The following is a 288,358-nucleotide window of genomic DNA, read 5'->3' as shown; positions in this document are numbered from 1 at the left end:
AGGACTTGTGCAGGGGCAGCTGACTGTTCCATCTGGGCTGGGAGGGTGTGGGCGAGTGCTACGGACTGGATGTCTGTGTCTCCCCAAAACCCAAACGTCAAAGCCACGGCCCCCAGTGTGATAGTGGTTGGAGGGGGGCCTTTGGGAGGTGATTCAGTTTAGAGGAGGCCATGAGGGTGGGACCCGCATGATGGGATGAGTGTCTTCATAAGAAGAGGAAGACAGGTGGTTCTCCCTCTCTCCACATGCCAGCACACAGCCAGAAGACAGCTGTCTGCCAGCCAGGAAGCAGGCCCTCGCCAAGAACCGAATCTGCTGGCACCTTGATCTTGGACTTCCCAGTGTCTAGAACTGTGAGAATTCAATGTCTGTTGTTTAAGACACCCAGCCTGTGGTATTTTCTTATAGCAGCCCGACCAGACCAAGACAGGGAGTGAGTGTGTGCAGTCAGCCGTAGGGATGGCAGCGTTCAGGCCGCAAGGTTTGGGTCTCACGCCCTGCAACAGCCTATGCTTCTCCCAGGCCCCAAGAGGCCAAAGCTCTATGACCAGTGACCAGGATCAAGCTGGCTCCTCCAAGCTGCACCCCAAAGAAACTGGGGAAGTAGTCACAGTGAAGTCCCAAACCAGAAAGTCCCTAGGGTGAAGTCCAGCCTTAGATGGGGACAGGCTCTGTTTCTTCCAGGGGCCACTAGAGGTCAGGGGTGCAGGCACTGCCCCCCGCCTTGCCTCAGCTTAGGCTGAGTTTCTGCCCCCCTCCACAGGCCGACCTTCCTCTGAGCTGTCAGTGCAGCCACACTTGTCCCTCCACGTGCACCCCCTCCTTTCTCCTTTGGGTCCAGCTCTGGTGGGTCTGCTGAGGGAGAGATTAAGAGCTGGAGGAAAGGTAAGAATGGCCCTGGATAAAGCACTAATCTGGGAACAAGAAAACACCAGCTGCCTGGTATCACGTTGTTCCTTAAGAAAGGCCCTTGTCTGAAAGCTCAGAAGGGCCTGTCTCTCGGGAAAAAGCAGGAAGGGTGGAGGCACAGGTTTTGGAGGTGAGGGTGAGAGGCCATGCCCCTGCCCTCTCAGTCTATGGATGCCCCGAGCAAACAGAGGACGGGCAGCTAGAACCCAGGCCTCAGACAATTTCAGCCATGTCACATACTGACAGCTAGCACACTCAAGTAATTTCACTCCCTCATCCTCTGCCCCAACTCAACCCTGGCTTCAGCATCCTGTCTGCCCAGGAAGTGCTCAGAGAATATCACCTGCCACACAGCACAGGCATTTCTTCTCAGGGGGTCCCTGACCCGAAAGTGCATGCTCAGCCCGAATCAATCAGCCTGACTGGCTCTCTGGCTGAGATGGGGACTGTCTGGCCATGGGGGTGAAGGCACCCAGACCACAGGGGCTGTTTCTGGTTTATGTTCCCCCAGTTACCTTAGCAACAGGAAACAGGATGCAAAGCGCCGCCTACCGTGGCCTCCATCCATCCCTGGAGAGGCGGGAAGAACAGTGGGAGCGCTGGCCTAGAGGGCAGGAGGCCGTGTCCCTGCCTGGGTGCTGCTGCTCTCTGGCTGGCTGCTCCCTGTAAGTGCCTCCTCCCTGGGCCTGTTCTGGACAGAATAGGGGCCGAGTGCTCTCTGGATGGGTCAAGGATGCTGTCCAGGAGCATAGTCCTCTGGGGAGAAGATCCTCCTGTTTCTGTTCTCGGTGGCTCCGGGAGCGAGAACTGTGCCAGGGAGCAAGTATATGCCAGCCAGTCTTCTGTGACTTAACTTGTCACTCGCCACCTGGGGTGCAGAAATGTCTGACCAAGCAGACAATCGAGCTCCATGGAGGCTGGCACTTGGCAGCACCTGGCCTACCAGGATGGGGGTTTCCTCAGCTGGCGTAGGAGGTGAACCTGGCTGTGGTCCTTGAGCATGAGCGTGTAGAAGAAAAGAGACTGAGGAGGCCAAAAAAGAGACTCAGGAGACTGAGCAGCACAACAAATATCTGTAATAAAAATGATAAAAAGTAATACCTTAAGCACGGCTTTGAAATTCTCAGAGAAGTCTCATGTCTGTTCTCCTGTCGTGTCCTCATGACCTCCAGGGAGGCAGGCAGAGCAGACACTGTGGCCTCCGCATCGCAGTGGAGGACACTGAGGCACAGGGAGGTGGAGCTCCTGGAGTTTCTTGGACAACGGCTGAGCCAGACCTGCACCTCTGACGTGACTCATGAGAGCTACTGCAAAGCAGAGGCATCTCTGCTTTTGCCTCCCTGTTGAGGTTGTGATTCTCGGACTTAACACACGTCGGACACCTTTCCGAAGAAGAAAGGACACTAAGAGCATTCATTCAACAGATCATCTTATTGAGCACCGGCTATGTGCCAAGCTCTGGCTGGGCACTGAGGACTCAAGAGATGAACCAGATGTGGTCTCCACTCCGGAGCGGCAGCATCTATCAGCGCTTGCTCTTGCTTCATTCAGTCTCCCGTGTTGGCACTGAACAGAATCACAGGCCATGAGACCCTGCAGTGATCTCTCCCACCCTGCAACCCTTGTTGTGTCCCAAAGCATTCCACTGGGCCGTCTCTGCAATAGGAAAGGCCCACTTCCAAAACTGGCAGGAAGATAACCAGGAGGGAGGAGCAGAGATGAGTGGCGTTAGGGAAGTGCTGAAGCCACCCGGGCTCTGGGGCAGACAGGATGGGGCTGCAGGGAGATGAGAGGCCACCTGGCTGGTGAGGAAGTGCTTCCAGGAGAGCAGCTGGGAGCAGCCTGCTGGCCGAAGGCTGAGGGGCTGATCGGGAGTCAAGGGCAGCCTGGAGAACAGCACTAACAGCCGCACAGGACGCTGGAAGGAAACCCGGAGCCCGTTCTTTGAACACTGACAGCCATTAAGATCCTGTTTCCACAGGTGGGGATTGTGGGGCCACGCCCTACCCACTGCAAATCATTTTCTGAATTGTCGTGTAGCAGCTTAAAGGCAGAAGCATAAAGGTTCCCACCCAGCTTGACAGTGGGGGACCTGTCATTAAGGCCTGAGGAAAACTTTTCAGCATCTTACCTCTTCCCTACACTGAGGCCAACTGTGCCTTGCTCTATGAACAGAAAAAGAATTCAGCCACATTTCAGACTCTTGTAAAGCAGCTTTTATCTGCTCAGTGAAATGGCAGTGAGGGGACAAATTTCCACACGAAGAACCCAAACTTTCCAGGCCTAAATAGGGTTCCAGCAGCACACTCTTAACTCACAGGAAACAGCCTCCAACATCGATTTCCGCTTTCCTCTGCAGAATTTGTAGCCCAAACACACACTGTGGGTTTAACTCAGCAGACCTGAGGACACAGGTGAAAGGGACTCAGAAAACCGCACAGCTCAGGGAGTGCACCAACAGGCAGGTGCATCGGAAGGCAAATTAGGGCCCACGGGGTTTCGGTCTTAATGTGCAGGGGCGACGCCCACCACAGAGGAAAAGAAGCTGTTCGCTTTGTGTTGTTTTGCTTCTTAAGGCTGCCTTTGCATCAGCCCGTCTTTAAAACAGCAAAGAAATGCTACAGAGCCAGACCACTGGTGCAAGGGACTAGAGAGTGGAATTATCCTCATGTTATAAACATAGAAAATTAGACCTGCAACTTGGAGGAAGCCTTAGAAACCATCTAACTCACTGACTTTATTTTCCCATTAAGAATCTGAGGCTTTGGTCCTAAACAGAGTAAGTGTGGCTGGCTGCCACTTCTCGGTCTCCGGCTCAGCAGCCGGCGCTGGGTAAGGAATTGTGCTAATCTGCTAGGACAGCTGTAACAAAGGATCACAGGCTGGGGGTGTGAACAGCAGACATTTGTCTCACAGTTCTAGAGGCTAGAAATTTGAGGTCAAGGTATCGGCAGGGTTACTTCCTTCTGAAGGCTAAGTGAGAGAAACTGTTCCATGCCTCTCTCTCGGAGCTTCTGGGGCTTTGCTGGCAATTTGAGGCACTCCTTGGCTTGTGCAAGCATCACCCTGACCTCTGCCTTCGCATTCACACGGCATTCCTCTGAGTACCTCTCTGTCTTTGTGTCCAAATTTCTTTTTTTAAATAAGGACACCAGTCTTATTGAATTAGGGCCCATCCTAGTGACATCATCTTAATTTAACCAACTATATGAGCAAGGACCCTACTTCCACATAAGGTTATATTCTGAGTTACTGGGGTTAGGACTTCAACATACGAAATTGGGGAGACTGGAATTTAACTCATAACAGAGCTCTGCCTACATTGTATCTGGTCTTCACGGCAAGGTTGCAGCTTGGGGTAATCTGTCTTCTACAGAGGGTCAGGCCCTGAGAGATGGGCAGTGCCCGGGGCACGGCAAGGAGGATGTGAAGAGCATGGACTCTGGGCCAGGCTGCCTGGGGTGGTAGCCAGCCCCACCTCCCAGGAGTTAATGAACGTGGGTAAGCTCTCCCGTGCCTCAGTTTCTTCATGTGCAAGACAGGAATAATACAGGTCCACAATTTCAAAACCCTGAAATCTCCAAACACCAAAAATTGTATTTATAATTCATTTGACAGCAAAACCTGACCTGAAATAAACTCATTTGACACAAATACCTGTCATGAGTTGATACAAGGCTACTTAGAGTCTCTGTGCAACAGACACATCTCCCTAGAGAGACGTTAGTATGTTCGACGACAGGGCGTGAGGGCAGGCGCTGCAGGGGCTATGCAGCCTGCACTACATGCGCTGTCTTATCTTTCTCATTCCCAGCTGCTCACACTGCAGACACTCTGGGCCGAAGGCTGAACGAGGGCTTGCGGACCTCAGGACACATGTCAGAGGGTTATAATGGCGATTGAAGGGACTAATATCTGCACTGTGCTGAGATCACCACCTGGCACACAGTGAGCACTACAGGCATATTGGTTAAATAAAATAACAATAATAACAGTTTTATCTACAGTCCCTCAGGTGGTGAGCCAGGGAAGAAGGTTCCGGTCTTTGAGTGCAGGACTGTCTCAGCCTTCTGAGATGATTACGGAGTGGAATCAGGTTCTATTTGTATTAATTTGGTGGGGCTGCCATAATAAAGGACCACAGACTGGGGGGCGTAAACAACAGAAATTAATTTCCTCACGGTTCTGGAGGCTGCAAGTCCGAGAGCAAGGTGTCTGCAGTTTTTCCGAGGCCTCTCTCCTCGGTTGCAGATGGGCACCTTCTCCCTGTGTCCTCACATGGCCTTTCCTCTGTGCTTCTGTGTCGTCAACTCCTCTTCTTATAAGGACACCAGCCATATTGGATTAGGGCCCATCCTGATGACCTTATTTTCACTTATCTCTTTAAAGTCCCTATCTCCAAATGCAGCCACATTCTGAGGTGCTGGGGGTTAGGACCGCCACATAGGAGTTTGGGAGAGAGGGGGTCACCATTCAGCCCATAACTGTAAGAAACCAGGAGAATTACCTCTCACATCGGATGTATCCCATGCACTTGCTGGCTTACTTCTGCCTCAGTGTTTTTCAAAGTGTGGTCCAGAATCACCTGCAACCGAATCGCTTGGGCTGGTAATAAAAATGAGCCTGCTCCAAGCCCTTGGGTCAGAATCTGGGGGAGGGGACTGCAGGGCCCACGCATGCGGCTTGCTTGTTTTTTACATTCATTCGAAGGTTTAGTTTAATCAAGGGAATCCAGGAAAAGCCAGACAGCAAGGAAGGCCCCTTCTGCGCCCCCGCCACTGCAGTAGCCCGGGTAAGGGCGGGGGAAAGAGGAGGAGGAGAAAGGGAGGCGGCCCCGTGGGAAGTCTGAGCAGGGAGCACGTTCATCCTGATTGGTCACCCGAGGGGGTGACAGGAGGATCTACTTTCCTGCTCAAAGCCAGCCTCCCGGTCCCGTTCAGTGCAGGGACGCGGAGTTTTGCAGTGTAGACGCCAGCAGAGGAGGCCATCCTCCCACCCTCCCAACCCTGGCAAGGCCAGGCTGTGGAACGCAGCCTGACCGTGGGGTCCCGGCCTTTCCCCTGGGCTGCACACCCGCCCCGCAGCTCCCGGCAGAACTCCCCTGCCCCTGGACGGCCGAGGGCCTGCGCCTCGAGCGCTGAAGACACAGGCAGCAGGGGCGTTGTCCGGGGCCACGTGCTGGCGAAGGGAGCGAGGCCGAGTTGGTTCACGCAGCTGCGGCCTCTGCTCCCACACCGCCGGCAGCCGTGGGAGGGCCGGCAGGGCCAGGCTGGCGCCCGCGCCGCTCCGGACACGCGCCTGCCTTTCGCCACCCAAGCACCCGCCGTGCGCGCCGGGGGCCCCGCAGCGGCGCAGAGCGGCCTCGGGCTGGAAACGTCCTCCCGGCGCCGGCCGCGCCTCGCCTGCTCCGCCGGCTCCGGCTGGCACGCTCGCGGCTCCAAACACGGCCCGGCTGCAGGTCGGGCAGGCCGCTCGCCCCGCACCCCGTTCCCGCCGGGCGGGGGGCGCGTCTCCTGCTGACTCGCCAGACGCGGAGCCGTCCAGGCAGCCCCGCGGCGGGACAGTCCGGCTCCTGCGCTTCCTTCGGCGAAGCCCGAGGCGGCAGGCCGGCTCCCGGCTCGCCCTCCGCGCCTGCGCAGTGCTGAGCGCGCGGGACTCAGGCTCCGCGCGGGCCCCGCGCACCCCGCACAGTGTCAAGTTCGAACTGCTGGAACTCCGTGAATCCTGAGTACTGCGATGATTTAGGGACGCTCCTGAAGCTGGTCCTTTAGAAACCGCATGGTTTGTAAACTTGAATTAATAAAAACTAGGGTCAAGAATTTACTGTCAGTTAAACTGTTTATTGGTTCTCTCAATTCCATCTGAATTCCACAGGCTATAGATTGTCGTATACTGGAAAATACTCGGAAGTAGGACCTGGATTCAAATCCTAGGTTTGCCACATATTAGCTGTGTGACTTTGGCCAAGTTACTGTACCTCTCTGAACGTCTGTTTCCTCAACTGCAAAGCGGAATTGATATCATCTTCCACATTAGCAGTAGTGAGTATTAAAAGAGATCATGAATGTGAAAGGTGCCAGTACCGAGTCTGGCCCATAAATACTCATTTCTTTGCCTGTCTCTTCCATTTTTTCCTGCAATTTGAAATGAGCATCATTTCTGGCTAACTAATGTTCTAATATTGGCACCTTTCAGTCTGTGGCTTTGCATACTTTTAGAATGTTATAAATAATTCTCCAAGAAGAATTAGGAATGATTGGGGTACAGACGCTGTGATTTGGATGGCTCAGACACAGCAAGAGGAGCGAAGCCACCTCTGCTGTGACCTCAGAGACGTGGGGGCCATGAGGTGCGGTCTCCTTTTGAAAGGCCCGTGAAAATTCTCCCGGACGAGCCAGGCGGCTCCTGGGCACAGGCGTGGCCCCTGAGCCGGCCCTCTCCGCCGCCGCCTGCTTTCCTACCATGTGTCCCCAGCCTCCACCCTGGGGTTAGATCGAGCTCGGGGCCCAGCCGACTTCTCCCCGACAGACATCCAGCCACAACGATCTTCAGCCTCTCCAGATCTCCCCGTCACAGCCGCGGGTCTTCGTACTTGCTGGTTCCCCCTCGTTCTGTCATTTGCTTGGTCCCAGCAACCCACAAAGAACGAGAATGGGTTTGAGTCCAGCTACACCTCGTACTGGTTGGGTTATTATGGCTAAATTACTTAACCTCTTTTTTTTGAGGAAGATTAGCCCTGAGCTAACATCTGCTGCCAATCCTCCTCTTTTTGCTTAGGAAGACTCGCCCTGAGCTCACATCCGTGCCCATCTTCCTCTACTTTATACGTGGGATGCCTACCACAGCATGGCTTGCCAAGCAGTGCCGTGTCCGCACCCGGGATCCGAACTGGCGAACCTCGGGCCGCCGAAGCGGAATGTGTGCACCCAACCGCTGCGCCACCAGGCCGGCCCTTACTTAGCCTCTTTGAAACTCAATCTTCTCATCTGTAAATGGGGATCCTACACCATTAGGTTGTTGTGAAGATGAATGTGAATAAAATGTATATTGAAGTAGTTTGTAAACTGTAAAGTGCTGAGAAAAAACAATAATTCAAATCCCTCTTAGCAGGTAAACCTTACTTGCACGTAGTAAGTACTCAGAGATCTGTGTTAGGTTACTTATTAATTAAAAATGTTTGCCACGGGAATGCTGTTCAATCCCCCAAACGAATGGTGGGGGTGGGGGGGGTGTCCTGAGCAGTCCTCCAAGGGTCCCGTGGGTCCATGGGTGGTCTCTGAGGGGGTCTGACATTGGGTGCATACTCCCAATGCCCAGGCTCATGCCTTGGAACATCTTCTTCGATCCCCATGCGATAGATATTAACCAAGATTCTCTCACCTCATGTGGGGCAAATGAAGCCACGTCGGGACTAATAATCCAAATGTTAGTTTGTTACCACCATCTGTCACGTAGAACTTAATCCCAGCAAAGCGCCTTCCCCCATACTTTTGGGGAGCCCCTGCGGTGGGTGTCCTACCCCCAGGCGCCAGGCATGCCCTTCCCTGCCCTGCCGTCTCACCCACGCAAAGCGTCCTCCTCTCCCGTATGCTCACTGGGGGGGTCCCAGCACAGCGACCCTGTACCGCAGCATCTTATAGAGTATTCAGCAAACACTTCTTTTAGCTCTTAGTGACGGCCCTGCCCAGGAATCGGACAAGGACTCCACATGAGGGAGTGCCAAGGATAGATTCAGCCACCGTCACCACAGTGTGCCCAAGGCTGCTCCTTTCTCCCACACGGACACTTGGCCACTTGGTGAGCTCACGTGCTTGGCTCCTCGCAGCTCGTCAAGAGAGGCAGGCTCCCCGACCCCTGGGGGTCCCCGCAGCTCCCCAGACACGGCCAAATCCTAGTGCAGGCTCCAGCTTGCACCCTCCCGCTCTACAGATGAAGATACGCAGGCTCAGAGGGTCAAATAACTTATCCTACGTCATGAGACCAGCAGGCGGCAGAGAGGAGAGCCAAACCAGAGCAAAGTCCAAATCCTGTGTTCTTTCTGATCCAAATCCCAGATCAAAGTGGCAGTGACACGTTGTTCTGACCCTGGCTCCATTCGGGAGGGCACGCTGTGCTGCTCACTGTTTGCTCTACAAGCTGTTCTCCTCCCCAGGGGCTTCAGGCTCTTTCTGCTTGTTTCTATTGGGAGTTACGGTTTAGGCATAAAAAATTGGGAATTTCAAGCCATTTCACCTTCCTTCCCATCCCCAGCTGCCCTCCCAACAGACCTACAATTTATCTAGTGATATTTGGCTCATGGTTAAAAGCACCATGGTGCTTATACAGATGACAGAACAAGCAAGTCTTGGCCACAGCTAAGGGCCACCTTAGCCAGTGTTAGTAGATCTGAGACAAACACAAATGCCTTGCCTCGGTTCCCAAAGCCCTAGAACCGGCTGCCCTACCCCTGCCCTCTGCTCCAGCCTAAAGGCCCTCACCCTGAGTTCTCTTCATTCTGTCCCCAGCTGTAGGCTGCTGTCCAGTGGGATGGGGTCTGTGCCCCCATGTACTCACCCCAACATAGCTGTCTGTCCCAGTCCATTCCAGTGACCTGACGTCTGCCCCTCTTCCTCATCGACTCTCCAGTTTCCAGTGGGGGCTCCCCAGCCTGGCCCCAGCCCTCTTGGCAGGGCCTTGACCTTCCATCTGGCCAAGCTCTCGTTAGGGAGCTGGATGCCCTCCTCCCCCTGCTGCTGCCAGGGGGCCTGCCAACACCTAACAAACCTTCTCCTCACCTCCAAAGTAAATGTCCCCAAGACTCTGGCTGGACCAGCTCCACTCTCCAGATGACAAAACTCTCTGGGGAGGGAGGGGATGCACACCAGCCAGTCTTGGCCTGACCTGGCCACTTCCCAGGAACTCTGGAGTCAGGTGGCTGGCCACTGTCTTTTGTGGGCTCCTCATGCACCACCAGCCATGGTTCTCAGGTGCTCAGGTAACTGGGATGGTTTGGGGGAGCTGAGTCTGCAGCCTGGATTTCCTTAAAGTCCCTCTTTTATACCACATACCCCCACCTCACACTCCCTGTCCTTTCTTTCTTTTTCTCCATCGCACTTATCACCATTTTGACATAGTATGTGTCCCCATCCTCTCCTCTAGAAGTAAGCACCCTGAGATTTTGGTCTGATTTGCCTGAGCAGCATCTGGCCCACAGTTGGTGCTCAATAGCTACCTGTGAATGGATGACTGGAATGCGCCTGGCCTTGGCAGGCACCGCCAGAGCACACATACAGAGGTGCTGGGAAGACCAGGACCTCTCATTTCTCAGCTCTCAGAGCCCAGCTGCCTCAGGGCTGCCACAGAGGATTTCCAAACCTCCTCCATCTTAGCCAGGGCCCTTAAATGCCTACAAGTGCTTCCCATACTGCGCTGGCACTGTGGGAGATGCAAAGCCTGCAGGTGACTTTACTTCCGTGAGCTCTGAGCCATCCACCCTGCTGATGAAGAGACTGTTCCCTTCTGAGCCGCAGCCCGCCCGCACTCCATAGCGAACTCTGTGTTACCTGCTCCCTCCTTGCCAGACACAGGCCTGTCTCACTACCTTCACATCCCCACTGCCCAGCACAGTGCAGAGACGCCACAAAGGGTGTGACAAATGCCTGACGAATAAATGAATGTCTGGACTCTACATGAGAAAGGCAGCCCCTACTGAGTTAATCATGTGACTCAAACGCCAGGGCATGATGAGTTTATTTCTCCTGATTGTGATTAATGACTTTTTTCCGAAGGGTTTTTCAATTCTGAGAGCTGTTTTATATATCATAAATTTTAAGATATCCCTTATGGAATAATACTTTTTCAAAAAGACACAGCATAAATTTTGGAGTAAAATTGATGATTATGTTTCCTTTCCCTAGACTTAAATATCTCCTTTTACTTAGAGTTTATTTTTTAAAAACATTTTGTGGAGTATTTTATGATATTAAAAATAAAAGTCTGTGGAGAAAAGCCGAGGCTGCCTTTACTATCTCTCCTGGGATAATTAAACTTTTTATTTATTACAAAAAGCTTTTTTTTTTTTACAGGTAATAACTAATTCAGGTTCTCTTGGATTTAGGAGATGTGGATGTACTTTAAAAAGAGGAAATAATAAATAATACGTGGAGAAAAAGTAACACACATCCACAAGAGGAGAGACCAAACATTTTCTAAATGGAACTATTTATGGATTGCACTACGCTTTAAACCAGACTGTACATTTAGTTGATTATATTCCTCAAATTCAATAATTAAAATTAATGTAATCAGTGTGGTAGGAAAATCTAGGAGGAGAAAAATTCTGTGTTGAGTTATGATTTTCAAATTAGTTATCTACACTAATGAATTTGCAGGTAAGTGCTGTGGTGCCAGTTCATTTCACACTATGGAGACACTCCACTCACCCCTGAGAGAGGTGGGACGGTGACAACAGAAGGCAGCAGTGTGTCCTTCTGTCGTGCCTGCCTGCCCAGCAGCCACTACCCCACTTTCTGCTAACAGCATCCTGATTTTCCTCGGAGACCCCACTGTTTCCTCCCCACTCTCAGTTCATGAGGTTAGAAATAGTCATGTGCCCCAGGCTTGGCTTCTCAGGGACTGGTTCAGAGATGGATCCGTGAGTAAGCCTGGGCCCCTGACAACTAGACCTGGGACTGTTGCTGGCACTATTGAGAAAGACATGCGTTGCCCTTTGGGATTACTCATCTCGGAGCTGCTGCCCGAGAGTGCAGCCAACAGAGAGGAAAGCAGACGGGTGGCAAACGCAACTCACACTGCAACTTGGATGTATCAATAAAGTGTAATTTCTCTAGTTTACCCATAATCAATCCGACCCTCCACTGGTTAGTAGCGGGGGAAACTACTTTAAATCTTGGTCCAATCCAATAATTCCATTACCCACTTTGAGAGCGTGCTCAGTTTCTCAGATGGCATCCCCTTTCTCTCGCTCCACCAATAACGATGATGGTGTCTGGCTCACATTCACCAGTACACACCACAGTGACTGATCTGGTTGATAAAATACTCAAATATGCCTAAAGTCATTGGTAAATAGGTGCTACCCTGTGTTCCCTGAGCATCTCCCACTGACCCTTCCCTGAGACTTTTCCCCAAGCTCCCCACAATCCATCAACAAAAGGGTTAATGCTGAACACAGCAGGGATCTCCACTCAGAGGCCAGTGCCTGGGCCTGTAAGGACTTTTAAATGTTGTGATCATCATCCCTGAGGGGTGTAACATGTGGAGGTAGAAAGGTGGCATGTGGCTTCTGTGTCCTCACGGTGTTGAGAGAAGGGGAACTCCTGCTTGTACTGGTCCTTGGGGATAGCTGCCGGGTGTCTGCCCATGTCAGGGCAATGTCCACTTTTTGCCTGTACAGCGTGTACTGCCAGCCTGTGATGTGGCAGTCTGCGGATGGCGAGCTTGTGGTCCATCCTCTAGGGTGAGGCAATGCTCCCACAGGTGCTCCCTGGCTGACATAGGCTTTTCTCTGCTCTTCCAGGTACTTTTGACTGCTGGCCATGCCTTCCTATCTGTCCTGGTCTCGGGGGTCTACCAGGCACCCAGCCCCACTGAGTCATCTCACTACAGTGGTCACAGACTTGCTGCTACATCGGGGTGGGGTCTAGGCTACATGGGGACCTTGCACAGCTCCGAAGGCCCAGAGTGGCCTCCCCCCATCTGACCAACCCTAGGGTACCCAGGTCTGTCCTCTCATAATTTTGGAGGGGCGGCAGAGGATAAGTGCCTCTCAAGCCTGTGGGTCATTATCACTTTTCCAACACAACAGCTCCTCGTGGGCCTCTTGTCTTGTTCTGCAACTTTGGTCCTCTCACAATCCCCCCTTTCTCTCTGTCTAGACCTCTCATACATAAAACCCAAAGTTTCGTCTACAAAACCCAGTCCTCGATCTTCTAAAGAGGAAGGTGATGGAATGTAGAGGACCTCTTCTCAAGGCGAGAGCCGGGATTATATGGCTATTAATCTAACTCTACTTCAGAACATTAGAGCTGAATGCTGCTTTTCCTTTCTCTCTGCATATCTTCTGGAAAGAATCTTCATCTCTCCTGGGGCAGATGAATGGCTTGAATAGACTGAGTTCAAAAGAGAAACAAACTCAAGCAAAAGAGAAAAGTATACTGATAATTTCAAAACATTTTCCGTGTTATTCCTGACAACATCTTTTAAGCACCTGAAACCTAACCGTGTCTAAAGCCAGCCTACCCAGTTTAGCAAACGGGAGGATTCCATTTTCGGTTTAGCTGGTTACAGCTGGGTTTCAGTCACTTGGTACCTGCAGTCCAGACTGACATGGTAATAACAGCATCTATGTCACATTATTTGTGTGGCATGGGGCACAGCTCCACACGCAGATGGGGCTGACTAAACGCATTTGACAGATTGCTGCCGCGACTAGATCCTCACACGGATGATGCTCGTTTTGAAGGGCTCCCCAAGTCTATTCCTAAGCCTTGCAAGTGCATTCCTTCCTCTCACGTGGGAGAAGGAAAAGAACGAAGGAAGAGGAAACCTTCCTTTGGGTTATCTGGGTTCCGAATCCTCTCTCCCCCCATTCAGCCCTGTGGAGGAGGCACTGAGACCCCAGCCTGTTCCTCCCTGTCGATCCTTCCTGCTTCTCCTCACCCTGCAGGCAGGTTTCAGTTTCCCACAGTAAAGCAACAATGACGAAAGGCTCACGCAGGCTCCCCAGCTGTGACTTCCCCTTCTCTGCCCCGCCAGCTGTCCTGAAGCCATGGGCTGTGCCCATGGCCCCTGCCGCTCCTCTTCCGGGACCCGCTCTATTTGCTTCTAAGCCATTGTGACTTAGTTTCTGCTCTCATGACCCCACCGAAACTGGGGTCACACAAGTCATCAATGACTTCCTTAGGGTCAAATTCAAGGGGCACATTCCAGCACTCATGTGCTGGACATCTCTGTGACATTTCCCACTCCTGACCACTTCCTCACCCTCGAGAATCTCTTCATTTGGATGGCTTGATGCCACTTTTTTTTCTGTTTTTCTACCCAGTTTTCTGCCCCCTCCCCAGGATCCCTATTTGATCCTTAGACGCTGGTATCTGCCAGATTTCCGTTCTCCTCTATCGCTTGGTCTTCTCATTCTGCCCAGTCTCTCTGAGCCATCTCAGCCCGCCCAGCTTCAGTGACCACCTCCACATTGACCATTCCCAATGGGCACCTTCAGGCCTCTCTCCTGCGCTTGGCACCCATGTTCCAAGCCTCCTGGTCGTCTTCCCTGGAAGTCCCACGGGCACATACAAAATATGTTCAAACACACTATCTTCCTCTCAGACCAGTTGCTATTCTTCTACTCACTATCATAGTAAATGGTCTCACATCTGTGAAGCCGCACAAAGAAACTGGGAGTCCTCCTGGATCCTCTCTCCTTTCCCCTCTCCCTGTGTACTGAGACAGAACCTTGCACCCGGCAGTATATAATCTATCCCCCAAAGCAGTATGTGTGAATGGATGAGTGAACCACGGGGACACAGAAAACCAGGGCTCTAAGGGAGTCTGAAACTTGATGTCATTTCACCTTTTATGGTTTTCACTGCTTCTTCATTAACATGAGGGAGTTGTCCCAAACGATCTTCAACTCTGATGATCTGTGATTCCAGACTACTCCGGTCTGATACCTTAGGCGCATACCCATCATGCCTTCTGAGCCACTTAACCTCGATGCTGCTCCGTCTTGTGCCTGTCCTGCCTAGGAAAAGAGGACAGCCACCCGTGTGATAAACGGGACCTCAAACATAAATTATACCACCTTGCAGAACACATTTCACCCTGATAAAACGTCCTGAGGTACTCTGCAGCCACCGTGAGAGATGGGAGGGGAGGAAGCGGGGGGGGGGGGGGGGGGGGGGGGGGGCGGTGAGGAGCCGCCAGAGGAAAGATAAACAGAGGCCATTTCCTCCTTTCCCTGTCGTGCCAGGCCATGTCACCCTGCATGAGTGTCCCGAGTGCTGCACACGGGAAAGTACCTTCCCTCTCCTTCTGCACGACTTCTGTCTGGAAATGAGTTCTGTGACTGTCTCACGAACGCCCACGCGCCTAATACTTTCTATTTCTCAAAACAGCGCACGCGTGTTTCCTTGAGTGGCTTCCCCGCGCAGGCACTCTGCTTAGCAGCGTGCACCTTATCTCATTTAAGCCCCCACCCTGGCAGGCAGGTTCTATTTTTGTCTCATTTTGCAGACCAGGAAACTAGAGCTCAGAGAGGTTAACTGCCTCCCTGAGGTCATCTAGCTGGTAGCGTAGTCCTGCAAATCATCAAATCCACCCCAGCCAGGTCTGCCTCATTCTCTGCCCTAGTCCGGGTGGCCATGGTTACACTGCTTCTGATGCATTCGTGGTTATTCTTTGTACCACACATACATTTAGTACATAGTATCCAGGAGCTTGATAAGTGCTCACCAAAAGAGTGCCTAAACCATGCCAATAAGAGCTGGATCTGGTCCCAGCTGCCAGAATCCAGAAATGCAGCTTTGGGCATTTCCCATCGCTTCTTGGGACCTCAATTTCCTCCTCTGTAAATGGAGGCATGAAGCAGTGCCCTCCGAGGAGCCTATGCCTTGAGCATTCTGTGGCTCTCTTCCGATGGTGCAGCGTGCTGCCAGGAAAAGGCAAGGAGGGCCAGACCAACCCGGCTCGGTTCTCAAGGGGCAGTCCCTGGCCTCGCGGCTGACGCATGCGCCGTCGCCGGCCACCCCGCGCCCGAGCCCGGAGCAGACGGCCCCTCCGCGCATGCGCGTGCCCCGGGGCCGGAGGGCGGCGGCGGGTGTCCCCGCGACTTCCTGACCTGGCGGCGGGGACGTCACGGTCCCCCGCGGGGATGGGTGGTGCTCTCGGGAACGAGCGGGGCCCACGGGGGCGCCTGGCCCTCGTTGGGAACGGTCGGAGCCTCTCCCAAGGCCCCGGGAAAGCTGTGCCCGTGCTGGGCGCCGAGGGTCGCCCCCCCGGGGTCGGGGCCGCCGGCTCGGGAAGCCGGAGGATTTTCCTCTGTGGATCGGGGCGCCGATTCAGACAGACACTTCCGAGGGCGCCGAGGACGTTCATCCGACGCGGGGTGGGGACGGGAGGTGTGCGGCGCCGCCTGACGGTGTAAGCTGCTGGGGCAGCGGGCGCTGCGGGGAGGCCCTCCTTACTGCTCGGGGTCAAGCGCGGAGCCCGGGCAGCTGTTCCCACTGCGGGTGGAACACCGAGTGCGCGCGCGCGGGAGGGGGTGACAGGAGAGGACGTGGGGACAGAGCACGTATAGCCTTTTCTCTGCTCATCCCGGGACTTTATTCCTCTTTCTGCTGCGGAGTCCCTTCTCAGAACTTAAGAATGTTTTATTTTTTGGAAATCAGGGAAGGAAAAAGGATGCCTGTCAAGAAGTTTCCTAAATGGTGAAAATAGAAGTGTCAGCATTCTGAATTTGTCCCTGTTGACCCCCTCAGTCCGTCCTCCCCTTGCGTGCCATCTTTTGAATGTCCAAGTGAGAGGTTATGGATATGAGTTTTCTTTTCCCTCTTCGGGGAATATGGAATGGCCTCTAGGAGGTTGGATCAATGGGCTGGGGGAGATAGAAAGAGGAACCCTTATACCGACTGCCATTCCGATTGTCATTGTTAAGCCTATGACTTCATCCTGTTAGGACTTAAAGTCCCGCTTCTTCAAACAGTCATTTTTCAGTCCACAGTAAGTGCTGGGAAGGCAGAAAGTTGTCCAGAAAGGGTGATTGCTCTGAATTTTTAGCTGATCTGGGCCAGTCAGAGTCTGTTCCTGCTGTCCTCTGTCAGAATAAATGTGATGCCAAGGCCACCACTCCCAGGCGGTGTGATGTCGGAGACAGTGGCAAGCTGCTCGCGGGACCATTGCTGACATCACTTCATTTCAGATCACTCAGTTTACCTTGACTTCCTTTAACTTCATTTCATTTTCTTCCCTAGCCCTAAGAAGTCTGCAAGAGGATACTTGATAATAAGTGAAACAAAGCATGAAACGACCCCTAAAATTAAAGTGAGATTGTAGAGATTCATCATTTTAAAGGTTTACTTAGATGACTTTTTTGCAGTTTTTCGTTTGAAAATTATGGAGACAAAAAACAAAAACAAAACATACCCTTTACCAAGAGGAGAGGTTACCTGGAAAGGTCTTTGTTTAATCTGTCACTGATTCACCAGATCACAATATGGACATAAGGAGGGGATGTGTGGGGTGGGTGAGAAGGGGGAGCGTTTTGAATGTGCTTCATTCATAACTAAATGTCTGCAACAATGAGAAGAAAGTAATCTTTGCCTTCTGCAAAGGGAAGGTGGAGTTCAAAGTTTTGGAGAAGCATCCTACCCCAGAAGCCGGCACAGCCGCCTAGGTTCCAGCACAGCTGGGCTCTTAGACATTCCTCCACTCCTTCCATTGGCGAGTCAAAGTCTTATCAAGGAGACAATACAATTTAGAGGCCCTTTCATAGCAGAAAGCCCCCAACCATTATCTGTATGCCAGTTCCTTCTTAGCCAAGTTTGAGGGGAGACCCCAAAATTATCATTATCATTGTTTGTTTTCATGTACGTTTCTTTATTCTGTATTACTTTTTTGTTTGTTTGGTTTTTTGCTGGGAAAGATTCACCCTGAGCTAACATCTATTGCCAGTCTTCCTCGCTCTCTCATTTTTCTCCCCAAAGCCCCAGTACATAGTTGTACATTTTAGTTGTAATTTCTTCTGTTCTTCCAGGTGAGCTGCGGCCACAGCATGGCAACTGACAGACAAGCGGTGTGGTTCTGCGCCCAGGAACCAGGCCCGGGCCGCTGAAGCAGAGCTCACCAAACTTTAACCACTAGGCCATCAGGGCTGGCTCTATTCTGTTTTCCTTTTACAAGCATAGCAGAACTTTAAGTCCAAATGGATGCAGACCCTGAGAGCTTTCAAACCACCAAAAATACTGGGAGCAGAGCCATCCACACACATCCGAGGGGACAATTCTAGGTTAGGCCCCTCTCCTCCACTCCGACAGGTTTAATGCCCGTGCCACACGGCATACTTCAAATGTGGGCAGCTCACTCCTCTTCGTCACCTTTAGCAGCCTGTCACTCTGCGTCCATAGCAACTAAACCCACGTCTGAAAATCAGAAAACCAGGCTGCTGAAGATATTAGATCTCACAAGAGATCAGTATCAACAATCTGCCTTTGTGGATATTTTATCAGATATCACATTTATTTTCAAGAAAAGACACAAAATCTAAACTATCAAAGTAAAAAAATCAGTTTCTGTTTTGTAATACGTATAGTACAGGAGAAAGGGTTCCCGGAAGTAGCAACTTAATTTGTATCTACTTTCAGCTAAATAATTACAGACTGCCTCCAGCCTGAATGAGCAGCGAGGCAGAGCCCCAGTCCTTGCTTCTTTTAGCAGCCTTCCCTCAGGACGAATGCTAGCTATTTTCAGTTGCATGTGGGAAAACCAAGGGTGCTGCCAAGCTGTGGCAAGTTGGCATTGCGTATGTGAGCTGTCAGCCGTCACACTTAGTTCCACTCAGATTCATTTCCAATTTTCAGTTGGCGTGTGACCTTTTCTTTGTTCAATTTGGGGTCCTGATCACTTCCTTTCTCTGCCTCCCTACCTTCCCACCTATCTCTACCCACACAGGCAGCTTTTGGCTGAATCCATCTAATAATAACAGCATGAGTGCCAAGTGGGTTGTATAAAATCCTTAGGGAGAGACGTGAGATGAAGCACATTGTTCTTCCGGGCTCCGAGGGACCGGAGTGTACCCATCAACAAAAACAAACTAATATGCAGTGAAATTATACATCTCTCTCTATAATTTATCTAGAATGGGGTAATGTGCGATCGTTCCTTAAATAGCTCTGGTATATATGGTAGGCAGCCTCTAAAGCAGCCCCGATGATCACGCCCTGCTAGGATGTACAGCCTGTGTAAACCCCCTTTGCATGTGGGCTGGACCTAGTGACTCTCCTTAAACAAAGAGAATAGGACAACAGTGATGGGACGTCACTTCCGAGAATAAGTTACAAAAAGACTGTATCTTTCTCTCTTTCATTCTCTCTCTCTCTCTCTCATACTCTCTGTCTCCCAACTGCCACGTTGGTTGTGAGCTGCCCTATGGGGAGGCCTATGTGGAAAGAAACTGAGGTCTCCAGCCAGGAGCCAGTGAGGGCCCGAGACCAGCCATTAGCCACGTGAGCGAGCCTGGGGTGATCCTCCCTGAGTTGAACCTGGAGGTGACTGCACACCAGGCTGACACACTGATTGCAGTCTGTGAGACCCTGAGTCAGAGGACCACTAAGCTATGTCTGGATTCCTGACCCACAAAAACCATGAGAGAATACATGTTTGTTGTTTTAAGCCCCTAAGTTTTGGGGTAATTTGTTATGCAGCAATAGAAAGAATACTATACTAACAGGGAGTGACAAGCCTCCAGTGAGCCCCACCAGAGCCCTGTCTCCAGTCTCACCTCCTGCTACATGCACCCCATCACCCCTGGGGCCACATTTTGGCCACTCCTTACTCTTAGATATCTTTGTATGAGCTGTTTCTTCCGCCTGAAATGCCCAGCCTCCTCCTCTTCTCCAGATAAATTCCTGCTCACCCCTCAACACGCAGCTCAAATGTGCCCTCTGGAAGACCTTCCTAGCCCAGCCAGGCAGAGCTCCTGGCCCGGGCTTGGGGTCTCCCCAGCACAGCGCTCTGCCTCTGCCCCACATCATGCCATGCGGGCCTGATCACAGACCTGCTAGGCTGCAGCTCCTGCAAGGCAGGAGACCCTTCCTCATCTTCCAGCCCCTGGTGCCCAGCACAGCACTGCGCTAAAACACCGTTCCTGGAATGGATCGGCGCAGTTTTGCAGAAGCAAGGATCTAGGCAGAAGAGGGCATCTGGTAGCTAGTTCCATTCCCAGCTGATGCAGGAGTCTGACGACAGCATCCCCCAAGCGTGTGATAGAGAAGTACTTGGATTAATTGGACAGTGTTTGCCTGTTGAACCCTCAGTCAGCAGATCCAGCGCTATAGCCGCCTGCAGTGTTGTGAAGTGTCTTGATCTGGTCCCAGCCCCTCGCCCCTCAGGTAAGGTCATGGGAGCTTGGAAGTTGACAGTCCCGTAACCTGAGCTGTTATGATCATTTCAACCTGTGACCTCTGAGTTGAGATGTTCCAGGCATCACGGACATTCCTTCCCTGCATTTTCAGAGAAAGTTAGAAAGAAACCATGAAGGCATCTGTCGGGTCAAATGTGAAAGAGGGGAAGGCCGTGTTAGTCTCTCAGGTGTGATCTGCCGTGAAGAGAGCCGCTCGCTGCCCCAGGCCAGTTCTTAGGAGATCACACAGTGTCGAGGACACGCAGGCCCCTCTGCTCCACACCAGGTCCTGACATTGGTCCCTCCTAAATAGAATCTTCCTCTTGCTCTCCTTCTTACTCTTCTCCTGGTCTTGAACTCATCTGTAACAGCTTCCTAACTGGTCTCATGGCATCCACAACCCTTCCCAAGCTCTTCTCCACGGAGGGGCTGCAGCCTTCTTTCTGAAACGCACGCTCATTTGATCACGTTGCCTGTCCATTGGAACACTTCCTGGCTGCCTGTGCATGGTCTGTCCCAAGTCCAGCCTTGTGCATGATATCCCCTCGCTGTCTCTGCTCTGGTCACCCTTGTGTCTTTCACAGCCTTGAAGACACCGGCACCGTCCCACTGCAGAGATGCACAGGACCCACTGGGCCTAGTTAGTCCTGTCATTCCTTCAGATTGCATTCCACTCGTCGTTTGCTCAGAGATGTCCCTGACATCCATCATTAAATCAGTCCCCTTCTTATATACTCAGGGTACCACATGTGGCAGTGTTATGTTAATCTGTGTGGGTATTTAATCAAGGTCGTCTCCTTCACTATTGTGTAAGTTCCATGTGGGCAGGACCATGTCTGTTTTTGCTGACATTGTATTCTTGGTACCCAGTATGACCCAGCAAAGAGTGGGCATTCAGTTAATATTTGTTGAGTGAATGAATGAATTCTAGGCACTATGGAAGGTACATGGAGGAAAAACAGAAATTCAGGAAGAGTGAGGGTTTAATGGAACTCAAAGCTGGGGCACTGGAAGATCATTTGAATGTACACCATCCTAAAGTAGGCTGTTGGAGTCTCCTTAGACTAATTACAGAATTTGCAGAGTGCACACCATTTATAGTTATCTGTAACTGCCGATCCCCCAGGCCACTGCAGCCTCAGGGAAAACCGAGGGCTCGAGTCAATTCGCGGAGGTCTTTCCTTCTGCCTTCCCACCGGTTCTACCCCCTTCAGCCACAGCAGCTCTGCCTCCCTGGGGACTGCTGCCAGCTCTCCTCTGCAGAGGGGGGAGGGCTGAGTTGACTGTGGAGACCACCCTGGCCCCCTTTCTCAGAGGGTCCCCATGTCTGCCTCCCTGCCACCCCAGCCCAGCCCTGTAGCCCTTTCCCAGGCACTATCAGCCAGTGACCCCCGCTTTCTGCTTAGGGGATCTGACGGCTCCTGGCTCTGGCTGCAGTCAGCCCTGCTGGGGCTTCAGTCCCCACGGTGGGGGGTTGGGGGGGGGGGACTGGCTTTCCTCCCAGTGTGGACGCCTTATCAGCCAGCCTAGATGGAGCGATAATCCATTCCCTCCCCTTAGGTGATTCCCAGCCTTTCTTGATTGTCATCTCTCTCAGCAGTTTTGTGGCAAACAAGTCATTTTCTCTTGTTTGTTCAAGAACTTTACATCAAGGGGTCTAGGGCCTGCCAGTTGGTTTCATTCCCAATCCCTGTTTCTTCTAGGGACCAGGGGGCCTGACAGGACTCATCCCACAGGCACTTACTGCAACAGAGAGAGACAGCAGGGTGCTCCTGACCGGGAGCTCGTCCCCCTGGGGTCTCCAGGGACCTTCGCCTCCCGGGGAGGTGTTTTGCTGTCAGGCCAGGGCTGAGAATCCGTCTCCCTGCACTCATTTTTGCCAAGAGCCGGGAGTTTAGAACATTAGTCTGTTTTTCCTCCAGCTTTTGCTACACAGATGACAATATTATTACCCTCGGCTTTTAAAGTGCAAGTCTGTACACAGATGACAGAGTCCGGGAGGGCTCCTGAGTCATTTGAGATAATTACCTTTTTTTCTTTCTGGGTCTTCCGCATCTGTGAATCAGCCATGTGGAAGACGGAGTTTCGGAAAACTCCAGGGAGGCCTGAAGGGAGCAGAGCAGAGCGGGTGTGGGCGCGGCGGGAAGTCACGCGGCGCCCTGTGAGGGGCGCGTGGCGAGGTCCACAGGGCTGAGACCCCGGTCACCGCCGCCTGGGCGGGGAGGAACACGGCAGCACAGCCAGGGCGTTCGGGAGGCGGGTGGCGTCCAGGCGCCCCGCGCCAGCCTCGTTGGTTTTCCCGAGTTAGGTGACTGAGGCCCTGCCGGGCCAGCCGAGTGGGGACAGGCCCCGAGCGCCCACGGCCCCACCGCGCGGCAGCTGCCGGCGGAGCTGCCCCTTCCCGGGCCCGCGAGCCCCTCCAGGCTCGGTCTCCTCCGCGTCTCGGGGGCTTCTGAGGAGGAAGGAACGGCTGTCGGGACGCAGGTACCCTGGCACACTGGAGGCGCCTAGAGTGGGAACAGCTCAACAGTGCAGGCTCTGTTGGTTCCTTACAGTTTGCAGGACCCAAAGAAGGAGTGATTTGTCCTTTCTAGAAAAAGGTGTCTTGTGTGGGGCCTGCACAAGGGAAGGTGCTGTAAGTTGGGGATAAGCGCAGGCAGAGGTGGACCAAGGCCCTGGGAAAATGACGCAGGAAGTGGAGGTGTTCATCCTACGGCGACTCCAGAGCGTCCCAGGCAGAGCCCTGACTCTCCAGGAAATCGACAGACAGGGCCCGGGGAGCGGGCCGGGGAGCCGGCGCTCAGGGAGCTGCAGAGCCCCCGGCGGACGGCCACGCGTCCCCACGACGGTCCGCTAGGGGGCAGGCGGCGGCAGGAGGAGAGCGCGGCGGCGGCACGTCGGTTCCCGGGCTGGGCTCGCCAGGCCGGGATGTCCCCGGCTCACATCAGCACCCTGGGCTGTTTGTATTACTCAGACAGCAAGGCCAGGCCCCTCTTCCTGCCTGTCCTGGCCTCTGTGGTTTTATATGGTGTGGCGTGTGACACCAGATACCGCGCGGCCATGGTAACCGAAGTACACAGCTTGGTGTGAATGTTAATAAAGTGGGAAAAAGGTGATCCCCGGTTTTCTTACTTGGCTCACCATTTGTGGTTTTCCTGTCCATGCCTCATATATCCTTATTGTCCCAAACAATCAAGATGTACCTGAATCCAGCGACTTTTTAAAATGACAAGATATATGGGGAAAATGTGCGCTGGTCTCGTGTTCACCCAGCCTTGAAAATAGCAACTCATTTCCTCATGTGCGAGTTACCACTTCCCCTCCATGTCCCACCCAGTGCTCGCTGGTGTACCATCATTTCAGGGGAAAATTATTTTCCTGACAACTCCCACATGCCTTGAAAAGTCATTTCCTTCTGAGAAACTCCAGGTGATGGGAATTCTTAATTGGTTTAAATTTTTCCTCATCTTCAAGGATTGAATAAAAACAGCATGACTCCCTTCCTATACAGATGATCCTCCTATACAAATCATCGGGCCCATGGACACGGGCCTAAAATGAACTAGACTGAGCCTAAAGGAATAAACATTTTACCAGGCCAGACCACACAAGTGAAAGTCTTTGAGTAGAAATGAGAGTTGCTTCATACAAACTCTGACGGTTTGAAAGTAGAGTGCTCCTGTCTGCTGAGAAGGCCGGATTAGAAGCCCGTGGAGGCTTGATAACATTAACAGAAAGCTTAGTGTTCATGAAGTTAAAGACTCTTTAATGAATTGCATCTTTAATTGTAATGAGAACAAACCAACCATATTACGTGATTACAATGGGGAATGGTAAAACTGTCCTAAAAGAAATGGTTTTCTAGTGGAATCAGAATTCTTATGCAAACCTTTTAATGCTGCAGATTCTTTTGAATGCCACCCCTGATATCATCCCAATAGTAATCACAGCTGAGAAATATCTTTTAAAGCTACAGCATGATGTCCAGTTACTTTAATGGTTTGCAAAATGCTCTCAAGCGTTACCTAAAAATATGCATTTTCAATGATACCATAAATTAGATCACCTAAAATTATTAGATTTTCAATTAAAAACATAAACAGGTTTAGATGTATTTGGACACGGATGTTTCTGGAGTTTCCTGATTTCATTGTTTAAAGGTAGCCCATAAATATGACAAAAAGTGCTGTGAAGGCATCTATCTGATTGAGTATTCAGGCTCACAAAGGAGGCAGTTACCTGGCCAGAGACCGGGAGTCAGCCCTTATTCATCTGAATTCCCCTTTGCATATTAACACAGCTTGACCTTGATTTTTTAGATGCAATGAAAGACATCGATGTAATCCGAATAAACCAGCCTTTCAAATACCCTGAGGAGTCTGGAATCAGAAATGACAGACTTGACAGGCGGACATAAGCTTGAAGGAGTAATCAACTCTCAAATAATTACAGTGGTTTTAAAATGGTGTCTTCCCTTCTTATTGAGCTACATTTTTGTCGTCTCTCTAGGGAACGTCTGTTTGCCCGATCCTTTGGAAAATGCCCACAGGCCAGCTCCTCCCTGCCCCCACACCCCCAGCCCTTCAGCTTGTGAGTCTCCCCACTGACACCCCCACCAGGCCCTTGGTGCCTCCACGATGGCCTGTGTGGCCAGCGGCCGTCTCTGTTGCTAAAGTGACCTCCAACATTTCTCTGAGGGCAGGGGCCTCTCTCCTCTTCCTGACAAAGCACTTTCAGTCAACTCTTGGATTTCTTCATGGTTGATTAAACTGTCTGTGTTTATCCAGGACCCTTCTCCTATTTCTGTGTCCGGCTGCTGACCTTTCTGTGGGTTCACTGTAGAGGAGAAAGTCACAGGGCAGTCCAGCTGACTGCTTGTTAGCAGCTCTGGTAAAGATTTGGAAGACCCTGGAAAATGGTGAGGCCGATGAAATGTTAGTATATCTTCAAAGCATATGACTTTTCGCCTGGGTAGTTTTCTGAGTTGCTGTTACTGAGTGAGGCCAGAAGCACATGACAGAGAACAACACCAGACAGCTTGTGAGTTGTAACCGCTGGCACCCCCCTTGAACCTCACTGATGTTGATCGTCTCACCATTAAGCTCCACAGGGCTTCACACGGTCCGTGGTTCTCAGAGTAGGTGTGATCTTCCTGCTTGGGAATGGGAAGGAGATAGAAAATGAAGCACAGAGGGTTTTGTTGAGTGACCAAAAGACAAGCCAGGACAAATGTCTTAGCCACAACCCCCTTTACGGAGCTTCTTGTTAGCATAACAACTCACCACCCCACAACCCTGGTCTGGGCCCTCAGGCAAGCTCAGCTCCCCACAGCGGCACCACATTCCAAGGCCCAGGTCAAACGCATCACTCCTTTCTCTGAACACTATAACATGTACTTGCTGTACTCTCAAAATGACATTTGTGTATTTTGCTTATCTGACTTGACTGCAGGCGCTGGGAGCCCGGGGACTGTGCCTTCTGCTTCTTTGCACGTCTGGAGGCACGCAGTGCGTATTTTAGTGACAGTGTGGATATGTGGAGGTGCAGAGGGACGCCCTCCTCTCCTCAGGCCTTCTCTCACATTCCTTTAATGCCACCTTACTCACCTATGGTGACTTCATCCTCCCTCACTATTGCTCAGAATATACTCAGCTCCTGGCTTGTACCACTGGTATGGCGTTATAGTTCAGCTTTGTTATTTGTCCATCTCGCCTTTATATCACTGCCTCGTCGTTGCTGTCTCTCTCTTAGTGTAAACCCTTAGGGGACTGAGGTTCCAATGAACTCCCCTTGCCTGTCACTTGACAGTAACTCACAGAGCGGGTGGACACTTCCCAGACTTCAGATGACGATGCTCACGGTCAGAGAAGTGAATCATCAGAGCTGATCAGTGGTCCTCTTGAAACTGTTTCGTGGCCCGGGACTCTGTGTGTGTTCTTAGTCCCTGTCGTGCCCTCCTTCATCGTGACTCCTCCGAATATGTTGCGTTGGGTTTAGCTGTGAGTGACCTGGTGGGCGATCGGAGAATCCTTTTCTGAAGGCCAGGGCTCCCAACAGCAGCACTTGAACATTTGGGGCCGGAAAATTCTTTGCTGTGGGGCCTGTCATGTGTGTTGCAGGATGTTTGGCAGCATCCCTCATCCCTACCCCACCAGATACTGGTAGCATCCCCTGGTTGCAGCAACTGATAATGTCTCCAGACATTGTCACATGTCCCCTTTGGGAGGGGGACAAACACGCTGGTTGGGAGACACTGCCCAAAGGGAAAATGGCCCAGCCAGAGGGAAGGGGATGGTAACCAGGGGGTTTGGTTTTTGTTTTTTTATTTATTTTTATTGTATTTATTTATTTTTGGTGCGTTAGACTGGCTCTGAGCTAACATCTGTTGCCAGTCCTCCTCTATGTTTTTTGTATGTGGGATGCCACCACAGCACGGCTTGATGGGCAGTGGAAAGGTCCATGCCCAGGGCTGGAACCACCAACCCTGCCACCCAAGCAGAGGGAGCCAACTTGCCCACTTGGCCACAGGCAGCCCTCTTCTTTTTAATGTAGCCAGCAGGATGTTCTGCCCTAGCTGGTTTGCAGAGAGGCTCCCAAAGGCATTTAAATTACACAGCACTTGACCTCCACTTTGCCCTTTTTTCCCCCTTAGGGCCATTTTTTTCACCATTGCCACTTGGCGGGGCTCTGCTTTCCGTGGCTTGCTCCCATCATGTTTTGGTAATCCCACTGGCTTTCAGAAAACTCCGAGGGGCGCACGATGAACAGCCAGGAGAGGCAGCCGACTGGAGGCGCTGGTGAGGGCGTCCTCTTGTCCCGGGGCCGCGTGAGGACACTGGGCTTAGGGATCTGCTCCTGCACTTTGCCCATCCAGGAACCAAATTTTTCTCTCTTCCCTGGGAAGTAATAAGCCGTTGGGACAATAATTCACACAAACCGAACGCACCAGAAACTAGGCTACAAACCAGACTGTGGCAGGATTCTTCAAACTGCGCGGCTGCCGAGCTCCCGCCGGTTTCGGGCCGCAGGGCGGGCAGCACGGAACGTGGTCCAGCGAGCAGCAGGGCCCCGGCCCGCGGCTGCCTCCTCTCGGCCTCCGCGGCCAAGGGGATGACCCTGTAGGCTGCCGGGGAGTGGCCGAGGCTGGGGCCTGAGAGCAGGGTGAGAGCTGGCGGGGGCGCACAGTCTCTAGAAGCATCCGCAGCTGCCGCTTCATTTCAGAGGCGGTGTCGTGGGGCCGAGTGCCAGTCGCCCCTCCCGGGTGGACGCTTTTCCCGGGTCGCTCCCACTATCAGGGTGCTGGGCGACTGCAACAGCTGTGGCAGACGTGGGGTCAGGACGGAGGGCGTCGGACGAGCTCGAGAATCCCCTGCCGGCCGGGCGCATCCTTCCCGCAAAAGGCCATCCTTCCCGGAGGAGCGCCTCCTCGGTCGTCAGGTGCTTACTCCGGGGCGCTCGCCGCGTGGGCTGACCCGAGTCTCCAGGGGGTGACCTGCGGCTTTCTGCGCATGGCTCTAGAAGCAGGCTTCTCCTGAGTGCACCTGCAGCCTCAGGCGCCCTGAGCAGCACTCGGGCTTGTCACTTGGCCTCACCCTGTGAGACACTCCTTTGGAGCTGTCTTCTCCTCGACTGTAGTAGTCGAATGCTGATAGACATTTCTGCCACGTGGCCGGGGAATGGTTTTGTGAAGTTGGTATTTCTCCTAAAAGAGAGGCAGGGAAAAGAAAGGCACACTGTGGTCTCGTGTTTGCAACATGAAGGCAGAAAGCCGTGTCCTCCCCGGGCCGCCCCATCCTCGGGTGGAAAAGCAGCAGCTCAACCCGCTTTCCTGTCGGGAACCAAGTGGGGCAATAAGCTGACCACACTGCATTCTCATTCCCGTTGCCGGGCCTTTGTCAGAGTCCTGTGTCACTCTTGAGAATGTCATTTCTTAGGAAATAAAAGAACAGTGTGGCCGTGGTTAGTGTTGCTGGTAAGTTCTATTACTTGAGGTACATTTACTGTAATAGGAAAATATATACCTGATAGGTGTGTTACAAAGCCTGTTCCTGCCACAACCGTCATCTTCAAACATCATGGCACTTGCACTTCAGAAGCCACCATGCTGGGGAAACGGGATGGACAGGGCTTGTATGATGCTGATCTCCTTTAAAAGGAGAGGATGAGAAAGCCACGTGGTCCCACAGGGCTCTCTGCAGGGCTGCCTGCGTGCTGGCCTGTTTCGTTAGCTGATTTTGGTCAGAGCTGTTCCGTCTTTTTTCTGTGTGTTTAGTTTGCATGACTTCTTCTTCAGCCCTGTCTCAGGCTGGATTGGTCGCACTGACGTAGTTCAAATGTGCCTTTTCCTCCACAGGTGTCCCTGCATCTTGGGGCTGTCACACTTGGTGTGAACATCTTCTAAGGCCATGAAAAGATGTAGGGCAGGCGCGTGGCAGTGGGGTCTCAGATCCCTGGGATCAACATGGAGTGGCTGTCTGGATCACTAATTTTACACATAGATTTTGGGGAAATGTTGTTTTATATTAAATAGTGATGTAACAATGGACTTGAGTGCTCAATTTCCATGAATTTTAAAGATAATACACAATGCTTCAAAACATTTTATGCTAAGCAGATTCCATAAGCCACCTTCTCAGACTCCTGAAATGGGTAGTATTGTGGGTTGAATTGTGTTTCCCCAAATATGTTGAAGTCCTGACCCCTAGTACCTCAGAATGGGAACTTACTTGGAACTAGGGTCATTGCAGATGTAATTAGTTAAGTTTAGATGAGGTCATACGGGAGTAGGGTGGCCCCTAATCTGATGTGACTGGTGTCCTTATAAAAAGGGGAAGTGTGGACACAGACACACACAGGGGAACATCATGTGAAGATGGAGGCAGGGATGGAGGCTACATGTCTACAAGCTTAGGAAAGTCCAAGATTGCCAGCAAACCACCGGAAGCTGGGGGCAAGGCCTCGTACAGATTCTTCCGCACAGCCTCGGAGGGAACCAGCCCTGCCGACGCATTGGTTTCAGACTTCTGGTTCCAGAGCTGTGAGACAACCCACTTCTGTTGTTGACACCACTCAGTTTGTGGTACTTTGTTACAGGAGCTTTGAGCAAACCTTATACCTTATTGGTCCCTTAAAAGAAAGCTAAGTGCTGGGTTAGAGGGGCGTTTATGACCCAGCGATCAGTGTTTCCTCTTGCTGGGGCGCTTCTCTGGCAGAGTTTGAGAAGCACTGCACTGTGTCATGGAAAGAGCTCAATTTTAGGGCCTGACAGACCCAGCTTTGGATTCTGGCGGGGTCACCTCCAAGCACTGTGGCCTTAGGCATAGATCCAAATGTTCCCTTATGAGGATTAAACGAGAGGCTGTGTGTAATAAGCCAAGCGTGGGACCTGGCGACCTGGGGGCTTCTCAGTAGATGAGACTCTTGATTCCTCTCTCCCTTCTGACCTTTCTGTCCCGAGAGGTCATTTTGTCTGAGGGAGGAGCTCAGGCCTGGAGAGGTAAGATGACTTGTCTTCAGTCACTCATGAACTGGTGCGAGGCTGGCTGTCAAACCCAGGCCACTCGACTCCACACCTGCACTGTGTTCCCCTCCATGTAGTCTTCCGGGGGCTCCCCCTCGTTATAGAAACTCTCTGCATATTCCACCAACTGTCGTAAAGGCGATGAGAGAGGTGAGCCTCCAGGCCCTGGATACTGTTTATGCCATCTAGCGAGACGCCCCTGCTGTGGAGGGTTCTTGCATTACCCAGAAAGCCTTCTTATCAGAAGAAATGCCTGTTTATTTATCGTTTGCTTTCCTCTTCTTTTTACATATTCTTAACATGTAATTGTTAGCATGAAGTAATTATTGCCACATGAAAAGGCTGTATTTTGTTCAAAAGTGTTTTGCAATGTTCATCACAGGAGGAAAGGTCTTGGGCCTTTTAAGAAGGAACCAATCAGAGTCCGAGGGCTGATCAAGGTTGCGACAACTACGGGGGCCTGGCCTGGTAAGAAGGCGTCGATAAGCAGGGGTTAGAGCAAATTAGTTGCTGGTGAGTAATTCCAGATGCAAAGTGGCCTGAGTTACCTCTTCCAGATAGAAGGAGGGTACCCGGGGGACATCAGCCTACAGATGGAGGAAGGCTGCCTAAGTTCTGATTCCGTGCTGATAAAGATCAAGGGCTGGAGCCAAGCCTGCCCAGGTCTTGCCCATCCCAGGAGGTCGGACAGCTGCAGGGCCCGCCCCCACCAGACCCCAGTGCACCTCTCTGCAGTGTTGCAAACAACTGCAGGGGGTTCAGGTTCCCCCTTCCACTCACTCTGAGGTCCCCCACCCCAGGTTAAGAGCCGTTACCTTCTACCTTATTGGCCCCTTAAAGGAAAGCCAAGTGCTAGGTTGAAAGGGCGTTTATGACTGACTTCTTTTCTGTTTAAGACTAGAGCTGACTTGAAAAAGAGCATATGTCCTGGCATGAAGAATAGTTCTTGGTATGGTAGGATTGGTGGGAGAAACCAAACAACAGGGTCTCCTGAATGAAAAGAACAGAGAGTCGGGAAGCCCTGGCAGGGTTCTCGGCTGCCTGCGGGTGGCATGGGGCCCCTCGGCTCGGTATCGGGTGAGCCCCAGGGAAGCGGCGGTGCTGCCTGGAGAGCAGCAAGTGGGGGACGCCTCCATCTCAGCGCACCGTGTAAACTGGCAGAGAGCAGAGTGACAGTGATACACAAAAGAACCCCAGTGACAAAAACACCCAAACATTTATATTGTTTCGAATTTTGTTCTGAATTTTGAAATTTTAATACATTCTAATAAAAAATATTTCGTGAAAAAAGTGGGTCCTGCTCTATCCTATGTTTGAATTTTTATATCTAGCGGAAAGCCTAACCCAGAAGTTGCAAACCAGCCCACAAACATGTTATTTCGCTTGTTGGGTGTTAAGTTTTGTTTTGTTTGTTTTTTAATTAATTACCGGCATTTAAAACTAGACTTTCTACTAAAAAAAATTTAGCTTTCAGCTTCTCTTGGGGAAATAGAAACTGAATTACTGGCACAACTGGTTGGGATTTCCTGTTGCCCCCTGCTCCCACCCCTCGGCTGTCTGCTACCCCAGGCCAGCCACACCCAAGGCACCCCCATTTCCCTGGTGCCCCTTTCGCAGTACGAGGCCTGGAATTCCAAGTGCAATGCCTTGAAAGATCAGACCCATCAGGAAGGAGACAGCAAGTGCTTCATGGATGCTCAAACAGGGGGCATCTGGTCTCCAGCCTTAGCTGGGTCTATGTGGACCAGACGTGGGTGCATGTAACCCAGGTGGACAGGTTTCTTTCTTGTAAAATGAGCATAGGATTCTTTCGAGGATTAAATTAGATCGCATATTTAAACACCTCACAGGAGTCAACGCTTGGTAAATGGTAGCTCTGAGCCGGGGCATCCCAGACCGCTCAGGGCATCACAAAGATTCTGACAAATAATCTGTGGTTCAGACTTCAGAATTGATGGCCACAGTTGGGCGTGCGGTTGCTCTAGCAGCCAAGTACCTTAGAAATCAGGCTGAGGAAGGTAGTGCCCCGTGAGACCACAGGTTCTGAGGACAAGGACGCAGGCCCCCTGCACTCGCACAAGAAGACCTGGAACCCAAGGTGCATACAGACCCTCGGCATAACACAGATGTCCTTTGCCTTCCATGCATCACTCCTCTGTCACCAGGAGTGTTAGAAAGCTCTGGGAAATGTGATGGGCCAGGAGATGTCTCTTTGTTTTAATAAGGCCACGCTAGCAGATCTGATGTGTACCTGGGCCTGCTCCAAAGAAACGTTAATCCGCATCGCGACAGCCCAGGGCTTTTGAGCAAGTGCTCACTTCCAGTGCAAACACAAAATCAACCTGCTGCAGACAGCCAGTGGCGAGGAGCCCGAAAACTGCAAGGGGCCTGTGCTTCTCTAGGGTGGAAAGGAGTGGCAGCACGCACTGCTGTGACCCTGGTTAGCTTTATCTCTGAAGATATCGCCCATCCCTAGGAGCCAAGCCCGGGAATGATCGCACTGCTTTCTCTCCCTGCCAAGTGTTCCACCCTAGCCCTTTTTATAGGAAGTTGCCTTTCTTCTGAGCAGAAAAGGATTATCCCTGGGTCAAGCAAAAGATGAGTAAATGATTACTGGCTGCCATGAAAGGATCCCATAAAGCATTCATGTTGTCCCACAAAACGGATCTGGTTTTTACACGTCTGTCTTTTTCGTTCATTTCCTGCAGGTAGAAGGCTGCCAAAGTCCCTTAATGATGCCAGGGGTAAGGCTCACATTAGGAAATGGGTGGCCAAGGGTTTGGGATTTCCCCACACTGTTTCCTCCTCCATCTCATGACCTGACAGAAGCAGCTCTCTGAGTCACATATCGAATGGACTCGGGTGGAGGAAATATCCATTTACTATGATAAACTAGGGAGGTCCCTCAGAAAGAAAACCAGGGCTTTTTCCCGGGTGAGCCCTGCGTGGAGTGGGGCAAATGATGTGGCAATGAGTCCCACACTGGGGATTTTGAAATTGACAGGGAAATGCTGGGTCATCTAGGTTCAAGCTGTAACCAAGGTGGGGATTCTAAATCCTGCCTTTTAAGTGGAAGAGTTCTCAGGGAGCCTGGATTCAGGGAAGTCTCAGCTGGAGTTCTTGGTGGCCACAGGCAGTCAGGACCCCTGGGGAGGTCCCCTACTGCCCCCAACCAAGGGAAGTTGTCTGCTCCGCCGAGAGCCTGAATTTCCTAAAACGGCTCCAGTAGCCAAGGAATCCCCAGACAGACACCCTCTCCAGATGGACTTTGGCCTCTGACTGTTAACAGTCTCAACTCTTCCCCATGTCCGCTTCTAGATCTCACCGGCTTTGCTACCTTAACCAGTAGAGATGAGGATGCCCCACCCCCATAAGTCTTGAGCGTGGTTTCCTATTGCCCTTTAGCCTGCTTACACACACACACACACACACACACACACAGAAACACACACACCAAGATTATCCCCTTGATCTCTGGGCAGAAACTCTTGGACAATGGTTACTCTCCCCTCCCCAAATCTGGAGAACTGCACCCCTCGGCAAATGTGTCAATCAAAACCCTGCCATTTAATATAGGCTAGTCTCTGTCTGAAATGTGCAGAAATGTCATTGTCTCAAGTGAAATGGTGATCACCAGAGTTTATCTGTCCAGACTGGACAAAACTGAACCTGAGCGTTTTTTGACGTCTCTCCCATCCCTAGAATCTGTGAGTCTGGGATCCTTCCAAATATACACAGTAAACATGAATTCTTCTAAAAAAAATTGTGGCTTGTGCAAAATTACTAATGACTGAACCAAGTATAGAATCTTAGTTCTGGCCCCAGGAGGAATTTTATAATTTACGTTTTAGGTGAAAACTCTTTTTTCCCATTAAATACTACATAAAAATGGCAGGATTCTCTACTGAATATTAATGTTACTACAGCAAACACAGGGGACACTGAAAATCTGAAACAAAAATACGTGACCCATTATTTGAAATGTCGACGAAAATAATCCATAACCAATCTATAAATGAAAATTTGGATGAGTTTATTCTGAGCTAAAATGTGAGACCCATGGCCACAGGGCCTTTCTTCCCAAAGGAAGAAAGGGCACCAAAGAAGTGGAGTGCACAGAGTGGTTATATACCCCAAAGAGGGTGCTTCACATAGGATTGAAATGTCCTTTTTACAATAGTTGCGGGACTGCTCTGTTGGCACAGTGATTGATGGACACAGCAGGTAGGTTTGCTGTCTCAGTGAACACAGTAGGGTGGCAGTTCTGTTGTCTCGAACTGGGTGGTCACAGGTGAGCTGGGTGGTCAAAGGTGAGCACAGTAGTCAGTTCCTAGCCTAAGGAAAGATGCTTATCCTTAAGGAAATGCCAATGTCGTGTGCCTTTATCTTAAGGCCATTTGTTCTTGCCATAGTAAATGTTTAAAGCAGATGTGCAATGCATGCTCAATGGTCACGTCAGGCCCTTTTGGAAAAACAAAGTCAGGTCGAATTAGTTTTACACCAAATGGCTTCCTCATATACTCCAATATATACTATTGCTTGCCATTTCTATTTGTCACAAAGAATGCAACAAAAAGAAGAAAGTCTGCCTCCCGCTCCATGGGGACGCAGCCTGAAGCCTGGGGCCACCAGGAGCACAGCCCTCAGCTCCTCTCCCCCAACGGGGACCCCATCTCTGCTCAGCCTTCCCTGGGCCCTCAGGGCCTCCCCGCCCACTCTGCCTTCTGAATTTTCCTTGTCAAAGCCGCCCGCAGCGCAAATCGCCCCTTCAGCAGACTCCTCCCAGATGCCTGCCCTCCGTCTTGCCGGCAGAGTCGTCTTTCCCTCTCGGTCCCCAGGCCTCTGTAGGCTGGCACACTCTCGCCACCCTCTGACTTAGATTCCATTGTGTAGTTTGAATATGCATCGTCTTCACCACTGCATTTAAGCTCCAGAAGGCAGAGACGCCATTCTATCCATCGTCATTCCCCCATGGACACTTACACAGGTTAGACACATCTGATCCACTTTTATGAAGTTTAAGTGAATTGAAGATGGATGACAATGCCTGACTCCAGCTGTGTGTATATACCACAGGATACTTGGAATGTCGGATGAGCGTGGGAGAGACTTGGCTGATGTCATCAGGGTTTCTCAGCCTTGGCACTATTGACATTTAGGCTGGATCATTTTTTCTTGGGGGGAGGGCTGTCCTGCATATTGTAGGATGTTTAGCAGCATCCCTGGCCTCTATCCTCTAGTTGCCAGTAGCATTCACCCTTCTCCCAAGTTGTGACAAGCAAAAATATCTCCATACATTGTCAATGTCCCCTGGGGCAGAATTGGCCTCAGTTGAGAACCACAGATGTAGGTGCCTCCCGAGGGCGACCGAGAGGAAGCACAGATCCTACAGAGACTTACTCCTTACTTCCATGATCATCATTGTTTTATCACATCAGCATAAGGCTACTGATACCTTCTGGCCAAACGTTCTATCTGACGGGCTCTCACAGTGTTAGTCAAACACTGGAATTTTCTTAAACGGGGTGGGGAAAGAAAGAACTGGGTAAGGCCCATTCCCTGTGAAATACAAACATCTTTTTTTGAGGAGGCTGTAGTCTTGGAGATGGCACAAAAGCCACTAGGAGGAGCCTGGGGTCATTCCAGGAAGACCGAAAAGGGAAAAAACAACAACAACAAAAGCTGAAATGAAAGACATATTTTTCCTCAGCAGGTTGTGGGGGGCCATCATTGCTTAATGAATTAACACATACAAACCCAAGGAAGGTGTACACCTATTTTTGGCACAAGTCCTGGAGCTGTGGTGTGGATGGTTCAAACATTTCGTATGTGCAGGGAGCTGGCCCCCACGCATCCGTGCCCTGGCCCCGGGGCTGGGCCATCCATCAGCTCCGAGCAGCAGCCGTAGGCAGGCGGGTCCAGATGAAGCGAATTTGCTCAAACACGGCCAATGCATTGAAACGAACTCCCACTCTTGCTTTTCTTTGAAGCTGTTGCATTCCGTCATGTCAGGCAGCTGAGTCGGGCAATGCCCAAGTGGCCATAACAGACTCACGGACTCACTCACAGCTCCCCTAGGGGAGCTGTGGGACTGTTTTTTTCCCTCATTGAGGCAGTAAAGATGGATTTTGAGGTGGCGAGTGAGGCATTACGCGTTCATGACTGCACAGCAACTCTCAGCTCACACACTGTGCAGTGACGGTGGAAGCGGGACCAGTTATGTAAGGCGCTGGCTCAAGGCCCTTCCCTGCATGGCTCCTTTCTCATCACGTCATTCACCTGCCGAGAGGCTGAGGCCTGTGGCGTGGGGGGACTGCTGAGTAAAGGCCTGTGGTTTGGTGCAGAGCATCTCAGGCCGAGATCTGAGAAGGCCTGACCAGCTACTGAGATGTGGGAGCCTGCCTGCAATGGCAACAGCCACCTGGCCGCCCTCACATTTGATGTTCTGGTGGGCTGCATTCAGATCTGCAGAGCCAGCTGGGAGCCTCTGATGAGAAAATTGAAGACTTAGGCAGCCAGCAGTTTGGTTATAGCCCACTCTCCTCTCTGACACCGGGAGAGAAACTCGCTCAAGTGCTGGCAAGAGATGAAATTGGACTCGCTAAGGCACTGTCTCATGAGAAGGCAAACATCATGACGGGGCAGTCTCTGCTCTGATGCACAGGCACTGACAGAAGAGGTAGTTCCCGTGCTGAGGTTGCACTTCGGAGGGCAAACCTGCGAAATTGGCATCAAAGGAGACATGGGACCTGGGCGACGAGACACAGCAACGCCCGCTCGGAGCAGCCTGGAGGGGTCTCTCTCTCTTCCACCCTCAGTTTTCCCACCTACAAGAAAATCACAATCCCTGTGGCAGCTGCCGTGCAGCGTGGGCGGAAGAACCAGCTTGGAGTCAATGGCTGGGCAGGTTTCAGGGGGACTGGGAGACCCTGAAATTGGCATGAGCATGCTGTCTCCATGTGTGGGTGTGCATCTTCCTGGGGGGGGAGGGTGGTAGCTTTACTGTATTCTCAAACAATATAGTTATTCTCAAAAGATTAAGAAGCATTGGTTTAGATGATATACAGGGTAAGCATCCCAAATTAAGATCTCGTCAGCAAAGATTTCTGAGGAGAAAGAGCTCGGAGGGGCACCTCCTATGTGTCAGGGCTGTGCCGGCACTGAGGAGGAGGCAAACAAGGTCCTTGGCCTCCTGGAGCGTATGACAGACTTGTGAACACGAGACCGAAACAGTCCTAAGTTGAAAAGCAAAGGTAGCTGCAGGCCACGTGGACTGGAGGTCGTAAGTGTTTTAAGAGCCCTCAAAATTCGGAAGCAAAAATGGACTTGGGTGGCCAGGGTAGAGGACAAGATCAGACTGGGGAAGGCAGAGCAGGGCCTCAGCGGGGATGCCCCAGGGGGCCCGTGCGGCAGAGCCTGTAGGCCAGTGTAGACACTGTGAGGCGGGGACTGCTGAGCGGGACACGAGCCAGTTCTGGTGTGACAGTCCATCCCGGATGCCCCTGGGACGCTTGGCCTGCTCTGGTCTTGCAGCCTTTGCCCCCAGGTGGGCTGAGGGGCTCCCCTGGGAAGCCAGAGGGGAGGACAGAGCCGGCCAGGCCAGACAGACGCGTCCTCAGACCGGACCGGTGGCTCGCGGGTCCCGCAGGGAGCACTCGCGTCCAAACCTAACTCTCGATGGGCTGCGCAGGCGGGCGGCTCCCCACGGTCGGGTCCACGAGTGCGCCTGGCGGGGCCACAGCCAGCACTTAGTTACCCCAAAGCACACCGAGCGGACAGAGCGCTGGAAAAGGGGGGAGCTGGAAATAACGATATTTCAGAAAAAAATACGTGAGTGTTCATCATGGTAAAATCAGAAGGTTGTTAATGCCTTTGCACTTAGCGTCTGGCGTGGCAGTTTCTCAATTCCGTGTGCGGCGGGGCCACTGTCCCCTTCCTGTGCCGCTGGCTTCCTCGGTCCTGCTCTGACCCGGGCCCACTCACGGGCCAGGTCCCTCCACATTCAGCAAGGGTCCTCCGGCAAAAGGTGTCTCCCCTCCCCTCCAGGGCACTCCTAGGGAAATTTTGGGATCCTGCCACGGCCCTGTGGATGTACGGATACAATAGTTTTTTCTAGAATGTGCTCTTGAAGGCAGAAGCGGACTCTGGTGACCAATGCAGGACGCTCACCCCACACTGGGGCCCAACACCCACTTCCCAAGGAAGCAGTTGTTCACCTGGGGTCCCCATCACTGGGAGGGACTATTTCAACCAGCTGGATCTGCAGCTCCCTTGGATGCTACTCCCAGTGAAGTGAGGGAGATCCGGGCCAGGGCTGCCCATTTCTTTCCAGAAAGAGCGGGGTCTGCTCTTCCCTGACCTGTTCTCCAGGCACTTCTTCCCCTTGATGACCCTCTCCCATCCTGGGAACCCTCCCTGACCCTGTGACTTTTCAGGTCCCTCAAGGGCTAAGAGGCTTGTGTCACCTTTCTTCTGTCTCTGAAGTTTACCGGTCCCCTTTCTCGGCCATCACTGGCCTGGCTGAATGATGTGGGTATCTGAGGGGGATCCCAAGTACCAGCTGTACCTTCAGGGTCAATGGCCTTGTTGGTCCACTGGGTTGGGACGAGGAGTGACTGCTGTCAGCTGATGGGAAAGACCAGGCTGGACGACACTGGCCTAAGGGAGCACCTCGCCTCCTAAAGTGACCCCACATCCTGGCGGAATTCAGCCTCCCCTTCAAACAAAGCTGGCAATGATACCTTTCGGCTTCTCTTTCCTCCCGCTCCCCCAGCACAGGCGGGGTCTCCAGCACAGCAGATGGCTGCGTGGGGCCTGGCTCTGGCCCACTGTCAAGACTCCTCAGGTCCACTTACTTGCTCCCTAGTCGCTTTTAGTCAGTCAAAGACCAGAGTTCCAGATGAAAAAGAAAGGTGGAGGGGAAGAGGCTAAAACTCAGTTCAAATTAAAGCAGCATTATTTATTTTAATTCGTTATTCATATTGACTTTCAGCATGGCGACTCGTACATTGTGGCTCATGTTAAGAGTTTCTCGTTCACTCTCATCAAAGCCTCACAGTCTCTGGGCCTCTTTTCATTTCCAGAGAATCCTGCTTTGGTGAGGTGTGGCAGGATGGGGAGGCAGGGCCTCCGTGTAGTAAGTGAATTTGGGCTCAGGGATGAGCAAAGGTTAAGTGTTAGTATGCCTCCCCTGCCAGGTCACATGGTACAGAGAGAACTTTTGGTCTGGGCTGGCTATGGCCTGCCTGTCCCTGGCCAGAGGGCAGACTCCCAACCCTGGTAGCCAGTCAGATCCGCCTCCCAGGAATCTGAAATTTGAGCAAAGTCATCAAAAGACAGAAACAATTGCAGCTCATTGGTTATTCACAGCTGTGTGCCCAGGGGCCCTGGTGAGAGGCCTGTGTCTTAGACTCTTGACTCCATGTGCTTCCTGCCCTTGGAGTTCCCCAGTTCCTGTCCATTCATTCCCAGTTTCTGAGGCTGGTTTCTCAGCCATTAAGGAATCAGTGTTTTCCCAGTAAATTCCCCTTTGGTTTGGATTAGTCAGAGTCCGTTTCTGTTGCTTACCACCCAGAGCCCTAGTCACAGCCACAGTGCAGCTGGGTTTCTGAGGGTCCCTTAAGTCACACTTGGCTTCGGAATGTTGCCCCACAGCTGTGCTAGAAGCCAGCGAAGTCTTTCCATTGCCCCTTACGGCAGCCATCCTTTCCTAGAATCCATCTCGTCCGTGGCCAGGCCCATGCTGGACATTAGTTGATTATGGTTTATAACTTGCCTTTTGGTTTCTTTCAGTGTTTTTAAATTTAATTTCCGTTCCGACTGAGCCAAATCTCTCCACCCCATACCTGGGGAACAGACTTGCTTCCCATATGGTCAGCTGCTTGATGCTCCTCAGACACATTCTAGGAAATGCAGCCCGGGAGAGCATTTTTACAAACCAAACTGGAAAACTACAATCAAGGGCTTCTAAAATGTTCTTTCTTTCTGAACTAGTAATTCAACGAATTCAGGAATCTATTCTAAGAAGATTGTCAGAGAAGCATAAGGATGAGTAAGCATATTTATTACAATATTCTTCTTGAAGACATCCTAAATGTGCAACAGCCAGGAAATGGGTAAGTAAACAATGGTCTGTCCATATGATGATATATGATACATCCATTCAGAAATCACAGTTTTGTAAAATGTGTAATACTGTGAGGTAAATTCTTACACCTTCTTGTGTACCAGGGGGAAACAAATAAAGCAGGACACAAAACTGTATGTGCAGGATAATCTCACTTTGTTTTATTCACATTGGGAAGGATGGCACCCACATGTTAGTGATGGGTCCCTTGACGGGGTGCTCTTGGGTGGGTTGGTAGGCTGTGAGCCCTCTGGGGCCAGGAACTATGTCGTACTTAAGGTTATAGCTCTAATTCCTAGCTCAGGTGCAGGCACGTGGCTTGTCGGGGAAATAATGAGGGAGTTTCTTTATATTTCTCCATAGTTTTCTTTTCTTTTAGATAATGAATGTACATTTCATGTAAAATCAGAAAAAAATATTTTAGGCAATAAAGCTTCAGTGCATGAGGTTTACTGAAATCCTATTCATGCTTCAGGGTCCTTGTAGCAGTTTTAAAACATAGCAACAAATATTTGATTTCTCCTTCCCTGGAGGGGGAGTCTGTGTCCCCTCCTTTTCAGTGACACTGCTTCAACCCAGTGAGCACGGTGGAAATGGTGCTGTGTGACTTCTGAGGTTCGGTCATAAAAGGCTCTGCAGTTTCGGCCTCCTTTGCTAGGAGCATTTGCTATTGATGCCCTGGGCCATATCATAACAGGTTCACCACCCCGAGGCTGTCATGTTGGAGAGGGCACCTGGGGGCGCTCTGGTCGACATTCCAGCTGAACCTGTCCTTCCTCCCAGGCGCCAGGCACATGAGTAAAGCAGCCATCTTGGAAAGGGATGCTTCCAGCCTCCTGTGGTTTGAGTCACTCCCAGCCAACTGGGGTCCAGACAGCATGGAGCAGAGACAAGCTGCCCACATTGTGTCCCATCCAAATTCCTGACCCGTAGATAACTTGAGCAGTATAAAGTGTTGATTGTTCTATGCCACTAAGTTTGGGGTGATTTGTTAGACAGTAGTAGATACCAAAACAGTCCTCCTGAAACTTCTCCCTCTTTTTTTTTTTGAGGAAGATTAGCCAACATCTGCTGCCAATCCGCCTCTTGTTGCTGAGGAAAACTAGCCCTGAGCTAACATCCATGCCCATGTGCCTCTACTTTATATGTGGGATGCCTGCAACAGCATGGCTTGCCAAGTGGTGCCATGTCTGCACCCAGGATCCAAATCGGTGAACCCTGGGCTGCCGAAGCAGAATGTGCTAACTTACTGCTACGCTACCAGGCTGGCCCCTTTGCCCTCTTTTTGAAACCTTCCCTGATCCTTCCTGTCCTTCCCACAGCCCCAAGCCCAAAATTTGAATTAGTCATTCTTGTCTCTAAAAGCCTTTTTATACCTATATCAGACTACTGACTCATCTTGTCTTTCTCCGGGACATGATGAATTCCATACCGGAAGCAACTCTGTGAGCCATTTTTGTGTTCTCAGAGCACCCAGCACAGTGTCCAGCACACTGAGTCTAACTGATGGTCCTTTTATTCCTTTTGCTATTAGTATAATGCACAGGAGAGATGGAAATTGACAGAGAAGCCAATTTGGTGTGGATGTCAGGCTTTCATGTAACTGGCTATCTGCATGCTTCTGGGCTGTAACTTATCACAGTGGGATGGCATTATACCTGTAAACCATCCCAATGTCATGGTTTGCTTGGGCTGCCACAATAAAATACGATAGACTAGGGGGCTTAAACAACAGAAATTTATTCTCTCAAAGTTCTGGAGGCTAGAAGGCCAAGATCAGGGTGTCAGCAGGTCTGGTTTCTCCTGAGGCCTCTCTCCTTCGTTTGCACACGGCAAGGCTTCTCATTATATATTCACATGGTCCTTCCTCTGTGTGAGCACATCGGTGGAGTCACCTCTTCATTTTACAAGGATATAAATCCTATTGGATTAGGGTCCCACCCTTATGGCCTCTTTAACGGCCCTGTCTCCAAATACTGTCACACGAGGGGTTCAACAAATGAGCTGGCGGTGGGTGTGTGGCCCAATTCAATCCATAACACCGCAGAACACAGTGGATTCTCCGTTGTTGCTTATATTCTCTGTGTTGTAGATGTCAGTGAAGAGAAATATGAACTCAGTGATGCAAATTCTCCCCATCAACACTCTCCTGGCTGTGAGTTCCAGGCATATGCTGCTCTTGCTCTTGTACCTCTTTAAGTAATGGCCTGCTTAGGTGACGGGTCTGTGACAACTTGCCCTTCTCCACCGCCAATGACAGGATCTGACTTCATGTAGGTTTTGTTTGTTTGCTTGTTTTATGTTTGGTGCCTAAGGAACCCTCACACAAATCTTCTTCAGTATCCTTGTCAGCCACAAAACAGTGCTGATTGCAAAGTGATGCAGGACGACTTGCTGTGTGCAGTGGGCGTTCTGCCATCACAGCACCATCAATTTGCCGAAGCTGAAGAAAGAGCATCAATAAAAGGGCTTGGGAAGGGAGCTGCCAGAAACAATAAGAGGGTGCTCTCAGGATACTCAGGAAACATCAGGGGCTGGGGGACCAGCAATTCCTCTTTAGAATCTTTCTTCTCAAATTAGTTCCTAGCAATTTCCCTTTTTGTTAATCTCTGTTTTTATTGTTTTATATCATATTCCAAAAATGAGGAAGAGAGAAGGAAAGAAAGAGGGAGAGAGAGAGAACACAGTCCCCCACGGAGCGGCGTTGGATTTGAGACTCTTTTATGCCCTATCTGTGAGCTGCAGGTGCTGGGTAAGGCATGGAGCAAATGTTCGAGGTCACACATTTGCCCTTTGTAACTCAAGTTATAGCGCACCTATCTTGCAATGCTTGCCCCTTGTTTTCAGCTGGTCTTTGTCACACTACCTTATTGTCAAACCAGCCCTCTCCCAGCCGTCCTTCTGCCTCACTTTCACCCCTTGAGGCAGGAGAAGGCTTCTCGCTCTGAGTCATGCTGTCACCCACGCTCCACGGGAATCTGCGGGCTCTCATTTTCACCTAATGTCGCATATTTGCACTGTTACCACCCTGCCTGCATGGACTACTGTTCTAATATTGAAAAGTTCTGTATGTGAAAATCAGTTCTGAAATAGATTTTATCTGCCAGTTGAAACTGGTAAGAATTTTGCTCCAATCTGTAAAACAGGCTTTATCCCTGATCAACACTATAAAGCCCTCAAGATTTTACCTTTCTTGAATTGTCTAAAGGTAGAAAGAGATTCAGTTTGCTAAGAGCCCTTGTTTTTGACACAAAGACAGATATCCACTCCTGTGCTGTGCTGCACAAAGCAACGATTCATTTTAAAAACCTCTCAGGACCATGAATTCTCCCGGTACGAAAAATGAGCCCAAGTCTTGCTTTCTTCATTAATTTTAGTATGTTCTTTCTCTGCTGCTTCACTTCAGAAAAGAGATATAATTACTATCTTTATGAGTCAGACGCATGGCCCAGCACCTGTTAGAAAGTTAAAAAATATTTTCCCCGCATCACATTACCCAGTGAGGCCCATTGTTTTCATGCAGTCGCTAGAGTTCACTCATTCGACAAAATGACTATGTTGGAGGTTTTAAAAGTCATAGTGAGAATGAAAAACAATGACTAGAGGCATTTCCAAATGCCAGTACCTTAAAGATAGCAACATGAACTTGCTAAACTCTGATTTCCATTCTTTTTAAATTGTTCATAGATGAATAAAGGAGAGTCTGTTTCTCCAGGTGACAAAGTTCCAGATGCAGGCAGCTCAGGGTTGTTTTCTTAAGACATACCCAAGGTAGTTACTTAGGCATTAGGTATGGAATTCAGTCAGAGCTAACTGCGAAAGGAGATTCAATATGTTTGAATAGATTATTGACATAAAGATTAAAGAATAATTGTAAGTAAGTAAAACTGATGTCATGACATATAAACTATCCAGCTCAAGAAGGGGCAGGATGTGATTTAAAAATCTTTACACAGTCGATTTCTTGCCTAAATGCTGTATGAAGAGACAGAGGTCAAAACACTATTGTTCTGCAGGTGGCAGACGTAGCATTTGATCCCAAAGCCAGACACAAGACAGTGGGAGAGTGTCAGCCTCTCAGCTCTGCCTGGCTCTCCTGGCGGCTCCAGAGCTGTTTCTGTACAAGACTGACTTGACTTTGCCTTGAGTGAGCGCTGCCTGCTGCCCAGTCCCACGTCGTTTGGGTTCAGCGGGGAGAGTTGGTCTCACACGCACACCCAGCCCCCGTGCAGGTACCATCTCTAGGCTTTGCCTGCTCATGGGAGGGAGATCGCGGAGTGGAGAGGCAGACATGCCCTTGGCCAGTAGGGAGAGTAAGTGAAATGCAAAGAGTTTGGAAATGCCTCAGAAGTGAGGGATACTGACACAAGTTTTTGTCCTTTTAATCTAGGCTGTCTTGATTAAAAGCTATTTTTTATATTCTTTTCCTTTTCCTGAAGCAATGAGTCAATACTGAATGAATTAGTGAAGAATTGGTTGAACAGGGAATATGTTATTTATCTCAATGAAATTTCTTATTTCATCAATTTCTTTGAAAATAATTATGAGTTCAGTATTTTATTAATGACACAATCACTGGAGCTCCTGGGGTTCATTCAAATACGTCTTAGAGAACTCTTTAGGAGCAATCTTTAAGCCAACCCATGCTTTGTAGTCAAGCCCTGAGTTGTTATCCGCAGAAAAGCAAGGTTTTGGTCTTCCTCTCTAAAAATTTATACAGTAGTTAATACAAGAAATTAATTGGGCAAAGATATCCCTTAATTCAGTACCTCAGCCAAATGGTTGGCACAAAGAAGTTAATAAATGTTTGTTGAATGAATAAATGAATAATGACACAAAGTGAAAAGGTGTGGACAATCATTTTACTTAAAAAATCAGCATTACTTTTCGAGGTTCATTTTAGATAGCAATGTTTGTTCTAATTTGCTAAGGACTAAAAATAACCAAAGAATCAAAATAAACAAAACAGATATCCTGGGGTTTTTCCAAACAGAACAATATATTCTACATTAAGCACTGTATTGATTGCTTCTCTCAGAAACAGATGACAAAGGGAATTTTCTAGCTTTGACTTCTTATATTAGAAAAAAAAGAGGAAGGTTTAAAATAATTATGCTAAGTTTGCCCTTTCATAAGCAGGAAAGGAAAGAAGAATTAAAAGGAAGGTTATAATAAAGTTAAAATTCAGGCGATCTGAGAAGTAGATACCAGACTGATTTAAAAGCGTATATGATTTATTGGGGGAATTTCCGATAAAAGGGAAAGGGAAGAGGGAGAGCGAGCAGGCAGGGGAAACCTTCAGACCACAGGGCAGGGCTGGCCCCTGTGACAGGAGCGGCAGCAGTAAGGAGCACTGAGTCATAGGACCTCCAGACTGCGGTGCAGGTCTGAGCAGGTCTCAGCCAGCCCAACGAGAGTGCCCACTGAGAAGTCCTGCCCCAGCCAGAAATTACAACCACGCTAGGGCATTGCCTGGGGCCTTCCTGGAAGCACACGGCTTCAGCTTGGAAACCCAGGCAGCCCCTGCAGGCTCCCACAGCTGGAGGCTGTTGATGAACCACACCCCTGGGGGCAGGTGCTTATGGAGATTTGCGTTGATACCACGGTTTACTCCTCGTGCCACACGGATTTCTTCCTTTATACCTTTGGGGCATAGATCCACTATGGTTCCTGTGTTAGTTATCTATTGCCATGTAACAAATTACCCCCAAATTTAGCAGCTTAAAGAACATACATTATTATCTCCCACAGTTTCTAAAACCCAGGAACCCAGCAGTAGCTTAGCTGCCTGGTTCTGGCTCAGGGTCTCTCAGAGGTTGTAGTCAAGCTATTGGCCAGAGCTGGTGTCATCACAAGAACTACGGGGCTGAAGAATCTGCTTCCAGCCTCACATATGTGGTTGCTGGCTGGATGGCCTCAGTTTCTTGCTGACTGTTGGCCAAAGGCCTCTGTTCTTCACGCAGGCCTCTCTGAAAGCTGCCTACATGTACGCATGACAGTGGCAGCTGGCAAGTTGACAAGTGATGTGAGAAAGAGCAAGCAAGCAAGAGAGAGAGAGAGAGAGAGACTAAAACAGGAGACATAGTCTTTTATAACCTAATCTTGGAGGTTACACACCATCCCTTCCATCATATTCTATTGGTTGGTCACACAAGGTTGGTTACACAGACCAACCTTGATACACTGTGGGAGGGCCCCACACAAGGGTGTGACTATCAAGAGGCAGCGATTACTGGGGGATGTCTTGGAAGCTGGCTACCATAGTTCCCATGGACTTCGCTTCCTGATGGCAAACTTGGTACAGGGAATCCCAAGTGGCCTGGTGGCATCTCCAGCTTGTAATTCAATGAGACTGTTGACATGTCTTCAGTGAAAGCACATCCTCTATGGGGACGGGGATGTCTGACTCAGCAGAGCCCACAGTTGTAGAAGCAGGATGGTAAACTTAAGCCAGTGGGTCACTGGGGTGATGGTAATTGGGGTCCCTCCTGTTTCCATCCTTTGGCTGCCAGCCCTCTGTATTCTTCTGACACAGGGCTTTATAGAGGTCTTCAATTCAGTGCGTATACAGCATCCTGGAGGATGGCACCCCATCTCCAGAGAGGATTGCCTTTAGTCTGTTGAATCTAGAGTTGCTAAAAGATTTACTCAATGAAAACAACCAAAATATTACAAAATATAACAAAGAAAACAGTTTTTTTCCAATTATTTTATTGAAGTCATAATGGTTTATACCATTGTTTAATTTCAGGTGTATATTATTATTTATCAGTTTCTGTATAGACTGCATTGTGCTCACCACCAATAGTCTAATTTTTATCTGTCACCATACATATGTGCCTCTTTACCCCTTATGCCCACCCCCAACCCCCTTCCCCTCTGGTAACCACTGATCTGTTCTCTTTGTCTATGTATTTGTTTATCTTCCACATATGAGTAAAATCATACAGTGTTTGTTTGTCTCTGGCTTATTTCATTTAACATAATACCCTCAAGGTCCATCCATGTTGTTGTGAATGGCACGATTTTGTCTTTCTTATGGCTGAGTAGTATTCCATTGTATATATACTACCTCTTCTTTATCCAATCATCAGTCAGTGGGCACATGGGTTGCTTCCACATCTTGGCTATTGTGAATAATGCTGCAGTGAACATAGGGGTGCATAAGTCTCTTTGAATTGCTGATTTCAAGTTCTTTGGATAATAGCCAGTAGTGGGGTAGCTGGGTTGTATGGTACTTCTACTTTTAATTTTTTGAGAAATTCCCATACTGTTTTCCATAGTAGCTGCATCAGTTTGCATTCTCACCTGCAGTGTATGAGGGTTCCTTTTTCTCTACATCCACTGCAAAATTTCTATTTTTTGTCTTGGTGATTATAGCTATTCTAACCAGTGTAAGGTGAGATCTCATTGTAGTTTTGATCTGCATTTCCCTGATAATTAGTGATGCTGAACATCTTTTCATGTGCCTGTTGACCATCTGTATATCTTCTTTGGAAAAATCTCTGTCTGTATCCTCTGCTCATTTTTTTTTTTATCAGGTTGTTTGCTTTTTTGTTGTTGAGTTGTGTGAGTTCTTTATATATTTTGGAGATTAACCCCTTGTCAGATATATGATTTGCAAATATTTTCTCTCAGTTGATGGATTGTCTTTTTGTTTTGTTCCTGGTTTCCTTTGCCTTGCAGAAGCTCCTTAGTCTGAGGAAGTCCCATTTGTTTATTTTTTCTTTTGTTTCCCTTGTCTGAGTAGACATGGTATTCAAAAAGATGCTGCTAAGACTGATGTCAAAGAGTGTCCCACCTATTATTTTCTTCTAGGAGTTTCTTCTAGCAGTCAGGTCTTTAATCCATTTTGAGTTAATTTTTGTGTATGGTGTAAGATAACGGTCTACTCTCCTTCTTTTGCATGTGGCTGTCCCATTTTCCCAACACCCTTATCGAAGAGACTTTCCTTCTCCACTGTATGTTCTTGGCTCCTTTGTCGAAGATTAGCTGTCCATAGATGTGTGGTTTTATTTCTAGGCTTTGAATTCTGTTCTATTGATCCGTGTGTCTGTTTTTGAGCTAGTACCATGCTGTTTTGATTATTATAGCTTTGTAGTATAATTTGAAGTCAGGGATTGTGATGCCTCCAGCTTTGTTATTTTATCTCAGGATTGCTTTGGCTATTTGGGGTCTTTTGTCCCATATAAATTCTAGGATTCTTTGTTCTATTTCCATGATGAATGTCATTGGGATTCTGATTGGGATTGCACTGAATCCGTAGATTGCTTTAGGTAATATGGATGTTTTAACTAGGTTTATTCTTCCAATCCATGAGCATCTTTCCATTTCTTTGTATCTTCTTCAATTTCTTTCAATAACGTCTTCTACCAAACATTCAAAGAAGATTTAATACCTATCCTTCTCAAACTATTCCAAAAAATTGAAGAAGACAGAACACTTCCTAACTCATTCTATGAGGCCAACATCACCCTGATATCAAAACCAGACAAGGACAACACAAAGAAGGAAAATTACAGGCCAGTATTGCTGATGAACCTAGATGCGAAAATCCTTAACAAAATACTGGCAAACCGAATACAGCAATACATCAAAAAGATCATACACCATGATCAAGTGGGATTTATTCCAGGGATACAGGGATGGTTCAACATCTGCAAATCATTGACTGACTACATTAACAAAATGAGGAATAAAAATCACATGATCATCTCAATAGATGCAGAGAAAGCATTTGACAAGATCCAACATCCATATATGATAAAAACTCTCAATCAAATGGGTATAGAAGGAAAGTACCACAAGATAATAAAGACCATATATGACAAACTCACAGCTAATATCATACTCAATGAGGAAAAACTGAATGCCATCCCTCTGAGAACAGGAACAAGACATGGTGCCCACTATCACCACTCTTATTCAACATAGTACTGGAGGTTTTGGCCAGAGCAATTAGGCAAGAAAAAGAAATAAAAGGTATCCAAATTGGAAAAGAAGAAGTGAAACTCTCTGCAGATGACATGATTCTCTATGTAGCAAACTCTAAAGAATCCATCAGATAACTATTAGAAATAATCAACAACTACAGCAAAGTTGCAGGGTACAAAATCAACATACAAAAACCAGTTACATTTCTATACTCTAATAATGAACTAACAGCAAGAAAACTCAGGACTACAATCCCATTTGCAATTGCAACAAAAAGAATAAAATATCTACGAATAAATTTAACCAAGGAGGTGAAAGACCGATACACTGAAAACGAGAAAACACTTTTAAAAGGGACCACCAAGAGGGCACAGAAGTAAGGCGTCTACAGAGGTCAAAACAAGACAAAAGGAGCGGGCCCGACCTGGTGGCGCAGCAGTTAGATGCGCACTTTCCACTTCCGCAGCCCAGGGTTTGCCGGCCCAGATCCCGGGTGCGGACATGGCACCACTTGGCAAGCCATGCTGTGTTAGGCGTCCTACATATAAAGTAGAGGAAGATGGGCACGGATGTCAGCTCAGGGCCAGTCTTCCTGAGCAAAAAAAGGAGGATTGGCAGCAGATGTTAGCTCAAGGCTAATCTTCCTCAAAAAAAAAAAAGGACAAAAGGATCAACTTAGGGAGAGGGAACCAAAGCCAGCTGTCTTAATGTTTCTTCCCAAACCTGGAAACCTTGAACTTTTTGATGGTAAAAGACAGGAAATAAAGCCACGGGCCCAAACAAAAATGGAAATCTTATAGGAGACTCCCACATAAAGCTAGAATCTGAAAGGGCTTTACTTTCAATTAAGGGTAAGTAAAAAATAAACCGCAGAAGAGGACAGCAACAAATCTGATTCCATTCTATGCTGGGGAGAGTGGGAGGAAATCTCACTTGAGAATTTGTAACTACAGCCTGGCCTTCATGTGGCTTTTTGTATGAAATTATATCAGTTGTATCTGAAAAACTGAAAGAGGAGAAATTTAATTAAAGTGCTCCCAGAATGTTTGTATAATCAACGGACAGGGGCAAATGCAAATCTTCTCTGGAAGAATGCAATCTCAACCCAGGTCTCAAAGAATCCCTGCAAAGTTCCAAGGGACGCAAGCTCACATTAGAACACGCGCCGGCAAGCTCCGCCCTCCCCACCCGCGAGGACCAAAGCTCCTTGAGTGAGAACCAGCAGAAACAAAAGGCAGCAAAATCAGACCTGTATAGACTACCAGACAGAAATAAAATAAGCATGTTTGATACAGTGAAGAAATAAAAGTTTGTGAGCAAGGAATAAGAGAGAGTTTTTTAAAAAACAAGAAAATTGAAGGAAAATTGAATAAAACTTTTAGAAATGAAAAACTGCTTTATGCAGAAATATTATGAAGGTCTGAGATGCAAGAAGAAATGGTGAGTAAAGAAATGGATAAATATGTTGGGTGAATCTAAATAAACATTGTCTACATAAAACAACAATAATGATGATGTCTAATTTGTAAGGTTAAACAAGATAGAATTCAAATACTGGTCAAAATATAATATAAATTGGAATGGGGTGAAAAACTGTAGTTAAAATATTCTAAGGTTCTTGCATTGTTTGGATGGAGCATCAGGAAATTAAGTAAGCATGTTAAAATGTCTAAGGTAACTCCTGAACATAAACATAGAGATAATTACTTCCAAGGGAGCAGAAGTACGGAGTGGGGAAGGAATAAGCAAAAGAAGAAAAGAAAAAAGAAAATCTATTCAGAAGGTGGCAAGAAAGGACAAAAAAAAAAAAAAAAGAAAGAAAGAAAAGATAGAGAAATGGAAAGCACATAAGATGTAGAAATAAATCAAAGGAAGAAGAGCGAAGACAGAGCCTTAAGACCCTCTGCCGCCAAACGAAACATTGGGAGTTTGCACACACTCTGAAATGATGGGCGTTAATTTCATACTGTTATTAACAAGGAAAACTGAGCATAAACGACCTTTGAGAATAGAAGGCTTTATTCCACAAAAGAAACTTTAACTTTTGAAGACCTATTTCTCAAAATTAGACTTTCATAGACCATTTTTAGGAGCACTCTCATGATTACTAAATTTAGAATGTGTTTTTATTCTTGTAAATGTTGGCCTTTGACTTCATCTGGAGAGTTTTTCGTGTGAACAGCTGTATCATTTGTTATTTTCTCTCCTTTTGTACCAGTCTTAATACTCCTTTTCCCCTTTGTATTTGGAAGGACCTGCTTTTTTAAGACTACAGCTAGGACACCATATTCTAGAAATAAATCAGAAAGCACAAGACCTAAAGACTTAATATAGAAAATGACACATTTTAAAAAAGGAATGCCAGGCCTCTAATATTCTGCTTCTGCAGGATCCTCAGTAGCTCCCTAGAGGGTCCTTGTAAGATTCTACAGTAGATCTTTCCCGAGGTCTGTTTTTTGTTGTTTTTTCCTGCATGCTACTTTCTTCCCTTTGTTCTATAATGCTTTCCCTACAGCTCTAAGCTGATTTCTTTCTTTCTTTTTTTTCTTGATTCCTCATCCTCAAATGAGGCTACTTCTTTATGTCAACAGACAGTACAGGTAGAGTTTGCTTGGGGTGAGGGTCATATCCTTCTCAGAAACACAACAGAGGGCAAGGTGGTGCGCCTGGTCCGCAGTCCAGTTTTCAGCTTACAGCGCCTGCTCCCAGCCCAGGCTTTGCCACTTATTAGCTGTATGGCTTTGGACGAGTTGCTTAACCTCTTTATGCCTCAGTTTTCTCATCTGTAAAAGGAAGCTAAAAAATCTATCAACTTTCTGGGGCTCTTGGGAGGATTAAATGAAATGCTTTCAAAGCTCTTAGCATTGTGCGTTGCCCACGTAAATGACAGATGTCAACTGTCATCCTCCTTGTTACCACCAGTGTGCAGGCACGTGTCTCTGTCCCCGCCGCTCAGTCCCTCACATGCCTAGAGTAGATGCTCAGTATTATGAGTTGAATTATGTCCCTTAAGAGATAATGTGGAAGCCCTAAACCATGGTATCTGTGAATGTGATAATACTTGGAAATAGGGTCTTTGCAAATGTAACCAATTTAGGATGATATCATTAGGGTGAGCCCTAATCCAATATGACTGGTGTCCTTATAAGAAGTGAAGACCCAGACATGGATACACAGGAAATACCTTGTGATGATGGAGGCAGAGATGGGAGTGATGCATCTACAAGCTAAGGAACAGCAAGGATTGCTGGCAACACCAGAAGCTAAGAGAAAGGCATGGAAGAGATTCTTTCCTAGAGACTTCAGTGAGAGAATGGCCCTGCCAACCTCTTGATTTTGGACTACTAGCCTCCAGAAATGGAAGAGAATAAATATCTATTGTTATAAGCAATCTAGTTTGTGGTACTTTGTTAAGGCAGCCGTAAGAAACTAACATGCTCAGTGAGTAATTGCTGAATAACTAATGGATTGTTTCTACATGACCCCAGGGATAAATTCAGATGCAGTAGATGGAGCTTAGAGGGAGAAGATTCTTACTCTACATTAGGAAACACTTTTTTAGAGCCAAAGTAGTTCATAGGTGGGAGGATCACCTCAGAAGGTACTGAGTTCCCCTTTATGGCAAGGAATATAAACTTCTGCTGAATAAACACCTGATGGGGTTGTAGAAAGAAAATTCAAGCCATGGATAGTTGTTTAGACACTGTTCTAAAGCCGAACCGCTGCTGCGCTCGAGAGAATCCCACCCGCCAGGACCGAGCGGGCCGCCGCCCGCCACCTCCCCCTCCCCCCCCTCCTCCCCCTCCCTCACCCCCCCCCCTCCCCCCGCCCCGCGCTCCCACCAGCTTCTTCCTTAGCCTGTTTGAGGTGCCGCCATCTCAGGATGTCGCAGCAAAGCGGCCCGGGTGCCTGGAGCGCGGCCCCGGTGGCGCAGCGGCGGCCCAGGCTCTGGCTGTGACTTTGCAGCCTGTGTGCCCAGTGCATGATCTTTTCTTTCCGTCGCAGAGCTTTTCATGGGAAGTTGGAGGCGGCTTCCTCAGGCCTGTTAGCCAGATGCCCCCCCAGGATACACCAGTCTCATTCCTGCTTTTAAACTGGGACGCAAGGTGAGGGCCTAGCTGGAGCCCGGGACACCGCCTTTCAGCGGCGAGCAGGGCTCCAGGCCTTTGGTGTGCGCGCCCTTTGGGCACCAAAGAAAGTCCCTCAGCGGAGACCCTGATCCTGACCGGAGCTGGCTGAGAGGGTGTGACAGCCCCAGTTTTACACACATCGAGATAAATCAGAAAATCTGAGGCTCAGCTGTCCTCCCAGGAGTGCTAAGGCTAAATCCAAAGATGGCAGAGGAAAACTGCTAGACAGCAGCCTTCTGCTTCCACCGAACTTCCGCGCCTTTGTGAGGGAGCTGTGTACCGACAGCCCCGGCGCGACACGCGGAACGAGGTTTCTAGGGAACCTTAATGACTGAGTTTCAACAGCGTGTGAATACAGTTTCTTCATTAAAAGTTTAGCTACTTTTACACTAAGGAAGGCCGGATGGGACGTAAATAATAAAAATAAATGCACAGTTCATAAAGATCCTGTGGCCGAAATACGGTCAGGATCACACCCTCAGTCAGGTCACATGCCCTCAGACCCAGCTGGACGCGTACCTTCCTGCCTTTCCAACAGCCCTCCTTTTCCTGCACCGTGATGGGGGCGACGACACAACGATGTCGCGGGAACTCTGGGTATCAGGGTCCATTAAGGATTAAGTGCGCTATGAAGTTAGCATTAGAAACATTTAGGACATCAGTAACTCCAGTAAGAACGGCAATATAGACGCTACACACATATGCTGCTGAAATGCAGCATGACACTATAAAAGCAATAAATGTTCCACAAACATTTTCAAGGACCTTTAATACATAAGCCAAAGAAACTCTAAACTTGGTTGTATATATAGAGACTATATCTGAGTCATGAACAATGACATCAAAATACGGAAAAACATCTCTTTCCATCTCTCCCTACCAATGTACTATGTCCAGGGCACGAATGGTAAAAACAAGTATAATCTGTTTTTCCCCAAGTTAATGAGTCATGTCCATGTCAAGAATTTGATGACATTAACAATTATTGAGTCAGAGTTCCAACCATGCTAGTTACAAAGAATTTAAGCCCTCCCTGACCCCAGACTTGATCTTTATGGCTCACATTCCTCCTCGCCGCGTCTACTGCTGCCAGGGGCTGGAAATTGAAGGAGCACTTGCTTCTTGGTGACTGCCCCTCAGCCTCAGACTGCATAAGGTGGATGGGCGTGGTCCATTCTGGGACTCTGGGTAAGCGTGTTATAAAGAGTTCCATGGGGACATGGTCGCAGAGAACCACAAGGACACCACCAGTGCTGCACTCAGAAATATCCCTCTTCTGTCCTCTGGGGCCCAAGGCCAGAAGAAGGATGAGTGGCTCTCCCTGACACCCCGTCCCTCTGGTGGAGGCAGGCTGAGGGAGGGGAGCACAGCCTCTGTCTTGGATCTGAGGTCTGTGAGGCCAACTATCTGACCTGAGGTACCCTGCCTATAAATATGCCTGTTACAGTGTCATGCTAGAAATGTGATATTTTAGCTCACATTGGGGTTTTCTGAGTTCACATTCAAGGTACACTGTAGTGATGGGAGTTAGACAATTTTGGACTAATGGTTCTCTTCCTCTAGGCTCTGGATTTGTCAAAGGACACATCTGAGGGACAGCTTCGTGAAAGCAAGGCAAAGGAACATTAGTAGGGAGTGTTGACTGTTGAAAACGCCCCCTCTGGCAGGGCATTTAAATCCAGGCAGCCCTGTTCAGCTCTTCTTGGTATTCATCCCTAGGACTCATCATTAGCTGGAAAGAAAAGAAATTTTAAATAGCAAAGCCGTACAGGTTAGTGTCACTAATTCTCTTAAATGTAATTAGAATGTTTTCTTAAACTACTGAAATTTTCAAGCTATACTAGATAGAAGTGCTAGGAGGTCTTTCCATTTGGCACTTATTATTCAATGAAGTAGTTAAAACAATTCTTATCAGATACTGTTTGCAATGTTTGTTACAATACAGTAAAATCCTCATCTTATTTCATCTTAAAATGTTTAATATTTTCTATTTCCTATTAATAAAAAGTAAATAAGACCCTACATACAGACGAATTATTTTTGACTGCATCTACCTTCTTTTTCATTAAACATAAAAGAAAACATTAGATAGGTTCATCTCATCAAGAAATGCAGTCAATAAAATTTCACTTTTATGCTCAATAATTATTTACCAAAATTTGTAATGTATTTATGTTGTTTTAAATGTCTACTAATCATAATTAATAATAACGGAGAATAGCTTTATAAAATTATGTATGTGTTTTTGTAGTAATTTAATATGATAGGAGTTCAATAAAAGGTTTACAGTCATAAAATATGTTAAAGTAACAGTTTCATGTTCAGGGGACATCGGCAACAGCATTGACTTACAGACTGGAGGGGGCACGTGGGCGGAGCCCTGGCCCAATCCCGCTCCAGAAGAGGCGGTGGACTCCGCCCCTGACCTCTGCTTTTCTCACCAAGCCCGGTGCTACCCTGAGCGCTGTGTACTCCTCGGAGCAACAAGAACATTCTAGTTTTGAGATCCTATGAGATCTCAGCTTCAACCTCAAACATTTTAAAAGTCTAATAATAGAGTATGGAAACGCGGCAGCCCTGGGTTTTAAGATATTCTGCTGTAAGTCAGTGTAAAGAAGCAGTTGCTTGAATCCTGGCAGTAACTTAAAATCCCTAGAAATTTAAGGTTCCAGATAGAAAATTACAACTATAGAACTCATTCACTTTAATTAATTTATTTATTTTTGGTGAGGAAGACTGGCCCTGAGCTAACATTTGTGCCAATTTTCTTCTACTTTATGTGAGATGCGGCCACAACGTGGCTTGATGATTGGGGCTAGGATCTGAGCCCTCAAACCCTGGGCCGCCTAAGCGGAGCTGAACTTAACCACTACACCACAGGCCGGCCCCTCACTCACTTTAAGAAGACAGAATTCAGTAGGCATATCTTTGGATTAATGTGTTAGAGGCCATATTGAGCTCACCTGGGAGAAAGGTGGGTATATCTCACAGTGGAGCACAATGCAAAGCCAGACGCTCATATTTTTCAGAAAAAAATATATTCCCAGTGTTAGGTCTTATGAAAGCCTCCGTATAAAAATGCTTCAATATTATAAATTACGTCTGTCTAATTCTTGGACTTGAATCATTATTATTTATGGGAATTATTAATAGTGATAACAAATAACCATACAAGCTAAATATCAGCACTAAGTATGTTAATAAAAGATACTCAAAACCTTTTTAATGGCAAATGAAATCAATCCTTTTCATTATTTTCTGAATTCAAAAATTGTAAAACGTGTGGCCACCCAGATGAGCCAGCCATGCTCACAGGCCAGTGAGCATCGTGCCTTGTTGTTAAATATAGATTCTGAAATTGAGAATCAGAGTCAAATTCTCTTTCAATTACTGTTAGTTCTACCTTTAAAATAAATTGATCGAGGTGTAATCCTGCAAGTAACAGTTTTATATTTAAGTGATTAAGAACTACTTTCAGGAAGAATAATGGTCTCTATTTCCTTCATAATTCTAATAAGTTATCTAAATAGTCTATGTTTCACAAGCCCCAAAAGACAACCAGCATTAGCAAACTTTCTTTGGTAATCAGATGTTCAAATATATACTGTTATGAAACTAAAATTTAAGATTATTCAGTGAGTCGCCAATGAGAAAAATGAAAGCATTTCTACTGGACTTTTTAAAAAATAATAAATCTCTAGTTCTTTGCGGGCTCAGAAACTTGGGTGATGATTTATTTGTGAATATTGATTGACTATTGATTTCTTTAATTTGCCGGTTTTCTTGGAGAGTTACAGATTCACAATCAGCAGGTGAAAAAACAGGATTTGAGTGCATCTGGAGCCGAGGTGTTGAATGGGTCAGCGGCGTGGGGTCTCCGGGCACCACTGGTCTCAGTTGGGCCTAAGAGAACTGAGCACAGCAAGGCTGTTTCTGCTCAGTGCTAACGCAGAGCTGTCGGAGGTGGAAGACTCCAGGGCCAATGGCACCACTGAGAGCACTGATTCCCATACTTTAAGGTGTCCAAGAGTCACCTGAGGATATCATGAAATTGGATTTCATTCGGTGGCTTTGGGTGTGAGGCCTGATATTCTGCATGTCTGACAAGCTCCCAGGAGACATTGATCCTGCTGGACCACTTGGAGTAGCACAAATTTAGAGCGCTGACACTGTTCTTCCGGTTTAGAGATGAGATGTGTGGCCAGGAGTTGGAGGCCCAGGCGCTCTCATCCAGTTGGCTGCTAAGCAGCTGTAAGAATGAAAAATTACGTAACCTCTAAGGGACCTATTATCTCCTTCCGTAAAATTACAGGGCTTGACCAGGCGATGTGTCAGTCTCTTCAGAACCATCACATTTAAGGATTTTAAGATAACTCTTATTTTTATTCTGGCTGCTATCTTCTATATTTTCCCTCATAAACAGTTAGCAAAATTAGAAAGTTTTATTGCACTGTATTACTCCCAAAGTCACCATTGAGCTGTGCTTTGTGTTCTTTGCTTTCTATTTTTTTAACGGCAATTTCCACATTCTTCCCCCATAATACTTAGAACTATATATAAGATTTGTATTTTCCTTTAATTTTAAGGAGAATTCTTATGAATATTGAGTCTGTGGGGTTAGTTATCTGTTGCCCAAATGAGAATGTAGTTCCTATTATTTCACATTTTTTAGAGAAGCGTAGTATTCTTAAATACAGGGCGACCCCCTAATTGGAGCTAATCTCATACACTGCACCTCTGCTAAGTGGCAATGGCTGGAAATGGTTTCAAAGTGCATTTAACAGGGAACGAATTCTTTCCCTTCTCTGAATAGCATTTGAGTCAGCTCCTTCCTGTTTATTCCCATGATCAACACTTTTATTCAGAACTTCATTAACTCTTATCTGGACTGCTGCACTACTCTACCCACTGATGTCCCACCTGCAGCCTTTCTACTCCATAATTATTCCAGTACAGTCCTGCCAGAGCAATGGTCACAAATTTCAGCAAAGTACATGCCCCTTCCAGTCAAAGTCCTGCAATGGGCCTGCCTTCAACACCTTCATGCCATGGGGTCAGGTTTCCACTACTTGCCCTTACCATGGATTTTCTACACCTTTCATATCTGTGCCTCTGTTTATCCATCTCCTCTAACTTCTTCTATCTACCTTCTATAAAACCTTACTCATCCTTCAAGACCTATTGTAAATGCCAATTCTTACTTAAAGTGTAAGATTCTCCCAGCAAGAGGTTGAACTCATATAACACCTTGCTTTCGATCCTCTTCTCTACTCAGCACCTCCTGCCCTATGTTATAATTTCTGCACGTGCTTCCCCCCACCCTCTGCTCTACAGTTCTTGGCAGTTTGTGGTATGTCTGAATTATCTTTGGAGTTCTTCCAGTGCTTTTCCAGTATCTGTATCTGTATCTGTTAAAGAAATGAGCGGATGTATAATATAGCTTCAGTATTGTTCTGCAGATCAAGATGCTCAGAAACTGCGGAAGTTTAAAAATTATTTGGCTTCTCTATTAGTTATTTTTGGCAAATTACTTAATCTCTATGATCCCGTATTCTCTCGTATATTTTGGGGGAGGGGATAAGGGATGTCTAGTAATTCTTTTTACTCAATGAATATATTTATAAAGCACTATGCTATATAAATGCTGGAGAAGAGGGGAATCTTATCTTTCTGGATCAAGGTAAATCTTGTCATAGGATAAGTGTGTTTCAGATTCAATACTGTGTTGTTAAGAAAATTTTATGTATGAATTCAGAATATACAAAGATGATATAATTTATATTTAAGACTCTAAAGATGCAATGCAATTACATCGGCTTCACAATTCATGACTACACAGGGTTAACATTTTCAAAAGGAAAAGTAGAATTTCTTCCGTAAGATACCATATACCCATTTTAGGAATTCTCCCACTATTGTCTGTCATGGTTTGGGGACCTTTAATGGTGTCCTGTGCAAGATACAGTGTACATTAATTATTTTCTTAAAAAATGAAAGTGAAAAGTAAAAATATCCATAATCATTATAGAATTTGTGAACTTTGGGCACATACCAAATTGATTTTCTGTGCTTCCTAAGATTCAACATGCTGGTTAGGAGTTTTCAGCTGCAGGGCATCAGCCTTTTAGGACGCTAGGTTGCTGTATCAACACAGTATTATAATAACCATAAGAACGTTAAAAGATGGAGTTTGAGAAAACTTGTTCCATAATAAAAAAAAAATTAGCTTTAATTGACCTGTAATATTACAAAAAATTTTTAGACTAATAGAACATTAAAATACCTTAGTCTTACATAATTTTAAATATTAATTGAATTTCAGTTCCAGTCAATTCCACTGCCAGAAAATATAACATTTAAGCAATTATGACTAAGCACAAATATAATAACTTAATTCAATAAGACTTTAAAAATTGCTTGAGAAATCTATGTTAACTTTAGAGGAATTCTCCCATCTTTGTCCACCAATCCTAATTTAAGAAAAACAGGGTTATAATTCTCCAAAGAATGTTTCCTATAATATTCTTTTCTTTTGGCACCTATATATCGCTCCACTGAGTAATGGAAAGCACATGTCTATAGAGAAATTGAAACCAGTAGACACTACCCATTATACTCATTTGAGAGCCTTATTTTGTCATAATATTCACCACTTGCTTAACATTCGTGAGACTGTTTCATGCCAGGACTTAGTTCATCAGTGAGAAAATCAATGGAAGTTTGAATGTGTTCTTAACTCCCAGGTTACATACGCTCGCGATATTCTCTTTAAGTGTCTTTCTTCAAAGGATAGAAGCATATAGCTTAGACGGCACCATTCAGATGGTCTCGGTTGAAATGAATGTAAAGGTTGTCTCTCTGTTTATTCATGGAATTACCTCTTTGATTTACTGAGGAATATAACCCAGCCTTACTGCAGATCGTGATTCTGTTCTCAGAGTGATTATTTACAGAATGACTCAGTGCAAAGCAAGAGAGTAACAACAAACCGAAAAAGCAGGTTTTGTGCTGACAGTCTTTACATCATGTTAGAAAAGCCTATGTGGGACTTTCCTCACAAATTTAAATATCTTCATAATTTAGGAAAATTATCCCCTTGGCTCCTGAAGAGAGAGCTGAAGCTGCAAGCCTGTGGAAAAGCATGTATAATCTGATAACACAGGCTATTGCCCAAAACATCCTCCTACGCTTTTACTAAAGCTCTCACTAGCTTTTGCCGTGTACCTTACGGCACGGGGACCTATCATTTAAACAGGCAGACTCCATGCGGTGGCCTCCAGAGTGGGGCGGGAGTGCTGCTGGCATTCCATGAGATGGTTTCAGGGGGTACACCAACTAACATTTTGTATTTTAATAAACATGTATTTATTTTAAAGTGTATTAGAAAAAAACACAACTAGCAAATTGAACTCACTCTATGGTTATTCTTCCTTGGGTCAAATTTTCTTTTTACATAAATTTAAGTTTAAAAAGTGTGTGCAGGGGCCGGCTCCGTGGCCGAGTAGTTAAGTTTGCGCGCTCCGCTATAGCAGCCCAGGGTTTGGATCCTGGGTGTGGACTTGGCACCCCTCGTCAGGCCACTTTGAGGCGGCGTCCCACATTCTCCCACATTCCACAACTAGAAGGACCTGCAACTAAGATATACAACTGTGTACAGGGTGGGTTTGGGGAGATAAAGCAGAAAAAAAAAAGTGTGTGCATTTAAAGAAAATATTGCATATTTACAGCGTAAGTGCTTCTGACAAAAGTCATGACGGAAGCTGGGAAATCTTCAAGTGGAGAAGTGAGGTGGAAAGATTGGGATCAGGTCACAGTGGTCCCGGCTCTGGGTCTGTCACTAACTAGCTGTACCACCTCAACCAAGTCAGACCTCTTTGGGCATCTGTATGACTTATTCGTAAAGAGATTGTTGGGGTGACCGCTGAGGTCCACCCAGCACCATCACTCTGTGATGTCTGTTCTCTGGTCAAATGCTGTTGTAAGAAACACCAAGCTCTGGGGCTGGCCCCGTGGCCGAGTGGTTAAGTTCGCGCGCTCCGCTGCAGGCGGCCCAGTGTTTCGTCGGTTCGAATCCTGGGCGCGGACATGGCACTGCTCGTCAGACCACGCTGAGGCAGCGTCCCACATGCCACAACTAGAGGAACCCACAACGGAGAATACACAACTATGTACCGGGGGGCTTTGGGGAGAAAAAGGAAAAAATAAAATCTTTAAAAAAAAAAAAAAAAAAAAAAAGAAACACCAAGCTCTGTAACACAAAAGTAAGCATTCTCAGCCTTAACACAAGATGTGCTCACTTAAAACTTGCCAGGGAAATCAGAGGCCCTACTGTGGAACTCTTTGGAGATTAAAACACTCTATTGGTAGGTTAGACCAATCCTTTGAAAAACTGGAGAAAAGCTTGATTTTTCACTTTTTTTGCACATGGGAGGGATTCCAAGTGCCTTTGGATTCTCTCACCAACATGACAACTAACAGCAGAGAGCTGTACGTGCCGTATTTCTCACATGCTACTGTCATTCTCTCTGGGAGTGAGAAGCCTGATGTCCGCTATGCAGTCAGGTGAAGGACTTCAGCAGTCAGTCATGGAAGGGGGAAAAGAAGGACGAACACCAGCTTAAGATAAAGAATTGTGTTTTAAGAAACGGGAGGAGCATGAAGCTTAAGATAACCTAAAATAGCTGGTCCGGTCTCTGGTTTTAATTTTTCCCTCTGAAAGTAGAAAACACGTTATCCGGTTACCCATTTTCAGGGGTGATGGAATTTGCACCCCAAGTTAGCACTGTGTGCCCCTACTAAACGGTCTTGAATTCCTTCTCTGCCCAATGGCTTGGGAACACAAGTTCAAGTCAGAGCTCAAAACTGAGCACCAAAAAAGCATTCAATGCAGAAAATCTCTACCAAGTAATATTTTCACAGCCAGGCTCTTTGTTGTCTAAAATAATCTCTGTAGTTGGAGAAGAGAAACACCACTCCCTTGAAGTGGAGTTGCTGCCCCTTTTTCTAGATGGTCTCCGGCCTCGCAGGGAAGACCGGCTTCCTGAAGGTTACCCATCGTGGCTTCTGACCTAGGCTAAAAAGAAGGCAGATTAGCCAATCAGATTGTGAGTGAAAAAGAGAGGCTTTTGATGATGATGATGATGAACTCTGTGAATATCTAAGCATTTTGGAAATTATCAAATTAAAGACTAAAGTGCTTTTATTTTCTATTTGACATACTAATTACATCTATTTAACCTATTCAGCTCAACAAACAAATGAACAAACACCAACAAAACCAATACAATCTATTTTTTGTGGAAATACATCTGCTTGTACTGGTGCAAAAAAAATGGAAAAGATGCTATGGGCGAAAATTTTTACCTGTGATCTCTAAAAGGGCGTTTTCACAGAGCACAGCTAAACACACAACACATAAATAGAGAAATCAGCCGTCTGGAGTACCAACAACTTCATTATCTGTTGTAATTTCAAAGTAGCTTTTCCTATTCTCTTGTTAAAACTATAGACATGCATTCTTGATGTGTGATAATATTTTGATCCTTGTCATCCTCAGTTGCAGTGAGCCTCCGGCACTCGGGGAAAGACCAGGCAGGCTGTTGGAGTTGCTGCTGACTTTGGATCAGTCACTGCTGATTCAGTCTCCTCTGCAGAACAGCAGCCAGTCTTTGTCTGGTCTCGTTTACTGAAGATGCTCGGCCCCTGGGAGGATGTGGTTGGGGCAGAGTGGACAAACCTGAGCTACTGCCCCTCCCGGGCTGAGCTGAGGGTGGGGATGTGGTGGGTTTTGGCACTCCATGCAGGCTGGAGATTTTGACTCTTTTTTCAGAGTTCAGTCTTGCCAGGCTCCTCTCTCCGCAATTACTGCCCACCGCAGCAGAGGAGGTTAGGCTGCCCCGGCTGAGGGAACACGGTGACAACGGCAAGCTTCCACTGAGCTTCCTGAGCTCCAGGAGCTGTTCTCTGGCTTGACTCAAAGCCTCCGTCAGTTCAAAGCGTTCTTCACACTCTCTACGCACTGTTTCCTGAAGAAAAGTGTTCTGAAATGAGAAAAATGGGAAGAAGCATCCCTCGCTTTAAACAGTGTCCACGTGGATGGTTACTGGCACTATAACCTGAGAGCTGAGCCAGTAATCAGAGGTCTGTGCTCTCTGACGGTCGCGGTGGGTACTCTACCACATGGCACAGACAAGGCAAAAACGCAAAATCACTTGTGAAGCTGGAAAGAACTTTAAGAGGACATTTGATTGAACCTTGCCGTTGGCAGAAGAGGAAACAAGAGCCAGCGTGACTCAGATGGTAGTGGTGGGCCTGGGGCTGGCTAACCCAGAGCATCTAGAGCCCACTTAGGGTTTCAGCTTCTCTGTGCCTTGTGTCTCCGACAGTATGTGCCACACGTGTAATATCTGATAGTTAATATCTGGAGTGTCATGAAGCATGTTATTTTATAATAAAGGTAAACTGCAATACGTATGACAAACAGATAAAACTGCCTGAGTTATAAAATTGAAAGAATAAAACATATACGTTATAGAATTTAAACAATAAAATCAGTCTGATGCTTCCTCAGGAGAGCTTATACTGATCATTTGCTGTCCCGTAAGATATATAAGAACAGCATCTTCTGCTTTCAGCTCCAGTCAGCAATCATTTATCAAGTTAGTGGAAGCTGTAGTGGATACAGTTCCTGCTCTGAAGAAGTTTGCAGCCTCATAAGTTTGAGCAGAGCCACTTTTTATGTCCCAAACAGAATTTGGAGCCAAGGGTGGAAGCTAAGGGATTTAAAAGAAGGGAGAATGTTTTAATAGCCAGAGCTGTCCAGAGGATACTCTGAGGTTGAATCTCACTTGACTGGGATATATTGGAGCAAATTTAAGCTTTAAATATATGACTGGACTGGAGATCATTAAGGCCCCTTCAAATTCTGAGACTCTAGATTTCCAGTTGAAGAGTTACCCATCTGTGGAACTCATGAAAACATTTCAAGGCCCATGGTAAGAATTAGGTCTTAGAACTCGCCAACGTCCTGACAGTCATGTCTGCAGGATGTCAAAAAAGAGGTTGAAAAGTAAACAATTCATGGGGCCATCCTGGTGGCATAGTGGTTAAGTTCACGTACTCCACTTTGGTGGCCCAGGTTCACAGGTTTGGATCCTAGGCACAGGCTTACACCACTCATCAAGCCATGCTGTGGCAGAAACCCATATACAAAATAGAGGAAGATTGGCACAGATCTTAGCTCAGGGCCACTCTTCTTCAAGCAAAAAGAGGAAGATCAGCAACAGATGTTAGCTCAGGGCCAACTTCCTCCCCCCACTCCCAAAAAGAAAAATAAACAATTCAAAATGGTATCCAAATAAGTGAACACAATTAAAATGATTGTGCTATAGGATTCTTCAACTAAAAATGAATTTCGATCAGGTTAGCTTATTTGTAAAAACAGCCAAGGCATTCCTAAGTGTGATTCTCAGTGGAATGCAACCTCCGAACGGTTTACTGACTAATTGCTGTCAGTGGAACCAAATAACAAAGCATCAGGGAAAGGAGCATCTTCCCGTATTTGAGTTTCTTGTGATTATGTCAGAACTCTATTCAATTCCAAATTTGGTAATCAACAAGGAAGAATATGGAGCAATTCCAGATCAACAGTTGCACAGTAATTTTCCATAAAATCAGCAGCATGTCTGTGTCAGACAAAGCCTCATCATTTACATAGATTATTAACATACATACATGACCCATATAGCCACATATTTTTTTTAAATCATGGGGGTTAGTTATTTGCTTCCAGTTCTTTATTTATTTATTTATTTGAGAAACAGGGGACCAAGGACAGTGTTTGTGGCTTTATTATCTGGTTCTCAAGAACCCTACCTGAAATACTTGTTGAAAGAGCAGGGGAGGGGGGCTAGAGAAGAAGAGTGACAAGGGGCTACGTTAGGTGTCATCTCAGCTCCATCTCCCAACAGCTATATTGGAAAGAAAGACGCTGAAGCTCAGCCCGGTTGTGTAACTTACTGAGAGTAGCCCAGCTCCGAGGTGGTGGGGCCGGGCCTGCCTGCAGAGCCCTGCTTTGACCACCTCTGCAGCAAGCGTCTAATAATGACATCAAGCATGCAGCGGCCACTTCGGTCCAGGACACTGAAGCAATAAAAAACAGCAAGACATTTCCTCTAGTTTTGCCCAAGTTCTCTTAACTTAATCATCTAAACTTTCTTTTAAAAAGAAAAAACATCAATGCATTATGCTTCCTATCTACTAGTAGAATAAGCTGACAAATGTGTTGAAGTGATTAGATTTAAGAGGCTTTCAATAAATTAGTATAAAAATTCCCTTGATAATAAAGCTATGAAAAAGAGTTAATTTTATTTGAATATATAAAAGAAAAAATGGATAGCAGTTAACAATGAGGTCAATAAATTGGTGACATAAATAACAGGTGCACCAATATGGAAGGATAAAGTGATGGGCGATTTGATAAGAGCTCTCATTAAAAGAAAAATAAAATTCAATCCATTTTCTAAAATTAAATTCAATTCTCAAAGGAAAGGAGTAGTACTCCACGGAAAACATCCATAAAGCAAGTCACTTAAGAGCTATTTCAACCAGGTGACACCCTACTATAAAGGAGGACATGAGAAGGTGGAGTGAACCCAAAGATGTCCCTATACCAGTACAATGGAGCGAAGTGCTGCCAGCTCCAGACTGCACCTTGAAAGGGCCGCTCACCATCTTGGTGTGGGCCCACTGCTCTGGAACTCATCCCTCTTCAAGGCTATTAGCTTCCAGAGCAAAGGACTAATTCTCTTTCTTCTATTATTTCCCAAACCATGAGGACCTTTGAACTGAAGACAGGACCCAAAGTTGGGACTTCTATTTTTGTCTGTGCCACAAACACTCAAATGTCAGGTGAAGCTCTCAGTATCTGCATATCCTCTGCCACCATGACCTCCTCCTTTAAAATCGAGATTATAACTCAGTTTTGTACAGGCAGTTCAAACGTTATAATTTATTCAATCATGGAGTAAAAAAACAGAAATGGAAGACATCAAGTTTAGGGGTTGCTATTTCAGGATGGAGTGTGTGTGACAGGGCATGACAGGAACACATGTGGATGTGACTAGAGTCAGGAAGGCACATTAGTGGAAAATTCCATGGAATTTCCGTGGATAAGAATCATTCACTCGTGGTTAGATTGTTTTCAGCAATTTAGGCAAAATGTTCGTTTTTTTGGAAGTTTGTGTTGTTGCAGAATTTTAATAGATGTTTTTATCGAACAACATGGAAAATGTGTACGATGGAATATGTTCAGTAAGATTGAAAATCATGGGCAAATGTGAGAATAATGAGTGAAGCCACAGCATTCTAAACGTTTCAGCCCTATGTCATCGCTGGCCCTGTTTTAGCATGGTAAAACAACGTCACTGGATTGCAGCTAAAGTGGAAGTCAAAATGGAAAGGGAGGCTTGAGCCAGGTGGAGACGGGCAGTGGGGTTTGCCAGGCAAGGAGGGCAGTGAGAGAGGGCGGGGCACATCTTGGGATGACACATGGCTTTGGATGACTCAAGGGCAGACTGCACAAGGGGAGGAAAGACCAGGACCGAGGCAAGGAGGGGTGAGCAGTGTCAGATCAAGGACAACTTTGGTAACAGGCTAATACCAGAATTTTAACTTAATTCTGAGGGCCATATGGAGTCATTGAAAGGTTTATTTCAAGCAGGGGGCTGGCATGGTCAAATTTGCATTAAAGAAAGATTCCTTTGCCAACTGTGGAAAATGGCCCCCAGTAGGGCAAGATGGGAGGCAGGAAGGCCAGGAGGAGGCCAGAGTGTTCCCAGAGGAGACTCCTCCCCCGAGTGCCCTCTGGTTAGGGGCATCTAGGGAGGGAGAACCAGTGTTCCTTGAGCTCTACAGATTGGTGAAGAGTATATAGATGTGTCTGCAACATGTTCAGATGAAGGCCACTTTGAATGGGCTTAAAATATGGCTTAACTGCACTCCCACTGGGTAAGCAAATGTCAAAATGAAAATATAAATCAGTTCACCATCTGCTTGAAACTTCTAATATTAAAAAATGGCCAATTTGCCCCACTCTTTGCAATGTAAGAGTGGCTTATTTTTATGTTTGTTTTCGTTTTTATCCTGAGAGACAGCTGGATTGCTTTCAATCCCAAAAACAGTGGAAGAAGCAAGAGAAGGGTTTGCTGGGTAGCTTGATCATCCCATTTGTGATGGCCATCAGCTGCATTTGGCATAAGTCGGGGGAGCGTGCCAGGAAAGCGGTCCTGAGTGAGGAATCAGCACAGGTGGCTGTATTTGTCCACGCTTTATACCCAGTGAGGTGGGAGCCGGGCATGGCACCATCGGATTACAGCTTCCACCCACCCAGACTAGGTGTGTCCCAGGGTGAAAGGGTGGCTGGCCAACTGGGTGGGGAGCTGAGGTGAAAGGAAACTGTGGAAGAGGTGTGGAAACCAGAAAGAGGAGTATGAGTGAGCAAAGGACATGCCCAAACTTCCGTTTAAGGCTCCTGTTCAACTGATCTGATCAGCTCAAAACACCGCAGGAAAACGGTGGAAAGGCAGGGATGAGAATCTGAATAAATTTCCGGGAAAGAAGTTAAGATGGATGTCAGGCAGGTTGTTCTTAAAATTGTGTTTCTGTGCTTTCAAACATAATGGACCCCATGAGGTGACGGCGGCAGACACCCCAGAGCGGAAGAGGAGACAGGGCGACAGCCCTCCGACCTCTAGGCTTCAAAGGCTGGTTTGCAGATGGGGGAGGAAGAGCCCACAAAGACACAGTGTTCGGGAATTACTTTTCTAAGTCAATAATCTAACTTTAATTAAGATTTAATTCATATTCATAAACACAACAAAAGCAATTTCTTCATATTTTTTCTCATTCTGTCGATTTTCTGGCAACTATACTCTGCGTCTCCAACATGTCAGACCGCCCAGGCTGGATCTCCCTCTCCGTGGCCGGAGACTCTCCGTCTGAGCCCCCATTTGCCCCAAGCCCCAAGGCGAAGGTTCTTGGGTTGGCAGTTCAGCCATCCTCCCTGCCAGCCAGCCCTCGGAGTAGCCACTGCCACTAAGAGCTTCTCTGAGCCCCTGCTCCCCGTGCAGACAGAGGTTAGAGAACTTCCACTGACCCCTTTCCTCTTTGAAAGAGACTCAGATAGTCTAATTTTATTCCGTCTCAAAGTTGAGAACCACTCCTTTGTTAATTTGGTTTCTCATAAAGGGAATTACCAGAGAAATGTATGCCATTTTCTATCAATTAAATATGCAAGTATAATAAACACATAACCTAAAACTAAGCAAATTCTTGCAAAAAAGCTATTTGTGTTGCAAACACCACATAGTCCTAAAATTTAATCTTAGAGTTTACATAAATCCATCCTTGCCAGATTATTAGTAATCTTTCCTAAATAAATTTTTTCTTTTTTTAAAAAAATAGACTTTATATTCGGAAAATACTCAAAAACACCAAAAAGTTTTAAAGTCATCCACAATCCTAAAATTTTCAAAAAGTATGTAAGAAGTGAAGCCCCTGCCCCTCTCTTCCTCCCCTGAAATAATAATCACTGTAAATAGTTTCGGAAAAATTCTTCCTTTCTCCATATCATCTCTGTGTCTGTAACCCTACAGAGAAACATATGTACTCTCCTATTTTGTTTTTAAACAAAAACAGATCCAAGAAGCCAAGAGATGGTCAGGTGAACCAACAGAAACAGCTGCTGTAAAGAAAGTGAGTACGTATCTACAATCCATTAGCCACAATTTTGACATCCTAAAAGCTCTGAAAAGAAACATCTGTGTAATTTACAGCCTTTGGTAATGAAACCTAGCTGGACTGATAATCCCATGTATTTCGCTCAGAAAGGCCATTCCTACGTTTCACTGCAGAAATATGAATGTCATTGCAGGGAGGGGCTGCCCTAGATATCCAGGGAGATACGCACTTTACTAACTTTCTAAAATTAAAAATAATTTGAATTCCAGAACGTATCCAAAACCAAAGTTTTTGTATAAGGGATTGCGGACCTGTGTAAATTGCATGCTCCCCTCTTTGAATACGTTCTTTCCTTGCTGGCCTTCTCCTCCGGTTTTCCTCCTACCTCACTACATGTTCCTTCTCTGGCAGTATGGCTGGGTTGTTCTCCTCCCAGCCTCTGAAAGCCAGAGTGCCTGTTCTGAGCCCCCTTCTCTCTCACCTCCTCCCCTGGGTGATCTCATTCAGTCCCAAGGCTTTAGTATCAGCTGCATGTGGATGTCTCCAAAATCAACGTCTCTAGTCAGTCTTCCCCATGAACATACGCTCGTCCAACACCTCTGTCTGGCTGTCTGATAGACATATGAAGAGTAACACGTCCCACATCAACTCTCCACCTTTCGCCCCAGCTGTATTCCTTTATAAGTGTCTCCCATCTTGGTAAATGGCACCTTGACTCACTCAGTTACTGAGATTCCAAACTTTGGAGTTTGGAGTTATCCTTGACCCCTCTTATGCTTTTACATTATCCAAGCCACCAGCGACTTCTGTGGCCTCCACCTGGAAAATATACGCCAAATCTGGGCACTTCTTACTTCCTTTACCACTATGACCTTCAGTGCTTTTCTAGGGCTTTTCAAGAGCCTTTAATAGGTCTCCCCTCTTTTCTTCTCCCCAACTTCAACCTGTTTTCCATACAGCATCTGAGTTATCCTCTAAAAATAAATCAGATCATGTCACTTCCTTGTTCAGAATTCCCACGTGGCTTTCCATCACACTTGGAAAACCATCCAAAGTCCCTGCCGCAGCCTGCAGAGACTCCGCAACCTCCAACCTTGCTTTCACCGCTGCTCTCCTTGCCCACTTGGCTCCAGCAAAGCTTGCTGACTTCCTTACGGTTTCTTGAAGGCTCCTTGCTGCAGGGCCTTCACACTTCCCTCTGCCTGCAATGTTCTTTTCCTCACTTCGGGTCCGCTTGAATGTTACCTCCTCAGAGAGGCCTCTGACCACCCCATCTAACACAGTATTTCTCCTTCAGAAAGTATCCCTTTACTCTACTTTACCTTTCTTCTTAGCATCTATTTAAAAAAACGCGTTTACATGTTAAATGAATGCATCAACCACTGTAATGGGTGCACAGAGGTGCCTAAGCTGGCTCTGGGGTTTTGTGGGTTCATGGAGGAGCTCTCCTTTTATTCAGACTTGGAGAATAAATAGAAGTGTGTCAGGCACTTGTTACTAAAGTTTAAGCTAGAATCTACTTTGTCTTCATTCTTTCATTTCTCATAATCTTAAAAAGATCTCATTAAGGTTCACGTTCAGTTGCTTGCTTTACTTACAGCTTTCCTGGTTTTTCTTGTATAACCTTGTCCTTTATCCTTTCCTCTGTCACCTATCAGGTCCTTTTATGCTTTACTTTTTCCCATTATTTTGAATTATTTTTAAAAATTAAAGTAATATATTATACTTCGTTAAAAACTAAAATAATACTATTAAATTATAGTGAAAAAAGGCACCCCTTCACACTTTCAAGTCCTGCCTCCCAGGAACAACCATTTTCAGGTTTTTAAGCTGTTCCTCGTGATACTTCTCTGGATATTTCTAAATAATATCACCACACAGCTATCTCATGGTTTTCCTGCTTCGAAATCATTATCTACTGATTTCAGAGAACAGAATTAGCTTTCTATTGCAACTCCTAACAGGTGTTTCTCCTCTCCCCATGGGGAGATGTTTCTCCTCCCCTGGGGGAAGTTTCTATCACAATTTTGTTGGGAAATCTTCCCAATTTCTGTCACAATTTTTAGTCAAATCTATATTCTGCTGTATGGGATTATAGCATATAAACATTATGCATGCCTGAGCCATGCAGTGTGCTATGATTGCATTTCCTTCTTTGCACAGCGTCCTTCCAGAGGTAATTATTGTCCCATTATTTATCTGCTTAGGTACTTAGGTGTTGATTACTAATCTTTCACCAAAGCCAACTTACAGAAATGTCAATATCCTCTCCACATGTGATCTCTCAGTTTCTCTTTGTTCTTGGAGACATACTTCTAAAAACCCTCCAGTGTTTTCCTTAGCCCCGCCTGGTTGTTCTCTAAACCTGCTGTTCTGTGAGTTCCTGCTGTAATTGTTGGACTTCTTCCCGCCATCATCCTGGGGATTCCCTCCATCTCTCCCCTACGTTGGAACTCTTACTCCCTGATTCCTGTAGCTTTTCCTTTCTTAGTTTACTCCCTCATATATCCTCTAATAGCCTTCTGAGAAAGGCTGCAAGGGAAATATCATTTTTGAGAACTCTAATGTCTGAAAATATCCTTTTTTGACAGGATATGGAATTCTAGGTTGAAAATAATTTTCTTCCAGAATTTGGAAGCCATCGTCTTCTACTTTCTACTGTTGCTGTTAAGAATTCTGATGCCATTTTGATTCCTGATTCTTTTTAAGTGACCTTTTTTCCCTGGAAACTTTTAAGTACTTATCTATATCCTTAAGGTATTGCCATTTCATAATAAAGTGCTTTGGTGAGGTCCCTTTGCCATCCATTATGCTGGGTGGACCTGTTCAATATAGCAATGGATGTCCTTCAGTTCTTGAAAATATTCTTGATTAGCTCCTGGATGGTTTCCTCCCTTCTCTGTTCTCTGTTCTCCGTTTCTGGAACTCCTATTAGTAGAGCATTAGATATCCTAGCTTGATCCTCTAATTTTCTTTTCTTCTCTCTCTCTCTCTCTTTGCTTTTTTCTTCTACTTTCTGAGAGATGTCTTCTTCTCTGTTATCTAACCCAAATATTGAGTATTTTACTTCAGCTTTCATATTTTAATATTCATTCTTGTTCTTTCTTCATAGCCTCCTGTTCAAGTTTCATGGATGCAATATCTTCTCTTTTTTTCTCTGAAGATATTAATTATGCTCTTTCTTGAAGCTCACTTTTGCTCCCTGCATTGTTTTGTATCTTTTTCTTCTGAGTTCTTTTGTGCTTATCTGTTTGATCCTGGTTTCTGTCTTTCATATTAGAGGTCTTCCTAAAATGTTTGGTGATGTTTGGCTGTTAGTGTGTAAAAATGAGTCTCCAAGATGTTACTGGAAGCTCTGTGTGTCTAGGTGGGGGCTTATTGACTGGTATACTTCTCAGTGGGTAGACTGAACACGGACATTGCCATTTCATGGGGAGACCTCAATTGTTAGTATCCACAGGTCTTTTCTTCTCCAAAGAGAGCTCTTCCAATTTTCTGGCTATTCACATATAAGCATGGTTGTCTGTCTTCTGAGAAGTGAGCAGGTGATTTGGACTAGGACGTCTCACCCCTTTAATATATGGACTTCTGCTCTAGCCTCATCTCATTACTTTGCTGTCTCGTATCCTCAGGATCAAAGCCTCTCATACTCAGTTTCTCTAGAGTGTAAACCTTTGGTATCATGCACGGATGGTGGATAGGGGCTGCTTGGGTGTTAGCGAGGGCATCTGAGGATCTACACGCTCCTTTTACAATCATTCAAACAGTCCTGTTTTCTCACGTGCACTTTTCTCTCCCTCTTCAGAGGTACCCGGTGTCTCCAAATCCTGAGCTTTTCCCGTGTTGTGTCACACCGTTGGGTTTGCTCCTTTTAGGATTCCACCCCAGTCCTACAGGCATTAGACTTCAATAGCCTGTAGTCTACTAATTACCTCTCATCCATACTGTGCTTTCCATTTTCCAAAATTTGGTCCACATCTTTTTCATTTCATCCTTCCTCTCCTGTTCTCTTTTCCTTGTGAATTTATTCACTTTTTATTAATTTCCTTTCATTTTAGTGGTGTTTTGGGATGAAGCAGAGATAAACATATGTATTCAATTCTCCAGGTTTAACCAAGAGCATTCCTTTCTATTTTTAAACATCTTTCGTCTTCATCAGATGGCTACAGGAACTAGTAGAATTTAAAACGTCTGCTCCTTGTTTCCCTTATCTGTAGTCTTAAGACAACTAAAATCCTGAACTCTTTGTACTGGTTTTTCTTTGGTAGTTGTATGTGAATTTTTTTTTTTTTTTTAACTTACCACATTTTTCCTCTGGATCACAAGACCCCACACTGTCTTGAAAGGACTTACATGGAGCCAGGAGGAAGGAAAACTGGCAGCAAGAATCAGGTGATGTATTTTAACCTGGTTTTAAATGATAATACCTATTCTCTAACGTATTCTGTTTATTTTCTGAAGTCCTTTTTTTTCTTTAAATATTCCAGTTTTTTATGTGTGTGTCTTCGCTGTATGAAGAATTTTCAGGGGCCCCGTTTCGTATTTACATTTACCATACAGATTCCCTTTCCGTCCCTCTCTTCTTATCGCCCTGCACCTTTGTGCTCCACCTTCCTAAGCCCTGTGCGTCCGCGGACGCTCTCTAGCAGTCCTGCCGCGCAGGCTGCCTGTTTTGCCCTGTAGAGGCTATGGCTTCCCTCCCATCCTTAAGAACTTTCTTCATACAACTAAATACAAAGTCCCTCCATTCTCTGGCTTCCTGAAAGAGAGCAGGGCTTCCTACCCTTAATTAGCTTCCTTATTAGACCATTAATTTATTTTCATTCTAATGGGAATTTGTTCCCCATTTAAATGCAGCTTTATTTCTCCAGAACCTGAGAAATTTCAAGTGTCCGGAATGCACGATCAGAATAATAGAGCTTTTCACTTTACATGCTACAATCTCTATTCTTTCTGGCTCATAACTCCTCTCACTTTTATTGGCTCATTTCGTATTCTTGTAAGAATATTGTGGACTTCGGCGTGCTCAACCAGAGAAGCAGCCTTAATTATTTACTCCCACAGTTCAATTGTAATTATTTAACATCCAGTGGAGAATTCAGTCGTGTTCCCGCACCAGCGGCTCCCCCCCCACCCCCCCGCCCCCTTCCCTCCCCTTCCCCCCCCTCCCCGCCCCCAACAGCTGAAGAAAGTCTGCCCTTTGTGTGTCCTGAGGTAACTGTGCTTCTGGAAGGATCCCTTTCTACTCCTTAGGAATGATCTGTGATCATTTATATACCAACCCAGTGTCTTGTATCTTTGAAAAGTCAGCATTTTTTAAAAAAATAAAACTTCATCTCTAAGTGGTTTCCTTTTACAACTTGAGCAGGAAGAGCTCCAAATGCAGCTCCTTTAGTCTGATAAATACATTCATTGTTCACTTTTCATCTAGCTCCTTTTGCCAAAATTACCTCCAGAGGCCCTGAGGTTGGCAGTTCTAAAATGGCTGCCAGCGATTCCTTGTGCAATGCCGTTGCTTTGACTGGACTGGACTTACTGACTCATTTATAACGAATAGAATACAGTGGAAGCAGTGGGATGTCACTTCCAAGGTTCAGTTACAAAGATTGGCTTCTATCCCATGCAGCTTCTCTTGCACTCTCTCATTCTCGCTCACTTGCTTGTTCTGCGGGAAGCCAGCTGCCAAGTCATACGGTGAGATCCCCATTGCAAGGAACTGAGGGAGGCCTCTCACCAATAGCCAGCAAGGTGAGGCTCTCGTCCCAACAGCCTGTGAGGAGGTCAATCCTGCTAACAACCAGAAAGTGAGCCTGGAAGCCAGTCCTCCTCCAGTGGCGCCTTTAGATGAAACTGCAGCCCTTACAGCCTGACACCCAGCTCATGAGAGGCCTGGAGCCAGAGGCACAGAGCCAAACCACCTTCAGACCTCTGACCCACAGAAACTGTGGGATCATAAATGTTTGTTGTTTGAAGCCACTGAATTTGAGGAGAATTTATTGTGTAGTAATGGATAACAATATAGGCCCTTAGGCCAATTTTTTAGCTTTTAGTCTATGCTTTTTATATGATAAATTTCTGTTTAGGTCATTTTCCTCTGATGTCAATTTAATTACTCAGATAAGATTTTCTTTCAATTCCTCTTTGAGAGTAGGGAATGGCCATCGTCAGTCTTGTTCATAATTGCATATCTAGTTCCTGGCACAGTGCCTGGTACCTGGACAGATGCTCAATACACAGTTACTGGATTTGACTCTTCTGTCTTTTTCTACTTGTTCTAGTTTCTAAGTTACTCCTCACCTTCCACATTGCCATTTCTTTTGGGATTTAAGAGTGAGAAAACCTGCTGGTCTAGTTGTCTTGAGCTTTCTCTCCTTTAACTTGCGGTCCCTTCTCTAGAACGCCAACACTGCTGTCTCGTTTGAAGCAAATTTGCATCACCTTTCGCCTTCTCAGGGTTTCTCCAGTGGGGCCGAGTCTCCTGGCTGGGGAAGCAGCTCCCTTTATCAGGGAGGTTTTGCTTCTGTGTTCCATCATGAGACACTCAATCGTCTGACCCCCTGACCATCTGACGGACTGTGTAGTGTGTTTATTGTTATTTTAAGAGTAAAACAAAAATGAGGCTGGAGATATTGAGTGCTAAGCCTGAGGGTCGCTTTGAAATTTAGAAGCAGAATCGCTAGAACTCAGGTTTCCTGAACGAGGAAGCATCGTACCATGTAGATTCAAATATGAATCTGGGCTCCACCATGTTGCGTGACCTTATGGAAGTTATTCAACCTTCTGGAGTCAGTTCCTCATTTGTCACATGGGAATAATTTCTACTTCATAGGGTTGTTTTAGGCAATATTCTTGATCCAGTATTCTGTCCATGCCCCATTTTAACTTAAATGTATAACTTGTTTGCAACAGGTTCACTTCATAATTATAATGATGGCATAAACTTTTAATTTTGATTGATAGTTTAAGTATAGCAAGAATATGGTATATTTAATTGTTAATAATCAATATTGTTATCAGCACTTTCCTTTTATTCTTTTTTAAGATGCCAATGAAACCAACAAAAATATTACTTATTAACATTCAGAATCTTCCTCCATTTGCCTTTATTTGCTATACTGATATAAACAGGATCAAATATTCTAATGTGACATAATGTTGGGGATTAGAGAAGGGATTAATTGCACTACTGTCTGATATAACAAAGTACCATAGACCAGGTGGCTCAAACACTCAAACAAAATTTATTTCTCACCATTCTGGAGGCTGGGAAGTCCCAGATCAAGGTGCCAGCAGATTCAGTGTCTGGTGAGAGCTCTCTTCCTGATTCACAGACAACCATCTTTTTGTTGGGTCCTCACAGGGCAGAAGGCAGGAGGGAGCTCTCTGGGACCTCTTTCATAAAAGCACTAATCCTGTTCATGAGGGCTCCACCTTCAAGAACTAATCACCTACCAAAGGTCCCAGCTTCAAACTGAGGATTAGGTTTCAACACATGAATTTTGGAGGGGCACGAACATTCAGTCTATAGCATCCACTATTTCTAAACTTCTTAGCAGTTCAGAAATAAGACTTCATTAGAAAAAAAATTCAAATCAAAATAAGTCTACTTCACAGGAAACAACAAGTGTTGGAGAGAATGTGGAGAAAAGGGAACCCTCATACACTGCTGGTGGGAATGCAAATTGGTGCAGCCACTATGGAAAACAGTATGGAGATTCCTCAAAGAATTAAAAATAGAAACACCATATGATCCAGCTATTCCACTACTGGGTATTTATCCAAAGAACATGAAATCACTAATTCAAAAAGATACAGGCACCCCTGTGTTCGTCACAGCATTATTCACAATAGCCAAGACTTGGCAGCAACTAGAGTGCCCATCAATGGATGAATGGATAAAGAAGATGTGGTATATATATGCGATGGAATACTACTCAGTTGTAAAAAAGACAAAATCATGCCATTTGTGGCAACATGGATGGACACTGAGAGTGTTATACCAAGTGAAATAAGTCAGTCAGAGAAAGACAAAATACCGTATGATTTCATTCATATGTGGAAGATAAACAAACAAACAAACACATGGACAAGGAGAAGAGATTAGTGGTTACCAGAGGGGAAGGGGGTGGGGGAAGGACAAAAGCAGTAAAGGGGCACAAATGTATGGTGATGGATAAAAACGAGACTATTGGTGGTGAATACAACACAGTCTATACAGAAGCTGAAATATAATGAAATACACCTGAAATTACACAATGTTATAAGCCATTATGACCTCAACAAAAAAAATAAAATAAGTCTACTCCACTTTAAATAAAAGCATTGCTGAAATAATCATGCATACATAAGAAAGAAGACCAACACATGTAAACTACCTTATAAGTTTAGGTTTACAGAAAGAGGAAGCCCTAAAGAAAAATTACATTTAAAATATATTGTCCAAATATTTTTTGAACTTAAGCAGCAAGTGCTCTAAAAGTTTCTTTGGCAAAGATTTAATATTAAAAAAGTTAAGACATAAATATATAATGATTCCTAGTCTTAGAGGTTTTAAATGGTTATTTACAACACAGTAGAACTGGGTGCACAGGAAACGTTAGAGATTGTGAAGTTCAGTGTATTCATTTTACAGAAGAGGAGGCCAGGTCCAGAGAAGTTACATCACTGCCTAGTTAAGGACAGAGCCAGGCTGTGACCCCAGATCCCTGACTAACAGTCAAGCTGCCTTTCATGTTTTTGTTTGTTTGTTTATGTTTTGAAAGAACATGCGCCCTCACACTGACTACAATGGTACCATCATCAGCTTCCTACCTCTTCCCGGGACTGGTTAAATTGCTGTATCAGTTGCATTTGTGCCAGCATTACTCTTTCCAGTTCATCTGACTTCTGTTTCATTTCTTTCCTCAGGTCCTCTGAAACTGAATCATTACTGTCAATTTCCTTCTTCAAGCGAGATTCAAATTCTGCAACCAAATTTTTAAGGTTTTTGATTTCTTTCTCCTTTGACTCAGATTCTTCAGTGTATCGGATATGAGATTCATGGAGTTTTTCTTCAAGAGTGGCCACTTCCAGCCTTAGATCTCTAGTAGCGCCTGCGATTAAGTCAGATATCTGTAAGAAAAATCTTATGTTAGTTTGTAGGCAGTAGTCTCTAGGTAACCACAGAGTTCTTATGGTTTTAAGAGGCTTATTCTAAATAATCAGTGTACTCTTCTGATCAGATGAAAACAAATCCTATGACACACGTAGGCCTTAAGATATTCTTTTTAAAAATTAAGACTAAAACTTTTACTTTTACCACCTAAAATGAAATTGCACTAACCTCTTGGGCACCCTTGGAAATGTACAAATCTCTGTGACTGGACTGAGCTACCAAGGACAGCGCACGTCTTCATCCAGTGCCTGTCTGGACTCTCTCTAAGATGGCTTTGGGACCTTGAAATAACTGATGTTTGGGGATGCAGGTGGGGAAGTAGCGTAGCCGTATTCTACTCGGACCATACCAGTAAGTCTTCTTTTGATGTATTTTTCTTCTTTCTTGAATATAATGACTGGCAGTACCTCAGATACTACGTTGTCTCTAGAGCAGCACTGTCCAGAACCTTCTGTGATGTCCAATATGGACATATTGAATATTGAAATATTCTGCCCTGCCCAATATAGTAGCCACTAGCCACATGTGGCTATTGACCGTGGTGTGTTGGTAAATGTTTACCAGTGGACTCACACACACAAAAAGCCAGGTTTGCATCTAATTTCCATGGTGTAAATTCTCTCACCATGGCCGATTCCAAGCTACAAAGGTGACCTCACCATGGCTAAGTTGGAAGAGATGTGCACAGTTGGCTCTCGCTTGCCAGTACTGGCTATTGAGCACTTGAAATGTGGCTAATGTGACTGAGGAATTGCAATTTTCATTTTACTTAGTTTTAATTAATGGAAATTTAAGTAGCCACATGTGGCTACCATATTAGTGCCTTTCTAGAGGATACCAGAATACTTTGAACATGTACTGCTTTTCCAGGTGGTACCTCTGGATAAACAGAGGAGAGAATAACTTGGAGAAGCTTCTCCTTATAGTCACGAAAGTCCTTAGAAGGAAGCAGAAAAGACTGCTTGTTTTCTTTCTCCTTGAAAAAACAAAACAACGAGCAGAAAACAACCAGGAATAGCAAAGCTGTTTCTGATGAAACATATCCTTATTATTTATGCTACAAATATTGTCATAGCATAAATGTTAGTACAAGGAGGAACCAGTCCACGAGAAATCTGGGAAACATTCATACACCAAAGTTCCAAGAATTCTGTGAACTATTACTTCAGAGTTACATATCCAAAATTTGTTTCAAATGTTAAATTTACATTAAGAACAACTTGTGTAAGAAATCTATTCACCATACTTAGTAATTTTATAAATTAAATTAATATTCCAGTATCTTTGATTAATTTGGGAAGGAAGAGAGCCACAGCTAGGTCTGAACGGTAATCTCTGTCCTAGAGGAGAGCTGACACTGAAACAGAGTGGGTTATCCTTGAGAGAGGAGGCCTACAGAACCGCAAATATGGTTTGAGGAAGATTAGCCCTGAGCTAACATCTACCGCCAATCCTCCTCTTTTTGCTGAGGAAGACTGGCCCTGAGCTACATCTGTGCCCATCTTCCCCTACTTCATATGTGGGATGCCTGCCACAGCATGGCTTGCCAAGCAGTATGTAGGTCTGCACCTGGGAGCCAAACTGGCAAACTTCGGGCTGCCAAAGCAGAATGTGTGAACTTAACCGCGGCACCACCAGGCCGGCCCCTATGTTTTGAATTTTTAAAAAGGGAATCAACATTTAAAAATCAGGAGAATTTACTTACAAAACCTGGACTTATGACTTCTCTTGAAAAAACGTAACCCCTAGCAAGTTCGGGCTGCCTTTCAGCATCCCCCCTGCTAACGGGCCCTGAGCCGCTTGGGACTGCAACACCAATCGCATAGTTGGTGGGGGCAGGAGGGGTAGCAGGAGCCAGGAAGCAAGAGGTCTGTCTGGGACAGAACCTGTCTAGGAAAGGAGGGACCTCGGGTGAGCCGAGGCCCCAAGCTCCCAGCACATTCTCCATTGTCTCAACAGAACTTCACTTACAAAACGCAAAGTCAAAGACAAAATTATTAAGAATTTCAAGACAATATCTAAAGAGCATTAAACCTGAAGCGTGAGGCCTTTCTGAGTGTGGGGCCCTGTGATACTGCGCTTGTCATACACTCAGGGAGCTGGCCCTGCCTCTTGTTCACGGTGAACTACTGAAAAGCCTCTGCCATGTGCCCCGTACACCAAAGGAGAGCCCGTTACATCTCACCAGGTGCTTAATGTACACAGACTCTTAATGAGTTTATTCAAAATAGGCTGCCCCACTGGGTTTTGGTTAATAGACATACATACGCACACACACGTATATATTCTTTGCTTAGGTCTAATAAAAACAGGGGAACCTTAACAAAACCTTAAGTTATGTTTAGGATACACTGTTTAAGAAATTCTGGAGGTGTGATTACGTTTAAAAAATATTTTATTCATTCAAAGATATTTAGAAATGAAAATATTTCCAACTGAAGGGGATAGGTTTTAGTTGGTAAAATTTTAATTATGTAAAACAACTCATTATCTTTTGATGGTGGATATTTGAAGTGTTGGAATATCTAACCACATCAATTATTAGTTATATAATTTATGGTATTTTAAAAATAAGTTGATTTTCATAGAAAAAAAATCCATACATAGCTAGATTGTATGCTTGTATAATTTATCACAGTTACTCCTTCCGGAGAACAGCCAAACCATTCTACCCATGTGGTTACAACTAAGGCACAACGACCATGAGGAAAGCTACAGAGTAATCAATACATAGAGTTCTCAGCAGGAAATAACCAACATCTGTAGTTTAAGACGCATTAAGTAATGGCGCCCGCCATAACGACACACCTTCTTTTGCACTTCCTCTTGTTCTTTCTTATACTTTTGGACTATTTCTTGGTGTTTTTCCTTCTCAATATCAAGTTCCAGTTTAGCTTCTTCCTTAAAGAGAAGGGCTTGCTCCTCAAATTCAACTAAATGTCGGGCCCTTTCCTTGGCGAGTTCAGCTTCAATCTAGAAAATAGCGTTTAACACACACATAAAGCCATTTTACCTTAAAATAGGTAAATTAAGCTTATATTGAGACTCTAATATTTTTTAAAAATTCTAATTCCAATATTAGTTTTTTAATTCCAATATTTAAAAAAATCTAACTTAAAACCTGGGCCAGAAAAATTGGCCTTGGGTCAAATATTTCTAGATGTTCTAAGATCTAAGACCTGTAAAATGAGTAGAAAAGTTAGGACAATATATTATGATAGTTTTCAGAAATACTAAAAGTTTAGGCTTCTGTACATTTATACTGTAAACTCAGTCCTTGCCAGCAACTCTATAAGAAAAAAAATTATTTTGAGGCCCTTGGACTAAGTTCTGCTGAAAACTCAGAGGGGATACAAAGTACAAATGTTCATTTTTTAAATGGTCCTTTCTCGATGGAGTCACAGATTATCATTTTAATGTGACTGAGGCCAGAAGTGACTGGAGGGAAACAGTCAGTGCTGCCTGCATCCATGTTTTGACTCGGATAGAATCATGGCGCTGGAAGGCGCCTTAGAAATCCCCTATTTAATTTCTCAAGCCTCCGTGAACTGCGGGAGGAATAAACGAGGGCTTTGCATTCAGAGTTGAGTTAAATCTTGGCTTGAATCCTGGCCCTGCCACTGTCTAGTTGTGTGATCTTAAGTTGTGACTGTCACCTCTCCTGGTGGGATTGTAACTATTCCCTTGGGGGTCATTATGAGGATTAAATGAGACGAAACGTCTGTGGAAACTCCAGCACGAGCAGGGATTCAACAGTCAGTGGAGATCACGTCTACACCTCGACCCTTCGGCTCCACCATGGAATCTGCCTCAAACGGTTGTCTTCTCTGTGCCTCACCACCACCGGGAACCTTAACTCACTCCTTCCCCAGCAGACGTTTCCAGTTTCAGACAGCGCTAAGCATTAGGCAGTTTTTCCTTTAGTTGAGCCAACATCTCTGACCATGTGGTTTTTAACCATTGATTTTGGCTCTGCCTGCTGGAGCGAGAGAGAGAAGGAATCTGTGAGTACTGGAGTCACTCAGGCCTGGCAGTCGTCTAGTGAGGTGAGAGAAGCCACCCCAGGGACAGGCTGGTCCTAGATTTACACCGTGCTGCGATTATAAATTTTAAGAGGGAGCAAATGCCAGATAACTCGGGAGAAGTGAAGTCAAACCTGACTTACTGCGACTCTGTGATCCAGGCCTCTAAGGGGAGAAGGAGAGAGGTCAACCTGAATTTCTCAGGGGAACACTGAAACAAGGGTACCAGGAAACAGAACGTTTGCAGGAAGCCCTTTAAATTAAATAAAATGCAGATAGAAGACTAGGCCTAGTGTAGGGTCAGCCGGGTTTATTGCCATGGGTGTAGGACTGAGCATCTGCCTCAAGGCAAAACAATTATGTTTATACTCACTGCAAGGAGTTATTTTGGCTCTCTCAAAATAAATTTCCGGATTGCTTGGGGAAAAGGGTACTAATGATCATTTAGGAGCATGACAGAATTGTTCAGATGTGGTGTCCTCGGGCTGCTAAAGACAAGGAAAGCCTCTGGGGCACTCAGAAAAAAGAACAGATGTTCTTCTGAATTTCAGGTACTTCTATCCACCTGCCTCCTGGTAGTCATCTAGTTGCTTCACAGGTGTCTGAAAAAACCATCTGAACCAGAAATCTTGATACAACCCCCTCTCCACCTGTTCTTCCCCAGCACCCCCCATCTCAGGACACAGCACCACCATCCATCTAGTTATCCAAGTCAGTAATTGGGGCATCATTTTCCACATCTCTCTCTTCCTTACCCTCCACCCCTAATCTAGCACCAAGTCCTGCTTGTTTGCCTCCAAAAGATGCCTTGAATCCATCCATTTCTCTACATCTCCACTTCCACCACCCTAGTTCTGGCTACCACCACCTCCTGACTGGCCTCCTTAGTTTCCACTCCTGCCTCTCTCCAATCTGTGATCTGCACAGTAGTTTTCTTTACAAAACAAATTGGATTCTTTTATTCTTTCTTAGTGGTTTCTCAATGAATTACTATAAAATTGAAATTCCAATACATGATCTTCTACTGGGCATCAGCAGCCCCCGTGGCACCTCTGTGTCAATCAACCAAGCAGCCCTTCCTTCGATGAACACAGCCGTGTGCCGAGCCCGGGCTTGGGGAGCAGAGCACAGGCTGGAGGCCAGCTCCCGTCTCTCCCTCGGCCTGTGCCATGATGCAGGGCAACCCGAGCACCGTCTGCGGCAGCCCTCGACTCCTCCCAGCTGACTTCCACCGCTTTCTCCATGTGGTCACTGTGCCCCAGCCACAGCGGAATGAAGTCAAGAATACACGAAATTAGGAAAGCAAATGTAAACATTTGGGAAAACTGCAAAGAATAACCTTAAGAGTTAAGAGCCCACAAGATACTTTGACACTATTTTTACAAAAACAACTAAACAAACATTTTTTGAGAAGCTCAAGAAAAATGTGCACTGAAGTACGATATCAAGTGTTTAAAAAAATTCCTCATGTGGTCAATTGGTAGAGCCAAATAGTTATTTTAGGACAAGAAGACATCTTTCAAAATATGGACTGATTGCTCAAATTAAGAGAACAAGAATGTACACAAACTGGGTGGGACAGGACAAACTGTGAATTAGATGACGGAAGGACTCTAGAGGGACTTTTAAAGATTGAAGTTGTTTAATGAAGAGTGCCTGGATGAAGATGAAACGAAGGAAGCATTCAGGGAAGAGAAGCGGTGGCTGCCTGCTTGAAAGAGTAGAATGTTCTGTGCTACCTCCGTCAGGAAGCAGGAGATCTTCTTGCGCCTGGACTGGTCCTTGGAATGATCCATTGTAGGTAAAGAGAGAAAAAAAGGAAGGAATAGACGGAAGGTGGGCAAGAAAAGGCCTACAGATAGGAGGGAGGAGGGTACGGATTTGATTTTTAATTTGCACAACCTGAGAAAGAGAGGCAACGTGACGAGCTTCAGGTGGGATTTCTAAACATTTAAGGAGTCGCATGGGCTGCCAAGAGCCACCTGAATGTGTTTGCAGCACAGAGATGACACTACTGGTTCCTTCATGATCTGAATAGTTTAAACAAAATGATGGGCCCACAAGCACAATGATTTGCTTAAGCCAGTATAGTATTTGTCATTGAGAAGATGAATTCATGCCAAATTGTCATGCTTATGTTTTTTACATGTTGATAGGAGCTGTTTGTTTAAAATGTCTTAGATGGCAGGACTTATGTTTATGCAAAATAAAGAATTTGGTGATGGTGCATATATAAAATATGAACTTCCTTATATAATAACCAATAACAGTTTTTATAATAAATGGGGAAATTCTGATTTCTACAAAAGAAAGCATGAATAATATATGAACTCAAGAGTTGCACAAATTAAAATTAATTATCTGTGTACATATTCCAAGTTTTAATTCCCTTTGCTTCTTATTTATCACGTCCTGCTCTAGCTCACGCTTTCCCTCCTGGGTGAAGGCCTGGTGGTGAGTCCAGAGCATCCTGAGTATGTCCGTTTTAAATTCCTTTTGTATTTGTTGTTGAAATGCATAATTAGTGTTTTATAACATCTGTGTCTAATACTGATGTGCAAAATGCTATCATTTCACTAATTATTTTCCAAGTGAGGTGTTTTTTGTTAATTTTGATATCATTTTATAACTGTCTATGGAGCCAAACACCACGTTATAACATAATCACTTATTACTTGGCAATCTCTTTAAAGCCAAGGGAATTTCAGATGACAAAGTAGAAATCAGATTATTTGTTTATATTTGATGTACATATATCATTTTTCAAACTATAGCTCCTAAAATTAAGTTGTTATATTATTTTCCAAAAGTTAAAAGCAAATATTGGTTGAAAATTAATACTTCAGATTATTTCTGAGTTAACTACTGAATAAATATATTATAGAAATAGATGATTAAGTACACAGACTTTGTAATTAAAAAAAACAAACAATGCTAAGGAATCAGAATATGTACTGAAGTCCTGCCAAGAACCGTATAAACTTACGACGGAAGGAGGGAATGTTCCCAGAGAACCTCATACCAGCCAGGATGGTACGTACAGGACACTTTCCATATATTCACTCACTTAATTCTTACAATAACCCTGGGAGAACATATCATTATTATTATTCCCACTGCCTCAATTACGAAGCAGGTCAGAGAGGTTAAGCACCTTCACCAAGATCATAGAGCTCCGAGGTGGAGAAGTGTGCACACTCGAGGTTTCTCGTGGGCGCCGTGGCTCGGTGCACAGCTGTCTCCCCACACATCTGCACAAACAGTGGTTAAGAGCAGGGACTTGGTATTTATTTAGTTTCAAACTATTTGGAGAGTTTGCCTGATAACTTCCTGTTAATGAATTCTAATTTAATTCCTCTGTGGTTACAGAAAATACTTCATATGACTTAAATCCTTTTGAATTTATTGAGACTTATTTATGCCCCAGAATATAATCTATTTTAGTCAATGTCCCATGAGCACTTGAGAAGAGTGTGTATTCTGCTGTTAAATGATTTCTATAAATATCAATTGTCATCTTTGCTAATAGTGCCGTTCAACATATCTCTTAAAAATAAATTATATAGTATTTTCCATAGTATATATCCTTACTGATTTTCTGGACATTTTTCTACCAATTATTAAGAGAGAGCTCTTGATACCTCTGACTCTAATTACAGATTTGTCTATTTCTCCTTGCAGTTCTAGCAGTTTTTGCTTAATTTTTAAGCTTTGTTATTAGGTGAATACATTGAGGGTCATTGTGTCCTCTCGGTGAACTGATCCCTTTAGTACTATCTGCTAGTAATATAGCTATTTTAACTTTCTTTTGATTAGTGTTGGCATATCTTTTCCACCCTTTACTTTTTAACCTTTTTGTTAAAATATTTCTTTATATTAAATTGCATTTCTTGTAGGCCACATATAGTAGAGTCTTGCATTTTTATCCAACACAACAATCTCTGTCTTTTAATGAGGACATTTAGACCAGGGCTTGGAAAACTTTGGCCCACAGACTAAATTCAGCCACGCCCACCCATTTACATATTGTCTATGGCTGCTTTTAAGCTACAGTGACAGAGAGCGGCTGCGACTCTTGTTGTCCCTCCACCCACAACTTTTGTTATGTCCCACAAACCAAAAATATTTACTGATTCTTTATATAAAAAGTTTGCTGACTTCTGGTTTAGACCACTTACACTTAATTTGATTACTGATATGATTAGCTTTAAATATATCTTGCTATGTGTTTTCTATTTGGCCTATCTCACCTTTTTCCTCTTTTTCTGTCTTCTTTTGGATTGAGTATTTTTTAACTTCAATTTTATCTCCTTTGCTGGCTTCTTAGCTCCCACTCTTTGTTTTTCTATTGTTTTGGTTGCTTTAGGGTTTATGGAATACATCTGTAACTCAATGCAGTCTATCCTCTAGTGATGTATCACTTCATGTATTGTATAAGAATCGCACAATAATATACCTCCATGTCTCCCATTATGCTATTGTTGTCGTATCTTTTGTTACTACATGTTATAAATCTCATATTAGATTGTTAATTTTTTGTTTAAATAGTCAATTATTTTAAAGAAATTTAAATGATAAAAAACATATATTTATCCACATTATCATTTCTAGTGTTCTATATTCCTTTGTATAGATCCATATTTCCACCTGGTATAATTTTCCTTCCGACTAAAGGACTTCTTTGAACATTTCTTATAGTGTGAGTGTGCTGGTGATACATGTTTTCAGCTTTTTCATTTTTGAAAAATTCTTTATTTCACCCTCATATTTGAAAGATATTTTCACTTTGTATAGAATTCTAGGTAGGCAGCTCGCCCCGATGCACCCAGCAGCTCCCCTCCCCCCACCATCATTCTTTCAGTATTTTCAGTTCCACTGTCTTCTTGCTTACGTTGTTCATGATGAAAAATCTGCTGTCATCTTTATCTTTATTCCTCTCTATATAACACGTCTTTTATTCTCTGGTTGCTTTTAAGATTTTCTTTTTATCACTATTTATGAGCAATTGAATTACAATGTCTCTTCTTTGGTGTGTTTGAGGTTTGGTGAGCTCTTTGAATCTGTGGGTTTATAGTTTCCATTAAATTTTAAATTTTTTCAGCCATTATTCTTCAAATATTTTTTCCATCCCCTCTTCTCTCTCCTGTGCTTTGGGGATTCCAATTATACACATATTAGGCCACTCAAATTTGTCTCACAGCTCACTGATGCTCTTTGTTTCCTGTTTTGTTTCATTTGAATAGTTTCTATTGCTGTGTCTTCAAGTTCACTAAACTTTTCTTCTGGAATGTCTGATTTGCCATTAATCTCATCCAGTGTACTTTTTGCCTCAGACATTGTAGTTTTCATTTCTAGAAGTTCAGTTTAGATCTTTTTTACATTTTCCATATTTCTACTTAACATGGTCAATTTTTCCTCTAGTTTTTTTGACATACAGAATACAGTTATCATAACTGTTTTAATGTTCTTGTCTGCTAATTCTAACACCTGTGCCTTTCTGAGTCACTTTTTATTCATTGATTTTTCTTCTCATTATGAGTCCTATTTTCCTTTTTCTTTCCATGCATGGAAATTTTTGATTGGCTGCCAATTATTGTGATACCTTGTTAGATGCTGGATATTTTTGTATTCCTCTGAGTATTCTTAAACTCTGTTCTGGGATGCAGTTAAGTTTCTTGGAATCATCTTGATTGTTTTAGGTCTTTCTTTTAAAATGTCTAATACATTTTAAAATGTAGGAACTAATGCAGGCGTAATGCAGGACCAGATCAGCATTACGTTCAGGGCTAATTATTCCCTACTACTGATGCAAGACCCTTCTGAAAACACTGCCTAGTGCCCTGTGAATTGTAGATTTTCTAGTCTGGCTGGCAGGAAGAAGCATTATTACTGGCCTTGCATGAGTATTTGGTACTCTTCTCTCTAATCCTTTCAGGTGGATCTTTCCCTAGCTTTGGGTAGTTTCCCCACACATATGCACTGACGAAACATATACTTAATGAGGGCTCTTTGTAGATCTCCAGCGTTCTTTCTCTGTGCAGCTCTCCTTTGGGGACACTACCTTGTGAATTACAGCGTCCTTGATCTCCCTGGACTCTCAGCAAGGTCTCCTCAGCTCAGAGAACCTGCTGACTCCACCTGGATTCCCACTCCCTGCTCCATGGCCTTAAATTTCTTTCAAAGCACTAAGTTACGGCAATCATAGGGCTCACCTTGGTTGTCTCCTATCTCTAAGAATCACTGTCCTTCAATTGCCTGATGTCCAGTGTCTTGAAACGATCATTTTCTATCTTTTCTCCAGTGTTTTAGTTGTTTCAGGAAGAAAAGTAAATCTAGTTCCTGTTAGTCCATCTGGGACAAATGTAGAAGTTTGGGACTTTGTATTTAGCTCCCATTTGTTTTTTCAGGTTTGTATCAGTTCTCATTTCCTGGCCATATAACTTTGGCAAATTACCTAACTTCTCTGAGCTTTATTTTTTTCCACGTGCAAATGGCAATAATAATGTTACAATGACTGACATTACATTTATGGAAAACATTCAGCACAGGGCCTGACATATAGTAAACACTCTAAAAATGGAGACTATTTTTATTATCTAGATTAAGGGTTTAAATCACTTGATATTTACAGGCTATTCAATATCTAAAATTTTGTGATTTTATTAATTCAATTTTGAAAATTGCATGGCATAATTTAAAAAATTAGGGGCCGGGCCCGTGGCCGAGTGGTTAAGTTCATGCACTCATCTTTGGTGGCCCAGAGTTTCACCAGTTCAAATCCTGGGCACAGACATGGCACTGCTCATCAAGCTATGCTGAGGTGGTGTCCCACATGCCACAACTAGAAGGACCCACAACTAAAAATACACAACTATGTACCAGGGGGCTTTGGGGAGAAAAAGGAAAAAATAAAATCTTTAAAAAAAAAATTAAATCCTATCCTCAATATCCTTTTTAGCCATACACTTAGTATGCATAAATGAAAATTGGTATTTTGTAAATGACAGCTTTATCCCTGTCAAATTTTATTTTACAAGTTATCATTTTTTATTTCATTAATACATTACATTAAAGTACATTAGGAATTATTAGGCCATTTGGATCTTCCATTTTGAAGAACAATTTGAGATTGCTTTTCTTTTTTTGCCTCCCTTTAATGCTGGAATTGACTATTTCTTAAATTAAACTTTTTCCCCCGCATTTTCACTATCAATCCAGTTGCTCAGCTAGGAACTAAGGTTTTGTTTGTTTAATTATTGGTTTTTAAAGGCTCTATGTACTAATTAAAATGAGGATAATAGTACAATTCTAAAATGTTCCTAAATGTGATATCTTAGTAATAATCTAAGAAATATTTGGTTGGAATTTTTTATGGCACTACAAAGTGATAGCCAATAAATGACTATCACTTACTGTAAGCAGTCTGTCTATAGAAGAGTTTTAATTACAAAATTTTAACTGAAAAGTAACAACACTGTGCATTTGGAATCAATTTTAAATGGTCAGCATGCACATTAATTTGCCTTCTTCACATCAAAGCAATACCTGAAATAAACAAAAATTCATGTCAATTAGTAAATATGTGGTTATTTTAAAATGTGCCATCCTTGTTGCATAGCAACTTTTAATTCTGTTATGTGCTTTTTACATACTCTAAGATAATTAAGCAAGGCACAAATTGCCATCTACTTTTTTTGAATGTTAAAAGCATTTAGGTTATAAAGTTTATTCTAATATGTGTATTATATTTGTAAAGGGAACATTTCATTCCTACGCAAAGGCACAGTGACCCAAGAAACAGATGACAATGTCATATTAGCGATTCTCCTTTCTCATGAGAGGACTTTTAGGGAACTTTTTATTCATAGTCTCAATAACTAACACAGCCAAGACATAATTATCATTCCCTGGCTTTACTGGTCTGAATCCGGATTTACTGCTAAGCTAAATGATAAGATTTATTAACAAGAAGTCACGTCCTCTCAATAAAATGAAATGCCCATTTATATTATAGAAAATTATACACACCAAAATACATCTGTGATATAATTAATTTATTAGAAAGATAGCATAGTCTTAGTAAGAATTTAGAGAATTTTGCATAGGTTTATTTTCATCATCGACCTAACTTAACCACATAAAGCAAGAACATAACTGACTTTTATATGGTCAGATGCTAACGCTAACTTGTTCCACTTGCTGTGTTAGCACCTTTGGGACCGGGTACAGTGAGCAGCAGTACTAGAGAGGATCACGAATGCAGAGACTTCTTCTCCAGTAGCTTGTGTCCGAAAGTCCTTCATGGGGTGTGACCGTGGAAATGAGGAACTTCTGCACAAGCTAAGGCAGAAAAGTCCACTCTGTCGGTCTATGAGGAGTTCAGAAGTTTGAGGGAACGAAAGGATCTGTGAATCTCTATCCACGTTAATTCCATCAGTGAAATTTCTGAGTCGAAAGATGGGACATTTACAATATCTCTTCATATGTGTTGCCAAGCTGCTTTCCAAAAGGTTGCTGTAATTTCTAGTCGCTTAAAGAATAAGAATGAAAGACCGTCTCACCAGACTGTCACCACAGTGCAAAACCCACTATCAACTGGAGGAGTGAAAAATAATTTCTCATTGGTTTAAGTCACCTTTTGAATTGCTAGTTAGGTTGATCATCTTCTTGTATTTTTAAACATGGATTGGTAAAGATGGGGGAAGTGAACAGGAGTAGACTAGCCAACTGAGTACCTGAGGCTAATAAAAATTAGAAAGAATTAAAGACATGTGGGCTTTCGAGAAGAAAGAAAAGAAAAAGCCCATGCTACAAAATGAAGCAAAATAAGAATGAGACACCTAGGGCAACTTCAGCCCACGTTCGCAAATTTTAATTGTTGCCCATATGGAACTGTTGTTACAGCAATCGTTTTTGTTATAGCCTGAATGTGCTGTCACTGAGGAGCGAGGGAAGGAGGACCGATTCTTAGAGCGCCGGTACTGGCTGAGCATGGCCAACTGTGAGAAGATTGGAAATGAAAGCGACAAATTTAGAATTGACCTGAGCCAGCAACAATACTTCAAGGGTCTCAGTCTTGTGGATAGCAGAGTAGGGGTTCCAGGGGGAGATGTTAGTTTGAAGGTGGCCACTGCTTGTTGCTTGAGGTTACAAGCTATAGCGTCTGGTCACCAAGGAGAAGAATCTGATAATAACCAACAGGTCGTCAGGACTCTGTCAAGCAGTCTGAATTTCAGCAGCCAACTCTAGTTCTAGAGGCTAATTTACGACATAAGCAGCAAACCAAGGCAGAAGGCTAGTGCTAGGGAGAGGTACCAGAAGGGGAAGAGGAAGAGTTGAGAAGGCTTCAGCTCAGTGTGCAGGATGAGGCCAGGGCTCCATCAGGGAGTAGCAGAAGTTTATGATAGAGAGACGATGTCTGCAGCCTCAGCGACTAGAGCTGTGCACAGCCTGAAGACGCAGGGGCTAACGATTTCAGAAATATTACTTGTATTCTTTAAAATTAAGAAAGTAATACATATTCATTGTTGAAACTTTGAAAACTATGGAAAAGTCCAAAGACAAAAATCAATGCAATTTTTTTCATACTCTAAGAGAAAACATTTTCTTGTAAATAGTGAGCTAAATACTTATTCATTTTACTTTGCCAAAGTTCATAACTGAATGATTTTAAGTCACTTTTCATTCTCTTATATTATCTTCTTAAAAGCAGAGAAATTGTAAGAATGAATTCATATTCTCCTGTTTTTAAGGATGTGGTCAAATGTAGATTCTGTCACTTTATGGAAAAAGGTAAATATTTGAAAGTAAAAATTATACTTTTACATGAGAACTAAAGGTTATCTTAATCTTACAAGATTTCAAATTCTATCTTTTTATGTCCCATTATATTGTCTAATATTTTGGAAAAGACACACTTCATAAGCATATTTGGCCTAGGAAACTCCAGAAGGAATCAGAACTGTGCATAGAAGCAAACAAATATATCTGGAATAGTCTGGTAAATGGACGGAATTTTAAAGAAGCAAATAAGACACATGCTGATGAAACCCACATTATCGTTACCTTCTCCCTCCAGTTGTCATCATTCAGCAGCTTCTGTCTAAGAGTTTCCTGCAGCTGCTCGATGCTTTTCTGATGTGAAATCAGCATCAATTCCCTGAAAACCATAAATCCAACAAATGAGTCAAGACTCACCCCTGATACTCTTCCTAAGTTGCAGTTCCTGGCTCAGAGAGTATACACTACTAGATACCTTTTTAACTGCTAACAGGAATTTACAAACACTACACACAAGGTCAATATTTTCTCAGGCTTACATTTTGCTTAACAAATAATATTATTATTTTTGCATGAAATAGTAACAACATTTGTGGAGTCACAAATATGATAAAATGCTATTCATTGTGGTTCCAAAATTTATGACTAAATCCTAACGGTAGACAATATTTTGTTTCTTAAAAAGAAGAAAACATGTTGAGATATGCCATAAAATCAACGAGTGTTTGTGGTTCCTGCCAGATTTATTTTCCTTTTACTTATCTCAAATACTGATAGGAACAAACCAAATTAAGTGGAGGGTAATGTCTGAGATGTGGTATAGTACAAAACATATTAGAACATTGAAAAGAAAACACAAAGAACATTTTAATCCACATCAATGGATCTTAAAGGTTAGTTTGTGACCCTCCGGGTAGAGGTATGTGAGGGAGACTTGAGAGAAATTTTCGCAGGGGCACTGAAATTAAGCCTTTTAATATCACAAGTAGTGGCAAAAGCACACTTGGTGATCAGGCTTCTTCTCCCTTCTATAATCACCATGATCCTTCTTATCATCTATGTAGATGATTCTTCTCCATTGATTATCCCGCTGTCTAGTCTCTTTGTTTTACATCATTACCGTCTTTCTTTTAGCTCTGACCCCTTTTCTCAAACTTGCGACTTTCATTTATAACTGCCTGTTGGCCATCTCCATCCTAATGATTCATTAACACCAAAGATTCCACACCTCAAAAAACAAATTCACCATCAGCTTCTGCAATCTCGCCTTTCATTTTGACTTCTGAAAACCTTCAACAGTCAAAATCTTTGGCTCGAAATCCCGGAGTCATCTCTGACTCTCCCTTCTCTTTGTTCAACTACACTCATTCAGTAACAAGTTCTATATGTTCTGCTTCTTCCATGCACCTCAAACTATTGCCTCCCTTCGTTTTGCACTACCAACAACCTTGTTAAGGTTCTTGACTTTATCTCCCACCTACAGTATTGTAATAGACTCTTAACCTATCTCTTGATCTTTATTCTAGTCTCACTTATATAATATTATTAAACATTTTCTTTACCATAATAAAAACATTGCCTACATCTCTAGGCTAGAAATTTTTTTTTTCTTTTGGTGAGGAAGATTCACCCTGAGCCAACAACCGTGCCAATCTTCCTCTGTTTTGTTTGTGGGATGCCTCCACAGCGTGGCTGATGAGTGGAGCAGGTCCACACCAGGATCTGAACCAGCAAACCCAGGCCTTGGAAGCGGAGTGTGCGGAACTTTAACCATTTGGCCACAGGCTGACCTCTCTAGGCTAGAAAAATTTAAGGACACAAACATAAGGAGACATGTTTGACTTGGTAAACAGGATTATAAATATCATTTGAAGGAAATTGATTGAAAAAAACAAAACTCCTAGACTTCTCTTTCCAGAAGTGTGTGGGACTAGGTACCTTGACAATTTGCCTACTGAAAATAAGTAAAATTGTTTGTTTTACTTATTAAAAAAAATCTTAAAATTCACCAGTGAGCTGGCCAAAAAGTGAGGAAGATGCAGACAGCAAAACTGAAGTGAAAGGATAGAGAAAGAATGTCGGTGGAAAACTAGCGAAATCTAAACAAAGCCTGTAGGTTAGTTAATAGTATTATACCAATGTTAATTTCTTGGTTTTTACAGATGTGACATGGCTACGAAAAATGGGCCAAAGGGAAATACAGACTCTCTGTACTGTCTTTGTAACTTTTCTGTAAATATAAAATTATTCCAAACTAAAGGTTAAAAAAAATGAAGTGACAGGAAGAACTCCAATAATAAGTAGAACATTGAAGCCGACTCTCTCCTTGAAGGTACTTTCCAAATTGGATAAACTTGAGCTTTAACTTTCACAGCCATGAAGGGCACAGGAGTCAGGAGGGAAAGGGAGAGTCCAAGAGGACACTCCCCTCATAGGGCTGCATCTCAAAGAGCTACACAGGCAGCATATGTGTGAAATTCACATCAGCAAGTGTAAAACACAAATGACATCTCCTCTCAAGGAATAAAAAGGAAACTGCCAGCTCTGGATTTCGTTGCCAAGTAGCGGGGGAAATGCAAATCTCCCACAAGAATTTGTAAACACAAACCAACCTTAACGCAGATTTGTATCCTGAATTCACACTACCTGGTGGTCCAAAAAGCTTCATGTTAAGAAGATATCTTCAAGCGGTGCTGGGGTAACCTGGCCTCCTGAGGCCTGACAGGAAAACACCAATATCTGGGGGAGAACCCTGTCTTCTCCCTGAGACTCAAAGAATTCTTATGGATAAAGATTCAAGTCCTATGAGATGATAACTTAAAAAAATCACAAAACTATTTAAAAAAAAAAAAGCACTAAGAGGAAGAATGAGCAGACACAGATGACAGCATAATCAAACTCACAAATTCTACAGTATTGAATTTTTAGTTATGGAATATAAAATAAGGCTGTTCACTGTGTTAGAAGAAATAAAATATTGATTTAAATGACTAATGACATTTGAAAAAGAACCAAATCAAACTTGTAGAAATGAAAAATATAATAATTGAAATGAAAAACTCAGCAAATTATTCACAGCTGAAAAATGAAGTAAGAAACTGAAAGGGAGATTCAAAGAAATTATACAGAGTGCAGTACAGGGAGTCAAAAATATAGAAAATATAGAAGTTGATATATGGAGGACAGAGTGAAAATATCTAATATATATCTATTCATCCTTTCAGAAGCAAAGGAGAGAGAAAGGGGGAGGAAGCAATATTTGAGGAGAATATTCCAGATTGATGAGAAATACCAACTCACAAATCCAGGAAGCCCAATGGATTCCCAGCAAGATAAACAAAAGTAAATCTCACATCTGGGCACCTGGTAGTGAAAAGGAAGAACGTCAAAGTTAAAGAGATCTTAAAAGAAGCTGGAGGGAAAAAAACCAGATTATCTTCAAAGGAACCCAAACATATGGAAAGCTTATTCTCCAACAGAAACAAAGGAAGCCAAAGACAGCAAAATAATATGTTCACAGTCCTATGAGAAAATAACCGTCAACCTAAAGTTGGGTATCCAGCAAATCTGTCTTTCAGAATGAGGCTGAAATAAAATATACTCAGATAAATAAAATCTGAGTGTTTACCACCAGCTGAAGGACCTTCACTAAAGGAGCCTCTAAAGAGAATGCTTTGCAGGAAGGAATATATTCTCAGGAGGAAGGCCAGGCAAGCAAGGAGGACTGGTGAGCAAAGTGGATGGCAAATGCACAGGCATGGAGGGCTTCTGGGGCATGTGATCAGGGCGGTGGTGTAGGGCTCCCTCTTCAGAAGGGGGCCTGTGCTTCCGGTTTAATGCTCTGTGATCACCCATCAAGAAATTCGTAATAATTTTGTCTTTGAATTTGTGTGTTTTTAACTGAGGTCTGATGGGACAATTGAGCATATGCGGGGGCTTGGAGCCTCAGCTCACACACAGTCCTACCTCCTGCCACCTTCCTGCCTCCCCATGCTGGTTCTCAAACCCGTGCTCCCTTGCCCTTGCCCAGCATCTGCTGCCATCTTCTGCTTTGGGCAGGGGCCCAGGCCTGGGCACACGCTGAGTCATGGGGTCCTGGGTGCCCATGAGAGCTTACACCCACCTGGTGAAATCCCGAAGCCCAAGGGAGAGTGACATCAAATAGCAAACATAAAGACGTCGTGACAAGTTGCGAGAGAGATACTGTGAAGGAAAGGAAAAATCCTCTTTCCAGTTTTTTCAACAAGGGGCCTCACATTTTCATTTTGCACTGGATCCTGAAAATTATGTAGCCAGCCTTACATGTAGGGAATAAACAAATTCATCTCTATAAAATAATAGTTTTGACTATGTGTAATAGTGGGGCTAATGAAAGGATAGAACTGGAACACTAGACAAAAATGTAGAATGTATGTTGGGATGGCAACTATTAGAGCTCAAGCATTCTTTGGTCCCTGCATTATTCAAAAGGAATTTGAGGTATTACTTTTAGACTTCATCAAGTACGCATGGTAAAATTTAAAAGTAACAAACTAAAAGAATAGAAATAGAATATACCATTAGCGGAAAAATGCACTAAGAAAATAAATGAAACTCCAACAACCTCCTACTTCCAAAAAGCCCGAAAGGAGAACATAGTGCAGAAAAAGAGGGAGAAATAGAAAGCTTAAAATAACAATCACAATAATGGTAAATAAACTAAAATCATGAGTTAAAAGAAAGAAACAGACGATAAAAGCAAACAAGCAAACCCTAGCTGTATGCTTTATAAGAGACATTCCTAAAACATAAGGACATGGAAAGATTTCCTTTTTCTGGAAAAGATGCAACTGGGAAATATTAAAGAAAAGGAAATGTGTAACTATATTAATATTGGACAAAGTAGGCTTTAAGACAGAAATCATTATTCTGAGCTGGTAATAATAACAGGTTAATTCACCATGAATATTCTAAATTTATATGCACCTATTAAAATAGCCTCAAAATATATAGAGCAAAACTTTATACAACTGTAAGGAGGTATTGTCAAATCCCCACTCCACATAGCTCCCTGAGTTACAGATAAGTCACCCTGACACCACCATACAAGGCCATGGAAGTGTACACTGCACAACTCCAGGTGTTACGTGAATGGCCCTCCTGTAATGTGTAATGTAGCAACCTAGGGTCAAGCAGACAAATAACTCAGTAAATATATAGAGGATTTAAACAAAGTAAACAGTAAGTTTGATGTAAGGTACCCATATAGAATCCTGTAGCCAATTAGTGGAAAAATACACAATTATTTTCCAGCTCACATGGAATTGACCACATACTAGACCGTAAAGTAAATTTCAAACAACTATTATACTATAAACCTGTATAGTCCAATATGGCAGCTACTAACCACATGTGGCTACTGAGCACTTCAAGTCTGACTAGCCCACACTAAGATGTGTTGTAAATGTGAAAAACATACCAGATTTGAAAACTTAGTACAAAAAAAATCTAAAATGACTGTGACGGTTACATATTTATATGATAATTTAGAAATACTGAGTTAAATAAAATACATTATTAAGATAGATGGTACCTGTTTACTTTTACTCTTCTAATGTAGCACTTAAAAAATTTAAAATTACACATGTGGCTTACATTATACTTCTACTGAACAGCACTATTATAGTCCGTATTTTCTGAAAACAGTGTCAGAGACAAAAGATATATAAAATATCTCCACATATTTGGAAATTTTAAAAATGTATTTTTGAATAACTTGTGGGCCAAATAAAAACCGTAATTGATATTTTAAAATACTTAGAATTGAACAATAATGAAATTGCTACATATCAAACTTTATGGAAGATAGCTAAAGCAGAAAAGATAAATAAATTGTGGTATGCTTCAGAATAGAACACAGATGAAGCAATGAATGGTTCTCAGCTCCATGTAACATCGTGGACAAATCCCAGGGACATGATCTTGAGCACAAAGAACAAATCACAGAGTAGTACATATACTATAATTTTATTTCTATGAAGATAAAATATATGCAAAATCTAATATATTTTTTAGGAATACAAACGTACTTGGTAAAATTATAGAGAGAAGCAAAGGAACAACAGATGTTATCTGTAGGTTTCATAGATGCTCTTTATCATCTATGGAAGTTTCCTTCTATTCCTACTCTGCTGAGAAGCACAAAAGGCGGGCTGTCCGTTCCCTTAGGGAAGGAGGCAATGCAGTAGAGTTGGGGAGAAGCACAAAGGGACTTCAAAGCTAATGGTAAGCTTCTTTTTCTAAACTGAGTGGTTGACACACAGATGTTCATTGCATTGTACTTTATACTTTACCCCTGTATGTCTACTCAATACTTATAAAAACCATGAATGATACAGCCTAAGCACAGAATAGAATAGGTCTGTGGTAGAAAGAGAATTAAAGCGAAAGACCAAGGTGAAGGAACGGGCAGGGGAGTAGTAAGTCTCTCCTGAGAGGTGGGGCTCATTGCCCACTATGCACACTACAGACAAGGTGTGTCACTGAGCCCTGGAGACACAAAGGTGAATTAGGAAGGCAGAGCCCCTGTCCAAATGGTGCTTAAAACCCAGCAATATAAAAGGAAGATTTATCTTTTAAAGTGTGAGGTAGACCCAGCAGGTTCTGATGCTTGCTCAGCAGTCCGTAGGCTGGAGAAGAGGAGGTGAGGCAGAAGGAACAAAGAATGAGGACAGCAAACGTGGGGTTATATTAATAACCTCATTTGTGACTTTCCTCCAAATATTTGGCCTTTCCTGTCTCCTTTGCAAATTCATCTTCCTCTACGTGTCAATCAAATGTTTGTGTTTCTCAGCACTCTGTTCTGGCATCTCTTTTTTTTTTCTCTTTCTCTAGGTGATCCTTTCCGCTCCTATGGTTAAAATGCAATCTAGATGCTGACAGCCCCCAATTGTTATCTCCAGCTCAGATCTGTTCTCTGAGTGTCTGACTCAAGTACCCAACCATCCACCTGGCTGTTCCATTTTTATATTTCAGAGACATCTTAAATTTAACATGTCTGTAATCTCAGAAGATATCACAGTTTAGTTTTTGCCCATGTTATGTGTCATCTACTGCTCTGTTCCACATGTTTTTCTTTTTTTCCCAGGGGATAGCCTGAGGAACAACTCTTACCTGGAAATGCTGTTTTCGTGGCAGGTGGAAAAGAACAATCACCAAAGCATGGGCTCTGTTAAATCTGCTCAAAATTGATGCGCATCCCTTCACTCACATTTCAGTGGCAAGAACAAATCAAATGGCCAAGATTGATGTCAGTCAGGCGTGGAGAATATCGTCGTCTCCCTGGGAGGTGCACAGTAAGTTGCCTGGCACCAGGCAGAGTCCGTCACAACTCTGCAACCCCGCTGGAAGCCACTGGAAGGACCCCACCCTGGCGGTGGGGAACGCTCTTTCCTTAGACTGTGGTTCTTTCACCTGGGAGCAGTTTCTCAGACCAGTTTTCTCCAGAGCTCCTAGCTTTCCTCTCTGAGATGTACTTTCTTTTCTGTTGTCCAGCTTGGCCACATCAGAAGAGGGCATTAGAGATTTTGCCCTGTTGGGAGACAGTTTCCTAAGCTTCTTTCCCATCCATAGAATGTTTTGGAAGGGGAGACGGTTTCAAGAGGATTTTTTTAAAAAACAGATTTGGTGAGATATAATTTGACAAACAATAAACTGCATGTTTAAACTATGTACTTGGATGAGTTTTGACATATGTATAAACCTGTGAAACCATCACTGCAATCAGAATAGTCAATGCATCTAACATCCCCCAAAGTTTCCTCATCCTTCTTTGTATCCTTCTCACCACCCCCTCAGCCCCAGGCAATTAATGGTTTGCTTTCTGTCACTATAGATTAGTTTGCATTTTCAGACTTCTATATAAAATTCTCTATATGTCATACAGTATACTCTTTTTTCATGTCTGGCATCTTTCAATCAGCATAATTCCTTTTAGATTCATCCACATTGTACCATCTATCAATAGTTCACTCATTTTATTCACTGAGCAGTATTTTATTTGTTTATCCCTTTATCCACAATTTGTTTATCCATTCAACTGTTGGTGGACATTGAGGTTCTTTCACAGGTTTTGGCTATTACAGATAAAGCTGCTCCAATATCTGTGTACAAGTTTTTGTATGGATAGTCCCATTCACTTCTCTTGGGTAAATACCTATGAGTGAAATGGAGGGGTAACAAGGTAAGGGTATGTTTAACTTTTTAAGAAACTTCCAAACTGTTTTCCAAAGAAGTCGTAGTGTTTTCCATTCCAACCAGCAGAGTATGAGAGTTCCAGTTTCTCCACATCTTCACCAACGCTTGGTATGTCAGGCTTTTTAATTTTAGACATTCTAAAAGTGTGTAGTAGTTTCTCATTGTGGTTTTAATTTGCATTTCCCTAATGACCAAAGATCTTGCGCATCTTGTTAACATGCTTATGGGCCATTTGTCGATCTTCTTTGGTGAAGTATCTGTTCAAATCTTTTGCTCATTTGTTATTAGGGTGTTTATGGTCATATGACTGAGTTTCTAAAGTTCTTTATATATTCTGGAAACAATCTTTTATGAGATATGTATTTTGCAAATATATTATCCCAGTCTATGGCCTGTCTTTTCATTCTCTAAACAGTGTCTTTTAAAGAACGGAAGTTTTAATTTTGATGAAGTCCAATATACCAGGTTTTTTTACTTTTATGGATTGTACTTTTGGTGTTGAAGCTAAAAAATCTTTGCCTAACCCAAGGTCATAAAGATTTTTCTCCTAGAAGTTTTATAATTTTAGGTTTTATATTTAGATCTATGACCTATTTTAAATTAATTTATATATACATTTCACAGTATGAATCAAAGCCCATTTCTGCATATGGTTATACAATTGTTCCAGCATCAATGGTTACAAAAAACTATCTGTTCTCCAACAAACTACTTTGGCACTCATGTAGAAAATCAATTAACCATATATGTGTGCCTATTTTTGGATTCTCTGTTCTGTTCCATTGACCTATTTATCTTGACACCCATATGACATTGTCTTGATTATTTGTAGCTTTACAATAAATCTTGAAATCAGGTAGTGACTGTGATTTTTTGACTACTCAAAGTTTTTTTCAAAGTTATTTTGGTTATTCTTGGTCCTTTGCATTTCTATACGACTTTTAAAATTAGCTTGTTAATTTCTACAAAAAAAGACTGCTGGAGTTTTGCTTGTGATTGTATTGAATCTATAAATCAATTGGGGGAAAATTGTAATCTTAACAATGTTGAGTCTTCTGTTCCATGAACATTGTATATCTCTCCATTTATTAAGGTCCTCTTTAATTTCTCTCAGCAATGTTTTGTAGTTTTCAGTGTACAGGTCTTGCACATCCTTTGTCAGATTCATCCCTAAGTATTTCACGTGTTTGAAAATCTTTTTTGTAAATATTACTTTTTAATTTCAATTGTTCTTTGCTAATACATAGAAATTAACCTGACTTTTGGATGTTGATCTTTTTTTCTGAAATCTTGCTAAACTCACTTATTAGTTCTAGTAACTTCTTTTGTAGATTCCATAGGGTTCTCTATATTAGTGAGCATGTTGTCTGTGAATAAAGAGTTTTATTTCTTCCTTTCCACTCTGATGCCTCTTATTTCCTTTTCTTGCCTGATTGCACTGACTAGAACCTCCAGCACAATGTTGAATTGAACTGTCGGCAGTGAATATTTTGTTCTTGATCCTGATCTTAGGAGGGGAGAATTACTCTTTCACTATTAAGTATGATGTTAACTGCTTTTTGCTTCTGTTGACATAGTCATATAGTTTTTCTTTTTTAGTTTAATATATTGAATAACATTGATTTATTTTTGAATGCTAAACCAACTTTGCACTCCTGAGGTAAATGCCACATATTCATGATTTATTTCCTTTTTATATGTTGCTGGATTCAATTTGTTAAAATTTTGTTTAGAATTTTGCATCCAAGCCGATGAGTGATGTTGGTTTGTTAGTCTTCTTGTAATACTTTTGTCAGCTTTTGGTATCCAGATAATACTAGCCTCATAAAACAAGTTAAGAACTATTCTTTCTTCTACAATTTTCTGGAGGAGTTGAAGTGGAATCAATATTATTTCTTCCTTAAACACGTGGTAAAATTCACCAATGAAAATTCTGGGCCTGAAGTTTCCTTTGTGGGAAAGTTTTCAGGTTATCTATGTCTCCTTTAGAGAACTTTGTTTGGTAGATAACGTTTCAAAAAATTTATCCATTTCATCAGTTGTCAAAATTAATGGTATAAAGTCATTCATAATATTCCTCTATTATTATATTGATATCTGTGGAATGTATAGTAATGTCAATTCTCTCATTTCTGATATTGGTGAATTCTGTCTTCTCTCTTTTTTTCCTGGTCAATCTGGCTTGAGGTTTATTAATTTTATTGATCTCCTCAAAGAAACCGATTTTTGTTTAGTTGATATTCTATATTGTTTTTCTGTTTTCTATGCCATTTATTTCTGCTCTGATCTTTATTATTTACTTTCTTCTGCTTATCTTGGGTTTCGTTTGTCTTCTTTTTCCAGTTTCTTAAGGTGGGAGACCTTTTTTCTTTGTCCACACAGACATTTATTGCTATAAATTTGTCCCCACTCCTGAAGTTTTGCTTTAGTGACATCCCACAAATTTTGATGTTTTCATTTCCATTTAGTTCAAAATACTTTGTAATTTCCCTTTTGATGTTTTCTTTGACTCATATCTCATTTAGAATTGTGTTATAGAGTTAACAAATATTGGAGGTATTTTCCAGATACTTTTCTGTTATTTATTTCTAAGTTAATTACATTGTGACCAGAGAACACACTTTGCATGATTTGAGTCCTTTTAAATTTCTTTGGTTTTGTTTCATAGCCTAATTATATGGTCTGTCTTGGTGAGCACCCTGTATGCCTTTGGGGAAAAAAATGTATATTCTGCTGTTGTTGGGTGGAATGTTGTATCAATGTCAATTAAGTTAAGTTAATTGGTTGTGAAGTTCAAGTCTTCTACAGCCTTACTAATTTTTCCATCTACTTGTTTTATCAATTATTGAGAGAGAGCTATTGAAGTCTCTAACAATAATTGTGAATTTGGCTACTTCTTCTTATAGTTCTATCAGTTTTTGTTTCCTGTATTTTTAAGCTGTTATAGATGCACAAACATTTAGGATTGTTATGTCCTTCTAGTGAATTGATCCATTTTTCTTTACGAAATGAATTTCTTTATTCTTGGTAATATTCTTTGTTCTAAAATCTACTTTGTCTGATATTAATAGACACATTCCAGCTTTCTTTTGATTGCTGTCAACATGGTTTATCTTTTTCCATTTTTTTATTTTAACCTATTTGTGTCGTTACATTTAAAATACATTTCCTATAGGCAGTACATAGCTGAATCTTACTTTTTTATACCATCTGATAATCTCCACCTTTTAATTGGAATGTTTGGAAATTTACATTTAATTGAATTGTTGATGTGGTTAGGCTTAAATCGATTATCTTGCTATTTGTGTTCTACTTCTCTTATCTCTTATTTCCTTTTCCTTCTTTCTCTGCCTTCTTTTGGATTTTGCATATGTCTTATGATTCAACTTTATCTGCTTTATTGACTTATTAGCTGTGTCTCTTTGTTTAGTTTTATTTTAGTAGTTGCTATAGGGTTGATAATAATCATCTTTAACTTATTGCAATTGTGGTAGGCTGAATAATTGCCTTCAGAGATATCCATGTCCTAATCCTGAGTCTATAAATATGTTACCTTATATGGCAAAAGGGATTTTTGCAGATGTGATTAAGTTACGGATCTTGAGACGGGAGATTGCCTGCAACATCTGGATATGCCCTAGAGTAATTACCTCAGTCTTTATAAGAGAGAAGCAAGAGAGTTACTATGGAGACAGGTGATGACGTGACAACTGAAACAGAGATTAGATTCATGCTGCCAGGGCCCGAGGAATGCCAGCAGCCTCTGAAGGTTGGAAGAGGCAAGGAATGGGTTGTCCCCTGGAGCCTCCAGAAAGAACCAACTCTATTGGCAGCTTGATTTTAGTCCCTTAACATTCATCTGTACTTCTGACCTCCAGAGCTGTGAGATAATAAATTTTGTGTTGTTTTAAGCCACTAAGTTTGCAGTAACTTGTTATAGCAGCAATAGGAAACTAGTACAATGGTCTTCCTCCAAGTAATGTTACACAACTTCAGGTATAATATTAGAATCTTATAATAGCAAACCTGATCAAATAAGGGGCAGCAGTCAATGGAAATAAAGTAGCACTTAACCTGGTTTTCAAAAGGCCAGAATCATAAAATGGATGTGGCTGGCCACGTGCTTGTTAGACATGGCCAGACATCAGAGTCCTGGCAATGTGATCCATTTTATTTCTTAAGCCAAATTTCCTATTTGAAAAAAGGTCTTAAATTCCAATGAGCATTTCCAGATGTGTGCCTATACGTTAGAAGTTACCTTTACTATAAAATGGAAGGTACTGAAAATCTGAGATGCTCAAATTTCATTCTCCTTGGAGACAGTAATAATTTTGATACCATTAAAAATAGAATCCATTTCATATACATTCCTCTGATGGACCCAGTACAAAACACCACTGTTACGTATCTTTTTAGAACAAAAACTATGAAAGTCTAGTAGATTATAGAAGCCAAAATATAGGAGGCCAAGGTTCAAACAATGTTAATGAAATGATAATTATTCACTGAATTTGCAAAGAATTATGACATTCCTTATGATACTTCCACGAAGTATAAGGTGTTTTAAGTGAAGTTAGAAAAATTATGGACTTGCATCTGTGATGGTAAATTTGCTTGATATTTACAGCTACAGAAATGAGAAGGACTTTCATATCTCTTCGATTCCTGCTGAGTCTCTGTTCCTGACTGTAAGAACTCTTAAATGCGATTCTTTCATGGGAGAAGGCAGAAAGAATCATTATACTCGATGTTACAAACGCTTACTATCCTTGATTAGCATGGAATGGGCATTGAGTGACATATACAGAGATGATTAATACGTGTGAAAAAGACAGTCCTGATTCCAAAAATGAAAACCACAGTTATATATTACACCCACGGAAGAGCCTGCACATTGTTCAGAAATGCAAAACTGTCTGAAGACGTTGATACAGAAAAAACAATCTTGTGCTGAAAGAAACTGTGAAGCATCAACTTTGACTTAGTGAGCCTTTTTTGCTAGAAATGTAGAGGAATGACAAAAAATAAAACATTAACTGTTAGAGGTATAGTCCATATTTTTCCATGTTATAAAAAGCTGAAAATGTGTAGCCGTTTTTGAATATCATACAGACATCCAATTGCCTCTTCAGAACCAGTCTAGAGATATTCATTTAGAATTATAGGAAGCAATATGGATTTAGGTCCTAAATTTGGATTTTACTAAGAATCCAATAAAGAAGATTATCACTAGAATCCAGGAGTTTGAATTGTACTCCCAGCTCTGATTTTTGGCATGTCAGAAGTTCTCTGGGCCTGAGAGAAACACTTGGGAGCTTCTGAGTTTAAATCCTGTGATCAATGGTTTGACTGGGATTAAATTCATTCCCATCCATCCATCCATCCATCCAGCAAGTATTTACTGAGCCCTGCTCTGTGTCGGGCACTGTTTTAGTCTCTGCGGGTATAACGCTTTTTTCTTGCCATTCCTTGGAAATACACCAGTGCAGTTCCCTAAGTTTTGGAAGAAACAAATATCCTGCGTGGTAAATGACTATCTGAAGTCCCTTGACACATGAGAAGCAAAGCGGGTTGAAGCCCGTGCCCGCCTCGGGCTCCCTGCTGTGTGCCTGCTGCCTCCTTTTCTGACGTGCGAGGGAGGTGTGGCTGTCCGTGGGGCTCTGCCCTGCAATTTCACCAGAGAGTTTGCAAAGAGAACGTTTTGGAGTTGGCATAATAGGCAAATTAGGATCTACTTGCAATCAAGTGTATTTATTTTTAAAACGTTAACTTTTAAATTCTTCTGCCAAAAAGAAAATGAGAATCTAATTTCTCATATACATGCAAAAATCTAGATTCCCTTAATTGGAGTTAAAACCGTAACTGCGAACAAATGTCAAACCATAATGCCAAACGACAGCTTTAAAGTCGGTTTCACGAGTCGTTCTTTTACAGGTGTCTTCACACTGTCAGTCAAAGAGATGGAGTAGATTTTGCCACCACTCCTGCCTCCACAAAAGCTGTAAGTCTGGGATATCAAAAGATGTTTGGCAAGCCTCTTGTTCTGACAGCTGTAGATGGGTAGGAAGTCAGAGAAAGAGCTGAGTCTTGGGAAAAAAAGCCTAACAAGGTTTGTTATTTTAGAATGATATTACTTAGACCATTTCATAATGCTTTAAGCGAACAAGAGAGCATCCAAATGGAATCACTCCACAGACTAGTCTACAAGTTTAAGAGTAAAGCAGATAATGTTGAATTCAACAGACACTTACCGAATATCCACATCACCAGCGCAGGGTATAAAAATTAATAAGATACGATGCTGTAAGAGGTTAGCAACCTAAGGAAAAATGAAAGAGAAGGAACTAATACTTTCTGAGCACCTACGACCTACCAGGCACAATACCAGACGCTTTATCATTCACAAGAAGATGGCGATTATTAACATGCCCCTTTTACAGACAAGGAAAATGACCCTGTAAGTGGTCAAGTAAGTTGTCCAAACTTGACCCTGGTCGCGCTGGGATTTGAACCTGTGTTTGCCTAACCCCAAAGTCCGCTTTTATATCCTGAGCCACATCACCACAAGGTGACAGAACCCTGAAAACACTGCTTCTGAATCCCTGTTTATATTCTACACTTCTCATTGCTTCTAGCCTGCATGAAAATATGACAAGCCTCATTAAAATAACTAAACACGAAGCTTCTCTTCTTCTAGAGTGTGTTGTGAAATGTTTTTACTCTATTTTCATTCTAAAGATACAGCTCCACTTCTGCTTTTGCCAAGGCACCGGAGAGTAGAAAACAAAGTCACCATCTTATATCCACTGAGTGACTAGAAGAACCCGGAAAGAGTGGAGGGGTGGCTAAGAAAGGGAAGAGATGGGGAGAGGGGACACAAAGAGGCCACTCTGGGTTTTTCTGCTCTTTGCAGGGCTAGGAGTCCCCTGAAGACTCAGTGTTACAAGATGATAGAGAAAGAGAAGTCACACTGAGAGAAGCTGACAAAACTGGGCCCTTCAAGACAAACGCTGAGGGAATTGTGCAAACTGTAGTGGAGGGAACATGGGTTATAAGGTTAGACACAATGGAGCTTGATTTCTGTCTTTGCCAATTATGTGACCCTGAGCAAGACATTTAGCGTCACTTGACCTATTTCCTCATGTGGAAAATGTGGAAAATGACACCTGCTTCCCAGGTGAGGGCCACAGCTCTGCGAGCCAATGGCTTTGGGCAAATTTGATATGGCTTTCTCTCTGGGTTTGCGAATTTAAAAAAGTGCTTCATCTGGGTGGGAGCTGACCTGGGAACACAGGGCTCGGTGAGGGGGCAGGGGGAATGACATATTTATGCAAGAGAAACGAGCCCCTTCCTCTGTGGCGAGTGGCAAGTGGCAGAGTCCAGGCCGGTTTTCAGGCCCCTCATACCTTCCACTGAGCACCACACAACGGCGCCCGCATCTTGCTCAGGGCAGCGTGAAGACAAGATCAGATCGTGTCCACAGAAGCGCTCAGAGGGCTCCCCAAGACTGAAACCCGTGGGCTGTGTGTGAGAGAGCTTGAGAGGGAGACAGGGGGAGAGATGAGAAAAGGAGGGAGGGGGAGAGAGCGCGCACGAGGAAGCAGGTGTGTTTAAGCGTGGGGTCATGTCATATACAGAAAACGGGAAATTCCATGGACCTCCTGAAATAATTTGCTAGACTTTGTGTATATTTTTCTGGGACGAGGCTTTAGAGCTTTCAAGCAAAAAAAAAAAAAAAAAAAAAAAAAAAAGAGCAGGAGGAGAGGACCAGGGAATTGACAAAGCAGTTCGTTACGGGTGCGTGGGAGGGGGAATAAGACCCTTCTCTATAACCTAAAAGACGTGCTTCTGCGGAGACAGGGAGCAATTACATCAACCTCATTTAAGATAGATAATACGTACACAGACAGTTACAGACATATAATATTTATTTCACAGAATAATTCAAACATAAGCAACTCGCACCTAACTTTGGTTACAACTAAACTTTTCCTCCCATGACGCGCTTCACTGATCTCATCATGTTATTGGCAGGTAAATCACTAAAACTATGTTTCTGTATTTTTCCTTGGAATTTACCAAGATGGGGCTAACACAGCTCTGAGGGTATGAGAGCGGTCTAAGCAGCTGAGGGTTTCGACAGGATTAGTGAAACTACATAGCGCGTGTGAATTTCGCCAAGCGTTAATGTGGGCAGTCTCCACGCTTAAACACATATGTCCTTATAAGGTGTATCTGTAAGGTGGTCATGGGGAATTCCAAACACATTTTACCGTAGAAATAATCTTTCATGGAAATGGCCTCAGGCCCGCAGACGAGCGCAGAGAACCCCGGTAATCCACAGTCCGCCTGCAGCGCTGTTGCAAACGCGCGGTTCTGGGAGTTCAGCCCTGGACAAAGACCTGGCAGCCCAGACGGGAGAGCGGAGGGCTCCCTTTACACAGAATTTAAATAACAGCCATACTTTGCTCTGGCGCTGTCCCGTGTGCCTCGGGCATTCCTCCCCATCCACAAAGGAGACCCCTCTCTCAGCCGCGGTGTGTCTGTGACCCAGCAGGCCAGAACTGCTCCGCCCCAGCAGCTGTGCCCCCCAAGGGTCTACTTTCTTCCTTGCGGAGGAGTCTCTTCTCCAAATGGAGCTTCCTCCATTGAGTGTGGGGCAGTCATGCATTACTAAATAGAGTTCTACTAAGGTATGAATTATTTCTTAGTTATTAACTCTTTTCCTGCTCCAAATTCAGAAGTTTTATTTTTTTTTCTAGGATCAGTCAGTTCTGGCTTTTTTTTTTTTTTTTTGAGGATGATTAGCCCTGCACTAACATCTGCTGCCAATCCTCCTCTTTTCGCTGAGGAAGACTGGCCCTGAGGTAACACCTGTGCCCATCTTCCTCTACTTTTATATGTGGGACGCCTGCCACAGCATGGCTTGAGAAGCCGTGCATAGGTCCACACCCAGGATCCGAACCAGCGAACTGGGGCTGCTGAAGCAGAGCTTGGAAACTTAACCACTGTGCCACCAGGCTGGCCCCCAGTTCTGGCTCTTTACATGTTCTTTTTCTCCTCTTCTGAAACTACATAGCTTCTAAATTGCATGTTTTTCATAACGGTCCCAATGGCAACTTCAGCAGGGGCGGTGGATTTACAAAGCTCTCACTGTCACTGTGAGCACATGTGGTGGCCTGGTTGGTGGATCATTCTATGGCGGTGGTTTGAGATCTTGCTGTGTATCAAATTCCCGGAACCGCCCAGTCCTACTGAACAAGAATCTCTGCAGGTGACATCAAGGGTCTCTATTTTAGAACTTTCTCCTGAGCCCAGCTTCTTCTTTTGGAGGGACTTTCACATCTCTAACTGCTTAGGGACACCTCTATGTAGAGGTCCCACTGGGGCTCTGAATCAAAGCTCAAGAGCAAACTTGCCCAACAGAGAGACAGTTTAAGGAGGGAGAGAAAGCAGAGCGAGGAAAGCCAGGTTCCGGCGTGAGCCTTAAAGAATGGCTGCTGCCAGGCCATCGTGGGGGGGAGGGGTGGAGAACTAAAACAGAGAGGGAAGGGGCAGGATAGCAGGTTGCCCCTGCAGCCAAGGGAAGACAAGTGTCAGTGTCACGGAATAGTTAGCCCAGGAAGGCAAGGGTGGGTTTGGATATTTTAATTGTTTTTCCAAATTGTTCTGTTCCCTTCTGTTATGCTAAGGAGATGCCATCACCAGCCACCCTGAACCAGACCCAGCCTCACAAGAGCCACGCCTGTGACCTCTGCCTTGTTTTTAATGCGAAGATCTCTCCGGGAGGAGCTTGTTACTTTACTACCATCGCCTGCAGTGTGTGTGGAAGCATGTTTTCCACCTGAGCCTGCACAAGAGGATACTCATCTCTTCCTTCTGAATATTCATCCCCCATGCAAAATAAATGTCCCTGCTGCCCTTTGTCCAGGGAGCCGTGACTCTGGAAGTGATCCCTCATGGGCTCCTATTTGCTGCAAATACACTTTACTTTGTGAGACAACTACTTCTGGTGGAGAGTCTGACTTAACTCACCAGGAGGGAACCCACTTCAGTTTCGGTAACAGAAGTTTTAAGGCAGGTTTGGACGGTGATGTCAAAAGCTTCTGGAAGGTCATTATTCTTCAGGATGTCTTTTTAACTCGGCTTTCACATATCCCCTTGGGCTCAACATAGACTAAACCCTGGCTATTTTGCTGCCATCCACTTGGTACAGACGCTTAAATAACCCAGCAGAAACTGGCAGGTGGTAGGAGCTGAAGATTTTCATTTTTCTCTGTCTCTTAGGCTTAACTATATGTAAAATCCTTTGATTAATATCAAAACTGTAAATGACCTGACTTGCCACACTGCCCGTTGCCCCTTCTCCAGCCAGCCGCAGAATGGTCTTTCTGCAGTGTCACTCCTCTGCTTAAATCCTTTCAATGGTGTCTTTTCATTGCACTGAAAATAATACCCAAACCCTAAAGGCCTGTGAGGCTCTGTGTGAGTTGCCCTCACTCGTCTCCCTCACGCTTGCTCCTCGGGTCACTGCCATTTCCGAGAACTCACCAAGCTCCTTCTTTGCTTGTAAAGCTCTTCCCTGGCTCTTGGCCCGGTGACTTCTACTTGTCTCCCTTTATGCTTCATCTCGGAAGTCACTTTTATGACCACCCTTCCCTAATCAGGCACCCCTTCTACAGTGTCTACCACACACCCCTCATCACAGTCTTTAACTATTCTAGTTAGTTCTCTACTCTGTGTCCCCAGGTACCTAGAACCTGGCATGTAGAAAATGCTCAAAAAATAATTTGTTACCCAAAACAAATCACTCATTCACTCAACAAATATTTATTGAGTGGATACATGTGCCAGACTCTGAGGATACAACAGAGGACAAGTGGCCTAGGACAAAGAAAAAGGACAGTGCTTATGCCTAGGAGTAATCCTATGATAATATGATAACTTACTGGTCCATAAGCACATTTTTATTTTTATCATGTGAGAAACATCACGTCAGTAAATTTAGCGCCGCCAAAGGACTAAGAAACACCATGCCACTTGGACGGACTAATGTACAGAGAGCAAAGAAGAAACACGGGCAAGGACGCACGAGGAGAAGAGGGGAGAAGAGGAGGAAGAGGCGGTTCAGGGATCTGTGTATTCTCTGAAAAGTGGAAATTCTCCTTCTCAGTCCACACTTAGAACAGAAGGTGAGATTAGACTCACTGCATTTCTAAAACACATCCATATCCAGGTGAGTATGCTACTTCAAAGCAATGCCCCAAGAAAGCTCTGTATTTATTCTAATGATGCTATTAATCCTCAAAACATTCACAAAACTGCCTTCTTCAAATTGAAGCTAAGATAATTTACTAAGCACAGAAAAAAAAAAAGAAAACATTTTACTTTATTTTTGAGCCTAAATGGTATTTACCAGATTGATTTCCCATCATATGCACTGGAACCTACTGAGATTGTTGTAAAAATCAAATTCATTCCTAAAGGACAAGCATTCATTATACTGAGGATATTCTAAAACATGTGCACTTAAGCCAATCCTCAGAAAAGAGTTCCAGAAACATTTGAACAGGAGGATCATTTCAATACCCATGAAAGAGATAGTGTTCATCTGGATAAACAAGTAAACCCACTTAATCTGACTTCATTGGAAATGGGTATTCTAGATAACATAGGAATATAGGAATATTGCTCAGATAACCAAAGTTCTAAACAGAAGACTTTTAAAATTTTTATTTATTTCATAGTGCCCTAACACATATGATTCTGCACCTTTTATATAGAGTATATAGCTGATTTTAATCTTTCTGACTCAGGGACATCATCATGGCCATCAGTTATTAACCCATGTTATAAATATAAGGTTATTGACGTGTGTAGGGTTATTTGCCTCTATTACACATTGGGCTAAATTGCAATGCTTTTAAAGTTTTTGTTTGTATTTATAGTTTTTCCTCTCTTCTTCCACATGGTCAATCTTTCAGCTTCTTATTAGTAAGCCTTGCTCTTGCAAATTTCCTGCTTATAAAATTGCTGCTTCTAACATGCTGCGAGCTGAGCAACTGTATCACTGTGAAATGTCAGAGGTGGTGGCATGGAGTGAAGGGTCATGTAAGTACAAGGTCTTTGTGAGAAGCAGGTTATTGGTGTGGCAGAGCAAGGAAGAAATGGAGGGCGGCAGTCAGCCCTACAGCTGTTCATCTTAGTCAACCGAAGAGAAGTAAACATATATCACCCAGGATGGACCCGAGACAAGACTTGTTTCCCTGTGAACTAGACAGCCTTCCTGTTAGCCTCGTGTAGACAGATATGGCCCAGGGCAGAGTGTTGATGAGAAGGCCTGAGACAGTGAATCTAACTGTAAGCTGCCTGCTACCCACTCCCATGGCCCCACTCCCAGACTCCTCCTCTGGGAGCAAATAGCTGCCCTTATAAAGAACTAAAAAAAGACGATAAATCTTCTAAATTAGGAGCATTCAAATGCTTATAAAATGAAAAGAATGAAATAAAAAATAAACTAAAAAATATATAAGAAGAATGAAAAACAAATAGCCCATTGCACCTTCTGTGCACAGAGAATAATATACGACAAAAATTCTTGCCCTTATGGAACTTGTGTTCTTCTGGAATACAATAGTTATACCAATAAATGTAAATGGGATAATATCTTCTATTAAAGACTCCCACATATGATAAAAACCAATAAAAGAAAGACCCCAAATTTATGCTATATATCAGACATGCATTTAAAACAAAAGGACTCAGAAAGAATGAGTAAAGACATACTAGGCAAATGAAAACAAAAAGAAAGAAAGCAGGGATGAGATGTTAAGTATAGATACAGTTAAAGACAAATTAATGGAGCAAAAATATGCAGGAAGCCTAGACGAATATGCTTCTGAGTAGCCTGACACCACCTCAATCCCAGAGGTATTGCTTTGGTGACAACCTTTGCTGGTGGTAAACCTTCAATAAGAGGTGTTAAATAACAAAGACAGAGGAAAAGTAGAAGCCAATAAAGGGAAAAAGTGATATAAAAAGATGTTTTTCCATTGGAAAATGCTAGAATCTACCAATTATTGATCCAGGTGATATTCAGAGTCTAAGTACCACATACGGTCTTTTTGATTCTTTTCAATAAAAATCTAACGCCAAATGCACGTGAGCCCCATCTCTGGTTTCACTAACGCTGGAACTTTAAGCCAGTCATTTAGCCAATGTGGGCTTCAGTTTAATCACCTGTAACATGAGGTGCTGGGAGGCGATAACCTTTCAAGTGAAATATATCTTTAGTCCTGTGATTTCACTGTTATTAAAATATGTAGGACCTTGATATTTCAAATATATATTGCATATTGATTTAAACATAAAATATTGTTGGAAGAAATCATTCTTGCCTGCACCTTTCGCTTTTCAGTGTTGCCACCTGTTCCTTTGTCTGACTCAGAAGAGTTTTGGTTATCTCTAGTTCACTCTCTGCAAGGTTAATTCTTCTTTTCATGTCTTCTTCTTGCCTTTCTTTTGAAGTCAGTTCCTCCTGTAAAGTTTTGTATATTTGTTGACAAGCCACTAAAGAATCTTCTTTTTCTTTAAGCAATCTGGTGTGCCTAAAATGGAATAGAGAAAAAAACCCCACCAATATGCATTAGATACTATATTTTTATGTCTATCAAAGATATGTGAAAATCTCATTTGAAACCAAAGACTATAACCTTAACTTAAAAAAATTAAGAATGCTGAGAAAACGAATACTTCTATGATATTGAAATTTTTCCATCCAGAGAGAAGCAAAATTAATGAACAGCTTTAAGATATTATAAACTCAAATTAGTTATAGCATATGTAAATAATACAATAAGGAAAGCTAAGTACATTTTAAATAAAATGTTATTTAAAATATGGTATCAAATTCAATTACTAAAAATATTAATTAAAAAATTTGCAGTGTATACCGTGACTCAGAAATAACGGATTGAAACTTCAATTTTCTAAGTTCTCTTTGACTGTCATCAGCTTCATTAGATTTATTCCTAAAATGATACAAGAGGTTCAAATATTTTATTCCAAAATAAAGCATAACTGTTTTCCTTTTTGTAAAACATGTTTTCCCCTTATTACTTTTCTTATCTTTATATTCTGTTTGTGATTATATATGCAGATTTCCTTGAAATTATATGTAGTCAAAGGGTTTTTCTTTGCCAAAAAATAACCTAATCTGTTAGTACAACTATATGTGTTTTTCTATATCATTATTTTATTCATCCATAGAAAAGATTTCTTAGCATCTTCATATTATTATTTCTCTAAAGAAATAAACATTCAGTCCACTTCTATAATAGCCAAGTAACCTCCTATCAGACTGATCTGCACTTAAGTAAAAAGCCTAAACTTGGGTAACATTTAAAAAAGAAAGAAAAGAAAAGAAAAACCGTTATGTGATGGCATTGGAAAGTGACCCAAGGCAGGAAGATTCTAGACGGAAGTTGACACTTGGAATGAGGTGACAGTATGGGGTCAGGTGTTTTGTTTGTTTGTTCTTAATTAATTTTAAACCTGAGAGCAGGCCTCAGTCTGCACTGTGCAGGGGAATTAAAATTCTGATAGAAAACTGGTAGAAAGCTCAAGTCGTTCTGGCCTGAAGAACGAGAGGACAGTATTTGGGGCAACCTTGGCTGATGGAAAGCAAAGAGTGAACCCTGAATTGGAGAGAGCCAGAGAGAGAGGGAGCCCCAGATACTGCAGATAAACTCTGCCCACATGGCTGGCTGACCCCTGAACTGCATGTGCACAGGCCAGACTCCATGCAGCCTGGTTACAGATAAAAGAACTGAACTGAAATTTGAGCTGTTGCCCTAGAGACAGTTTGCAGTTTGAAATCAATCAAATTAATTGCCTCCTTAAAGCAACACCACCACCATTGCCACCACCACCAGCATTTGGAGAAATATAACAGAATCCAGAATTTCTATAACATAACATTCACGATGTCCAGAATATAATAAAAATTATTTGACACAGGAAGCAATAGAAAAGCATGACCTATTCTCGAGAGAAAAGACAGTTAATGGGGACTGATTCTGAGATGACCCAGATATTGAAATTAAGCAGACAAGGATTGTTGAAGAAGCAGTTATACTTCTGCTCAAAGACATAAAAGAAAATCTACTCTAATTCGTGAAAAGATAATAAATCTCAGCAGAGAAATAGAAACCAATAAAAAGAACCAAATGAAAATTCTAAAAGTGAAATAAACATTTGTCTTCATCTTATATGATTGGGTTTTGTAACGATACTCAAAAAGTTAACATATTAAGGAAGATTAATATTCCAGTTTAAGTTGGTATAGATTGCTCATTAAAAAGTCATTATCTGAATGTACTTTAAAATAGCTTATAAGCTGTACAATGAAATATATTAGATTATCAGTGGATTTGCCTTACTTGCAGAATGACTTTAATTTCTAATAAATAATAATTTATTTGCATCATGAACATGAACAACATTCATTTATTTTTAAACCTTTTTTATTGTAAAATATGACAAAATTGTGGGGCTGGCCCCGTGGCCGAGTGGTTAAGTTCGCGCGCTCCGCTGCAGGCGGCCCAGTGTTTCGTTGGTTCGAATCCTGGGCGCGGACATGGCACTGCTCATCAGACCACACTGAGGCAGCGTCCCACATGCCACAACTAGAAGGACCCACAACGAAGAATACACAACTATGTACCGGGGGGCTTTGGGGAGAAAAAGGAAAAAATAAAATCTTTAAAAAAAAAAAAAAAAAAAAAAAAAAAAAAAATATGACAAAATTGTAAGCTACAGAAATTTGCATAAAACAATCATATGACAAACAGTTATACAGAGAAAATTCTTGTAATACCATCCAGGTCAAAAAATAAAACCTTACCAGCTACCTTAGAAGCTTCATGGCCCCGGTCCCAGTCACAACCAATGCCTTCCTCTACAAAATAACCATCCTCATGAATTTTATGGCAATCACTTTGATTTTCTTTGGAGTTTTATTACCCAAGTTTTATCCCTGAACACTATATTTTACTTTTAGCTTTGTAAAAAGTGTCTTTTAAAAACATGTTTCTTCCTTTATTATCCACTTTTGGTAAAACAGCTTTATTAAAGTACTGTATTGACATACAATAAACTGCACACAATTTGATACATTTGACATATGTATAAGCCCATGAAACCATCACCAAAATCAAGTAGCACATGAGCATCCTGAGAGCCGAGACCTTGGTCTCTCATACCATTCTCATTCAAAGGAACCAGGAGTAGTGAGAGAAATGGCTGGTCCAAGGCTGGGACAGAGTAGGTAGACCTGAAACGTCTTGTTATGCCAAAAAAGCAAGGAAGTGCTTATAGAAGATGATGGAATCTTGTCCCAATACTGCAGGAGCCAGCTTGAAAGGCATCTCACTGGCTAAGCCTAGGACAATCTGTGTACCAAAATAATTAAGAACAATAATAAATTACAAACCATGGAAAAACATAAGAGTTCATGAGTCCATACCAATAATAAATAAGTCAATAAATAATGGGAGGAAGGGAGGCTCTTGCTTAAAACAGAATGCTGAGGGCTGACTAATGAATGAGGAGAGAGGGCTGGAGTGGGAAAAATCATCATTCAGCAATCATGGTGGTAAAGATTGGGTAAGGCAAAAGTCATGAATGGATCCTATACCTAGGGGAAAATTTTGATGAAAAGCAGAATATTTGCATGTAAAGTGTCTCTTACAGGCAGTTAACTAGCTGAAAGGGAACAAAACCCTCAGTAATAATACAGCAGAAAAGCCGAGCAATACCTTAACCAGGTGATCAAAATTAACATCACCAATGAGGGCAGATGATCATGTGCCTCCAGGTGTGATACTCTGAGAAGGGCACATCCCCACCTATGTGGTTTTCTGGCTCAGAGTATATGTAACCCAATCAAGAGAGAACAGCAGAACAATACAAAATGAAAAAATTTTATTTAAAAAGAGCATAAGAGGTTCTGCATTCTACAAAAATGTCAATATCACAAAAAGACAAAGACAGACTAGAAATATTCTAGATTTAAAGAGGCTAAAGAGACATGCCAAGTAGGCTGACCCCATCTGGATCGTGTGCCAGAGGAGAAAACACTATAAAGCCAACTAACAAAACTGGAATACAGATGGTAGATTAAAGTATCATATGTAAATTTATGACACTGATTACTGTGCTTATGTACATATCACTGTCCTGAGGAAAGGCAGGCTGAGTATATAAAGATCATGCTGTATGTAACTTATCCTCAAATGAGTCAGGAAAAAACTCTGTGCATGCATGCGTGGTGTGTGTGTGTGTGTGTGTGTGTGTGTGTGTCTGGAGAGAGAGAGAGAAGCAGAGAGAGGAGTAAGGAAGAAAGCAAATGAGTTAAAATGTTAATAATAGGTGAATCTGACTAAAGACTATTTGGATGCTCTTTGTACTATCATTATGTTTACAAATCTTTGTAAGTTTGAAAGTATTTCTAAATAAAACATTAAAAAAGAAGGAATAAGGCAAAGATTGACATGTCATTAGAAAAGTGGGCAGAGGCTCTGCTTGGGTGAGTCGTGGAGGAAAGACTAGAAAGGGTCAAATATTCAGGGGACAATTTTTCATCCATTAAGCTAGTAATTTTCTCTTTTTTAGTTATAATACCCAGTATAAGCCAAAAAGTGGAGAAATGGATGTTTACAAACACTGTTGAGATTATAAATCAGTATAATCTTATTGGAGGGCAATGAGGCTTTATGCATTAAAGGCCTTAAAATTATGCAAGTATGATTCTGGCAAAAATTATCCTAAGGAAAGAATTGTGTATAAGTAGCAAAATTTATCTATATGAATTTCAAAGTAACTTACTTATAAAAGTGAAAAATTTGCAAATTCTAAAAAACGAGTGATTAATAAATAAGTTATGGTTCATCCACAGATAGGGATATTACATAGCCATGTAATAATTATCTATACATGTATCTTGTAATGCTATCAGAAAATGTCCAGGATCTATCACGAAGTGAAAATATGTTAAGAAATATACATTACTGGAAAAACGGACTATAAGGATATATCAAAATATAACTATGATGTTCTTTTTTGTGTATTCGTGTATTTTCTAAGTTTTATACATTTGCTTTGAAATCAAACAAAAATATTACTTTTAAAAATGCTTTGAGATTCAGCAGCCCCATCACAACTTTCACTCTGTGTTCAGACTCTCACACATACTTTTCCAAATCAAGAGGCAGGGACAGCAGAACTCCTTTCAGTGGTTATTTTACTAACTATGTGGACAATTAATCTTGGCTGCAATTTTTTAAAAGAAAGCCTGCTCCTTAGGGAGCCTACCATCCCGAGAACTCCCCTCGGCAGGGTCAGCTCCCACCCCGATGCCAGTTGCCCCGCTCTTTCTATGGTCTACCCTCCCTGCCCAACCTTATCTTCCCTTCATTAGAATGGAGGACTTGGAAGGAACAGAAAGGATGCCTACATCTCTTCAAACACTGCATTCCTTCTTTCACTCTCAGAAAATAGTGTTAATCCTTTCTCTTCAACCACTTTGAATAAGCCTTCAGAAAGGCCCCTGCTGCTTCTGCCAATCAAAGCAAAGGAAAGAAGATGAAATAATTGGATTTCCCCCCTAATTTGAAAGGCAAGGGTCCATACCATTCCACTGCTATATATGAAATAGCCATTCTCAAACCACCTACGTGATGTTTCCACTTTACTGTCGAAAAGACATCTCAAATCTAACAGATCAAAAGCATTGTTTTTTATTTCCCTCACCCCCATATCTATTTTTTTTACAGATTTTCCCGCTTCAATAAATGGCACCAATGCAATAATGACACTAATAGGTAACACCTTATCTGTCTCATGCTACCCTCAAAGCAGCCCTTATTCCTTGTTACAGTTGAGGAAACTGAGGCCAGAGAGAGAAGCCCAGGGGCCATCTCTCCTACCCAGCAGAGCTGGATTTGAAGCCCAGCAGTCTGGAGCTGAGGTCTAGGCCCCTAGTCACTGTCATCTAGTGACTCTCAACTGTCTACCTTGATGCCTAAAAAGCCCAAACCCCATCCTTTCTTCTTTCCTTTCCCTTCCAGTCCCCTTCCTCCCCAGCCACGTCTACTCCATTAGTACCTCCCGTCTGATTTACCCCCGACATACATTTCTCTCCATCGTCGCACTATAGCCTTACATCAAGCCAGTCCCTTCTCACTTGCGTAGGTGCACAGCTTCCCACCTCGTCTCCCCGATTGCTGCTGTACTCCCACTCCAGTCCATCCTCTGTGGAGCAGCCAGGCTGACCTTTTAGAACAAATCAAATCAGTTCACTCTCTTGCCAAAATCCTCCAATAGTTTCTCATTGCCCTCTGCATAAATCCAAAATCCTCAGTAGGTTCTGGACACGCTAGTGTATTAATTTCTTATTGCTACTGTAATAAATTACCACAAATTGTGGTTTAAAACAACACAAATCTATTCTCTTGTGGTTCTAAGGTAAAAAGTCCTAAAATCAAGATGCCATGAGGGCTGTGTTCCTTCTGGCAGCTCCAGGGAAGAATCTGTTTTCTTGCCTTTTCCAGCTTCTAGAGACCCTCTGCACTCCTTGGCTTGCGGCCCCTTCTTCCCTCTTCAAGTCATACCACCCCAACCTCTGCTTCCATCCTCACGTCCACTTTTGTGACTTCGACCCTCCTGCTTTCCTCTTACTGGGACCTTTGCGATTACATTAGGCCTGCTTGAATAATCCAAGATAATCTCCCCATCTCAAAGCCCTTAATTTAATCACATGTGCAAAGTCCTTTCTGCCATGTAGGTGACACACTCACAGCTCCCACGGATTAGGACGTGAAAATCTTTGGGAGCCGTTATTCTGTCTACCACTACTGGCCTTCTTCCTCCTTCTCTAACCTGTAAAACTCACTCCCAGGAACTGACGACCTCGACCTCGTCTCCCTGCTTCCAGGTGTGAGTGTGTTAGCAATGCCACCTCCTCCTTGTCACTCAGAACTTAACTCAGGCCATCTGCTCAGGGATGCTGCTCTATCAAAAGCCTGCTTTACATTTCCGCAGCACTTACACCACCTGAAATTATCTAAACAGCTCTAGGAGCTGTCAGTCTGGTTCCTCCAATATCTAGTGCCTGCATCCCCAGCCACGGCACAAGGCCGCTCCATAAGCATCTGCACTGCATGGATGAGTGAAGTAAATTATCCTGTTCCATCTAGGGTCATGTGAAAAGTGGATCAAGCTCTGACACTGGAATGCCACCAAGCCACCTGCTTGCCAGGCAAAAGTTCTCATGAATGGCCAGGGAGATAAGAAGAAAATCAGGAGAACGTTATATCTCAGCAGGCAAGGCTGGAGGCAGCCTGTCCCCAGACAGATTGGTCAGCCGTGTCGGATGTTGCTGAGAGGTCGAGAGCTTACACAGCAGTGATTTATGATGGTCACAGGCTGACTGTGGCTCAAACTATTAGTTAAATGGCAGGGGGCAGGGGGGGGACCGCTAATAAAATTAAATTGTAAGTAGATTATAAAGGTCCCTAAGTTCCAAAATGTATTTTATATAACCACTTTAGACATATTCATTAGTAATTCACAAATTATAAATCATTTCAAGTGATTTTTGTTCTTTTTATTATATACATGACAATAAAGACATTCACACTGTAAGCTATTTAAGCAATAATAAGTATACAGAGTAAATGAGTCTCTACACCCCTCCCTCTTCCAGAGGGAGCTGTTGTAATCCTACCAGTTGTTTATTCAATGCATTTAAATCCATATAGATCTGTGTACATTCACATGTATTTTTAACATGAATGGAACCATTTTTCTGATCATATTTTTAATCTCTCAAATTCCTAACAGCTTCTTTTTCACAACAGCTTGTTCTTCTTTTATAGTTACAATCCTGGACACACTTTGGAGGATACCTTAACTTTTAAAATTGATCTCACTTCTTCTGCTTGCTGTTTGACAGTTTCCTTGGCTGTCAAGTCTTCCTGTGTGAGTTCAGAGGCATTTTGGGGGAAGGGGCCACAGGAGGTTCTTCTCGCACACCTGGTCATCTTCGGCTGGGTGTTCCTCCTCAGCCTGAAGAGTCTTTGTTTACTTGTCTGCTCTGCTGTTTCTTTCTGCCCTAGGTTGTTTTGGAAGGTTGTGATGAAGGCGCGGGGTATGGTGGGGGCACTGGAGGTTTGTCTTGGGGAGTGGGGACCCCCGCCTCTGCTGGGGTTCAGCAGCTGCCAGGCTCCCTGGCTCCAGTCCTCGTACTCCTTGCTCTATTCTGGGTGTGGATGCCTCGCCACCGCGGCTTCACGCAAGGGCCTGTTGATCCAGGGGCCTTGGGGAGGGGCCAGCGCCTTCCTTGTTCCCAATGTGATTCCACAGAGTGGGCGTCGCTGGACCACTTGCACCAGAATCACATGAGGAGGGCGCTAAAAATGCACATTGCTTGGAGCCACCGCACACCCAAATGTAAAAGCAGAAGATCTGTGGGAATGGAGCCCAGAAAGTGATGTTGGGGTTGGGTCTGTGGGGAGCTCAGGCTGTAGCACCGTTTCAGTAAGCTCTCCAGGATCCTTCTGCAGACTGGAGTCTGAGAACCACCATTCTGACCACTTGTCAGATCGCACTCCCTGCTCTTTGTGTTACCCGACTCCAAGCGAGGTCCTGCCTGTCAGACACCCGCGACACAAGTGATTTTCCTCTAATTTATTCCTGCGTAACGTTCACACTTTCTATTATCTTTCCTGTGCATTCTCTTTCGGGAATTCCTAAAAATTTCCCACCATCTATAGCAGTCTTTCTTGTTATTCTTATTTATCTATGTTTATCCTGATATAAATATGAATGTATTATATATAAAAAATATATGTAATATATATGAAAGTAGATTTCTAAGCTATATATATATTTAAAAGTAATAAAGTTGCATTTTATAACATCCATATTTTTTATTATTTCAGGAAGGTCTTCTCTAAATTGATCTAGATATTATACACAAATAAAATTTGTAGAAAATCTCATCGTTAACTTCTCAGAGCATCATTGCCACTCTACCTGTCCAGGAAAGCGTGCTGGTTACCTTCTAGACACGCACTGCAGCTTCCTTTCCGGCCGTGAGGTCGCTGTTGCCACCTGTTCTCGGGACAAATCCTGCTGGGTCTGCGCTGACTGTTGCAGTCCCGTTCCCCTTGCCACTGGTTCATCTGGGAGGGGGTGTGTAAAGAGCTCTAGCCAAAGAGCTGTAAGGAGAGGGCTGTCTGGTGGCTTCTGGGAAGTTTTTTTCTCACATCTAAGGAGACACCAGAAAAACAGGCCCTTCCTGCCTCCGGGATGGTTCCCTTTGGCTGTGGTACCTGGAGCTGCAGCCACCCCTGATTACAAGGGACTCAGCCTGGGGTGAAGTCGAGCTGAGGGCAGCAGGGCGAGACAGAAGGAACTCAAGATGCCCTGTGACACTGTGAGCCCCGGATCCGCGAAGCCTGAAACCACTCTACCTCTGTTTCTCGGAGCTCAATGCATCCTAAAGGATAAAATCTCTGTTTCCAAATACATAGCAAGTTCCTATAAACTGGAAAATATTTTCCCACCAACCTTAGGGAAACAGGAACCTCAGGTTTATCTATTTAAAAACTGCCTACCCCCCTTAAGTAAAAATCCACAAAATTTATATCCAAGCATTTACAAATCTTTAAACAAAAGAATTATCTCAAGTTGGATAGGTGAAATTCTCTATCCTCCAACCTCCACAAAGGGGGAGGATTAAAAATTTAAAGAAACCTGATTTCATAGCACCTTCCAATATCTGGAAGTTCAAAAAGGTTTGGGTATATATAGTAAATCTACAATTTATTAACAAATTTATGTCAAAATATTTTAGTGAATTATTTTGACTTCAAACTTAATTTATAATGAAACAATGGCCAAGTAACAAATCTGGTTTTAACCTACAAATGAAATAGCACTTGCATACTACTGGGCACCTCCTGAGCTCTGACCCTAAAGCCACCCTACTCAACTTGGTCCCAGCAGTGAGGCCGGGCTGACGCAGCAGAGGTGGGAGAGCTCGGTACAGGCAGCACCGAGAAACGTCGCCAGCAGTTGGGGCCATGTAAGTGGTTCTACCCGCCATAGCTCAAATTTTCTAAAAGTGAATACTCTGCCCATTTTCCACCTTTCAGAAGTGCTTATACAGGCAGGAAGCACCAGTTCTATACACTGAAACAGCAGCGTCAGCATCTGTGCAAGTGTATAGCGATTCCCTCCAGGTGATCCACTTGATGGGCTTGAGTGAGGTGGTATATTCTCCCTCCAACTCCAGTCTACTCTGACTCTCATCATTTCTCAGCACTTATAAATTATGTTAAAAATATAATTACCAAAAGCATCACAAAGGCAGCCTCCTTGTATATACAGAGGATTCTGTGCAAACCTATTCACTAAAACTCAATTCATGTCACAGCCACTGCGTGTTATTCCTTTTCCTCAGTGTGCATATTTCTGTATGTAGCTTCTCTCCTAACCTGCCAGGGCTCCACTCCACACGCTGAGTCTTGGCACGTCCACACATTCCCTTTTAGCTGAGTCGGGGGTCAGCTACCTCCCAGTCTTGGACTGCCCTCCTCACTTCCTGAGCTCCAAGAGGCTGAAGTTGCCAGGGAGCTGTGGTTGATTAGGCTGCTTTCCACATGAGACATCTGCTCGGCCGAAGCCCTCCTTGATGTCATTAGAGGGTGGGGAACGGTGAGTTCTCTCTGGTTGTTGCCATCTTGTTTCTCTTTGTCATATTTCTTCTCACCCAGAAAGTCACTTCCTGCGCCCAGTGAGTCATTCAAGGTCCCCCTCACTCATTCCCTCAACCCCAGCTGTCATACACTGACAGATGAACTATTGTATTTACTGTGCTATTAACCACAGTGTTATATAGCACCAATATTTCACTTTTCTTGTATTTCCAAAACAATTTGTTTTAAACATCTTATTTTTCCTCCCCAAAGCCAACCAGTACATAGTTACATATTTTTAGTTGTGGGTCCTTCTAGTTGTGGCATGTGGGACGCCACCTCAACATGGCTTGATGAGCAGTGCCATGTCCGCACCCAGGATCTGAACTGGGGAAACTCTGGGCCACCGAAGCAGAGTGTGTGAACTTAACTACTCAGCCACGGGGCCGGCCCCTCGAAAACAAATTATTTTGCTACAAGTAATCCAAGTATACAGTAATTTGATAGGGCATTTTCGGAACTTGTTCTTCCTTATGTTGTTGACAATTTTATTAAACACGTTCTTAGGAGTACGTCCATGGTCAACACAAAATTTGGTTGGTAGGCATTCTAAATATTTATATTTCTAATGAGGTTCAGCCTTCTAAAATATAGCAACTGAAAACCAGAGCTACCAGACTGTATACCGTAGAATAAAAGAATTTACTCGCTTTTCGAAGATTATGTAAATTCTATTTTAGTGCAATAATTATGGATGTACTATATCCTGTAAAGTAATTTTTTAAATCTCTGAAATAAATTATTTTTAAAAGAAATAATCCTCTGGATATTTTACAAGGGCACTTTATCATTTTTTTCCAATATTTTCTTTCTCACTTATATAAAGCATAAGTACTCCGGCATTTCGAAGATACTCAACTATCTTTTTGAACCTAAAACTGTAATTTTAAGAAACGACTTCAAAGTTGTTTCTTCTGGACAGATAGTAAAGAGAAAACAATAAAAGAAGAAGTTCAGAGAATATTTCACATTAAGTTACACATTTGAACAACCAGGAAAAGCTTTAATACACGGACAGGTAAGTTTCTTACTGAGGGAAAGAAACATTTCATATGTTTAAAAATATTCACAGGTCCTTCAACATACAATCTAGTCCAGAAAAGCAGCCGAGAAAAGCAGCAGAGACCTCACCCGCACCTCTGAATCGCTGCCCGAGAGCCGCAGGGAACACAGGGGTCTTTCCAAATTCTTACAGGTTGGTTAATGTTCATTGTCTTACATGAGCTTTTCTTTGCAGCTGTCCATCTCGGTCGCTGCCTTCTGAAGCTTTAGCCCGAGTGCCTCTACTTGACACTGTAAATCTGAAATGACACAATGCATTCATCTGATTAAACATTTTAAGTGTCCAGATATTTTCATAGGGTAAACGACATTCTTTTAGAGTCGCCGTTTATTCCACATTGCCTGGATGACCATATGCAGCACGTCCCTACTTTGAAACCCCATGGAATTAATGGGTTTTGATGGACCTAATTTATTAGCCTCTTTCTGCCCCCAACATCATGCTAATTTTTAAACAGCTAATAGATTAAATTTTGCTAATGTTTTCCAAGGAAATTTATGTAGCTGACACGTAAGAATTTCTGATGCGGCTCCCTTCTGAAGGACCTGACTGCCTGCGTTAGCTCTGGCCACCTGGAGCTGAGAAGCATGGCTGAGGCCTCTGGTGGAACTGAAATAGACAAACCACGTACAAGGCTCCCAGGAAAGAACTTGTTAACTCTGGGTAGCTCCTAATAGGCATTTTAATAACTTTCAAAGCTAACAAAATACAAGTAGGAAATCGGCTTCATAGAGTCCCGAACTGGGGAATTCAAGCAGTGTTTGCGGAAGATTGTTCAAGCAGACATGTCTGACGTGTGTGTAGGTACAGAACTGAAACTGAAGCAGAAGAACAAGTGGCCTAGACGGTGTGCGTCCCGCTGCCAGCTTGTGTGTGGGAACCGTGATCTGAACCCAGCCCCAAGGACAGCCCTTGGTGGCACTCTTTTTGGAAATACAGTGGAAATCAAACTTACACAGATGGACCAACTGGTTTCTATGGAGAAAACAACTTAAAACACTGAAATTATAATATTTCTATGTTACATCTGCTCAGGTGTTTTAATATATTTTTAACAGTAAAGTTTAAAATCTTTAATCATCCATTAAAAATACATAAAATTTCTCTATATATCTTCAATCTGCCTTCTTAACTTTGTTTTACGAAGAAGAGCCAGTTCCTTAAATCAGAAAATAAATTCACTCTACACAAATGTTTTAATTAGAATTTACCAGATATTTGTACAAAACTTTATGTTCACCCAGTGCCTTCACATACATTATTTAACTTTATTCCTCAAATTGCCATGTGGGTGCTATTAGCCCCTTTTTTCAGATGAGGCAAAAATGAGATCCTGTCTGATTCTCTTGCCTGGTATCAGAACGAGCAAATGCATGAGCCGTAGGTCAGACTGACTGAAGATTTTACACTTGGCTGAGGGGCTGAGAGGACAGCCCCTCAAAATAAGATTCAACGTGGACTGACTTACTTGATAGATAATATTTGTGGGGTACATCTTTTCAGTTTATCAAGTGATATTATTAAATGAGAGAAAAGATAAAGTAACATCCGCATAGAGAATTAGTTTTTGAGCATAACCTTTTGAAGCAAGGCACTCTCTTGTGAAAGCGGCATAATGTGTGGCTCTGTTAAGTGCACGTGGGCTTGCGGAGGGGTTCTGTTCACACAGGCACAGCTACAACACCTCCCCCAGCCCCTGAAGAGCACAGGGGTCAGGAAGCAGATGTTTGATGACAGTGCACCACATCCAGGCACCGTGCAGAGTGCCTCCTCCCATAGCATTTCATCACAGTCACAACTACTACAAAAAACACATACGCATTTTATTTTTACCAGTGAAGAATCTAAGGATCAGAGGAATCAACTACCTTCAAAGGTCACACAGCTAGTTAGAAGTAAGTCCGTGATTCAAAGTCAGGCTGCCTGCTCCTGAAGTCCTGTCTCTCTAAGTGTCTTACATGGACGCTCAGAGTAGCAAAGCTACAAGGGGCTGTGACATTTATCCGTGAAAGTGTGGTCAGTGTGCCCATAGATCTGCTTAGCATATCCAGAATCTTTAAAGAGGTATACCTAAGGCAAATGAAAAGTATTATTTCTACTACATAAAATATGTAATAAATTAGTAGTGCAACTCCAAGAGGTGGTTTAGATTGTAATTTTTGAAAGTTTAAAAATTAATATATTTTAAACTTTTTTTTTTTCCTGCTTTATCTCCCCAAATGCCCCAGGTACATAGTTGTATATCTTAGTTGTAGGTCCTTCTAGTTGTGGCAAGTGGGACGCCACCTCAACGTGGCCTGATGAGTGGTGCCATGTCTGCGTCCAGCATCCGAACCAGTGAAACCTTGGGCTGCTGCAGCGGAGCGCACAAACTTAAGCACTCCGTCACAGGGCCGGCCCCAATATATTTTAATTAATGAAAGATATTAAGACAAATATGTTATCATTGTGACTGACTTTATGAAACTGACATGAAAGAAAACAATTATGCCTTCCTGTTAAATGTCCCTCAGTGCTTTTGTCAGGATATAATGTCAAACTAGATGAAGCATGGGTCTCAGCCATGTAATAAACTTTATGCTATTACTTCTAAATGTAGATATTGTTAAGAGGAAGAACTGATTACCTTAAAAATAAACTCCAAAGAATTGGTACTTGGTATGTGAATTTTATCCAATTAATTCTCAGTTACCTGATAATTAGTAGAATAGTAGACAGTAAAAATGGCAGCTAATTCAAAACCCATTTTTATGGTATTGAAAAGTATTCTTAGGCTCATATTTGAATACACTTGTGCATCAAAGTTCCTTTACTAGGTTTAAAGGAAAATAAACTACATAATCATGACCCAACTCCAGAAAGGAAAAGCTATGATACTCTCTAGCATTCTTCTCTCTACATGCCCATGGAGTCTGCCTTCCTCCCTATTTCAGGATAACCACAGATAGCTCAGTCTTTAATTCACGGTACTCGATGGGTAGAGAAGACACTTTCTTCAGATTATTTGCTACGTATTTACAGCATCTCCGAGTAAAAACAGGAAAAGCAATTAAATTTTATACTTTAAAACACAGAAATCGGGGGTGGGGGCCAGCCCGGTGGCGCAGCGGTTAAGTTCGCACGTTCCACTTCGGCAGCCCGGAGTTTGCTGGTTTGGATCCCGGGTGCAGACACGGCACTGCTTGGCAAGCCATGCTGTGGCAGGCGTCCCACATATAAAGTAAAGGAAGATGGGCACGGATGTCAGCTCAGGGCTAGTCTTCCTCAGCAAAAAGAGGAGGATTGGCAGCAGATGTTAGCTCAGGGCTAATCTTCCCCAATAAATAAATAAATAAATACAACACAGAAATCTCTGTTGGCTGTCATGAGAAGTAAATAGAAACAGAAAATATAAGTAATGTCTACAAAGAAATCATTTTATATAAGCAGAGAAGACACCACATAGAACTGAGAAAAAATGATTCATTATGAATAATCCATAATGTAAACAGCCCACCAGAGTATAATTAGGAGTCAATTAATATAGTGTCATGGCTGTTTTTTTTTTTTACTTTTGGTTATATTTTCTCTAATAAAGAAGGGCTAAGAATTATTTAAAACACATAGGATGTATCTTTACTGTTCTGAGCAAGGCACAAGCAGCCTCCTGGTTTCTTGCTGCTCCGGTAGACAGACCAGTAGGGTCCTTTTGCTTTGGAAGCAGAGGGCCCAGTTCCTGTCCTTAATAAGTAAAGGGGCACAGTCGGGAGGAGCAGCAGAGAAGAACCACCTGCCCAAGACAGCTCCTTCAGTTCCTGCGGCAAGGAGTTCTTAAACAAGTGTATTGTTCCGTGCAGTCCTTCTCTATCGTGAAAACATTCAACTTCAATTTTCGGTCATTCCACATAACATGGGCTTATAAGGCAAAGCCCTGCATGCCTACAAAAAGCAAAGAAGCACTGGCTTTACACAGCACGCAGACGTAAGGCGGAACCCCGCAAACAATCCAAAACGACAGCAGCAAATTCCACCACGACGCGACTGCGTTCTTTGCAGCTATTAAATAAGAAGCAAATGACTTTAAATGAACAAGACACAAAAGAGCTCTTAGCCTCTTTCACGCGAAGCCAGCTGCTTGCTGGGGGCATTACACAGACATTAGATTTCGGGCAATTAGTCATTTAGGAGAATCCTGTTATTCCAAAAGGTTTCTAGAAACTACATATACAAAGGGTATTCATAGTTAACTATTTTATAGAAAGATATAAAACTTTACAGTCACTTGGAGGGTATATTAAGTTAGCATAATGTTTGAGAAAACAATAAATAAAACCTTCGTAGCGGAAAGATACTTACAGCCTATAACTTTCTGGATAAAAAACACCAAAAACATTAAAAATCTGGTTCAAAGTGCCCTGTGGAGGAAAACGATTCCAGGTTCAAGTAGCGGAATGGAAGAACAAGCAGGAGATTCGGCCCCCAGAGGTCCCGGTGCACAGGCATTTTTTTTTCATGAGAAGTTGAGCTGTATGTATTTTTAAGTGGTGGAGATAATTGAAGAATAGGAAGACAAAAGCTGGCCACTCTTTTAGTACACTGCCCAGACCAGCCAGCTCGGGGGTGCTCTCCGGCCGGACTGCCTGGTTTCAGAGCCGGCTCGGCTTCTGCCAGCTGTGCGGCTTCAGGCGCTTCAGTTTCCTTACATATAAAACGGCTACTCCAGCAGAGGGTTGTCCTCAGGATTAAGTGACTTGACACATGTAAAGAAGAGAACGGTGCCAGGCCCACCACGAGCACCATGAACAGCGAGCTGTGATCATGGGTGGTGGTCGTAAGGCACCCCAGCTTCTGCCCTGAATCTCATCACTTCCCACCTCAAGGACAACGTTCTTGCAGTTGGGCCTGGTTATCACACCAGCGGGTATGGGGAAGAGTAAAAAGGGAAGATTTAACCGTGTGTATCTCAATAACAATCTACAGAGTAACGATGGCAAAGTGTTAAAACTTGTTAAATGTGGGTGATGGTTTTCACACACATTTGTTATATTTTCTCTGTATTTTTCTGTGTCTGACGTATTTTATAGATATATTCTTTAGAGAGGGGTCCATGTCTGCACTGAGGAGTCTAATCAACCCAGTTGTGTGTGTCCACGGCACAAAAGGAAACAAGGAGCAGAGAACTTGGCGGGGGTGGGAGATGTGGTTAAAACAGTCATTAAAGACGACACATTCGATTCTGTGAAGAGAGAGCAGCGAGATCCAACTGTCCCTGGAGGCGGATATGGTAACAAGCAGGGCTGTTGATTTAGTTTTAGTTTTAAGGTACTGCATTTGGGAATGATCCATTCTAGAGGGCACCCATGCGCTTGAATTTAATGTGTGCCTTCTACTGGTTCTTACATGTGAAAAAGTAGTAATTCTTGTAGGTGTTTAAAAAACTACATAAATGTTAAGCTGTAAATCTCATTTTAATTCTTACTTTTTCACTACAGATTCTGTTTTTGAGACCTATCCCTGTAGCTATAATAAGTATGATTCATTCCTTTCTGACTGCTAGGTAATACTTAATCATGTGCACAAACCACATTCTACTGATCTAGTCCTATAGTGATGGGACCTAGGCTGCATGCAACTTTGTGTCACCACAAATAATCCTGCAATAAAAGCCTCTTACCCCTCATCTTGAATACCAAGAGGGGAGTTTTCTGCAGGATGGCCCCAGAGCAAGCTCATGAGGTCATAGGCCTACACATACTTAAATAATGCCCAATGGTTCCCAGAAGGGAGGCACCAGCTTACACTCCCACCTCACTGAACGAAGGTTCCTGCTTTCCTAATACTTACTAGAAAGAGCTGTTTAAAATTTTTTGCTAGTCCATAGGGTACAAAGTAGTGTCTTGTTCTTGGATTAATTTGCAGTTCTCTGCTTACTATTGATGCTGTCATCTCATTTAATGCTTCTGAGTCATCCACGTTTCCCTTTCTATGACTTGGCCCTCCACCCCCACCTCTTCTATTTACTCTAATCTAGGTTTCTTCTTCACTCCTCCACAGAAATAGCTCTTTTCAAGGTTACAAATGACCTTCTATATTGGCAATTCCAAAATTTACTTCTCTAATTCATACTTTCAGCAGCATTTGACACAATTGTTTACTTCCTCTTTGAAACGCTCGTCTAGTTTCCATTACACCGTACTCTCTGTCTCCTCCTACCTTGTTGGCTATTGCTTCTCAGTCTCTGTTGTGGTTCTCAGTCTTAGGTTCACTAAATGTTAGGAAGCACCAGGGGTCAGTCCTGAACCCTTTCTCTACCTGCATTTTCTCCCTAGCTGATCTCAGCTAGTCTCATGGCTTGAATAGTGTTTATATATGGGTGTCTTTCATCATCATCATCATCTTAGCTAATAAATGTTGATAGTTGCCAGGCACTATATTCTAAATGCATTACGCTCATTTAATCTTCACAATGTGAACTAACTAGAATGTAACTTCCATGAGAGCAAGAACCTTATCTGTAATATTCAGTGTCTGAGACATGGAAGGTGCTCAGAAAGTAATTGTTGAAAGAATGAATGAAATTTTGTAGACATTAGAAAAAAGAATGCCAGCAAATAAATGTTTAAAATTATGTACCAGAGATTAAAATGCATGAAACAGAAAGAGTTGTACAGTTTTCACTGATAATACCTAATAGGTATTGTGGCATTAAAATGCAACTTTCTTATAAGTATGTTATGTTATTTCAATAGACACTTGTTGAGCATCCATTCTGTTATAGGTATCATCCATGCTAGCTGGATTCAGCGTGTAAATATCAATAAAATATATTCCCTTGTCCTTAGAGAAATTATAAACAAGTGCCTCATTTTGCCTTCATGAATGATAAATCATGTTTTAGATAACAAATCACTAACTCCTTTAAACTGAAATCTGTCTTATTTTCTCACCATTCTAAATGATTTTGTTGAGTTAGGTGGTTAGTTAGTTAATTACGTGGCTGAGATCGCGAGGTTTCTGATCAGATGTAACTGATGCGAATGAGCATCATCAGTAGCTACACTTAGGGACCATTTGTGTGTATATATTATTGTATCACAGTTTGATGAGCTTAGCCCTTTACAAAGGTAATATCTCACTTACATTTTTAAAACGAGCATTAACAGAGGAAACTTTTGCAGATGTAATATATACCAATAATAGAAGAAAGTTCTTTAACGAGTATTCAACTATATCCATTGCAAATTAGCATATTTTTAACTTTAGCAAACATTTTACAAAGCTCAGATGGTGAATACAGCCACTTGGAAAATTCATTTCATTTTAGGGTTTATATTTCAGAGGTTTGATTGAAATCTATTTTGAAACAAGTATTCTCGAAGTACATTAACATTTTCTGCATAATGCCAGAAGGGACTGAAATGACATTGGGAGATTTTTATAAATCAGATGCTAGAACAGGTGTGGATATACAGCTAAAAAGTTGCAATTCAGTCCAGATGTAGTTATATTAAAACCAGAAAATTATTCAGCTGTGTGTATGTGAATGGAGGAAAGTGGTAGGGCTGGATTAAATCAAGCTAAGGAGATATCAGAGATTTAAAATTTGGAAATAAATTATATTCTAATAGGATCAAGAATTTAATTCAGAATGCCAAAAAACCCAAAAAATGCTTCTAAACCTCCACTGTGGTTTTTTATTCTGAACTTTGAACCAATGCAATATAACATGAAGATAATTGTAATTTATAGGGGCTTAAAAATATTACAAATTATGGATGGATAAGATAGGCAGAGTTAAATTCTTTCTTTTCTTCTTCTTCTTCTTCTTTTTTTTTGGTGAGGAAGATTGGCCCTGAGCTAACATCTGTTGTCAATCTTCCTCTTTTTGCTTGAGGAAGATTGTCACTGAGCTAACATCTGTGCCAAACTTCCTCTGTTTTGTATGTGGGATGCCACCACAGCATGGCTTGATGAGCAGTGTGTAGGTCCACACTGGGGATTTGAACCAGCGAACCCCAGGCTACTGGAGTGGAGTATGCAAACTTAACCACTATGCCCCTGGGCCAGCCCCTATTTTTTTTTATCCTGGTTAAATCTTCTCAACTGGCAAAATGAAGATAATACTTTGTCTATCTCATAGGAGCAATCCTGATAGATTTAGAAACTTTTGAATACTTTAGAAAGTACTTTATTTTCTGATGAATTTGTACAAATAAATAAATTTGCATAATTAAAAACTGAAAAATACTAGTAATATAAATGGAAAGCCTAGAGTAAACTAAGTAGGAAGGGACAGAATATTAGCTAAAAACATTTATGGGATAAAAAGGAAAAAGATAGGGTTAAAAATAAAGTAAAGGAATAAGTGGAAGATAGAGAAGTTTAGATCTAAAAATATTTAAGACATTTTCAAATAGAGTCACACAAGCATACAGACATCAACTTTAATGAACCAGTGTGTTTTATAATCAGAATGCCTACAGAGGTTTCCGTATGCAGCACTAATGCTACGCAAAACTGAGAAAGTGATGGAGTGCGTCATCGGCCACACAGAGCACTGATTCTCCTTTCCGCATCCTTTCTCCTCGCTGTCTTGGGATGGCAGTAAAATAGGCAAAGGGCAAGAATTTCTTCCAAAGAGTGCTTTCATGCTACAAAACCACTTTGTGCTAATTGCATTTAAAAAATTCTACCACACAATTATATAATTTAAAAGTAGCAAGCAAAAAAACCAAAAACACTTTATAATTTTAATACTGAAGAGATCTGAAGCCAACACTCACAGATATGTGAAAAGATTTAGCTATGGGGATGTTTATCACAATATTATTTTAACAGAAAAAAAATGAAAACAGTTGTCCAAAAATAGGGTATGATTAAATAAATGATGATTCATCCAAAATCAGAATACTATGAATATTTTTGACACAGACAGATTTCATAATAGAGGAAATGGAGGGGAGATTATAAAACTCTGTTATTCCACTCTTATAAAAATATATATATTCAGAACAGAAAGTCTGAGAGGATACACACCAAACGTTTATAACTCTACGTGAATGTTGGCATTTCCTAATCAATAGTGAACGTGGCTTATTTTGGTAATAGCAAACAAAAGAGTCATATTACACTAGCCTAACAGTAAACTATGCTAACATACCCATACCCATCTTATAGCCCATTTCATAACCTATGGTTATGGTTTATATAACCCATCACCAGCTGTCTACTGTCCTCGGGACCTCTTCCGCCTTCTCCTTATGGAAACTTGTGTTTAATCCAGGACTGGAAGTGGCCTGGTACGGTAGCTCTCTCTGAAGTATAAATTAATGGTAACAATATTTATGCTGTGATGCTCACGGGCAGTGGAGTTCAAGGGTTAAGAGCCCAAGTGTTGGCAGCACAGTTCTGGACTCAGGTTCCAATTCTAATGATGAGCAGCTGTGTAGCTTTGAGCAAATGACTTAAATTCCTCTAAACTTCAGTAATCGCATTTTGAAACTAGAGATAATAGAAGTGCTTAACCCAGGACGGTGATAATAAGGGGGTACACTGTGGCTGCTGCATTGTGCCAGTCATGTGGTTAGTGCTTCCGGAATGTTTGCTGTTAGAGTGTACAAGGAGAGCTGCCTGAATTCATAGGAATTACTCTTTTTTTTTTTAATGATGTAAGGACAGTCAATGCTTAGCTAGCGGGAAAGAGACGCGGGTAAGAGGTGAGAGACTTTGGACGTGGGGTAGAGGGGATAGGTCATTTATTTCTCATTCAGATAGTGTCACTGTTCCTCATGCCCCTGGCCCCTAACCGCGGACGATCTGCAAATGTCTATCAGCAGCAGGTGTGTCGTGTGCCTGCGTGAGTCCACGTGCGGAGAGCGCCTGGCTGTGTCCATACAGGTGTTAGGGACAGGGCAGATGAGAGCTCCTTCCCCTCACCGCTTGGCTGGAGTTGCCCTGAGGATGCAGCATGCTTAGTGTAGAAGCTACGTATGACACAGATCTGTCCCTGATCAAGCCTAGCCTTCACCATAAAGCGCCTAAAATTGCTGAATGACCAGATTAATTGGTGATTGGTGACCAAATGGGCAGAAGAAAACTTAGGTAAGGGGAGAAGGGAGGCGACTGCAGTCAAATTAGGCCGCTAGAATAGAATGTGAGAGAGAAAGAATGGGGTAAATCTTTCTGAGAGAGATGGATTTAGAAAATGAGGCAATGCACAGAGTCCATAGAATTAAAAAAAAAAAAAGATGGCTAAAATTTACCCTAAGGTCCTGAGGGGGATGGTACAGAGAAAGAAAAGTCAGAGAAAATGGCAGGCTAAGATCTAGCCTTTAAAGAGGAAAACCATGCTGGAGGAGGAGAACGAGGAGAGGAGAAGGATGCAATGGCACTGGTGAAAAATGAGTAGAGAACAAACCAGAATTACAGCATATTAAAGGTGAGAAAGGAGTCTTAGAGAAGAAACATCCATCCTAAGGAGCAGATGCCTAAGATCATTGTAGAAAATTCGAAGATTCAAACATCTGTAAGATGAACACAATACGTAAAATAGGGATAATCTTTATAGGAAAGCTCAAAGTTGGGAGCAAATGAAAAAGCAAGGAAACAAAGATAATCTTACAAGACTCCAGTGATCAAAGACCAAGTGGCTTCTACTTTATTAGACTGCATATTCCAATGGTGACCTGGTTCTATAAAAGAAATCTCTGGGTTCTGGTTAAGACTATCTGGCTTGCAACGTGTCTAGAAGCCCTAGGAAAATCATGTATTTTTGTGTTCCCGTTTTGGGTATAGAAGCAGCCCATAGTGTCCCATTATCAAGTTGGCCTCTTTTAAGGACTGTTGGATTTAGTATAACCAAGGACCACTGCAAGACTTCTTGGTTTTGTTTGTAAAATCAGCACTTCTCCTCTTTTACTGGAAGCCAAGATTACATTATTCCTTCTGGAGTTCAAGGTTTCAAAAGGAATCATAAAGGCTGGTCAATTCACCACAGAGAGCTCCCTCTGAAAATTGTGCCCTGCAGGCAAGGCCCCACTGGGATGCTGTTCAGGGAGTCTTCCATCTGCCATACTGTGGATGACTCCCAAACTAATCGTAGCCCCTCCCTTCTTGAGTAAGCTGTTCTAAGAGCAGGCGAACTACTGTTACAACCAACCAAGGCTGACCGGAAGGTAAGTTACTGGAGGGAAATAGATCTTTGGGCAAACAGGAAGTAAAATTTATAGTTTTCCTTTGTTAGTAAAGGAGTATTTAAGGAAATTCTAATACTTTTATCCTAAATGTAATCATTTGGCTTGCTATTACACCAGGAAAATCAATTTACAATGCAGTTTATTATTTAATTTTTTTTTTAATTTTTGTTTTATTTTTTGTTTTTTTCAATTGCAGTACTTTGGTTTATAACATTACATAAATTTTGAGTGTATATCATTATATTTTGATTTCTGTGTAGATTACATCGTGTTCACCACCCAAAGAATAATTACAATCCATCACCACATACATGTGCCTGATCACCCCTTTCACCCTCCTCCCTCCCCCCTTCCCCTCAGGTGACCACCAATTCAATCTCTGACTCTGTGTGTTTGTTGTTGTTTTTATCTTCTATTTATGAGTGAGATCATACAGTATTTGACTTTCTCCCTCTGACTTATTTCACTTAGCATAATACCCTTCAAGTTCCATCCATGTTGTCACAAATGGCCGGATTTCATCTTTTTTAATTGCTGAGTAGTATTCCATTGTGTGTATATACCACGTCTTCTTTATCCATTCATCCTTTGATGGGCACCTAGGTTGCTTCCAAGTCTTGGCTATAGTGAGTAATGCTGCAATGAACATAGGGGTGCATGTATCTTTATGCATTTATGTTTTCATGATGTTTGGATAAATACCCAGCAGTGGAATAGCTGGATCATATGGTAGCTCTATTCTTAATTTTTTGAGGAATCTCCATACTGTTTTCCATAGTGGCTACATCAGTTTGCATTCCCACCAGCAGTGTATGAGGGTTCCCTTCTCTCCACATCCTCTCCAACACTTATTGCCTGTCTTGCTAATTATAGCTATTTTGACAGGAGTGAGGTGATATCTTATTGTAGTTTTGATTTGCATTTCCCTGATAGTTAGTGATGTTAAACATGTTTTCACGTGCCTGTTTGCCATCTGTATATCTTCTTTGGAGAAATGTCTATTCAGATCTCTAGCCCATTTTTTAACGGGTTGTTAGTTTTTTTGTTGTTGAGATGTATGAGTTCTTTGTATATTTTGGATATTTATCCCTTATCAGATATACGGTTTGCAAGTATCTTCTCCCAATTGTTAGGCTGTGTTTTCGTTTTGTCGATGGTTTCCTTTGCTGTGCAGAAGACTTTTAGTTTGATGTAGTCCTATTTGCTTATTTTTTCTATTGTTTCTCCTGCCCGGTCAGACATGATACTTGAAAATATGCTACTAAGACCGATGTCGAAGAGAGTACTGCCTATGTTTTCTACTAGAAGTTTCATGGTTTCAGGTCTTACATTAAAGTCTTTAATCCATTTTGAGTTGGTTTTTGTGTACAGTGTAAGATAATGGTCTGCTTTCATTCTTTTGCATGTGGCTGTCCAGTTTTCCCAATGCCATTATTGAAGAGACTTTCCTTTCTCCATTGAATGTTCTTGGCTGCTTTGTTAAAAATTAGCTGTCCATAGATGTATGGGTTTATTTCTTGGCTTTCAATTCTATTCCATTGACCTGTGTGTCTGTTTTTGTGCCAGTACCACGCTGATTTGATTACTATAGCTTTGTAGTATATTTTGAAGTCAGGAAGTGTGATACCTCCAGCTTTGTTCTTTTTTCTCGGGATTCCTTTTGCTATTCAGAGTCTTTTGTTGTTCCATATAAATTTTAGGATTCTTTTTTCTATTTCTGTGAAAAATGTTATTGGAACTTTGATAGGGATTGCATTGAATCTCTAGATTGCTAAAATGTATGGACATTTTAACTATGCTAATTCTTCCAATCCAAGAGCACAGAATATCTTTCTATTTCCTTGTGTCTTCTTCAAATTCCTTCAACAACATTTTATGGTTTTCAGTGCAGGCGTTTCACCTCTTTGGTTAAGTTTATTCCTAGATATTTTACCCTTTTTATTGCAATTGTAAATGGGATTGTATTCTTAATTTCTCTTTCTGCTACTTTGTTGTTAGTGTATAGAATTGCAACTGATTTTTGTATGTTGATTTTGTATCCTGCAACTTGGCCATATACATTCATTATCTCTAAAAGTTTTTTGGTGGATTCTTTAGGGTTTTCTATATATAAAATCATGCTATCTGTAAATCGTGACAGTTTCACTTCTTTTCCAATTTGCATCCCCTTTATTCCTTTTTCTTGCCTGATTGCTCTGGCTAGGACTTCCAATACTATGTTAAATGAGAGTGGTGAAAGTGGACATCCTTGTCTGGTTCCCGTTCTGAGAGGGATAGCTTTCAGTTTTTCTCCATTAAGAATAATATTAGCTGTGGGTTTGTCATATCTGGCCTTTATTATGTTGAGGTACTTTCCTCCTATGCCCCTTTTTTTCAGAGTTCTTATCATAAATGGATACTATATCTTGTTAAATGCTTTCTCTGCATCTATTGAGATGATCATGTGATTTTTATTTTTCGTTTTGTTAATGCGGTGTATCGTTGATTGATTTGTGGATGTTGAACCATCCCTGCATCCCTGGAATAAATCCTCTCGATCATGGTGTATGATCTTTTTAAGGCATTGTTGTATTCGTTTTGCTAGTATTTTGTTGAGGATTTTTGCATTGATGTTCATGAGTGATATTGGCCTGTAATTTTCTTTTTTTGTGTTGTCTTTGATTAGTTTTGGTATCAGGGTAATGTCAGCTTCATACAATAAGTTAGGAAGCTTCCCCTCCTCTTCAATTTTTTTGGACAAGTTTGAGAAGGATAGGTGTTAAGTCTTTGAATGTGTGGTAGAATTCACCAGGGAAGCCATCTGGTCCTGAACTTTTATTTTTTGGGAGGTTTTTGATTCCTGTTTTGATCTCCTTACTGGTGCTTGGTCTATTCAAATTCTCTGTTTTTTCTTGCTTCAGTTTTGGAAGGTTGTACGATTCTAAGAATTTATCCATTTCTTCTGGATTATCCAGTTTGTTGCTTTATAGCTTTTCATAGTATTCTCTTATAATCTTTTGTATTTCTGAAGTGTCCATTGTAACTTCTCTTCTTTCATTTCTGATTTTTATTTATTTGAGCCTTCTCTCTTTTTTTCTTGGTGAGTCTAGCTAAAGGTTTTTCAATTTTGTTTATCTTTTCAAAGAACCAGTGCTTTGTTTCATTGATTTTTCCTATTGTTTTTTAGTCTCTACTTCATTTATTTCTGCTCTGATTTTTACTATTTCCTTCCTTCTACTGATTTTGGGCTTTGTTTGTGCCTATTTTTCCAGTTCCTTTAGGTGCACTGTTAGATTGTTTATTTCAGATTTTTCCTGTTTGTTGAGGTAGGCCTGTACTGCTGTAAACTTCCCTCTTAGAACCACTTTTGCTGTATCCCATAAATTTTGGCTTGTCGTATTTTCAATTTCGTTTCTGTCCAGGTATTTTTTTATTTCTCCTTTGATTTCTTCATTGACCAAATCGTTGTTCAGTAGCATTTTGTTTAAGCTCCACATATTTATGGCTTTTCTGATTTTCTTCCTGTAGTTGATTTCTAGTTGTGGTCAGAAAAGATGCTTGGTATTATTTCAATCTTCTTAAATTTATTGAGACTTGTTTTGTGGACTAACATGTGATCTATCCTGGAGAATGTTCCATGTGCATTTGAGAAGAATGTGTCTTTTGTGGTTTGGGGATGGAATGTTCTGTATATATCTACTAAGTCCATCTGGTCTAATGTGTCATTTAAGGCCAATGTTTCCTTATTGATCTTCTGTTTGGGTGATCTAACCATTGGTGTACGTGGAGTGTTAAAGTCCCCTACTATTATTGTGTTACTGCCTATTTCTCCTTTCATGTCTCTCAATAATTGCTTTATATATTTAGGTGCTCCTATGTTGGGTGCATAGATATTTACAATTGTTATATCCTCTTGTTGGATTGTTCCCTTTATCATTATGTAGTGCCCTTCTTTGTCTCTTGTTACAGTTTTTGTTTTAAAGTCTATTTTGTCTGATATAAGTATTGCTACCCCAGCTTTCTTTTCATCGCCATTTGCATGGAGTATCTTTTTCCATACCTTCACTTTCAGTTTGTGAGTGTCTTTAAATCTGAAGTGTGTCTCTTGTATGCAGCATATATACGGGCCTTGTTTTTTATCCAGACACCCCATGCCTTTTGATTGGAGTATTTAGTCCATTGACACTTAAATTAGCTATTGATAAATATGTACTTATATTGCCATTTTGTTACTTTTTTCTGGGTGTTTTGGCAGTTCTTCTCTGTTCCTTTCTTCTTCTTTTGCTTCTTCCCTTGTGGTTTGATGGCTTTCTTTAGTATTATTTTTGAGTTCCTTTCTTTTAATTTTTTGTGTATTTATTATAGGTTTCTTGTTTGTGATTACCATGAGATTCATACATAATAACCTGCATATCTAGCAATCTATGTTAACTTGATGGTCTCTTTAGTTTGACCTCTCAGTAAAGGCTCTACTCTTTTACTCCCCTTCTCCCACATTTTATGTTTTTGATATTATATCTAACCTATTTTTGTGTGTGCATGTGTATCCGTTACCCAATTATCATGGAAATAGATAATTATAGTACTTTCATATTTTGACCTTCATATTAGCTATATTTTTATAGTTCTTTATGTGTTCCTACAATTTATCTTGTTAATTCTCCTAATGCTCCAAGGTAGGTAAGGAAGGCTATCAAATCCCCATTTTACACATAAAGTAAATGAGTCAAGGAAATTAATAGCTTATCCAAAAGGTCTGTAAAAAGGCATAAACAGGCCAGAAAGCAGAAGTATGTGACTCCTGCATCAGTATTTTTTTCAACTGAACCATATCACTCATTTTGATTTTTTTTCACTTAACAGAGAAGCTACTAATTGAAGAATGCAGTACTTATGCTTGCTGCAACATGAATAAAATTCAAAATCATTATGCTAAGTCACAGAACTGAGACACGAAAGATCACATGTTGAATAGCTTTATTTATATGAAATGTCCAGAATAGGCAAATCTATAGAGAAAGGAAATTAATGACTGGTGAAGGAGGGGCAGAAGGGTAAGGGGAGTGACTGTTAATGACCATGAAGTTTCTTTTTGGGGTGCTAGAAATACTCTAAAATTAGATCATGGTGATAGTCATACAATTCTGTAAATACTGTAAAAACAGTGAATTGTACACTTACGATGTGTGAACTTTATGACATTTAAATTATTTCTCAATAAGGCTATTTTTAAAAATTCAATTAGGATGTTAAAGTATTATATGCAAAGTAATTTCATTAAAATATTTGTGTATTATTTATCATACCAAAGAGCTTCCTAAAAGAAAAAAAATCAAAAAGGGCTTTCACTTGGAATAAATGTGAAAGTTGGTCAAATAAATTTTAGGAAGGACATTAAAGCTGAAGTAATGTATCTGAACTCTGTCTTCCAATATTTGTGACTGCTGACAAAAAGTAAAGGACACTTTATTCTACCAGGTGGAAGGAAAATCATTTAAGTAGACTGATTTGTGGGTCACAATGACCTCTGAGAGTATTATCAATTGAGATAAATTTGTGCATTTTGGAAGTAATATTCATACGAGCTAAACATGAAATTATAAAACTTATGTAAATAAGCCTTTAAAAGAGAACCAATAATTTAGTCTTCAAAATTTCATTTTATGTGTTTACTTTCTTATGAAATAGATGAAATTTTGGCATTAAGAGTTAGGCTGCTATTTACAGCCTATGATTCACTCTTAAACCACTCTTAAACTATATGGACCAGAATTTTCATATGTATTTAAATTCTTGAGCATCTATATTTCAAAAGGTAAATAAACGGAACACATGGGAAAAACAAAGTTAAAAGTTTTCATGTAGAAAAGCAGTGATCATAAATACTATACTATACTTGAATGAAAGTTGAAATTGTTCAATGGTGATTTAAAAGAAAAAGTACCAAAATGTAAACATAGGAACATTCATGTAACTTTGAAAACAAGCAAAAGACATGAGAATTAGAATCAGAATTACAGGGTATTAGTGCCTGAAGAGGTCTCCAAAGCCTTAGGCCAACCCGTTCATCACCTAGGTGTGGACATACTCATCAGGGCTACATGGCTAATGTCAGGAGGGTCATCATCTTTTGACTCTTGGCCTAGCATGTTTCAATTAATACCACCTTGGTGAGGAATGTGGGGTGGTGGGCAGAGGCTGGAAGACACAACAGAGGGATAGTTATGCAGTTTAAAATGGAGAAAGATCAGTTTATTCTAAAAGTGAATTCTAAAAGTAAGAGATACGGGCATATAAAATATTAGAACAACTTTTAAAATGTATTTATAAGGAAACACAACAATGATACAGTATTTAGCAAAGGTTTAAAAATTCAGGGTATAAAGAAATATATTTCATGTTAGTTAAAAAAGTATAACATGTTAATACATTTATTAAGAGAGAGAAACTAAGAGAGAATAAGAAACAACTAAGAGCATGGACCAGGCCACAGCATAGAAGTTCAAGAGAGATGTATTAAGAGATTGCAGGATACAGGAGAACAGATGGTACAGTGCTTGAATGCTCTGAAAAAAAGGGGTGGAGCAGAAGGGGGGGCAGAGAACAAGGCCAGGAAAACAGAGGGAAGATGTTCAACTGGTGCCAGAAAGGAAGCCTTGTTGTGATGCTCACTGCTCAAAGCGAGCTCTGCAACCACGGAGAGGTCAGTAAAATGGCTCGTAGGAAGGGGTATAAACAATGCAAAATGCTTAGAACTGGATTCCAGATTATAAACTATAATAAGCTATTTACAAAACTCATATTAAAAAGTAAATTTAAATACTTTCTATTGTATTCTTTTAATAAATAATTATATTTCTTTTTTTTGTTGAGGAAGATTTGCCCTGAGCTAACATCTGTGGCAAATCTTCCTCTATTTTGTATGTGGGCCGCCACAGCATGGCCACTGACCAGTGGTATAGATCTGCACCCAGGAACTGAACCTGGGCCACCCAAGCGGAGTGCACCGAACTTAACCACTAGGCCACTGGGGCTGGCCCAAAATAATTATATTTCTTAAAAACAAGACACATAGTTAAAATATGAGTGGTATACCACTCTGCCCTTATTTTAATTTTCCCAAAGAAAATCTAAAATGCTACGCCCATTATGTTAACCCTATGATTTATCTGGGAGAAGATATTCACTCTGATGTACAGGTTTTTCCCTTTTCTAATGGTTGTCATGATTTCTGAAAAGACGTTAGTAAGCTGGAAAATCTATAGATGATGATTATCAAAGTAATAGAAAATCTTAAGCATGTTAATAGGTTAGTAATAGAAAAATTAGGCCTGCATTTAAAAGAAAGTAGACTAAGAAGGGGGCTGGCCCCGTGGCCGAGTGGTTGGGTTCGCGCGCTCCGCTGCGGGCGGCCCAGTGTTTCGTTGGTTCGAATCCTGGGCGCGGACATGGCGCTGCTCGTCGGACCACGCTGAGGCAGCGTCCCGCATGTCACAACTAGAAGAACCCACAACGAAGAATACGCAACTATGTACCGGGGGGCTTTGGGGAGAAAAATGAAAAAATAAAATCTTTAGAAAGTAGACTAAGAAGTAAGATTGTTGAATTTCATGAAAATTATGAAAGTAAATGTCATAAGACGGTAGAGAAAGTAAACCTAAACAAAATAATTTGAATGACAACGAAATTGGAGCTAGAGAAATTTATAGAACATTCTTGATATAGAAGACCAAAAAAAATCTGTAAGAATGGCTAAAGTTAAGAGAGCAGGCGCATACAACCAGAGTGGAGCTGGGAGGTCAGACGTCCTGTGAAGACCCGTGAAAAAATGGAGAACACTTGTACGCCAGGAGTCAAAATGCAGACTGAGCTAGTTGGCTGGCATGACATAGATGCCCAATAAATACTTGCTGAGAAAATGAAGTCAATCCCAGGACATGGTCCGCCCAGCGCCAACAGATGGGAACAGATGAGTCGTGGTAAGAGGCTGGTGAATAGGTTGGATAGTGGGCAAAGATAAAATCAGATTACAACAAGCAGAAAAGAGGTAGTGCGAGGAGGGGAGCAGAGGGGCTTGCCTGGACGAGTAGAGGTGGGAAGACCTGCGAAAGTCCCCCACGGACTCCAGAAGGGAGAAGAAAGTCTGCCAAGTTTGGGATCCGACACTGCCAAGACCTGGAACTTTGCTGTCTTTCCTGCACTTGCAGATCTCCGGCTTTCCCAAACCACTGCAATCACTTTTGTAAAATGCATTGGAAACAATACTTTGGTGCAATCAGTTCACCAGGGTATTTGTGGATAAAGCAAGAGATACCTTTATGAACATTTTTCTAAATGTTCTGACAATTTCCATACTGAGACCCTGGTATGGGAATAAGATTGTCGTGAGGTAAAAAAACTAAAACAAAACCCAGCGCCCTTCATGAAGAGGTTTACAGGAAGTAGTCCTTATCATTATCAGTTGAGAGTATCTTTAAAGATCCGTCCGCTCTGACCTCCCAATGTTAAACGGTTCCAAACAAGACACGAAGACAAGACAACGCATGTAACACACAGCCTTTTAAGACGGTTTCTTTCTCTAACTCAGTCTGAGCGTTACCTGTGGAGTGAATCTATTCAACACCAGAAGCAAAAATAAAACCCTAATTTAGTCTTGAAATTCTGTGCCACTTTGCTCTGCACTTAGGCTGTCCGTCTAAACGAGTGTGTATTACGTCTGTAACTACACAGCCTCCACGGGAAAACTGAACAGAAGTGTCCTCAGCTGCACTTCGATTTGAATATAGTCTGTACCTAACGAAGGTGAGGCCTTAATGATTATAAAAAGTGTGGCTAATTAGTATATTGTTTTAGTGAGCTTTTTAATTGTAGAAGGTGGAATGTGAGCTAAATCTTGGAAGATGTGTAGGGTCTTTGAAGAAAGTTTGTTTATTGTTAAAATAACATTAGAAGAAATTTAAAAGAGGGAAAAAAGTCACTCATATTTCCCTCAACCTAAAATTTATTTTCAGATCTTCATGTGCCTTCTGGTTTCAATTCATAAATATACCTACTTTGACATAATTGTAATTATAACGTACATACAATTTTGTGGATTCTTTTTCCTATGTAATATTATAATTATAGCATTTTCCCATGTAGACACCCAGTGTTCATCTTGCCATTTTTAAAGTCTGAATAATGTTCCAAGTGATGGTGTATGATAATCAATTACCCATTTCATTAGTGTTGGGGATAAATTATTTCTAATCGTTCACTATTAAAAAGATGATCTTTGCATATAATTTTCTTCTTCTGAAGTTTCCTAAGCATGAATTTTCCAGGAGATCACTTGATCACAAACACTTCTATGGGTTAGAAAATACAATAACAATTTTTATCACGAAATGAAAGGAAACTATATTATTAAAGACTGTACTAATTTAAAAGGAGGTAAATGTTTTATTTTTATTTAGTTATTGGTAATTACACATTTTGTGCTTGTTTATTATATTTCCTGTGTTAGTTGTCTGTTTTCTGTTTTTCAACCATTTGCCTGCTTGGGGTCTTGGAGTTTTCTCATACAGTGAAGTAAATTCTATATATGGTATCGATAGTAACCCTTTGCATACCATATATGATACAAATATATTTTTCCATCTTCTATTTTAGGTTGTTTGGCAGTTTTTGAAATCAGAGATTTTATATTTTTTATAGGCAAAATCTGTTAATCTCACCCTTTGCAATTTTTTAAAGTGCTGCTTTCTTCCTCTATGTTTTGGATAAGTTCTGTATCTTTTTTTGGTGCTAATTTTTCTTGTTATTTTTTCTTACTTAATTTGAGATTTATTTTGGTGTATTTCCTTTATTTGGTTTTAGTTATCCTTATACCACTTATTACCCAATTTTTCTTTTTCTCATTTGCTAATGATCCTTATATTAAAACCTGAGCCTTCTTCTGGATTTGCTCTTCTGTTCTAAAAATATGCATTGCCACTTTCATAGCCGCAACACACTCCCATAATAACATCTTCTAAATGTGCTAGGGCTATGTGGCCAAACAGGGTTCTTACTTTCCACACTATTTTTTAAAAATACTTTTCCTAAGATCTGACCCAAGAACAACTGACACCTAGCAGTGGTAGGAGAGGATCCACTCCGACGCCACCCGGCGTTCCGCCAGAGGTGGAGGCGAGGGCCCAGGCGGTGTCCAGTGTTTCAGGGACACTGCGGCTGCACCCACTCCCAGCGGCTCTTGGGGCAGGATTTTGGCTGTTTCTGGCAGCCTAATTTCACTGGGTTCCTAATCATTTTCTGGGCCTGGTTCTTCCATCTTCTCACCTTCCTTTCAGAGATTCTGAATAGTCAGTTTCTGCTACTTGCAACTAAGAAACCTCACTAATGCACTTCTTTTAAATTAAGCCATTTCCAATTTTTTACTATGCTACAGTGTAAACATCCTTTTTCCTACTTTCCTTATGATTTTTTCAGCTAGTAGCAAATATGCCTCATCATAGGAACCACCTGGAGCACTTATTAGTGAGTCTCAGAACGCTGGAGACACTCAGTATGTCTGAACTGATGTACGAGAATGCTCACGTTCAATAGGTTCCTTTATTACCCCCCGCATGCATCTCCACAATCCCAGATGTTCCTGTGGTCAGGCAATTTTGGAAAACACTGCCCCAGCTTTAATTCCTAGAAGACTTCCCAGGTCAATGGTCTATTTTTGTAAAGGGGGGAGGGAACCTCTTATTTTATTTTTTTAAGGAAAAAGAGTTCAGTGTTTTCCTGTGCCTTTTTGGAATTGACAGAAATAACCCTAACACAGTCTTTGACCTGACAAAGACCCGGGTTTGCATCTCAGCTGTGTGACCATGGACTACTTCTCTCTGTCGGACAGGGAAAGTAAAACCTTCCACATCGGGACAGCGCGAGGGTTAGGTGAGGGAAAACCAGCCCAGTGCTCAGTGCCGCTCAAGTGACTGGCAGAGAGAGGGTTCACGGTTAAGGAAAATGTCTTCCCTTTCTTCTCTTCTTGTCTTTATTCCCATAAATCAACTTTTTCAAAAATGGAAAGGTTATGACTTAACCTTAACTACCTCTTACATGCAATATAAGATATCATGTTCTCTAATGTTTTACTGTTCTTCTAAGAAACTAAAATATTCAAGTAAACTGCTTATCTTATAAGCCAGATTAAAAGGACTACATAAAAGAGAGACAGAATAATAACCTTTGATTTGGGGGAAAAACTGCATTTTGGGGAAAGTTATTAAGTGTGAAATGAATATTTTAGCAAATCTGTCCAAAGTTTGCCCTCCTCTCTTAAGTCTAAAAGAAATAGCATGGCATATTCAGAGTTTTATTTTATTTATAACTTTGTTTATTTGGTTTTATAAATAGATAATACATTCAAATTCTTCAAAATATTTTTTAAAATATCAGTACACAGTTGAAAATTATTAGATTGATATTCATAATATAAACAGACCTATAATATTTCTTTCTGTTTATATCTTTGTCTGATTTTGGTAACAAGGCTACCTTGAACTTGTAAGATCCTTGAAAGTTGGTAGAACTTGCTTGTAAAACAGTCTGGCCTTTTCTTTGTAAGAAGACATTGCTTCAATTTCTTTAATAGTTATAGGACTATTTAAATTTTTTTAGTAAGTCTTAATAAAACATTTTTTTCTAATAATATGTCCATTTCATCTAATATTTCAAAGTTGTTGGCATTGGTTGTTGACAGCATCCACTTTTATTTATTTTTTTACTCTTTATCTGTAGTCATTGCCCCTCTTTCATTTCTTATATTTTTCATTTGTGTCTTCTCTCTTCTTCTGATCAAACTTGCCAGAGGTTTGCCTATTTTGTTGGTTTAAAAAATTCAGTGTTTTGTTTTGTTGATCTTCTTTATCACATCTTTGTTTTCTGTTTCACTGACTGCTGTCTTATTTTTATTATATTTTTTCTCCTGTGTTCTTTGAGTTTACTCTTTCCTTCTTATGAAAGTATTTAAAGCTATGAATCTCCCTCAAAGTGCCACTCTGGTTGCACCCCACAAGTTCTGATATACAGAGTTTTTAATATGATTCAATTCTAGATATTTTACATTCATTATAATATCTGCGCAAATGAAAAACCCCAGTGTGTTTTTGTCAACTTGTGAATGATACGAGGATGCCACTATCACTTTCTATTCAACATCGCACATGAAGCCCTAGCTAGTAGATACTGTCCTGAACCAGGGATTATGAGCGATCCAACTGGAATGCTCCTTAGGTCCAAAGAGAAAAAACAAGATACAGAGAAATCTAACACGCTTCCAGGTAAAAGAATGAGCTGCCTTTCGAGGAAAAACAATCAGAGCTGCAACAGGCTTGTCCTTTGCAACACTGAAAGCAGAAGGCAAAGCGTTAGCACCTACAGCTTCTGTGAGAAAAGAACCAGAAATCCTACACCCAGCTGGGATCCCGTTACAGCCACCACGCTGAGAAGGACATTTTATTTTACATTTCTAAGGAACATTTACAAAACTTGATCATGTACTCAACATACAAAAAGAAAACAAATTCAAAGAGGTATTATTATAAGTCACATTATTTAATCAGAATATCCCCAAGTTAAATAAATAATAAAAAAGTAACTCTCTCCCAAATCAATTAACTACTCATAAATTAAGAAATATACTCCTAGATAACCTTTTGACCAAAGAAAAAAGTGAGAAATTACAGAGTATTTAGATAATATTGAAAAGGAGAATAATTCATATTCAAAGTTATGAGCCATAGAGAAAGTTTTACTCAAAGCAAAATTTATACCCTTAAATGCCTTTATTATTAAACAAAAAAGATGAGAAATAAAAGAACTAAATCTTCCCTTCAGAAGTCTGAAAAATAAAAACAAAAAACGAAAAGAAATGAGGAAGAGGAAATTAATAAATACAGAACCGAAAAGTAATGTTATGAAAAATAAAAGTAATAGAAAGCATAAAAAAATACAAAAGCTAGTTCTTTGAAAAGACCAAAAAAATAAGAAATAAACAAAGACCTTGCAAGCCTGATAAATAATAAAGGATAAAACAAAAATAGGTAAGAAGTTTTCTAATTCAAAAATTAGATATCAGGTATAACCACAGAAAAAGAAGATATTTAAAAAATAAGAGTGTTATATGCCATAATATGGGTACAAATTTTAAATCTTAGAGAAAAATGAATGATTTCCTGTCAAAATATAAATAATCAAAACTGATCTGAGAAAAATTGAAAATTTAAATAGTCAAATTACCACAGAGAACTCTGGAAATATTAAATAACTACCATTGAAAGAGGCACCGGAATCAGAAGAGTTTCATAATTGAATTTTACCTAATCATACTGGGTTCACAGTCAAGTTTTATCTAATTTTTAAAAAACAGATAATCCAATGTTATTAAATCTGTTTATGGGCGGCTGGCCCAGTGGCACAGTGGTTAAGTTCGCACGTTAAGCTTCTCGGCAGCCTGGGCTTTGCCGGTTCGGATCCTGGGTGTGGACATGGCACCGCCTGGCAAAAGCCATACTGTGGCAGGTGTCCCACATATAAAGTAGAGGAAGATGGGTATGGATGCATGTTAGCTCAGGGCCAGTCTTCCTCAGCAAAAAGAGGAGGATTGGCAGTAGTTAGCTCAGGGCTAATCTTCCTCAAAAACAAACAAACAAACAAGAACAAAAAAAAAACCTGTTTATTTATGAAGTTCACTTAATTTTAACAAAAAATTCTAATAAAATTAGTGTCCTCTAATAAAGGAAAATTTATAGACCAATCTAACTTATATACTGAAATGATATATAAAATAATAAATGATGTTGGGTTTATCTCCTGAGAGCAAAGGTGCTTCAGTGTCAGGAAACTTAGTAACATTAATCCATCTCACCAGTTGGTTAAAGGAGAAAAAACATGCTATTATATCAATAGATGCTGAATAGGCATTTAACAAATCCAAAAGCATTTCTAATAAGACATCTAAGTAAAATTGGAATAGAAGAAAAATATTTAATTAAAAATAAAGAATATTTACTAAAAACCAAACATCAAATATAATTCCAAGTGGCAAAACACCAAATGATTTCAATTACAATTAGGAGGCAGACATGGATGCTCACTGTCACCATTATCTTTAACACAGTCTCAGAGGCTCAAAGGAATTTAATAAGACGTGAACAACACAAGAAAACAAAATAGTAGATATAAACATTGGAAAAGAATAAGTGAACTCGTTTTGGGGCATGTTGGGGCTGATGATATAACTGTATAACCAGAAAATCCAAGAGACACCAATAAAAAGCTACAAAATTAATATGAGAATTTTATAAAGTTGATGGATATAAGATAAATATATAAAAATCAACAGCATTTCTCTATCCTATCAACAAATACCAACAAGTGGAAATAGAGAAAATAGTCCATTAACAGCAGATGCAAAATGATACTCATAAATTTTAAAAGAATGGCAACGAAACATACTTTTAAAAAACTACAAAATCATATTAAAGATATAAAACAGCATTTAGAGAAATGAAAAGATATACCATATTCTTGAATGAGAAGACTTCTATAATATTAAGAAGACTTCATATCACTAAAAATGTCAACTCTCCAAAAACTAGTATATAAATATAATGCAATCCCAATTAGAATCCCTGTTGGGATTAGAATTGAATGAAATTATGTTAACGTTTATGTGGAAGAGTAACTGCCTGTGAATATGTAAGATAAGTATAAAGACTGGAGGAGAAAAACTTTACTATGTGTCTATCAGAGCCTTTGGATTAGAGGTAAATAAATGATCTTAAAGTTCGAATCAAAGAGTAACTGCCTCCAGGGGCCGGCCTGGTGGTAGAGTGGTTAGGTTTGTGTGCTCTGCTTCAGCGACCCGAGATTCACGGGTTCAGATCCCAGGCTCGGACCCACACACTGCTCATCAAGCCATGCTGCAGCGGTGTAACACATACAAAATAGAGGAAGATAGGCGTGAATGTTAGCTCAGGGACAACCTTCCTCAAACAAAAAGAGGAGGATTGGCAATGGATGTTATCTCAGGGCGACTCTTCCTCACCAAAATAAATAAGTAAGTAAACTGCCTCCAAATATATATTTAAAAAGTAAGCACAGTGGAGAGAGAAAAACTTACCATGTTTATGGTAATTATTAGCATATTTATGAAAATATGCTACTAAGTCACTATATTTAAATGAATATGATATTAATGGTCCCTCAAGTAAATCAGTGGAACAGGAGAGACAATATAGTAATAGATGCTAGCATATATAAAATTTTAACATATGACAGATAGTAGTTCTAATTAGTGGAATAGGATGGATTATTTAATAAATAATACTGATATAATTGGCTATCCACTGGAAAAGAATAAAACTGGACCCCCATATCTCACCCTATATAAAAAATAAATCCATATGTATTGTTAAATGAAAGAAAACTCAGGAGACTCTATGTACAATCTAGGAATGGAAGAGACTGCTTTAACCAGGACTAACCAGAAACAATAAAAGATAGTAACTTGATCACAGCAAAATGAAAACCTTTGATATGGTGAAGTTTACCATAAAAAGTCAACAGACAAATTATACGTTAGAAAAACATTGAATACAGAAGATAATTACTATACTGTATAAACTGCTCTTAAAAATTATCAAGGAAAATTCCAACAGTGCAACAGAAAAATGGCAAAATCTATGAATAGGTACTCACAGAAGAGAAAATTAAAATATTTGATTTTTAAATTTACATCTGACCTTATGTTGCCTCCAAGTTCATGTGATGGCTCCTGTCTTCTCTTCCAATGCCAGTTTCTCTCCAGACTCCCCTAGTCTGTGGTATGTTCCCATCATTCAAGGCTCCCAAGCCGAGAGGCTCAGAGCCTTCTGTGACTTCCTTCTCTCCTTGGCTGTTCAGCATGTGTTCACCTCCCTAGGCCTGATAGTCCCCGACCCCTGACTCTACCTCAGCCTTGCCATTGTGGCCACGGAGAGGGCCAAGGAGACAGAGTGGGAGGGGCACGAGCCTTGGAGTGCCACCAGGCTTGCTTTCACTCCCTGCCATCTACCAGCTACGTGGGAACAGGCATGTCCTTCCTCGGCCTTGATTTTCTCCTCTCTGATGGGATAATTATACCTGCTTTTCAAGGTCACTGTGAGAACTGACAGAAGGAATTTATACACAGTGCCAGCATGGTGTCTAGTACATATTAGGACCTAAAAAATGTCAGCTCCCTTCCCTACTTGAGTTCCTTACAATTAGTCTAGGGTCTGGGTTACCAGCAAATATATTTTCTAAATGGCTACTTGGCTCCGATTGCCTGACATTTGGAACCCTTCCACTTGTTGCTAATAGCCTAATTTTGCTAAAACACTGCTTGTGTTATATCATTCTTCTGATTACCAATTTTCCATGACTCCTTACTGCCTTTAGGAAAAAGTGCAGACTCCACAGCCTTCCTGCCAAGACACTCATTCCTCTGAGGGAGAAATGAAAAAACTTTGCCCAAGGTGCCCAAAACACAGTTTTTAATCTTTTCATTTGGGAAAATGAAGGCATGCCTACAAATTTGGATTCACCTTATATAACAGTGTATGCCATGTTTTCCTTCATTACTCTAAACCACCATCCACTGAGGTAATGATATACTCAAGTAAATTCAACTTTGTTTGCCTGAAATTTTACTTTGTGCTTGAAACGTGTGTAGTACATTCATTTAAATCTTTCCACTCAAAATGACGGAACAGGAAGGGATGAGAGCAAGCACTGATCACAGACATGTTATTGACATAGTTACTAATAATTAGGCATATATGTAACACAAATAATTGAAACAAGATTTTGTTGTGATTATAAGAGAAATAAAAATTTAGACATTTCTTTATCATGGCTAGTTGCTAACAATGGCAAGAAATAATTCTCTTTTACCCAGGACTTGTTTTTCCAGGTCATGGCATCTGCTTTGCAAGTTCACTTCCTGCTGTGTGGACGTCTGAATCTGCTGAGACCTCAGGATGGCTGCATCTGACAATACTTTCAGATTTTTCATTTCTTCTTCAAGGCATACCTTATTTCTCTGGCACTGTGTCAAACTTTTATTTAGTATCTCTATTTCTGTAAAGAAAATACAAAGTTTACAAATAGACAAGACTGAATCATAAAACATTTTCTCCAAAAAATGATTATTTTCTCTCAGAAAATTAACACTTAAAAGCCAGGATGAGGGGCTGGCCCCGTGGCCAAGTGGTTAAGTTCGCGCGCTCCGCTGCAAGCGGCCCAGTGTTTCGTTGGTTCGAATCCTGGGCGCGGACATGGCACTGCTCATCAAACCACGCTGAGGCAGCGTCCCACATGCCACAACTAGAAGGACCCACAACGAAGAATATATAACTATGTACTGGGGGGCTTTGGCGAGAAAAAGGAAAAAATAAAATCTTTAAAAAAAAAGCCAGGATGACCTTTCTCAGAGTTTAATGACACCTGACAGCTAACCAGAAGGTTAACTTTAAATTTAGTAGTTATTCTGGAAAACAAAGAAGAAAAAGGATTTTACTGCTAAACGGTGCATGAAACATTTTAGTAGTTTTTTTAGCCTTTAAATTGTATTTAATGGCAAATCGGCCTGCTTTTTAAATATTTACATAAATGAATAACATAATATCTGTGTAATGTTCTGGGTTTTATTGAAATTAAACTGTTTTCTTGGCAACGTGATTGATAAAGTCAGTTTAAATGTGCTAGCATGAGCTGGTCGGGCGCATTTCTAGGAGAGTAACTAGGATATGTGCTACACAAATTACGAAGAGAAGTGGTAGGGATGGAGAGGAATAAAAGGATGCAGTGTCTAAAACTAACAAATTTATGGGGAGAAAGTATTAGTTAATATATCTTAATGATTCTAAAAATACTCTGCCTCCTCAAAATGAGGCCAGAATTCATCATAATAATCATTTGTCATTGTTCACTTAGATTAAGTTTAATAAAAATATGCCTCCACAGCATTATGTTGATTTAGATACACTAATCTGTATAATTTCCTGAGAAATGCATGGCACACATCATCCTTCAAAATGATCATTATCAAGCTCTCCCTTCATCAGTCTTGTTAGCACTGTTGCCTTAAACCACTATGAAAATATAAAGACACACACAATAATGATAAAATACTATAAAATTGGTACAACCAAAATTAACGGAATTGATGAGGATGTGATCTATGAAAAAATCTAGACAGTCTGCTTTTCCAGAGAGTTCACTTGGCATTCCCTTCCTTGGTTAGCTCATCCTGGGCCATGTGAGGGGTTTAGCATGTGATTGGGTGTCAAAGGAAGTCGTCTCGGTTGATTGGTCTTGGAGCCACCACAGTAGAAAGAGCAGTCACATGGGCCAGTGAAGACCAGAAGCAGAGATCCATAGACATGGCAGCAGAGGTGATCCGGGCGGTAAATGGTTACAGGAGAAGAAAAGCACTATGCTAGAACAAAGCCCAGGGAACAGGGCAGGCCTTGAGGGATGGCGACTAGTAGGATCAAGAATGTGGTCCCCGGAGAGAAAGCAAAATGTCTTTCCGTGGGTAGAAAGTACGTCTGGAAAACACGTGACATTTAAGACAGACCTAAGGCATGAGCCCAAGGTGTCTGGCACCTTCTTCACTTTCAATTCCTGCTCAAAATGGAAAAGCTGGGCAAATAATTTTATTTTATTTATATTTTTATCCATTTGGCAGGGACCAAATAAGTGGAGTTCTACTATATTCTAATGATTACTTTATATGGGAATTTTTTCCTAGGAATAGCCATATGCTTCTAAAAACTTGTCGATATGCACCCATTTGTGTGCAGTAAACTGCTAACACACTAGTACATAACATTTTTAAAGAATGTAGTTAAACAAATAAGGAGGCTCCAGTTTTACTTCAGGCAAAAAGTCTTCCTGGGTATTTTTGTATCCATAAAGGTGGCTTCTTATGCTGAATAAACGGTATCATATCCTAACCATATCCATCTATGTTTAAGTCAGAATGACACTGCAGAGGAGCACACACGCGCTGTCACCTGTTTTGTCATTTGCCAGAGTGATGCTGCTTGGGTTAGCAGGCTGACTCTGTTGGTGTACACTACTAGCTGTCTCTAAAATAACTACTCATGTCAACATGACTTTCTATCTGACATCAAAAGAATAAGAATCTGCAAAACAAATTCATTTGTGAAATATATTCTAACACATGGAAAAGTACAGCAAGATTTCAAAACTAACAGGGGCTACAATGTTTCTAACATGAAATTAGGAGAGAAAACTCAACAGACGTGAATTCATTCACCTTCGGGAACCTACACAGGCCTGTACCTATGGCATCCTGGTCAAACATTCAATCCTACCTTTGTCATTAATAAACTTCCTATGTGTCAGTCATGTGTCCCAATTTGGGGTTCAGAAGTTATGACCTCTACCAGGTCAACCTATTCCAGTCATTGTACTCACCATGCACTTGCCCTGTTTCAGCAGTGCCCCGTGAGAAAGTCCTCTAACCTCACACCCGGCCTGCCGCAGCTCAGATGCTACTTCTGCCTGGAAGTCTTTTGTGGCCCAATCTAGAAGTGACCTTGATCTTCCTGGAACTCGCACCAATTTACACCATTTCTATGGCACTAATCATATGTATACATAGGATCTACTATTGAGCTGTAAGTCATTTTAGGTGACAGGTAATGTCTTACTCATTTTTCATTCCCCCCATAATTTCTGCCATGCCATCCTCACATTAACAGGGGCTCAATAAATACCAACTAAATGAGTAAAGGCATGACTGAGCGAAGCTTTGAAAGAGTTTCTAATATACCGCTAGCTGAAGCTCCTGAATATGTGTCTATCTTACCTCACCCTTCATTTCAGAGGCAAGCATTTTGAGCCCCAGATAATTTAATTTCAGACTAGGTAAGGCAGTAAAAACACACATCCGAAAGAAGATAAGCAAATAGGACTACCATATCCTTCACCTCATCAATTTTACGAAAAATGTGAACTACATATCTAAGCCTAATTCAGGACATGAATTTTAAAGATTTTATTTTTTTCCTTTTTCTCCCCAAAGCCCCCCAGCACATAGTTGTATATTCTTCGTTGTGGGTCCTTCTAGTTGCGGCATGTGGGACGCGCCTCAGCGTGGTTTGATGAGCAGTGCCATGTCCGCGCCCAGGATTTGAACCAACGAAACACTGGGCCGCCTGCAGCGGAGCGCACGAACCTAACCACTTGGCCACGGGGCCAGCCCCCAGGACATGAATTTTAAAAGTTCAAGAGCTGCTCAGTCAATAGTTATTTTGAGAGTGGAAGCAAATTGATTCTACACTTGTTACCATATTCTGCCTTGGTAAAAAATTTTTTTTTCTGAAATTTCTTTTATTAAAATAGGTATGGGGGGCCAGCCCACTGGCTCAGTGGTTAAGTGTTCACATTCCGCTTTGGCAGCCCGGGGTTCGCCAGTTCAGATCCCGGGTGCAGACATGGCACTGCTTGGCATGCTGTGCTGGGGCAGGCATCCCACATATAAAGTAGAGGAAGATGGGCACGATGTTAGTTCAGGGCCAGTCTTCCTCAGCAAAAGGAGGAAGACTGGCGGCAGATGTTAGCTCAGGGCTAATCTTCCTCAACAAAAAGAAAAAGCTATGGTCTGGTTTAAGAATACCTAATCTATGAACATTTAAACTTAAAAATATTGATTACATAAAGTGATATCCACTCATTTGAAGAGTAGGAAATATTTCACTCATATCTGCTATTCGATATTCAGCATAATTTGTTAGCAAGAAAATATTAAACAATGCCTTTTTCTGGGAATGTTGTTTCTGTTTTGGACTTTGATTTTAAAAACTAAATTAAGGGGCCAGCACGGTGGCATAGTGGTTAAGTTCGCATGCTCCCCTTTGGTGACCCAGGGTTTGCCAGTTCAGATCCTGGGTGCAGACCTATACACCACTCATCAAGCCATGCTGTGGCAGCACCCCACATACAAAGTAGAGGATGATTGGCACAGATCTGAGCTCAGGGCCAATCTTCCTCACCAAAAAAACCAAAAGAACTGACCCTAAATTAATTTCAACATGCAAATCTTTTAAAGTATCTTAGTAATGCTGTGCAATGTGTATGGGATTTACTATATTAGTCTGCTAGGACTATCATAACAAAGTACCACAGAGTGGGTGGTTTAACCAACAGAAATTTATTTCCTCACAGTTCTAAAAGCTAGAAGTCTGACATCAAGCTGTCAGCTGGGCTGGTTTCTTCTGAGGGCCGTGAGGGACGAATCTATTCCAGGCCTCTCTCCTTGGCTCGTAGGTGGCTGTCCTCTCCCTGTGTCTTCACGTCGTCTTCCCTCTGTATGTGTCTGTTTCCAAATTTCCTCTTCTTATAGGAACACCAGTCATCTTGCATTAGAGCCCACCCACTTAAATTTAATTATTTCTTTAAGGACCCTACCTCCAAATACAGGTATATTCTGAGATACTGCGGGTTAGGACTTCAACATACGAATTTTTGGAGACACAACTTGGCTGATAATACTATATTTTAAAATCTTTATTGGCAGGGCTGGCCCCGTGGCCGAGTGGTTAAGTTCGCGTGCTCCGCTGCAGGCGGCCCAGTGTTTCGTTGGTTCGAATCCCGGGCGCGGACATGGCACTGCTCATCAAACCACGCTGAGGCAGCGTCCCACATGCTACAACTAGAAGGACCCACAATGAAGAATATACAACTATGTACTGGGGGTCTTTGGGGAGAAAAAGGAAAAAAATAAAATCTTTAAAAAAAAATCTTTATTGGCATTACATTGTGATTATAAATATGTAAAAATAGATGAGCATGTGGAGAACTAGAACATAAAGTGAAAAAATGAAAACAATTGTGTTAGGATAGAGCAATTAAGAGTTTATCTTATTTCTTATAAAAATGTTCCAAGTTTTGTTTTACACCAACCCTTCAATTGAAGAACTATGCCATGCAGAATCAACTCACGCCATAAGGATATATCCATACAGATCATAAATAAAAGCTGGTATTTTTTTAAAAGTATTTATTGTTTAAAATATTTATAATATTGTCAAAGTTTATAGCTAATATATGCTTTTAGCTTTTAGAATAAGTGTTATATAATTTGCTAGCTAATGCAAGTATAATTACTAGTATTAATCCTATACAATCAATTTCTTGGCCTTGATAAGATTTTCCTGTTGTTCTTTTTCCTGTCAGTTTACTCAAATGAACTTAAAATTGTATTAGATCATTACGTTTTTAGGAAACTTCTATAGCCTTATTGCCAAGGCATGCTGATGTTACAGTGTATGACTGTAAATTCACATGACTTTACAGAGTTTTATTACAATAATACAAAAAAACCCAAAGACTAAATTTATTATTTAATGAAGGGATCATAAAACACTAGATTTCTTAAAAACTTTTTATTTTGAAATACTTACAGATTTACAAGAAGTTGCCAAGAAATGTATAGGGAGGTCTGACGCCACCTCCACTCCCCTTCCCCCATGGTGACATTTTGTATGATGACAGGATACTATCAAAACCAGAAAGTTGACATCGGTACACCCCCCAGAGCTAATTCAGATTTCACCTCATTTATGTACGTGTGCATGTGTTGTGTGTGTGTGTGTTTGTGGGTAGTTCTACGCAATTTTATCATGTGTGTAGCTTTGTGTAACTACCAACACAATCAAAATACAGGACTGTTCTATCACCACAAAGCTGCCTTCCTCTACTCCTTTACAGCCCCATCTACTCCTAACCGCACCATCCCTGACCCTGGAAACCACTAATCTGCTCCTCATCTCTATATTTTATTGCAAGAGTGCTACGTAAACAGATTCATATAGTATTAATCTTTTGAGACTGGCTTTTCTGACTCACGTAGTTCCTTTCAGCATGCACTAATTGGTTCCCTGCTATTGTTGAGTAGTATTCCATGGTATGGATATAACACAGCTTGTCCTTCATCCACGGAAGAACATTTGGGCTGTTTCCACTTTTGGCTATTATGAATAAACCCACTATGAACATTTATGTATAGGTTTTTGCATGAACATAGGTTTTCATTTCTCTGGGATAAATGTCCAAGAGTGCAATTACTGGGTCATGTGGTAAGGGCACCTTTGGTGTTAAAGGAAACTGCAAAATTATTTTCTAGAATGGCTGCACCAACTTCCATTCCTACCTGCAATGCTGGGTGATCGAGTTTCTCCAATCCTTGTCGACATTGGTATATTCAATTAAAATTTTAGACATTCTAATAGATGTGTAGTAGTATTTCATTATGGTTATATTTGCATTTCCCTAATTGGCTAATGATGTTGAAAATTTCTCGTGTGTTTACTTGCCATCTATATATCCTCTTTGGTGAAGTCTCTGCTCATACATTTAGCCTATCTTCTAATTAAACTTTTTCTTTAAATGTAGAGTTTTGCGAGTTTCTTTTTATATATATTCTACATACAAGTCCTTTGTTTGATATGTGGTTTGCAAATATTTTCTCCCAGTCTGTAACTCATCTGTTCATCCCCTTAACAGGATCTTTCACAGAAAAAAGTTCTTAATTTTGTTGAGGTCCTATTCGTCAATTTTCCATTTTATGTATCATGCTCTTAGTTCAAGCCTAAGAATCCTAGGTCCCAAAGATTTTCTAGTTTCATGTTTTACATTTAGGTCTGTGGTCCATTTTGAGTTAATTTTTTGTATAAAGTGTGAGGTTTAGGTGAAGGTTCATGTTTTTAAAAAAAATTTTGCCTGTGCATATCCAATTACTCCAGCACTATTTGTTGAAAAGGCTAGGATATCCTTCCTCCATTGAATTTCTTGTGTATCTTTGTCAAAAATCCATTGGGCATATTTATGTGGGTCTCTCTGTCTCTCTATATATAATTTTTTTTAATTTAAAACAAAAATACATATATATTTAGAGTAAAAGTGAAGGGTATTAATTTTGTTCCCTTATTTAGGGCTAAAAGCCCACCACAATGAAGACTTCCACGGGATAAATGAGAATTTAACACAACAGAAGGAACATGGACTTTAAAATAAAAAAGAATAAATAAGAACATTTTGACTCCTTACAGTGCTAGGCACAATGTAGAGTGTGAGAGTGTGTGTCTGTGCTCGCATGCGCATACTTCCTCATTTTACCAATAAGGACTCAGAGGCGGAAGTTTCTTTCTAAGTAGTAGAGGCAGGAAGTGAACTTTGGCGCTCTGGCTCGAGAACCCTGCTCTTAGGATTCCTCCGCATCTGTAAGTATTTAAGAATTGAAGCCCACAACACAGAGGCCAGTGCAGGCTGGCACAGACACACTGGCTGTGTGCCCTCCTCCAGGCCTGGCAGTCAGGTCTATAAAACGGCAAAGCTATCAAGGATCCCACATTCCCCTCCAGATTCTGCCTGATTTCTGCCTCAAGTTCTAATTACTGACTATGAGTAGAACTGGTTTAATAAACTTAAGTAAAGGCTGAATTAAATAGTCAAGACAACAAACTAGAAATGAGAAACATTAACAAGTTAAGCTTAAGAGAGTAACTGTTGAAAGTATTCTTCAACTATAATTCGCATTAAGTCCTTATAATTTTTGCAAATAACAAATAAATTCAAATACAATTATAATATTTTAAAAGTTTTTAAAAGTGTGAAAAAGTTCATTTCACTATTTATACCAGCATTGTCCAATAAAAATATAATGCAAGCCATATCTACGCTTTCAAATTTTCTAGTAGCCACATTAAAAATGTAAAAAGAAATAGGTAAAATTACTTTTAATAGTGTATTTTATTTAACTCCACATATCCAAAATCTCACCATTCAACAAGAGCCTAGAGTCACATTTAAAGTGCTCAACAGCCGCGTGCCGTGGGTGGCTGCCATATTGGACAGCACAGGTCAATAGGTTTCCTGGGCTTTCCGCCATCCTTTTGTAACGATGTGATAGCTCCTCAAGCTTTTCAATACCTTTAAAAGCATTACACAATTTATCTTCTCTGAATCTAAATTTAAGACATAGAGTACTTACTTAAAATTCTATGTTGTAAAATTGGCACGTTTATATATTTACTAGAACTGCAGCTAAATTTCAAGTGTGTTCAAATTGATCAAAGAAACTGCAAAAAAGGCAAGCATCAGCACCTGTGGAGTACTGCACAGACTGGGGTTTGACTGCACTGATGACACTGAGTAAGGAGAAAGTTTTTAAAAAGAAGCAAAGATTCCCCACAATAATATATCCCCATCTGCTGTGTTCACTAAGCTCTTGCTTGGGAATTGAATATACTGTCCTAGTGCAGGTATCTCCATCTCTGAGCGTCTGCAATCACCACTGCGCAACTTCTAAATGAAGCTCCCGCTCCGCGGTGACAGTGACGTGATTTACTATAACGGGAAGTGTTAAAGTCAAGGGTTGAAAACTAACTCCTGTCTCCTCATGCTAGATAAAATGTAAAATGTGCTATTACTTATAAACGAAAAACAAAATGGGCATACACCTTGACTCTTCAATTCCACTTTTAGGAATTAACTATGTTAAAGAAAAAATGAGACAAGATCATAGAAATGCACATGTAAAACTGTTCACTGAAGGCTTATTTATGAAAGTAGAAACTATGATCAACCTAAACGTCCACGAATAAAAACTAGTTAAATCAGTTAAGATACATTCCTATGAGACTCTATGTCAACATAGTTTTACACAGTTAGTTGGTGTAACTATATTTCCATGATATACTGAGTGTATATAACTATGCACAGAAAAAAATGGTTAGAAACTCCTACGTCAAAATGTTAATAGCGGACATCTCCATTTAATGAGACTGCAGACAACGTTCACTTCCTCCTTTGCTCTTTTTCTGACATTGAGGCTGTTTTATGTTTACGGCCATAAAAATCCCTAAGGGCATTTAAATTTGTGGTAAAAAAAGAATTATTAAGTTTTTGCATTTGCCTTCTTATAAGTTTGATAAACAACTTTCAAACTGGTTTTAAAAACCAGATTAAGAGTTTTACTACTGATGGTAACCCACGGCTTCTAGGCAAGTGTAGCTCATAACCAAGGCCCTTCCTCTGTCCTTACTCCCTCTCCCCAGATTATAGAAGTAATACTTGAACATTACCAAAAATGTTCAGAAAATACTCAGAGGTTTAAAAAAGGAACACAAAGATTATCAGTAATCTCAGTATTAAAATTTTGTTGTACTTTGACTTCCATTTCCATTCCACAGTGGTCACTGAGCACCCACTATGTCACACACACAACTGTCTTAAAACTCTAAGAATACAGATTGAGCAAAGCAGGAAAATTCCTGTCCTTGTGGAGATTACAGTCGAGTAAAAGGAGACTGTCAGTCAACACACAAATCAGTTAACGGATAAGAATATTTCTGACAGTGATAAATGTTATTAAAAATAGAACAGATATATTTTTATTTTGTTGAACTTTTCTCAAGTAATTATTTCTGAAATGGCTTCAAGATTATAAAATGTGTGAATGTTTACAGGTACAAAAATGTCTGTATTTGACCTTATACTTGAATTCTAGTTTATCTTGCATAGAATAATAATTTTGAAAATCATTTCCTGTTGAACATTTGAAGACTTTACTACACTATAAAGAATAATTTGCAAAAGACAAGTGAAACTTCTTGAGTCTAAATAATGATTGATAACGTGGGAGTAAAGCTTAAAGAAACTGTTATTTTTAAAAGGAGAAGGGGCTAAAATTCTAGATGCTTTCAAAAAATATGTAAAATATAGAATAAAGGGATGTGTCATCAAAAAAAAATAGAACAGAAAAATAGGATAAGGAAAGACTCCTTTAACTAGGGTGGTCAGCAAAGAGCTCTCTGAGGAGGTGACATTTGCACTGAGACAATCACAGAAAGGGCAGAAACTTGTCCTGGGAGACTCTTAGCCAATTTCCCCTTGGTTAACCTAAAGTTTCTCTCTCTGTCCATGTATCACACAGTCATGGCCACAATCACACTCAGTGAGAATAAAGTGAGTGAGGCTTTCTGAGGGACGAGTATTATTCCTTGATGCAGACGGGCTGTCAGTGCCTCCTTGCTTTTTATGTCTCTGCCTGTGATCATGACCTATTGCAGTCTATGTGTTCTTATGTGGCTGACTTAAACTAACAATCCTAAAGTGGACACTTGGCTTAAAAGATTCCCAAAAAGAAATCATGGATTAGAGAAGATACTAAAAGCAACATAAATGAAAACAATAACTGGCAGAGCTGATGCTGCTTCTATTCTGGTATGACAGAGCTACCGTTACTGACATTATGGGGTAAATATTCCATAAGAAGATGTGACAAGACACTGAAAAGTGAGAAAATTATCAAGAAGACTATTTGAAACATAGATTAACATCATCTACACATCCCATTAAAATGGCTAAAATTAAAAACACTGACAATACAAAGTGTTGACAAGGATGTGGAGCAACTAGAACTCTCATATGTTGCTGGTAGGAATTTGAAAGGAACAAGCACTTTAGAAAAATACTGAGTAGTTTCTTAAAAAGTTAAACATACTCTACCATGTGACCCAGCCATTCTACTCCTAGGTATTTATCAGAAAGACATAAAAGCATATATCCATAAAAAGATATACATGAATGTTCAAATAATCAAAATAATGAATGAAATAGAGTATATTTATATGATGAAAGACAATTCTGTAAAGCAAATCTATATTATAACTGTAGCAGACACTGTCAGGGCCATGTCTATATCCCTTTGACCTTTCAGCATTCCTCTACTGACTTCCAGCTCCCAGAATCTGCATCTCTGTGCTGGAAGAATCTTTTCCCAGGAAATGCAGACAGCAGCCTGCCCACCAAATGGCAGGTTAGAAGCGCCAAGGAATCCACACTGCCTGGGAACAGCCCTCAACCAGTGACTCAGGAGTTGATGCCCAGCTCCCTCACTCTCAGAGTGGGGAATTCAAACCATTTCTCAGAGTTTCCTCACCATATGAAGCTCCAGTTGCCCACTGCAATAGTGCAAGCTTTGTTAGCTGTCTTTCCTCCCTATATCCAGGTTACTTTCACTTCCCAAATAAACTATCTGCACTCATATCTTTGATTCAGTGTCTGCTTCTGGAAGAAATAAGACACTTAACATATATGTAATATTTTATTTTTATTAACATCAATCTCAAAAACATCACTGACTAAAAAAAGCAAGTTCAAAGTATACCTACAAGTATGAAACCATCTGTGTAAAATTTAAAATCTTATGTAAAAATAATTAATATAATTCATGTTATACTATTCATCTGTATTTGTCTAAATTTAATTCTTAAAATTAGTTAAAAAGGATATTGTTATACACAGGAGCCAGCCTGGTGGCATAGTGGTTAAGTTTGTGCACCCTGCTTTGGTGGCCTGGGGTTCACCAATTTGGATCCTGGGTGCAGACCTACACAATGCTCATCAGGCCATGCTGTGGAGGCAGACCACATAGAACAATTAGAATGACCCACAACTAGGATATGCAACTATGTACTGTGGCTTTGGGGAGGGGAAAAAAAAGAGAAGATTGGCAACAGATGCTAGCTCAGGGCCAATCTTCTAAGATTGGCAACAGATGCTAGCTCAGGGCCAATCTTCCATAAAAAAAGAACACACAAATCTCAAATGTATCATTAGATGTTTTGCTAAATGCATCCACTGTGTAACCCAAACTCCTGTCAAAATAGCTCTACCATCACCACAGAGAGTGCTCCACACCCCTTTTCCAGTGAAGCCTCCCTCCAAGGTAAGTACTGATTTTTTCCCACAAGAGGTTAGTTTTCCCTATTCTAGAACATCATATAAATGGAATCATGCAGTATGTATTATTTGCATAAGTCTACTTTCATACACGTATACATAATAAAGTATAAGCAATTTTATACTTTATAACATAAAACAGTTTTATGTTTCATAATAAACAAGGCAGCATATTTTTTGTGTTTATCCAAGTTACTGCATCATCTTCAGTTCTTTCTATATTCCATTGTTTCTTCGGTTCCTTTTTTTGATAATCCATTCTATTGATGTACTTCTGGGCTTTTTCCAGCTGAAGGCTATTTTGAATAAAGTTGCTGAATATTCTTATACAAGTATTTTTGTGGACATATGTTTTCACTTTTTTGGGGGGGACAAATTCCAAAGAGAAGAATTTCAGAGCCATCAGATAGATGTACCTTTAGTTTTATTAAAAACCATCAGATCTTTTTTCAAAGTAGCTATAGCATTTTATACTCTCACCAGTTTGTATGAGAGTTTCAGTGGCTCTCCTTCCTCACCAACATTTGCTGTTGTCGATCTTTTTCATTTTAACCAATCTGGTGGGCATGTACTGGTGTCTCACTGTGGTATCCATTTGCATTTCCCTTATAACTGATAATGTTGAGCATGTTTTCATGTCCTTACTGGCCATTTGTATATCTTTCCTTATGAAGGGTTTGTTCCAATCTTTTGGCCATTTTGATTGGACTGTTTGTCCTTTTACTATTGACTTGTAGGTGTTCTTTATGTAACCTGGACAGCAGACCTTTGTCACATGTTTTTTGAATATTTTTGCTGTCTATGGCTAACCTATTCACTTTTTTTAGTGGCATCTTTTGATGAGCAGTTTTTAATTTTGATGAAGTCTAATTTATCAATTTTTGTGCTTTTGTAGTTCTTACTTCTGTGTCCTATTCAAGAAATCCTCATTTACTACCAATTAATGAAGATATTTTCCTATGTTTCTTCTTTTATAGTTTGTTTTAATATTTAGCTTTATGATTTACCTTGAATTAATTTTTATGTATGATGTGATGCAGGAGTTGAGCTATATTTTCCCATTTTGGTATTCAGTTGTTCCAGCACAATTTGTTCAAAGACTTTCTTTTTTCCATTGGATTGTTTTGGTGCCTTTGTCAAAAGTGAAATGACCAGGGGCCGGCCCTGTGGTGTAGTGGTTAAGTTCACATGCTTTGCTTTGGTGGCCTGGGGTTCGCTGGTTAGGATCCTGGACGCAGACCTACACACCACACATCAAGCCATGCTGCAGCAGCATTCCATGGAGAAGAACTAGAATGACCTACAACTAGGATATACAACTATGTACTAGGGCTTTGGGGAGAAAAAAAAAAGAACATTGAAAGCAAAACGATCATATAAATAGGGGTCATTTACCAGGCTCGTTTGTTCCATTGATCTATTGTTGATCCCTATGCCAGTCATACACTGATTTGATTACTGGGACTTTATACTAAATCTTAGAGTCAGGTAATGTTAATTCTCCATTGACTGAATACTTTTTAAAGAGTTACTTTTAAATTTGTTTATTAGTTTTTTTAGTTATATCTTTCCGTATTTATCATTTGGTGGTTTCTCTAGGAATTATATATCCTTAATTTTTTAGTCAACACAGAATGCATACTGCACCACATCACATAGAAAACAAAGAAAGTGCAACCATATGGATCTATTTACCCCTTCCCTCTGTCCTTTATGCTCTAGTTTTCATATGTTAAATCAACATGCTTTTATAAATCCACAATATTAAAATTCTTACTTTAAATGAGCATGAAATTGTTAAAAATTCAAAGGAAAAAAGAGTCTTTCATATTTACCCATATTTATCATTTATGGTGCATTTTAATCCTTCCTAAGAACCCTGAGGCTCTGTTCATTTTTTTTGATATTTATCTCTCTTCTTCAACTTGAATAATTTCTATTGATCTATCATAAAGTTCACTGGCTTTAAATACAGATATTGTATTTTTCAATTCTTGAATTTCCAATTTTTAATAGTTTCTTGCTGGGATTTTCTATCTTTTCATTCATTATTAGCTTATTTTCCTTTATGTCGTTGAACAGAGCTAACAGCTGATTTGAAATTCTGGTCAGGTAATTATGTAATCTGGATCAACTCAGGGTTAGTCTCTATTGACTGTCTAGTCTTTGAGCATGCGCCATTTTCCTGTTTCTTCTCAGATTAAGTAATTTGGGGTTGGATCCTGAACATCATGGATGTTACATTATGGAGATTCTGGATTCTGTTATATTCCTCTAAAGTATTGATCTTTTTGGTATTGTTTTGTTTTAACAAGCAGTTAACTTGGCTGAACTCCACTGTACAATCTGCCTCCTCTGGGGTAGACAGCAGGTGACATCAATCGCTGTAGCCTCAGGTGGGCTGCTGAGAGTCTTCCCTGTGCACATGTATTTCAGGGATAAGCCAGAGAATTGGGGAGAATTTACATGCAAAGTTTGAGCTCTCCTTTTCTGACTCTCTGGGATATCCTCTTTTCTGGGATATCCTCTCAATTCTTAGAGGCGGGAGCTGCCTTGATCTCTGCCTTCTAGTCTTCAAGTCAAAAAGACTACAGATTTCTATCAGAGTTTTAGCTTCCCTTCATGGAACAGATTGTACCCTGACCTCAATCTAACAGTCTTAAATAAAAAAAAATCAAGGAATTCACCCAGGGCCATTCACTTCTTTCAATTAAAAAAATTTTCACTTTTTTTAAAATCAGTTTTAGGCTCATAGCAAAATTAAGCAGAAAGTACAGAGAAGTCACATATACCTCTTGTCCCCACACATGCATGGCCTCCCCCACCATCAACATCTTGCACCAGAGTGGTACATTTGTTATAATCAATGAACCCACATTGACACATCATTATCACCCAAATCCATAGTTTACATCAGGATTCACTCTTGGTGTTGTACATTCTATGGATTTGACAAATGTTTAAAGACACATATCCACCATTATAGTATCAGACAAGATAGTTTCACTGCTCTCAAAATCCTCCATGCTCCACCTGCTCATTCTTCCTACCCACCTTAGCAACCACTGTCTCTTTACAATTTCCATAGATTCATCTCTTCCAGAATGTCATGGAGTTGGAATCAGACAGCATGTACCCTTTTCAGATTGGCTTTTTTCAATGAGTAATATGCCTTGTTTCAATTTTTGACAGTCCCTCCATTATGTGCTTGGTTTTGGTCACTCTCCAGTGTTGTTAGATAGTTATTTTGTCCAGAATTTATAGTTGTTATTTGGAGGAAGTCTGATCTAAAGTGAGTTACTCAGCCATTAACAGAGGAAAAAGTTTAAAAATACAAATGGGTACATTTAACAGAAATAAGCAGACTTCTGGCCACAGCTCAAGATAGATATATCAGAACTGACATTAGATCAGCCTATAATTATTGAATTTCAGGGTTAGACTAGATCTTAATGGCCATCTAGTCTACCAACCAATAACAGGTTTAAAAGTTAATCATAATTCCTATCACATAAGATAAAATATCATTATTTCATTACTTATGGTATACCATTTACCAAAAAAAATTACAATTATGTTCTAAATATATGTTACAAACCTGTCAAGGCTGTTTCACTTATGGATTTAATTTGTAGAAAAAGTTCTCCTTTCAGTGAAGTCCAGTTTTGAAAATTATCATATACTTCATTTTTAATACTGGTTAGCTCCCTTTTAGTAAAAGTAAGTAATGAAAGAGTCTTAGTCCAGAAATAGTTGTACTCCACCAATCTTCCACTGTCAAGCAGTAAAAAAAAAAAATCAGAATTTTTAAAAATAGCAAGAAAAATAACAAATATTTCTTTGAAAAAAATGCTTTCTTTGAAAAATGGTTTTAGAAAGACCATAAATCTACTGTCTAAATGGAGACAATTTTGAAAGAGAAAGGAGGTTCTATTTATATTACGCTGAGACAACAGATATAAACGGCATATCCCGGAAGCCTGAGGTAGGTGGTCACTCCAACTCATTTCGATTGTGTTATTATTTTAACTAGAGAGAAAGATAGCTATTTTCATACACATTTATTCCATTAATATTTTAAAATTAATTTTAACAGCAAATATTTAGTGAAGAAAATTAGGTCAAGAGTGAGTTTGTCCCAGAGTCTACATGAGAATCTCAGATCTTAGGTAGCCCCTCCTGCCTGACCCTGCTCCTCCTGCAGGGTCAAACCTGGGCCCGTAAGAAACAAAACCTGTTAAGGTGACTGATCCGGTGCTTTTGTTTCATCAATGCCACAGCTCAAACTAATCACATATTTTTTGTCATCTCAATGACTTTTAATACTTCAGATGTCCTGGCTATAATTTACCTAATAACCAAGCAAGATACAGCCACAGATTCAGGAGTTATCAGCAAAAAGAGGATGATAAAGCCATGGAAGTTAATTATTTGGTTAATATTAATCTCCCTCATGGAAGAAGGTAGTGGTCAGCATTTATGGTCTCAAATATAGGCTGAACAGAGTCCATGGTATCTGGTATTAAGGGGGCCTTTTGTGATCTCAGAGAGAGGCATGAGGTAGGGAAGGACCGAGCAGTAAAGCAGAAATGAGAAAATAGCCAGTTATGTGGTACCAGCAATCAAGAACCTTGACTGAGGTAGCAGGGAGAGAAAGAGGAAGATGCAGAGTAGAATGGTTTGTTAGGATGGGAGACAACTGAGTGTGTACACAGCTGAGCAGACAGTACGAGGACAGTCACAGAGGCTAAAAACACACACAACATATGTGATCATTTCTTGTGCAAAGTCCTAGAAAGGACAGACGTAAAACCGAGGCTGAAAGATTAGTCTTCACCAGGGAGAAGAGTGGCATCATTCTGTGTGGTAATTAAGGTCCACCTGAGTGACCAGAAGCCAGGGGATGCCTTAATCAGCATGCAGATCTGGGAGCTAAGAGAGATGCTGATTTCAAAGGGCAAAGAAAGAGTCTAAATAGATCACTAAAGCAAGAGGGCCAACAGTGAGGATGGGAAGTCTGAATGTGCAGCCTGGAAGTGGTAAGACAGGGAGACAACAGCTATGAACCAAGTCAAGGTTAAGGGGCCGGCTGATGGGCCCAGTCTAAGGCTGCTCGGAGCACCGCATGTACACGGGGGTCAGGGCCTCGAGGGATATTTAACAGAAGCAAGGCTGGGTGTGGATGCAGGGGCCTCTGTAAGGAGAAAGGCAAGAAACAGAAAACTCAAGCTTGTCAGTTAAGAGCAGATCCATGTTTTGTGGGGCCTAAATCTTAGGTGATTGGTGATGGGTGCGGGAGGGCTTTCTTAAATAAAAAAAAATGACAACTGCAAAATTAGGTTTAAACGTGTGCAATTATTTATAGAATGAGAAAAATCATTACAAATAAAAATTTAAAGGTTGATGAATTCCATCAATATCACAAAATACAGGAAGACAATACAACTTTTTAATGAGTGACAGCTCTATAATACTTTTTTGCCTGCAATTTTTGGCTGCCTGCTCTACGAGCACCTCTTCATCTGAGAACCATTTTATAATAATACCTTATATGCAGAGAAGGAAAGATTATACAGCCTTTCAGCCAGCATGGCCATGAGTTTTTCATTATCGATAACATAGAAAGATTCTTTCAGCTTCATAGCTCATTATTGGTAATGCCATGGACATATTAAGCATTGTCAAATTTGAAAAAATCCTTATCAAATTTTTTTCATATATGAGCATAAGATTTTTGGCATTTCACGTTTTCTTGGAAAATGACTAATCTTAAATTGTCTTTGAAATGATAAAATTCATGAATCAGTTTATCTAACATGTCCTTGAAGTGGTATAATATGATTTTTATGTTATATTTATTAGAAGTTTTTGTCAAATCAGCGAGCAACTTAAATCTTTCTCCAATGTATTTAAATAATTAACTCCTCTTCACTGAATGGATTATGAAACAATCCAAGGGCTTTTATTAAAAATGTCTCTCTCTTGTGATATAATCTGAAAAAAATTGTTACAATTTGTTTCTTTATGCCAGAATAATTTCTATTGCTTAAATTGATCATCCTTATTGCTTTTATTCCATTTTTATAAAAAATTCATATACATCCAAATTTTTAGTCTGTAATGTCTTGCTTGAGTTATTGAAGCATTCTAAAATGTCTTTGCAAGTGGCAGTTACAATGCTGTCTTCTCAACTCAGCTTTCCCTTACTCAGATTCCCTGAATGTCTGTGACTACTGCAAAAGCATACCAATATCAGAAGTGTGAGAGAGGGGAAATCAGAGTGGAAAGAGACAGAAGTTTTAACCAATTACAATTAAACCATCTTACTTTTGCCAGGGCCCTCCCAGAACCTTGGAAGGGGGTCCTGAGTGAGGGGTTCTGAAACTCAAGCCTGATTTGATTCACATTAAATCTGCCTGTGTTGATAACCTTAACTTTCTCTGTGAAATTAAGGCAAGAGGCACAGCTTCTGAGAGATCAGAGGCATAGGGGAGTCTAAGCAGAATAGTGAGGACTTAGAACAGTATCAGAGGAACTGAGGGACTGGTGCTTACCAACCTGCAAGAGGTATGAAGAGGGTTTTAAGGGTAAATACAACCAAATGAGCAGAGGTAAAAGGAGGTGGAGTATTGGTAAAGTCCTCTATGCAGAAATATCCTCTTAGGTAGAAACACGCTCTATGTAGAAACTCCTAAAGAATACACAAACACACACACACACAAATACTAGAACTAATAAATGGGTTCATCAATGTCACAGGATCCATACACAAAAACCAATTTTATGTCTGAATACTAGCAATGACCAATCCTCAAAATAAAATTAAGAAAACAATCCCACTCATAATAACATCAAAAAGAATACTTAGAAATAAATGTAATAAAAGTTCAAGACTTGTACACTAAAACCAAAACACTTCTGAGGGAACACAGATTGAAAGATTCAATATTTTTAAAATGGCAATTCTCCCCAAATTGATCTATAGAGTCAATGCTATAACTATCAAAATGCTAGCAAGCTATTTTGAAGAAATTGTCAAGCTGATCCTAAAATTCATACAAAAGTGCAAGGGACCCAGAATGGCCAAAACAATCTTGAAAACAAAGAAATTTGGAGGACTTGCATTTCTTGATTTCAAGATTTACTACAAACTACAGTATTCAAGAGTGTGGTACTGACATAAGAACAGACATATAGATTAATGGAATAGGATAGAGAATCCGGAAATAATTCCCTACGTTCAGGGTGAATTGACTTCAGCTAAAGGCACCAAGGCAATTCCATAGAGAAGGAATCATTTTTTAACAAATGGTGCTAGAACAACTGGACATCTACATGAAAAAAGATGAATTTAGATTCTTACCTCATGTCCTTCACAAAAGTTAATTCAAAATGTATCATAGACCTAAATGTAAGAGCTAAAACTATAAAACTTTTAGAAGAAATTACAGGAGAAAATCCTTGTGACTCCTGGTTAGGCAGAGTTCTTAAATACATTATCAAAAGCACAAACCATAAAATAAAACATTGATAAATTGCACTTCACTAAAAATAACAACTTCCATTCTTAAAGACACCACTAAGAAAATGAAAAGACAAGCCACAGACTGAGAGAGAATATTTGCAAATCATACTTCAACTAAAGGACTTGTACCCAGAACGTAGAAAGAACTCTTATAATCCTATGATAAGAAAACAAACCAACGAAAATTAGGCAAAATATTTTAATAGCTATTTCACCAAATAACCAAGCAAATGGAGATACTTAACATCATTAGTCATTTGGGAAACACAAATCAAAGCCACAATGAGATACCATTTCACACCCAATAGAAGGGCTACAATGAAAAGGACAAACAGTAGGAAGTATTGGCAAGAACACAGAGAAACTAGAATCCTTATTCCTTGTAGAAATGTAAAATGGTGCAGCCACTTTGTAAAATAGTTTGGCAGTTTCTTAAATATAAATTTACCATAGGATTCAGTAATTCCACACTTATCTACTCAAAAGAAATTAAACATAGATCCACACAAAGATTTGTACATGAACGTTGATAGCAGCATTATTCATAAGTGCCAAAAGTGGAAACAATCCAAACATCCATCAACTGGTAAATGCATAATAAAATGTGGTGTATCATACAATGGAATACTATTCAGCCACAAAAAGGAACAAAGAACTGATGCACGATACAACACGGATGAACTTCCAAAACAAAAGTGAGCAAAGTCAGATGCAAAAGACCACATTTTGTATGATTCCATATATCTGCAATGTCCAGAAAAACACAGATCTACAGAAACAAAAAGAAAATTAGTGGTTGCTTAGGACTGGTGGTGAGATTTACTGCAAAGGGCATGAGGATCTTTTTGCGGTGACTCAAATATTCTAAGCTTCGATGTGTTAAAGGCTGCACAACTCAGCAGGTTTACTAAAAATCATTACATTGCCCACTTAAAATGGGTGGATTTTGCAGTATGTAATTACATCTCAATAAAGCTGCTTAAAAAAAGATGTGAGGTGGGGCCGGCCCAGTGGTGCAGTGGTTAAGTTCACATGTTCCACTTCGGCGGCCCAGGGTTTGCTGGTTCGGATCCCAGGTGAGGACATGGCATCACTTGGCACATCATGCTGTGGTAGGCGTCCCATATAGAAAGTAGAGGAAGATGGGCATGGATGTTAGCTCAGGGCCAGTCTTCCTCAGCAAAAAGAGGAGGATTGGCAGCAGATGTTAGCTCAGGGCTAATCTTCCTCAAAAAAAAAAAAAAAAAAAAAAAAGATGTGAGGTGATAAACTATGGGATCAAGGCTAGAAAACAAAGTAAAGCCAGAAAATGATTGGGAAAATCAGAATCAATACTGGAAGCATTAATGAAACTGAAGAGCTGAAGCGAAAGTGAGAGAGCCAGGAGGAGAGACCTGAGGAGCCGGCATCAAAAGCTTCAGAGATGATCGAGTCTGGATTTACAACTAAGAAAAATTAAAGGAGAAGTACTTTATATTTCAAACAATTTCTGAAAGGTTCACAACAGCAATCCTATAAAAGTAAACAATACTAAAGTATTTCAAGTACGGCTGTATTTGAAACACTGGATTTATACACAACTTTGTATGAAGTGAAGTATACCTATATTCCACACTGTCTTTAGTGTCTATTTCTGCAGGTCTTCTAAAGTCAATTCCCATTCTGGAAAGACACTTTCTTCTGAACAGCAGACGAGCTGAGCAGTGAGGCATGCCACACCTGCTCCTGACCCCTCCCTTGCAAGAGAGGGGCCATGTCAGGGCAAACAGAGAACACTTTCCCGGAGGAAGGGGACTGAGCCCAATGCAGTTAAACAAATGAGGGAACAATCTAGAAAGAGCAACGTGACTCAAAGTCCATGTTCACTGAGCTACCGAAAGTTCCTTTTGAGCTCCAGAGATAGAGATGGCGACATCTGGGTAGTGAAAGCTCTGCTTCTTCTCTTTCCCACTTGAAGAGAAATTATAACAAACTCCTTTTCTTTACCTACAGCAGTCATTAAGTTTTATGTTCTAGTAGATAATTGTAAAATAATAAGACAGTCTAAAATCAGCTTTTAGCAATGCAACAAAATCTCTGAACTCTCCAACCTTTGGGTTGATTTTATTTCAAGACTGTCTTTTCCTATGCAATGCACCTACTAGCGAGAGCATGACTATAACCAGCAATTATTTTTATTTATCCATCACAAACTTTTATTTATTCCAAAATTGTTTTTAGTAACTGCTATTTTTTATATAAATCAGATCCCAGACTCCCAATTTTTGATCTTTTAGCTAAAAATAAACAAAAATCACAGATCTATTGAAAATATTTGAAAAAAATAATCAATAAAAGTGTAATGCAAAATGATGACAAAATTAGAACATTGACTAAAAATAATATTTAAATATGTATATCTAAGTTTCTTCAAGAATTTAAAATACTACGAGTCACATGCCAAATATGAATAATGCAGATTGACTCTACCAGTCCACACTATCCTGAAGCAGTGTTAATTACTTAATCTAGTCCTGGTCTAACTTTTAGCATTTAATCAATCCTGCCATCTGTGATGACATTCATGAATTAAAAAATGGGACTTCCTTAGCAGATCCGCGCCAAAGCTATTGCAGGAGCCAATACTGACCACTGATGGTCCCGACTGAAATGCAGGGTTGGGGTCGCCTAGGTGGTATCCTGTTAGTTCAATACCAAAGTTCTAGGAAAAAGTGGAGAATATTTCTGGTGACAAAAATTGTCATCTGTTTTGTGAGTAGACTCATTCATTCATTCAAAAATTGTATACTGAGCATCAGTTATGTGCAAGGCATTAATGAAAGGTAGATGGCCAGCAGGTTAGCATCAGAGAGCCTACAAAAAATTATTAGCCCAGATAATTTTTTTAACAGAAGAACGTTTTCAGTAATAACTAGTAGATTGGAAAAAAAAATAACCTAACACTCAAAATATCCACTCAGCATATTCCTTTAGTCACCCTGAACCTGTCTCTTTGTAATGTTCACTTAGCTCCCTTTTCTAAAAACTAAGTTACTTAACTTGGAAAAGAATCATTGTTTCTGATATTCTCAATATATTCAACTCCAGTTTTAGAAAAGAAAATACACTTCCTAGTTTCTTTAGAACATTGGGTTTTACCTTTATGTATTATCAATCCTACGAAGATTATATTAACACCACTTATGTTGGAGATTTCTAAATATAAGAGGTCTAAGAGACAGTTTCCCTATTCCATTACTTTTCACGTCACTGGACCATTGGTCAGGGGATCAAATACACCAAGAAATACTGGTCAAGAGGAAAATGAATTACTGTGCTTTAATTCCCAATGTCACTGCAAAATAAGAACAAGGTGTTTGCCTGATTTAAACTTTATTGATATAACTATTCAGTGGAAATATTGGGTAAAAAAAAATAAGTGGGGGGTGGCCAGGTGGCAGAGTGGTTAAGTTTGTATATTCTGCTTCAGTGGCCCAGGGTTTGAGGGTTCAGATCCTGGGCGTGGACATACATACTGCTCATCAGGCCATGCTGTGGCAGCATCCCACATACAAAGTAGAGGAAGAGTGGCAACAGATGTTAGCTCAGGGTCAATCTTCCTCACCAAAAAAAAAAAAGCAAAGTTATTTCCATCTTTTTCAACCACACTGAATATAGAAACTACATTACTAAATTTATTAATCTCATTTGAGCTTTATTCAGTCTTTGATTATTCACTTATTTTCCCCTGGTCTCTTTAATATGTAGAGAGTCTACTAAAATAACAGATCTCCCTTTGACTAAATATGATACTCTTAAGCTGTGCAGAAGCAGAAGTTAAACATCTTAAGCCTGACTTAGTAAAAAAATCAAACACATAATTCTGTATTGTAGAGTTGCTGTATAATTTCACAAAATGGAGGTGAAATGTTTCACTGTATGTATGTTTCTTGAAGGTAAGAGGATACAAGACAACGTGAAGAAAGACTGAAACCTCCATCATTTTAACATGCTTTTTTGTATGCTTTTTTTTGGTGAGGAAGATTGGCTCTGAGCTAACATCTGTTGCCAATCTCCCTCTTTTTTCTTCTCCCCAAAGACTCAATACAGAGTTCTATATCCTAGTTCTAAGTCCTTCCAGTTCTTCTATGTGGGATGCCACCACAGCACGGCCTGACTAGTACAAGTGGTGTTAGGTCTGCACCCAGGATCCAAACCGGCGAACCCCAGGCCACCGAAGGAAAGCAGGCAAACTTAACCACTATGCCACCGGGCCAGGCCCCTAAAGTGCTCTTAACAAAATCATGTTGTTTATATAAAGCACTGTTTTAAATATCACAACCATCATTTTAAAGTACTCTTAATAAAGATTAATTATATATTCTTTGGTACAACAACTTATGTTTCTTACTTCCCTGATTATTCTCACCCAGTTCTGGTAACATAGTAGGCATTGATAAATATTCCTCTATTGATTAACTCTAAAGGATGGAAAAGATATAAAATCCTGAGGTATTCTCTCTTTTTCATGTAGTGGTTGCCTACTGTTTTGTCCGCCCAGTATAACACCCTTCCTTCTGGGAATCATCAACCCTTTATAAAGGAATCGTCTCTCTCCACCCACTCTTACACATGAGTGCCACAGAAGTTTCCGTGTTCCACGAGCCAATCCCACGGGCTAAGTGGACAAAACAACCGCCCCAAACTGAGTCAATCAGAGCTCTTCTCTAGGACTTTTCCTTGGGACTCAAGAAGTCAGCAGGCAGTCCCTCTCAGGGGGCAGTGGATGTAAGAAGTGAAACGTAGGCATTGTGGGCAACCACTTTTCCTTTTAAGTAGAGAAAGTAGATCTGCAGTTAAGAGAACAAAGCCAACACATGCAAAGAAAAGCAGAGATGAAAGACAAAAAGAAAATCTTCGGGGTGGTCCCGTCCTTTGTTCAGGTTATTCCCGAGGCCTAGCTTCACAGGCTCTTCCATGATTCAATTTTTTCCTTAAAATCTGTAATCTATTAAACACTTTTTGCCTAAACTAGTTCAAGCTAGGTTTTAGTCACTTACAACCAAGAGTCCTAACTAACAGTGTATGGCCCAGGATCTATCACATAGTTAAACTTAACTTCTAAGATGTTAGTCTGAAGACTGAATGCTTTCTACCAACCCTTAAGAATGGAGAATACACAGTTAAATAAGCAAATAACAATAGTCAATCTAGAAAAAAATATTGAGTAAAAAGCTGAAAAAAAATGTGTATCACTAAAATTCAGAGAAATGGAAATTGAAACAATAATATTTAATCTAATAAATTAACAAAGATTTAACAAAAATAAGTATTTCCAATACTGGCAAATTACAATGAAACAGCATTATCTTACATCACTTGTGGAAGGATAGATCTTTATAGACTGTTTTTGTAATGCATTTTGAAACTATGCATTAAGAAGCTTAAAAATACTCATATGCTTTGACCCAGGAATTCCACTACTGGGATCTAGCCTAAGGAAATAGATCTTAATACAAAAAACTTTTTTGTTTGCTTTGGCTTTGAAGAAAGCTAATCACCACAATAATTTGCAGTAGCAAAAAAAAAAAATCTGAGAGTAACACAAATGTTCAGTAAGGAAATAGTTAACTGATTTATTCAATGCAATATTAGTCATTAAAAACAATTTTACAGAGGGTATATAATAACAGAGAAATGCTTACATTATGGAGTTAGATTTTTACAAGTCAGGATATCAAACTGCATAGTTAAATGTTTTTAAAACGATATATATACAAAATAATTCAGGCATTTCTTTGACTATGAAAGTGTTTACAATATAAGCTGGATATCATTCAGTAGGTTAACCAGGAATAAGATTTGCATTCTGAAGACTGCTGTTTGCAAAAAGTGGACCTCTACAGATAATAGCACCCTGAGTGATGGGACAAAAGCTGCTGTTCCCGAAATACAGGAAGGCACAGCTACTCTGTGTAAGGGGCGGGCTGTGCAGTGGGCCTTGCCTCCTTTCTTTACTGCTAGTGGCTATGACATGCATAACAATCTCTAGAACTCCAATTTTAGTGCAATCTTACATGCTCAGGATGTCCTCAGTGATACTGAGGTATATGTTTGTCCCTTAGCTAAACTACATTTATTTAAAAACAACAACAATAACAAAAACACATAGATACAGAGATTAGATTGGTGGTTACCAGAATGGACGGGAGAGGGAGGAGGGTGAAAGAGGTGACTGGGCCGTGTGTCTGGCGATGGGTGGTAACTAGTCTTTGGGTGGTGAACGCGACATATGTTCTACAGAGAAATCAAAATATAATGATGTACATCTGAAATTTATATACTGTTATAAACCAATTGTTACCTCAATTTTAAAAAACTACATTTATTTATTATTTTTACCTTGCAATAGTAAGACATTTTTTTAAATATTTAAAACTTCTATTAAAATTCTTATAGAAAAAATAACTTACTTTGATTGTGAAACTCTCAGCTTATAAATCTTTTTCTCATTGAAATATACTTTAAAAATCTGATTTTCTTAGGTTCTTTGGGTAATATAATGAAAACATTTTAAAAGAAGAGACTGAATCCAAAAAGTTATCAGTTATCTTAGGAAGTAACATTAAGGACAATCTTTTTCATCTACTTTCTCCTTCCCAAATATTCCATAGTGTGCACAGTAAAAATAAGAGACAATTTCTGTTAAAGAAAAGGTAATAAATCAGCAAAAAATTTATAAATTAATGTTGGAAACAATAAAAGAAAGAGTGCATCTGAAACACAATATGATAGTCCATTTACTAAATGCTCCAAAATATCATTAGATTATATTAGTTGTTTTAAACACTAGTCTATACATCTGTTTTTCTTTGAAAAGTTTCAAGAGAGCAATATGTGAGCTTCTAGAAATAACACATAGAACCGTAAAATGTCCAAAGAACCATTAAAATTCGAGGTTTCCTTTTCTCCTCATTTTTAGGTTTGAAGCAATAGTAACTTTTGGTTCAACAAAAGAAGAGAGTATGTGACAGGTCACTTCAGGTCACTATTTTTACCTTCTGATAAAACTGTAATTACACTAGGGAGAAAAAACAAAAATAAAAATCATTCAGTTGAAGTATGTATTACACGCCCAGTATGTGCATGATCCACATCAGGCACCATTAAAGTTTCAGAAATAGAGGAATGGTACCCCTCCTCAAGTGACTCATGGTTAGATGTGGGAGAGAGTAAAAGAGAAGACAGTTACATTACAGTGCAGAAAGATGGTAAAGGAAGAAGGCAGAAGAGAGGAGGCAGAGAGGCAAGCAACCAGCTCTCTTTGTGTGTCCTGGAAAACAGGAAGAACTTTCTGATTAGAGAAGTCTCTGACTGTATCATAAGCGTTGCGGAAAGCAGGCAAGGAGGGAGGGACAGGAAGAGAGGGAGGAGGTTGCCCAGGCATAATGGAGGGAGGAAAAGAAAATTTGCTAGAAAGACTTTTATTTTCTTCTCAAAATATTTAATAATCAGGGAAAAAATGAGTTATTATGGTTATGTCCAAATCAAAGATCATTCAAAGAGTTTCATTAATACTGCAGTGACATTTAAAAATGCCCAAAGAATCTTTTCAATGCATTACATGATCTTCATTTCACCATTCAAAGAGAATAAGGAAAAGAAATGTAGTATTTGTTTAAAATTCAACCTATTGCTTGCTATACTCTGAGGAAATAAATTTATGAAATATTCTTCCACTACAAATTATTAAATCACATAAAAATATAATAGTCAAAATATTCTTGCAGTTAAGAAACCTATTTTACTTTTCGTCAATTTTTCTGCTGGCAGTGTTTTACTAACTCAAATCCTATAACCTTAAACTGAGAGTTTCCTAATGGCAATGTCACTAGGAAATGTAATGTGACTTTCTTAGATCATCAAATAATGGTAGTGTGGTCTCAAATTAATTTTCAGCAGATGCTCATAAGGTTCAACAGAAAACACCTCAGTGATGGGGGAGGCTGGGAACATCATTAGACTCGTTTCCTTGTAAAGGGTTCAGTGACAAACAGCCCCCAGAGGCGACCTGGCAGGGAGACTTGCCTGGGTTCTGCTGTGTCGCAGACTTACATTGGCCTCATATAGAAACTGGTCCCTGAACATGTTTTATTTGACTTGCAGAGTGTTTTGTTTTGTTTTGTTTCAATGAGCACCAACATTTAAAATTTGAGAGATTTTACATAAAGATCCAGATTCTCTGACTTTTAAAAAAATCAGGTAATTCAGAAACAATGGGCCCACATTCCCCCAAAAACAATCTCCTGGAGCGGCTGCCTCATTTAATGGGCACGCATTTTTCCGTTTACCATTGTTCACACCCAGCCTGTTTCACTCACTTATTCTGGATACCTGCCTCATTCCAGAGGCCTTTGAATTTGCCATTCCACCTAATTCTACAATTTGCTAGCTGGATTTTAGATGCTTTTATAACCCATTTAAAGCCCATCTGAATGAGCTTTTGGCTACCTCAAATATTTTTTCTCTGAAAATTATGAAAGGTGGTTGCCTGCCATTCATTTGAGGAATTCTTTAAAGTAAATGAATTCTACTTTTATTTTGCATAATAAAGAATATATATATATACTTATATATACCTGTTCTGTATGTGTGTACGTTACACATAAAGAGACAGACAGAGACAGAAAGAGAGAGAGAAGGGTAAAACCATAGAGAAAAATCTGAATTTACACTGACAGTTACCAAGATACTAAAACTTAAAGACCAGGAGAAACCATGACTATTTGCCCCAAAATTGCAGTGGTTCCTTAGCTGAAATATTAGCTGATACCTACCCTACTGACAGCAACTTGTCTCTCACATGGGTGGCACGAACAGGCCTTTTTCATCCCCTTTCCCATTAAACAACAAACACATAACAGCAGCAGCAACAAACGGCCCAGAACCAAGTATGCAAAAGGCCCAATGCCACAGGCTTTCCAGACGCTTTCTCATTTAAACCTTTTGGGGAGTCCCAGCTCCAGCTTCTCCATTTCCTTTTGGTTCCAATCAAAGGTTTTTGCCTGATTTTTAGCAGTTTCTTTGCCATGTGAAATGTTTTATTAGCCTTTATTTTAATGTCAAAGTGTGTTCTACAGCAAGCCCCCACCACGCCCCAAAAGTGGTTTCATAGTAAAGTAAGATTGGAAATAACAGGTCTCTTTAGTGTAAGACTTCTCAGAGCTTTTATTATACTAACGTGGAAAGTGAATCACCAAGAAAAGATACACCTGGAGTATGTTCCGAACTTAAAATTTGACCATGGAATACTTCTTCAACGACATTTCATAGGAATTCCTTGGAACATACTTTGAGGAGCAATGCTCTATTTTTAGTATTAATTTAATAATCATTCTATGTGATTACTCGTATTTAAAGTGGTGTTCATTTCAATAGAGTATCAGAAAGTATCAGCAAAAGGAGGAAAGTCAAGCAGATAGCAGGTACTCCCAACAAGAACAGAGCTTCCTCTTTTCCTAGTGAGTCCTGCAGAGGCTCTATCCGGCCACGTGAGCTGTCCCCTTGAGGACTCCTGTCCAGGATGGAGTCTGCCTCATCAAAGACTTCCTTCTCCTACACACTATTTCAGGGGTTGTCTCAGACTCTGCCCGACAAACATTCTTGATCATCAGACTCGTTTCTGGGCCCTGACCCTTTACTTCCACCTCTGAGTTCACCCTTGGTCCACTACTTTCAGCTTGGAAGACTGTTGTGCAAGCCAACGTGTCTGATCCTGTTCCAAACATGGAACAGGCAATTGGGGTATGTTCACTACCCCAAAACCAATTTTCCACCCCAGATCTACATAGTTTCTTTAACCATGGAGAAGATTGACAGTATCACATCTAAAGATGCTGTTCCTATCATCTTGGTGAAGTTGAATGTTAATATTTTTCTTGTTAAAGATCAGTAATACCAACCCAAAAGATATGTGAAGCGAGCTAATGAACAGTGTTTTCTCATACCCACAACTCGTCACGTTGCCAAATCCACAAGGTCTGACCTATCTGATCTTCAGATATTTGCCAAGTAGCCCACACCATGGACTTCAAGAGCGATAGATAAAAATTTTCAGCCAGGAAAGGCCTTCCCAATGCCATTCCTCCACCATGGTCTTGAAGACAGAAAATACATTATTTATTTCAGATTTCTCCACTCTCCAAAATATAGAACCTGAAACTCCCTAGACAGCAAAGGCATAATTGGAATTCCAAAGCCCCTCAATAACAGATTCTCCTATATTTCCTGAACTTGCCAGGCTCCAGTATCCCACAAACGGCCGTACTGAGAAACAGAAGCCAGTTAAGTTAAAAGTTTTTGGATGGTTCCTTCACTGCAAACAGGAAGCTATCATCAGTAGGCCTGAGGCACTTCAAACAAGCTGACCAAACCAGGCTAAATCTTGGAAATAACTCTCTCCACTCACAGTCTCATCTGAGTTAGGCATTTCTTCCTTCATCTAAGAACTTCAGTTAATTCAGAAGACTGGCTAGTCGGTCACCCAGCACTCAAGTGCTATCACAGCAGGCACGCAGAGGATTTCATGTGAGCACAGAGGAGAACTCAGTCAAGGAAGCCGAAAGGGAAGAGTGAGTTAGGGTCAACGTGGAGCAGAGAAGGGCACAACAAACAAGGGATTCCAGAAGGGCACTAGCCAAAGCACGGAAGCTTGACAGATGGTGGCGTATTCTCATTAATTCTTAGTAGTTCACGTGGAGTGATGAGAACTGAAGGCAAACTGAAGATCATGTGAGCCATGTTATGGAGTTTGCACTTTCCCCTCAGTGCTATGGGCCCCTGGAGGATTTGAAGGAGGAATCAGATTTGCATTTAAGAAAGATTGCTCTACCAGAAATCACTTAAGAAACTTAGGCCCAGGAATATTTGTTTCACTGAGACCTGCCCCTCCTATGACTGTGTCCTCCCATTGAGTCCTCTCCCTCAGAATCTTGTTTCGTCTATAAAGCCCGACCTGTAGACGCTTTCATTGACTGATAACATCAACCAGCGCTGATTCCACCTTAGAGCCACTGCCATACGATTTCCCCGCTTAGAGACTCGACCTCCTGCCCTCACGCCCTTCTCTTTCTCCTCTTCTCTCTCTTGATTGTTACGACCAATTCTGACTTTAGGCCTGAGTTCAACAGCCCTGTACAATTCTCTGCACCAATTCGGCCTTGTTGCTGATTTTTTTCACACTCCATTAATAAATAGGCCTATGTCTTGGTTTCTTGTAATCTTGTCTTCTGTTGGTAACCCCACATAAGACTAGATCCTTATTATTCTCTTTCCAGGCCAGGACCACAGTCTTGCAATTCAGCTTCTCTAACTGTCACTAATTGAGGGATTAGATAGACTTTTGGACTCTTCAACATGAGCCCTGCTATCTTTTATGGCAACTTATTAGTTGTTAGTACTTTGCCTTGAACTTCTCTTGTTGACTACTTATCCGGACACATCAACCCTCTTGGAGATTCGAGGCATGTGGGGGAGGGTAGTAGTGGAGGACGGTGCCTTTACAGCACATAAGGCTGAGGCTGTTTTCCTCAGCACCTGGCCTAGCCAATGGATGGGTGTAACTCCAGCTCCCACCCCTTCTAGTAAACTGCGCACTTGTCAAAAGACACGGAGCCATGCTCACTGAGTTCAAGGAGGTGGCAAGCACAATTTACTGTAACTGTTCTCTCAGACGATAACCTGGCCCCCAGACTGATCCTCACCGACACCTAATCTTATCTTGCACACCGTAAAACAATCACCTCTGCTTCTCCTGTACTAACCCTTTAAGCCTGTCCTTCCCTGATCCAGATTCAAAAGATTTCATAAATTCTTCTATTCTTGGAAACTAGATGTATTGAGCTTGCCCTGTAGTTTTAACAATTTATTGAATACGGAATCATGTAAACCCCAAAGGCAAATGGATATACCTTTTTCTTACCCATAAGTAATCCTGGATTGTATTTCTCAAAATTAAAATTGTCCTGGAGTCTGACAGTCTAAACAAACACAAAGATGCTTATCTAGATTCCCATAAATACTTCAGCTTCGGTAAAAAGAAACACGGCTTTGAGAAAATAACTGCCCACAAGCAAGGCTGCTGCCACTTCTCTCATCCGCCCTTCCATGGAAGTAATGTTGGAAGAGCACTACTTTGGGCTAGGCTGGTAATGCTGATCTCAAAACAGCACAGAGACGCCTCAGAGCAAATATAATATGATATTACAATTTGATTGATTGCAAATATACTAACAGGGAATTTCTGATAGCTGAAACAAAAGGTTGGGCTGAAGTTTGTTTGCATTATTTATGATGGAAATATTAATATAATAACTGCTTACAAACTTCAGAAAAAATACTTCAGTATGAACCATTTATATTTAGAAATAGTTACAAAGTATAACATTAAGTTTGGGATTTATTAAAGCAAATCCATAAAGTCTTAAATCATACAATGCTTTATGTCCTGGTTTTATTAATAATATGTACTTGAATGAATTAGAGCATTGACAAAAAATCCTATCATTTAGATATTTACTACTTTAGATTGCTCTGGCAAACGACGCTAAATTGTGAGGTCATACAGGATATACTGAGTCAATTACATCATAACTTCTCAGATTTCATTTCTCTTCATTTTTGCATTTAAATAAATGAGTTTGTTCAGCATGCTACTTTATATATTGGCATTTTACTGATGTTAAAATGTTTACTTTTCAAAATCATATTTTCCTACAGTTAAGAAAACTTTTATAACAATGACAACAATAACAAAAATAATAATGAACTCTATTGAGCATTTACCAAGCACCAGACACTGCTTAGTAATGCCATGAGCTATCTAACGTCACAGCACTCCTCTGAGGGAGCTCCAGTATCAGCCTGTGACAGCTAAGGGGACGGAAGGCAGAGAGGGAGCAGGCTGAGAGCGGCCACACAAGCAGCGAGCGAGCGGCCTGGGAATCGAACCCGAGCAGCCTGGCTCTTACGTGCTCAAGTGCAGCTGACTATATTTTGCTCTGATTTTGTAGTTTTGATACTTCTTTGCATATCATTTTAGAAGATGGATTCTTATTTGCATATTATACTTTGAATTCTGCCTTGATTAAACTGATACTTAATAGGGATTGACAGGAATTGAGGAGTAGGGAATGGCTTTACCCAGAAAGGGAAGTGAGCAGCAGCTAAAAACCACAAATGTTACGCACGTGAAAAAAGGTTAAGCAGAAGATTAACTTTATACATATTCCCAAATACATGCTTTTTAAATCCCCTCGCAAAACCCAGGGGTTCACAGAAGGAAAGAGTTCAGTGGTAATTCTCACGAACCTTTGTTTTCACGGGCATAAAACATTTTCAGCATCAACCCAGTCAGCCTGTCTCTTGGCACGGTAAGGATGTGGCACGCTGCTCCTTTTCTCCTGAGAGAGAAATCAAACGCTTGCCAGAGCACTTAATATTCCAGCTTCCACAGCAAATTGCTTTCATCCCTTTCTCCGGCCTCCAAAATGACTTCGGATTTGGGCAAAAGAGAGAAAGACATGGGAGGGAAGAAGCCCAAGGGGGTTGTTGGTGTTGCTATTTTTTTCCACTGCGACAAACAAAACACGCTTATAATTACGTGAAATAATATTTTTTTAGTATAATTTTTGCTACCAGCCCTAAAAGCTCTCGAGTTGTAGTCTTCCCTCCCACAACAGCACAGACCACCAGGCCAATATTATAGTGTAAATGAGATTAAATGACTGCTTCTAAGTCAGTGACAATTTGGGGTTTTACTTCAATAGCCAACTTTTTTTTCCTTTAAAAGAGGATAGGAGATGGAGAAAATTGGAACGTATTCTTCTAGAGATGAAGATATGAGTGAATAAAACATCTAGCCAAAGAAAACAAGATTAACAAAGAAGTCTATGATGTAGCATTTACAAGAAAATGAAACTTTCCTTTTCAGAAAAAACAGCTATAAAACAGGTTATGTTAAAGTTAATTTTTCAAAGGTATAAACATAATATGTTTTTCAGTTCACATTCTAATCAATTTTTCATTAAGTTAAAAAAAGGAAAAAAGACAGGCTTGTGTTTGGAATGTGATGCTGATGAGAAAGACCTAAAAACACCGGACAAAGTCTGACAGAAGTACAAAGGTGACATATATTCCAAGAAAATGCTGCTTTCAACAGACACCACTTAAAAAATAAAGACAGGCTAAAAGCAAGAGGTTGAAGAAAGAGAAAAACTTAAGAACATGGCACATTTAATTAGGTACCCCTCTCCTCAGACTAGCAGCTCCCCAGTTCTGCTGGACATTCTAACTAGGCATTTTCAATTCTTTTGTTTCTCTCTCTGTGCCTCTCCAAAATCTTCTGGCTTAACATCAGAAGATAGCTATTCATTTCACAAAATTATTTATTTTGCAAAAACAAAGTTTTTACAAAAGGATAAGGAAAACTTAAATCACAGATCTATGCATGGCTCAGCGAGAGTGTTGTAGATTTGGCATTAGTTCTCTTACTTGGCAATGTCGTACTTCCAGTCTAAGCTTGAGTCTGAGATAGATTCTGCTGTTAAGATTGGTCATAAATAACACCATGTCTCCCAACTGTACATTTGCTTTTTACCAGAAGTGCTGACCAACTGCTATGTTTTACTCTTTTGTCCCTTCCCGATTCCAATCCTCTCCCCACTCCTAACTCTCCTACCTTCTTTGACTATCTGTTATGCAATCACATTCAGTTGGATAGTTGCATTACACATAGTGAAAAGCTACATGAACTGAGACCACATATTAGACAGAATTACACACTGAAAATGAAGACATTCTATCCAATCCCTGATTATATCATTATGTTCACTGTCATCACAATTTTATTTGTATGTTAAAGATAGAATATGGACTGAACAACTCTCTTGAGTCTGTCAAAATAATAACAAAATGATGCAAAATATATACAAATAAATATTCAAATGTCTTTCTCAAGATAAACCATCTGGAAAAAATTAGAAAATGATGAGTCATTCATGAACAAATAAATGAATATGTTAACCTAAATCTTTATCTATGGATTTTTTCCAAATGGCAGGTGGCAGGGCAGGATTACCCTGATCCCAGCACGTTCACACAACAATTACATCCCATGTTAAATTTTTAAAATTTCTCATAGCTAAAAATGCTCCTAAATTAGATGAACAATAGGGTTAAAACTCATATGATCAATTGAATTGCTGTTTGATTGCTCTCCCCTGAGCAATTGCCAGGGGACTTTCATCAACACACCAATAAAGCAGAATGTATAAACTAATCATTCAAATATTTTTCATCAGAGAATTTAGAATTCAAAGCTACCATTGTGATGGCCACACAAAACAATTAAAAAACAATCCATAATATTTATGAATATATAGTTCTAAATATGAAGACTTGTTCCCTGAAAAAAATCAATCTATTATTTTACTAAAGTAAAATTTGTGAAAAAAAATTCTCTGTGAAAGTAAATGCGATTTTCTTTTACCTTTATCTCATGTACAGTACTCTTTTGAACCAAAGGGTCCTGAAGGGAAAAAGAGCTTTAAAAAATGTTTGTTAAACACATCTACATAACTATTGACACACAAAAATCGTATAATTATTGCAAAGTGAAATTTTTTTTTCCTCCTCTGAGCCTTGATTAACTAAAAGCTAATGCCACATGTAAATATGCATTCCTCTTCTTCCTAGTGACCTTGCCACACCCCATCCCCAACTTGGGGGAGGAAAATGTCAAAAATAATTTTCCATTTTTCCTCTCTCTCTGTTTCTCTGCTCCCCTTTCCGAGCTCAGGCACAGACTTCCTACATGGTGCCTGCTGGCTGGCAGCAGGTGAGATATATCCCTCCTCCTTTGAGGGCAGACGATGACAAAACCCAAGAGCAATCATATACAGTCAAGAAAACTCAATATAAAACCTCATGTCCATCAACAAAAAGTGGGATATAAATTGTAGGAAATTATTATGAGTCAATATTTTAAATTATGTGTATATGATATGCTTCCCAATGTGTCACTGACATTCATCTGAAACCATGCAGAGGCAAAGCAAGAATATCTCTCACAGCTCTCTAAGCATTCATCTGGGTACAAGTATTAGAGGATTCAGCATGAGTGAGATTGCCCGCGGAGAACAGAAACTGAAATGCCAGGAGGCATATTAAAAGCCAGTGTACATGATGCATTTCATGGCAGACAGCCATCTATAGACCTACATGCATTTACCATTAATAGAAAACAGAGGTGGCAGCAAGAGATATACTGTTCCATTTCTCCTTTCTTGACATGGCTATCATTTATAATAAATACACAAATGCATAAGCTTGAGTACCTTCCAGGAGGTGTGCAAACATTCCTATGTTATATACAGTGGTAAAATCAAAATGAAATGTAATATGAAAATCTTGGCTTCATAGTTCCTTTCACATGTTTCAATCACTCAGCAAATTAGCAAACACCTACCATGTACCCACCACTAAGTGCTAGGTCCTGTGGGTAACACAAAGAAGATAAAGACAGTTACTGTTCTTGAAGATTTTGACATATTAAAAAGATAAGATCAAAAAAATGCAAAATAAGACAGAACATGCTCAACTGCTAAAAGGTTTGTTTAAAAATATAAATGCTGGGGCCGGCGCGGTGGCGCAGTGGTGAAGTGTGCACGTTCTGCTTTGGTGGCCAGGGGTTCACCGGTTCGGATCCCAGGTGCGGACATGGCACCGCTTGGAAAGCCATGCTGTGGTAGGCGTCCCACATATAAAGGAGAGGAAGATGGGCATGGATGTTAGCTCAGGGCCACGCTTCCTCAGCAAAAAGAAGAGGACTGGCAGTAGATGTTAGCTCAGGGCTAATCTTCCTCAAAAAAAAAAAATGTAAGTGCTATACGATATCAAAAGGAGATCTTATGGGCTGGAGTAACTGGAGGTAACATCATAAAAAAGGATTTTTTTTTTTTTTTTTTTTTTTTTTTGAGGACTATTAGCCCTGAGCTAACTCCTGCCAGTCCTCCTCTTTTTTGCTGAGGAAGCCTGGCCCGAAGCCAACATCCATGCCCATCCTCCTCTCCTTTATACGTGGGACACCTACCACAGCATGGCGTGCCAAGCGGTGCCATGTCCGCACCCGGGATCTGACTGGCGAACCCCGGGCCGCCGAGAAGCAGAACGTGCAAACTTAACCGCTGCGCCACTGGGCGGCCCAAAAAGAAGGATATTGAAGACTCAAAATAATTTAACCACAAAGAAAGAAAAGAAATGTGCAGATTATTTTGGCTGGGGAAAAAATGTGTGCAAATACATTGAAATGAAAATGGCCTCAGAGAAAATGTCTTCAAATCTATATCAAAATTAGAGACTTTTAAAACACAGATAAATGAGTTCTTTTCTTAAATTTAGTCGTAAGTCCTAGGAGAGTTCCAGTTTAAGCTCACTGTTCAAGAATAATTATAGAGGGTAGGAAAACCTGAGCTGTAAGTGACAAATGCTGGAGGTTCACTGTGAACCACGCTGAGAGTTAAAAACTCTGGAGGGAGCCAATCCTAGTGCAGCCTCCACAACATTGTGAGGTTTACCTCTAGCACTTGAGCAGGTTCCCTTAATAAACGTTAAAGAAAAACCTCCTTGTGATCCCAGCGGGGTGAGGGGAAACGAACACCCAGAGGACTCTGTTCTTCTTAACAAGGCCTGCACTCAGGGGAGACTAGTTAACCACAGCCTAACCTGCTGGGATATCATCAGAGCCTAACTGGCCTGGCAAAGGGAAATATCCAACTCCAGCCCACTCTAGCCATCCTGTCCACCTAAGGGCTGGGAAGAGGGGAGGGCAGGGCCAGCGCTGAGAAACCATTAATCATAGCACTGTAAATCGCCTCCCCTCCCCATCACACCTCACCACAACATTACTAAAGGCCTATTGACAACAGTTCCTTTCACCTGGAACAGCATATCCAACTATCAATAAAAAATTACAAGACATACCAAAGCCAAAAAACATAATTTGAAAAGACAGAGCAAGCATCAGCATCAGATATGGCAAGGATATTGGAATTCTCAGACTGCGAATTTAAAACAAGTATGATTAATATTCTAAGGGCTCTAATGGACAAAGTAGACAGCATGTAAGAACAGGCGGGTACTATAAGCAGAGAGATGGAAATCCTAAGAAAGAACCAAAAAGAAATGCTAGAAATCAAAAACACTGTAACAGAAATAAAGAATGCCTTTGATGGGCTTATTAGTAGATGACATGGCTGAGGAAAGGATCTCTGAGCTCGAGGATATATCAATAGAATCCTTGAAACCTAAAGAAGCAAAGAGAACTATGACAGGAAAAAAACCCAGAAGAGAATATCCAAGTATTGTTAGACAACGACAGAATGTATAACATATGCATACTAGGAATACTGGAAGAAGAGAGAAGGAACAAAAGAAATATTTGAAATAATAATGACTGAGAGTTACCCCCAAATTAACATCAGACACCAAAGCACAGACCAGAAACCTCCGAGAATACCAAGCATGACAAATGCAAAAAAAAAAAAAAAAAAACCACTTAGGCATATCATCTCGAAATTACAAAAAGTTAAAGATAAAGAAAAAATCCTGAAAGAAACCAGAAGGCAAAACCACCTCTCTATGCAGAAACAAAGATAAGAATTACATCTGACTTCTCCTCAGAAACCACGCAAGCAGGAAGAGAGTAGAGTGAAATATTCAAAGTGTTGAGAGAAAAAACCCACCAACCTAGAATTCTGTATGCTGTGAAATTATTGTTCAAAAATAAAGGAAAAATAAAGACTTTCTCAGACAGACAAATATTGAGGGGATTTGCTGCCAGTAGATCTGCCTTGCAAGAAATATTAAGGAAGTTCTTTAGAGAGAAGGAAAATAATATAGGCCAGAAACTTGAATCTACATAAAAGACAGGAAGAGCATCAAAGAAGGAATAAGTGAAGGTAAAAAAAAAACTTTTATTTTTCTCATTCTTGATTGATCTAACGTTCAAAGTGATAACAGCAACAATGTATTTGATTATGTGTGCTTATGTATATATCTTGTGAGTATATATATGCTTAGGTATGTTTACATATAAATGAAATGAATGACAGCAATGATACAAGGGATAAGAGGAAAGAATCAGGATTATTTTTTGATTGTAAGGTATGCACAATACTACCCATAAAATGATGTGGTGTTTTTTGAAAGTGAACTTGGATTAGCTGTAATGTATAGTGCAAATTCTATGGCAATAACTACAAATAAATGAAAAAAAAAGAAGTATAACATATGTTAAGAAAGAAGAGAAAACAGAATCATATAAAATACTCAAAACTACAAAAGACAGAAAAAGACTGGAAGACAAAAATAAGAACAAAGACCAAGAGCAGTAAATAGAGAGCAGTAATAAATATAGTGGATATGAATCCAACTATATCAATAATCACTTAGAATGTCACATATCTAAGTACACCAAATAAAAGACAAAGATTATCAGAGTGAACCAAAAAGTACAAATGAACTATATGTTGTCTGCAAGAAACCTACTTTAAATATAAAGACATATAGAATAAAAGTAAGTGGATGGAAAAAATATACCATTTTGATTAGCTAACACTAATCAAAAGAAAGCAGGAGTAGCTATATTAATTTCAGACAGAGTAGAGTTCAAAGCAAGAAAAGTTATCAGGGATATAGAAGGGAATTACATAATGATGAAGGGGTCAATTCTCCAAGAAGACGTAACTCTTAAAATGTATGTGCTAACAACAGAGTACCAAACTACCTAAGGCAAAAACTTATAGAACTGTAAGGAGAAATAGATGCATACACTATTACAGTTGGAGACTTCAACACCCCTCTATCAGAAATGGACAGATCCAGTAGGGAGAAAATCAGTAAGGATGTAGTTGAACTCAACAACACCATCACAACTGATATAACTGAAGTCTGTAGACTATTTCATTCAACAAGAGCAGAATACATATTCTTCTCAAGCTCACATGTGAACACTCCTAAATAACACATAGTTCAAAGAAGAAATCTCAAAAGAAATTTAAGAATATTTTGAACTAAATGAAAATAAAAACATTTCTTTTCAAAATTTGTGGGATGCAGCAAAAGCAGTGTTTAGAGGGAAATTGACTGTATTGCATGCATACATTAGAAAAGAAGAAAGATCCAAAAATCAATAATCTAAGCTTCTAATTTAAAATACAAAAAAAAAAAGGGTAAATTAAATCCAAAGTAAGCAGAAGAAAAGAAGTAAGAATTAGAGCAGAAATCATAAGATTGAAAACAGGAAATCAATTGAGAAAATCAACAAAATTAAAAGCTATTTCTTTGAAAAAAATCAATAAAATCTATAAGTCTCTAATGAGGCTAACTAAGGAAAAAAGAAAGAGGACACAAATTACTAATACCAGAAATGAAAGAGGAGATATTGCTACAGATACCATGAACAATAAAAGGATAATAAAGGAATATTATGAACAACTCTATGCTCACAAATCTGATAACCTAGATAAAATGGACCAATTCCTTGAAAAAACTGTCAAAACTCACACAAGAATAAACAGACAATCTGAATAGGACTATACCTATTAAAGAAATTGCATCAATAATTAATAACCTTCCAAAACAGAAAGGACCAAAAACAGATGGGTTCACTGGTAAATCCTAACAAACATTTAAGTAACAAATTACACCAATGTTCTACAATCTCTTTCACTGGGTAGAAGTAGAAGGAATATTTCCTAATTCATTCAATGAGGCCAGCATTACCCTAATACCAAAACCAGAAAAAGACATTACAAGAAAAGAAAACTATAGATAAATATTTCTCATGAACATAGATGCAAAAGTCCTCAACAAAACACTAGCATGTTGAATCCAAACACAGTTTTAAATGATTTACATACCACAACTAAGTGGGATTTATCTCAATTACGCAAGGCTGGTTCAACATTTGAAAATCAATTAATGTAATTCATCAGATCAACAGACTCAAAAAGAAAAATTACATGATCATATCAATAAATGCAGAAAAAGCATCTGACAAAATCCAACATCCAATGATAATAAAAACTCACAGTAAACTGGGAATAGAGGGGAACTTTCTCAACTTGATAAAGACTATCTACAAAAAAAAAATAACTAACATAAAACCTATAACTAACTAAAAAAACCTATAACTTAATGATGAGAAACCAAAGCTTCCCTGCTAAGATCAGGTACAAGGCAAGGATGTTCCCTCTCACTGATCCTTTTCAACATCATACTGAAGTCCTTGCTAATGCAATAAGGCAAGAAATGGGAAAAAAAAGTATACAGATTGGGAAGGAAGACATGAAACTGTCTTTGTTCTCAGATGATATCATTGTCTGTGTAGACAATCCAAAAGATTCAACAAAAACCTTCTGAAACTAATAAGCAGTTACAGCAAGGCTGAAGGATACAAAGTTAATATACAAAAGCAAATCACTTTCCTATATACCAGGAAAGAATACGGGGAATTTGAAATTAAAAAACACATTACCATTTACCTTAGCAGCTCACCAAAATGAAATATTTTGGTATAAATCAAGCAAAATATGTACAAGACCTATATGAGGAAAACTACAAAACTCTGATGAAAGAAATCAAAGAGCTGAATAAAATGAGAGATATTCCATGTTCATGGTAAGAAAGACTCAATATTGTTAAGATGTCAGTTTTTCCCAACTTAACCTGTAGATTCAATTCAATGCCAATCAAAATCGTACAAGTTATTTAATGGATATCAATAAACTGATTCTGAAGTTTATGTGAAGATGTAAAAGTTCTAGGATAGCCAACTCAATACTGAAGAAAGAACAAAATTGGAGGACTGATGCTACTTGACTTTAAGAATTACTATGAGACTACAGTAATCAAGATAGGGTGGTATTGGTGAAAGAACAGACAAGAGATTAATGGAACAGATAGAGTCCAAAAGTACTCACATAAATTTGGTCAACTGATCTTTGACAAAGGAGCAAAGGCAGTATAATGGAGCAAAGACAGTCTCTTTAACACCTGGTGCTGGGACAGCAAGACATTCACACGCAAAAAAAAGAAAAAACCTAGGCACAGACCTATACCTTTCACAAAAATTAATTAAAAATGGATCACAGACCTAAATGTAAAATGCAAAACTATAAAACTCCTAGACGATAACAGGAGAAAATGTAGATGACCTTGAGTATGGTGATGCCTTTTTAGACACACCACCAAAAACATGATCCATGAAAGAAATAATTGATAATCTAGACTTCCTTAAAATTAAAAGCTTCTGCTCTGTGAAAGACGATACCAACAGAATTAGAAGAAAAAACACAGACTGGGAGAAAATATTTGCAAAACACACATTTGATAATGGATTGTTATCCAAAACATACAAAGAACTCTTAAAACTCAATGATAGAAAACAAACAACCCAATTAAAAAATGCACGAAAGACATAACAGACAACTCACCAAAGAAGATATACCAATGGCAGATAAGCACATGAAAAGATGCTCCATGTCATTAAGGAAATGCAAATTAAAACAACAATGAGATACCACTACACACCTAGTAGAATGGCCAGAATCCAGAACACTGACAACAGCAAATGCTGGTGAGGATGTATGACAGAAACTGTCATACATTGCTGGTAGGAATGCAAAAAGTACAGCTGCTTTGAAATAGAGTCTGGTGGTTTCCTACAAACTAAATACACTCTTACCATATGATCCAGAAATCATGCTCCTTGGTACCCGCACATGGATATTTGTAGCAGCTTTATTCATAATTGCCAAAACTTGGAAGCAACTAACATGTCCTTCAGTAGGTAAATAGATAAACTGTGGTACATCCAGACAACGGAATATTATTAAGCACTAAAATGAAATGAGCTATCAAGCCATGAAAAGACAGAGGAAGTTTAAATGCCAAAGCCAATCTGATTCCAACTAAATGACATTCTGGAAACAATATGGAGACAATAAAAAGATGAGTGTTTGCCATGGCAGAGAGGGGATGAACAGACAGAGCACAGAGGATTTTTAAGGCAGTGTAACTATTTTGTATGATAGAACAGATGGGCAGCTTTGTCCAAACCGACAGAAAACAACACCAAGAGGGAACTCCAATGTGAACTATGGACTTTGGGTGATTACGGTGAGTCAATGTAGATTCATCCTTAGTAAAAAATGTACAGTTCTGGTGGGGGATGTTGATAATCGGGCAGACTATGCATGTGTGGGGACAAGAAAGATATGGGAAATCTTGGTACCTCTCTCTTAATTTTGTTGTAAATTTAAAACTGCTCTAAAAAAAATAAAGTCTAAAAAAATGACTGAATTATTGATGACACCTCCTTTTACTCACAAAAAATTCTCAGTTTGGACTATAAATTTTATGATCATCTTACTTATAATGTCCTATCTCAGCAGAGAATTATACTGCTTGACATCTTTCATTTAATAAAGTTTGTTAGCCTTTAAACACCATTGAGAAGAACATTTGCCAAGATATATCCTCGATTCTGACTTTTGTAAGACATTTAGTTTTCTAAATTATTTGGGATGTACCACAGTTTGATCCAAGTGCTTATGAGTCTCTTTAAATTGTGAAAGTCGAGAAGCTCCCTCTTAGGGGATTTCAATTATCAGAATCCAAATTAAACCTGTAACCCAGAGCCCTCTCTAATGAAATAACATCTTCAATCAACATCATCATCAGTAAACATTTGTTGGGCATCCCCTACATGCAGGACAGTGGTCAGGGTGGGGGAGGGGTGATACAAAAAATGTAAGATATGGTCTTGATATCTCCAGCAGTTTATAAGCTAGTGGTTGCTATCCATTCATCCATCAATCCACCACAAACAGCACATGCTAGGTACCAAATAAGTGATGTAGGCAGTAAGTTTGTCTAAGGGATTGCATCTGGTTACATATTACAGAAACCAAACTATGGTATATTAAGCATAAAGTGGTTAATTGTTCTCACATAACAAGAAGTCTATAGAGAGGCATTTCAAGGACAGAAGAAGGGCACCCAAGATGTCATCAATGACCCAGTCTCCTTCTATCTATCTTAGAATGTCATGTTCACCCTCACAGTAATCTTGCCATTGCAAGAAGGCTGATCTGCCTCCAGTCTGTCCTCTGGATTTCATGTAGAAAGAATAAGAGGAAGCAACAAAGGGAGGAGTAGTGCAAAATTTCCCACAGCTCCCCAGCAGATTTTCACTTACATCTGGTTTGATAGAACCTTCACAGAAAGTCACCCTTAATTGCAAGTGAGGCTGAAAGAGCGAGTGTTTGGCCTTTTCAGCACCTACAGAGAAAGGTCAGCTTTACTGCTTACAAGAATCAGAGAGCAGAGAATTTCTCAAAAGTAGGAAGCCATCATACACTTTTCATATCTTCTCATAAATTAATCAGTTCAACAAATATTTTGGAGCACTGTGATGTGCCAGACACTGCATTAGCTGCTGAAGATAGATAAAGCAGAAAATAAGACTGGTTTTCATGGAATGTACATTATAGCCAGGAATGCAAATATTAAACAAATAATTGTAAGTATGAAGAACACTATAAAATGGAAAACAAAGAATGTCATAGAACCCCATCAGGGGTCGGGGAATATCTTTGTGAGAATCCAGCATTTTAGCTAAGACGTGCAAAAGGAAGAAGAAAAAAGATGGCGGAATGGGGAAGAGGCCCCAGCAGTAGGTACCGTACACTCAAAGGGTCAGAGTTGAAAGGATGGCACATTTTAGGAACTGAAAAAAATGTCTAAGGTGACTGGAACAAAGAGAGTGAGAGGCTTGGGGGATAGTCAAGGGTCAGAGATCATACAGAGTTTCAAACCATAAAGAGGATTCTGGACTTTATTCTAAGGACAATGCAATCCTGTGGCAGGTAAAGCAGTGGAGTGTAATGGTCAGATATGTATTTTGACACAATTACTTGGGTGGCAGAGTAAAGGATGGATTAGAAATGGGCAGCAGGTAATGTAGGGGGATTATTGTAGATGTCTAAACAGAGAAGGACCAGGATGGTGGCTGTCTAGATTGACAAATATATGGAAAGATTCAGGAGGAAGGTGATAAAATAGGAAGAATCAAGGATGCTGCCCAAGATTGACGATAATCATAATTATAGTGTTATATAAGGAATTCATACATTTTATTAAATTTACATTTATATAAACCTCAAAGCAACCCTATTTAATACTCAGAATAACCCGGTGATGTAGGTAGTATTACTACTCCCATTTTACAGACTAGGAAACGGAGACAAAGAGTATTTAAAGTAATTTGCCCAAGTCCGCACCACTAATGACTTGTGGAGCCAAGATTCAAACCCAGGCAGACTACAGAATGCAGACTTTCAACACTACCTTAGTACTGCATAGTGCTGATGGGGGTAACGTTGCTTGAAGTTAAGAACACAAGAGTAACAGGTCTGGAAGGAGGATGACCTGTCACCCTGGAGCATTGTTGAAGCCTATGATGCAGCCAGATGGAGATGCTGGATGGAGAGCTGAACAGATCAGCTGGAGTTCAGAGGATAAGTGAGAAGTGAAAGTGGAGATTCACAAGCCTACAACAAGACAGAGTAACTAAGCCTTGGAATTGGGTAAGATCAAACTGAGGAGAGAATGTAGAATGAAAATAGAAGAGATCTGCAGAGCCCTGAAGCTCCAGTATTTAGAGCAGGAAGAAGCGGAGAGCCCAGGAAAGAAGAAAGAGAAGCATCAGGTATCATAAGAGGCCACACAACAACCAGAATATGAGATCACAGAAGCAATACAAGAGTATTTTTGGGTAGAAGGGGTAAAATACTGTGTCAATGCTGCTGCTAAGAAGTCAAGAACAATAAAGAACTAGAATATTTTTTAGATTTTGTAACATGGAAGTAATCTACTGACCTGAATTTTGTGTGTGTGTGTGTGTGTGTGCTAACACTGGTTTACAACATTACATAAATTTCAGGTGTATGCCATTAGATTTCAATTTCTGCATAGAGTACATCATGTTCACCACCCAAAGACTAATTACAATCCATCACCATACAAATGTGCCTAACCACCTCTTTTGCCCTCCTCCCTCCCTCCTTCCCCTCCGGTAACCACCAATCCAATCTCTGTCTCTACGTGATTGTTTGTTGTTGTTTTTACCCATTATTTGTGAATGGGCTCATATGGTATTTGACTTTCTCTCTCTGACTTATTTCACTTAGCATAACACCCTTAAGGTTCATCCATGATGTCACAAATGGACAGATTTCATCCTTTTTAATTGCTGAGTAGTATTCTATTCTGTATATATATCACATCTTTTCTATCCATCCATCCCTTGATGGGCACCTAGGTAGCTTCCAAGTCTTTGCTATTGTGAATAATGCTGTGATGAACATAGGGGTGCATGCATTTTCAAGCATTCGTGTTTTCATGATCTTTGGATAAATACCCAGCAGTGGAATAGCTGGAGCATATGGTAGTTCTGTTCATTTTTTAAGGAATCTCCATACTGTCTTCAATAGTGGCTGCACCAGTTTGCATACTTGCCAGTAGAGTATGAGAGTTCCCTTTTCTCCACACCCTCTCCAACACTTGCTACTTACTGTCTCGTTAATTATAGCCATTCTGATGGGCGTGAGTTGATATCTCACTGTAGTTTTGATTTGTATTTCCCTGGTAGTTAGTGATGTTGAACATCTTTCAATGTGCCTGTTGGCCATCTGTGTATCTTCTTTAGAGAACTGTCTGTTCAGATCTCTGGCCCATTTTTTAATTGGGTTATTAGTTTTTTTTGTTGTTGAGATGTATCAGGTCTTTATATATTTTAGACACTAACCCCTTCCCAGATATACGGTTTGCAAATATCCTCTCCCAAATGTTAGGTTGTCTTTTCATTTTGTTGATGATTTCCTTTGCTGTGCAGAAGGTTTTTAGTTTGATGCAGTCCCATTCGTCTATTTTTTCTATTGTTCCCTTGCCCAGTCAGACACGGTACATGAAAATATGCTACTAAGACCAATGTTGAAGAGTATACTGCCTATGTTTTCTTCTAGAAGTTTCAAGGTTTCAGGTCTTACATTCAAGTCTTTGATCCATTTTGAGTTGATTTTTGTCTGTAGTGAAAGATAAATGGTTTGCTTTCATTCTTTTGCATGTGGCTGTCCAATTTTCCCAATGCCATTATTGAAGAGAGTTTCCTTTCTCCACTGAATGTTCTTGGCTGCTTTGTTAAAAATGAGCTGTCCATAGATGTGTGCAGTTACTTATGGGTTCTCAATTCTTTCCATTGATCTGTGTGTCTCTGTGCCAGTACCATGCTGTTTTGGTTACTATAGCTTTGTAGCATATTTTGAAGTCAGGGAGTGTGATATCTCCAGGTTTGTTCTTTTTTCTCAAGATTTCTTCGGCTATTCAGTGTCTTTTGTTGTTCCACATAAATTTAGGATTCTTTGTTCTATTTCTGTGAAAAATGTCATTGTAACTTTGATAGGGATTGCAATGAATCTATAGATTGCTTTAGGAAGTATGGACATTTTAACTATGTTAATTTTTCCAATCCAAGAGCACAGAATATCTTTCCATTTCTTTGTGTCTTTTTCAATTTCTTTCAACAATGTTTTATAGTTTTCAGTGTACAGATCTTTCACCTCTTGGTTATGTTTATTCCTAGGTATTTTATTCTTTTTGTTGCAATTGTAAATGGATTGTATTCTCAATTTCTCTTTCTGCTACTTTGTTGTTAGTGTATAGAATTGGAACTGATTTTTGTATGTTGATTTTGTGTGCTGCAACATTACAGTATTCACTTATTATTTCTAAAAGCTTTCTGGTGGATTCTTTAGTGTTTTCTCCCTATAAAATCATGTCATCTGCAAATAGCGACAGTTTCACTTCTTCCTTTCCAATTTGGATCCCTTTTATTTCTTTTTCTTGCCTGACTGCTCTGGCTAGGACTTCCAATGCTACATTAAATAAGAGTGGTGAAAGTGGGCATTCTTGTCTGGTTTCTCTACTTAAGAGAGATAGCTTTCAGTCTTTCTCCACTGAGAATGATATTAGCTGTGGGTTTGTCATATATGGCCCTTATTATGTTGAGGTGCTTTCCTTCTATGCCTTTTTTTCAGAGTTCTTACCATAAATGGATGCTGTATCTTGTCAAATGCTTTCTCTGCATCTATTGAGATGATCATGTGATTTTTAGTCTTCATTTTGTTAATGTGGTGAATCACATTGATTGATTTGCAGATGTTGAACCATCCTTGTATCCCTGTAATAAATCCCACTTGATCATGGTGGATGATCTTTTTAGTGTATTGTTGTATTCAATTTGCTAGTATTTTGTTGAAGATTTTTACATCAATGTTCATCAGTGATATTGGCCTGTAAATTAATTTTTTTGTGTTTTCCTTGTTTGGTTTTGGTATCAGGATAATGTTGGCTTCGTAGAAAGAGTTAGGAAGTTCCCCTTCATCTTCAACTTTTTCGTAAGAGTTTGTGAAGTATAGATATTAAGTCTTTTTTGAATGTGTGGTAGAATTCACCAGGGAAGCCATCAGGTCCTGAACTTTTATTTTTTGGGAGGTTTTTCATAACTGTTTTGATCTCCTTACTGGTGATTGATCTATTCAAATTCTCTCTTTCTTCTTGATTCAGTTTTGGAAGGTTGTATGATTCCAATAATTTATCTATTTCTTCTAGATTATCCAATTTGTTGCTGTATTGCTTTCCATAGTATTCTCTTATAATCTTTTGTATTTCTGAAGTGTCCATTGTAACTTCTCCTCTTTCATTTCTGATTTTATGAGCCTTCTCTCTTTTTTTCTTGGTGAGTCTAGCTAAAGGTTTTTCAATTTTATCTTTTCAAAGAACCAGCTCTTTGTTTCATTGATTTTTTCTATTTTTTTAAGTCTCCACTTCATTTATTTCTGCTCTGATTTTTATTATTTCCTTCCTTCTACTGATTTTGGGCTTTTTTTGTTCTTCTTTTTCCAGTTCCTTTAGGTGCAATGTTAGATTGTTTATTTCAGATTTTTCTTGTCTGTTGAGGTAGGCCTGTACTGCTGTAAACTTTCCTCTTAGAACCACTTTTGCTGTATCCCATAAATTTTGGCATGTTGTATTTTGAATTTCATTTCTGTCTAGGTATTTTTGGATTTCTCCTTTGATTTCTTCTTTGACCCAATCATTGTTCAGTAGCATTTTGTTCAATCTCCACATATTTGTGGCTTTTCCAATTTTCTTCCTGTAGTTGATTTCTAGTTTCATACCACTGTGGTCAGAAAAGATGCTTTCAATCTTCTTAAATTTATTGAGACTTGTGTTGTGGCCTAACATGTGATCTATCCTGGAGGATGTTCCATGTGCATTTGAGAAGAATGTGTCTTCTGTGGTTTTGGGATGGAATATTCTGTATATATTTACTAAGTCCATCTGGTCTAATGTGTCATTTAAGGCCAATGTTTCCTTATTGATCTTCTGTTTGGATGATCTATCCATTGGTGTAAGTGGAGTGTTAAAGTCCCCTACTATTATTGTGTTACTGCCTATTTCTCCTTTTATGTCTGTTAATAATTCCTTTATGTATTTAGGTGCTCCTATGTTGGGTGCATAGATATTTACAAGTGTTATATCCTCTTGTTGGATTGTTCCCTTTATCATTAGTGCTTTTATCATAATACCCTTTTTTGTCTCTTGTAACAGTTTTTGTTTCAAAGTCTATTTTGTCTGTTATAAGTCTTGATACCCCTGCTTTCTTTTCTTTGCCATTTGCATGGAGTATCTTTTTCCATCCCTTCAGTTTCAGTTTGTGAGTCTCTTTAGGTTTGAAGTGTGTGTCTTGTATGCAGCATACATATGGGTCTTGTTTTTTCATCCAATCAGTTACTCTGTGCCTTTCAATTGGAGCATTTAGTCCATTGACATTTAAAGTAGCTATTCCTAAGAATGTACTTACTGACTTTTTTTCTGGGTGTTTTAGTTCTTCTTCTCTGTTCCTTTCTTTTTCTCTTGCTCTCATCCTTTGTGGTTTGATGGCTTTCTTTAGTATTATGTTTGGGTTCCTTTCTCTTAATTTTTTGTGTATTTATTATAGGTTTCTGGTTTGTGATTACCATGAGGTTCATATATAATAACCTATGTATATAGCAATCTATTTTATGTTGATGGTCTCTTTAGTTTGACCTCTTGCTAAAAGCTCTACTCTTTTACTCCCTTCGTCCTACATTTTATGTGTTTGATATCATATCTAACCTCTTTTTTCATGCACGTGTATCTGTTACCCTATTATCATGGAAACAGATGATTTCAGTACTTTTGTCTTTTGACCTTCATATTAGCTTCATAGGTGGTTGATCTTCTACCTTTACTGTATATTTTCCCTTACCAGTGATTTTATTGCTTTTCTTTTGCTTTTCATAGTTTTTCCTAATTTCACCTAAAAAGTCCCTTTAGCATTTCTTGGTTTCTTGGTGATAAACTTCTTTAGGTTTTGCTTGTCTGGGAAACCCTTTATCTCTCCTTCCATTCTGAATGATAACCTTCCTGGGTAGAGTATCCTTGGCTGTACATTTTTTCCTTTCAGCACTTTAAATATATTGTGCTACTCCCTTATAGCCTGTCAGGTTTCTGCTGAGAAGTCCACTGATAGCCTTATGGGGTTTCCTTTGTATGTAATTTGCCTTTCTCTTGCAGCTTTCAGGATTCTCTCTTTATGTTTAATTCTTGGCATTTTAATTATAATGTGTCCTCATGTGGGCCTCTTTGGGTTTATCTTGTTTGGTGCTCTTTGTTTCCTATACCTGGATGTTGGTATCCTTCCTTAGGTTAGTAAAGTTTTCAGCTATTATTTCTTCAAATAGATTCTCTGCCCCTTTGTCTCTCACTTCTCCTTCTGGGACACCTATAATACGGATGTTAGTGTGCCTGATGTCGTACCAGAGGTCCCTTTGACTGTCCTTGTTATTTTAAATTATTTTTTCTTTTATCTGTTCAGCTTTGGTGATTTCCTCTTGTCTTTTGTCCAGCTTGCTGATCCATTCTTCTGTATCATCTACTCTGTTACTGAGTCCCTCTAGTGTATTTTTCATTTCTAGTATTGTATTCTTCATTTCTGATTGGTTCTTTTTTATATTTTCCAATTCTTTGTTGACAATCTTACTGAGTTCATCCATTCTTCTCCCAAGATTGGTGAGCATCCTTATGACTCAGTTTGTACTCTTTGTCAGGTAGATTGTTTACCTCTGTTTCATTTTGTTCTTTTTCTGGAGTTTTGCCCTGTTCCATTACTTGGAATGTATTCCTCTACCTCCTCATTTTGCTTCTTTCTCTGTGCTTATATCTATGTCTTAGGTGGGTCAGCTACATCTCCTGATCTTGGAGAGGTAGCCTTATGTATGACATGCCTTATGAGACCCAGCAGTGTGCTTCCCTCTCGTCACTACTTCCAAATGTTCAAGTAGTGTCCCCTGTATGGGCTACATGTGTCCTTCTGTTGTGGCAGGGCTGCTCTTGCTGCAGGTGCCTGGGGAGGATAGGCTGTCCCCCTTGCCAGCTGCTTGTAATGCTCAGCTGTGTGTGTCTGCTATGGTCCCTTCAGTCACTTTATCAGGTGTGGGGAGCCCCAACACAGTTGGCTGCAAGGTCTAATAGCACATTCCTGTTGCAGTTTTTCTGTTAAGTCAGTATGCCCCTCATGTGGCTGGTTGCTAGGGTAACGGGCTTAAAATTGCTGTTGGCCTCTGGCCTGCAAGGCTATTGTCAGCTCTCTCAGGACTGCAGCTGAGTGAAGCTGATCCCAGGCATAGGAGTACCCAATTGTTTTAGGCTTTGGAGGGTGGTTCTGATTCCCTATGTGGCCTAGGGTTGTTCCTGGCCAGCTGTGAAGCACCACAGCTTGAAGGTGGCTTTTCTCTCTCCAGAAAGGATTTTCTGCCTCTTCCACCTCGGTCAACACTGTCCCTTGTTGCAGGGCTTCTTTTTATCCAGTTTTCAGTTCTCTCCCAGGCGTAATTGTTCTAAAAGAGTTGTAAATTTGTTGTGTCTGTGGGAGGAGGTGAGTTCAGAGTCCACCTACACCACCACCTTGACACTGTCTCCCCCTGGTGACCTGAATTAGAATATTTTCTTTGAAAAGATGCTGAGTGAAGCCAGACTACAGTGAACTGAGGCATGTGTGGAAGTGAGAAAATGGAGATAGTAACCCTAGACAATTTACTTGATAAACTAGCATGAAAAGGAAGAGGGAGCTAAGGCAGCAGCTGGAAGAAGCCTCAAACTGAGTGAAGGTTTCATTTGTTTATTTGGAGAGTCCCGAGGAAATGCTGTTGGAAAGGAAGAAGTTTGTAGAGGAAGAGAAGAATACTTTAGAAAGGAAATAATGGGTAGTATCAGGTTCTTGGCAGCTAGGGTACCAGTACAAACAGTGTGGTTAGTTGGAGTCATCCATATTATGGGTTTTCCAGACTGATGTGATGGAAAGATAATGAGACAAGGGACTTTAAGATACTGTCCAAAGAATGGTTGACATCACAGACCTTGGAAGCTAAACGGGACAGAAAAAAGGTGATAACAAAAAGAGACAGAGAGAAGGCAGAGGCATCAATAGACTTCAGGCCTCAATGAAACTGATCAAGTTGGAAGGTGAGTAGACTATAAACAAAGATTGGATATCCGAATCAGTAATTTCAAGTGTGGAGCCACCTTGGCTGATGGAAAGAATTTTCTATTATCAACCTATCTTCAGTTTACTTTAAAATAAGGCTAGTAATATATGAAGATTTCTTGCTGAGTTCATCACAGTGTTTCCAGGGACAGCCACCCTAACACTTCTGCAAACTCAGTCAATCCCTGTCTCTCGCTAATACGGAAGGACTTTTTGTACAACTGGGTTTCTTCAGTCCAACAAGACAAGGCTCAAGATCTGATGTGCCCTGCCCCTGCAGAACAGTTCTCCAATGACAGTGTCTTCATGCCATAGCTTGCCGTAGCCATATTTGTTTGGTTTCTTCAACTAATCCAAATAGTGATATTATAGAAAAGACAAAGAATTTAATCAGCTGTGTGAGCACTGTTATTTAATCTTTTTGTTTGCTTATCCTTCTATAAAATGGATATAACAAGTGTTGATCAAACCTCACTCAATGAGTTAATTCATTTTTGTCCAATTTGAAACTGTTCCCATTTAGAATACGTAAGTAATATATAAAGAATCTGAGAAGAAATCAAATTGCACACTGTTTTTGAAGATGCGTTAATTCAAACTGGCGACAAAGAAAAATCATTCTTTTTCTAAGCTAAGTTAATATGATCTGGCTTGTTTGTTCAGACCTGGTGGTAAGTGCAGCAGTAAGGAGGTAGGTGGAGAGATGAGGATTGAGAGAAAGCTGAGCGAACGGCAAAGTGTGGCTGCATTTGTTAGAATAGTTTTGTTGCCTCCTCCGTGAAGAGAAGCATTAGAGGGGCAGCCGCCAATCATCTGTTAGGACTGGTTTCAGATGCGCAGACAGTGCAGTCTCTCACTGGGACCTAACTGGCCTCCTGAATGATCTCCCGTAGACCTCTTGGAGATTTCTTCTGAGCTAAGTCAGCCTTGTTTAAATAAACAAATAAACTAAATAAATACACAAATAAAACCCACATCCACAACGCCTACTCCACTCCTACTCCTTCAAAGAGGCTATGAGTGCAGAAAGCCCTGAAGCTCAGGTAAAAGGGTTTGCAAGGAAGCTGCACTTAATTGTTGACCCTCGGAGTGGACATATTTGGTTTCTTGGGTTTTGTCCAACACCTCCCTCCTTTCTTCCCCCTATGTTGTTAATTTTATTATGTCCTTTTAAAATACCTTATGTCATTCTTGGAAAGAAGGAAGGGTATACTAAATAAAAATAACAATTCTCAATTTATGCTTTCTACAAAATCTCTACTCCATTGAGCAGAAACACAGGGTGTGGACCTTATCAAAGTTGGGCTAGCCATTTTAAAACCCCAAGTAAACTGAAATTAATTGTTGTGGTAGAGCTGAGATTGGGATATTTCTTAGACCCAAGAACTTCCCCTGTGATTTTAGGCAATGTTTAGATATCCAAGGTAGGTGGGACGGTGATGACATCTATAAGGAAACACCATATGCTACTAACCTGATTTCACAGCCATGGGAATGAACAAAAAGGGGTGAGGGAAGTAAAACATGGCCGAATTACTGCCACGCACAGAGTAATGTGTACCCCATCCTGTGAAGTAGCTGCTTCTCTGACAATTTTATACATGAAGAAAAAAAGGTACAAAACGACTGCGAGGTCATGGGTCTAGGTAACAGCAGAGCCTCTCCCATTTATACCATATTAGACACTGCCTCCCTTCATTCGTGCTTATAATTCCCACGAGGATTTAGTCCAACAAAAACTGTATTTTATGTTATAATGATAAATAGCTAATTTTAAGTAAGGGAAATTCAAGGGGAAAAGGTAAATAGAAAGAATGCTGAATGTCTGGGACTGAAACGCTACAATGCTGATTAAAAAGCTTGGGGGGAAAAGGCCTCCTTTAAAAAGACAAGGCAGAAAAATGGACCTTATTTTGGTAACCATGCTGCTATAGCAACAACATAATGATACACAGAAGGGCTTTTAAAGTTATACTAGTAATAAAAGATATACATGTATACATAGGTCTATCAATGTTGTTGAATAAATATCCATCTTCATAACCTTGCCAGATCTGGTAACGAGGAAACTCGTGCAAACATAATTTATACCAAGAGTAAAAACACCTGTCAACTTCTATTCACTGTTTGCACATGTCCACAGAGAGAAGGAATAAAAGAAAACAGTATGCTCTATACCTCAGGACTTTGGTCTGGAAAACAATCTAGTGTTGGTGTAGAAGAAAAATGAAAATATAATAAAAGGATTACCTGGTCTTAGAACTACACAGTGTGAATAGAACTTGTTTAGGTTTCTCAAAGTTTAAGTAATGCATAGTGCAAATATCAATATAATAAATTCATATCTATACTAAGAAAAACATGATATAAACTTCTAGGTTAAAATGATTTGTTAACAGCTCTGTGTCCACTGGAGCCATTTTTAAGTGGCCAGAAAAAGAATAAACGCTTTTCCAAATGGTACCCAGCCCTGGTTTCCTGCCTTCCTCATGTGCATATGCCCAATCAAACTCCCGTCGTCAGTAACAGCTCTTATTTCCCTGCAGGCATTCTCACTCCGCCCCAAAAGAGCGAAATCAGAATCTTGGGAAAGGGGTGAGGATTTGAGAAAGCGCCAGAGATTTGAAATTATTCCCTAGGGAGGATGCCCCACTTATTCTATAAAACCTTGATTATTCAAAATTCAGTTGTCCCCAACATTTTTAACATGTATGCCTCTCAACACTTCTTCCACAAACACCAGAGAGAACTGCGATGTAGAAAAAGCAGAGCCTGGACAAAGAAGCACACAGAAGACAAGATCTTTGAAAAGGGAGTTCCTGATGTATTTCTTTTCTTGGGATACTATTTTTCTTCCTCTCATGTAACTACAGTAAGCATGCACACGTTATTTTCTGGAGGAAAATGCAGTGGTCCAGTAAGGCAGCCTTGCTAGTGGCTTCTCCCTTGTAAAAGAACCTGATATTATTGCAGGAAGCAATAAGCAACTCCCTGTAGTCAGTCCGCAGATTCCCCTGCAGTTGTGGGAAAGCTTTTGATCTCCTAACACAGGCATTTCCTCTGACTGCTTCGCCCTTCATATTCCTGCCTAGAAATGAACATGATGTCTGGCAGTGCAGAAGCCATCGCGAGACCATGAGAAGACCAGCATGAGGCTGAAAGTCTACCCACTGGGAAAGACAGAATGAGAGACGGAAAGTGGCTAGGTCTCTGGTGACATTGTTGAGCTGCATATACTCCATGTTCTTGACTCAAGAAACAAATAAACCCTTGTTCACTTAAGCCACTTGCTGTAGAATGCATTCACAAATGATATAACTGGTCTATGTGGGAGGCAAGTTTGGCAGAGGGACATAAGGACTAAATTGTTTTCTCCATCACCCTCTGCTCTAGCTAGGAACACCTATTTCCTCCAACACTCTTCATCTATAAACTCAGAGACACTCTCTGTATTAATCCGATCCAAAACTATGGACTCAGTCTGGCTCTCTGAACCTTTGGCAGCAATGAGTCTAAACAAAGCAGTCCAAGTTGGTAGTAGTAAGCACTCCACTCTCCTTCTACTCCTGGTGTCAGTGAGGCCCAGTGGGGAACTAAACCTCCACACCCAACTGGAAGCAAAGAGACCAAGTGAAGCAGTAGAAAACAGGCCTAGTGGCACTCCTATTCCTGCTCCCCATCCATATCCTAGGTCAGACGGTCTCAGCGAGGAGCCTCAGTCCTATCCAGCATCAGTGAGGTAGGGCAAGGTGGCGTGAGACAGAGTAGGCAACACTCTGTTTCATAAAAACTCTTTTAAAAGCAATTAAAAGTTCTCTTGAAACAAAATAAAAAATAGAAATTTTCAACAAAGAAATAGAAGTCACAAAAAAAAGAACCAAATAGAAATTATAGAACTAAAAAATATAGTAACTAAAAAAAAAACCTCACTGGATGGGCTCAATAGCAGAGTATAATGACAGAAGACAGAATCAGTGAACTTTAGGCTAGATCAAGATAATTCCCCCAATCTGAACAACAGAGAGAAGGTAGACAAAAAATAATAATAATTAACAGAGTCTCAGGGACCTGTGGGACAATAAGAAAAGAGCTAACGATCAGAGTGGGAGAAGGAGAAGAGAGAGAAAAAGTAGGACTAAATAATATTCAAGGAAATAATGGCTGCAAGCTTCCTAAATATGGCAAGAGATATAAACCTGCAGATTCAACAAGGTGTAGGAAAGATCTTATTCTATCCAAATAGAAGAAACCCAAAAAAGTCCATGCTAAGACACATCATAATCAAACCACACACCGTGATAAGTCATGTATCTATATTGCAATAACTAAAGCAACCACTAAGAAACCTATACAAAACAACACACTTAAAATCACTATAATAAACCAACATAATCCTAAAAATGTTCAAAAAACCAAGAAGGTAAAAAAAGAGAAATGGAGGAAAGAGAACCAGAGGAAACAAAGTGAACACAAACAATAAAATGGCATACTTAAACACTAACATATCAATAATTACTTTAAATGTAAATGGTCTAAATACATCAATTAAAAGAGACAGGCAGGATGGATTTAAAAAATCATGATTCAACAATATGCTGTCTAAAAGACTCACTTCAAATTCAATAACATAGGTTGGTTGAGAGTAAAAGAATGAAAAAATAAATATACCATGTAAGCAGTTTTGTTAAAAAAAAAAAAGTAGGAGTGTTTTGTTTTTTTTTTTAACATCAGATAACAAAGATTTCAGAGCAAAGAAAATTACTACAGACAAAGAAGGATATTATATAATGATAAAAGGATCAGTCTACCAGGAAGACAAGAGAATCCTAAATGTGTTCACACAAAACAAACTACAAACAGCTACAAAATACGTAACGCAAAAATTACAGAACTCAAAGAGAAACAGGCAAGTCCACAAGCAGAGTTGAGGACTTTCAGCACTCCACTCTTAGCAAGTGATAGACTCATTAGACAGAAAATCAGCCAGGAAATGAAAGAACTCAACAAAACCATCAACTACTAGGTTTTAATTGCCATATATAGAAAACTCCACCCAACAACAGCATTATACACTTTTTTTTCAAGTACCCATGGAACAGTCACCAAGGCAGAGCATATTCTGGGCCATAAAACAAATTTCAACAAATTTTTAAAAGTAGAAATCACACAGAGTATGTTCTCTGACCACAATCGAATCAAACTAGAAATCAGTAGCAGAAAGATACAAGGATAATCTACAAACACTGGAAACTAAACACACCCTTCTAAATAATCCATATATCAAAGAGGACATCTCAAAGGAAATTTAAATGATAAATTTAAACGTATAATTTTTCAAATTATACATACACATGCACTAAATGCTTTCATTAGGAAGGAGGGAAGGCCTCAAATAAATAATCTAAGTTTCTACTTCAAGAAGGTAGAAAAAGAAGAGCAAAATAAACCCAAAGCAAGCAGAAGAAAAGAAATATCAAAAATAAGAGCAGAGATCCTGTAACCATTAAAGAATAGTAAGGCAATACTATAAACATTATCCTCAAAAATTTGACATCTTGGAATAGAATTGTTTGAAAGCCACAAACTACCAAAACTCAACCAAGATGAAATAGATAACTTGAGTAATCTTATAACCATTAAGGACATGGAATTTGTGATTAAAATGGTACCTAAAAAGGGGCCGGCTCCGTGGCCAAGTGGTTAAGTTCACGTGCTCCATTTTGGCAGCCTGCGGTTTCGCTGGTTTGGATCCTGGGCATGGACCTATGCACCACTCATCAAGCCATGCTGAGGCGGCGTCCCATATAGCACAAGCAGAGGCACTCACAACTAGAATATACAACTATGTAGTGGGGGGCTTTGGAGAGAAGAAGAAGGAAAAAAAGAAGATTGGCAACGGGTTGTTAGCTCAGGTGCCAATCTTTAAAAAGAAAAAAAAAGCTACCAGAAAAGAAACCTCCAGGCCCAGAGGGTTTCACTGGAGAATTGTACTAGACATTTAAAAGTGAATTAACACCAATTTTACACAATCTCTTCCAGAAAATAAAAGAAGAGGGACAACTTTCTCAACTCCTTTTATAGGATAGTATGAACATAATACCAACGCCAAAGACATTACAAAAAAAGAAGCTACATACCAATATCCCAATAATTTAGACACAAAGACCCTCAACAAGATATTAGTAAATCAAATCCAGCAAATGTATACACTATACCATGATGAAGTGGGATTTACTCTAGGTGTGCAAGGGCTGGTTCAGTATTTTAAAATTAATCAATATATTCCATCACAGCCATAGGATTAAAGAGAAAAATCAAATGATCATATCAAAGGACACAGAGAAAACATTGTAAAAAATCCAACGTTCATTCATAATAAGAGCTCTTAGCAAACTAAGAAGAGAAGGGAACTTCCTCAACTTGATACAGAGCATCTACAAAAAACCTACAGCTGACATCACACTTAATGCAGTGAAAGACTGAATGCTTTCCCTCTAGATCAGGAAGAAGGCAAGGACGTACACTCTCACCACATTTACTCAACATATCACTGGAAGTTCTACTCACTGTAACAAGGCAAGAAAAAGAACTAAAATGGATATAGATAGTAAAGAAGCAAGTAACTGTCAATATTTGCAGATGCCATGATTGTCTGCATTTCTGTATACTAACAACGAACACATGGAAACTGAAATGAAAAACATAGTACCATAGAGCCAGCCCTGACAGTCTAGTGGTTAAGTTTGGCACTCTCACTGCTTCAGTGGCCCAGGTTCGTTTCCCAGTCAGGGAACCACACCACCAAGCTGTCAGTTGCCATGGCAACTGTGGCGGCAGCTCACATAGAAGATCTAGAAGCACTTACAACTAGAATACAGAACCACGGACTGGGACTTTAGGAAGAGAAAAAAAAAAAAAGGGAAGATTGGCAACAGATATTAGCTCAGGGCAAATCTTCCCCTGCCAAAAAACCAAAAACACACACACACACACTCAAGAAAACATAATACCATTTACAATCACTCCAAAGAAAATGAAATACTCAAGTATAAATTAACAAAATATGTACAAGATCTGTATGCTGATAATTAGAAAATGCTGAAAGAAGAAATCAAAGAAGACCTAAATAAGTGGAGAGATACACTATGTTCACGAATGGTAAGATTCAACATAATAAAAATGTCATTTCTCCCCAAACTGTTGCACAGGTTAATGCAATTCCTATCAAAATCTGAGCAAGATGTTTTGTAGACATAAGCTTCTTGCAAATGTTAAATGGAAAGGTAAAGGAACTAGAACAACTTAATCTTAAAAAAGGAAAATAAAATAGGAGAAATCACTCCACCTTTAATATGAAGCTACAGTCATCAAAACTGTGTGGTATTGGCGGGAGAACAGACACACAGATAAATGGAACAGAAAGGAGAACCCCGAAACAAACCAACACAATGTGTCCAACTAATCTTTGACAAATGTGCAAAAGCAACGCAAGGGAGGAAAGGTAAACTTTTCAACAAACGGTGCTGGAGAAATTGGACATCTATTGTAAAAAGTGAACCTGAACCTAAGGCTCACACCTTTTAAAAAATTTAACACAAAATGAATCATGGTCTTAAATGTAAAACTTAAAACTTTTAGGAAAAAACACAGGGGGAAATCTTCAGGATCTATGGCTAGGCAAAGAGTTCTTAATCTTGACCAAAGCATGATCTAGACAAAAAAACAGATTATAAATTGAATCTCATTAACACTAAAAACTTTTACTCTGCAAAAAACTTATGAAGAGGATAAAAAGACTGGGAGAAAATATATACAAACTACATATCCAGAAAAGGACTAGTATCTAGAGTACATAAAGAATTCTCAAAACCACAGTTAAAAAATCAACATTCCAATTAGAAAATGAGCAAAAGATATAAACAGACATTTCACCAAAGAGAATATACAGATAGCACATAAGCACACTGTCGAGGACTGAACGTGCCCCTCCAAAACTCCTATGCTAAAGCCCCAACCCCCAATGAGACTGCATTTGAGACAGGGCCTTGAGGGAAGTAATTAAGGTTAAATGGCATCATGAGGGTGGGAACCTAACCCACCAGCACTCGCGTCCATCGGAGAAGAGGAGGAGACATCAGAGAGCTCTCTCCCTGCACACACACAGAGAAGAGGCCTTGTGGAGTCACAGAGTCGGCAGCCATCCACCAGCCAGGAAGACAGGGCTCGTCAGAAACCCAACCTGGCAGTAACTAGATCTTGGACTTCTGGCCACCAAAACTGGGAAAATAAATTTCTGTTGTCTAAGCCGCTCAGTTTGTGGCATTTTGTTATGGTAGCCCTAGTGGATGGATACCCACGTGAAAAGATGTTCAACATCATTAGCCGTTAGGGAAATGCAAATCAAAACCACAATGAGGCACCACTACACACCTATCAGAATGGCTCAAACAAAAAATAGTGACAATATCAAATGCTGTTGAGGATGCGGGAAAACTGGATGACTCATATATTACTGGTGAAACGTAAAATGGTACAGCCACACTGGAACACTATTTGGAAGTTTCTTACAAAATCAAACATGTAACTTCCATACAATCCAGCAATTGTACTCTGGGCATTTATCCCAGAGAAATGAAAACTCACATTTACACAAAAATCTGTATATATTCATAGCAGCTTCATATGTAAAAGCAAAAAACTGAAAAAAACCAACATGCCCTTCTTTGAATGGTTAAATGTGAACGATTAAGCAGAATGTGGTACATCCATACCATATAATACTATTCATCAATAAGAAGGAATGAACTATTAATATACACAACAACTTGGATGCATCTCCAGAGAATTATGCTGAGTGAAAAGCCTATCCCCAAAGACTCATATTGTGTGATTCCATTTATATTACATTCTTGAAAGGATAAAATTATAGAAATGGTGGTTGCCGGGGGTCATGAACGGAAAAGGGGGAAGGGTGATTGTGGCTATAAAAGGGCAATATGAGGAATTTTGTGGTGATGGAATTGTTCTGTATCTTGACTGTCAATGTCAATATCCTGATTGATATTGTACTATAGTTGTAAAAGCTGTTACTATTGGGGGAAACTGGGTAAAAAGTACACAGGATCTCTATTATTTCTTACACGGCATGTTAACCTATAATTATCTCAAAGTTAAAGTTTAATGTAAAAAATCCATTCAATCCTAAACACAAATATTTCTGATGGATAAGCTGCCATTATGGTTCTTCAATTCTGTGAAATAAACACCCAGCTATAATCAATGTGCTCCTCTGTGATGATTGTGAAAGGTATAATTTGCTACATATCATTCTGGTCATCTGGTGAGTATCATAAGCTGAAACTAATAGCTTCAATAAGCTTAGATCAACAGATAACCCTAGTAGCTACAATAATGACATATTTGGCTATGCAGAATCAATCTGGCTACACAGAATTTCCTCTGGCTACTCAAATAAAGTCCTTTCCAGAGGAACTCTGAAGTAGACCTCCCAGAGAGGGCCCCAAAGATATTTCTGCCGCAATGTCAAGTTGGCAGCTCAACACTAGACTATGACAGACACCAGAGGAATTGACTTAGGAGTAATAGCGTTAACTAATTATAACCAGAAAGTCAAAGTTAGAAAAAAAGCTATTCCAAACTCATACTTTTTTTTAAGTCTTAGGCATTCATAGTTGTCTGCTTATTTCCTTTGTCCTTTGTCCACCATGTTCTGCTCTTCCTCTTGGGGTATCTATACCTTCATTCAGATTTCATCAGTCTTAATGAGTCCAGTTATGAACATTTACAGCACATGAAAAAACATTTTTAAAGAAGTATTAACTCACTTTTCAAAATGTTAGAATAAAACACCTGGTTTCCAGTCTAAGGAGCTTAGAAGTCACCACCCTATCCTGACAACAAATACAAAGATGAACAAACCGAAAAATCAACAACTCTTCTTAGATCTGTCAGAGAAGTGAGGTCACAGAGTAAACCACTGCCCCCAAACTGAACAGACGAAGGTGGATACAGAGAATCACAACTTCTCAGAGCAGAAACCCACAAGAGAAACCTCCAGGCAACCAACGCCAATCTAGGAAAACCCAAATTGTAACTGACAAATGGCTAGAGGCTCACTGTGGACAAGTGTGAGAGAGAAAACCTCCAAGGGGACCCAGTCATAGTGGGGGACCCCACACTGTTGGAAGTTTTACCTCCAGGAGCCCTACCAGGTCCTCGGAGTGAATATATGAGAAAAATCCACTTGCACTTCCACCAGGGGGAGGGGAAATGTAAATAATTTATTTTGAACTATGCCAGAGCTTTTGATTCTGTTTAACAAGGCCTGCCTTCAGGAGAGGTTCTTTTACCGGAGCCTAACCCTGGGGTTCTATCAGAGCCTAACGAACTTGGCAAAGAGAAATGCCCAACTCTAGCCCACTCCAGATATCCTGTCCCACCTAAGGGTGAGGGTGGGGGGTGGAGGGTCTGGCACCTGAGAAACACCTGTGAAGCGCACAGTCCAGAGGCATGGGCTCACTACAAGACTGAGACCTAATCCGACGACTGCAGAACACTCTGCCCACCCCCCACCACATTACACGGGCCTACTTATGGCAGTTTCTTCTACCCAGTACATCATGTCCACCTTGTGACAAAAAATTACAAGGTAGCCTAAAAGGCAAAAACCACAGTCTGAACAGATTGAACAAGCATCAGAACCAGAGTCTGACACGGCAAGAATGTTGGAATTATTGGACCAGTAAGTTTTTAAAACCTATGATTAAAATGAAAAGGGTTTTAAAGAGAAAAGTAGACAACATGCAAAAATAGATGGACAATGTAAGCACAGAGATGGAACTTCTAAGACAGTATCAAAGAGAAATGCTAGAGATCCAAAACACTATAACAGAAATGAAGAAAGTCTTTGATTGGCTCATTAGGAGACTAGACATCGCCAAGGAAAACATCTCTGAGCTTGAGGATATGACAAGAGAACTAAAAAGCTTTTAAAACTGAAAAGCAAAGAGAAAAAAATATAAGAGAATATGAAAGAACTTTGGGACAACTATAAAAGGTGTAATGGGCCAGCCCTGATGGCCTAGTGGTTAAAGTTTAGTGCACTCCACTTTGGCAGCCTAGGTTCAGTTCCCAGGTGCAGAACCACACCACTCATCTGTCAGTGGCCATGCTATGGATGCAGCTTACATTAAAAAAAAAAGTGGGGGGGGAAGACTGACAACAGATGTAAGCTCAAAGCAAATCTTCCCCAGCAAAAAAAAAAAAAAAAAAAAAAAAGGTGTAACATGTTCATAATAGAAACACCAGAAGGAGAAGAAAGAGAGAAAGGAAAATAAGAATGTGAAACAATGACTAAGAATTTTCTCCAAATTAATGTCAGACACCAAACCACAGATCCCAAGAACTTCAGAGAACACCAAGTAGGATACATGCCCCATAAAAACACACTCAGGCATATCATCTCCAAACTACAAAAAACCAAGGATAAAGAAAAAATTCTGAAAGAAGTCAGAAGATAAAAACACCTTAACTATAGAGGAACAAAGATGAGACTTATATCCAACTCCTCTTCAGAAATCATGCAAGCAAGAAAACAGTGGAATGAAATATTTAAAGGTTGAGAGAGAAAAAATACACCAGCCTAGAATTCTGTACCCTGAGAAATTATTCCTCCAAGGTGAAAGAGAAATAAGACTTTCTCAGACAAACAAAAATTAAGGGAATTTGTTGCTAGATCTGCTTTGCAAGAAATTTTACAAGAAGTTCTTCAGAAAGACGGAAAAGAATGTATGACAGAAACTCAGATCAACATAAAGGAAGAGCATCAGAGAAGGAATAAGTAAGGTAAAATAAACGCTTCTGCTTTCCTCATTCTTAATTAGTCTAACAGACTATAACAAGTGAGAATATCTATATTAGTTTCAGAGAAGACTTCAGAGCAAGGAAAATTATTAGGGATAAAGAGAGGTATTATATAATGATAAAGGGGGTCAATACTCCAAGAAAATATAATAATCCTTAACAACAGAGCCTCAAAATACGTGAGGCAAAAGCTCATAAAACTGCAAGGACAAATAGATGAATCCATTACTACAGCTGGAGACATTAACACCCTTTTATCAAAAATGGATAGATCCAGCAGGCAGAAAATCAGTAAGGACACAGTTGAACTTAACAGCATTATCAATTAACTGATATAATTGGCATCTATGGACTATTTACTATGGATGTTGTTACATCCAATGACAGCAGAATATACATTCTTCTCAAGCTCACATAAAACATTCAGCAAGAGAGACCACATTCTGGGCCATAAAACATATCTTAACAAATTTAAAAGAACAAAAATCATAAAATTTCTGAGCACAGACCACAATGAAATTAAACTAGAAATCAAACAGAAAGAACTGGGAAATCCCAAAATACTTGGGGATCAAACAATACACTTCTGAATAACATATGGGTCAAAAAAGAAATTGCAAGAGAAATTTAAAAATACTCTGAACCAAATGAAAACGAAAATACAACTTATTGAAATTTGTGGGATGCAACAAAAGCAATGCTTAGAGGGAAATTTATAGCATTGAACACATTTATTAGAAAAGAGGAAATATCTAAAATCCATAACCTAAGCTTCCACTCTAGGAAACGAGAAAAAGAAGAGCAAATTGATTCCAAAATAAGCAGAAGAAAAGAATTAATAAGAATTAGAGCAGAAATCAATGAAATTGAAACGCAAATCAATGGAGAAAAATTTAAAAAACCTAAAGATAGTTCTTTGAAAAGATCAACAAAATTGATAATCTTCAAGCAAACTAACAAAGAAAAAGAGAGAAGACACAAATTGCTAGCATCAGAAATGAAGAGGAGACATCACTAGAGATTCCATGAATATTAAAAGGACAATAAAGGAATACTACAAATAACTCTATGCCCACAAATGTGATAACCTAGATGAAATAAACCAATTCCTTGAAAGAAATGCAAAAACACACAAGAATACACAGACCATCTGAACAGAATTATATCTATTAAAGAAAGTGTATCAATAATTAATAAACTTCCCAAAACAGAAAGCACCAGGCCCAGATGGGTTCACTGGTAAATTCTACCAAACACTTAAGGAAAAAATTACACCAATTCTCAATTCCAGAAGATAGAAGCAAAGAAAACGTTTCCCAAGTCATTTGATGAGGCCAGCATTACCCTAATACCAAAATCAACAAAGACATTAGGAGAAAAGAAAACTACAGATCAACAGCTTTCACGGACATAGATGCGAAAATCTTCAACAAAATATTAGCAAATGAAATCCAAAAATTTATAAAAAGAATTATACACCACAACCAAATGAGATTAATTGCAGGTATGCAAAGCTGATTCAACACTCAAAAATCAATTAATGTAATCTATTGCATCAACAGGCTAACGAAGAAACATCACATGATCACATAGACAGATGCAGAAAAAACATTTGACAAAATCCAATATCCATTCATGATATAAACTCTCAACAAACTAGGAACAGAGAGGAACTTCCTCAAGTTTACAAAGAACATTTACAAAAAACCTACAGCTAACATCATACTTAATAGTGAGAAATTTGAAGCTTTCCTGCTAAGATCAAGAACAAGACAAGGATGCCCCTTCTCAACATTGCTATTTAGCATCATACTGGAAGTCCCAGCCAATGCAGTGACAAGATGCTAACGCAAGCTAAGACAAGAAAAGGAAATAACAGGTATATAGATTGGGAAGGAAGAAATAAAACTGTCTTTGTTCACAGATGACATGATTGCCTGTGCTGAAAATCTGAAAGAATCAACAAAAAAACTCTTAGAACTAGTAAGCAAGGTTGCAAGATACAAGGATAATACACAAAAGTCAACAACTTTCCCATATACCTTGAACACGAAATTTGAAATTAAAAATACATTACTATTTACTTTACTACCCCCCCCCCCAAAATGAAGTAGTTAGGTATAATCCTAACAAACTCTAACAAAATATGTGCAAGCTCTATATGAGGAAAACTATAAAACTCGGTTGAACGAAACAAAAAACTAAATAAATGGAGAGATATTCTGTGTTTGTTGATAGGAAGACTCAATATTGTCAGGATATCAATTCTTCCAACTCGATCCACAGATTTAACTCAGTCCCAGTCAAAACCCCAGCAAGCGATTCTGTGGCTGTGGATAAACAGACTCTGAAGTTCACGTGGAGAGGCAGAGGACCCAGAAAAGCCACCTCCATATTCAAGGAGAGGAACCAAGTTGTGGGACTGATGCTACCTGACTTACTATAAAGCCACAATAATCAAGACAGTGTGGTACTGGTAAAAGAAAAGACAAAGAGATTAATGAAACAGAATAGAGAGTCTAGAAATAGACCTGCATAAATAAAATTAAAGACAGTCTCTTTAACACATGTGCTGAAACAACTAGAAGATATCCACGTCCGAAAGAAAAAAGAAAGAAAAAGGAATCTAGACACAGATCTTACACCTTTCACAAAAATTAACTCAAATGGATCATAGACTTAAATGTAAAATGCAAAACTATAAAACTCCTAAAAGGTAAACAGGAGAAAACTTAGATGACCTTGGGTATGTTGATGACTGTTTAGATGCAACACCAAAGACAAGATTCAGGAAAGAAATAATTGATAAGCTGGACTCCATCAAATTTAAAAACTTCTGCTCTGCAAAAGAGAATTTCAAGAGAACTGGAAGACATGTGACAGACTGGGAGAAAATATTTGCAAAAAACACATCTGACAAGGTCAGCCCCCTGGCCGAGTGGTTAAGTTGGTGTGTTCCACTTTGGCGGCCCAGGGTTTCACCAGTTCAGATCCTGGGCACAGACATGGCACCGCGCATCAGACCATGCTGAGGTGGTATCCCACACAGCACAACCAGAAGGATCTACAACTAGAATCTACGACTATGTACTAAAGGGCTTTGGGGAGAAGAAGAAGAAGGAAAAACAAAAGAAGATGACGACTGGCAACAGATGTTAGATACAGATGTTAGCTCAGGTGCCAATCTTTAAAAAAAAACACATCTGACAAAGGACTGTTATCCAAAATACACAAAAAAACTCTTAAAATTCAACAATAAGAAAAAAATATTATTTTAAAGTGGTCAAAAGACCTGAACAAACACCTCAGCAAAAAGATATACAGATAGAAAGCATATGAAAAGCTGTTCAACATCATATGTCTCAGAGAAATTAAAACAACGAGATAACCACTACACACACACTTACTAGAATGTCCCAAATCCAAAACACCAACCCCACCAAATGCTGGTGAGGATATAGTAAAAGGAACTCTCATTCACTGCTGCTGGGAGTGCAAAGTGACAGAGCCGTGGTGGAAGACAGTTTGGTGGTTTGTTCCAAAATTATACATACTCTGACCATGTGACCCAGAAACCACACTCTCTGGTATTTACCCAAAGGAGATGAAAATCTATGTCCACACGAAAAATTGCACGTGGATATTTATGGCAGCTGTATTCATAACTGCCCAAATTTGGAAGCAACCAAAACACCCTTCAGTAGGTGATTGATAAATAAACACCCAGAAAATCGAATATTATTCAGTACTAAAAAGAAAGAGCTATCAAGCCATGAGAAGACATGAAGGAAACTTAAATGCAAATTACTAGGTGAAAAAAGCCAATCAGAAAAGCCTACATAACACATGATTCCAACTAGATGACATTCTAGAAAAGGCAAAACTATAGAGGCAGCAAACAGATCAGTGGTTGCCAGCCCTTAGAGGGGAAGGAGGGATGAATAGGCAGAACACAGAGGATTTTTAGGTTAGTGTAACTATTCTGTATGATACTACAATGGTGGATACACGGCATTATACACTTATCAAAACCCATAGAATGTACAACATCAAGAGAGAACTCTAACGCAAACTACAGATTTGGGGTGATAATGATGTATCAAATGTAAGTTCATTGATTGTAACAAACGTGTCACTATGGTGTGGGATGTAGATTGTGGTGGAAGTTGTAGGTGTGTAGGGGCAGAGGGTATTTGGGAACTCTCTGTACCTTGCACTAGTTTTTGCTGTGAACTGAAAACTGCTCTAAAAATTAAAGTTTATTAATTTTTTTAAAAAGTCAGCATAAAGCATTTGTGAAGTGTAATGATACAAAATGTAATTTTACAAATCAAGTGTTATGGGGCCAGCCATGTGGTGCAGGGGTTAAGTTCGCACGTTCTGCTTTGGTGGCCCAGGGTTCACCGGTTTGGATCCCGGGTGTGGACATGGCACCACTTGGCAAGCCATGCTGTGGTAGGAGTCCCACATATAAAGTGGAGGAAGATGGGCACGGATGTTAGCTCAAGCCCAGTCTGAGTGAAGGGTGAAGGGATGGAAGACAATACTCCAAGCTAATAATGAACAAAAGAAAGCAGGTGTTGCCATACTTATATCAGACAAAGTAGACTTCAAAGCAAAACAGATAAAGAAAGACAAAGGGGGCAGTACATAATGATGAAAGGGACACTCCACCAAGATGACATAACACTTATAAATATATATGCACCCAACACAGGAACACCAAAATTTGTAAAGAAACTATTAACAAAACTAAAAGGAGACATCAACAACAATACAATAATAGTAGGGGACCTCAACACCCCATTAATACCAATGGATAGATCATCCAGAAAGAAAATCAACAAGGAAATTATAGAATTAAATGAAAAATTAGAGCAGATGGCCTTAATAGATATATATAGAACACCTCATCCAAAAACAGCAGGTTACACATTCTTCTGAAGTGCGCATGGAACATTCTCAAGGATAGACCATATCTTGGGAATCAAAGCAAGCATCAATAAGTTCAAGAGGGTCGAAATAATATCGAGCATCTTTTCGGATCATAATGCTATGAAACTAGAAATCAACTACAAGAATAAAGCTGGGAAAGGGGCAAAAATGTGGAGACTAAACAACATGCTACTGAACAAACAATGGATTATTGAAGAAATCAAATATTATCTGGAGACAAATGAAAATGAAAACACACCATACCAACTTATTTGGGATGCAGCAAAGGCAGTCCTAAGAGGGAAATTCATTGCAACACAGGCTCACCTCAATAAGCAAGAAAAATCTTACATAAACAATCTCAAACGACACCTAACAGAATTAGAAAAAGAAGAACAAACAAAGCCCAAAGTCAGTCGAAGGAGGGAAATAATAAAAATTAGAGCAGAAATAAACGATATTGAAACAAAAAAGACAGTAGAAAGGATCAATGAAACGAAGAGTTGGCTCTTCGAAAAAATTAACAAAATCGATAAACCCTTAGCCAGACTCACTAAGAAAAAAAGAGAGAAGTCTCAAATAAATAAAATTAGAAATGAGAGAGGAGAAATCACAACAGACACAGAAATACAAAGGATCCTAAGAGAATACTATGAAAAACTATATGCCAACAAATTGAACAACCTAGAAGAAATGGATAAATTCCTAGACTCTTATAACCTCCCCAAACTGAATAAGGAAGAAATAGAGAATCTGAATAGACCAATCACAAGTAAAGAAACAGAAACAGTAATCAAAAACCTCCCCAAAAATAAGAGTCCAGGACCAGACGGCTTCTCTGCAGAATTCTACCAAACATTCAAAGAAGATTTAATATCTATCCTTCTCAAACTATTCCATAAAATAGAGGAAGATGGAGCACTCCCTAATACATTCTATGAAGCCAACATCACCCTGATCCCCAAACCTGACAAGGACAACACAAACAAGGAGAATTACAGGCCAATATCACTGATGAACATAGATGCAAAAATCCTCAACAAAATTTTGGCAAACTGAATACAGCAATACATCAAAAAGATTATACACCATGATCAAGTGGGATTTATACCATGGACACAGGGATGGTTCAACATCTGCAAGTCAATCAACGTGATTCACTACACTAACAAAATGAGAAACAAAAACCACATGATCATCTCAATAGACGCAGAGAAAGCATTCCACAAGACCCAACATCCATTTATGATAAAAACCCTCAATAAAGTATGTATAGAAGGAAAGTACCTCAACATAATAAAGGCCATATATGACAAACCCACAGCCAACATCATACTCAACAGACAAAAACTGAAACCCATCCCTCTCAGAACAGGAACAAGACAAGGGTGCCCACTTTCACCACTCTTATTCAACATACTACTGGAGGTGTTGGCCAGAGCAATTCGGCAGGAAAAAGAAATAAAAGGAATCCAAATAGGCAACAAAGAAGTAAAACTCTCGCTGTTTGCAGATGACATGATCTTATATATAGAAAACCCCAAAGAATCCATAGGAAAACTATTAGAAACAATCAACAGCTACAGCAAAGTTGCAGGGTATAAAATCAACATACATAAATCAGTACCATTTCTATATGCTAACAATGAACTAACAGAAAAAGATCTCAAGAACTCAATCCCATTCACAATCGCAACAAAAAGAATAAAATACCTTGGGATAAATTTAACCAAGGAAGTGAAAGATCTATACAACGAAAACTACAAGACTTTCTTGAAAGAAATTGATGACGACATAAAGAGATGGAAAGACGTTCCATACACATGGATTGGAAGAATAAACATAGTTAAAATGTCCATACTACCTAAAGCAATCTACAGATTCAACACTATCCCAATCAGAATCCCAATGACATTCTTTACATAAATTGAACAAAGAATCCTAAAATTCATATGGGGCAAAAAAGACCCCGAATTGCTAAAGCAATCCTGAGAAAGAAGAACAAAGCCGGAGGCATCACAATCCCTGACTTCAAAACATACTATAAAGCTACAGTAATCAAAACAGCATGGTACTGGTACAAAAACAGGTGAACAGATCAATGGAACAGAATTGAAAGCCCAGAAATAAAACCACACATCTATGGACAGCTAATCTTCGACAAAGGAGCTGAGGGCCTACAATGGAGAAAAGAAAGTCTCTTCAACAAATGGTGCTGAGAAAACTGGACAGCCACATGTAAAAGAATGAAAATCGACCATTCTTTTTCACCATTCACTAAAATAAACTCAAAATGAATCAAAGACCTAAAGATTAGGCCTGAAACAATAAGTCTTCTAGAAGAGAATACAGGCAGTACACTCTTTGACTTCAAAAGAATCAGTTTCAAAAGAATCTTTTCAGACACCATAACCCCTCAGATGAGGGAAACAATATAAAGAATAAACAAATGGGACTTCATCTGACTAAAGAGCTTCTTCAAGGCAAGGGAAAACAGGATTGAAACAAAAAAACAGCCCACTAATTGGGAAAAAATATTTACAAGTTACTTATCCGACAAAGGGTTAATCTCCATAATATATAAAGAACTCACACAGCTCAACAACAAAAAAATCAAACAACCCAATCACAAAATGGGCAGGGGACATGAACAGATATTTCTCTAAAGAAGATATACGGATGGCCAATAGACACATGAAAAGATGTTCATCATCACTAATCATCAGGGAAATGCAAATCAAAACTATACTAAGATATCACCTTACACCTGTTAGAATGGCAAAAATATCCAAAAACAAGAGTAACAAATGTTGGAGAGGCTGTGAAGAAAAAGGAACCCTCATACACTGTTGGTGGGAATGCAAACTGGTGCAGCCACTATGGAAAACAGCATGGAGATTTCTCAAAAAGTTAAAAATAGAAATACCTTATGACTCAGCCATCCCACTACTGGGTATCTCTCCTAAGAACCTGAAATCAGCAATTCCAAAAGTCCCATGCACCTCTATGTTCATTGCAGCATTGTTCACAATAGCCAAGTCATGGAACCAACCTAAGTGCCCAGCAAATGATGATTGGATAAAGAAGATATGGTATATATATACAATGGAATACTACTCAGCCATAAAAAAGGACAGAGTCCTCCCATTCACAACAACATGGATAGACCTTGAGGGTATTATGTTGAGTGAAATAAGCCAGACAGAGAAAGATGAACTCTGTATGACTCCACTCATAGGTGGTAGTTAACATATAGACAAAGACAAGTGATTGGTGGTTACCAGGGGAAAGGGGGCATAGGGGGAGGGCACTAGGGGTGAAGTGGTGTACCTACAACATGACTAATAATGATGTACAACTGTAATTTCACAAGGTTGTTAACTATCATAATCTTAATAAAAAAATCAAGTGTTAGAAAAATTAAAGAATATTCTATATTAAAACATATGTAATCCAAAAAGATAGGTCCTATATATCCCATCAACTTAACATCAAAATAGAGAGAAACTGACAAATCCACATTTATTTTGGAAGACTTTAATATTCCTTTATGATTTGCCAAATGAAATAGACAAAAATAAGTAAAAATACTTAGAATTTTAATAGCACAATTAACCAGTGTATTTAATGGCTCTATTAAAAAGTTACATTCCTAAAATAAAGCATATGCATCCTTTTCAAGCAGCTATGGAATATTTCCAAAAACTCTTTATTAATCTCTCAATAAGTTTTTCTAAGTAAGTCACATTCTCCATATTATGATGTCCATGAAAACAGACATAAATAAAAAGATAGTCAAAAAATAACTATCCACTTGGAAACTTAAAAGCATTCTTCCAAGATGTTCTTAGATTAAAAAGAAAATAAAAATTGAACTTCCACCTTATTTAAAAGTAAATGAAAATAAAACACTATTATGAAAATGTTTGTTGTTGCCAAAGCTTGTTATCACAGGAAAACTCGGTAACTTTAAATGTACTTACTAGAAAGAGACTGAAAACAAATTAACCAAGCCTTCGATGAAGTAACTAGTAAGAAAACTAGACATTTCTAAAAGGATAATAAATAAATAAATATAAATAAGAATGTAAATTAATAAAATAGAAAAGAAACAGATTTGATCAATTAAGCTAAAATCTGGTTCTTTGAAAAGGTCAATAAAATAGACAAATCTGTTTACTTTCCTTCAAAAAAAAGTTTTCTCTCTCCTCTCTTTATCTTGTCTCTCTCTCTCAATCAAACACAAATACTTAACCCAAAAAAAGAGAAAGGTGGTCATAACAGATACAGAGGAAAACTTTTAAATAAGAGGATCCTACATATTACTAAGTAACAAGAAATTTGAAATGCTAGTAAAATGCTTGATCTTCTAGGAAAATATCAATTTCCAAAATTGACTCAAGAAGAGGTAAAATCCATAAACAAGCCAATAATTATAGAGGAAGCATAAGGGACTTCAAAATTCTGTTACTCAAGAAAACTACAAGACACGCTTTTCATGAAGGAGATCTTCCAAAGCTGCGAGGAACAGGCAACTCGTGTGTTATTCACAGCACCTGGTGCGCACCGAATATGGAGGACTGCGCTATTTTTCAGATGCTGGTGTGAGCCAGTCTCTACGCTATAAAAGGAGAAAACCACAGGCCAACCTCACTGGTGAACATAGATGCAAAAATCTATGCAAAACATTAACAATTAATCCAGAAAACTATTAAAAGAACAATATTCTTCATAAATTATTTCACACATAACTAGTAATATGAGCAATTACTTCAAGGGTACAAGAAAAAACATTTTATTTTAATAATTACATATTTATTTTTATCTTCTATTTATGGTAAGTGATATGGTTTTCCCACTTACTATTCTCATAGAAAATTTCCTTTAAATATATATATATTTAAGGGTATTTATGGAAAACTGGTACACAGTGCTCATAGTCGTGGAGAAGAAGAAAGAAAGCAAATACATAAAATTTAGGGGAGCCTGAAATACATACCACAATCAAAATGGCTTTATACCAAAAATGCAAGTATAGCTTCATATTAGAAAATCTTTTAGTATTATTTACTACATTAACAGATTAAAGGAAAAAAATCATATGATCATTCCAATAGAAGATGGAAAAGCATTTATGTATTAAAATTCAATAACCATTCCTGGTTAAAAAATAAACCTTAAAGGTCTAGAAATAAAAAGGGGAATTCCTTTAACTGACAAAAGGCATCTTTAAGTAACTTATAGCAAACATCCTATGTAATACAGAAACACACCAGATGGGTTCAGATTAGATCAGAAATAAGACAAAGATGCCCTCTACAAGTTTTGCAATTCAATACTGTTCTAAGGTCCAACCCATGTTGATGAGATAAAAAGGGGGGAAGGATAACTATTAGAAACAAAACAGGAAGAGTTACTGTTTGCATATAATGTGACTGTTTTATATGTGTGGGTGTGTGTATACATATAATGAATATATAATATATTCAAGAAAATCAACCAGAAAACAAATACAAGTAACAAAAGAATTCAGTAAAGGAGCTGGAGATAAAATCAATATACAAAAATCAATACCATTCAGGAAAATTTAAAAACGTAATGAAGAAAAAGATCCCATTCCCAGCAGCAACCAAAATTATATGTCTAGGAATTAAACTAACATGAAAAGGTGAGAAAAGTATAAAACTTCATTGAGGGATTTAAAGAAGACCTATACAAATTGGGGGGAAATAGCATGTTCCATGATAAGAAGATTCAAAATTATAAAGATGTCAAATTGCTCTAGAAAGTAAATGCTGCTCCAATCTAAATCATAAGATAAAATGTTTTATGAAATCTGATAAACTGATTCTAAAGTTCATCCAGAAGAGGAAATATGATAGAAAAGCCAGGAGAACCTATAGAGCAAAACAAATGCTTGCCCTACAAACTATGAAAACATATACAGCTACAGTAGTCAAAGTGTGGTGCTGACCCATTCCTGTACGTACAATATCCGTATCCCCCCAAACTCCTCAATTGAAACCTATTCCTCAGTGTGATGGTGTTTGGAGGCAGGGTTTTGGGGGGACTAAGTCATAGGGATGGAGCTCTTGTGAATGGCATTGGTGTCCTTACAAAAGAAACCCAAGACAGCTCCCTTGTCTCTCCCACCCTACGAGGACACAGCAAGAAGACGGCCGCCTGTGCAGGAAAGGGGCTCTCACTAGACACCAAACGTTACAGCACACTCATCTTGGACTTCCCAGCCTCCAGAACCGTGAGAAATAAATACTCCATGTTGCTTATGAGATACCCTGTCTATGGTACTTTGTTATAACTGCTCAAAGGGACTAAGACACCCATTGATAGACAATAGATCAATAGCATACAACAAGAGTCCAGAAATAGACTAGAACAGAAATTAATAGGTTGTATTTCAAATCAAGGGAGAAAGGATGAAGGGGTTTAATGAATGATATTGGGACAATAAGCCATACATTCAGAAAACAACAACAAAAAACATGAAATTATAAATCTATCTCACAAAAATTAATTATAAATAGATTAAAAAGCTAACTAAAACAACAATACTATAAAAGTTTTAAACATACGATGTTTCTTCAACTTCTCTGAAATGACACTAGTGTTAACCAGAGTAAATTTCTATCGTTTGCAGCTAAAAGAACTTGACACAAAACCCTGACCAGAATTTGGCACAGGATATTAAAAAAAATTGATACAGAAAAAATACCATAAATAAAAAGATAACCATGAGAAAATATTAGCACTATATACAAAGTATAATGTCCATATTATATTAAAAACTTCTATAAATAAACAACCCAGTAAAAATTTGTACAACATATATGAACAGGTAATTAATAGAGGAAGAAATAAAAATGTCTAATAAACATATGAAAAAATGTTCAACCTCATTAGCAATAAAGAAAAAATTTAAATAACAATGAAATAATCTTTTTTACTCAAGAAAAAAGTGAAAATTTGAGAAAAATTAAGAAGACTCCAATATTAACAATTTGTAGGAAGATGGCCACTTTATAAACTATTTGCCAAATACAAATTAATGCTATCTTCTCAAGGACAATTTGGTATAATACCCATCAAAATTTTAAATTGGCATTTCCTTTCTTCTAGCAATTTCACTTCTAGGTATTCATCCTATGGAAAATATATGTACACAAGAACATAAATATAAATACTATATGTAATAATAAACATTGGAAATAATCTAAATGTTGAAAAAAGAAATGCTTAAGTAAATTATGGCATATTCTTAGTAAGGAAAATGTTGCAGCAGTTAAGAACAGGGTAGATCTATACATATTAACGAGGAACAATTTCCAACATATATATAGTTAAGTGGCAAAAGTCACAGAATGATGTGTTTAATATATTGCTTATGTTAAAAACTAGTCTATTGGGGCTGGCCTGGTGGTGCAGCAGTTAAGTTTGCACGTTCCACTTCGGGAGCCCAGGGTTTGCCTGTTCGGATCCCGGGTGTGGACCTATGCACGGCTTGTCAAGCCATGCTGTGGCAGGCGTCCCACATAAAATGGAGGAAGATGGGCACAGATGTTAGCTCAGGGCTAATCTGCCTCAAAAAAAGAAAAAAAAAAACCTAGTCTATGAAAAGATAAAGATTTTTAAAAATTATATAACTTATATATAATACATTACATACATTAAAAAAAAAATCTTCAGTAAAGGTAAAGGCACAATGAAGGATCTAGAAAGATATACACCAAACCATTAAAAGTGGTTTTATCTTCAGTAAGAAGAAAGCAATCAGCAGGATGAAAAGAGACCCACTGCCTTTTCTTCTATATACTTCTTTTATTTCATGTGTTTATGTATTACTTATATAATACAATATTTTATTAAAGAAAGTAAAGTGTGAATAATACCAAGCAAAAGAATCTCTGACAGGCAAAAACCCTCCAAATTTAAAATTTTAAACTGAATACTTCAAATTTTTTATTTTTCCACTCAAATATTATGAGATACTTTATTATTCAGATTTGAAATTCAAGAAACTATAACAAAGTTTTTTTGGTAAAAGACTAAAAAGTATCGGGCCCAAGTGGCATTTAATGTAATTATAAAAATTTGTAATAAAATTTGATACAAGTACTTAACCCTAAGAGATTTAAGAAAGTTTCTCTGTTTACAAAGACATGATATTCATTAAACGCTTTAATTCAAAGTTTATTAACATCAGCTGTTGATATTTTAAATGAAGAAATAAATATTCATTCACAGGAAAGAGGAAAAGCCATAAAATACCAGCAGAACCCCTTCTGTAGAAGTGTCTATAACTGAAATGTCTTTAGGCAGACTAAATTGCTAATTAGATTTGACAGTATTAGAAACCTATTCCATAATTTTACTCCAATTTCAGTGATTTAGAATCATGTATCAATTTAAATGTTTTGGGATCCTTTTCAAAACATGAAAACCTCATTCTAAAAATCTAAATATTCAAGGCCACTTAAAAACAAATGTTAGGGGGCTGGCCCCGTGGCCGAGTGGTTTAGTTCGCGCGCTCCGCTGCAGGTGGCCCAGTGTTTCGTTGGTTTGAATCCTGGGCACGGACATGGCACTGCTCATCAAATCACGCTGAGGCAGCGTCCCACATGCCACATCTAGAAGGACCCACAACGAAGAATATACAACTATGTACTGGGGGGCTTTGGGGAGAAAAAGGAAAACAAGAAAATCTTTTAAAAAAAAAAACCACAAATGTTACGATTAAAAACTGCCAAAATTCACCTGATTTTTATAGACAAGTCTTCCTAATGATAAAATAAAGATACATATCTGGGGAAAAATAAAACTTAACCCATCTCAACTTATAATTATGAAATTAATTGGTGTCTAATTATTCAGAAAGTAAATATATGTCTCAAAGGAATGGTCAAACTAAAATTAATAATTATATTTAGTAATTATCAATAGTTAATGAACAAACTCAATGTATAAAAGTGTAAATTACCTCTAATATAGAGAAATTCTCGAAAAACATTCAAAGTCTATTTATTTTCTGTACTTTTCTTCCAAATTAAATAAATGACAGAAAAGAATAACATACCCCAACCTTTCTGTTTTGGATTCATTGTCAATTTTGTACTGTTCAAAATCTTGGCTAAGAAACTGTAGCTTTTCCTGAAGTTTCTTTTCACGTTCCACACTTCCTTGATAAAATTTCATCTCTTTTTCCATCGCTTTCACTTTTTCTTCCATAGCCTTAAACTCATGGAGAATTAGATAGCTGACTCCACAGAACTTACAAACTTTTTCTTCAGGGGACATCTAGAAGATAGAACATACATTTACTGAAATGATATTTTTTAAGTTCTAAAAAACAGAGTTCAACTGAAGATGCAACCATACTGTCAAATGAAGTAAATGTATATTGTACAATGCTATGGAGTAACAGTCATGACATTACCTACATCTGAATAAAATTTTTAAAACTGGCACAATATTGACAATGACACAAAATTTTAGAATTAGAAAAGGGTCTTTCAGAGTAATTATTTCTCCATAGTATCTCTAAGGAAGATTGACTTTTGAAATATTTTCCATAAAATAAAACTAAAAATGACAAAAACATCTTTACAATTCTAGAGTTCTTCATGAAGTGGGAAGAAATGCTGGCCTTTCACTGCCAACTGCACTGTGATCCTGGAAATGCCTCTTGGCTTTTTCAGATCTTATTTTCCTCATTTATAAAATTACAGCTTTGGACCAAATGAACTCTAAATTCCTGTTCAGTTTTAACATATTAAGATTTTTACAGAATTTAACATTCTGTCAGAAAACTACAAATAGGAAAAACACTTTGAACCTAATCTCTTCTCCCTAAATCGGTTCTTTTCCCCCAGGGAGGCATGGTTACACCCATTTTATTGATAGGGAAATGGAGACTATTGAAGTTAAATAACCAGCCCATAGACGGAGAAGTTGGCATGAAACCCAGGTCTATAGAAAACCAGTACCTATGCCTGTAGCCTATAACCACCCATGTATTTATCTACCACGTGTATGTCAGCTAAAACCTCGTACTTCCTTCTGATCAAATATTCATATATCTCTGGCCTGCATAGAGGCAGTGAAAAATGGAATTTTAGTAAAGTCAAGAGAGAGGTAATTCTTTTTTCTGTCTCAAGTATATAAATATTCCTCAAGTAGCTTCCACTTGTCTTGAAGAAAGACAGCTTCATTACATACTTGCTCCAGGGTGCTAAAATGAAAGCAACACTTGGATTATTCCGGAGTACTTACTCTTAATGCAACCTCCCTTAAGACTCTATAAGCTGCTCTCGTAACTAAGAGTGATGCCACCATATCTCCTACCAATGCCATCACACAAGAGTCAGTTGAAACAAACTAATAATACATTTTTGGACAGTAAGATTTTGCTCATTTAAACTTCAATAATAAAAATTTCAAATTAAAAACCATAAAAATACTATGGGATACAGATGAATGACAACATCAAACATCTAAATGCCACTGATACCAAATTTATAGATTTATAAAACCAGAGATTTGAAAGAAATCATAAAGATACCTAGCTCAAGCTCTGGATAGGTTCATTGAGTCTGTTCCGTCCTAGATAAATTGCTATCAGACTCTATTTCAACATCCCAAATGATGGGAAACTACTTTGTAAAACAGCCTGTTCTACCTTCTGATGGTTTTGTCTATCAAGAAGTTGTTTTTCAGGGCCAGCCCAGTGGCGCAGCAGTGAAGTTCACACATTCCGCTTCGGCGGCCTGGGTCTCATCGGTTTGGGTCCCAGGTGTGGACATGGCACCGCTGGGCAAGCCACGTTATGGTAGGTGTCCCACATATAAAGTAGAGGAAGGTGGGCATGGATGTTAGCTCAGGGCCAGTCTTCCTCAGCAAAAAAAGAGGAAGATTGGCAGCAGATGTTAGCTCAGGGATAATCTTCCTCAAAAAAAAAAAAAAAATATGAAAGAAATTGTTTCTCATGCTGACTCCTAATCTGCCTCCCTGGAGCATCCACTGATCCCAGATCTCCTAAGAACCATGGGGAACAACCCCAAGCCTCCCCCTAATATTTGAAGACAGCTCTCAGGAAACTCCATATCTTCTCTTCTCCAGGTCAACACTTCCAAAGCCTTCAGCTCTTTCCCACGTGACATAGCTTCAGATTTCTTCCTCATGTTACATCATTTTCTCTGACTTGTTCCAGCGTTCTCCATCTGTTTCAAAGCATGGTGCCAGTACTGAATACTTCAGTGTGGTTGGTTGGTTCTCACCAAAACAGAGTAAGAGAGGACTCAAACTCCCCTCATTCTAATATCTCACTGGAAATATCATTAGTAATATCTTCTAATGCAACCTTAGATCACAATAGTCTTTTGTGTTTTTAACAATTATATATTGCTATCATATACTTTAATTGGCATTTATATTAAATAAAGCCCCTATCTAAAGAAACGCCACAGTGCAAAACTATTTGTCATTACACTGAATATAACAATCCATTCCTTCTCACCTATGTCCCCTTTTTTAGAGAATCCACCTTCCACAGTCCTGGCTGCTCTGTTTGGTAATGTAACTAAACCATGCCTCCTCCACCCATCCACCATAGCCTTGGCTGATGATGACTAGACATCAGACCCAGAAGAACCAAGCCCTAAACTGGGATGAGCCAACTAGGCCTGTAAGTGTTAAAGACCTGGGCATTTAGGACACCTTTAGGGCAGCCAAAATGGAGAACGGTCATGTGCAAGGTATACAGTCAGCCACCTTACTGGAATGAGAGGGAAAAACGGGCAGACACACAGGGGGAAAATAAGACAAAGACACTGTGGATTCAGAGTAAGAGAGAAGAAAATGGAACCAGTCACTGCCATACCCAACGACCTTCCCACTCCTCACTTCAGTCCCTCTTGAGATCTAGGTGCCCTACTTGCCCTTTAGGATCCATGCCCCACCTTCCTCCACTATCCTCTTTTCCTCCTTAAGCTACCTATTCCTTGAAACCAAGAACCCCCATCCTTTTATGTGAGCATTTGGTTTTTCATATCCAAGTGCAGAATTATAAATGTAAATAAATTAATATATATTTTTATAAATATACACACATATATAAATCTTAGATTCATATATATATATATATGAAGATATGTGTGTCTTAGACTCAGCCTTTAGTTATTGACTTTGGTATCTAGGAAATTCTAAGCTTTCTGTCTTTTTCAAAATTGATCCTTGTAAGTTGTTTTATCCATCTAATTCATTGATTAAAAATGTTGAATATGACAAAGTTGAGGATAGAACGCCATAGCCTGTCTTATCTCCTTGGTTGATACCAATCTGTTACTCAGTACATTTCAGGTACAACCCTTCAACTGGCTTATTAACCTACCCAATTATCTTTATAACCAGCCTATATTTATTCCTATTATCTTCAGGAATATTATGAGAAATTTTGCCCAAGGCCCTTATAAAGTCCATACATTCTATGCCTACTGCAGCTCCTGGATCCAGTAACTACAAGAATGGAATGGCAAAGCCCACCTCTAGTTCTCTCAATGAACATAAAATTGGCCCAAGGGTTACTGTTTTCTCTAATATATTCTCACAAATCACCCTTTAATACTACATTCTAGAGTCTTGTCTCGGATTGACATTAAGTTCACTATCCATGATCCCTGGTCACTGTACGTGGAATGGCATTTGCACATCACCCTTTAATACTACATTCTAGAGTCTTGTCTCGGATTGACATTAAGTTCACTATCCATGATCCCTGGTCACTGTACGTGGAATGGCATTTGCACATCACCCTTTAATACTACATTCTAGAATCTTGTCTCGGATTGACATTAAGTTCACTATCCATGATCCCTGGTCACTGTACGTGGAATGGCATTTGCACATCACCCTTTAATACTACATTCTAGAGTCTTGTCTCGGATTGACATTAAGTTCACTATCTACAATCCCTGGTCACTGTACGTGGAATGGCATTTGCACATCGTGTCCTCAAAGATCACCAACGGTAGCTGTGCAATCCCACTCAAAGGTACCATCAGTCCTCAGAAACACAATTCACCCAGGTCAAGACCCTGAGCTAATTCAGAGCAGACGGGTATTTTCTGACAATCTCTCTGCCCACTGTGAGTTTCAGTTCCTTCTCACCAATGTGAAAATTGTATTGCTTACTCCAAGGCACTTTCATCCTTAACCTTTTGCCTGTTAATCACAGTTCCTGCTCTGCTCCTGGTAAAGTGCCCCATCCTGGTTCTAAAGAAAATTCTTGCTGGGTGGAGCTTATTTGCAGCCTGATGTACAAAACAGGAGTGGTATAAACTTTACAGTTGTAAAAGCCGTTACAATGTTATTCCACCATAGCAATCATTGAGGGCGGGGGGAGTGAAAGTAGAAATAAGTGAAGTAATAGATTTCATAGAACAAGTCTTCTAAAGTTCAGCAAAGAAAGCCAAAACACGCCATTCATTATGACCTTGGAAACAAGACAACCAAATTATGAAATAAAAGGTCCACAAGAGTAGTCTCCAGACTTCGCCTAGTACCACTTGAGTCACTGGCGACCTGTGTTAAATAAGTTTACTGAGCAAAAGTTTTCAATGCTGTTAAATTGTAAATAGCTTTCTCTAAGTAAAACCGCAACAGAAAAAATTTAATAACCCTTTCAAATTCTCAGTGTCTGCATGGGCTAATTACTTAGGACATTTGTGTGAAACTTGAAAAGATACAAAATACTATAATTATGTTCCCAAATGAAGTAAGTAAAAGTTGTCTGTTTTTTGTGAAATGTAATTTGTGCTTCATTCTGAGGACCTGGCTCATTTTGTAAGGAAGTAAGGACAAGCTGTCATCTTGGGCAAAAGGGCTGTCGTTAGTCATTAGCAGGGCAATTGCCGTCTGCAGGATGTACTTTGGACGAGGCATCAACAAATGCAGAACCACTTAAAAATACATTATAACCCAAACTTCTCAAATGCAGTGTTTGTACTTTTTAAATTATAGTTATTTAATATAAAAATGATGCAAATTTTTTAAAAGATTAAATTAGGCTTCCGATCCTTCCAAAGCTCTTATCTGTGCTTCAACGGGACAGGCACTCAGTCACCTCCGACAGCCCCATGGAGGCACTCTCTGCTCCTTTCTGCCCCCACCCATCCGATGATTCCTGTGCTTGGATAAGGAGCAAGAAACAGAAAAACCACTAGACAAAGGTAAGAGTGACAGCAGTACAAAATGTTAACCCTTCTAAGAGGCTTTGCATTAAAAAAAGATGACTTTACTCAAAACAATGAGTGTCTAACTAGTGAATTTCATTCAGATCAGGAGAAAACTTTGAGCCAAGACCTTTCCTCACTAATAAGTCAATTCACTACGCTACCAATAAAGAGCACCTACAAAAATCCCTACACCTACATCATACTTTGTTTTAAGGTATGTGTGCTTTCTTTTTTGTTTTTGGTGAGGAAGATTGGCCCTGAGCTAACATCTGTGGCCAATCTTCCTCTTTTTTTTTTCTCCCCAAAGCCCCAGTATATAGGTGTGTATCCTAGTTGTAAGTCATTCTAGTTCTTCTATGAGGGATGCTGCCACCACATGGCTCGAGGAGCAGTGTGTAGGTCCGTGCCCAGGATCCAAACTGTCAAACTCTCGGCCGCTGAAGTGCAGTGCACAAAATTAACCACTCAGCCATGAGGCCGGCCCCCTACATTATTCTTAACGGTGAAAAGTTTAGTGCTTTTGACCCTAAGATCAGGAACAAAGCAAGGATATCTTCTCTCTCTGCTCTTATTCAACATAATGCTGAAAGTTCTAGCAAGAGCAATAAGGCAAGAAGAGGAAATAAATGACATACATATCAGAAAGGAAGACATAAAACTATCCCGATTTGAGATGATATGATTGTCTACATAGAAAATCCCAAGGAATCTACAATAAAACTCCTAGAACTAAGAAGTTCAGCAAGGTTGCTGATTAAGATAAACAGACAGAAACCAGCGTATTTCTACACACAGCTAGTGAACACATGGCAATGAAATTACAAATGCAATTCCAATCACAATTGTTCAAAAAAATGAGACAGGTGTAAATCAAATGAAACATGTAGAGCACTTGTATGCTGAAAACTACAAAATGCTGCTGAAAAATAAAGTAGATCTAAATAAATGGAGAGACATACTGTGTTTCTGGGTTGGAAGACTAAAATATTAAAGATATCAATTTTCCTCAAGTTTACATATAGGCTTAATGTAATTCTTATCAAAATTCTAGCATGATGTTTTTTAGATACAGACAAGATTGTTCTCAAATTTATACAGAAAGGCAAAGGAACTAGAAGAGCTAAAAGAATCTTGAGAAAGAAGAATAAAGTGGGAGGAATGATTTTACCTGATTTCAAGACATACTGTAATGCTACAGCAATCAAGACTGTGTGGTATTGGCAGAAGGACAGACAGAGATCAATGGAACAGAGGACAGAACTCAGAAATTGATATACATAAATATGCCAAACTGATTTTTGTCAAAGGAGCAAAATCAATGAAAGAAAGATAGCCTTTTCCACAAATGGTGCTGGACAACTGGATAACCATAGGTTAAAAAGGGAAAAGAACCTCGATCTACACCTCACACCCCATACAAAATTAATTCAAAATGGATCATAGACTTATAAAACATAAAGGTAGGATTTTTTGAGAAAATAACCTAGGAGAAAAATTTCAGGATGTAAGCTAGGCTGAGTTCACACACTTGATACCAGAAGCAAGATCCATAAACGGAAAACTGATAACCTGGATTTCATCAAAATGTAAAACTTTTGCTCTGCAAAAGACCCTAGGAAGAGCCTGAAAAGACAAGCTACAGACTGGAAAAAAGCGTTTGCAAACCACACATCTGACAAAGCACCGGTATCTAGATCATATGAAGTACTCTCAAAACAACGGTAAAAAAATCCAATTAGAAAAGTCAAAAGACATGAAGAAACATTTTACCTAAGAGGACATACAGATGCCAAATAAGCACATGAAAAGATATTCAACACCATCAGGCACTAGGAGATTGCAAATTAAAACCACAATGAGATATCACTGCACGCCTATGAGACAAGCCAAAATAAAAACTAATGACAACATTAAATGCTGATAAAGACGCAGAGAAACTGGATCACTCGCACATTGCTGGGGAGAAGGTAAAGTGCTGCAGCCCTCTGGAAAGTTTGGCACCGTCTTAAAAAACTAAATATGCAACTACCACACAACCTAGCAACTGCACTCTTGGGCATTTATCCCAGGAAAATGAAAACATATGTTCACATAAAAACCTATACACGAATGTTTGTAGCAGCTTTATACATAATAGCCAAAAACTGGAAAAAACTCAGATGTTCTTCAATAGGTTAAACAAACTGTAGTACATTCATACCATGGAATACTACTCAGCAATAAAAAGGAATAAACTATCAATATATTCAATAACCTGAATAAAGCTCCAGAGAACTACGGTGAGTGACAAAACTAATCCCAAAAGGTTACATATTGCTTGACTCCATTTATGTAACATTCTTGAAATGACAAAATTATCGGAGACCAGATGAATGGTTGCCAAGGGTCATGAATGGGGTGGTGGGTGGGGGAAGGGGGAGGCTGAGGTGAATGACGCTATAACAGGGCACGGCAGGAACCCTTGTTGTGGCAGAACTGTACTATATCTTGACTGTATCAATGTCAACATCCTGGTTGCAGTATTGTAGTACAATTTCAGCAGATGCTACCACTGGGGAAAGCTAGGGGAAGGGTACATGGGATTTCTTGGTATCTATCATTTCTTGCAACTGCATGTAAATCTACAATGATCTCAAAATAAGAAGTTTATTTTATTTACTTTTTAAAGATTGGCACCTGAGCTAACATCTGTTGCCAATCTTCTTTTTTTTCCTTCTTCTCCCCAAAGCCCCCCAGTACATAGTTGCATATTCTACTTGTAGGTCCTTCTGGTTGTGCTGTGTGGACACCACCTCACCCTGGCTTGATCGGCAGTGCGAGGATCCAAAGTGGCGAAACCCTGGGTCGTCCTGGGTCGTTGATGCAGAGCACACGAACTTAACCACTTAGCCATGGGTCGGAACCCAGAAGTTTAATTTAAAAATTATTTTTTAAAAAAATCAATCTGGGACTAAAATCTCAGAAATTAATCCATAAAGAAATTTTATTGAGCAATTTCAAGAAACGTTGGCTTCATACATAAATTATACATGACACGCTCATATCATCTAAATATGCTTCCAAAGTCTGTTTCCTCCAATACCTATTTTTCCACTGGGGGACCTCACCTCAGTAAACTCTATGACCTCCTATGGCCAGCTAGGAAAAGTATTTTGGACTACAAAGTGACAAACGCAGACTTTTCAAGATTCCTAGTAATATTTTTTTTAAAAACTTCTTCCTAATGAATTTCTTGGGTAATAATATTAAGTGATTGGTCTCCCCAAAAATTACACAGCTTCTTCTTTCTTGCATCGTTAGGTTTTAAAACTGCAATTGCTTAAAAACACAACACACACCCCTGCACCCACACACACACACTACGTCTTCTCTAGGATGCTAGTGCTAACATTTCCATGACCATTTGCTCTTTCTTTTCCTCTACTTTAACTCAACACAAAATCTGACCCTAGCCACAGTGGCCCAAAATGACCTGGAAAATTAAGTTTATTTTTTCTGGCAATGACAACTTGTGCTTGGAAATATAAAACTGTTATTCTGAATAAATTTCAAAGTTCCAAAGTACTAAAATTACTTTGCTGAAACAGGACAAAATGAGCTGTTACTGCTGGGGAAAGGGATTGTTATCCCAGAAAGAACACCGTGCTCTCCAGCCCTTGCACTGCCGCTTCTGTTTTGTAAAATAAACAACTCCGGTCTCTTTATTTTAGTTTGTGTCCTGTGGTAATAAATATCTCCTGAAGCTAAAATCCTATTACAAGTGTTCATTTTGTCACCATTTACAAAAACAAGAGATCAGTTTTACTTTTGCAAAATAACTGATTTTTCCACTAGTTTGTTGCAGTGTTTTGACTTCTGCGTATGTTCCCTAGCAAAAACAGCAAGAAGAAAGCTGCTCATTGTTTTTTTCTAAAAGAGGACCCCATATGTCTCTAAAACGGGTTGACATTCAGGAGGGGAAGAGATATAGAATTATTACTTTGCTGATCTGTAAGTGTTGTTTTAGTTTTAAATTTTGGCAATAAAATCCTAAACACAGAACTGTACTATCATTACAAGCGCATTCTGCTTTCAGAATGCTGGATGAAAATTCTAGCAAAGCTGTTGCTTATTGGAGGTCAGAGACAGGTAGGAGGCAGCTCAGTCTAGAGAGAGAGCAGACTTAGGGACACGGTCTGAGTGCCTACAGAAGTACACTGTAGAGTCTAGCAGCAGACAAAGGGGATGAGCGTGGTCTTGCTGTCCAGCCCATGGGCCTGTTGTACATTTTCTGCCACTTGGGGAGATGGAAGTCTGACATGGATTTTATGCTCAGTCAGAAATTGTGATAAAAAGCCAAAAGATCTAGGAATGGGAGTGAAAAGATTATCTCATCCTTTCTTCCCTAAGATTCCTAAGAAGATGAGACCTGGGGCAGAAGATTTAACAATCTTAGCCTTCTGATTAGGCAACGATTCTCTGACTATAGCTTATTATCATCAGCATTCTTCTCCACACTTTCCCTTTGGTGCCATCTCGCCCACCACCTTTACTTTTTCTTGCAATTCTTTCTACTATTACCTATTTTGCTATTAATAGTACAGTGTACTACAGTCATTTCCACATTCTTTATCACATTATCTATCATGTAATTTATCAACCATCCCATTTCCATATCACACGGCAAAAGTACGGAAAGAAATAAAGAGGAAAGGCTCCCCTTCCCTTCTCTTCCTTGCTTTCTACACTAACTGCCTGGCCTACACACAGAAGAAAAAAGGAAACACAACAGGGGTTTCTCTAGAAAGAAGAGCCAGCATAGAAACTAACGAAAAGTTAGAAGAAGCAGCAAAAAGCCTTTGAAAGACCTCTCTGTCACTATACACTGATCCATCCCCCTCATGTCCTTTTTTATCCAATAAAGAAATGGAGCACAATTTCCAAGCCATTATGAAAAAAAAAAGATTTGTTTTCTTCATCTTAATAATGAAATGGTTCTAATCTGAAGTACTCCTATTGCCATTATAAGCTATCTATCTATCTAACACGATTCTGTATAGAATGATGTATGCAAGCTGACTAAATAGATATACTGCCTGATCACTAGGCAACTCCAAGTTTACACTGGGGACAATCTAGAATAATCAAACACAGGTAAGAAGTTATGGAAAACAAGTAACTGACTTGTTCTCAGACTGCGCTGTAACAGGCTGCGGGATGCAAGTAGCACGTACACATTTTGGTTGTTTTATAATCAAGTACCCAGAACCGTGTCTGGCACGTAACAGACACTCAATAAATATTTGCTGTATAAATGTATATACCGTGGGTCTGAGCAAGTGCACAGCTGCACTTTACATCTAAACATTCGGCAGGACGAGGGCTGCAGGCCGCACCAGCCTCTCCTGGCTTCCTCGCTTCTCTGCAGTGTATGGACAGCTGCCTGACACTCCTGCTTTGAGAATATAACTGTACATTTATGAAATGCTTGGTTTTAGCCTTTTTAAACAATTTACTTATAAAGTACCTTAAACATGAGAAAAAACATTCTACAACTCTCATAAAAACCTTGTCAAGATACATACATACTCTTTCATGTATTCAAAACATTTACATTGTTAAACATTCTCTAAGTTGGCCAGCTTTTTCTCACCAGTGAACTTCTGTTCCCTTGGCCTAGGATGCTCTGTTCCCTGGTTGTCTACAGAAACACTCACCCTTCAAGGGCCAATTCCAGTTCTATCTCATGCATAAAGCTCCTCCACTGACCATCCCAATACTCAGGGATTCCTCTCCTTACCTTCTCCATTCTCAGAGAAAAGACCATCTCATATGACATTTAAATCACACACTGTTTTTCAGAGTTATTTTTTCATGCCACAATACATTCTCTTCCCTACAGAGGTTTGGGGTCTGAAGTAAGAGGATTGTCTTGCAGATGGTTTTCTTCTTCTAATCTCCACCACATGAGGCTAGTATATGAAAGGAACTCAGGTGAGGGAGAGAAGGAGGATGCTCCATGTCTTCAGACACAGACAAGCACCACTTCTCAGGTAAGCAGAGCACAGCAGAGCTCTCTCTGTGCTTACCATCTCTTACGCCTAACTTAAAAAGTAAAGCGAATTGAACCCAATGGTTTCTTTCTGGTAACTGAACTTCCCTCCAGTTCCTACTAGGTTGCAGTTTACATAAATTTGAAGAATATACAGTAACAGTAAGCATCAAGTTCAATCAATGGCATGATTAATGCTAATAGGCAGCCCAAAAGAAGACGCACAGAGGATAAAAGCATATCTGAGAGTTGACTGAAATATTTAATTAAAAAGTAACAGATTGGTGGTTAGTAAGAGTTGACTGTCGATATAGTGAAGAGCCTAAATGACTAATGATAGCTGAGGTTTGAGGTTTTAATTCACAATTTTTCAATCAGTTTCAAAGAGATTTTATTTTTAAGATTGGCACCTGAGCTAACATCTGTTGCCAATCATTTTTTTTTCCTTCTTCTTCTCCCCAAAGCCTCCCAGGACATAGTTGTATATTCTAGTTGTAGGTCCTTCTGGTTGTGCTGTGTGGGACGCCGCCTCAACATGGTCTGATAAGCAGTGCCACATCTGTGCCCAGGATCCAAACCAGAGAAACCCTGTGCTGCCAAAGTGGAGGGCGTGAACTTAACCACTCGCCGTAGGGCCGGCCCCTCAAAGAAGTATTTTTTAAATTACACTGTTAACAGTGTAAGCATTGCCAAACTAAACACAGGAGAAACGTTTCGCCTGCAGACAGATATGAACTAACAGGAAGCAGAGCAGCATAGAAACTGTGAAGAATTGCTTGTTAACCAGATTAAATGAGTGGATATATGTGAAAGGGCTCAAAACAGTGCCTGGTGCACAGTAAGTGGCAAGAATTAAGGTGAAACTGAAACAGACTCCTACAGAGAGAGAGACTTGAAAATTTACATCACATAAAGTTACAAACTAACTGTAATTTCTGTAGTGATTTACTACTAATTATTTGTTTTGCAAATACAGAATAAGGATGACTGAAAATTCTAAACAGACCCATTTATTTCAGTTTAAAAAAAGTTTTTTTCTGAAAAGCTGCTAGAAAAATACGTAAATATAATATTTGGACATTTCCTGGGGCCCTCTTCTCGTAAGTGCTACACAAACACCTGGTCAATACTGTGCTGGAATGATTATATCTGTCTTCTTTCATGGGTCAAACCTTCTTTGCACTGAATTGAATTCTACAGTTCTAACCATTATGATTATTCTCTTCCCAGCTCCACCAACCCACTGCAGATCCCCTGACCAAAATAAATACAAAACCTCTGAATTTACTCCCCCAGGTTTTAGAGGGGTCTGTTAAGATCCTGCTAATGTTTTGCTGTAGTAACACAATATAGTATCATACCTTTTGGATTTCTTCGGGTAATGCATGCATGGGAATGTGACGATCCATAATTTCCCCAAATATACTGAGGGAGCTCTGGAGTAAAATAATCTAAAAACATTGATGGAAATAGTCAGAACTGAAGTAATTTGAAGAAAATTCAAATTAAAAGATATAAAATCCTGGGAATACTTGGGGATGAATAGTGATAACTCTTTCAACAAATGCTTGTTTCATCAACTCAATGTTAAAAGGTACACCTGGAATTTTCTCAGCTGTTAGGCCAACAGAACAGGAAGGATGCACAGAGAGAGACCACTGACTTAGAAATGATATTTCCTTTCTTCAGAACTTTACAGTCTAATTGTAATTTCTATAGTGGTTTACTACTAATGATTTGTTTTGCAAATATGGAATAAAGATCACTTAAAATTTTAAACACCCATTTATTTCAATTATTTTAAAAAGACAAGTTTTTCTGAAAAGCTTCTAGAAAAATACCTAAATATACTCTTTTAGTTAAGCAGAGAAGGAAAACAATTGTGACATGAATGTTGGTTTAAATGATGAACTACAGAAAAAAATATTTAGTTATCAGATTAAATATGATATGCAGGCACTGAACGAAAGAGTTGTCATGGCCTGAGAAGCCAAGCATCAATTTTACCTAAGACGGACATTTACATAACTTTTATGCAGATATTTCACTTTTAATAGATTTTCATTTTCTGATAAAACACTTCAATATAAAACTCTATCACTACTTTCATAAAACCACACAAGATGAATAGAGGAGCATTTGGAATCCTTTTTGTTTTTTTAACTCTTTCCCAAACATGAGAAAGAACAGACAGCCCAGCTTCATGGGTGAGAGTCATTTATATATATCTAAGGAGCAAGGGGTGAAAGGCAGGCAGCACAGTAAGATGACACAGGCAGAGTTCCACAGCAAGGAGAAGGCCTGGGGGCCACAAACAATCTAGGAGTTCAGGAAGGAAAAATGCCTTATCTTTCTGATGGGAGTGGGGAATTAGTGAAGGCTTCCTGAGGTTGTTTACTTCTGATCAGGGCAGGATTTTGACAAAGAGAGCCTCGAGAGGCATAGAGCTGTATCCAAAACGGCAACCTCAGCCTTGGCAAGGTGGCAGGGAAACTGTAGTTGACAAAAATTCCTGTAGTGGCAGTATGTTTTTCAACTGTGCAACCACTGGTGGAAGAGAGGGTTCCCCATCTTGTTAGCACAGTGCCTCTTGTTTTAACGAGCTGATGTTTAAAACAAATAACTAATGAGCTGTCTTCCCATATAAACATAACACAGTGTGGTGTGTGTGTGTTCGGTAAAGTTAACTAGCACAGTTAACACAGGCCCACACGGTCAAGTACATAATAACCTGCTGTTTGGCAGACTGTCATGGTGATGTGGCAAGAGCTCATTATTCACAGAAGGCTCATTATTCTCATTTCTGCCATTTTACAATGGACTCACCATCAGTAAAATAAGATAGCATCATCTTAATTAAACCCTATTGGGAGTAGAATTTTTCCTAAATTACCAACTAAATCTCCTTTTAAAATTGCATCCATAAAATTACTTGGGAGCATGGATCTAGTGGCAATATAAACAAGGCACCAGCGGAGGAGTTTTTATTTACTATCTTCACTGTCTATAAACCTATTCCAACTTGTGGCCTTACTATACCAAAGAGGAAGAACTGGCAGGTTCCGATTATTGAGGAAAAATTAAAAATAAAATATCCTGCCAACCCAGAAAAATCTCTCCACAATGCAGAAAGAAAATAGTTTTATTATAGAATAAGCATTTAACTTGATTGTGATGCACATTACAGCCAATTGGCTAATGAGATTACAAAGAAAGAGATCCCAGTCTTTATACAGCCACGCAGATACAATCTATTACATATATTTTCTCAAGATAATTGGCAACTTGTTCTCAACACAGCTTGCTATACACTCACGGTTCGTTTTAAATTCACCTGGTAATCTAAGTAGCCATTTGTGCTAGCTAATTGCGTTTGTTCTAAAGAATACATAGCTCAACGACAAAGCACTTGGCTACTGGAAGTGAGGCGCTTAGGCTCAACCTCCAGTGATATGGAGAGACGGGCGCTGTCTTCATTGCCGTTCGCATTTTAAAGAAACGGCTCTCAGGTCCTCCAGGAAATACATTCTAGGTCTTTTAAAAGATTTGCATACATATCAAAGGAATAGGGGAAGCATTCACAATGATGAGCTTTCTCAAGAAAGGGCGGGGAAAGATCTTTTTCCCTTTTGGCAACAGGAAAAAAATTAATTTTTAATTTCCCTTATATTACTTTCCGTGTTTTATCAAATGAGTCCCTTTTCTTCTGTCACATTACCACGTGTACAGCGCCCTTCGGCAGGAGGTGTCGTGACAAGTGGCAGCAGCTGAGCAGGTATTTGTGAACCTGCTAACAGCATCACGAGGACGAGGTGTGAGAAACACAGGCACGTCCCTGATTGTTAACTTCCGATGCCCTTCCGCACACCAGAGTCACGCCGGGCCACTCACTCACGCTCGGCGCCCAGGCCCTTCCGAGAACAGCGGCCCTGGCGTGAGTCACCCACGGCCAGCCGGTCAGGGTCAGGGGAGCGCGGAAGCGCACGTCCTGAGGCTTTCCGGAAGCGGCAGGATCTTCCAGATGGAAGCCAACTGCACGGCCAGACAGAACTGCCGGGAGGGTTTTCAAAGCTGCCCCCCTCTAACCCGTCCCCTTGAGACCCGCGGGGCAGGAGGAGGCAGGGTGCGGGGTGCCCGAGCCGCGCGCTCCGGGAAGAGGAGGGCGCCGGGCCGCGCGCGCTCGGGGACGGGCAGGGGCGCGGCGCCGGCTCAGCTGTCCGGACCTCTCGCCTCCGCGCCGCCACCGCGCCTCGGGGGACCGGGTCATCCGGGGCCCACGGAAGCCATTCACTGTCTCACCTAGGCTTCGACTCCGCCGGGGGCGAAACGGCTTCCCCGGTCTCCCGGGAGACCGTGCCGCACGTAGGCCTGACGTCAGGGCGCAGTGACGTCACAGCCCACGCCACTCGCCGACGCGGAAGTCGGACCCGCGACCTCGCTCGCCGGGCCGAAGCGGAAAAGCTTGTGGCGGGCGTCGGAGGGAAGGGTCCGTCCTACGCGGGGTGCTGGGAGACGGGGGAAGGGGCACGGAGGCGAGGCGGGGAGGGCGTGCTGGAGTCGTGGTAGCGACTGCTGGGTGTAGGGAGACGTCCTCAGGCCTGCGGCGGGTGGGAGGGAAATGCTGCCTGGGGTGGAGGCCGAAGTCCGTCTACCGTCTGTACTGGCTGTAGGCCAGTGTGCCGCACGCAGCAGTGGGCAGTTACTCTTCTTGAGCGCGAAGAGGAGAGATGCCGGTAGAGGCCATGCTGTAAAGGGGAGCTCTGCTCTCGGTCATTCCAGCCAGGGCAAATTAATTGGGAAGGCGTTGGTAAAATTTTCATGCTAGTCCAAAAGTAGTCAAGATGGAGGACTTAGTTAAAAAGGTACCTTGAGATAGCTTGTCCACAATTTGTTTATTTATAGAAGGCTTCCCACCCTTACACGTGACTAGCTTTCCTTCATTCATAAAGCAGATATTTATTGATGACGTACTACGCCACAAGCACTGCATCCCAAGGTGGGTGATGCTCTGTGACTACCCCAGGCAGGGGCAGCCATTGGTATGATTTGCAAGTGACTCATTCATAGCCCAGATATCTCCTTTTTGAGGATTATTTGAGGTCGAAAATGCAGCTCTTCCAAGGAACAAAACATTTCACAGCTCACTAGCAAGGAAAGAGAACTGCTACTATTGAATGAAGTAAGGTTAAGTAAATACAAAGGAAATAATTTAAACCTGTAGAATAAAGAAGTGATGGATTGATGCAGAGCAGTGCTGGAACACAGTCAAACTGCTGGTTGATAGCTATTAATGAAAATGACAGCATGAGTACTGAACACCTAAAAGCTTTGTTCCTCAAAGCACTAAAAGCTTTGGGGATAGCTGTACCCTGTGCACTTAACCTAACTGATAGTTTTGCCCCAATGCCTACCAGCAACTTTCTGTTTCCACCCCCTCAAAGAGTGCATTTTTCTTCATCTGGAAAGGTAAACAATGATTAGAGGAATGGACAGAGGCTTAAGGGTTGCAGAGGACAGCCAATGAAGTAGTCAAGTGCAGTGTTTTTAGTGAGAAGCGCAAAGTTTTCAGGGCTGTTCATCCTCAGCATGTTAATCTTTGAGGGACAACGAAGGTAGAACTGTTCTCATTTTTATAACAATATAGGACACAAAAAACCAGTTCATCCAGATCCATTGAGTGCTTTATCTGGAACAGGAATTGCACACCTAAAGCAAGATCACTCTGTTCTGAAGCTAGTTTGGCTAATAATATGATTATTAGCAATAATAATATTTACTGAGTACTTTATATGATAAGGAAACACTTTAAGGATAGGAGAAGATCCAGCTGAAAGGCTGTAATTCATTTTGTGGTTTAATTTCATCTATGCTATTCATCTCTACATTGGCCTTGAGACCAATTTTCCTTCCACTGTAAATGTCCCTTAGACCTGCACTGTCCAAGAAGATAGCCACATGTGACTATTTAATTATAATGAAATAAAATTTAAAATTCCATTCCTGTATTGCACTGGCCACATTTCAAGCGCTCAGTAGTCACCTGTCGCTACCGCATAAGACAGCACATGTATATGTAACACCTTCAGCATCGAAGAAAGTTCTATTGAATAGTGGAAGGCCCAGTAAGAATCTCAAGGATAAAGAGAGGTGATAAATTGTGAAGAACAGCCTTTGTTAAACAGTAGCAGTGAAAAGTGTTATTTCTGAATACCACAGCAACAGATGAAGAGTTGTGACAGTGTGTTACAAAATAGGTTTAAAATAAAACAAAAGTGATCCGGTCAGCCTCTCCCCAGTGTTGGTGTATGTTTTTTGTTGGTTCTCTGTTGGTCTCAGTCTCTTCCTCTTTCTCTCCATCTAAGTTTCTTTCCTTGTCCTTTTTGTTTTTCCATTCCTTTTCCCCACCCCGTTATTGGCCATACTGGAACTGAAGGAGAATTTGAAATATTCCCATTGGACACATCGCATAAAGTTTTGTGTTATCCTATTCTTAAATTTTAAATCAGCTAAGTTTCGCTTTTTACTGTGACTCTTAAAAATAATCCAGTGATAACTAAATTAAATTCTTTTTACCTTCTTCTGTGACCCTTTATTCTTCTTTTTTCCCCTGTGGGTCAATGACCCCTGGAAGAAAAAGAAACTCCCTAGTTTTGGGAGTAGAGTCTCTGTAAAGTGGCTAACCTAGGGCTTTCCACGCTGTCCGCAGACCTTTGTGTTCACATTTATGAGGACACAGTGTCTGTGCTTTTGCTTCTGTTACAAATTTACCTAAGATATTTATCCAGCAGGACATTGTCATTCATCCCATTCATTTTGGTAAATAGCAGTATGCCCACTCCCCTCTTCCCTTTCTTCCCCCACTAAAGGCGAGTGGGAGAATAGGTACTTGGCAAGTCTGATAAAAACATCAGGAAGTCTACCCAAGATTGCTAATTTCAAAGTGAACCCAGGACACTACAAAGGGAGCGTGGCAAAATTTCAGTTAGCGCAATTTTATCTTTATCCTGTGAACCAGAACACAGGACAACATTATCCCTGCAGAGGTCTGAATAACGAGATTGCAGACAGGGCCCCCCAGGTTGGAAGCAACCACAGATTTCACTGGTATTTCTGGGTTCCATCCAATGCAAGTACAGAATTTTGAAAAAGCTAATATTTATTGGGTTCTATTTGCCAGGGACTTCATACAGAATGTTTCATTTATTGACCCTTCCAGTCATAACTCAGTCAGATCCTACTTGCTATTTACTTTCACCCAAAGATGGAAGTGGCAAGGGCACGGCTGAGCACATGAGCACTGCGTGTGCTTGGACTGAATGTGAGTGTAAGCAGAAGCACCTGGGCCTCGCGTAGTGCATCAGCTGATTCTGCCAGCCAGCCAGTACCCATGGGGCATCAGCCTACTATGGATTAGTAACATACGTAAGTATCCCAAAAGTATTGAATTCTGGAAACTTAACTTTGTCTTAGACTGACTTTCTTCATAACTTTTCTCATACAGCTTCCAGTCTTTTCAAAAGCAGGTCAGCTACAAGTGACCATTTGTTTTGTTGTACTTAGCCCAACACATTTTATTCCTACCAAGATGTGGATTGTATTTTCTTTCCTAATACTGTTTTTTTTTTAAACTGCTATCAGCATTTATAGTTTCAGACTCCTTTGCAAAGCTGCTTTGTATATTTTGAACCCCAGATAACTCCGGTCTGGAGGTGGCTTTGACCCCAAAATACTATTTGTGGGTTTATGCTCCGTATATTTTTGAATCCGTCACATGTGCAGTGTAAACTTGAGCACCTAATAAAATGAAGGTCATAATGTTTAAATAGCATTTCTCTACAAGTTCAAATGTGTTGTCATCTGTGCAGGAATAAATAGTGCACTGAATTCTTTTTAGTCCCAAGAATATGATTCTTGAACAAAATTCCCTGTGAGGCAAGTCAGGCCTTTAAATGATAAACATCTCCTCTCAAATATTAAAAGGAAGTCAAGCACTACAGTGAAACCTTTGATGATTGTAAATGTATTCTTTTGTGGCCTGTTCACTACTGATAAGAGCTTCACTCAAAAATGTACTATGTGCCAAATAGAGTTTAATATTTGTTACATGAATATATTTAAAAACACAAAAAGAATAAAGTTCTAATGGCACAAACTTAAAACTCTTGTAAGGAATTTGATGCTCAAAAATATGGCACTGATAGTTCTTTAAGAGATTAATCTGTAATGTAAATTATCCATATTCCTTTTATTAAACTCTTACCATGCCATATCTAGCCTTTAATAAGCACTTAATAAATGCTAATGAATCTAAAAACTGAAAATGTATAACTGCCTTATGCATTTAAAAGATAACTGTAGAATTTGTTTGCTTGTTTAATGAAATGATTACTTCTTTATTTCTGAGATATCCACAGGACTCTGATGAAGCATCTAAGAGTCTAACTCACATTTGTTTTGATAAGTGGCAGAAGTGATTTCATTCTGCCTTTATGGAGATGAAGTTCATGTTTCTCTACCTATAATTTTAGGTAGCTATGGAATTTATAGGATATAGATTATAGCAATTTTCCTGTCATTTTGTTATATCTCTTAATAGAATGTTTTAATGTCATTAAATGAGTTGTAAAACATCTTAAAGATATTTTCTTATGACCTATGGATAAAATATATCAAATATTACGACCAGGTCTATCAACAGATGAAAAAGATTAAAATAATTATGGTAGCCCTGGTTTGCAAGGGTGTAGAGCAACTAGCACGCTTAAACATTGCTTTTAGGGTCCAAAATTAGTACATTTATTATGTTTTAAACACCTAGAAATGTTCCAAACTATTGCAGTGGACACCTGACCCCCTTCTTCCTTTCATTCAGGAATGCAGCCCTCTCCACCCTCCGTCCCTCTGTCTCCAAGCGCATGCGAATCAGCCCACCTCAGGGAATGAGCGCAGACAGGCCACTTCTCCCAGCTCCTTCCCCTGTACCAGTGATTTAAATCCGGAACTGGCCTATGACCCAATTCTGACCAAAGAGGCTCTAAGAGAAGGTTGCTAGAAGCTTCTGGGAAAGTTCATTCTTATTAGCACGTCTTTAGTGTTCATCACACTCTTGTTTGTAATGTTTAAAAACTGGAAATACCAAAATGTGAAATATCGATTTATCAAACAAGACTGTGCAGCTGTTAGAAATGATGATGCAGTTCTTTGGTGAGTAATGTCCCAATGGATCGTTATGTGAAAAAAGCAAGTTAAAAATAGTATTATAAATCCAAAAAAATTGTATTTAAATAGCATTCTAAGTATACATTTTGTTAATTACTTCTACCAATGTATATTTCAGTAGTCAGGATACCAGAGTACCTCAGAATCAACAGAGGAGCTGAAGAACCAAGCTTCAAGGAAGCAGGAAACAGGACTGCCTTGAGAACTTCACATGTGGATTCTGGAACTCTAAGAAGTCATGCAGAGTCTCAGCCCTTTGAATCTACTGCTTAATGAAAGCTGGTTCCGTTCTCCTTTCCAGTCCCTGCACATAGCAGGGCAGTGGTGGCCGACCGGTCAGGGGACGAGACGCTTCGGTTCCCAACCTCCAGTTAGAAAAATGCCAGAAATGACTGGCACACCTGGAGTTACACGGCAATCCCTTGACCCAGTTCCTGAAGCCAGGAGGAGTCAGGTACAGGCCTCCTGACCAAGTGTGGGGACCAAGTGGGCAGGCCAGACGCGATGACCCCTCCCTTTCTAATCGCACGTCTAGAGGAGTAGAAGCAGACGCAGACTCTGAGGAGGGGCCGCTCTGTCCCAGGAGAAAGGAAGAGCGCTGGGCATGCAGAACAAACGTGCCTACGTACGCTTAGGGGAGAAGCTGAGTTCGCTGGGAGAACATTTTAAAATTAAACAGTGAACCTTGCCCCCTTTCCACATGTGCTAAGTTGAGAGGCGAGTTTATGGTCGGCATCCCACCCCGGGAGATTCCGCCTCTTCTGTAACGGTGTGTTACTTGTATGGCAAAAATAAGCGTTTCTGTGTGTAACTAGGCACCATAGGCCTAAGGGTAATAATAATAGGGAAATAAATAAGAGCAGAGATCCACCAAATCGAAATTTAAATAAATAGAAAATAAGCTAATGTGGAATTTTTGAGCTTTCAGTTGAGTGTTCAACTGTCTTGATGTTAATATTTTTGTTTTGCCCTCCAAACTTGATCTAGCTAAAGATCTACAATCATTTGAATTATATAAATAGATATCAGCGAAAAACACTTTTTGCTCACACGATCTTGAGAAGGAACTTGGATTACGGCGTCCTATAATGTCAGTTACCTTTTTTTTTTAATGCCCTTGGGACTCTTGAGTCACCAGATAAAAGAGGTAAAAGACGTTAGACTCGCCGGTTAGTACGCAGGGAACTCGGGCACCTCTGATTTTAAAATAAAACCCCGGAAAGAACGCTGCTGGGAGGAATGCCAGCAGGCACAGAATCCCCACCGCCGTTAAGCTCCGAGCCGTGGACGCAGCGCGCGCCCGGGCCGCCCGGGCGTGACCGCTCGTGGGCGCGCAGCCCCAGCTCCTGCCGCACAGCCCGGCCGCGCCGTCCTCGCCAGCGTCCCGAGCGCCGGAGCCGCCGTGTCCTCCGCCGTGAACTCCGCCGCCCCAAACCCTAGCGTGACGCCCCGCCCTCCGCACCTGCGCCTCCGCCCCCAGCGGCGGCCGGGGAGGGCCGCCCGCGGCACGAAGTGCGTGCGGCCGCCGGGCGCCCGGTCACGCAAGCCTGCGGCCCCTCCCCGCCCCCCCATCCCCCGCGCTCGCCCGGGCCTTCCTGGCGGCCCGGATCCGCCTCGCGTGCCGAGCCCGCCGCCTAATCCCCCGAGGAATCCCGGGCGCCGCCCCGCCCCCGCGCCCCCGGTGATGTCCTCGTTTTAACCGAAGAGTTGTCTCCGCGGCTGCAAAGCAGCGCCTCGGGCGGCGGGGCGCGGGGCGCGGGGCGCGGCGAGGAAGCGGTCCCGCCCCGGCCGCCCGCCGGCCCTCTCGGCGGCCTGCGCGCTGGCTCGCGTCGCCCGGCAGTGCGCGGACGGGGTGCGGAGCCCGGCGACTGAGCCCGCGGAGGACGGGCCGGCGCGGGGAGGTGCGGGGGCGGCGGCGTCGCAGGCTGAGCCGAGGCGCCTCTCCCGCCGGGCCGCGTGCCGGCGAGGCCGTGCGTGCGAGCCGCGGAGGGGAGCCCACCCCCCCCCCCCACGGCGGGAAGGCCGCCAGCACGCAGCCCCTGCCCGGCGGCCGCGGACGGGAGCGCTGGCCTGTCCCCGCGCGGCGGGCTGGGGCGGGGGCTGGGGGCGCGCCCCGACAGCCCCTGTGAATCCGGGCCCGACCCTGCGCCCGCGACGCGGCCGTCCACAAACCGCTGGAACACGGAACTCCACGGTCATGAAAGTGTGCGTTTCATTTGTTTATATTACTTCGTTTCACAGACCGTGCACGTGGCTTGCAGATGCGTACACGAAACTGAATTTGTACAGTCAAGACTGGAGGCGTGGGTTGGCAAGAGGAATAACTGAATTCAGTAAGAGAGTCAGAGTACAAATAGTAAGATTACTTAAAAGGACAAATGAACTGAAAAAGAAAAATTCAGTCCGTGACACGAGGAAGCCATTACATTCATCTTTTCATGGTCTTGAACATCTTGTACCAACTCAACTATAATACACGGCAGAAGCTTCTAATTAGACACGGAAAACGCAAATATTTAGCTGTACCAAGCAAACGTCAGAAAACTAAGCCTTATGTTGTAGGCACATGATTAACATCTGTAACACGAGAGAGAAGTCTGTCTTTAAGTATTTTGTGTTTCAGTCAGTTCCGTAGCGTACATGTGACTCACTGGTAGGTGTGTCACTCTGAAACAATTAGGATTAATCATCATGTGCAGGAAAATCTCTGTTCTGAATTTTAAATATTCGTTATGAGAATTTTTTTTTAGGAAAAGTAATGTTCATATGCTGTGAGTTCAGTAAGGAAATTGGTGCTTGAGTCAAAGTGCCTAGCAAACTGCATCAAATGAGTATTTTGAATGAAGGAAGGAAGGAGCGAGTGAATGAATATGTAGGCAGTCCTCGCTGATGGTTAAAGCTGCGAACTAGTGTCATGAGTGAGTAATGCCAGGCCTGCCACTGACTCATGTGTGATCCTGGCACGATGAAAATAATGCTTACCGCCTACCCACTTCCCCAGAGGTGTGGGGAGGACTATTCCTTACTCTCCAAAGACACTTTGAGATCTTTGGGGGAAGATGATATATTCAATTACTATAAATAATACACCACTGTTATGACAATCCATAGATAAAATTACCAAAGTATAACATAACGTTTAAATGCAAGTGTGCTACCAAATTTTTTTCATTTAGCCTATCAAGTACTGAAATACAGCGTGGAAGGCTGCATCCTTACGTAAAAGATTTGGCTTATAGATGCTTCATTGTCAGTTGACAAATATTTCATGATGCACAATGAAAGTTTTAAATATTCAGTATTTGAGTAGTATTTGTGCTGATATTTTATCAGAGAGCTGAGACCTCTGGCATGTGAAATGCCTAGGAGAAAACTAATTTTTGATGACTCTTCCTAATTTGATCTGTGGGATCTCAAAGGCGAGAGATCTTCTTGGTGTAATTTCCTGTTGCTCGAGGAGTGAAAGTCTAGGATTAGAGATTTACTCAATCAGCATGTGAGGGGACCTACTGTATGTCAGGCATTGTTCTAGGTGTCGAGGATAGAGCAGTGAACAGACAAAACTGACTCATTACTTAAGGTTTAAGTGGTTTTGGTCTCTAAATGCAGATAACTTTCGGAATTGTAGTGCATTACAAACATCTTTGTGTAAAGGAAAAACCCCTTCCTGGTCTCAGTTTTTAGCCGAAATCCTTCCAGAGGGAAAGGAAAATTCACCATGGTGGTTTTAACTTGAAGCAGAAGGCAGATACCATCCTCAGTCAGTCTCTTCTATTTAGAAAACATTAAGACAAAACCACACAATGCTGTCTGTTTTCCATCCGTCTCCATATCAAAGTTGCCTTCATCATTCTTAATGCCCTCTGCTATCATTTTCAGGCTATGCACGCCGTTTTTGCCAGGGTGCCATACACTTGTGCTGTTTGTTGACTGCAGAATGGTGCCTGGCTGGGGAGGTGGGTAGGCATTGAACTCCAGCCCCTCGCTTCACTTGCTAAGACATGTGCCTTGCATCCGCCTGAGGAAGGGGTGTCTTTTTCTAATTTGAACAAGGCATCATAGAGCCACCGTGGCTCCCTCTGTTCTCAGAGTTCTCAGCAGCCAGCTCCCATGTGCCCCTGGATATGTATTTCCCTGTTGTTTTTAATAGCATTGCTGTCTTATGAGTCGTAATACGGAGAACATTGCAGGGTGGGGAGAAGCCAAGGCTGAAGGAGAAGTGAAACAACCCCTGTCATCTTCCAAGACGTCCAATTAATATCTTGGCTAAATGAAGACCTACCAAGGCATGGTGCTGTGTGAAACGTTATGCAGCAAAAAGAAAGCACAGACAGGGCCAGTCCCATGGCCAAGTGGTGAAGTTCGCGTGCTCCGCTGCGGCGGCCCAGTTCGGATCCTGGACGCGGACATGGCACTGCTTGTCAGGCCACGCTGAGGCAGCGTCCCACATGCCACAACTAGAAGGACCTGCAACTAAGATATACAACAATGTACCGGGGGGATTTGGGGAGATAAAGCAGGAAAAGAAAAAAAGGAAGCACTGACTGAGCAACAACCCGCCTTCTCAATTTTAGCAGACTCGGAAGATTGTCAGCTCACAACAGGTTGCCTCAGTATTGCACTGCAACTGGAGAACATGAGACAGTGTGGCTCAACCTTTGGGCTGAGCTCATTTGTAGGATTTGATAGCAGATGATTTGATGTAGGATATATGTCCTGCTGAACTCTGGGAACGGCCTTATGTATTAAAGTGTCTTCCTTTTCCCGTTGCTAACTTCTCTGTGGTCTGTTGATGTTGCATCAGGTTGCAAACAATGAGTGGCAGAGACTGCAGTGTCAGGACATAGTGACCTGATTAGTCCAAGCTCATGCAGGGGAGATGTGCAGACAGATGAGCCCCAACAGGACCTGAAGAAGCATGTGGTTTTGAAATCCTGGGTGGATGGGCCACGCCCTGTGTACACCTTAAATCTCCTGGTGCTCTTGGAGGTATAATTATTGCTCAACAACTCCGGGGATGGGATTAATTAGATCTTTGTCTGATTTAACTATAATAAAATGAAGAGTTTAAATGTAACTTATTAAAATGTGCGCATGTGCGTAATATAAATATAAAAAACTTGGAATTAATATAAGAGCATAAAAATGATCCAACTGCATTAACACTTTTTAAAATATAGTCTCTTTCTGACAATAGTTAAGTAGTCAGTTTTGTAGCTTAATATATAGGCCTAAAGCAAATGAAACATATCAAGGAATATGATTACTCGGCACTACACAATTTATCATTTCACTTATCAAGTAGAGATTCTTATGGTATTTCTTAATGATTATCTACAAAAGCCTTTAGAGTGTATTGCTTTCCATTTTATGCAGTTTAAAGGTGGGGAAACAGAGATTAAGTTAAATATTCCATAAACCCTATACCTATAAGAATTAAAGCAATTGTGCAACTTTACATGTAGAAGACACTTGGTAAATATGTAAACTGATTATTCCCCACCTTGAGACAATAAACATAGCATGCAATAGATTGTTTCCTATGTGAGGACAGAGACTGCTGCTTGTCGATATTTGCATTGCTAGTACCACCCAATAAATGAGGATGAGTGAATGAATCAATTAATGAATGGGTATGAGAGAGCCCATAAGAACCAACCTCCAGGCACTCCACTCTAATCCCAAGGCTCTCCCAGTTTCTGTCTTGCTCAGTGCCCTCCCAGATTGTTGATGCCTTACGTGAGCAATCAGGAAAAAGGAAGCAATCCAGATGGGAGGCTAGCTGTGGTCAGATGCCTCTGAAATGAAAAAAGTACTTGCAGATGTTTCCACAAGTGGAGGAGTGGGGCTGAGTCTAGGCCACAGGAAACAGCTTCCACACCTTGGGGCTAGTACAATAAAGGTATCATCACTCACCGGCACAGAGGTCGGCGGGGAACTTGAAAAGGCGCTCTGCGGTGGAATGCTGCATGCATGCAGACTTGCCTCAGGAATGCACAAGTGATCGGGACCAGTAAAGAAACTGTGATTGGTGAGAATAGCAGTAAGGATCATGGTTATCTGGGAATCAAATCCTTCAATCACTTTAGACAGGACTAATGAAACTGGAAGAAACCATCATTGATTTTGAGAGTCTCCTTCTAAATTAGTTGGCCTTTGGCTTTTGGAGGGCAAAGTTCAAATTCCAGTTCCTGTCTGACAGGAAAATAAGTCAGACACAAAGTAGACAGATAGGCTTCTAGACTCCACAGTGAAACGGCAGGGCATAAAGGAGAGCTGAGTCTTGAGGAACCTTTGTTGTTAGAGATGCGGAATTCCTTCACCGACTGTGGTATTTTTCACTGCGCCTTTTGAGTCTGTTCACTTTAGATTTATGATATTTGCCTTTGTTGGCAAATCTGTTCAAATGTGAATAAGAAATGTTCTATTTTCTAATGAAAAAGTCCTAAATTCTCCTATGGTCTGTGCATGCCCTCTTCCGGAGCACATTAGCTTTCTAGCTGCATAGTGGACAATGGAGCACGTGATTCTAAGGACCAATTGCTTAACAAGATAAGAAGACACAAGGCACCTTAAAAAGTGTTCAGAACTGGGCTCAGCCGTTTACTAGCTTTGTGCCCTGGTCATATTACTCTCAGCCCATTTCCTTGTCTCTAAGGCGGCAACGATTGGAGAATGGTTTTGTTTTTGGCTCAGTGGGCGAGGAGGAGATTATTTTCTAAAGCAGTTATCTGAATGCTTGGCAACATTGGATTCCATAAACTCCTAATGTTTAAGGTGAAAAGCCCTGATAGTAGCATAGCTCTGGACAATTAACTAATCGAGATAAGCTTTTTACCATCTCAAAATGAAAGTTTTTTAAAAAAATTATAAGGAATGGACGACAATGCTGGCACTATTACTAAAATTAACCAGGATCTTTGGGGGGTAGAGAAAAATTAACCCCGACACTGTTAGTGAATTATAAATAGGTGGTTATTCTAAGTGAATTGCCCTGTCTGAATATTGGAATTCACTATACAAAGACTAGATGCCGATGCTGGCAGCAAATCCTTTTGCCGGTTTTTAAAACCAAAAAAACCACAGAGGTGTATCAGCTGTACTGAGCCTCCCTAACTATTATAGAGTCAGATCACTAGAGCAAAGAAGAAATTTAAATGTCATCAAGGTCAAATTCCTCATTTTATGGATGAGGAAGGAAACAGAGAGGATAATTAATTTATTCAAAAACAGTTGTTGTTATTATTGCTGTCATTATGATGATGGTGATGATGATTACAGGTGCTGTGGAAGGCACCTGTCTGGGTTCTGGGGATTCAGCAGTGAACAAGACAGATGTGGTCTCTTGCCCCGAATCACGGAGTTAATGGAGGAGCTGGAACCAGAAATGAGTCTGCAGATTTCTGATTGAAAGAGCTTCCCTTCCTCAAGTCCTGACTGTAGAGCAGCCCCGAGGTGTCTCAGCTACATTAAGTCATGTGATCGTCACTGACTTAGAGCAGGTGGAGCCCGTCTTCCCGCTCCTGAGGTCTCCATCCGTGGAGGGAGCTCCAGTAACGTCATAATCCTGGCTCTTCCTCCTGCCTTATTTGCTCTGCCCAAGGGGAGCTAAAGTGACCTCTGAGTTTGGAAGCAGTAAGAGCATGTGAGTAGCCCAGGCCCTTTCCTGCTCTTTCCTTAGGACTGAGCTGCCAGAAGGGAACGTTGGCTCTTCTGCTCTTCCAGGCCCAAAGATGAACAAGGCAGAAGGAGGCCTCTTCGGGTCTTGTAAGTAGGGAGACTAGTCTCGTACTGGGGTTTTCAATGGGGAAGCCCAATTTCCCACAGATATCAGCTTTCTCATCAATAAGATCTCTGTGTATATGAGTGCAAAAGAGAAGCACTTCAAAAAAATTAAAAAGTAAGCAAGTGTGTCCTATCATACTTGAACCATCAAAACCAAGTTCTATCCACTGTGCTTACCTGTGCCTCACATTCTGACCTCACCTGCCACGGCATCCAGGAAATAAGGTCTTACAATAACATTGACATGACCTTCTGGGGTCGTATGCCCGAGCGGCACAACAGCCGGGACCTATTGCAGATGGCACAGAAAATTAACATCACAGCTTCTAAACAGATTTGGCCCAATTTCTAAAACTGTGAAGGATAGCTGTTGGGCTTTTTGGGAGACAAAATGATAAAATGAAAAGAACATGGGATTTGTAGAATTAGAAGACCAGATTCGAGTCTGCCCTGAGTAAGTCTCTCTGACTCTGAACCTGTTTTTCCTCTAAATGACAGCACAGTTTGCCTTACCGAGCTCACATGGTTGTTTGAGGCCCCAAGAGGATAATGGACGTGCAAGTGCTTGGTAAACTCTAAAGGGCTATAAAAATGTTAGTTTTACAGGTTTAAGGGCAATCCTGTAATAATACTTCTCATTTTTGCTATGCATTTGAAGCTTGACTTTGTACGCAGGTGGGTGTATAGCTAGGTGGTTGATGTTGCATAGTTAGCAGCCTAGATGCTTACCAGTTAAAGGCCGAGAACCTGTCTACCCACTAAGCTCTCCCCTCTCCAAACCAATATTACTTACTTACTTTCTTAATTAATTAAAGTAAAAAAAAAACACCTCTCTCCCATTGCTATCTACGTTTCTAGCATTAGTCGTTTGCATTAAGCAATGCCTCTGTCAATGACTTCCTTGGAATTTTGAGCAGGTTTGTAAAATACTTGCCCAATAGGAAGCAGCAGCAGTACCCTTAAGAACTGAGTCAAGCTGGGGAAGGATAAAAGAAAGGCTGAAGGCAGGTAGACAGCCAGAAGAGTCTGGGCTAAGTTCCAATCAACAGCTCTGATGAGAAAACTGAGGGAGCAGAAGCCACTAGGAGCAAGAGAACATTGTTTCAAAGTGGCACCTTTTCCACAAACTGTTTTAAGACTCTCTGCCTCTGGTGACTCGACCGTATCTCATCCTGAAAGTCAGAAGAAATGCATTCCAGTCTGCCTCTGGGACCATCCAGCTGCATGACCTGGGGTCTGTAATTTTGCCTCCCTGGGTCTCATTTTCCTTATCTGTAAAGTGAAAGATTGGGACAAATGTTATCTAAAGCCATTGACAAATATTCTGTAATTCTAGCAAATATCCCATGAATTTCCTCCCTTTCAACATTTCAATCTTATCTTCCCTCAGGGAAGAAATTATCTTAGATATGTCCCAAGAGGTAGGTGTGTGCATAGAGCCCAATGGTACAGTCCTGTCAGAAGATTGCAGTCCAGAGAGAAGCATTTCATAAAAAGAAAAACAGAGTAATTAAGCCACTGCACACTATCATACGTGAACCACTTCTCTTATAAGCAGAGACTTCCCCAAGAAGTTTGAATATAATTGTATTCAAACATGTTCACAGTTCAGTTAAAAAACTATTGAACCTTACAAATTGTACTTGAAATATTAAAGAATACATACCAGCATTTAAAGCAGGCCACCAGCCTAAAAACATACAGGCTTCTTAACAATCGCTTTAAGTCAGTAAGAGAACATAAATAAAATATTACATTAATTGTCAAATCCTCAAAACAATACATTTTTCTCCTAAGTGTAGAGGACAGACCCTCCATGTTTGTCTGCATGGTGATAATTCTGTTTACTGCATAAGTGGGTTTAAGCAATAACAGAAAGAGCTCAACTATATGACCCAGGGCACTGAAAACAATTTGGGGAGGAGGATTCACTGATTTAGCGTTAATCATTATGGGAATCTGGTGGAATCAAAGGCATTCCTGTGCCTGTCATGTACTTTAATAAGCTATTAATAACTTTGACATCTATTCAATTAAATTCCACTCTCAGAACCAACAAAGAGATAGTAATACTGTTGTCATTTTTCTCTTTCACGTAGATGCCCTATCCCAATCACTTTTCTTTTTTTTCTTCTTTTAAAGATTGGCACCTGGGCTAACAACTGTTGCCAATCTTGTTTTTTTTTTTTCAAAGATTGGTACCTGGGCTAACAACTGCTGCCAATCTTTTTTTTTTTTTTTCTGCTTTATCTCCCCAACCCCCCCGTCCCGCCCCGCCCCCCGTACACAGCTGTATATCTTAGTTGCACATCCTTCTAGTTGTGGGATGTGGGATGCCGCCTCAACGTGGCCTGACGAGCGGTGCCATGTCCGCGCCCAGGATCCGAACCCTGGGCCGCCGCAGCGGAGCACGAGAACTTAACCACTCGGCCACGGAGCCGGCCCCCCCAATCACTTTTCTATTCAACATGACTACTGCTTCCAGGACTAAAGACGGCAAGCATTTCTCTAAAGCCAGAGACAGGAGACAGAGAAAGTCAGGGGCCTTTGAGAGGGAGGATAGTGCACAGAAGAGAACATGGTCTTTGAACTCAGACACAGACTGAAACCCCAGGCCCACTAAGTCTAGACACCTAACCTCTCTGGGTTTGAGTTCTGTCATCTGTAAAACGGGACTAATATCGGCCCTGCCGTTATGAGAAAGCGTAATACTGCATGTGAGACACCGAGCAGGCACTCAGGGCGCGGTAGATGCTCTCGTTATTCCTTTGTTAATAGTGTCTCAGTGGGACAAGTAACTCTGTCCTCTCTGTTTTAAATTTGAAATCCTGCTCCTTCCAGGCCTAAATTCCAATGAAACTGTGCTGTTTCAGAAGGTTGTATGACATTCTTAAGACTACCTGGGAATAATGATGGTCTTCAGAATAGAATCTAGCTTCTGACATTAAAAAAAAGAAAAAGAAGGATAAAAAAAAAAGGAGGAGGAAAGAAAAGCTGTAAGAAGTCAAAAGAAGAAAATGAGCAGAAACAAAAAGAAAGAGGAGGCCCAGGTCTTTCTCGGGCATTTAGCCACATACGAGGGTTACTGAAGTCCCCTGAATGGCTTTCATGAAAATCTCAGAGCCTCTTGCTTAACTCACCCAATTGAAATACCTTTTCCTTAGACTTTTTCCAGATTATCAAGTTTTGACTCATCCGCCAGGGCTCTTGCTGAATATCCCTGGGGACCAACATATGTAAAGCACTCACTATGTGCCCAGCATGGACAGCAGCCTTGGACGGTGGATGTTATCAGCCCTTTGTACAAGGAGGAAATGAGGAATTACATCACTTAGCCAGGAATGGATCCCAGGACTATACGATCCAAAAGCCTTTGTTTTGTTCCTCTCCATCACACTGCACACACCCCTGATCCTCTCCGTCACAGTGCACACATCTCTGTTCCTCTTCATCACACTGCACACACCCCTGATCCTCTCCGTCACAGTGCACACATCTCTGTTCCTCTCCATCACAATGCACACATCCTTGATCCTCTCTGTCACAGTGCACACACCCCTGATCCTCTCCATCACAGTGCACACATCTCTGTTCCTCTCCATCACAATGCACACATCCCTGTTCCTCTCCATCAGAATGCACACACCCCTGGTCCTCTCCATCACAGTGCACACACCCCTGATCCTCTCCATCACAGTGCACACACCCCTGGTCCTCTCCATCACAATGCACACATCCCTGTTCCTCTCCATCACAATGCACACACCTCTGATCCTCACCATCAGAATGCACACATCCTTGATCCTCTCCGTCACAGTGCACACATCCCTGTTCCTCTGCATCACAATGCACACACCCCTGGTCCTCTCCATCACAGTGCACACAGCCCTGATCCTCTCCATCACAGTGCACACACCCCTCATCCTCTCCGTCAGAATGCACACACCCCCGTTCCTCTCCATCACAGTGTACACACCCCTGATGCTCTCCATCACGATGCACGCATCCCTGATCCTCTCCATCAGAAAGGATCGGCCTTTCCTCCGCTTGCTTTCATCACTTGGGTTATCCATTTATAATAACAACCATTTCACTCCATTTTGTATTTTAATTTATTGTTTTCATTCTCTCTTCTGCCAGTTCTATTCCATTTATTAAACATTTGTTGAGTATCATCTATGGCTAAAATACTAGATTATATCCAGGCTCTAAAGTAGACTGTAAATTTTTTTAATTTACTTTGTTTTTTAAATTGTGGTAAAAAAATACATAACATAACATTTACCACCTTAGAGCCAGCCATGTGGCTGAGTGGTTAAGTTTGCGGGCTCTGCTTCGGCGGCCCAGGGTTTTTCCGGTTTGGATCCTGGCATGGACATGGCACCATGCTGAGGCGGCAACCCACACAGCAGAGCCAGAAGGAACTACAGCTAGAATATACAACTATGTACTGGGGAGCTTTGGGGAGAAGAGGAAAAAAACAGGAATCTTTAAAAAAAATTGATCATCTTAAATGATTTTTAAGTGCAATATAAAATATTAAAATATAAATATTTTATAATATAATTTATAATAATTAAAATATAAATATAAAAGTATTTTATATTTTAAAATATAAAAAATATAAAATTCAGTAGTGTAAAGCATACTTACTTTATTGTGCAACTGTAAATTATTTTATTAATTTCTGTAATCTCCATGGTGCCTAACGTGTTTACTGAATGGTCAGGACTTTGCCACCCAATCCCCAAACCGCCAGTCCCCAAATCCCAATGCTCCTGAGTCCACTGTGCCCTAAGGGATACTAGGTGGGCCTATTGGCAAGGACGGAGTTAATATTTCTAAGGCAAATTATTTTAAATTTTTCCTACCTATGAGCTGTCATACATCTCAGATCTTTAATTTTACTTGCTGATTTTCAAAATAGGTCATAAATTCACATGGTGGTTCAAAATTCAATAAGTATAAAAGATTATACAGTAAAAATTCTCCATTTTAGTCCCCCAGCCATCAAATTCCTCTCCCTGGAGGCAACCCTTATCTTCCTTATTATTCTATGTATACACAAGCAAAACACTCACAAACACATTTCGTCTGCCCCACCTTTCCCACAAATTGTAGCATACTGTTTACACTGTTCAGTACCTTGCTTTTTTCACTTAATATATCTTGAAGGTCATTCCATTTAGTACACTCATTTTTCACACTTTATGGATATATGTAGCCTATTAATAAGTTCCCTATAGATCAATATTTAGGGTTTTCAAAATTTTTTTTTTGCGAATCTTTTGCTAGTAAAACATTACTGCAATAAATATCCTCTCTATAAATATCATTTTGCAAGTATGCGAGTACATCTAATGGATAAATTTCAAGACTTGAAATTTCTTGGTCGAGGGTGTGTACATCTGTGGTTTTAGCAGACATCGCTGGAGATTTTTATATTGCTGCTTCCCCTCTCCGCTCCGTCGCAGTAGAGAGTTGCTTCAGTGGAACGACAGATGTTACCTCCTGACAACAGCAGTGTGTGTTCTGCGTGTGAACAGTGTGGAGGCAGAAAAAACAGACTCGCTACCCGCCACCCACTCCCGGATTTTGGTCAGTATTTCCGATTCAGAAAAGAGAGAATGTGCTTGACCAGGCTTGTCACGTCCTGCCAGCCTCATCAAGGTCTCCTGGAGTCACTGGTCCAGGGTTATTTACCAGCCTTGGGTTACGTGCTCTGCTAGAATCCAATCTCGTGCTCAGGGTCAGCCTGGTGAGCCTGGGGTTGCCTTTCCAGGTGGGGCTATGGACAAAACAGGTCCCTTTGGAAGGAGCCTCAGATAGGCAAATACTGGGATTAGGATGTCTATAGGGTAGCTATAATCCCAGTTTTTCCAGGACAGTCCCAGGTTACGTCTATCATCTGGCATAATTCACACTCAGAAGTGTCCCGGTTTGGACCATGACTTCCTAACACCGCAAGACGTAGGGCGGTGCTGTTCATACCGTGTTGTGAGGAGCCCTGCAGACAGCCTTTCAGTGGGAAAGGGAGAAACCAGGCAGGCGGGGTTTGGGCCCCAGTGCCACTGTCTAATGTGAGTAAGAGGATTTAAGCTTACAATAAATGAACGCATTTCTACCTGTTAGATGGGTCTCAAAACTTCTAAATCAGATGCACTTGTCCCCTCTCTGGTGACACATATGTGCTATTGGGCATTTTCTCCACCCCAGTAGGTAACTGAAAATCTCCTGAGGCAGTAACCCCTTAGCCTCAGCAGATATAGTATCTGTGCTTACCACTCATACGACAGAGCAGATGGGGCCAGGCCTTGACCTAATGGACCATTCATGGCTTTTAACAAGAGCAGCGCTTTCACCTCGTGCAGAGGCAGAACATAGAGTTGGTCTAGGTGAGAGGATGGGCAAGAATGACATTCTCAGCTCAGTTCAAAGATGCTGTACTTTGATTTACTTCCAAAGCAGCATGTAAGCAGTGCAAAGGACAGACACGAGGTGAGGCAGATGGAGCTGTTCATCACCTCCTTCATTTTCCACAGAGACATCATATATTTGGTAGACTTGGCAGCCTGAAGAGAGCGAGATGTCTGGGAGGTCAGGGGGGCCCAGAAGTGGGGCTCGCTGTTTTTCATACCTCCAGCCACATTAGCAACCAGAAACAGTGATGCTCCCATAGAAGGCCAAAGTGTAGTTACTCAGCAAGCTGTTTATTCAGGCTGGTGTCCAGATGCAGACCTTGACACGCATGCTGCACCCAGCCCTGGGCGATGGCTCCTTACCTACAGCGGGGAGGCAGGCTGGAGGAGTTTTCCACTTAAGCTGCAGGCAGGCCCAGCCTTGGTCTACCACAAACATATTTAGCCTTTAAGTTGTCAGACAAACTCTTGGCCCTCTCCTGAATTAGAGCAGGCTAAAGGACATCTGTGTTGATTCCGATCATTGAACTTGTAGGCCAGGCTTTCCATTTTGCTAATCACTGTGCCTTGCCTCCTGATGATTACTCTTGATTGCAAAGCTCAGCTTTTCAATTGCTGCCTGATTCTCTTTGTCCTTCGGAACTATTCCTTCTGTGAAACAATTCATCCCTTACACGCATGCAACTCTCATCATTTTCTCCTCATTTAAAATGTTTATTCTCTCTGCTTTTGTTTCCATCATAGCTGTACCTGTCTTCTTTTCTTTTTTTTTTTTTTTTTGAGGAAGGTTAGCCCTGAGCTAACTACTGCCAGTCCCCCTCTTTTTGCTGAGGAAGCCTGGCCCTGAGCTAACATCCATTCCCACCGTCCTCAGCTTTATATGTGGGACACCTACCACAGCATGGTGTGCCAAGCGGTGCCATGTCTGCACCCAGGATCCGAACCAGCAAACCCCAGGCCGCCGAGAAGCGGAATGTGCAAACTTAACCGCTGCACCACCAGGCCGGCCCCTGTATGCGTCTTCTTTCTAGCTCTTCCAACAGTCTTGCAACCCTTGTGTTTTCTGGAGCCGAAGGAGTCAAGAGTGTTCATCAAGTATGCCCAAATCTATGCACAATCACAGCAAACATGGCGAATGATTAAACATGGCCCCCGACAACCGATAATGTCGTTAGTCCATACCACGCAGGACGGATGAACTTCCCCTCTGGAGCACAGTTTTGCTCACATCTATGGAGGTACACTGGTTTAAGTTTCCTAAATAAAGTAACTTCTTTTCCCCTTTCTCTGTTTCACTTCTTTCTTCCCTTTCTCAACTTCTCAACCAATGGGTGTAAGATCATTTGTAGAGTCCAAAGAAGCTGATTAGGCTTCAAAGCCAGGAAGAAAATGAGTAGAATGGCCAGTGAAAGAGAGAGGCTGCAAAATTAAAACAAAAAGGGAAGGAGGGTGGAGCAGACCACCGCTAACTGGATCTTCTAGATGCCCATTTGTATCAGTTTGTAAAAACAGATACAAGTCCAGCTCCTCCCTACCAGCCCCTCCCAACAGGGCAGAATTATATTGTGGGAGGGATTATACTAAGAGAAAATTAAACTTCTCACACACCAATATTAGGTTTGGCTTTCTGACCTGCTTTGACTAATAAAATGTGGGTAGAAAGGACACGTGACACTTCCAACAGAAGCTTTAAAAGCCATTGTATAGTTCTGCCATTGCTTTTCTCTCTGCTATGAGATGGCAATGTGTCACAGGTAGGGGTTGTTCCTTCAGCCTAGGTGCCAAAATAAACATGACATAGAACAGAACTGAAGCTGACATGCTATTAACATAAGTGAGAAATTAACACAACTCAGAAAACAACTTTCATTGTTGTAAACCACTAAAACATCAGGGTCATTTGTTATTGCGGCATAATTTAGCTTGACCTGACATTAATTCCAGAAAGCAGAGAGAGAGCAGCAGTAGGAATGTTCGGGGAAAAAAGTCAAGGATCATGGCACACTGAGACTGGAGATTTTGGTGCCAGTCAGACATCAAGAAAACCTCCAAGGGGAACAATACAAGCTCTGACAGGAAGATCTGGGATCAGAGGAACCAGATGGAGCAAACCTGCCCAGACTTTCCTTCGGGAAATAGGAGGGGAAAAGGACACAGTTCAGAACGCAGTAAGGAGCAAAAGTACCTTATTCTTGTTGCATGCTGAGTAGAAATGAAATAGTCTTGTGGGGCTAAGTCAAAGGGAAACACCCAGCCTTTTCTTTCCTCTGGGCAGAGTCTGACTGTCTGCGGTGTGATTGAAAGCCCCGCATGGAGCTGTACGTGTCCCTCACTGTCTCCAGGAGGAGAGCCGTTTCAGAGACAGCGTGGAAGTTGTAGGAGTTCGGGCACAGTCCACTGCCTGGATCCAATTTCTACAGTTAGATGCAAGCTACGGAGGATGCAGGCATCCGGGCTGGGGAAAGCAGGCCTTGCAATGGTGGGCAGCTTAGGCGGAGGTGCTTTTTAAGGCAGTTTCCTACTTTTCTGCATTCTTCATTTCATCTGTGTTTTGGGTCCAATTGAGGTTGAAAGACAGGATTCTAATTTTCTCTCTGGACCTGTATGTGGTGGTGGGTTTTCCCCATAGGTTGAGGATATTGTATTCATTGTTACCAGTGTTGCCAGTATGGATAACTCCCGCTTGTACCAGGTACATTGTATGAGGTCACAGTCACACATTCTGCCCAGGTCTCTAGGATGCCCGAGTTCAGTGGCTCCCTCCAAGTGTGATCCTCGCGGCATCAGCATCACTTGGAAACTTGTCACAGTGAACTTTCTTGGGCCTCACCCCACACCTACTGAATTTAAAGTCCTGGGTTTGGGCCCAGCAATCTGTGCTGTAAAAAGCCCTTCAGGGGATTCTGATGCACAACCCTGTCTGGGAACCACCGCACTAGGTCATCAGTCTGAACAACAAACATGTGTCTCTTTCTCAAGGCAAGTGTTAATGCCCCAGGCTAAGACTCAGATCAACTCCACACCCTCCTCTGAGCTTATTAAGTGATCATCCACTCCAGGTTGCCAGCCAGGCCTCACTATCTTCACAGCACACCTCAAGGCGGAGGAGGCAGTGGGAAGGGTTGAGGCCTTCCTGCAGTGCTGGACTGAGCACCTAGCCAACGCCTCCTGGGCCATCCAGCTCAGGCCCAGGTCAGCTCTGGGAGCCACGAGCAAGTATAAGCCCCCCTGCTCTCATGTCTCCCTCCACAGCATGCCCACGTAAGACTGAAGAGGCCGCTGAGGAAGTCTACCCTGTGAGGTCAACGTCATCTCTGCTTTAGACACAAGAAAACAGTGACGTGGAGAATTAAGTAACTTGCTGCAATCACAAAGTTAGTAAGCAATGGAGCTGGGATTCAAATCCAGTCTAGCTTCAGAGTCCACTGAGAAATTGTTTAGAACATTCCCAGACACACGCTTTGAGAATCCTGCTCTGAAAAATGCTGTCCACATTGATTTGATAATTTGCTTTCAGTCATTTTGCGTTCCAAAATGGGGCAGCTGACCGAAACATTAATAAAGAGATAATTCTAATTTCAAGATAGATGTATTCTTATTTCTCTAAAACTATTTGCTCTTTAAACTTTTCTCCAAACCTAGAGGCAAGGGATGCTGCCTCTAAAACCCCTTTCCTTTTTTCTTCCTGTTAATCTGTCATTTGTCAGCTTAATTTGCAGGCCTCTGACGCAGAACATAAGAGAGTAGTGGAAAAGTTTTTCCTTCTCTATAATAGCACTTATCTATCAAAATTTATGCTGTTTATTCTTTTATTCACTGTTTTGTTTAATGTCCTCTGAGTTCCCTTGAGCTCTAAGCCCTACGCCTCCCCCCTGGGGTGTCCAGTAGGCATCTCACACTGAACGTGTGTGAACAGAACTCTTCCTTCCTCACCCACAATGTGTTCCTGCCCTGGGCTTCCCTATCTCCATGAAAACACCACCGTGGTCAAGCCAAATCCTAACAGCCATTATTTATTCCTTCCTTTCCTCTTTCTCCCGTATCTATCTACTTCATCTTATCAAAATAACTCTTCCATTAGTTCTCCCCAAATATTTCCTTGTCACTTTCCTTCAATTTACCACTTTCAGAAGCCCAAACCCCTTTCCTTTGTCTAGTTACTTCTCCACAACTTATCTCCCTTTGTTAAAATGGTATATAAGCCCCTCAGGCTAACTGCTTCTTAGGGATTTTCACTTCTTTCCTATGAAGTCCTCATCCCTATGCCAGGTAAAAATATTAACATCAAATAAAATGTGTATGTTTTCTTCCTGTTAATCTGTCATTTGTCAGCTTAATTTGCAGGCCTCTGACGCAGAACATAAGAGAGTAGTGGAAAAGTTTTTCCTTCTCTATAATAGCACTTATCTATCAAAATTTATGCTGTTTATTCTTTTATTCACTGTTTTGTTTAATGTCCTCTCCACTAAAATATAAGTTCAATGAAGTAAGAGGATTATTTTTCCTGTTCACCACCATATCTACAGGCCGGGCACATAGTAAGTACTCAGCAAATATTTGTTGAACAACTGAATCTGCACAGAGGTGATGTGGTTTAAGCCCCAAGGAGAGTGAGATATCTGAGAGAGAGAATGTCCGACAGAAGGGCCCCACCAACCAACCACCACTGATAGGATTACTCGTCTTAGGTCCCGAACACAGGCCAAGTTACCACCCAACTCAGCATTTACTAAACGCAATTGAAAGGGACAGATCTTCTAGTTTACAGAGAAAGGAAGAAAACTGTGAATATTTGAACGAAGGCCAAGTGCACTACCAGAAAAGGGCACTGTGAGTAGCACACGGCAATAAGTCTGACAGTAGAGCGGATAGCACAGAATAAACGCCTGATTGTACAAAACTGTACAAAGCCGTTTTAGCCAGAATACTGGGGGAAGAAAAGGGATTGGGGGGAAGTGGGGCCAGGGAGAGAAAGCAAGAAAGAGAGACAGAGACAGAGAGAAGTGAAAGAGTAAGCCATATCCTGTTCCACAGCGGCTTCCAACGAGCTGCGCCCACCAACAGCATCTACACGTGTGTTCACCGGGAGAACGAGCGGTCAGAAGAACGCGCTGTGCACGAGAGCGCTAGTGTGAGCAGGGCCCTCGCCGAGCTGACGGCGGTAGCAGCCTAGCCTGCAACAAGAGGGGCTTGCCCGGTGACATCGGTCTCTTCGGGTCTCCTGCGCCGCGCGGCGCCCCCGCGAGGGGCCTGCTGTGGTTCGGCGGAGGGGCTGCTCCCAGAGGCGGAAACCACGGTGAGCAGAACCGTCCGGCGTTCGCAGAGCCACGGCGGTCCTCTCCCCTGCCGTCGATGCTGTACCAGCCGAGAAGAACCTGTAAAGCGTTCGTGTTGCGAAATGCCGAAGCAGAAAACCAAATGATGTTTTAAAACATGAACTTTTTAAAATGTAAAAGGTGTTACATACACACACACATATTATTTTATATACCAGGAGAGCTTTATAAAGTGGGTTATATAGAGACTGTTCTAAATAATTATGATTTTTTTTTGCCGTTTCTACTTTAAGCTACTATTGGAAGAAATGCATTTTTGTGATTCTTTTTAAAAGTTGGTTTTTAAAAAAGAATATCGTAAGAGAATTACAAATGGAAAATTATACAAAAATAAATTTGATGAGAAGTACTTTCCTTGTCAAAATAGGCCTATGACAGAAAGGAAATGAATTTGAAGCGTTTGTTTTTTTTTTTTTTTGTAATTGGGAAACATTGGTTCAATCGTTTATTTTTCTCTAAGTTGCTGCTAACGAAAGAGTAGAAAAGAAAACACAAAGTATATAAGAGTCATATAGTAATTTCAGGAATTATGGATAATAACATCCATTGCAATATAAGAATTAACAAACAATTCTTTATAGACTTTAATTAATAACAAGGTGCCATTTATGAAGTTCACAAATAAGCAAAATTAACTGATTCAGCTAGAAGTCAAGAGAGTGGTTACTTTCAGGTTATTGACAGGGATGAGGCATGAGTGGGCAATTCAGATGCTGGGAAAATGCATTTCTTGTCCTTGTTTGGGTTCTTGAAATTGAACAGATTTTTAATTGCATCATCTCTTTCTTTCTAATCCATTTGCACATCATTCGATGTCACTGATGCCAGTTTATTATCAAGGTACTGGCTGAGACACATTAGAATTAAACAGCCCTGGATTCAAATTGCAGCTCTAGCATGCCCTTGCTGGGTGAGTCACTTAAGCTCTCTGAGCCAAGCTTTTCTCATCTATAAAATGGGGGCCGTGGGATTGTTGTAAGGAGAAAATGAGATAATGTATATAAAACGTCTGGCACAAAGTAATGTGCAGTTCACAGTCCTAGTATCTATTATTTAGTAAATTCATTCAACAAGTATTTCTCATGTGCTTTTGGCCTGGTAGGCATTGTTCTCTGTTCTGGGAGTGGGCATCAGGGCTGCCTGTGAAATGATACAGGTTGTGCACAAAGCAAGTCCACAGGCCACCATTTGCATCATCACCCAAAGGAGCAGAGCACCTGGAGCTGGTAGGACACACCCGGGAGACATACTTTCTTGCTCTAGCAATGGAAAATACAATGGGTAAAGCTTCTCTCTAATGAAAGGAATAGTATTTATTATTATGACTTCACACTTTACAAAAACCCTATCATTCAACGTAAGAATAACTAATTAGTAAACCAATAAGTACTATTTAAGTATTTACCAAACATTCAGTGCAATGCTGGATGGAACAGGCAATATATAAGGAGTAGAGGGTTTGTCTCATTTCTGCAGTTAAGCAGTTTAAAATCCGGCTGAGGAGTCAAGATACACGAAATGGGGACAAAACATATTTAAGTGCCAATTTGTATGACGTAATTAAGTGCAGGCTGACCTCACTCTGCGTGGTCGTGCAGGACTGTGAAAATGACTCTGCAAGCTGAAGCCATGCAAAGTGATCTTAGTAATGGATAGGAAAAATTAAGAGTATTTCAATACCTTTAAAAAATTTTGTGAAAATATTAAAAACTCACTTAAGGCCAGTTATAAACATATAGGGAAATGATAAAATAGTAAAAACTACCATTCAGTAAACCATACTTTAAAACATTAGAAACATTGAGGATTAAAGTATTTTACCTCCTTGGAAAGAAATGTATCAAGAGTAGTTTCAACAGTACTCACATAACTCACTATACATCTTTTCTAGGCCTTGGCAAAATTGTCATATTCTTTTCTAAGTCTGGATCAGCTTCCAACATTTTATCCTTTGTACATTGGATGTCATGAAATATCTCCAAGAGTTTCTTTACTGTGAAGTATTTTCCTGGAATCGCTTCCTCCGGGATAGCGTCACCCTTTTCATCACAACCGCTTTCCTCATTAATGTCAATAAGTTTGCCTTCCCTAAGTGCCTCTGGCTGTCCAGCTAGCGGCACTCAAGACAGCAGTGTCAACACTGCCGCGGTCAGCTATTTCTCCTATAATTCTATTTACATTGGATTCGAATTTCACTTCCAGCATTATCTCTTTTTGTTACTTTGCTGCACTTTCATCTTTGCTGGTCAATTTACTCTTTAGATACCCACTTCTGCAAAATGTCACAGAGGTTTATTACCGGGAGACAAGGACGCAAGGCAATTGCACACTTCGCTATCTGTGGGTGAACTGAATAACAGATGGGAGGTGACCGTGCAGCCTCAGGAGGAAGTGACGTGATTGCTCATGGACCATGATGCACATCTGTTATTTACATAGCGATTTGTGTACTGAAGTGCTAGGAGCAGAGTTTGTGCTTTGTGCAATTACTCACAGTTAATATACCAGATAGCATGGTAACTAAAATTTAAACTGTGTTATTGGGGGACTGCTGTTATTTAATTAAAATGTGGCAACTGAAATTCACGCATATCAGAACTGCACCGAGGACTGCCTATCCTACATTATCTTTGTTAGTTTTCGGCATATATCAATGGAAAATTGTTCTCATGATAGAAAGCTATCTCACATGTTACACCTGAATTGGATTAAACGTGGAAGGTTAATAAGGGTAATACATCAAAATGAAGTGTTAATCATGTACCTTAACTTAACATAAATAAAGCTAATAAACAGCTACTAACTCGCAAAGATTTGTACCCCTTGTACACAGTAGTATGGCACTAACAGCCAAAGTTCAGCGGCTTCTGCTGTTTTCTGACACTTTATTTCATCTTTTTTTCCCCCTTCTAGTTTTGCCTTTTCTTCTCTTGAAATTCAGATACAATTAAATGTAACATATTTCGTTAAAAATAGCAACACAGAACCTAACTTTTATAAAAGTATTTCTCTAGCTCTTTACTCCTTTTTTACACTTTCATCTATCCTTCCATCTGGAAACATGCAGAGAAAGCATCTGGATGTTGTCCTTCTACCCTTAACAATATCATTATGAGGCAGTGGAGGTGAGATGATTGTTTTCATGTTCATATTTGTACCGTGCGCGTTGTTTGAATTCTTCATGATGAGAATTGATGAACACGTTTAATGTTTACAAAAGCGATTGTAATTTTTCTCGAAATTAAAAAAACAAAAAAATTTGGAAGCATTTTTAAAATAACTGAAAGAAACACTTTAAAATTTTCCTGAATGACCTAATTTTCTCAGAATTTCCTCCAGGAAGGCACAGTTTGGCATTTTGAATAGCAAAATTGTCCTTGCTCTTTTCCTCTGCACTCATTTTCCGAGCTTGATTCTTTTTAAGAGAAGTTGACAATAACCAAGGGTCCCCCTACAAAACAATGCGCCACTGATTCTCGGAATTAACCCCCACTCTGTGCTCTGCTAAAGCGTTTACTCCTCTGCTGTTGAAAATCTCATCCAATCTTATTTGCGGTGATGAAATTGTCAGCTCCGTGAGAGCAGGGACCACATCTTCTTCATTCCAGCATACACGCACTCAATAAACATTTGTGGGTATGAAAAATAATTTTTAAACAATTTTTGTTGAAAGATAGTGTTTTGCTATGTTAAGAGTAAAGAGCTGATGCGAAAGTCTGCCTCAAGTTTTGTTTTGCTTAATTTTCTAACTCAGAGCTTTCAAGTTCAAGAGCATCAACCCTTCCAGACTAAGTATAGAGAGGCTGCAGATTCTAAGAAAACACTCGGGTTTATATTCAAACATGCAGTAGTCATCAATAGTGAGTAAAAATTAGAGAGAAGCCATCCAACTGAGTCTAAGTTTTAAGTTTCTTTAAATTTTGCCTTAACTAACACTTTTTTATAGTAAAACATGTTGGTGTTTATTACACTGATGTAGAGTAGCTGCTTTCTTCTAGCAAGCTAATTTTTTTTCCCAAACTTGTGATGACAAAGGGGCTTTGTGCTTTTTTTCCTTGATTGAACAGATAGATTTAAAAAACAAAATAGAACAAACACCTGATTACAATGTACTCTCAACCTGGCTGGGGAGAGATATGTGTACTTACTGACCCGCTTCTCTTCCTCACATTGCCCTCTGGGAGTTCTGCTTCTCTGTTAGCCTTAATTTCTGCTGACAGTACGTCCAGACCTCTCTGCTGCCTGCCCTGTCACCCTCAAGGCCTCTCTAATTTTGTATTTCTAATTGCTTGTAAGGTATGTCTCATGATCCCCTAAGAGTTAATATCTTGATAGAATTCTCTTCCATCTTAGTCCTCAAGGTCACTTCCAGGAAGGCTTCCAACTCTGAAATTTGAGTTCCTCACACCAGGTTTTCTCTCTTGTTGTTCTGACCTGCTTTCATCCTACTTAGTGTTCATGATGATGCAGGCTCAGCGAGCTGAGGAGTCAAAGGAAGATTTCTTAGACTCTCAAGGTCTGGTAGTAGTGCTCCTTTATTCAGAGAATAGCATGGGGACAGGACCCATGGGCAGTAAGAGCCGCAGGCATGGGGACAGGACCCATGGGCAGTGAAGGACTACAGGCATGGGGACAGGACCCGTGGGCAGTAAGAGCTGCAGGCATGGGGACAGGAGCCATGGGCAGTGAAGGGTTGCAATGTGTTGAGAGTTAGGGCTAAATTTATAAAGCATGGGTACGTGACTTATTTTTACTACACAAAGGAAAGATGATGTAAAAAGTCATTAAAATGGTATCAGTGCAGGCGGGGTCTGGTTACTGTGTGGTCGTATAACTTTAGATATGAATCGGGTCGTATAGATCGGCATGTGGGCCAGGAGGCCTTGGGCTTCTCTCCCTGGGGCAGCCTTGACCCTCATCAATGACACTTGCTTCCTCCCCTTCATTTCCACCATTCCTGACTGAATCCTAATCCTCCCTAACACCTGGGCTTTACGGCAGCCTCCACCCACAGCTCCTGACCCCAACCCGTTCTGCACTCAGCAGACAGAATAGACTCTCAACCACCACCTTCCTCATGGAACCTACGGCCCACTGCAGCATCTCCCCAGAATGGACTGTATTTTGTCAGCTTCAATCAAGAACCTCTATTTTTTGCCTCCTTTTCTTATCAATTACACTACTTTCTGTTGGAAACTATCCATTTCTAATGAAATTATGCTGCTTCCCTAGGAAACCTCATTTCACTCCAGACTCCTTACCAAAGTCTGGTAAGTGTTTGCCAATCTTTCTGACCTTCTTCCCTACCACTCTTGTCATCGCTCATTGTGCTATAGCTCACTTGTTTCCTTCTGTGCCTTCTCACCCAAGGCACTTCGCACTAGCTTTTCCCTCTGCCTTGAAAGTTCTTTGCTCAGATCATTGCATGACTGGCTTCTTCTCATCATTTGGGACTCAGTGCAAATGCTGTCTCCTCAGGCAGGCCTCCCCTGACTCTCCTGTCTAATGTAGATTCACAGCTGTAATATCTCTCAGTTTTATTTTATTCATAGTACTCTATATTATTTTTCACTTGCTTATTACCCGTCTGTGCCACTGGAAAAAACAGTCCACGAGAACCTGGGCCTGGGCTCTCTTGTTCATTGCTGTTTCCCCAGGGCCTAGAACGGTGCCTGGCACACAGTTAGAGCCCAAGAAATATTTGCTGAATGAATTATGGTGACGTAATTTTTACTCCTTGATTAAGCCAAGTCATTCTCTATGCTGTCTTTCATGTCCGTTTGCAAATTCTTTCTCCTATGTTTTCTTTGCTCTATTCCCCTCTACCAAATTCCCTTTACTGTTCTTTTTTTATCAATTTGTATCAGTCACTTCCTTCAAGATCAAGCTCAAAGGCCACTTGCAAAAGCTTTCTCAAATCCTTCCTGCCATGAGCACCCCATTACCTCTCCTCCCACAGGACTTACACCCATTGTTTTCATGATATTGACATGCTCTTTAAGAAATTTTAATGTGTTGCTTTATAACTAATATTTTTTTTCTTTTCGAGTCATCTAATTGTTTTCTTGTTGGGAGAAGTTGTAGTTAAGTGATGAAAGTTTTGGCCCGAGAGTGCTGGAGAACAGTTTCACGCTTTGGACAGGCTGTTTCTGGAAGCGTTGGAAGCGTTAGACTAACACGGAAGTGTTAGTCGACCAGAGGTTGCAAAATGGCAGCCCACGGGTTGAATAAGGCCCACAGATGTGTTTCATTTGGCCTTAGCAAAACTTAAATTAGTTGGCAATATTTAAAAATTAGGAAATTTTGAATAGCTTGGAATTCTACCCTCTCTGAAAGAAAATCAAAGGATCAGGCAACCAGAGACCTTCATTTCTTCATGATAACAAATCTCCCGGGAAGGAAAGCAGCTGTCCCTTCATACAGGGTGGTGACTCTGAAGTGACATGATGCCTAACGGGCTGAGGCACCTCACTCGTTTCCATTAACTCTCTGCTGGAGTTCGAATTCACGACTCCAAGACTGTAGCATCACTGAGGTCCCTTCCAACTCTACATATCGATGATTCCGGATAAATGTATACAAATATATCTTTCTACCCAGACTTAACGCTCTTGAAAAGCGCTGCTGTGCTTTTCTTTTGATGTGCAACTTATAGTGCGGGGCAGAAAGCAGATGCTTAAACGTTGTTTGTTGAACATTCAATTTAGTTTTACACACAAGTATGCAATAAAAACAGATACCATTTAATAAAAAAATTATTATAAATGTTTGGTTGGCTTTTATAAAGAAAGATACCCTATCAAAATGGAATTAAAATACTGACACAGCATTTGTGTGGTATGGGAGATTTAACTCTGGACAGATTATCAATTAAATGAAGTCTCATTTAGACAGCAGAACAGAAATGTAGACCTGTAGTCTCCTTCCTCTGTGTGTAACTCCCACTGACTGTTCCTGGGAGTTATGCAGGCGTACCAAGAGCAAGATGTACTCTGGAGATGGAAAACATTGCTATTTGTCCTCCCAAGTAAGGATCATGTGTTCAGCAGCTGGGACTTGCTGAGACCCTCATTTATTACAATACCCATAACTACCTTTGCTGTATTCCCACAATCCCACAAAATATTTGGCATGGTTCAGGACCACCACATTTAATAAATCCCATTATTTTTTTTTTGGCCACAATTCATTAACTTTTAAGGGGAACACATCACACTAAAATATTTTCCATGGATTAACAGCGATAGCTAAAAGATTCCATGCCCAGGTTGGGCTGTGCATGGTACGCCAGAGTGAATGGAGTCGCAGGCCCGTAACCGAGGGCAGACTGAGTACCAGTGTTGTCAGAGACTATAATCTGAACATTTTCTTCTCCATTTTTCCATTTTTTACCATAAACAGTACTCATAAATGACATAAATATTTCGTTTGAGAAAAGATTGCATTTATTAAAAACTGTCTACAGTAACAAAGGACACAGCTGACACTACGCCATTCATATTAATACCAGAATAACTCTTTTTTATGAAGTTTGGATAACTGTAATATTTGAAAAACATTTTAGGAATTTACATCTATTCAGAACATTATATTCTAAAGAATTAAAAGACAAATAAGTTAAGCCGATTAAAAATTTTAACATTTGGTTTGGATGGTTTTAATCTCCAAGGTTTCATCATGTGTGCAGGGGTGGCGCTGAAGCATATTTTTGTACTGTCTATGGGGAAAAAATGGCTTAGTAAGTAAATGAATAGTATAAATAATATTTGGAAGGAAGCATTTACTTACCAAAGAAAATAATTTGTTTTCCAACTCTTGAGATTTCTTTTCTTTCTAAAACACTCTATTCAAAGTGTAGGCAAGACCAAAACTTCTCAGACATGCTAATCATTTTTATCTATTTACTAAATCTGGGCCTGAACTGCCAGCACTTGTTAGTCATTTTTCTGGTTACTGTATGTACTTGAAAGTAATAAAACTGCATTTCGTTTGAAATGGCCCAGTTGGTTCAGATTAGTGAGTTTTCTATATATATTTATATTTTGGGTTTGGATAATCTTCATCTTCCATTGATGTCTAAACCATTGCAAATTGCACAGCTTACATATTAAAGAAATCTCCTTGTACTCAACAGCGAAAAGTATAGAAGAAGAAATCTTCCCGCAGGCTGTGTGATCTAAACCTTGCTTAGCCTTAGTTTCCTCTTTTGTAAAATGCAGATGATAGTACCTATTTCCTGGGGATGTAGAGGAGATTAATAGAGATACGGCAAGCATTCTCTCAGTGAAAAAGGTGCACATTATCATCAGCATTCGTAATATGTGTTGAAGATCCTTTGTAATTGTGCATTTTCTAATTTATACTGCCTTATCCCCATTTTGCAGGTGAAGCCACTGAGGCTCAGAGAATTAAGAAACTTGCTCCACATCACACATGTTGAAGAAGCATCCTCTTAACTGCTTCTGCTTGTAAACCGTCTGTGAGCAGGGCACAATTTTGCTACAAATGCAATCTTAGAAATTCACCAGCACAGAGTCTATGATCATGCGTGAGCAGTTACTGCAGTTCTGAGGCTGGTTCCCATATATGCTTTGTAGGATCAGCCCCACTATTTTGAGGTTGTACCCTGTGCAGGGAACATGAGTCATCACCTAGCCATCCACTCCTCCACACTCCAACGCTCTCCGTTATGAATTAAGTCCTAAGAATTCCTACCTCATTACTCCCCAAGGGGCTTCACCCACAGTCATCTCTGACTTGCATTTGTCACCCTCCTGGTTAATTGCTTTCTTAGACTCTTCTATTAAGCTAGTCGATGTCTACCTCAGCAAATAACTTTGCATCACTATAGAGAAGCAAGAAATTGTTTGGATTGTGGATTGGTTTATAAATGCTGTACTTTCCAGTTCATACCATTTCATGACCTGGTAACCTATGGGAGGAAATGGCCCTGAGTCCAGAGGAAACTCCCTGTAGAACACTGTTTCCCTGAGTCTTTCCCTAACTGCCTGAGCAGGTTAATGGAAGAGAGGCATGGTGGGGCTGTGGTACCGTGATGGTAACAGTGCTGCTGGTGGTGGTGGTGGTAATGACATCAGTGGGAACAGTGATGGTGCATTTTGTTCAGCCATGTTGGCACCTCACCCAGCAAATATTGTGTGAGTGTAAGATTTCATTCTACTCTGACAATTTGAACTTATCAATGTTTCATGATTTATCAGGAGCTTATGAAGTTAAAATGGAGGGTTTCCAAATAAACAGTACTTCTGTCTTCCTCGAGTGGTATACATCTTCATATGTGTTGTATTTTTTTCCTCTAAAATTTAAAGCATCTTCTACCATTTACCTAAGGCAAATGCTTTTAATTTAAAGCCAGGGATAAAATGAAACCATGTCCTATGACTTCAGATTAACTTCTCACTTCTTGGGTGATCCAGGTGTGGTCCTGTGTTGACCAAACTGACGCTCCCAAACCAATGATAAGTATCTTATGGGGAAAGACAACTTTATGCTTGTCACATCGAGTAACTGAAAAATTTAGAAGAAGAAATGTAGTTCTGAAAGGTACTTGACGTCAACATCTTCCAGATCACAAAGCTGCCCTGCTGAGGAGCAGGTGTTTCAGGAGTGCTCGGTCTCAGGCCCTAGAGAGGCAGGGCAGAGGGCAGAGGAGGACCATGCCCTGTGGAAGAGCCTCAGTGTGGCCTCAGAAAGCACACAGAGGACTGAGAGGGGAGCGTGGGCGGAGTGCAGCATAAAATCTCCTGGTTCTTTTATGGCTGCATCTGTTCTCGCAGTCTGTGACCTCAGGCCTCTGCAGCCTCCTTCCAGGGTCTATAAAATGGAGGAATGCAACTCCAGGACCTCCCGTCTGCCTTTTCCCCCTGGGGGCCGGAGACTCCCTAAACTGCGCCTTATAAAACTCTCAGATCCCTCGCTTAGGTGTGGTTAAAAGAACAGAATTATTATAATTACTGGGCGTAACTTTAGTCACTCTGCATCACCTCTGCCCCTAAATGTGCGCCTTGGATCTGCACGTCTGTTACCAAGAAAAGAAAGTGACTAAGGAGTAGGAAACAACTTCTGCTAAAATGCTGAGTTTGACACTGTTTTCTAGAGCCTGTCTTAATAATCATCTGCAAAGCTACAATTTTGGCAATATGAGCTGGCGGCCTAATCTACTGTTACTGTGTCTTGGATTTTTGAAATGTCCCTGTCAGCAACTGGTTACCCCGAGGAACTCAAGGTGGATTTGGAAGCATTTAACTGTTTTTCCAAATTGTTTTTTCACCGTGGTTATGTTAAGGAGATGCCATCACCAACCTCCCTGAACCGGACCAGGCCTCACCTCGAGAGCCATGCCTGTGACCTTTGCCTTCTTTTTAATGCTAAGATCTCTCCAGGAGGAGCTAGGCCTTACCATCACCTGCAGTGTTTGTGGAAGCACGTTTTCCACCTGAGCCTGCGCAAGCCAATACCCACACTCCCTTTGGAATATTAATCCCCCATCTGAAATAAACGTCCCTGCTGCCCTTTGTCCGGGGAGCCGTGACTCTGGAAGTGATCCCTCATGGGCTCCTGTTTGCTGCAAATACACTTTACTTTGTGAGACAACTACTTCTGGTGGAGAGTCTGATTTAACTCACCAGGAGGAAACCCACTTCAGTTTCGGTAACATGCCCACATGCCCAAACCTGCCGCATTCTCTTCCTCCTTCCCCCATGCTTCATCAGCACTGCCCACCTCTCAACGCCCGGAGTCTCCATGTGCGCCACCCAACACAGCAGTCCAAGTCAGCATGGCCGCTGAGCATGGGGAACGAAGCCAGTGTGAATATAAGTGTGAAATACACCCTGGATTTCCAAGACTTAGTACGAAAAAAGGATGTAAAATATCTCAATAATTTTAATATTCCTTGCAGGTTCAAATGATAATATTTTGGACATATTGAGTTGATAAAATATATGATTAAAATTAGTTTTGCCTGTTTGGGTTTTTTTACTGTTTTTTAAAGATTGGCATCTGAGCTAACATCTGTTGCCAATCTTCTATTTTTATTTTTCTTCTCCCCAAATCCCCCCAGTACATAGTTGTATATTCTAGTTGTAGGTCCTTCTAGTTGTGGCATGTGGGATGCTGCCTCATCATGGCCTGATGAGTGGTGCCATGTCCTCGCCCAGGATCCAAACATGTGAAACCCTGGGCCACTGAAGCGGAGCGCGTGAACTTAACCCCTCGGCCATGGGGCCGGCCTGCTTTTTGCTCTTTTTTAATGTAGCTACCAGAAAGTTTAAAATTAAAAATATGGCTTGCATTTGTAGCTCACATTATATTTCTATCTTATAGTGATCTAAATAGCTTCTAGTCCTTTGCTTTAGCATGCTCTGTGTAAGAAAAACATGTCCTTAGTCGATAGCATCTAAAAATGTTTTATCTTTTTTTATATACATATCAAATAGTTTCAAATGGGTTATCAACTAAATTTTGCATTTTTAACTTTTTAAAAGAATGAATTTATGTATCCAAAACAAAGTCAGTTGTACTAGAAGTAGATGCTTAATAGATCATAAGTGTTATTTCTCATCTTGCCTTATGTGAGGAAGTGGGAAATTAGAGGGTGGGTTCTTTATGTCTGAATCTTCTTTTCTATGTCAAGTTCCTAAATTATACAGTAGCTCAAGAGGTTAGTTGCTGAAACAAAAATAAGAGTTTGGTCCTCCAACCAAGCCACGACCTTTTGAATAAGATGTCCAAAGTGGCGTGTGAGTCGTCTGGGGTAATATGACTCTACAGAACTGAGAACTCATCTGCCCGCTGCTTGAGAGATGCTGTGTGGTGTGTGCATACGTTTTTCTGTGGTTTGAGAACAAATTTGTGTCTGCAAACTCACAGATGGGTTTCTGTTTCAGGGGGGTTATTTTGTTTGTTTGTTTGTTCTTTAAGAAAGCTGTCCTGGTGTGTAGTCTTCTTACAGGCCATCTGAGGGCAACCTCCAGCAGGGACAAGCAGACTCTGGGGTGAAAGGAGCCTTAAAAGAATAAGAACTTGGGCTAAGAAGCCAAATGCCATGCTATTCCTACACTGCTTGTCCTTCCAATGCCACACTCTGGAATGATCCATTCTCCAAATCATTAAGTTCAGGTCGAGTGACTCACCAACCGCCAGGAGGTGAGGGTAAAGCAGGCTTGTCATAATTCTACAGACTCCTCTTTCCACTCATGAAAACAAGTTATGCACGGTATTTACGTACATCTGTGTTGCTGGGCATTTTCCAAATGCCTCTTGGAGAACATTAAACAGGAAATTGATGCCACAGGGCAAATACTCATTCTTCCCATCCTCTCACAAAAACAAGTACAGATTTGCTGTGGCTAGACTGACTTCCTGCAGTGTGCTGAAGGAAAAAAAAATACATTCTCTGTTTCAATTTAGAGCATGTTGAAAATGCCTAAAATACATAAACAAAAAACTCCCCTCATGAGAGCACTGAAGTATGGAATTCAATGCTTTATAAAATCACAAAATTCAAAGGTTAATGACTGTTCTTCATGCCTATGGAGGAAGGTCAATTTGTATCACCCTAGACACATCAAATTTGGTTTAAACAGCATGCACTCTCGTTCTCAAATGGAAAAACCTTTAAGCATTTGGCCGCTGCAACTTTTCATATAAGGATAGCATCTCTTTCTAACCTATTATAGCAGGCTTTGGTTAGTGGCCTCCTCAGCATCCATTTTTCCCCATCCTCATCAGCTCAGAAACTGTTTTGGGATCTATGAAGTTCTGGAAAAACTGAGTCTACTTCTAGCCCCAGGATTAGACGACGTGTCTTAGGCTAAACTATTCAATGCACTCTCTCACTTGGCCATAGAGAGTTGTTCAAAGGGGCATGTGACCTAAGCTCATCCAATCAAAGTGAATCTTCAGGCTTTTGCTGGCGAGAAAAGATGATGGACAAGAACACTGAAACAGGTGGCAGTCATCTTAGGACCACAATGGGGACTAGCCTTACAATAAGGCTAATCCTATGGAGGGCAGAAAGGAGAAACTGAAACTGAAATAAACCAGGTCCCAGATGTCATCATTTTACTGCTAGACCAAGCTTTGCCTGAAGATGTATCTCTGGACCATTTTGTAATATAAACAATTAAATCTTCTATATTGTTTAAACTAACTTGGTTCAGGTTTTCTATAACTTGCAACCAAAGCTTTATAATTGCCATACCTATCGGTTGGAAAATATTTGTAAAAGAAAGGGATGAAAACAAAGAAAGAATCTAATGGACTACTTTTAAGGTCAATTTCATAATTAAATTTAGAAGTGCGAGACCAATGAGGAATAAAAGAGTGATTGCTGTTGAGAATAGGATGAGGAAAAAACGTCTTAAAGTGATGGGTGACCACCACAGTGATGTGGGATGGAGAAAAGTCAGTCTATGAATTTCACCCTGGGCCCAGGCAGCGCTGTGAGGGAGGGGAGTGGTGGGGGAAGGTTTTAGCACGGAGAGCCCACCATCAGCCAAGGCCATTCTTATCTACTCCTTCCCCTTCGGCTCCCAGATTGAACTAGTTAGCAGGATAAGCAGTTTGCAATTGTCAAAATCATTTATCTCCATCCTCTCAGTTGGTCTTTACCACCTCTCTCTGAAGAATTATATATTATTCTTATCATTGTGTCCCAGTCTACAGATGGGGAAACTGAGGCCCAGAGACTCCAATAAAAATGCAGTAGAAAATGGACTCAGAGCTCAGATCTTGTTCCAAAGGCTATAATCTTTGTCATACAACATACATCATCCTTGAAGATTGTCTTTTTGGTATCATCTTTGGTACTTGGGTTCATGTAAAATGAGGCTTGGAGGTATTTGACCCCTGGCCTCATCCCTACCATTCCCTTCACTCTTCCCTTCACCAAGCATAACCAGAGTTTACGTTGTCCACATGGTCACCATAATTTCCCTCAACAGTGCTCCATGCTCTGAAAGTTTCCCTCTCTACCCTACAACCCGATACTCTCAAAACTCCCAGTTCCTCAGTCCCTGAAGACAAGAGGCTGTCCAGGAATGGATTTGCTGAATGAATGCACACTAGGACGTGAAATATTGATTGCAGCTTTACTGTTTGTCTTATCTCTGAACGTAAGTACTTTCTAAGTGGCATTTGGAGAGATATTGCCTTCCACTGAAGAAGGTAACCTCCCAGTCCAAACTTCAGGCAGTGTGGCGAACTGCAGACAGAAATATTTGGGGCAGGGGCCCTTTCCAGTGATCTTGCCGTGTAAACCCCATCTTCCTACCTACTCACGAGGCTTCACTCTGCTCCAGCCCACAAGTTTTCAGGTAACTTTGGATGCACCTTGATCCTTGTACTCTTTCACCAGCCTAGCACGGACTCAGTCATTCCCAAATTAATTCTGTACATCTCACAGCTTCATTCAGCAAACACTACCGAATGCTTACTGTGTGATGACACCACACACCATACAGACACTCTGACAGCTTGGGATGTGGGTTCGACAAAGACACCATGTTATTTAGGCTCTTTCAAGTGGCAAGGTACAGAGGCCTACTCAGGATACTTCAGGAGCTGGAAATTATTAGAAAGATAGAGGGGGACCAAGGAGCACGAGAAGCAGCTCTTAGCTGGCCACGTGTCACAGGGAACTAGAACATGGTACAACATGCAGCAGGAGCTTCTGACACCTTCTGGATGCAATACAAGGTTGGTCATCTGGTCATCTGGTCTTTGCCTCGGGCTTGTTTATTTATTCTTGCTCCAGTCAATCTACTATTATTGTGATTCAGCTACTATCTATCTTCATTTGTTTTCCTTCCTTTTCTGACTAACTTTTCCTCACTTCATGGCTTCTACTAACTCATTGATTCTGCTTGAGGCCTTTGAATGGCATGCCTCTGGGTCTTTGCTGCTCTCTCCAGCCTGCAGCCCACTTTTTGTGATTCTATGCAAAAGCTCCAAGAGAGAGGATCTGTTGGAATCTCTTGGTCACTGTCTAGTCCTGAGCATCTATTTTGCGCTAAGTTCTCAAACCAGGCCCCCTGTGAGTTCCCTGTGGACCAGGCACCAACCCCTGGTGTAGCCAGGCAGGTGGTCCTATGCATGGCAACCCTTGGCGGGTCCCTAGGACTGTGAAGAATCTACCTGGGAGATTTCGTTCTCTGCTCATTTTAGCAGCCAACCTTGCCTAACCAAAAACAAAAACAAAAAGTAAGACTAGATTAGCCAGAGCAGAGAGACAGGTCACTGTATATCTAGTGGTAATTTGGAAGAACAGCACAGAACATCAGAGGGTTAGGGCACTAAGTGCTGAAAGCAACACATGAAAAATAAGGTAGCAAATCTGACTAGGTTACTAAAAAATATGATCTCATTTAATCCAGACCTAAACAGAGGTCCAAATGCACCTTAAAGACAAGATAATTGGGAATCACAATGATAGTTCATAGAAACATGGCATACAAGAGCTGGAAGTATATGGTAAGCCACTTGTCCAATCTTCTCATTTCATAACTGGAGAAAGCCCACGGAAGTTAACTGACCAATTAATTAATTCACACAATTAGTGGTGGAGCCCTGACTTCTGAGTGATGACCAATAGACCACCAGTCTGTATTTCTGAGCTAGTGTGGATTTTCCTTCCTAAAGGTGGAGTAGATCCCGTTCAATGCTCAAAGGACTCTGCTGATTGTCCCAGTGAATGTGGACAAGGGCAAATAATAAAGTCGGGACACAGTGGTTTAAAATACTCAGGCAAAATCAAGTTTGTGTATTCCACAGGGGTGCAGGATGTTGTGAGATATAGCAGAAAAAAGAAAAAAAGTAAGAGTTTGGAATCTCAGATTCAAGTTTTTTATTTTTTTGAGGAAGATCAGCCCTGAGCTAACTGCTGCCAATCCTCCTCTTTTTGCTGAGGAAGACTCGCCCTGAGCTAACATCCATGCCCATCTTCCTCTACATTATACGTGGGAAGCCTACCACAGCATGGCTTGCCAAGCACTGCCATGTCTGCACCCGGGGTCCGAACCAGCGAACCCCGGGCTGCCGAAGTGGAACGTGTCCACTTAGCCACTGCGCCACCGGGCCGACCCCTCAGATTCAAGTTTTATTCCTGCCACCAACCAGCTGTGTGTGCTTGGACTACTATCAACATTCCGGGCCTGAGGCTCTTCATCTGTCCAAGGGAAAGCTAGGCCAGAGGACCACTCAGGTCCCCTGTACCCACGATTCCTCTAGCTCTGCCCATTCTGGGACTGACAACACCAATTAAGCTCAGTGAACTGGGAGTACCAAACTAGAGCGTTGCCAGTCAACTACGTTGAAAATTTAAGAGCACATTCTCACCACTACGTAAAGGAAAGTGGACTAGGGAATGGATTTGGTCTTTCATGGAATCTTGGCTTAGATTTGTTGCCATCTCCCAAAGTACCCAGAAAGGCATTTAAGATCATAATATTTCACATAGAAAAAAGTATCCCTATGGTACACCATATATGAAGACATTTAAGCATTTCTTCTTTCCAGCGAGATGAAAATGGAAGAGACATGACAGTTATCCAGCACACAGAGTGACATTTTAATACACTCTCTTGTAATAAATTTTGAGGGATGTAAAACTGAAAATGGGCTATGTAGAGAGAAGGGTCTCCCAGTTGGAAGTCATTCTGTGAGATAGCTAATAAATCTTTAGGCCAATGGCAAGGCCACTACAGATGTTTATACCCTAAACAACTCTATGAGGTGCTATTCACATCGAGTCTATATGGGTGGTGCCCTCTGGAGTTGTACACTGCACACGTTGCAAAGCAGTCCAAAGCGACCCTGACCGTGGGGACGTTAGTGATATCTTTCAGAAGACTGTGTGTGCTAAACGATACTTCAGCGGTCTGCCTGTGTTCATAGCTCTTCTCATGATATTTCAGAACAAGCAACTGTTCAAAATAACAAGCGTATGGCAAAATCATTCCAACTGGGCAAAGAAAACCTTGTCATTTACTTCCCCAGCTTTCAATCACTATCACATCCGGTTGCAGTGAGTGCCTAGTAGCAAGAACTGCCTGGATTTTAATGTCAGCTTTGGCATCTCCTCCTAGTGAGCAGGCGAGCTTTGGGAATGCTACTTAACCTCTGTGTGTATCAGCTTCCTCAACTATAAAATGGGGATAATAGCAGTACCTACGTCATAGGGTTTTTATAAGAATTGAATTGAATGTGTTCATATTTTAAAGTACTTACAGTAGTGCCTAGCACAGGGTAAGCATTATGTATGGACTTGTTAAATAAATAAGTAAAACATACAAATACATATTTATTGTCATTTGCTGAACATTCCAGCATATTCTATTTGTTAAACAGAATGTTGTATTAGCAATAGCAGATTTTCAGATATACACCCAACTAAAATACTGCTAAGACAATAAGTAAAGCTGAGAGAGAAATAATATTGAGCATTGTTCAAACCTCTCCTTCTTCAAAATACATTAGATGTGAAAAATATGAATTAAAGAACTACATTCTTAGCAATAAAGTATTACTTAAGATTTTAAAGCAAATGTGTAACGTCAGCATTGGGGGCATAAATTGCATTGTCAGACAAGGTAAAAAAGGATACCCAGATGAACACTTTCCTATGGGTTTCATTTTTTCTTCCAAAATCATAAATGTAAACTATGTTCATAAGCTGACCACAGCCCATTTCAT

At 41.0% G+C, this 288,358-nt stretch overlaps 1 protein-coding gene and 2 long non-coding RNA genes across 10 annotated transcripts; all 3 read right to left on the bottom strand.

Moving 5' to 3' along the window:
• Window positions 1-6,728: 6,728 nt before the first annotated feature.
• Window positions 6,729-9,562, bottom strand: LOC138918949 (uncharacterized). The gene is made up of 2 exons (XR_011428724.1): window positions 9,463-9,562; window positions 6,729-9,087 (listed from the first exon to the last, which is right to left on the bottom strand). It is a non-coding gene; the product is annotated as an uncharacterized lncRNA (long non-coding RNA).
• A 52,352-nt stretch (window positions 9,563-61,914) lies between these two features.
• On the bottom strand, window positions 61,915-251,374 carry LEKR1 (leucine, glutamate and lysine rich 1). Of its 8 annotated transcripts, none has more exons than XM_070243169.1 (12): window positions 251,242-251,374; window positions 243,246-243,335; window positions 230,699-230,919; window positions 168,132-168,307; window positions 152,648-152,833; window positions 124,704-124,785; window positions 113,615-113,692; window positions 113,066-113,269; window positions 91,713-91,806; window positions 80,434-80,598; window positions 77,283-77,582; window positions 61,915-62,773 (listed from the first exon to the last, which is right to left on the bottom strand). In XM_070243169.1, the coding sequence occupies exons 2-12, from the start codon at window positions 243,291-243,293 to the stop codon at window positions 62,360-62,362; spliced, it is 1,968 nt and encodes a 655-aa protein (XP_070099270.1). In that variant the 5' UTR covers window positions 243,294-243,335; window positions 251,242-251,374; the 3' UTR covers window positions 61,915-62,359. The 8 variants fall into 8 exon arrangements, with proteins under 8 accessions (XP_070099270.1, XP_023478951.1, XP_023478957.1 ...); XM_023623183.2 differs by lacking the exon at window positions 251,242-251,374 and adding an exon at window positions 246,184-246,285; XM_023623189.2 differs by lacking the exons at window positions 80,434-80,598; window positions 251,242-251,374 and adding an exon at window positions 246,184-246,285.
• Window positions 251,375-259,970: 8,596 nt separating this feature from the next.
• On the bottom strand, window positions 259,971-262,328 carry LOC138918948 (uncharacterized). Its single transcript, XR_011428723.1, has 2 exons — window positions 262,029-262,328; window positions 259,971-260,160 (listed from the first exon to the last, which is right to left on the bottom strand). It is a non-coding gene; the product is annotated as an uncharacterized lncRNA (long non-coding RNA).
• Window positions 262,329-288,358: the final 26,030 nt, after the last annotated feature.

This window comes from Equus caballus, chromosome 19 (assembly GCF_041296265.1).
Source record: "Equus caballus isolate H_3958 breed thoroughbred chromosome 19, TB-T2T, whole genome shotgun sequence".
Classification (NCBI taxonomy): domain Eukaryota; kingdom Metazoa; phylum Chordata; class Mammalia; order Perissodactyla; family Equidae; genus Equus; species Equus caballus.
The sequence above is the reverse complement of the archived record's forward strand: the minus strand, read 5'-3'. Positions and strand labels throughout refer to the sequence as shown.

What these genes read in the sequence shown, in the direction of transcription:
- LEKR1 (XM_070243169.1), bottom strand. Translation starts at nt 243,293, where the DNA reads ATGGATCGTCACATTCCCATGCATGCATTACCCGAAGAAATCCAAAAG. An exon ending in AAGTGAAACAGCCTTGACAG is followed by an intron (nt 152,834 to 168,131) that starts GTTTGTAACATA and finishes TTTTCTTTACAG; the next exon opens with AAATAGAGATACTAAATAAA. An exon ending in ATGACAACTGGAGGGAGAAG is followed by an intron (nt 80,599 to 91,712) that starts GTAACGATAATG and finishes GCTATTTTCTAG; the next exon opens with ATTGAAGCTGAACTCGCCAA.